Source organism: Hemicordylus capensis, chromosome 4 (genome assembly GCF_027244095.1).
Source record: "Hemicordylus capensis ecotype Gifberg chromosome 4, rHemCap1.1.pri, whole genome shotgun sequence".
NCBI classification, from domain to species: Eukaryota; Metazoa; Chordata; class Lepidosauria; order Squamata; family Cordylidae; genus Hemicordylus; species Hemicordylus capensis.
Genome location: NC_069660.1, coordinates 252,113,908 through 252,328,104, shown reverse-complemented (window position 1 = coordinate 252,328,104; position 214,197 = coordinate 252,113,908). Strand labels below are relative to the sequence as shown.

General features: G+C 42.9%; 2 protein-coding genes and 1 non-coding gene across 4 annotated transcripts; 1 reads left to right on the top strand and 2 right to left on the bottom strand.

Annotated features, from left to right (window-relative positions):
* Positions 1-4,756: 4,756 nt before the first annotated feature.
* Positions 4,757-138,782, top strand: GAREM1 (GRB2 associated regulator of MAPK1 subtype 1). Of its 2 annotated transcripts, XM_053249192.1 has the most exons (6): positions 4,757-5,255; positions 50,415-50,555; positions 101,459-101,589; positions 122,262-123,440; positions 130,803-130,969; positions 137,442-138,782. In XM_053249192.1, the coding sequence occupies exons 1-6, from the start codon at positions 5,135-5,137 to the stop codon at positions 138,349-138,351; spliced, it is 2,649 nt and encodes an 882-aa protein (XP_053105167.1). In that variant the 5' UTR covers positions 4,757-5,134; the 3' UTR covers positions 138,352-138,782. The 2 variants fall into 2 exon arrangements, with proteins under 2 accessions (XP_053105167.1, XP_053105168.1); XM_053249193.1 differs by lacking the exons at positions 4,757-5,255; positions 101,459-101,589 and having other exon boundaries at positions 50,420-50,555.
* On the bottom strand, positions 130,515-130,633 carry LOC128325499 (5S ribosomal RNA). Its single transcript, XR_008307493.1, has one exon. It is a non-coding gene; the product is annotated as a 5S ribosomal RNA (ribosomal RNA).
* Positions 138,783-152,524: 13,742 nt separating the features above from the next.
* On the bottom strand, positions 152,525-210,719 carry MEP1B (meprin A subunit beta). The gene is made up of 15 exons (XM_053245948.1): positions 209,745-210,719; positions 184,182-184,200; positions 183,494-183,529; positions 183,339-183,385; positions 180,736-180,814; positions 178,784-178,901; positions 172,933-173,111; positions 167,058-167,276; positions 163,514-163,666; positions 161,624-161,839; positions 158,650-159,114; positions 157,471-157,653; positions 155,988-156,204; positions 153,590-153,784; positions 152,525-152,640 (listed from the first exon to the last, which is right to left on the bottom strand). The coding sequence occupies exons 1-14, from the start codon at positions 210,717-210,719 to the stop codon at positions 153,595-153,597; spliced, it is 3,096 nt and encodes a 1,031-aa protein (XP_053101923.1). The 3' UTR covers positions 152,525-152,640; positions 153,590-153,594.
* Positions 210,720-214,197: the final 3,478 nt, after the last annotated feature.

Here is a 214,197-nt window from a genome sequence, read left to right as displayed (position 1 = left end):
CACTGGCTCAAAATATTGCTGCTATAGTTGCACATATTGTTGCAGAGTGTAGTGCCAATACAAACATTACATTTTTCCATACAACTCTGTACCTGGGAATTGTCAGGATGAATCGCATGGAGGAAAGAAGTGGCTGGGTGGCTTGCATGAGTGAACTGGTCCAAAATGAACCTTGTGTTCTTATTTTAGTTTCAGCTATGCATTCAAATGAATTCTTTCATCTCTTGTGAATGGAAGCAGCACAGTCATCCTGGCCATCTGAAGAGATGAATAGACAAGTGTGCTATTTGAAATATACTGGCTTTCAGTAAAAGGAGATTCAATAGCATACAGTCTATAGATTACTTTGTTCCATTCTGTGATCTTTTCGAAGGCTATGAAGTTTTGCTGAACACAATTCCCAGAAATGGATGCAAGATAGCATTTGCTAAAGGTCACACACTTAATATGTAGTCACATTAGCTTTTGAAATGTGAAATACAATTTCAACATTGTACAAAGATAGTTGCAAGTTTAGGATACAGCTAGGTCAGCAAAGATCAAAGTGCCCTTTAAGAGGTTAGGACGGTGCTTTGGAAGGTAGTCTTGTGCTCTGGAGACTTCTCAAATTAGGATTCTTATTGTAGCTTATGGTGAAATAAATGAAACCCAAGGTTGTGCAACTTTTGTTATCAATGAAAGGCAAAAATCTTCAATGAAAGTGAGTCCCACATCTACCTTGCACAGACTGGTCCCACGCAGAAGCAAAAGCACTGGCACATTTTAAAAGTGATTCTCTTTATTTAGCAGAGGGAGAGCAATTGGCCCTATCCATCCCCAGCACAGCATCCCTCCTGTAGCTGTTGCTGGTGTCTATCTTACATTTCTTTTTTAGATTGTGAGCCCTTTGGGGACAGGGAGCCATTTTATTTTTTGATTTATATCTATGTAAACCACTTTGGGAACTTGTGTTGCTAAGCAGTATATAAATATTTGTTGTTTTCCTACTGTGGCTTTTTAGCTCAATTGTTTACTGTCCACAATTTCTTCAGAATTACCCTTCAAGATATTTTTGGCACTCATGTAATGTTCAGCTCCCCCTAACCTGTTCAGACATCTTTTTAAAGGGCTAAAGTGAAGTAAGGGAGAATAAATGAAGAATATCAGACATCCTCTTCTGCACCTCATCCTCTCTATTAAGGTAGCAGGAAGCCTCAGGCTCTTGTATGAGTCACCGCTAAGCTCAGGTGATCAAGTAGCATTTATGAAGCAAATCACTTTCTTTAAGCTCCATCTTGCTTGGGGGTAATCATACAGCCACCCTGGATAAGGAAGGGAATTATCATTGGCACACAAAAAATGTTGTTTTGCAACCAAAAAGATGCCTCTACTGATATGTAAAACATAGAGGTTGTAAACCGATTTATGCTATATGCAGGAACTGAGGGCAAAGCATAAGCTGACAGAGCTGCATTGGGAAATTCTAGATACCAGTCCTGTGCTATGAAGAGCTGAGATGAGACTTAATTTCATTTTCAGTATGAGAGGGGACCAATTGCCTCTATAAAGGAATATTGTTGGGAAATGCTACTGGTTGGATGCAAAAGCAGTGTGAATTTTTTTTTAAGGAAAGAGCTGCAATCCTGAGCAAGTTGAAAGCTAGAGTCTGGCTAACAAATCCTTCCCACAAAAATAAATATATTAAAAGCCATTTCTTATATAGCATTAGATGGTTCACCCAGCTGTGCATCCAACAGAGTTGTCAGCAGCTCATTAGTCTAGAAAAATGACCATCTCAAAAGTGTCCTTCCCAAGCCACCCTCTCTGGCCATGCTGTCGATTTATCTCCATTTCACAAGGGAGGCAGGAAGGAAACTGGCTCTGAGAGGAAGTAGGAGGTGCCTCCTAGGCCACACCCCAGCAAGTCTGTCTCCAAAGAATCTGCCTCCTAGTGGGTGGACTGGAGAAGATCCCAGAGTACAGGGTGACATGTTGAGAGAGGGTACAAGGCACAGCTGAGGATGATCCACTGCTGCTTCCTGCCAGTTTGATTAATCTTGCCTGCAGTCAGTGCAAAGCTGATCACTCCTGCCAATGTGACTGTCTGCTCTTCCCCTATGGGGTATTGGGTATTTAGCCTTGCAGGCTAAAAGGCTCTCACAACTGTTCGAACTTCACATGCCTGAGAACCCCCATCATGGCCGAGTTGCACTTACACACATGTAAGCTAAATAAATAAGATTTTAAAAAACAGGCTGAAGGGAACCCCACTGTGGTGGAGGGTTCCCCTTGAACTTGTGTTGCTTTGAGCAGCTGCTGCTTCTCCCTCGCTCATGAAGGACTCAAATAACTCAAATTCCAGTTAGCAATAGATCTAGGACAGACAGAAGAAAGTACTTCACACAATGTATAATTAATGGAATTTGCTGCCACAGGATGTGTGATGTTCCTTACTTCAGATGAATTTAAGAACAGATTAGATGAATGCACAGGCCAACATGATGAGCAGTGAAATGCTGGCATTAGGGACCCGCTGGGGCTGCTGTGCACAAAAAACCTAACTCTTGATGGGGTTACACAACAGGGAAATTTTGAAATTGCATGCGGACACTTGCATTGTGCCATTTCCATTGTTTAAAAGTGCTTTACAACTGCGCTGTTGCACAACTCTGCTGGGGCTGGCTTTCCCATGCACAGCATAGTCACCGGATCCCGACTATGCACAGCACGGTCGCTAGGTAAAACCACATCTCACTACATATCATGTTGTGGTCATGGAGAATAAGTCTATATCAGTGGTTTCCAACCTGGGTTCCTCCAGATGCTGAACTACAACTCCCATCATTCCCAGCTATGATTTATTGTGGCTGGGGGTGATGAGAGTTGTAGTTCAGCATCATCTGGAGGAACCCAGGTTGGAAACCACTGGTCTATATTATGGCCTATATATCCTGTCCCTCCAGTACAATGCTGTTCAGGGTGGCTCACAAGAATGTCAAAACAAGAAGTTAGACAAAACAATCCAGTATTTTAAAAGGTTAGCTAAAAATAGGACCCAATTAAAACTAACCTTAAGAATTTAAGGATTAAAAAACCCACCAGACACAAACTGCATATAAAACACTTAAGCACCTCTCTGGATCTTCAAATGCTTTTATGATGACAAACGTTTCTGTACCACTTTTCAACAAGAGTCTCCAAAGCACAGAAAAATAAATAAGATTTATTGCCTGTCTCAAAAGGGCTCTTTTTTTTTAAGCCATAAGGTAGACACCAACAACAGCTGGAGGGATGCTGTGCTGGGGTTGGATAGGGATAGTTGCTCTCCCCCTGCTATATATTGAGATAAATGACCTCAGAACAGTAGTACATCTGCTGGTCACCTCCAGAATTGACTACTGCAATGCGCTCTATGTGGGGCTGCCTTTGTACGTAGTCCGGAAACTGCAGTTAGTCCAGAATGTGGCAGCCAGATTGGTCTCTGGGTCATCTCGGAGAGACCATATCACTCCTATCTTAAAAGATCTACACTAGTTGCCGATAAGTTTCCGGGCAAAATACAAGGTCTTGGCTATATCCTATAAAGCCCTAAACAGCCTGGACCCTTGGTATTTAAGAGAATGTCTTCTTCTTACAGGAGATAAACCACTCCTGTATTCTACCAAGAAAACCACATGGCTCTGTGGTCGCCACCAGTCCACACTGACTCAACAGCACAACCTTTCCTTTTCCCCCCTCCCTTCTTCGCTATGAACCACACACCCCATTGAGATCATCAGGAGAGGTTTGTCTGCAGTCGTCACTGGCTTGTCTGGTGCACAGCATAGTCACCGGGCCTTCTCCATAGCTGCCCCAGAGTTTTGGAACATGCTCCCTGAAATAAGAGCCTCCCCATCTCTTACAACACCTTCTTTAAGTGGTGAAGCAGGGAAATGCTTGACTAACAAGCAGAAGGCTGCTAGTTTGCATCCCCGCTGGTACTATATTGGTCAGCAGCGATATAGGAAGATGCTGAAAGGTATCATCTCATACTGTGCAGGAGGAGGCAATGGTAAACCCTTCCTGTATTCTACCAAAGAAAACCACAGGGCTCTGTGGGCGCCAGGAGTCGAAATTCACTTGACAGCACACACTTTACCTTTACCATCTCTAACAACTTTTAAAAAGGCAATCAAGACACATTTGTTCAACCAGGCTTTTTGGTGAGGAACAGCAGCAAGAAAGCGCTGATGCCTTTGTGTGCACTTCCCAGAGACATCTTGTTGGTCAATGTGGCAATAAGAAGAATATGCTGGAAGATGTCCCCTTGGCCTTTTGACACCTATGAGAGTGCCAGCCTTAGGTTCCACGGAACTCCACCAAAAACACAAACAGCTAAGCAACCCGATCCTGCGTTTAATTTCACAGAAGACTTTCTGAGTTCAGTGGCACTTAAACAAGCTTTAAGAATACACCCATTAAAATATCGTTCTGGCAACCCGTGTCCAGTCACAGCTTGACCCTAACCACTTTTGCTCTAGCTAAATCCCATCGATTCCGACTAGACTTATTTTTTCCAAGTACACGCTTAAAACTTCCGATTTTACTTAGAAATAAAAGTTCCAGTGATTTCACTGAACTGAGTGTCAAAAATCGCAGTCGCCGCCGCCGCTACCCGGCTGCGGGTTGCTTGGATGACCGGAGGGGGGCGTGAGAGGGACAGAGTTTGCAGAAGCTTCCTAATAACATGCCAGATATTCTTTCCCCCTCTCCCCTTTCATTAGAGAAGGAGGGAGCGCCGGCGTCGCCTTTTCCATGGGAGTGGAGAGAGGGAGGAGGAGCGCGAGCTGCGCAGGCGTCTCTCGCACCTTGTTGATTAGTCAGTCCGCGCTGGGATGGCGTTTCGTGGGCCAGCTGGAGCTGCGAGCAGAAGAGCCAGGAGCAGCAGCAGCCGCCTTTGCAGCCCACGCCGACGCCGCTCCTGGGGAGTTGGCCGAGCAGCAGTTGGTGACGAGTCACCTTGCCTTTAGGCGAAGCCCACCATGGCCCGGGGAGGCGGCAGCAACCAGAGCAGAGGCTGAAGAAGGCGCGCTCCGTTCGGGCAGCCCCGCAAGGGACCGCCAAGCCGTCGCTACAGCTGGGCTCCCACTCCCCAAACCCGGAGAAGGGCGGGAAGATGGATGCGGGCCCCTCGCCGGGCTCTAGTCTCAAGGATGTGAAGTGGAGCTCCGTGTCCGTCCCGTTGGACCTGCTGGTCAGCACTTACCGCTTGCCCCAGGTCGTCAGGCTGGACGGCGGTGAGTAGTGGAGGGCGAAGTGGGAGCCGCAGCAGCCGCGTGCAATTGGCCAGACTTAAGAGGGGGGAAAGCTGAGCCGCCAGACGAGTTTCAGCGTGGCAGCTGCTGCGGCGGCGGAGGCGGCCGCCGGCGGGGATGGCTCTTCTCCCCGAGTGACCGACTTAGCAAGTCGCCGCCAGAGCTGCCTGCCTCCCCTCCTCTCGATTTGCGTGCTGCTGCTGGCCAAATTCCAGCCCCGTGCCGCGAGTCCTTCTGGGGAGAAGAGCCCATTGGGGAAAGGGGGCACGTGACCAAAATATGAATGGGCCATAAAGGAGGCGAATGCCCGGGATTTGATCTGAATGGAGACATGCGGGGGGTTGAAATTGGTGGGCATGGGAGTTTGCCAGTAGGCTGGTGCAGCCGGGGGGCTACACTGGAATGACACCCTCCTCTGTCTAGCTAGACGTAGATATAGTGTTGCCAAATGCAGCTTTTAAACCCGTTTATTTATATACACACTCACAATCAATCAAGTGGTTTAAAATACTACCCAAGCAAGGTGTGATCCCAAGCAATTCAAATCGAAGAAAGTTCCATTCAAAGCAATGAGGATCGTAGTCCCCAGTGGCCACAATCCAATACAGAGTCCAGTATGCTTAAGCCTATTGAAATAAATGGATTTCAGCACATATTGTTTTGGATTGTGATCCAGTCTACTTCATGAAGTATTGGACTCCAATCTCAAGATTCAGATCTTTAAATTCACTAGCTCTTAACTTTTTGTCCCATAAATGGCTTATTAATAGTGGCAGGCATGAGGATGGAGGAAATCAACATAATAAAGTCTCTTGTTTTTGCTGGTGTAGAAATGTATACAAATATAGAAAATGGATAGAAAAGTACTATATAAATAGGAGTTACATTACTGTGTGAAGAAAATGCAGCTCTGCCAAAATAACATGCTAGATCTTCAGCCTATTCTGACACGCTATATTTAACTTTGGAAGGCTAGCCAAAAGCTTTTTTAAAGTGTGTAGTTTTTTGTTAAGTATTTTGCTAAAGAATGGACACCCCCCAGAAAAGAGCAACTTTATTGTTTTTATCATACATGAAGTGCATCAATCTCCTGTGCCAAGTGTAAACTGAATATGATTTGAACTCTTTGAAAATGACTAACATTAAGGAAACATTCTTGATTAAAATAGACAAAGGGATTGGATTATTTGCATACTCTCTGCCCCCCCAAGAAACGTTGCATTGTTTACTTATGTAATGCAGGAGAATGACAGCTATGATGCAATATTTATGCCTCTTTAAATATTAAATAGATAATGGTTCCAACCCTGGATCACCTGTTCATCCTGATCTATCAATGTCTTCCTGACTGATTAAACCAGAAATTAATTAAACCGGAGATTGCACACTTCATATGGGCATTCTGCCTTGATTCTCCCACCCCCACCCCAAAGTGTACCACTGGCTGAAGTTGACTTTCCTATACAGATGAGTGTGCATTACTAAATAACTTTGAATTAAAACAGATAGCCAAGTTATGTAATGTTCTGCTATAAGGAGGGCACAAAAGGATTGATTAGTGATACGTTTCTAGTAGGCAGCTACCATCTGTCAGGTTACCATCTGCTTTCCCTCTCTTCACATGGAGAGTGCAGATATACTTGTTCATGTATTTCTCTTCCCCTTTCAGAGGATGAGCAAGCAAGAGGATGATTTGGGTAACTGAGCGGGGAGATTACCCACTAGGTCTGTTGCCCTTGTTGTCTGCTTCCTATAATTTCCTGTAATCTCTTCACAGTTTCTTCCTAATGTTTGAACCTTGAGCTTTTACTACCTTTTGGATACATACATTTCCTCTTGACTACAGGGCAGCCCTTGTGCAAGTCTTCATCTGGTCCTCCTTGCATCTTATCTTGTCTGTTAGCATCCACCTCTCTCCACTCTCTGACCATTCAGTTTGCAACTGGGTGCCCTGTTATCTCCTAATCCTGAAAGATTCTCAGGATACTTTTCACCACACTGCTGTTCTCTAAGCAGACAATTGACAAGGATAGTAAATAAAATTGGCCCACTGCACTGGTGTGGAGGTGGGGGAAACTAAGAGATGTCCAAGGTTGGCTTTTCAAAAGAAAGTGAAGTTGCAGTCCTCGGTAGCAGTGTTCTCTCTAAAAAAAATTTCTCTGTGTGTGGAATGAATTTTGTTCTGGGCAGCAGTATCAAGGCAGTGTGCGCGCACATGCATTCAGAGTGGGGCCTTCCTGAGCGGGATCTAAAATTAACTGAGCAGACATAAAAAAACTTGTGAGTGCGCACAAATGTGCATGCCTTAGAGGGAACACTGCTCAGTAGCCAAGTCAAGTTTATTAAACAGTCACAAACCCATAACAAAATACAAAACAGGTGCAAAAGCACTGGATCACAGAATACCAAAACACTTAAAATAAGAAAATCTATAACTATACATAAAAACCACTAATATTAAACACTTAACTTGTTTGTAAATGAAATTCCCTTCTAACTGGGCAAAGAGGCACCTTTTACTGTGGTGATTCTCTTTATTTAGCAGGGGGAGAGTAACTGGCACTATCCACCCCCAGCACAGTACCTCCAGTGACTGTTGCTGGTGTCTATCTTGTGTTTTTTTAAAGAATGTGAGCCGTTTGGGGACAGGGAGCCATCTTGTTTATTTATTATTTCTCTGTGTAAACCGCCCTGAGCCATTTTTGGAAGGGCGGTATAGAAATCGAATTAATAATAATAATAATAAACATCATCATCTCAGAGTACTGCACTTAACCCTACACAATGCTTTTGTGAGTCTTTATCAGAGAAATGAACTTTAGCAACAATTTATGTCAGGCTTTTATTGGTGTTGGCTAGAATTTAGTTGCTGCTACTGCTAATGACTTGGGCTTTTTCCTCTCTTCTCCTTAATCCAGATTTCCCCCCCTTTCAGTCTGAATAGTTACTAGATAACCCTTTTATATAACTCAGTGATGTGGAGTTTCCATAAAAAATCTATACTGGAAATTTTGTTAATGCTGATAGTTGATCTGATTTAACATTAACAAAGCTAAAGAAGTAAATATTAATTTTACATGCTGAAATGTCTTTTTTTTAAAGTTCAAAAATATTTGAACTAAAATGTGATATTCATCATCATATTAATTAAAAGCCTTATATGTAAAGTATTTATTGGAGTACTTGTAAATTTGATATGGCAACTCACTTTGATATGGCAACTCAATAGCATACACTTCCCTTTCACTGTTGAAACTTTAAGGGGGGAATTGAAGAGATTTTTAAGAAGTCCAAAGAGCTGTGCTTGAGATGTGCTTCCGAGGGAGACACCTGAAGAATTAATTACAGTATTGAAACTGCCCCATTTACTGAATGATATACTGTACATTCATTATGGTACTATTTATGAAACTTTTTAAAAATTGAAATTATTCAGCCAAAAAATGCAACAGTAGAAAAATATGCCCTAAATCAGTGTATTATATTTATATGCATTATATTTTATATCTCACCTTTTAACAACAGAATTGTAATTAAAGCAGTAATATAAGTTACAGGAATAAGAAATAAATGAATCATAGTCATGAAACACATAAAAGAACAGTTTAAGTCAATTAGCACAAGAAGGCAGATCTAATAAAAAGCAAGCTGGAATAAGACAGTTTTATAGTCTTATGGTACCCTTTTTGAGAGGGTATTCCATAGCCTGGGTGCTAGCTATGGCAGCCAGGCCCAACCACGTGCTTTACAAATATCTTTTGTTCCCATCTCTGTGCTTCTGATGGCAGGGGAACGTGGGGGAAGGAAGATTGAAGTTCTCAGGCAGATTCAGACAGGAGCAGGTGGACTGGATGTATCCTAGTCCCAGGTAAAGTAAAGCTAAGTGCGCCGTCGAGTCAGTGACCACAGAACTCTATGGTTGTCTTTGGTAGAATACAAGAGGGGTTTACCATTGTCATCTCCTGTGCAGTATGAGATGTTGCCTTTTAGCATCTTCCTGTATTACTGCTGCCCGATAGAGGTGTTTCCCATATCCATATGTCTGGGAAACATACCAGCGGGGATTCGAACTGGCAACCTCTGGCTTGGTAGTCAAGTCATTTCTCTGCTGTGCCATTAGGTAGGGTGGCTTAAAAAGTTATATACTTCAGTCTATTTTTTGAATTCACTGTTAAGTTATTAACAGCACAATCCTGTGCATGGTTACTCAGAAGTGTGGGGCTTCCAAGTAGGTGTGCAAAGGATCTGAGCCTAAGGCTGCAATCTTGTTCACTCTTATATGGGAGTAAGTCCCATTGAACACAGTGGCTGACATCCAGAATAACTTACTGGACAGGACTTCTCGGGGAGTAGTCTAAAGGATTACTTAATTTCAGTAGGATTACTCAGGAGTGACTGGATGTCTGTCACTGGGCCATCTGAGTAACCATGCATAGAATTGCACTTCACGTGTTAAATGAACAATAGCGTGTAAAGATATAGAAAAGATTCTGAGGTTATGTTTTAAACAAGGTGCAATTGCTTCTGAAGGCAAGTACAGTCTATCTTCTGTGGATACCTGGCTATAAGTCCTTAGTGCATTTACCATTCCTACTGAGTTGCTGGGTAAAGTATGGATAGTAAGTATGGGCCTTCTGCTTAGCATCTCTATAAAAAGCGAAGGGCGTATGTAGCAAATCCCGTGGTGCACAGTACATCTCGTGAGAGTTGTGAGAGAGAGTTGTCCAGAGGAGAGAGAAGGCATGGAGTAGGGCTGAGCAGTGGGTGGAGGGGCAGCTGCTGCCAAGGAGGGAGGGTCAAGGAGGAGGAGGCGGTGCAGCAAAGAAAGAAGAAGAGACATTGAGCAGCGGCCTCCATTGACCCACCGAGTCTCCTTGTGAGGAGGACAGCCAAGCCAGGGCAGAAGAGCACACTGAGGGCCATCCGTGTAGGCCAGAAGGGAAGCTCCGGCTTGGCTGTTCTCCTCACGAGAAGACTTGGTGGGTCGATGAAGGTCGGCCCTTGGCGCTCTCTCCCATCCTAATCAGGTGTCCTTGCAAGGAGACTTGGCAGGTCTACATGACGGAAGCTGGTGGTAGGAGCCCACTTAGGCTGCCAGTGCCACTCTGGTTGGGGCTGGGTGTACTGGCTGAGTGAGTGGTGTTGGTGGGGAGACTGGCTGAGCCAGATTGTCCGAAGAGGGATGAGAGACGGAGAACTAGGGCGCAGATGTTTGAACAGGACCAGCTAGTTTATAGTTATTTTCCTTAGTTCTCAAAGTGTTCCTCATCCATTTTCAGTCACAACATCTTGTAAGCTAGGTCAGTATTATTGCTTCCCCTTATAAATAGGGGACAGAAACTTCTGAGTAGCTTGTCTGCGGCCATCTTGTGTATTCAGGAACTAGATGAGATTTAGTCCCTGGCTTTTTCTTGTAGCCACTATGCTATGCCAGCTGTATCTGATACCTTAACTATAAGTCACTTGGCTGTTTTCAGTACTACTGTTTTGTGGAGTGTTGCATGCATAAAGTGTTCTTGGTTGGACCTGATGCCAGACCTTCAACTTTGTTACATGTTCAAGGTTTTTTTTTAGGGATGTGTACAAATAGCATTTCGAGATGTGTTTTGGAACACATCCCCCTGTCCATTTAAAATGGAGGAGAGCAGGTGCATACCTGCTCATCCGCCACTTCTTGAATCAATGGTGCTCCTCCCAGCTATCTTCAAGTGCTGGAGGCGCTCTCCTCCAGCTGCCCCCACATGATGTTGGCATGCACTTGGCTGCCATGCATGTGCTGAGGCAGCTGAGGGAGAGTGCCACCGATTCAGGAAGTGGTGGCAGATGAGCATGTACGCACCGCACCTGCTCTCCTCCATTTTAAAGGAGCAGAGGATGTGCTCCGAATCACATCTAAAAACGTGATTTGTGCACATCCCTAATTTTTTGTGTGGACATCTGTGTAAGGCAAATTTGCAGAAGATGTTTTCCGTATAAGTTAAATTTCAAATTCTATGTCAAGTCTTTGTTTTAGGCTATAACAGGGTTAGCAAATGAGGCTTTGCTTGCTGTCAGTATCTTTTTTTCAATTGTCTTTTGCTTTTGCTTTGTCTTTTGCAATTTGTGAAGCCAACAGATGATTAAATATGACCATTGCTCTGAGCAGAATTGTACATTCCCTCTTTCTCTCTTCCCTGCCACAAGTTGAAAATCCTCAAAACATTCTAGTGGAGTAGGGGGAGTAATCAGACTACTAAAATGCACCCCAAGTTGGAATTCCACTGTAAGGAAAACTACATGATGCAGAATATAAATTTTAATAATATTCTGAAGGCCGATTTCAATTTGTTTGTGCAGTAAAATTATTATAGTTCTGGGTGTTTACTAGGACCTCACTGCAACTGAGCTGGATGACTTTAGGAATTCAGAAAGTCCTTGATTAAAATGCATGAAGGTATTTTAAAAACCATGTGAGAGCCATTCCTGTGAGGGAATGTTGTGGAAACTGTAGTTAAAATGAACAATAACTAAGCAAATTACAGATGGTTTGCATGATAGAATAGCAGGCTTACAAAATATGAGATTTGGGGAATGGGGGAGTGAGAATGCCTCTATGGGCCTCTCCGGACATGAAGGGAAAGCACTTCCAAGTAGAACTGTGTTCAGTGCACAAACACCTTGTTTACTGTGCTTGTTTAGTACCTGTTCAATAAGCAACAGTAACCGATTGCAACTATGCAGCTGTGCATGGATGTGAGCAACATAGATGGTTGTATGACATTGCATGCATCATTCACTCTACATGCAGTTTGCATGCTTTTTCCTATATGGAAATGCTAAGTAGGAGGCCTATCTTGTGTGTGTGACCCTGAATCTCACAGTCAAAAGGAATTATTACAGTGCTCTTTATTTTCCCTAGATATACTGTTGTCTCGAAAGAGAGAGGTAATTTGACAGAATAGATATGCAAACATGCTGATGTCTTGCATAAGAACTGAGAAACACACTAGTGCATCAGTCCCTTTCAGGGCTATGATGGATGAGTGTATGGAAAGAGCCACAGCCTAATAAGAGCAACATTATTTTCTTAACAAGCACTGTGCAGGTTAGGTCTTGGGAAAGGAAGATTATGTCACACTTACCAGCTTGGCTTTTTAAAGTGTTTTTGCTGGCTAAGCACATGTGGTAGCTCGGGGAGCTGTGAGGATCTCCTTGTTGTGTTGGCTAATTCTCACAGCAATTAAGATTGAAAAAGGAGTTTCCATTCTCTCATTAAGATATCTACAAGGGACACAGTGCATTTTGAGCCAGCCTAGAAATTAAACGATGTGGCAAAACACACACAATACAAAAGATTATAAGAAACCTACCTCCTTTACTTCCAGAAGCTGTGGGGCTGAAGGTGGCTTGTTATCTTTGAATATACTTTCTTTCTCTTCTTGCCACTCAGAATGGCTAGAACGGCTGAAATCCTTCCTCCTGCCTCAGTGCAGTCCTTCAGAGATGTAATTACTACTGTAAGTCTTCATCTAATGTTGTAAACCCATGTTAGCTTTTTGCCTCCTGATGTGCTTCCTTTTATTTTAAGCAGCCAATTCATTTTTATTGATTTGTTTGAAATCGTTCCCCATGGCTCTAACGTAGCAGATTTGAACTCTGTAGTATCTCTGGTAACTTGGAGCAGTTCTTGTGGCGTCTTCTCAATGTTTGTCACGAACTCAGATTTATATCCCACCTTTCAGCCCCCGAAAGGGTCCTTCCCCTGAGTATGGTCGCAGCCACTATAGGCAACAACAGGGGTGGGCAAACAGGGGTGAGATTCTAGCCCAGGGGTGATAAAACGGCCCTCCAGGTGGTGTTGAACTACAACTCCCATCATTCCTAGCCACAATGTGGCTAGGGATGATGGCAGTTGTAGTTCAGCAACACCTGGAGCACCAGGTTTGCCCACCCCTGGGCTAGAATCACAGGGGATGTAATAAACATTAGATAGTCTTGCCCCAGTGCCATTCTTGTTCCCTCACAACTGTTGTTCTCAGTAGCGCTGGCCCCAGCAGCCATATTTTCACACACATGGGCATTGCTATATACACATGCAGTAGCCACACTTGAAATTGTGCATATATGCATGTCTGCACTATTTCTGAGCTGTGACAGAAGAATTTATGGCCTACAGAGGTGTGGAAGCAGAGATCTGGCAAAATTGTGGGAGAGGCTTGATGTGTCTGATCGGGACAAGGCTATAGTACCTTTTCCCCCTGTGCTGGAGCTCATCAGTATGGGATTAGTCACTGAGCATACTCGAGACAGGGCGGAAATAATTGAACGAAAGTTCCTCTTGCCAGAGGGCGCCATCCCCAGTTCTGGTCCTGTCTGCTCAAGGCTCACACACTGAGAGTGTTTGCTCTGCTGGAACTAATTTTTTGTTTCTTGGAAATTCTCTTTCCCTGCCTTGTTTTTTCTTCTTTAAAGTGTGCAAGGGCGGGAAGGAGCTTGCCTTAGGCTAGTTTTATTATTTTTCCACCCTCCAAAACTGTTTTTTATTTCTAAATTCGGCTGATTGGCTTTTTGGTACTTTATATGTTATTGTTCTTTCGTTTTCATGTCTGCTACTGCTGGACATGCTGCCTCCATTATGGAGCTTGCCCATGCTCAGCCACACTGTTTATCACTACAAGTGCCGGGGAGAGCCACCAGAGGAAGGAGTTCTTGACCCGATTCAAGAGGGGTACTGGCTGGTGAGACACAGACATAATGGCATCCTGGAACGGTAGAAGAAACCATTGAAGGGGCCAAGAATGCCACCTGGCCCAGGGAGTACATTTCATGGTGGTGATCATCAGACCCAGAATCTGGGCTAGCAGCATCAGGTCTGCTGACGTGGCTCAAAGAAGCAGAGAGATGGCGGATGTAATCTTGTCCCTCCGTTCGGTAGGAATTGTGTGAAACACGGCTCCTAAATGTTGCAGCAACTATGAGGAGAGTAGATGACTCTTGTGCAGATTCACAATGAAGCCATGGTCCCGGAGACATTTTAGCATGAGTTGCATGTGTTCTTGAGCTACTGAGAAGGAAGAGGCCCTGATTAGCAGGTTGTCTAGACACGGATAGATGCACACCCCCTGTAGGTAGAGGTGGGCTGTGATGGCCACCACAATCTTTGTGAACACCCATTGGGCCGATGCTAGGCCAAACGGGAGGGCCCGGTACTGAAAATGGAGGTCGTTGTAGGAGAAGCAGAGGAATTTTCTGTGCTCCGGGAGAATAAGAATATGCAGGTACGCCTCTGAGAGTTCCACTGATGCGAGGAAGTCATTTGAAAGGACTGCCTGCTTGATGGATCACAGAGACTCCATCCTGAACTTTCTCTTCTTGATGAACGTTGAGGCATTTGGGGTTTAGGACCGCCCTCCAGGACCAATCCGTCTTGGGTACCAGGAATAGAAGTGAGTAAATGCCTGAACATCTTTGCATCCAAGGAACGGGCTCGATCACCCAAATCTGAAGATGTTGGATCGCCTTGGTCAATATAAGATGTTTCTCTGCTCGCCTGGAGCGGGGTAGCACAGAAGGAGTTGTGGGGTATGAGAAACAGATCCACATTATGTCTGTGTCTCACCAGCCAGTACCCCTCTTGAATCGGGTCAAGAACTCCTTCCTCTGGTGGCTCTCCCAGGCACTGGAGAAGGGTTTGCCGTTCACAGAACCACAGAGGATTATGACGGATGCCAGCTTCACAGGCTGGGGGGCAATCTGCGAGGACCTTCCAGCACAGGGGCTCTGATCCGCATCGGAAAAGAACTGGAACATCAATCGACTAGAGCTAAGGGCAGCCAGACTAGCCCTTCTACATTTTCAGGCATTAGTCCAGGGCAAGCATGTCCTTGTTCAGATGGACAATACCACCACCAAAGTCCAAATCAACCTCCAGGGGGGCACTCGTTTCAAGGGTCTGATGAGGGAATCCGACCTCCTCTTTGACTGGGCCGAAAGGCATCTCCGGTCCATAACCGCGGAACACTTCAATGGAGTAGACAACCTACAGGCAGACTGGCTAAGCCGTCAGTCGGTGGACCCATCGCAATGGAGACTGCATCCTCAGGATTTTTGTCAGATCTCCAAGTGCCTGGGCACTCCTTTTGTGGACCTCTTTGCGTCTCCTCTCAATGCCCAAGTACCATGGTTTGTCTCAAGGTTTCTGTCCCAGCAAGTGGAAGCCACGGATGCTCTCACATCTCCATGGCCCCCGGGGCTGCTTTATGCTTACCCCCCCTGCCCCAAACACCTATTCTTCCAAAGGTCATCAAGAAACTGCTGCTAGAGAGAGTGGAGATTATACTCATCTCCCCCCACTGGCCACGACGGGCGTGGTTTGCGGACCTGGTCAACCTGTCAGTCTGTCCTCCATGGCATCTCCCGCTTCACCCGGACCGCCTGTCACAAGGGCCCATATCTCATCCAGACCCCAACTTTGTGCCTGGAGATTGAGCTCCTCAAGCTAGGCAGTAAAGGATACTCACAGCAGGTTCTGGATACCATCTTAGCTTCTCGCCTCCCGGCTACCCAATGCATCTACCAAGCCACCTGGGTGGCCTTCTCCAGGTGGGCCTGTAGGAATAGCATCAATCCCATTTCTGCAGAAATTCCTGAGGTCTGGTCTGGTCTGGTCTGGTCTGGAGTTACGTTTAAAGCCTTCCACTTTGAAAAGACAGGTCTCTGCCTTGGCTTCGGTTCTGGATATTTCGAATCCTGAGACACAATCCTAACACCCCCATATCTCTTGCTTCCTCAAGGGGGCTTCTAATTTGGCTCCTCCTCTGGTGCCTTGTTTCCCCTCATGGAACCTCAACAAAGTTCTGAACACCCTTACATCGCCACCTTTCGAGCCCCTGAGCTCCATCCCCCTGAAGATTCTCTCATATAAGACACTTTTTCTGGTGGCCATCACATTGGCCCGCAGGGTTTCGGAGCTGGCGGCCTTCTCGGTGTGCAAGGAGCTGTGTATTTTTCAGCCTGATCCAATTCTGCATTTGGATCCGACCTTTCTGCCGAAGATTAAAACAGTGTTCCTTCCCTCCCAGGATGTCATCTTACCTTCCTTCTTTCCCAACCTCTCACATCACAAGGAAAAGCTCTGGTGTAATCTGGACGTCTGCCGTGCCTTATGATTCTACATCTGAAGCACTAAAGATACCAGGTTGTCGGATGCTCTATTTATTTCCTTTCAGTCTCATAATCTAGGTCAGAAGACATCAAAAACTTCATTGGAGGCCTGGATTAGAGCATGTATTAGGCTCGCATATGAGTCTCAGAACTTGGTTCTCCTGGCAGGGATTATGGCCCACTCCACCCGTAGTGCTGCAATGTCTGTGGCCTTCTCTACCTAGGCCCCGCTGTCTGATATTTCTAGGGCAGCAATGTGGAGCTCAGCCACACTGTTTATCTGTCACTACAAGATTCCCTCTTTTGCCTCATCTCAGGCGAGCTTTGGCCATAGGGTATTACAACAGGTTGTCTGAAACATCCTCTCCCACCCAGGTATACTGCTTGAGTATACTTGGGTATACTGCTTGGGCATGTCCCATACTAATGAGCTCCAGTACAGGGGGAAAAGGAACATTGGTCTTACCTGTGAAGGCTTCTTTTTCCCTGTAGCTGAAGCTCATCAGGCCCTCCCGGATGTTTTGTCTGGGAGTCTTTTCTCTTGTCCTTTGTATATAGTTGGAGGGGCTAGGTCGTTTTTGGGCGGAGGCAGCTTCTAGGGTTATAGTCTTAGATTCCTGACTTCTCTCTCTGTCTCTCTATCTACCTTTCCTGTTTTTTCTCTCTTGTTGGAGAGTTTCTTGACACGTTCGTCTGTGAGTCTGATTTTATTCTAGCAAGGTCTCAACCTGCGTCACCACTCTTTGCTTCAGTCCCGGAACCGGGGATGGCACCCTCTGGTGAGAGGAACTTCCATTCATTTATTTCTGGCCTGTTTCGAGCATGCTCAGTGACTGATCCCATACTGATGAGCTCCAGCTATAGGGAAAAAGAACCCTTCACAGGTAAGACCAATGTTCCTTTCTCCACTGTTATGGGGCAAAGTGCACTCCGAATTGAAAGGTGACAGTTGAAAACAGTTGGCTCACGCTATCTTGAGATAACACAGGCCATTTGCAGCTGCCAAGAATGTGAAGAATAATGAAATGCCTTGTCTTAACAAGCTTAGCTAAGGGGAAGTTAAATTAAATGACCCAAATGGGATTCATGGCCATGCTGTAATAATTGTAGAACATAGTCAGTTATAAGTTGGCAAAATATTGTATGTTGACTGCACACTATGCACTACCTGTTAATTGGCAGCAGGCTTTATGTTGGGTGCTCAAAGGTACAGAACTGCATCTGACAGAATTTGGAATATTTCTGCCACTTGCCCAGCTTTCTGTCATTTTCCCCTCATAGCAGCAACATTTTGGACTGGCATAGTTTGCTGAATTTTCTGGTGGACAGACAAAAACTGTACAGTCAATGGCAGAGAATCTTGTTTCTCTAGATCAGAGCTGCTCAACCTTGGTCCTCCTGCAGATGTTGGCCTTCAACTCCCATAATCCCTGGCTATTGGCCACTGTGGCTGGGGATTGTGGGATTTGTAGTCCAAAAGCAGCTGTGGGGCTTACATTAAGCAGGCCTGCTCTAGATCATTGGTCCTTTCTGTCTTTAAAGCTAGCTTGCCAGCAATTGCTTTTGGTACTTAAATGTAAATTGCCTGTTAGAGTGTCAATACCACCATTCTAGTCTGACTTGCACAATTGTGGTTTAGATTGGTTTTGATAGTTCCCCTTAGTTCTTGTGAAGTTGGTTTTTAGGGATGAAAAGAGAATTGGAGTAAAATTTATTTTCCCCTCTTGGCAATACAAGTATCATTCGGGACTGCTCTAAAACAAAGAAAACTCTGTTGTCCTTGAGATGCAGAAAGACTGTGACAAGTAGATTGTTGTAAGGCAGGAGCCATGAGTTGTGACCTCTGGTTAAACTGCCTTTTGTAAGATCTGTCAGGGGAGACAGTTGCTGCTTTGGAGAGAGATCAGTTCTTTTATCATGTAATGCAGTGAATCACCAGTTCTTAGTGGAATTGTGCTCTAGAGGTACAAGTACTATTAAAGGAATCCAGCAAAAAAGTAGGGATGTGCATGAAGCGTGGTTCAAAGGCAATTCGTAATACATCCCCTGCACCTTTAAAATGAAGGAGAGCAGGTGCGTACCTGCTCCTCCCACCCCACTTGCTGCCACTTCCTAAATCGGCAGCACTAGCCCCCAGTTATCTTGGTGCACTGGCAGCACTCTCCCCCAGCTGCCCCCGCACGACGCCAGCACGCATGTGGCCTCCGCACATGCGCAGTAGCCATTTGCAGGATCAGCAACCATTTTGTAATCATGTGCAGCACCATTTCAGGAAGTGGAAGCGAGCGGTAGGGGAGCAGGTATGCACCTGCTCTCATCCATTTTAAAGGTGTTCTTAGTAGTAACTCCAGTATCCGGAGAAGCCAGACATTGTTCTCTTCCTCGTGTGTGTCTGATTTCCTTTTTCCCCATCTTTGTTTTCAGTCTCATCAGATTGTCAGCCTGTGGACAGGACCTGTCTTTAGTTTAATTTTTGTACACCATGCATCTAATTAAGATACTTTACAAATAATGCATATTTGGTTTAAAGAGTAGCTTGCCTCTTCGGGAGTATGGTTTGTTGCTAAAAATGTCAGAAGAAACTGTATTTCCCTCATGTAAAATTCTTTTGCATCACAGAAATGAATGGGAAGTGGGGTGAAGCCTCCATTCACCTGGATCCTTGTCATTTTCATTGCCAGATTGTTTCCTTCAATATCCCCCCCCCCCCGAAAGCTTAGACTGGGACTAAACTGTCTGAAAACCTTATTCTAAGGTGTTTTGATAGAGATTCAGACATAGGCAAACAATGTGTATTTTGCACATTTTACAACATGGAGACTGTAGAAATCTTGGCTAAGATTTCAAACTACAGAAAATACTTGCTGTAGCTTGAGATGTGGCAGTATTACTGTCTGTTGTGATCAGTCCACTAATGTCTAGACTTGTATGTTGGATCCTGTTAACTAAATGTTTCAGTGTTGGATAAATGATTAGGGAAGTAATACAACACAACAGCTTGCCATATGGAGGTATGGCAGCCTCCAACACTAAACAATTAATACTAATAATTCACTTGGGACATGCGTGCCGAGAATTTGGCAGCGGAACTCTCGCGACATGCTGCGAGAGTTCCGAAGTGAGGACTGAGGAGGAGAGGGGGAAGAAAATGCCAGCGGTGGCCAGCCGGCCGGCAGAGGAATAGGGAGAGAAAAGCGGCAGTGGGCGGGGGGAGAGAAAGGCAGTGGAGAGTGGGAGAGAAAAGCCGCCGCAGCAGGCGGATGAGAGGGAGAAAAAACGGTGGCGGCGGGGCCCTTCTTGGCCGCCTGCCTCGGCTCTGTGTGTGGGGAGGAACGGGAGGGGAGGAGGGCTGGAGAGCATGGGGCCGGAGGGAAGGGGAAGAGAGGAGAGACTGGGGCAGGAGGAAGAGGGAGGGGGAAACAACCGGCCCCAAAGCGCCGCACAGATGCTCTTTGCGGGGTCGGCTAGTTAATACTAATTTCTTCATCTGCCTTTTTATTTATTTATTTATTTATTTATTTTTGCATTTATATACCGCCTTTTGTTAAAAAGATAACCCCTTTGAGATTAAGAGATCCTGAGCCACCTCTTTCTTTCATGCATTTGATTATACAGTATGAAAACAAAAGCGGAAAGAGATACTGAAATTCTGCCACAAGCTACCATTTTATTCTTCTTTTAAAGAAGAGCCCAGCACTGTATCCGTTATGGCGAGCGATCACAGAATCACAATCACAGAAGTGCTCGCCAACATGGATATGGCATTCACCTCTTCAGACAAATGCTGCTGTATCCGTAAACGGTGCAGTGAAGGAGGTGAGGTCACATGTAGGGTGTGACTTCCGAACCACTTTTGTGCTTGTGTGTACGTGGTAACATCTGATTAAGGCTTCTGTCATGACCCGTTATCTGCCAGATCTTGTGAACTCTGAGCCATGGGTCAGGACAACTACAGTATGTACTTCATATATTAAGCAGAATCCTTCCTGTATATTGTTTTAGTTCTGCTGCATATTTTTTCCCATTAGAACTGTAGAATTTGCACAAACGGCCACGTGCTAATACTATATTCTGAAATTAATATAACACTTGCTTTTCTAATCCAAACACAGTAAAATAAACCTTACACAGTACTGTTACACAGATCTTGCTTCTGTGTAATAGAACTATGACAGTCTTTCTAGAATATATATCCAGACAATGCATCAGGTTAATAGCATCCCTTAATGGAAATAATTGTCAATTGGCTCTAAATAGTTTCCCAGCATGTATGCTCTGTTCAGGGAAAGCCTAAGTGAATAAGTAACAGAGCTGGACTATTGTGACCCAACAGGAAAATGAGTATCTTTGAGAGAATAAGGTAAAGTTGTGCCCTCGAGTCGGTGTCAACTCCTGGTGATCACAGAGCCATGTGGTTTTCTTTGGCAGAATACAGGAGTAGGCGACACTAAAGGATGCCTTAAAATTCTTGGGGGAGTGGTGGTTTTAGTTAATAGTGTTAGATCTTGAATTCAGATCCTTTGTCAGGCATTGACTCATTAGCCTTGGGCAGGGTTCCACATTATTTGCTTGCCATGGTGGATGTTCTTTGGAAAATATGGCAAGCTACAACGTTTTCCCCAACCTTGGAACTGCAGAGCAGGGCAGGAATTGTCCCCACACTTGTGTGGTGATCCCTGCCCCTTACAAAGTTGGAGAGATCTATAAAATTATGTGTGGTGTAGAAAAAAGTGGATAGACAATACTCCCCCCACCCCCAATAATACTAGAATGAGTCACCCAATTAAAATGATGGGCATTAGGTTTGGAGAGACAGGAGAAAGCACTTCTTCACACATCAGTCAATTTGGAATTCACTACCACCATGTGTGGTGATGGCTACTAGCTTAGATGGCTGTATAGGGGGATTGAATAAGTTCTGAAGGATGGCTTTATCTGTGGTTACTAGCCATAATGGCTAAAAGTGGAACCTCTAACTTCAGAGGCAGTATGCTGGTGGGCAACAGCAGGAAAGGGGGATTGCCTTAATGCCTTGTTTATGGTCTTTGGTTGCCAGGAATTGACCCCGACTTGATGGCACAACCTTTATGGTCTTCCTAGACTTAGAAAGGGGTGGGCAATGTTAGTACTCCACCTGTTGTTGAACTATAACTCCCATCATCCCCAACCATAATAAATTGTCAAGGTTGCCTACCCGTGACCAAGAAGCAACGGGTTGGCCATTGTCAGAAACAGCTGGAATAGATGGAATCTTAATATGGTCTAGATGTCTGTTACACAAGTGCAAACAAGATACAAGAATAAACATTGTCAGTGAATCTTGAATTCAAGTGTTCAATAAATAAAATTGGATTTCTAACACATATGCCTTCATCTACATTCTCCTTTGCTAAGCTGTAATGCCTGTTTGTTTGTTTAACATATTTCTATACTGCCCAAAACTTGTGTCTCATAACAATGTTATGTCCCAGTTACTTACACCAGTGCGATAGTGTAGAAGATGATTTCCAGAAAATAGCGATGCAGGGACTCTGCATCTTGAAAGTTATATTTCTGAACATGGGAAGTACACAATGAAATGTGATTGATTGATTGATTGATTGATTGATTGATTGATTAAGTGCTATCAAGTCAGTGTTGACTCTTAGCGACCACAAAGATAGATTCTCTCCAGGATGATCTGTCTTCAATTTGGCCTTTAAGGTCTCTCAGTGATGCATTCATTGCTGTCATAATCAAGTCCATCCACCTTGCTGCTGGCCATCCCCCTCTTCTCTTTCCTTCAACTTTCCCCAGCATTATGGACTTCTCAAGGGAGCTGGGTCTTCTCATAATATGTCTGAAGTATGATAGTTTAAACCTGGTCATTTGTGCCTCAAGTGAAAGTTCTGGATTGGATTGTTCTATGATCCATTCGTTTGTTTTCCTGGCTGTCCATAGTATCCTCAAAAGTCTTCTCCAACACCAGAGTTCAAAAGCATCAATGCTTTTTCTATCTTGATTCTTCAAAGTCCGGCTTTCGTATCCATAGAGTGTCACGGGGAAAACCATTGTCCGAAGGATTCTACTCTTTGTCCAAGTTACAACATGGTATCTAAATATCCTTTCCAAGGCCTTCATTGCATCCCTACCAAGTGCTAGTCTGTGGCGTATTTCTTTTCTGCTGGATCCTTGACTGTTGATGGTTGATCCTAAAAGGCAGAAGCTATCTACCATTTCAGTGTCTTCATTGTCATTTCTGAGGCTCGTTGCTGTACCCGTTTTCATTAGTTTAGTCTTCTTGACATTTAATTGTAGTCCCATTTTTTTTCACTGTGCTCCTTGACTTTCATTCCTAGAGCTTGCAGATCATCCACATTCTCAGCTATCAGAAAGGTGTCATCAGGATAGCACAGGTTATTGATGTTTCTTCCTCCAACTTTAAAACCATGCTCTTCTTCTTCCACTCCAGCTTCTCTCAATATATGTTCAGCATATAAGTTGAATGAAGAGGGAGAAAGTATACAGCCTTGTCTTACTACTTTGCCGATCTGGAACCAGTCTGTTTCACCATGTTCTGTCTGGGCTTTGGCTTCCTGTCCTGTGTATAGGTTTCTCATGAGAACAATGAGATGTTCTGGGACTCCCATTTTCCTAAGGATATTCCACAACTTGACATGGTTGATGCAATCAAAGGCTTTTCTGTAGCCAATAAAGCACATATTGACTTCTTTTTGGTATTCTTTGGCTTTCTCAATTATCCAGTGTGCATCAGCAATGATGTCTCTTGTTCCTTGGCCTTTTCTGAAACCAGCTTGAACATCTGGCATTTCCTTTTCCACTTAGGGCTCTAATCTGCCTTGGATGATCCTGAGCATTATTTTGCTAGCATGTGAAATTAAAGATATTGTGCGATGGTTTGTGCAATCTGTTAAGTCTCCTTTCTTTGGTATGGGTATGTAGACTGACCTCTTCCAATCTGTTGGCCACTGTGTTGTTCTCCAAATTTGCTGGCATAGTTTGGTTAGAGGCTTGACTGATTCTTCTTCTGTTGCCTGCCATATTTCTGTAGCTATTCCATCAATTCCTGTAGCCTTCTGACTTGGTAATGACCAGAGCGCTGATCTAACTTCATCTTCCCATACTAGAGGTTCTTGCAAGCAGGGAATATCTTCTAGAGTATCTTGGATGTTGACGTCCCTGCTGTACAGATTTTCAGTATACTGCTTCCATCTCTGTTTGATCTCTGAATCAGTTACTATCTGTCCTTTGGCATCCCTTAACATACCAATTCGAGGTTGGAACCTCCCTCTGAGTTCAGAGATCTTTTGGAAAACTTGCCTTGTTTTTCCGTGTCTATTTCCATCCTCAAGGTCTTTACAGATGTCATTGTAGTATTGCTCCTTGTCTCTTCTAAGAGCTTTATGAAATTCCCTATTAAGTTCCTTCCTGAGGTTTTTCTCTTTCTTGACTTTGGCTTCTCTCCTCTTCTTGGCAATTTCCACCTTCTGTTCTGACATACATTTTGCTTTCTTCTGTTTCTTGGTCTTTGGCAGTCTCTCTTTTCATTCATCCTTAACAGCTTCTTTGATTTCATTCCACAGTTTCTCTGGTTCCCTATAAATGAGGTTCAGAACTTCAAAGCAGTTCCTGATGTTCTCCTTAAAAATGGTGGGTACATTCTCAAGATCACATTGTGGAAGCTGGATAGCTTTGTTTTTCTGCTTTAGCTTGACATGGAAATTGCACATGAGCAGTTCATGATCGGTTCCACAATCGGCCCCCGGCCATGTCTTTGCTCTTATAACTGAGCTCTTCCACCTCGTTGCACCAATAATGTAATCAATTTGATTTCTATGTACTCCATCTGGTGATGTCCATGTGTATAGGCTCCGCTTTGGTTGTTTTAAGAATGTGTTAGCAATGAAGAGATCATTGGCCTGGCAGAAACTAAGAAGTCATTCTCCTGCTTCGTTTCTGTCTCCTAGGCTGTATAGGCCAACTGTGTTTTCCTCCTTATCTTTTCCAACTTTGGCATTCCAGTCTCCAACCACCAGCATCACATCTTGCTTGCGTGTTCTGTCAATTTCAGACTGAACTTAAGCATAAAACCCATCAACTTATTTATTATGATTTGATTTGATTTGATTTGATTTGATTTGATTTGTATATCGCCCTTCCAAAATGGCTCAGGGCAGTTTACAATTAAAACACACCACTAAAACAGTAAAGAGCTAAAACAAATTAAAAAACAATACAACAATTAACAATTTAAAAACATTTTAAAACAACAATGAAACAATTACAGTAATTAAAAACCCCGAAATCGGGTTTTGAATTTTAAAATAAACCAGAAATTAAAAACCCCACAATTTAGGAAGCCGAGAAAGCTTGGGTGAAAAGAAGGGTTTTCAGGTGTTTTTTGAAAATTGCCAGAGATGGGGAGGATCATATCTCAGCAGGGAGCGCATTCCACAATCTTGGGGCAGCAACCAAGAAGGCCCGTCTTCCTCTTCTTCTGCATCAGTTGTTGGGGCATAGACTTGAAGAACTGTCATGTTAAAGGGTTGTCTACGAAATCTAATTGATATTAGTCGGTCATTGACTGCATTGTACCGAAGTACTGTCATTGCTGTAGCCTTCCTGACTATGAAAGCAACACCATTCCTTCTTATGGTTTTAGTGTCCTGAGTAGTAAACGGTATGATTTTCTGACTGAAAGTGTCCCATCCCAGTCCATTTTAATTCACTGATGCCCAAGATGTCAATCTGTAGTCGATTAATTTCATCTTTCACTGTGTCGAGCTTTCCCATATTCATGCTTCTTAAGTTCCACATTCCCATTGTAATTCTGTCTTTGCAGCTTCGTATTTTCTTTTCCCACATGGCAACATCAGCTGCTAGATGTCCAAAAGGCTTTAGTCTAACTGTGTCATAAACACCATCAGTACTCTGAGAGATCCTCAGCTCTTCCTCAGTAGCATGTTGAGTACCATCCAACCTGAGGGGCCCATCATCCAGCACTACATCAACAATCATTCCAATTTGTCTATCCATGTGGTTTTCTTGGTAAAAGACAGGAATGGTTTACCATTGCCTTCTCCTGCGCAGTATGAAATGATGCCTTTGTTGTTGTCACTGAAGTGATCGTCCGCCTCCAGCACCTTCCTAATTTGCTGCTGCCCAATATAGGTGGCTGCTTGCTTTAGCTGGGCAGCTGGGATGAGCTTTGCGCTTTGGGTGACACTACTGGGAGTATACCTTCCGGCGTACCTTGCTCATCCCACCACCACCATGATGAAGCAGCATAGCAGGACTGGGGGGTGGGGGGTAATGAAATGTACTTCTCTTCAAAGCACAACCTTCTCATTTGGTGTATTTCAAAACACATCAAATGAGAATTTCTTCAAAATGCTTTTAAAGAAATAGGGAACAGACTTTTAAAAGCAATTTTAAAATTTTACACATTGAGGTACAATTTATTCAAGAGCAAGTAAACTACTTAAAACTACTGTCAAATAAGATAGTGAGGATGTTCTTCCGTGCAGCCAAGGCCAGGCTCAGGAAGTGAAGCTCAGTCTTGTCTGCTTGTAAGAACCACGAGGATCGCACCTGATCCTGGCGGTGCTTCGGCAGCAAACCTGCCTGCAGAATCTGCTGCTTAAACAGGGTTCAGGAAGCAAGCGCTCTGTTTGCCCCATTTTTGTAATCATGTGCAGCACTGGCTGCTTTTAGCTGGTAATGCAACACAGATGGGTGCCCCCCCCCGTCGCAGTGGGGATCCCCACAATGTGCGGTGCATTGTGCAAGTTCCAGGGGCCAGAACAATGCGTTCTAGCCTCCAAACCTCCATGCTGCCAGGGACAGCCAGCAATCATTTGGGCATGTGATCAGCACACCCAGGAAGAATGGAGGAATCATCTGCGGGGAACATAAGTTTGAGCAGCCTTCCCCATCGCCTGCCCTCAAGCCGTTTTCACTGATAATGTGAAAGGGCTCACTATTTATTTTAAATCAAGTGTTCAGAGAAGTTATAGAGATAGACACAAAAATCTTGATCCTGTGTGATGTCTGACATGGCATGCTCAAAAGATATTGAGAAAAAGATATATTTGCAATCTGATTCAGGATAGAATGGTAGCTCATTTATGGTATTCTTTAGTGGAACATTACACTACTGCTCTGTAAGACAGTTTTAAAGACGTTAATTGTGTTGGAGCCTGGCAGCATCAGTTCTCAGCTGCAATGTCTCATAGTGACCACTGGGGGTGGCGTTAAGGTCATGGATCAAAGTGCTGGACTCGTCCCCTTTTTGTTCTTCCAGTGTTAGTCTCCATTTTGTCTCTCCAGAGATGGCTGTTTGTTTTGGTCTCTCTCTTCAGCCATGAGCTACAGCTGAAATTAAGCTGCAAGCTTTTTCACATTCGTTTGTAATCTTTTCTTTCAATAAATCCTTGTAGTTCTTCAATACTAAAGAACTGTCTCAAGACCTCTTGCTTTGCGCTTTCTCACCAAACTGGTTGTGCTTTGCTATCTGGGAACTTCCATTTCCCCCCTACAAATTGTGCCTGAAATTTTTGTGTAATTCTTATGCTGTTCTTGATCTGTCTTTGGACCTTGTCTGAACTTTTGCTCAAGAGGTCCGTTCACCCTGAAGTGCAAATTAAGGGAGGAAAACTTTTTAATCTTGATGTCAAGTTCCCTCTGCTCTCATTTTCCTTTTGGGCTCTAGACAAATCAGATGAACCCTCTGTCAGGCTGTCCTAATTAGTTCAGCTTAACAAAAAGAGGGAGTTTCTTTCCATCTGTTACATCATTAATTACCTTAGACGTCTTCCCTTTACCCAACCAAACTGCAAAACATTTTAAAATAATCATCTATTCATATTGTAAACAAACAAACTGACTTGTGTCTTATCTCAAAATAGTATATTTGACTAATAAGCTCCTTATTCCTACTCATGACAAATCCACAACTGTGGAAACTTAGAAACATTCATCCCATTTGAAACCAAGCATAGGATTCTTTTAGTCTGGTCTGTCTTGAAATGTACTAGCCAGCTCACCTTGTGTCAAGCAAAAAAGGGTGGAGGGGAAGCCTGCATTTTGATAATAGGGAAGACTCATGAGTTGCATGATCAAGAGCATACCTTCCTGCCTGAAAGCAAAGGATTTCTAGCCTTTTCTGCCTCCCTGAATTGCTTTGGGAGGCAGAGAAAACAAGAAATTCTCTGCTTCTCCACCATAACTTGCTTAAAGTGCCAAGGGAGGTTTACCCATAACTAGTTCTAATCAGATTACTTGGGGAAAGGAGCAGAAAATTATGTATATTCCCACCTATTGGTGCCTACCTCCTTCTCACTACAACTGGAATGACCAAGCACATCAACACTAGAGGCCCTGTATTTCAATAGCCTGTGTAAAGGTAAAGGGTGCCGTCAGTTCGATTTCGACTCCTGGTGCCCACAGAGCCCTGTGGTTTTCTTTAGTAGAATACAGGAGGGGTTTACTATTGCCTTCTCCCACACAGTATGAGATTATACCTTTCAGCATCTTCCTATATCACTGCTGCCCAATATCAGAGAATGCACGTTCTCACCCGCTTCGCATTTTTGGCCAGGTGCTTGAACAAACTGCCTCTATGTCAATAGATGCAGCTTGCTGCAGAGGAGAGAGACTGCACCTGCCAAAATCCTCTTGTCAGTAACTGTGTAAACAAGAGGATTTGGGCAGGTGCAGTCTCTCTCCCCTGCAGCAAGCTGCATCTATTGACATAGGGGCAGTTTGTTCAAGCACCTGGCCAAAAATGTGAAGAGGGCAAAGACATGCATTCCCTGATGCCTCTGAAGGGCGTCCTAATGCCCTCTGGGTTCTGGAGTGCATGTTTAGGGGCCATTTGGATGAACAGACTCTACACATGATTGAAGGATGCCCTTCAGTGACTTCAAGGCACGCGTGCTCTCAGTGCATCCCCATCCTCTTCACGAGTTACATGTGAGCCAGTCCATAACTTATCTTATGTATAAAACATACGGTGGCCATAGTGATGAAAGTTGCTTATTCCTTTACCAAAATGGCTTCTTCTCTCTGTTCTCAATCTTTCCTATTGTATGATAACTTTAATTTGTAAGGGAAAACATGGATTACTTGCCTCTGCATCTAGTTTGTTCAGTTCTTGTAAATCCAGTATTTCTCAGGACCTTGTGAATTATATTTACCAAGAGGAAAATATTTCTATGGGGTGAGCTAGGGGCTGATTCAGGTACTTGTGGTTTAAGAAGTGGATGTGGCCTTCCTTCCTCCCTGGAAGGAGGTGCATAAACCCTATAAAAGATAATAGTCTGTATGAGGAGAGGAGAATGGGGTAGATTAGTTGTAAGTAGGAGTGTGATGGCCAGCAATGTTGAGGAAGACTCTATAAATATGCACATAGTCCCCCTCCCCTCCACTGAGGAAGCATAGTAAAGCAGATCTTCTTGGATCTATAACTTTTACTGCCTTTGAATCCAGCATACTTGCAGGTTATCCATACTGACAGACCTTCTGGGCTTTCTGCTATTCTTGTTATCTGTCTAGGAATGAGCAGATAAATAAAGAACAGGGCCATATAGACCCAAAATATAATTTGAAGGACCCTGGGGAAGCATAATTTGTTATTGCTATCCTACTGATTTCTCCAATACTTCCAGTCAACCCTATGGGTGTAGGGATACTATTTTGGGATGTACTGAGTTTTGGAGTCAAGTTACTATTACATCAAGCACATCACTGGCCTCGGTATGTTGATTTTTAAAAAGCTAAATATATAGTTAGTTGGTATATTTGTATACTGCCCCAAACTCATGTATCTGGGCAGTTTACAACAAACATTAGACAAATTAAAACAGTTTAAAACCGCAATTGAAGTTAAAAATAGCTGTGGATTACTAAAACCCTGTTTTAACAAACCCTGTTAAAAAAAAGCAGGGAAATAATAGGGGCATCTGGATTGGTATTGTGGTGCGGAAAGGGATCACTTTGCCCCTTAAATGGGCCTGATCAGGGTCATCATCCCCCTGCCTCCTGTTAGCAGCTTCCCTCCAGGGCAGTCGTTAACCATCAGTGGCAACTTTCCTCTTGGGGCAAATAGCAGCCATGGAAGACCTGAACTGGATTGAGATCAGGGTTTAATCGTTAAAACTGTGAGGCCATGAATAGTATTTAGGAAGTGGGGGAAAGCAGGCACACCAAGTTCAGACATGCTGGTTGTAATGTGTTGCTTGGCCCTTAAGCATTCTTCTTTAGAAGTGGGACTGGCGTCTGAGTAAATTACATTTAGCTTCTAGTTATGTGCTGGAATGGTAGCCATATTAGTTCGTTATAGCAAGCATGAAAAGGTTTGTGGTATCTTAAAGACGTAACAGATTGTGACTTTTGCCACAATACATTAGTCTTTAAGGTGCCACATCGGAAGCTACCTTATACTGACTCAGACCATTGGTCCATCCTGTTCAGTATTGTCTACTCCAGGGCTTCGTAACCTTGGGTCCCCAGATGTTGTTGGGTTACAGTGCTCATCATCCCCAGCCACAAAGGCCATGGCTGGGGGTAATGGGAGTTGTAGTCCCACAGTATCGGGGGACCAAAGGTTAAGAAACCCTGGTCTACACTGAGTGGCAGTGGCTCCCTTTCAGACTATAGGAAACTCCTCTATCAGGCAGCAGCGATATAGGAAGATGCTGAAAGGCATCATCTCATACTGTCTGGGAGATGGCAATGGTAAACCCCTCCTGTATTCTACCAAAGAAAAAACACAGGGCTCTGTGGTCACCCGGAGTCGACGCCAACTCAACGGCACACTTTACCTTTTAGGTGTGCTATTAGTGACACCACATGTTTGTCTACAGTATTGTGTGTTCTGTTCTGAAGTTGCCCCTGGCAGCTAAATCATGTTGATGGACAAGAAAATATTTATTTATTTATTTTATTTCTACATTTATATCCAGCTCTTCCTCCAAGGAGCCCAGAGCGGTGTACTACATACTTGAGTTTCTCCTTACAACAACCCTGTGAAGTAGGTTAGGCTGAGAGAGAAGTGACTGGCTCAGAGTCACCCAGCAAGTATCATGGCTGAATGGGGATTTGAACTTGGGTCTCCCCGGTCCTAGTCCAGCACTCTTTATTTTCTCTAAAGTATAAGCTCAATTATGAAAATTATGAGAGATGCCTTGTTGCTTTCAAGTAACTGAAAAATAAAGCTTTAAAGAAAGCCTCCTAATGTGCAGGCAAAATGGCTAGAGGAGCCATAGGTCGGAAATAAAACAAGATATCTGTGACAATGACTGTGGAAGTAGGTGAGCTGATTGGAGAATTAACATTGATTGGCCCTTGGGTAGAAATGGCTTGTATCATGCTGTTTTCATTTGCATGTGGGCTCCAGCTGTTAGCAAAAGGCTTCGGTTTGTGTTTGTGTCTGAAGCACAGTAGGTGTCACGATTATAAGCTAAAATGAATGTTTAGATGAAAAGGGCTCTTGTGACATCTAACAAACTGAGTATAAATGGTGATGTACTACTGTGCTGTTACAATAATACAGGAATTCTTTCAGTGCTTTAGTAAATTTGCCACTACAGTGTAGAATTTCTAGCTGGCTGGCTGCCATTTCAAATAAAAGTAGAGAGGAAAAACCACCTGGGTCACTTTTGTCTTGTTCAGGTTGGTGGAATGATTTGTAATACAGCTTCCTTAAATACAATCTTGGTTGCCATTGTAGTATTCAATTGCACTGTTCAGTATTGTTAAAAAAAAGTAGAATATACACTAGCTTTGGCCATATGCAATTGTATTTCTCTTTTTAGTTCAGTGTCTTAACTGGGTCACAGCTAATATTCTGTAAGCACGTTAATCATGTGTCCCCGCAGCCACCTCCAGTCACTTGCTGTTAAGTGGTTATCCTGTCTGGAGAGCTCAAAATATTAGAACTTGACTTTAAGATGGTTGAAAGGGACAAAGAGCATAGCATAGGCAGCTGATTCTCTCTACTTTCACATTTTCTTCCTTTCTTTGTTTGGATAAAATCAAGCCTTTCTCAATACTCCTAAAATGTTAGTAATCTCCTGAAGTCTCATTTGCACAGTCAAAGCTTCTAGAGCAGCCTTGCACAACATACGGCTTGCGGGCCACATCTGGCCTGTGAGGCCTTTTTGTCGGGGGGGGGGGTGGCTGAGCCATTCCCTGCTGCTGCTCTCCATGGGGCTCACTTTCTCCCTGCTTGCTTTTGACAGGCAGCTCCTGAACCCCTCAGCTGCTGTTGGGGCCAGGAGCTTCCTGGAAATGAGGGTGTGTGTGTGCCCTGAAGGAGATACAGGGCGCATGCATGCTCTGAATGAGAAAGCAAGCCCCATGGAGGGTTCTAGAGGTGAGTAGCAAGGAATGAGCTGGCGGGCCAAGAAAAAAGGCTAGATGCGTGCCTTTTCATGTTCAGCCAAGGGGCTTGGAAGCTGGAAGAGAAACGACTGGGGAGAAAGTGAGCATTGTGGAGCATACTTGCTGTTCCCTCCACAACCAGTGTTCCCTCTAACAGGGATTCCCAGATGTTGTTGACTACAACTCCCAGCATCCCAGATGCATTAACCTTTGCTTGGGGATTATGGGAGTTGTAGTCAACAACATCTGGGAATCCCTCATCCAGCCAGTGCCACCCCCTTTCTTTTCCCCCTCTTTCTTTCTCTCCCCCATGAGTCCCTTTCCCTCTCTCTTTCTCTCCCCCTCCCTCTTCATCAAGCCCATTCACTCTCCCTCTTTCCCTCTCCCCCTTTCTGGTTAAACCCCCCCATCCCCTTTCTCTCTTGTTTTCCACACTTGTGGGGTTTGTTGTGAAGGGTCAAAAAGTGTGAGGTGAAGGATAAAAATGTGGTTAAGGGTTAATTTAAAAGTTAAAATTTAAGCTTTTTCAATTACATTCTTTAATGCTCAGTAAAAGTTAAAAGTTTAAAAACATCGAAAGTTTAAAACTTAAAAACTAAACCTGAGATGTAACAAAATAGCAAATGTTTTGATGTTAGACATCATCCTCGGTGCTATACAAAGGTGGCTGAGTTTTGTTCTTCAATACAATTCCACAGGATGATTCAACTTAAAGAACTGAAGGCAATCAACCAATCTTGTGCAGCTCCCAATATCACATGGGGTGGGTGGGGAGGGAGGGGCGAAGAAGATGAAGGGAAAGAAAGAAGAAGAAAAAGAAAACCATGGAAGAGGGAAAAGAACACAAAAGCATGATGAAGTTCATACACTCTATAACCAATGAATTTCATTGCTTGCCTCATTTCCTCTTTAACATTTATAGTTGAGTGCAACTGTTCTAATATATAGATACTAGCCAACCCCGCACAGAGCATCTGTGTGGCACTTTGGGGCCGGCTGTTTCCTCCTCCCTTTTCCTCCTGCCCCACTCTCTCCTTTCTTCCCCTTCCTTCTGGCCCGTGATCTCCAGTCCTCCTCCCCTCCCGTTCCTCCCCCCACACAGAGCTGCGACGGGCAGCCAAAAAGGGCCCCGCCGCCGCCGCCCTTCTCTCCCCCCCGCCCGCTGCTCACCTGCCGGCCGGCGGCCACTGCCAGCACTTTCTTCCCCCTCTCCTCCTCAGTCCTCACTTCAGAACTCTCACAGCCTGTCGCGAGAGTTCCGCTGTCAAATCCTGGGCACGCATGTTCCACTCGCCCCCTCTGGCGCCAGGCCAAGGCCAGTCCTTCCCACTGCCTCTGTCTCCCAGCCCAGGCTGCAGCTGAGGCGGCCCCTCCTCACTACGCCCCGGGCCAACGCCCAGCCTGAGCTTCCGCTGGCCAAACAGAGCTCAGCCAATCAGGCACCTCCGCTGGCCAAACAGAGCTCAGCCAATCAGTTGCCTCCCTCGCCTGCACGCAATGCCTTGCCACATCTCCACGCTGGCTGGCTAAGAGAATTAATTATAAAGAAGATATGGCTTCTCTGATTTTTCATTTCCTCACATCTGTCTCCACAGCCAAGGTGAATATCTTTGTGTTCACTACTCTGCCTTGATGTTGTTCTTTAACATGCGCTGCCCATGGTTTTGCTCTATCTCTATGCTGTATGTCTGCCAGATGTTCCTTATATCTTTTTATCAGGGGTTGGCCATTTTTGCCAATACAAAGCTGCATGCACTCCAAGCATACCATTTTATATATCACCCCTCTTGTCTGACACCTCCCCTCTTTATTCTCACAAATAGAGAGTGGTTAGTGGTTAGAGTGCTGGACTAGGACCGGGGAGACCCGAGTTCAAATCTCCATTCAGCCATGAGACTTGCTGGGTGACTCTGGGCCAGTCACTTCTCTCTCAGCCTAACCTACTTCACAGGGTTGTTGTGAGGAGAAACCTAAGTATGTAGTACAACGCTCTGGACTCCTTGGTAGAAGAGCGGAATATAAAATGTAAAAATAATAAAAAGGGGAAAAAATAATTTTTTAAAAAGCGTTGCAAGGTGGAAATGAGTACTTCATCGCCCTTATACCATCTTATTTGAAGTTAAATTTTAATTAAATTCATTTTAATTGATTTCATTTTAATTTGATTTAATAATTAAAATATTGTTGCTTTAATCATCAGTGCCCTAAAAATTGATCATGGCCCTTACACGCCAGGTCATGGTCAGTTTCGACCCACCAGGGCATTTGAGTTGTGTATGCCTGTTCTAGAAATTGGAAGACCAGCCCTCATCATATTCCAGTTTATTATAACTGCTTGGGGTATGTTCCAACCAAATAATAAAGTTGCTCACTCTTTCTTTGGTTGTGTTGGATTTTATTCTTTGTCAATAGCAAGGAATAAGTATGCATAGCATTTCTCTAGAAAAATTTCTCTTGGGTTCCAGAAAAACCCAAGCATCAAAGAGCAAAAACCTCACAGACATCAACCACGTCGGCAATAGAGGTCAAGGCAAGAGTTATACTTCAACAACAACAACCCAAGAACACAGTCTGGATTGTCTTTATAAGATTCTAGATTACTGCAGTACAATCACAAGACTGAGTATCTGACATGTAGCTATAAATGAGGAGGGAAATAATAGAGAGGCTTTTTCTCTTGCTTCTATTTGCAGACCCTCCTTGGGATTTAAATGGTGTTCTCAGTTGAAGGATCTTAGACTTTATTGTTGTCTAGTAAAACGGTTACTCAGTCAAAAACTTCTAAAATCCTAGTAAGGCTTGCACTCCTCGGATACAGCGTGGCATATTGCGTACAGCCCTACTGATAAGATTCACAGGGTGCATTCATTTATGACTTCAATTCCCAGTGAAATCAGTGGACGTAAGATCTTTACAATCTTATGTGCACTCTGGAGAGCACAAATGTGAATTCATAGCTTGAAAATGTCTAAAGTTATCACATAGGGACATAGGAAGCTGCCATATACTGAGTCAGACCATAGGTCCATCTAGCTCAGTATTGTCTACACAGACTGGCAGCAGCTTCTCCAGGGTTGCAGGCAGGAATCTCTCTCAGCCCTATCTTGGAGATGCCAGGGAGGGAAATTGGAACCTTCTGCAATAAATGGGTCCTCCTATGTTAGTGCACCATTCAGGACAATGATATTTTTCATAAATAACTGATTTAGCTTGGTGCTACATATATTGCTGAAAGACAAGTCAGCCGCATCTGCCGACAAGGCTAACAGTGGTCTAGCAAAGGAACCAGCCAATTTCAATGTCTACTTCTGTTCAACTTCAGCTTTAGTTCATATATATGACCTGTACCTCTTGGAGTTTGGCCTTGTTTGCATTCCATTTTTCGAAGAAAACTTGTGACATTTGGAAAGTGAGACCAGCCCCTTATTACTCAATGAGCAATTCAAATCTTTGTGGTGGTGGGCAGTGGGGTGGATGTGACCCAAATAATGCATCTCTGAATATGTGCTTCCTCATAGGCCAATTCTCCATCCTCTGGAGACTTTTAAGCTATTAAGAGGCAGTCCCCATTACGGCTTAAGGAATTGGCTACCACCTGGCAAAGATTTCTCTTGCGTGGCAGCTCTGTGGAGCCAGAGGGGTTGTGTTGGCTGAAGTTAAGAGAGTTCAGTGAACACAATTTCTCTCACTCACCCCTTTTAAACTGCCAAGGGGCAACTGTCCCACAACTTAAAGCATTCTGTGAGGGGGGAATTGAGTTTGAAGGACACATGCTTAAAAGCACCCCACCTCTGTGGCCAGCTCCCTCCCCTCCTTCCCGTATGAGTGCTTTTTTCCTTTCGGCCTGAATGCCAACCCCCACTGGCTTTGGACTTATTCCTGTATGCTACTCTCTGTTGCCAACATTCAGTGGCAGCATGAGGGCATACACAGCCCTTAGTCTCTGTGAGTTTGTTTGTGTGGTGGTGTTGCTTTTGAAACGGGTTTTGTGCACATCTTTGGAAAGTGTTACCCTGGTATGCAGGTAATCCTTTCTAGCCTGTTAATCCTCCTGCCTCTGCCATTTTCCCACCTGGCATGCCCGTACATGGGACACCCACTTTTCTAGCAATCGAGTATTGAAGTTTGCAATAATGAGGCAGCCTTTTAAAATTGCTTGTTGGGCTTTGGAATCCTTCATTTGAGGCTTGTGCCATCTGAGACTTTTGGAGAGTATTGTCATGTTTTCCACCAGCATAATTTTAAGAAACGTAATTTCTTAAAGACTTAAGATCCTCATTCCAGAATGAACCGGGAGGCTTCAGGAAATGTTTTGGGAGTCATTTTGGCTTCAAATTTGTAAAGGGGTGGGGTGTTGGAACCCTATAAAGTTCTAATCTTTTTGAAAAAGGTACTAATAGGTAATGTGACTTCCTGACAATGTGAGAAGTAGCCAACTCAGTTTTACCCTGCATTAAAATAGCCTTTAAATACATCACTAATAAACAAAATTTTGAATATCTCAAAAACTCAGAATGCCTGGGCCAATGGAAATATCACAGTGACTAGACTTGTGCAGAAAGTCTAAAAAATTTAGACTTTAAAAGTTTAAAAAATTGCTTTTGTAGATCTAGATCACATATAGAAATCTTTTTGGAAGCAAATTAGTCACATGTATCCATGTTTATGTATGTAATTTGAATGTCTACTACTTTTATGATAAAATGTTGAGGAAAAATAAGCTGGATGCCCTCCTGGATTTGGCGTTTTGTTCATTAAACGGGCTTAAATTCTGCCTAGCTCACTGTCATTAGACCTCTTCTGGGTGCTGGCTTCCTAACAGAAGAGACTAATCGTTGCTGTGTCAGGGGCTTCCCCTCTGAAGTTCCTCCAGCTTTGAGAAGCTGCTTGTTGAGTGGCATTGTGATCCGCCTTTGCAAGGAGGGCCCTGTTCACCCAGAGCATGCTGCATGACTCCTTTGATCCATCTTGTCGTCCTGGCCTTCCTTCTTCCCCCTCATCCTTTGAACACCATGGCAGCTTGACTGTAGTCTGACCCACAGTTTTGCGCTTAGTCACTCAGCCAAGCACAACTCTATTATTACCCCTAATGTTGCACAACAAGCCACAAATCATGTGTTGGATTCTTGAGGCATGGACTGTGCCATAGTCAAATATCTTCTCGCTAAGAATGTGGTCTGAATGACTGCCTTGTTTCAAAAAGAGACGTGTCCACTATAGCTTTATTTGGCAAGCAGATTTCTAACTTAGAGTTCTACACTTAGTTCTAACTTAGAGTTATTTCTCTTTGTAAACCGCCCTGAGCCATTTTTGGAAGGGCAGTATAGAAATCAAATTATTATTATTATTATTATTATTATTATTATTATTATTAATTTGCATATGTATGTATTATAGGTCAACATTTTATTAAAGAAGCTTCAGGTGCCTTTTTTAGAGGATTAGTAGAGATTTCATTTGTTGAACTAATATGTGAGACTCTTAAACTCACAATAATTCAGCCTTTAACTCCCCAAGGACAGCTATGACTTTGCTTGAACTTTTGAACTAGTTGTGGCTAACATTCACCTTTTTTTGTTTTTTGTTTTGTTTTAAATTAAACCCCCATGATTTTTTTGTGCAAAAATGCCAGATTTGGGACTTTGGGGGTCATTGCTGGACAACTGGAGACCCATGAAGCATGGCAGGAGACTTCTTAAGCAGTTTTTAGGGCCCTTTTTGCCCTTTTTGGAGCCTCTAGGAACCTAACCTCCTAGGCCCCATCAACTCAATGACTCTGTAGCTGCAGTTCCATTATCACGGTTCCATTATCCACGGTTGTAGTGAAGAACTGAACCCCCATGGACTGTATTCTGGTTAACCAAAAGATGGTGTACATAAAATTAATCAGAACATCCTGGCGAGGATACATCCCTTTTGTGTAGTCACGGGGCCAGTGAGTTGCCCTTGCGTGTTACATCTAACTTGCATAAATGTATTATCGAAGAGTCTCTATATAAGAAGGAACGCCTAGGCGCCTGTCTATCGAGGAGGCCTCAAGCTTTTTCCATACTCATTCCCTAGAGATAAGATTGAATGCACATCTGAAACCTAAGAAGGCTGTGTAAAGAGCTTATTTGGGTTTACTAATATATTTCTCAACCAAGATTTTTAGCAGTTGCTTGTACTGCTTTTTCTGGAGCAGTAGGGCATGTAAAGATACTGACTGTGGATTTCTTCTATAAAGTTTGTAGGTGGTAATATGAGCTTTTTTGGCTTCACCACAATCCCTATCAAACCAAGACTTATATCCATCATGGGGGGGACTTAGTTTCCCCAAAGTACTTCGATGTCAAAGGGTCCTGAAGCATCTGCACAAAATTACAATACTGTTCTAGAATAATATTTTCTGGGCTTTACTTGGAAGTAAACACCAGTTATTAAAATGGAACTGGCACAAGTGTGCATAGGATTGCAATCTTGGGCTCACTGAATGGGCTGGAGGCACTTCATCCTGCAGAATTGATATAGCCAAGTAAATTTGATCAGAAACCTGGATAGGGACCAGTGGGAGCCCATGGAAAACCAGGATAAAAGTATAATATCACTTTTTTAAAAACTAAAGATTGAAGGTTTTTTCTTAAACTGTAAACCACACCAGGTTCTGTACAACCGCCCTTGACATGCGCTGTTAGAAACTATGAGAGAAACGCAATGATTTAAACTACTTTTTTTAATTTTAAAAGTAATTTTTATCATTGTGTAACTGAGTTTCATATTAAGTTAATGTTATGGGGTTACATTAGGAGCATCTGGAGCTGTGCGTTTTGCCACCTTTCATCTGCACATATAGTTTATGTAAGATAGGAGCTATGTTGTGCAGGACATGACTTAAGATATCGTCAGAAACTACATAACTCTTGTGTAGTTCTTGGTTACAAACAATGCTGATTGTATTAAATGGGAGATATATAATAGAGGATTATTTATAATTTTACATGCTGCCAAAGAGAACTTTCTTAACTTGTTTTGGGCCATAATATGGATAAATATGCTTAGCCCTTCGGAAGTGTATGCATGTTGGCGTCTAGGATATGATTCTTTGGGGAGATTATATATATAAGCACATGCCTCTCAGTGATTTAATTATGTTTGTAGACATATGCAGGGGGAGGGAAGGAGAGCGAGCGAGAACACTCCTTAATTAGCCCAGTGTTTCTTGCTTTGAAGTAACCAGATTGCATTCTTCCTTCCTTTGGCTTGTCTGAAAGATCATATGCCAAAGTGTGGGAGTACAATTAAATGAGTGAGAGTGGGCTGATGGTGTGTTTCACATCTGTTGATTTCGCTCCCACATAGGTACAGAAAATGTCACCTTCCTGAATAGGGAAATGGTGTTATTACTTGCTCCTGTACTAGGGCAAGTAGGCGGTGGTCTCAGTCTCTGTTTACTTTTGTCATCTTGTCTCCTGCCAGAATTGCCATTTATTGGACTGGGAATTATAGTATTGTCCCTAGCTGGTGGATTTATTCCCTCAAGTTTGAAGCATCTCTTCAGTGAGTGTTAAAAGACAGTTGGCAATCTGGACCCCTGCTATGTTCTTGGGTCATGAGGGGAAGACTTATACTGTGCCATTTGGATCTCAGTGTTTTGAGGGATACCGTCTCCCCCCCCATTTTTACATTGGTAAAACCTTTTCTTTGAAGGACAGGGGCTCAGATTGAGGCATTTGCTAATAGGGGTGCCAGAAAACAGCTTTCAGCTCCTGTTGCCCCCTCTAATTAACCCAGGGAACTCAGAGAAAATTGTTGCTGGCAAATGCTACGGTTAGATGCATTTTTAACAAAGGCATCACTGTTCTGCTTTCCCAATATTATTGCATCTACACCCCCTCTATTTCAGTCCAATTTCAATTTTACATTGTAATCAAACTTTGAAAAAACATTACGTTAGCAAAAGGAACAATAATTACGTTAGCGGAATGGAATTACAGATTTCTTTTAGTATGCAGTGATTTTGTGAATCTTTTTCACATTTTTTAAAGCATGTGATTTGTATTTCAGCTACCATTTAACAGTTTTTTGAATTGGACTGTGGGGTGTTGTGTGTGTGTGTGTGTGTGTGTGTGTGTGTATAGATTTTAAAAATGAACTTTCAGGGAAACACAAAGTAACAGTGCTATTTACAAACCTGAGTGCCAGCAATGCTAGTAAAATCGTATTTGAGTCCTTGAGTATAAGCATATTTACTGTGGAACAGAACTGTTACTCCTCCTTGGCTATTGAAACAATGAAGTATTTGACCCATATGTGTGAATAGAAAACCAGTAATTCAATGTATTACAGTATTGAATATCTTCATATGGAAGACTGTGTACATTGTAACTGTCATAGATATATTGGGGAACAGTAAATTATTGTTGTAATGTGTTCATTCTTCATAATAGGAGAAAAGTATGGAATCTGCCATTTTGAAAAAGGCAGCATACCTTCCAAGTATATTGCTCCTCATTAGGCAACTGAATGCATTTTAACTAATGTACTAAGTGTTGAAATTCCTTATTTATTTATTTATTTATTTATTTAACATATTTTTATACCGCCCAAAACTTACGTCTCTGGGCAGTTCACAACCAGGTAAAAACAAAGATAAAAATGTTAGTTAAAAACTAAACAAAATTTAAAAACAATTTTTAAAAATAATATTCTGAAAACAACATTAAAACAATTAAAACAATATCAGTTAAAAGCCTGGTTGAACAGATGTGTCTTTAAAGACTTTTTAAAAATTGTCAAAGATGGGGAGGCTCTTATTTCACCAGGGAGCGCATTCCAAAGCCTCGGGGCAGCCACGGAGAAGGCTTGTCCCTGAGTAGCCGCCAGACAAGTTGGTGGCAAATGCAAACGGACCTCTCCTGATGATCTCAATGGGCGGTGGGGTTCATGACGAAGAAGACATTCTCTTAAATACCCAATGCCCAAGCTGTTTAGGGCTTTATAGGTTATGACCAGCACCTTGTATTTTGCCCGGAAACATATCAGCAGCCAGTGTAACTCCTTCAATACGGGAGTAATATGGTCTCTCCTAGATGACCCAGAGATGAGCCTGGCTGCCACATTCTGGACCAACTGTAGTTTCTGGACTACGTACAAGGGCAGCCCCACATAGAGCGCATTGCAGTAATCTAGTCTGGAGGTTACCAGCAGATGTACCACTGTTTTGAGGTCATCTATCTCAAGAAAAAGACGCAGCTGGCATATCAGCCAAAGCTGATAGAAGGCACTTCTGGCCACTGCTTCAACCTGGGACGCCAGGGAGAGACTTGGATCCAGAAGCACCCCTAGACTGCATACCTTTTCCTTCTGGGGAAGTGTGACCCCATCCAGAACAGGCAGATCAAAATCGGTTCTCGAGTTTCAACCCCGCACAATGAGTACCTCCATCTTATCTAGATTCAGTCTCAGTTTGTTATCCCTCATCCAGCCCATTACTGCCTCCAGACAGGCATTTAGGGAGGTTATGCCCTTTCCCGATGATGCTGACATGGAGAAATAGATTTGGGTGTCATCAGCATACTGATAGCACCCAGCACCAAATCTCCTTATGATCTGTCCCAGTGGTTTCATGTAGATATTAAACAACATTGGAGACAATATGGAGCCCTGAAGGACACCATACAAAAGTTCAGATTTTGAAGAACAACAAGGGACACCATCTGGAACCTGCCCGAGAGGTAGGAGTGGAACCACTGCAGAGTAGTACCTCCCACCCTCAACCCCCTCAGACGCTCCAGAAGGATACTATGGTCGATAGTATCGAAAGCCGCCGAGAGGTCCAGAAGGACCAACAGAGTCACACTTCCTCTGTCAATTCCCAGTTGGAGATCATCCATCAGGCCAACCAAGGCAGTCTCCACCCCATAGCCAGTTTGAAATGGGTCTAGATAATCAGTTTCGTCCAAAACTGTCTGGAGCTGGGAGGCCACCACCCTCTCAATTACCTTGCCCAGCCATGGAAGGTTGGAGACAGGCCTGTAGTTACTCAGCTCTGCGGGATCCAAAGTAGGCTTCTTCAGAAGCAGCCTAATAATTGCCTCCTTAAGACTAGGAGGCATCCTGCCTTCCCTCAGAGAAGCATTTATAATCTCTACCAGGCCTTCTACAACAACCCCACTGCCAGATAATATAAGCCATGTCGGGCAAGGATCAAAAGAACAAGTGGTGGGCGCACCGTTCCAATCAGCTTGTCCATATTCTCAGGAGTCACAAACTGGAACTGATCCAACCTAAACACATAAGAGGAGTCGCTGGACACGTCCACATCAGACACTGAAGTAATTGTGGAGATGGAATCTAAGTCAGCCCGAATACAAGAGATTTTGTCCACAAAGAATTCATTAAACACATCACAGTGGGTGGTGTCTATCTTGTGTTTTTGTTGTTGTTGTTTTTAGAATGTGAGCCCTTTGGGGACAGGGAGCCATCTTATTTATTTATTATTTCTCTGTGTAAACCGCCCTGAGCCATTTTTGGAATGGCAGTATAGAAATTGAATTAATAATATAATATGTAGATGAGCTTCTGTAGTGACATGGTAAGGAAAGATCCCCTCGTGCAAGACCAACCATTGTGTCACAAGGAGGGAAGGTTGAGTGTCTGTGTCAGGATCTCAACCATGAAATGTAGTGTAATGCATGTTCCAGTTCCTAGGGGTCTAGAGTTAACAAATATCCAGGTTTATTTGCTGCAAATACAGATTTCAAAAACCAATGGTCTTTTATTTGAATAAATGTTCCATGGATCTTATGCTACTTATCATAGAATGTTGTAACACAGAGATTTCTTCTCTTGAAGACTGTATATGGCCATTTTTTAACAAGATGCCCCATTTTGAGATGATCAACATGTTGCAAGGAACAGTGGAGATCTCTTGTAGACAGGAGAAAACACAGCTAATAATAAATCTATCATCCCATGTGCTCAATGACACAGAAAAATCCATTTTCAATAAGGGTCTTTTGTTTGTCCCCATTCCACGGTACAATGCACTAGAATTGAGGTGTTCAAACCTATCAGACAAATTAATCTGGAGGTTCAACAGTAACATCACAAGACAGTTTCAGACTGAAATCCACTTTTGTACCACCTTCACAAAATCTACAAATTAGTACTTTTGAGAAAGTTGTCCTAAGAGATATTGCAAAATTAGAACAAAAAAGCCTCAAGGGAGGGCATAACCTCACTTTAGAAGAGAAATTAACTTTATAATCTTTAGAGACCAATCTCAACATTATCATCAAACCTGCAGACAAAGGGGGTGCTATTGTCTTGTTGGATAAGGGTGATTATTTGACTGAGATATACTATCAATTAAATGATGCTAATTGTTATAAACTCATAGGATCTGATTCCAAAAAAGGACATTCCAATTTATTATAAAAATCACAGTACAGGAGGCTGTTTCTTTAGGTAACATCTCTGCATCTTATGTAAGGAATATGCCAGAACCCTGGTCTTTTCTATTTTGTCAAAAATTCACAAACCCGGTCCCCACCTCCCCCCTGGGTAAGCTGATCATTTTGGGCTCTAACTATTCTGGAGCCATTGGCCCAGTTTTTGGATTCATTCCTACAATCTGTGGTTCTTGAAGTTCCTCTTACATCAAAGATAAAGGTAGAGTTGTGCCGTCGAGTCGGTGTCGACTCCTGCTGACCACAGAGCCATGTGGTTTTCTTTGGTAGAATACAGGAGGGATTTACCATTGCCATCTCCCGTGCTGTATGAGATTATGCCTTTCAGCATCTTCCTATATCGCTGCTGCCTGATATAGGTGTTTCCCATAGTCTGGGAAACATACCAGCTAGAACATACAAACTAGTCTGGGAAACATACCAGGGGAGAGTCGAACCAGCAGTCTCTTGCTCCCTAGGCAAGTTACTTACCCACCTTACCATAAAAAGCATTTTATTAATATCACAGAATGTTTATCCATTCAGATGTCAACTTCATTTGTCACTCTGGATGTCCAGTCCTTATATACATCTATTCCTCATGAAGGCGCTAGAGTGGTCATATCATCATATCTTGATTCTAGACCCCAGTTGGGACCCCCTCACACTCACACACTTCTTAATGGATTTGTTGGACACTTTTAGGACATTATAGATGCGGCCATTGTTCCTGTTGCATCCATATCTTTTAAATTTTTTTGTTTCAGTCCTAAATGGACCTTTCACAAAATTCTCTACTATTATGCTGCTAACTACCTGGATCCTGGCATATGTCCAACATGACAAAACTAATGTTTTCAACAATTGTAAGTTATTTTGGTAGTATCTACAATAGTCAGCACACCTTCAATCTTCAATTACAGTTGATTGTTAGCAGATATATAAGCCACGTTTCAAGAAACTTGGCTTTGCACCTACTTTTATAAGAGAATTTGTTAGAAGTAACAGAAGAGGTAGCTTAACACTAAGTACTCTACAAACGGCTGACTTTTTGTGGTTGTAATATAGCTTCTGGCAAAGTGTTTTTATGTTGTTCTGTCTTTATATCCTTCACCATTTGAGTGCTTTTCCAGCACAAACATCTCTTTACCTTTGGGATTAAGACAGGAATATGTTTCCACCATATTTGGCAATATAACCAGTCCACATGGACCAATGTCAATTCACAAGACCGATGTCCACTGGCACTTGACAAACAAGTATCTCGAAATGGGAGTCACTGTAGTGTGTGGACTTCTTCATTCATATTTTCACCTTATGGACTCCATTGCTCCATTTTGATACATAGTTTGTGGAATCTCTCATTTATTTATGTGTTGTATTCATTTCCACTATGGTTCCTGTTGTTTCTTGTTGGTAATACAATTGTTCTATCCATATTCATCAATTGATCTACACTGCATATATTTTCTACTATAGTAATACTCTATCATATTGTGTATTGGGGTATATATGTATAGATCCCAGTACTCTATATTCTTTTGCTCGAAGGCATAGAACAGCCATCTTGCTTGAGACCGTTAGTGGCTTGTATAAAGCATTCTCTCTCCCTCTCATCTCTGCTGGGCCACTTTGTTTTAGTTAGTTCCATAAATATCTGCATCACCGTTTCAGCAATCTGTGTGAGATCCTTGCTCATTATATTCTGTGCACCTGTGTGGAGCACGCTTTGCTCACGCATGTCTATTTGTCAGCAAGTGAAGCTTATTTGTAATCAACTATAAAAGGCCGCCGCTTGAGAGTGCTAACTGAATCTCACTGATGGACCAGCATGCAAGTGCCTCGGACCAATGCCAAAAGAAGCCGCAACCCCTACTGCAGTGGGATCCTCAGTAGTGTGCATTTTGAGGGATGTAAGCCTTTTACTCTTTCATCTTTCTCTGATTAAAATGACGGTTATTCACCTTCCACCATGTGTATGTCTCTTAGTCTTGGACCCAGGCAAAGAACCATGCCCCTGGCACAACAGCTTCCCTCCTTCCAAAGAGAAAAACACACTGCAGCAAAGTGTGAACATTCACAGTCTTAATCTGTGGCATCTTCCCACTACTATTGATAGGGGAAGTGTGCTTAAGTGTGGGCAGATAGGCATATCTCAAAGATGTACTTTACAGTTTGCCACCCAAGGAGAAAGAGTAGGAAGGATGTAAAAGTCCTATAGGCATATTACAAGCACAATATGCGGTGACCTGGTTCCCACAAAGGAGGAATTGCACAGCACCAGAAACAACTCAGTTGGAGTAGAGCAACAATTAATAATGTGACTGTAGGTGTTGCACAACAAAAAAATATCTGTTCAGATCACAAAACAGGAATTCAGGATGAATGGTTACCGAGTTGGGAGAGGATGGGAAACTCTAATAAATCTCCCCTGCAACTATAAAACATATCCAGAGAGAACTGGTGCTAGACTGAAACCACTTTAGTTGAAGGAATTATATTGTGTGTCCCCTTGGGGGTTATTGCAATTGCATTAATATAGTATGTCAGTGTCAGTTATTCTCTCTAATGTATGACTTCTCCTGTTCTTGCTATTCAGATATGTAAATGAAGCAGATATTAAAACAGGCATATAACATTGTGGCAAGAATTCTCATTTCTGGTAAAAGAGATACCTTCTTCATACTGAAATTAGGCACCTGTTCGTTTGCACCATAATTTAACTGAATGACTCAAGTTTTTATTTTTTTATGTTTAGAATGTAGGATTGCTGCTGTAAATTACTTTAGTTGGGAATCCTATAATAGGCATCTTGATGAGTCAAACAGCCATAGCCTGGAACTGAAATATGAAAGTAAAAAAGTAGAGAACTTGTAAAGATGCATGGCTCAGATGTAGCAGCTCATGGGATCACGTTTTAAGAGTCCCAGTACTACTAGAAGGGTACACATGGTTCACCTCCACTCCAGTGCTGTCATGGAAGCTGCCAATGGCACAGTGGCTTTATACCACCCACTTCTTGTCACTAATAAGATATATGTGGGTACCTACCTGGGTCTGATTCAGGGAGAGCCACACAGGGCTGGCTTCAGCAGCTTGTGCAGCAGCCCAAGGCTCATGATAATGTTCCTAGAAGCTTTGTGTTGGTACTGTCTTGTACTTTTTAATTTTATTTATTGAACATCACAACTGAACACCACCATGTGTAGACACACAGACACATACGAACAGTGCCATCCATAAAAACCACAGAAATGGAAGATAATTGAGCAGCACCATATGATTGATTGATTGATTGATTAATTAAGTGCCGTCAAGTCAGTGTCGACTTTTAGTGACCACATAGATAGATTCTCTCCAGGATGATCTGTCTTCAGCTTGGCCTTTAAAGTCTCTCAGTGGTGCATTCATTGCTGTCGTAATCAAGTCCATCCACCTTGCTGCTGGTCGTCTCTTCTTCTCTTTCCTTCAGCTTTTCCCAGCATTATGGACTTCTCAAGGGAGTTGGATCTTCTCATAATGTGTCCAAAGTATGATAGTTTAAGCCTGGTCATTTGTGCCTCGAGTGAAAATTCTGGATTGATTTGATCTATGATCCATTTGTTTGTTTTCCTGGCTGTCCATGGTATCCTCAAAAGTCTTCTTGGGCACCAAAGTTCAAAAGCATCAATGCTTTTTCTATCTTGCTTCTTCAGAGCCCAGCTTTCACATCCATAGAGTGTCATGGGAAAATCCATGGTCCAAACGATTCTAATCTTTGTAGGTGTACACATGCCACGGCATCTAAATATCCTTTCCAAGGCCTTCATTGCAACCCTACCAAGTGCTAGTCTGCTGTGTATTTCTTGACTGCTGGATCCTTTACTGTTGACAGTCAATCCTAAAAGGCAGAAGCTATCCACCACTTCAATGTCTTCATTGTTAATTCTGAGGCTGATTGCTGTACCCATTGTCATTAGTTTAGTCTTCTTTGCATTTAGTTATAGTCCCATTTTTTTCACTGTGCTCCATGACGTTCATTACTAGAGCTTGTAGATCATCTGCTTTCTCAGCTATATACCACCATATACATCCACATTAATTGAAATCATATACCCGCCAACATTTCACAGATGAAAAAGGGGACATGCTGTGAATATGTAAGGAGTGTGGCCAAGCAAGTGACAGGAACTGTAGTGCAATTCTACAAGTATCATACCACAAATGGAATTGTAATACAGTTCTGACTACAAGCATTTCACTAATGTAAAGCAGGTAATAACGTGCATGCAGAACACACTACAGGTTGAGTATCCTTTATCCGAACTGCTTGGGACCAGAAGTGTTCCAGATTTCTGACTTTTCTGGATTTTGGAATATTTGCATATTTTAAATGAGATATCTTGGGCATGGGATCCAAGTCAAAACACGAAAGTTTACTGTACACTGTATTTTATTTTAAAAGGTTTTATTTAAAGTATAAAAACGAATAAGTATTGAATTTACGATAACTACAGGTAGCTGTAAATGTAATGAAAACTAAGCCGCAATGAGTTGGTGCTGTGGGCGCACGCTGGGTGGTTTCTGGATTTTGGAGCATTCTGGATGTCAGATGTCCGGATTAGAGATATTCAACCTGTATTCCAGATTATCAGAATGGATGAGCCAAGCATTACATTTTGCAGATGTAAAGAGAGATACATTTATAACAACCAATTGTCATGCCAAGGATTACTGCCCAAGGCCCCCTTCACTATTACACATTGCTGAAGACTAGATTCCATCTGCTAGTCCATGCACTGCATAGTGCCTTAGTGCTGTACACCCATTGACATGCAGGTGCACGAGACATGATACATCTACCCACCCACTTAGAGTTTAATTTCTAGAAACTCTCGGGAGAGAACTGAATCCTGAAGAATGACAATTCTAGCAACTCACATGGGGGGGGGGATTGAATTAGGCATCCACAAGAGACAAAAACAGGCACAAAATAGGAATAGTGATTTACCAGAGACAGATTCCAAAAAACAGAGATTGCCATGGTAAATATGGATAGTTGGAGCCTATGCAGTCATAATCAGAGCTTTGCTCCATATCCTCCATCAGAAATTCAACTGTCCAGGATGCAAAATGGCTTTTTTGGCTCCTTCATTACTGGTGTTCAGGCAGGTGATTGAAACCTTTTTATTTCACTAAAAGCGTTTTTACCACCTGCCTAATAGTTTGTTTTGTCCTTTTGTGCTGATAGTATTTTCCCTTGTTGTTTTACTGTATACCAGTTAATATATGTAGCCACATCAGTAATCCAGAAACTGTTAAAGTGAACATATTATATTAGAGGATAAACTGTTGATGCAATTATTTTCAAAGTTAGATTCATCTGAAATCTTCATGGGGAAAACAAATGGTATGAAACTCTGGGGAGGGAACTGAATCCCGAAGATTCAGTTCCCGAATCCCGAAGATTCATCACAAGGAGCCGTAATATTAACATGCAAGCAACTCTCTGTTGAAAGTCTATCTCAAAATGGATTAGTGATTTTAAATTGTTCATATCAAATGTAACTGACCACCTTTCCCCAACAGCTGATGGAGAAGGGAGTGGGATTGAAGGGGGTGATAAAAAGAGTTTCTATTTTTATTTTTATGTTATAATCCTTGGCTGGCTTGGCGAGAACTTCCCAAATGAGCTGATCCAAGGCCTCATGCTTCTTCCCATTTTTTCCTCCCCAAGTCACCTCACCTTGCCCCTCTCTCCTGAGGTGCTTTGTGTGCTCCTCCTACCCGCCCCTCTGGTCTCGCTGAATTCAGCGCGCCGCTTCCCAGGCAGTGGCCACGAGCTGGCCCGCCCAATCAGCTCAGCAGAGGTGCAAGCTTCCAGCTTCTGGACACAGTTCTCTGCTCAGAAACTGGAAGAGCACACCTGAGCACTCAGACCAGCTGGGGGAAAGATCTGGGTGGGTTGTTTCACTGGCCCCACTCTTTCTCCCGGCTTCCCCACTTCCAGCTTCTGGGCAAAGTTCTCTGCCCAGAAGCTAGAAGAGCACACCTCATTCTTCTGAGCACTTGGATGGGCTGGAGGAAGGGGGGGCACTGCAACTTGGAGTCCAGGAGGACAACTTGGGTGACTTGGAGTCCAGGAGGGAGCACACAACGCACCTTAGGCTGAGGAGAGAGGAAGGAGGTGAGGTGAACCCTGGGGACTTGGGGAGGAAAAAATGGGAAGAAGCACAGGGCCTTGGATTGGCTCCTGCAGAAAGCTCTCGCCAAGCCAGCCAAGGATTATAATCTAAATAAAACAAAAACCCTTTTACCACCACCTCCTCCTCACTTCTCTTCCAGACCATTCTCCATATCGTTTAAAACATTTTCCTTACTTAAGAGCATAATGGAAAGGTCTCTTTCTAAGAGTTAGCACCAAGTCATCCACTCCAAGTCACTGAGAGCCACACAGACACTCACGTCTGCTCTCTGTCTCTCACCAAAATGGCCACCTTCTTCCAAGTCCTTACAAAAAAGCACTTTCCCCATCAGGGTGCTCTGATTGACTGCCTGAGTAATCAATCAGCCTGGTCTCTCTGATTGGTACAGGGCAGTTCAAGGACCTCCCGTTTGTGAAAACAAAACCAAGCATTATTATTGGCTGCTGCCTCATTAATATGCATATTTTGTATGCTCTGTTTCTTTTTATTGGCCATTTTGGGTTGGTGGTATTGGCACTCACAGCACTGCTCTGTATAGCAGCTGGCTGCTGCAGACAAGAGGAGCAGAGAACAGCAGAGTCAGGTACTAGGGACATACAAAATGGCAGCCAGAAGCAGAAAGTGGGTGCCGCCCACTTTGCCCTTAGAGAAGATCTGCTGCTGCTGAAATTGTAATTTCAGAAGAGCAAAGCATCAGCTTTGTGATAGTACGTACTATTTTTATAGTGTTCAGTGTTCAAAGCACTTTATGTAATCTGAGTAATCCTTATAAAAACCCTGAGAGGACTCAGTATTGCTCCCAAACTGTAGGTGCTGGGGAATATGTTAAGAGGCTAAGGCCACCTAGTTAATTCATGACAGTAGTTAGATTTCAGCCAGGGACTTCTTGGTTCAGAGCTCAGTCTTTTAGTTGCTACAGTAAATTAGTTTATATGTTAGACTTGAAGTTTGAAATTATTCTACCTATTGATTATGACTTACAGTTTCATCTCTCTTTGTAGGAGAATCTATAGAAGGTCTTAGAGAGAGTGACTGCCTTTTGATTCATTCATGCCGGCAATGGACAACAATTACAGCTCATAGTCTGGAGGAGGGTCATTACGTCATAGGGCCGAAGATAGAAATCCCTGTGCATTATGCTGGTAAGTGTGGCTTCAGTTCTGCAACTCAAAAATAAAAGGTGCCTACCAATTACACCAGCTATTTTGTTGCTTGGGAAAGGAAAGCAAAATTGATGCTGACAGAAACAGTGACTATTATTTTAACAAAAGAAGGGTGAAAGGGGAGATAGATTTATACTTGCTTTGGCTAATTTTATAATTTCACTAGTAAATTATCATAAACTACAATGTAAAAAGTATCTTGCTGTCCTCTGAGTTGGCTTGAAAAATGTTTAGGTTCTGCATGCTGTATCCCAAAAAATGTATGCAGCCACGTGATGGTCTGTTTGTGTCAGTTTCTCGCAGCAGCACTGTGTGTTTCTGAATAAACGTGTGAACTTTAGAAATGATGCTAATTAGAGGCTCAGTTTTTATTTGTTTTCAAAACTGTTGTTTGACCTGTAGTGCTGTAGCAAGTTCATATGTGCCTACCCTTTCTTTCAGGTTCTAAGCGTACCCTTAGAACCCGAAATTGCCCCTGGCCATTGTGGCTGGGGACGATGGGAGTTGTAGTCCATCTGGGGACCTAAGTTTGGAAATCCCTGGGGTCAAATAAACTGTTGTGGTGCTTCCCACTGGTCAGTCTGCTACTTGATCTGCATGCTCTACCTGCTTTTGCCTTTCTCTGTGATAGGCCAACCAGGTGCTTTTTCAAGGTATACTCTTTCTAATGTGTGGACTGTGAATTAAATTTTCTCCATTTCCCAATAAACTCCTCCCTCTCAAGTCTTTCTAAAACTTGGACAAGATTTCAGTTCTGATCCAAACTATTTACTGGTATTAAATACTATCTTATCTTATCTTTATAATTAATTCTCTTAGCCAGCCAGCGTGGAGATGTGGCAAGGCAATGCTTGCCGGTGAGGGAGGCACCTGATTGGCTGAGCTCTGTTTGGCCCGCGGAGGTGCCAGATTGGCTGGGCTTTGGCCCGGCCATTGTGAGGAGGGGCCGTCTTGGCTGCAGCCTGGGCTGGGAGGCGGGAGGCAGTGGGAAGAACTGGCCCTGGCCTGGCGCCAGAGGGGGGTGGGGTGGGACATGAGTGCCGAGGATTTGGCAGCGGAACTCTCGCGACAGGCTGCGAGAGTTCCGAAGTGAGGACTGAGGAGGAGAGGGGTAAGAAAGTGCTCGTAGTGGCCGCCGGCAGGCAGCAGGTAGAGGAGTGGGGAGAGAAAGGAGGCAGCGGGTGGGGGGAGAGAAAGGCAGTGGTGGGCAGCGGGTGTGGGGGAGAGAAAGGCAGCGGGCAGCGGGCGGGGGAGAGAAAGGCAGTGGTGAGAGAAAGGCGGTGGCGTGAAGCGGGCGGGGGGAGAGAAAGGCAGTGGCGGGCAGCGGGCGGGGGGAGAGAAAGGTGGTGGCAAGAGAAAGGCGGCGGCAGGCAGCAGGTGGGGGGAGAGAAAGGCGGCGGCGGGCGGGGGGAGAGAAAGGCGGCGGCGGGCGGCGGGAGAGAAAGGCGGCGGCGGGCGGCGGGAGAGAAAGGCGGTAGCAGGAGGACGGGAAGGAGTAAAAATGGTGGTGGTGGGGCCCTTCTTGGCCACCTGCCATGGCTCTGTGTGGGGGGAGGAACAGGAGAGGAGGAGGGCTTTGAAGGGGAAGAAAGGAGAGCCCGGGGCAGGAGGAACAGGGAGGGGGAAACAGCCGGCCCCAAACCGCCGCACAGATGCTCTGTGCGGGGTTGGCTAGTAAAAATATTAAAATACTTCTGGTTGACATGATTCATTCCATCTTAAAGAACAGATTGGTATGTAAACCTCTGTCTTTCATTGAAATATTGAAGCACTACCTGACCTGGCACAGAGCATCTGCGCCCCTAGTTCTCTCATTCTCCCCCTGCCCCAGTTGGTCTTCCCCTCAGTTTGTTCTCTCTCAGTGGCTAGGCTTCTCCTCCCTGCCCGCCGCCACTTCTCCTCCCTGCCCGCCGCCACTTCTCCTCCCCACCTGGCCTCTAGTTTGCCGCCGCCACAGTCTTCTTCCCCGCCCGCCTCCACTGCCGTTTCCCCGCCAGCCTCTGCCACTGTCCCCCCCCCCACGTTTCACCTGCTGCTGTTGCCGCCTTCCCCCCTCCCACCCATCCCATCACTATCCTGAACTCTCGTGAGAGCTGCCACACATGGGATTAGCGACAGGTACGCCTAGGAGAGAGAGAGGTACATGGTTGGGGTTTGGTACAAAAGAGATGGGGGAAGAAGAGGACCTAAAGGGACATCTAGGCAATAATGAATCTCACTACTTTTCTCTGGCACTGAAATCTGCCACAATTTGATATAATATGGGTCAGTTAGAGGTCAGATATTTACTGTGTATACTCAGCAGCTATACAGATCAGCTGACAGGCTATTAGACATACTGAGTCCCTTTGAGAATTTTATAATTTGTTCACTGTATGATAATACATTACTTGTGTGCTTCAGAGTGTGCTCTCTCACCCCAACAACTCAAGACTCTCTATCTTTTTTTAGTTTAGTTTCTCAGGAAGTAGACTCTAAAGACATACATGGATGCAATTCAACAAAAAGTAGTATAAAAATACTACATCTTCTACTTTAGAGCCAGTTTCTAGATCTCAGTTTTCTTCACTGTATTGTTAGCAAGGGGGCACTAATGTGCCCCTTTTCAGAATTGGAAGGCTAAGGTTATAAAACAGGCAGTTTCCCAAAAGAAATTGATAATCATAGACTTAAAATCCAAATAAAAATATATTGTATTGAATTCAAAATTGAGGTAATAATCATGATAAAGCTCTGTCCAAAAGCAAACCCCCACAACAATATGTGTAATCACCATGGGGAACTTACTCAAATTAGTTACTAGCATGATATATTTACATGTGGTTTAGGCCAAATTAAATGTTTTTTAAAAATCCATTATTAGTGCTGACAAGCTTAATTTTCTTTTACAGTAGCAGCAGTATTGGGGCTCTCCATGAATCAGGATTGTGGAAGGGTTAAGGGCCGGGGCCTTAAAGTACCCTGACAATGGTTCAGGTGACACCCCCACTCTCTGCTGCTATTTGCCAAGGCTCTCAGAGGCACAATTAGGAGGTTTTGCTTTGCTTTTCTTGACAAATAACTGCAGGGAACCTGATTGGAATCAAAAGAAGAGGTAGTACTTAAGCCCCCTACCTCCTGTCACAATCCCAATCCACAGGAGGGTGATCTGGTTGCAATTTTTATAAGAAAAGTTAAGCCCATCAGCAGCACTAGTGGCAGGCTTATAGTAACTTCTTATCTGGCCCTGAGTTACTGGTTTCTGCAGGCGTCCTGCTTCTAACATTCCCTTCTGTTTGCTTTGTAAGTCACATCTACATCGCCAACTGAAAACAGCTTTAAAAAGCAAATTGCCATGGCTTTTTTCAAGGGACCCTGGCTGTAATAGTTTTGGGAGAGTGCCAGGATTCTCCTAAGGCTCCCTGGTTATCTTGCAGCACTAGTTTTCAGAATCCCTTGGGAAAGCCGTGTGAGCTGCTTTGTTTTGTGTTCATCCAGAAATGGCAACTGAAAAAAAACTGAGGCTCTGTCTGGTACAATTTAAGACCACTGAAAGAAAAGGCTAGATGTTGTTTGTCTCCTTAAGACAATAGATACAGTTCATATACACCTATTGAAATAAATACTGTTCATGAGTCAAAATATATTTTGCATGTCTGTAGAATATATTCCAAAGAGTAAATATTACAAGAGTTCAAAGGCAACAGCATTGCTTCTGTTTGACAGTACAGTGTGTTTTCCCAGGGTAAGTGATGCCAAGTTTCTCTTCATTAATGAGTGAAATTCTATGCTGGGGAGTTTCTGAGTTATGAAATAGTTCAAGAAACACCTACTAGTCCTTATACTTTCTGAACAAATCGATATTTGCTCCTTTGATGATTCATCTTGCTGCTGAATTGTGTGCATTGACCTATGCACAGTTGAATTTAAGCATTAAGCTTTAGCTCAGGTTAAACTTAGAGATATATACACTTGAATTTATTAATGTAGAAATTTTCTTTAGAACTTGTGTTGAGCTGAGGCATTGAAATATTTCTTAAGCCCCATTTATTCATTCAGTATACACATTTAATGTGTTGTGGCAGGGGTGCGGGTAGCAGGCTCCAACCCCCAACCTAAGTTTTTTCATCTGAATGCCTGAATATGGTCCCCATGGGTACTTCTGTACATGCCGATGTTTCTGTTCGGACTTTCAGTTAACACAGGGTAGGGTGAGAGATAGAGTGAGGGATGGAGTCTAGAGTAGGGTGAGGGATGGAGCCTGCTGCTACAACACTGCCTCCCACATATGCCTATTCATTGAATGTGCTTATTGAATGAGTGAACAGGGCTCAAGCTATGGCTTAAGAGTGTGGCCAACTGTCCTAAAAAGCAGCTGTCTAATTATTTGGTTTTCTGGGGAGAGTAACTATATAACTGCCTAGGCAGTACCCAAGCAGCAAGCTAGGGTGGCTGGGTGCTACACATGGAAGGTGTGTAGTCTTACCTGCAGTTAACTTACCTGAGTCTTACCTGCAGTTAACTTGGCACCTCCCTGTTATAAGCTTGGAGGCACTAGCTTTTTAAAACTAGGAGAAGGAGACACCAAACCTTCTGTTCCATTATATTGCTGTCCAGTTTCAGGCTAAAGGGGGAGAGGAGGGGAGTTCATTTATGAACCCTCTCCCAGCTTGGGTCTTGGCATGAAACCATTTTTTAAAGGCCTGTATCATTCACAGCACCTATATTCAGACATCTTTTCAGTATAATCCACATAAAACTTTCAAATATAAGAAGTTGCAGCTATGCCAAGTTGACTGGGCTTTCTGCCAGATGGGGGCAAGCTCTGTCACAAGGCATCTCTCATCCCTCTTTTATTTTTATTTTTTTGCAGTGAACAATGCGCCCAGAGCATCACACTCCATGAGGTCATGGGTTTTTTGTTTGTTTTAAAGTGCTGGGTGTGCTGTGCCCTGTCTGCTTTAGACAGAAAAACATCTACATGGCATTGTTACCCTTTCATTGAGCTACAGTTATACCAACTGCAGCCCTAATTTGTTGGGAAAAGCTCCTTGCAAATGCTGCCCTCCACTGTGTTAAGTGTTCAAAGGGAAAGGAGAGACTCCTGCTTCCCCATGTTACATGGTAAAATATGGTGGGTGTTTGCAGTATAATGCCTTGGAGTATAGTGGAAATATATAATAAATGCGTGCCCTAGCATGCTTTCTTGTGTATTTTCAATGTTTCCCTTATGCATCTATAATTTGACTTAGTTAAATTTGAAACCTATGTCATTCACCCATCAAACCTGTGTATCAGCCAAGATGAGATGAATCACATTTTAGCTTGATTTTTTACAAGATAGTTTCTAATAATTTGTGCTACTTACTTGGATGCAGCACTACTCTAGATTTGGCTAGAATCCACAAATTATGTGGTAAATAAAGCTTTTTGCTTAAACATATGAAACTTCTACATAGGCTCATAATGTCAGCCAATTGTCTAACAGTCTGAGGCAGTTTGAGGTCCAAGTATTCCTGTCATTTCCTGTCCCCTGAATAGACTGTGAAGATGCCCATAGAGCCCACTCAAGTTTTAAAACTGGAGAGCTGCTTATAATGTCTGCTCTCTGAAGTCACTTTGCTGCTTGGCCAGAGCTCTACAATTTTGCAGCCACACTTCCAAACACCATAGGGCTACAAATTTCTTGAGTGGTTAACATTTGTGTTCCACACTTATTTAGAATTATGTGACTGAACCTGTGAATTGCCCACATTTTTGAAACATTAACCCAGTCAACGGCAGAGTTTTTAAAACTAGATTTTAGTCTTGGAGCTTGTGATAGGGCTGAGAGCACCTTTGAACATGTGCAGAGTTTGTTTCTTTCACCGTTTCTTTCAAGTGGTGCCTCTCAAAAATGGTGGTGGGATGCTACACATCCACCTACCCTGCCAAACCACTTCTACAAAAAGAACATGGCAGGTTAAGTGGCCTTGCAACTCAGGCCACTTGCAGCTCAGCAGGTGCAACCCACAGGAGATGCTCTGTACATCTTCTAAGGTATATGACTATTGCTTGGTGGAAGGAAACTTGTGAACACATTCTATACCATCGATGCAGGATATTGGCCACAACAGCTAAAACTAATATGGTTCAGACTACAACTATGCCACAATCAGCAATAATGTACACATAGGATAGATTTCTCCAGAAAAGTCACACATGATGTGCATTATACAATTAAGGAATTAAACAAGTAGAAGACTTTCTAGAAAATATTTAACTATTTTAGAGATGAGGAAAATGATGCCATAACCTGGGAGAGATTCATACACAACCCTTCTCTCATTCTTTCATGCATACACAGGGCTTGTACAACTCCACATATATATATATCTTCTCTGTGTATTTGAACCCCCCCAAACACCAGGTTATTACTCATATTTGTTGCTTCTATATAACCTCTTTCACAGGAGGCAATCCAGTTAATCCACTTCACCCCAAAAAACATTTCTCTTCAGTTCAGTTCAAAATAGTTAGTCAAGACTATGAGTCATCATAAGTAGAAATAAAATAATGTAATGTCTATAAACCTCAACAGCTTTCATACACACTGAGCCATTTTAGAAGGGCAGTATAGAAATTGAATTAAATAAATAAATAAATAAATACACACAAAATCACAGAAATAAAACCAACTTAATCTGACAAAACACATCCATAAACAGTTGATTTATATATTTTGAATATATTTTTGAAACAAAAATAAATTTTATAGGGCAAAAACATTTTTCAGTATGAAAATGGGATGAAAACAAAAGGTTAAACCCTTTCCCATCTACTCTGCAGCATTAATTAATATTCCCTTCATTTCATAGCTGCTCGGGGGCCGTGTTCTCTCTAATTTTTTCATCTGTATGTGGAGTGAGTTTTGTTGTGGGTGGGAGTATCAAGGCAGTGTGTGCACACATGCATTCAGAATGGGGCCTTCTTGATTTAACCTGAGTGGGATCTGAGCTGACATTAAAAACAAAAACAAAATTTGTGAGCACAGGCATGAGCACACGCGTTAGAGGGAACACTGCTTGTGGGGAGACCCCAAGACTGTCAATGTTATATTTAGCATCTTGTCTAGTATGATACTAAATCATACTGTATATGAACATCTACAACTCTGCGATCTAGTTTGGCAGCAGACATCTTCATTCTGGAATAGTAACCAACTGAGAAATTAAAATGCAGAACCAGTCTACCTACTGAAACAGCCCTGCTGGATCAGGCTGAAGGCCTGTCTAGTCCAGCAGCATCCTGTTTCACACAGTGGCCCACCAGATGCCTCTGATAAGCCCACTGACAAAAGGTGAGGGCATACCCTCTCTCTTGCTATTGCTCCCCTGCAACTGGTATTTAGAAGCATCTTGCCTCCTAAGGCTGCAGATGGCCAATAGCCACCAATTAGTAGCCATTGATAGACCTGTCCCCCATGAATTTGTCCAAGCCCCTTTTAAAACTATCCAAGCTGGTGGCCATCACCACATCCTGTGGCAAAGAATTCCATAGATTAATTATGCACTGTGTGAAAAAGTATTTCCTTTTGTCAGTCCGAAATTTCCCAGCCTTCAGTTTCATGGGATGAACTCTAGTTCTAGTGTTTGAGAGAGGGAGAGAAAACTCTCTCTGTCCACATTCTACTCCATGCATAATTTTATACACCTCATGTCTCCCCGTGGTCACCTCCTTTCCAAACTAGAAAGCCCCAGATGAAGTAGCCTTGCCTCATAAGGAAAGTGTTCCTGGCCCCTGAATATTAAGGTTGTCCTCTAATGCACTGTCATTCTTGAGATACGGCGACCAGAACTGCACGTAGTATTCCAAATGTAGCTTTACCATAGTTTTGTATAAGGGCATTATAATGTTAGCATTTTTGTTTTCAGTCCCCTTCCTAATGATTCCTAGCATGGAATTTGCCTTTTTCACCACTGCTGTGCACTGAGACACGGCATGTCCAATCTAGACTGCATTTGTTCTCTTAATCAGATTTTAGGCAACTTTTCCTCACACACCTTTCAATTTAAATCAATAACTTTATACACACACACACACACACACACACACACATTTTAACTGGCAGAATCCCAGTTTGGACCCTTAAAAAAAAAAAAAGCTGGAGGAGGACAAATGGAGTTGCCTAGGGTAGTCACCAAAAGTTTCCTTTTGAACAAGTATATTTCTGCCCCATAAGGACATGTTTGAGTATAGATTCTAAAGTTAGGGGCAATTTCCTTACTCCAATGGGTCTTGAGAAGACTCAAGTACTTCTGATGATGATAATTGAGCAGTCTTCAACTTCAGCCAACCATTTGCTGAATCTAAAGTTTGACAGCTTGATGATAAACTTTGTTCAGAAGGACATTTTCACACTTCAAATCCTGATGGACAATGTCAGCTTCGTGCAGATACTTGATGGCCATGCATACCTGATGGAACATGGTCCATGCAATCTCCTTGGGGTTTGATCTCTAGTTTTTATGAAGTCCTGCAGATTCTTTTGGGCACCCAGTTCCACCACAATGTACACTTTCTGATCCACTTGAAACATTTCATAGACTATGATGATGATGATGATGATGATGATGATGATGAAGAATTTGATTTCTATACCGCCCTTCCAAAAATGGCTCAGGGTGGTTTATACAGAGAAAAAACAAATAAATAAGATGGATCCCTGTCCCCAAAGGGCTCACAATCTAAAAAGAAACACAAGATAGACACCAGCAACAGTCACTGGATAGGGCCAGTAACTCTTCCCCTGCTAAATAAAGAGAATCACCATGTTAAAAGGTGCCTCTTTGCCAAGTTAGCAAGGGTGTTCCACATTCATTAAGACATCAATTTTTTTTCTTGTTAGAAACTGCTCTAGAAAGTCCAAAGAAGCCTTTTGCCAATCTATTATTTTTACAGCAAAATCAGATCTCAGTTGTTTGAAGTAGGCCAGTTTCACCTTGGCATAAAAGCCTTTCCCTAAATCTCTTCCCAAGATGTAGCCTCTTTTCTTGAGGACTGCAGCATCTCCTTTGGCAATATAGGCAGCTGCAGAGACTAGGGATATTCACGGAACCAGCAGGGGCCGGTTCAAAGGCTGGGGAGGAAATAACTTTAAGGGCGTTTCCCTTGCTGGCACTCGCTAAAAAATCGGCCCAGCAGGACAACAGCATACCTCCTTGCTGCCCCGGCCTCTCCTTATACGGAAGTAGCCCATGTGTGCGCACACAGGCTACTTCTGTTTACTTCTGGTCCGAGGAGAGGACGAGGTGGCAGGGAGGTATGCTGCTGCCCCAGTGGACCTTTTTTTTTAGCAAGCAGTGGCTGGGAAAACATGGCCGGGGGTGGTGGTGGTGGTAAGTGCTCCCTCCCCCATCTTTAAAGTTATCCCCCCATGTTTGAACTGAACAGGTTTGTGCACATCCCGAGCAGAGACCTGTTCAGTCACATGGTTAACACGTTTCTAGCCAGGCTAAATTGTCATGCACACAGGACAGGACCTCCTCTGTTGTTGCCCCCAGGCTCTGGAATGCTCTCCCAGTGACTTCTGCTCTTTGACATCTGTGGCTGCTTTTAAAAAAACCCAACTAAATAACCTTTTATTCAGGTGTTTACCCCTGGGGCTGCCAGGTCTCTCAGCTCTCCTGTTTCTTTTGTCTTTTTTTATGGTGGTTGTGTTTTGCTGTCTTATGGTTTTTATTGTTTAACTGATTTTCAGGTTTTATATGTGATTTTCATGGAATTTTATTGTATTTTAACTTTTTTAAACTGTCATGGGATGCTCTATGAAAGGCAGTATAAAAATTGAAACTTTACAGCAGTAAAATATTTACCCAACTACCAAGAGAATAACCTTCTTAAACAGTGTGTGTAATTTCACTTGTTCAAGTTTGTGACTCTAAGTATGTCCCAGGGTAAACTATTTACTAATAGTGTTGAAGGCTTTTAAGTCATCAAAGCGTTAAAACAGCCCTTGCAGAAATATATTTCAGTATTATTGACAAACTGTATATTTCAGTATTATTGACAGATACTCCACTCTAAATGCAGTATGTTCCTCCACAAAGCTGCTGTTGGCATCAGCCAATTATTTGAGCTTAGGAAATAAGTATTTCATATCCTATCTAGCTATCAAATTTGTAGACCACCCCAGATTTCCATCTCTGGTTGGTTGGGCTAACAGATATCTACTCTCACATAAGAGACGGGCACTGCTACACAGACACCATCAGAACATAATATTGGTCCAATTGCAGTCAAAGAACTTGTTAGTCCCCATGATTCCATGCTATTTTTAGGTCTTCACTAGGACCCTCCCCAATACTTTATTTGAAAGCTTGAAGATTAATTCTTTAATTCCTTGGATAAAACTGAGGGCCAAGGTTCAAGATTGATTAACTAATCACAGCCATAGGCTTCTGATTTGGGGGGCCGGGGGAATTAGATATAGAAATGCTGCTCCCAGGTGATGTTTGAAGCACTAGTAAGTAGGGGCATAATAGTAAACTGCTGTCCCTAATGGCAATCTTTGTTAGCTTTCCTTGAGTTAACTTACACCCACAATTCATTACTTGTCAAGATCCCCTCCCAGTTAATTCCAAAACACCAAGTTCCCCTCTGCTCCCCCTCCCCCGCAAAAGAGAGAACACCAGCCATTTTCTCTTCCCTCTGCTTTGCAATTGTAGCCTGATCCTCTCATCTTTATGCCTCCCACTTAGACAGGTGTGACTAGACAACAAAGCGGGCATACAGAGAAAGGGCAGCTGTTGTCCAATCAGCAGCCACTTGCTGGTGATCCAGTAGTCAATCTGCCTAAGATGGCCTCTGTTTCTACTCCTCTCTACCTTATCCCAGTATAGACAACTATTAGGCATTCTTCTGTCCTCTATAGGAGCAGGCAAGGGAGAACCCTGGGAACCCTTTTTTCACTCTGTGCTGGTGCTCCAGCTCAGGATCAAAATGTTTACTTTAAAAACAAACAAAAGCCAGCTAGTGGTTCACACATGCATTGATTTTTCAGTGGGTGGTTGTTGTTTGTTTGTTTTTGGTTGCCCTTCTCAAAATTGGCAGGTGTTGGCATATTGTGCAATAGGAATGATGAGTGGACATTTATTGAGTAATCATAACCAGGAATTATGCATATGAGATTAGTTAGATGAGGCATAAAACTTTCTGGAATAGTTTGTGGTTTCCAGACAGGCTAGAACCTTGCAGTTTCTTAGCTTTAGGGCAAAGCTTGTGAACCAGGAACAAATGCATTGTTGACTAGTAAAGTAAAGTGTATCCTCGAGTCGGTGTCAACTCCTGGCGACCACAGAACCCAGTGGTTGTCTTTGATAGAATACAGGAGCCATCTCCCATGCAGTATGAGATGATGCCTTTCAGCATCCTCCTATATCACTGCTGCCTGATATAGGTACCAGCAGGGACTCAAACTCATAACCTCTGGCTTCCATGGAAATCCATGCACATAGTGCATATCACTGTTGAATTTTGAATTCCTAGTGAGAAGAGTTATCTGTGCCAAATAAATGATATTTGGGCCAGGGCAAAAAATGCGGCAGGGACCTAACTAAATGAGCCGAGACTGCTTCTTGCAAGGATCACTCAACAGCCAAACATGGAAGGAATGAGGAGGAGGATCTGTGCTTAGGTGGGAGGGTTAGACCAAGCAGCTGTGACCCAGCTGGCCAGGATTGCCAAAGTCCTGTTTGGGGTGAATCTTCCTTCAGATTTATTCTGTTCATATTAAAAGGACAAGTTAAGCAAGCCTAACTTGTAGGACTGTGTGTCGGTAAAAGTTAGAATTCCTTTTTGGAATTCCCAGCCCCCACCACAAGGAGGCAGTGCCTCACAGGGCAACTCCCCAGGGTAGGGGGGTGCTCTTCTCCACATGGGAAAAGCTCAGGAGGAACTACATTCCCCAGGCATCCCAGCATCTCTCAGCCGACCCATACAAGTGCCTAGCTTTCCTTTTGGCACTCCCCACCCGCACCCCTGAGCACTTCCCAGCAATGCCACAGCTGCCCAGCTCTCCTCTTGCCAGTGCTGAGTGACTGAGTTCCCCCCCACCCTTTTACCCTGGGGCAGTTGCCCTGTGAGACACTTCCTCCTTGTGGTGGGAGCTGGAAGTTCCGAACTGGAATTCTGACTTTTACTAATGTGCACATTCCTAATAATCTGTCCTTTTTAATTTCAATGGGACTCTCTTGAGTAAATTTAGTCAGACTGTCAGCCACTGTTTCAAAGGGCTGATCAGAATTATATGTAGGCATACATGTTCTGCCTTTATGTGTGTGTCGGGTGAGTGAATTTGAAACCAAATGGGTGGATGCACCACTTTCTCCAGTTCTGGGAAACTGCAAGAGATTGCTCCTATTTCTTACCTAGGAGTAAGAAACAGGTAACCAGTAAATTTACAGCTTACCCAATGAATCTGTATGCGTGGACTGTATAAGATGATGTATATAGTAAAGTGCGTATCTTGGACCTTTCCCAAATTTTTGTTCTTCCAATAAGCTTCTTTAGCTCCATTGCCTACTCTTTCTCTCTGTCATGTCTTTGACTCTGAATTTGATCAGAATCCTGTAAACATTGGTCCTACCACTTATTTATCCTTGTGAGCAGGTATTTGTATCTGTTCCTCTTATTCTGGATATGGACCCTAGTAACATCTTTTAACAATCCTAGGTGGATGCATTTCAGTAGCAACAACTTTATTCATATGAACATTTCTTTTGCAAGGCAAACCTAAAGTGAGTACTTTGTACTGTAGTCATGTCTCTCTTTATGAAATCTGTTCTTCACTGGGATTGTTTCCCAGTTTGGATATTTTTGTAACTCCCTTGCTCTCCCTCTGCCTCTGCTCCCAACAAATCTCAACCATATACAACCCTTTTATCTCCAAATATATACTTAGGGAAGGAACTGTTCTTGTAATGGATTTGGAACTCTTGATGCTCTAAAAAGAAGGCATTAAAAACACCTATAGTGTTGAATTGTGTCTTTCTGTTTCAGTGTTTGCCCAGATGTCCAAAAATGTGTGCCTAGGTTTTGAGAATGCTGGTAGGAAGTGTGGTTGGAATACCTCAGTCACCATCCTCCCCATGGAAACAAGAAGCACTTCATGTCTTGAAACCAACGCCAGTCACGTCAGCCTTGCCTGTTAAAGCAACTGACATCATAGGGTTTCTCAAACTGTGATTGAATTGTGGTACCAGGCAGTATCTGTTGCTGAATTGAAACTCACTGCTTAGTAGTTTGTGAACAAATGCTTATTGTGTGCATCACACATAATATACAATATACAATCACTGAAAAGTAATCTATATTGCTAGAGCACTTTCTTTATGCAAGGCAGGTTGTCAGGGAAGGGTTCAATTTTATTGTTGAAGCAAGAAAAATTGAAGTAGTCTGAAAACAGACCTGCACAGATGCACTGTGTATTCTCAATTAACTTGGATTAATTTAAAGTGTGTGTCTAAGCACTGTTAATCTTCTTGCCATGATAGTAAAAACACTACCTGCATTACCCTCTGCATGGTATGAGAGCTTGGGGAAGATGTATGATCCAATCATATATAACAGATGGCAATGTAATTAGCTTCAGTATGGATCTTGACTGCTTTAGCCTCTATAAATTAGGATTTAAGTAGTCTGATCTTTACAGACAGATTATTGTACCATTCTGGTGACCTGTTGGTAAAGGTGTACTGTACAACTGTGTGGTTTTTCTTTGTCACAGCTGGCCTTATGGACTAAAATCTTAACAGGAAAAGGATTCGTATATTTTTATGTTAATATGAAAGTTGTTTTGTGAAATTTGCTGCAAAGTTCTGAACTATACTGAACTTCTAATTTTAAAACACAATATGAACGGGTATTAGTTGCTTCTAGGAAGAGAAAGGCATATGGCAAGCAATGAACTTCATAATAAAGCCTCCCACTCAATAGTTGGCTGCTCATTCAGAGTATGTGTGGTCTTTTGCCAGAGAAATTTCAGATTAAGGGGAAAATAAGATCATCATTTAATTGTTAGCAACTAAACACTGATTGTGACACACCTAGTTTCAGCAGGTAAGAATCTTTTGCCTCTTCAGTGGAAGTATTCTTGAGTACATGAAAGAGGCTAACATCTAGATGTATTTAAACAATTGTGGCTGGCATATTTAAAACTATTAAAGGGTAGTTTTGTACTTGACTACTGTGATGCAGAATTTTCTCATCAGCCTAGAACTTTTCTACTCTAGAAGTTTGGGAATTAAGTCATGAACATAAACACCCTTGTACTGTATAAGGACAAGGTTACAGCTGATGGTCTTCACACAGTGCCTGCTTCTTTCCCTTTATGTTCTCAGTAGAATTGTAAGTGCTAACCGCCCCTATACATAGAGAAACATGGGAAACTGCCTTATACCGAGTCAGACCAATGATCTTTCTAGCTCAGTTTTGTCTATACCAGGGATTCTCAATGTTGGGTCCCCAGATGTTATTGGACCCATAATCCCCAGCTCCAGTTGCCTTTGGTTGGGGATTATGGGAGTTAAAGTCCAATGACATCTGGAGACCCAACGTTGAGAATCCCTGGTCTACACTGACTGGTAGTGGCTCTCCAAGGTTTCAGGCAGGAGTCTCTCCCAGCCCTTCCTGGAGATGCCAGGGATTGAACCCAGGACCTTCTGCATGCAAAGCAGATGCTCTGTCACTGAGCTATGGCACCATCCCCTAATAGAGGATGGAGAATATGACCATTAGACTTGCACATTTGCTATCAAGCAATTAATTAAAGCCATTGCTGGCCATGGCCCAGCTGCAGAACCTTTGGGATTAGTTTTAGAATCTGCTTTAAATGCTAGAGCTCCACTCTGGATTGATCATGTAGTAATAACAGAGCATGTGTATTTCCTTTAGTACTGTATTACCTGTTTGGAATTCTCTCTGGTAAGAGAAACCCTTTTTCATTATAGCAGAGTGCACAGAGGCACAACACAGCGGAACTTAGTTAGGCATGCGTGTATGCTGAGAGTAAAGTAACTTGGAGCCAGTTCATAGTTTCAGATCAATATAAGTGATATTTATTAGAGAACTCCATTCTAGATAGGAAAGTAAGGAGTTAGGATCTCTAATCTAGCTAGCTAGCTGGATGCAGATGGATTCTGCATCTCTGCACACATGGTGCAGGGGAGAGGAGCTTGCATGTTGCAAGGTAGAAGGAACAGGAAGAAAAGGGAGAGAGGAAGGAAGTGGCTGGAAGGAAGGAACTCCCTAAGATTAGCAATCTACATATCAAAGAGATAGTGTCAGAGCAGTAGAGAAGGGATGACCAATGTCTTTACCCTCTAGTCCTCTGACTCACTAGTCTGTCCTCCTATGTCATTGAGACAAGAGACAGTGTATAGTCCTTCACTTCCAACATTACCAACCACAACACACCTCTGCGTATCTGAGATTAAGGGGCAAGGGTTGTAGGATAGATGATATGGCTTTTTTTGAACCCTAGTGACTGGGGTTCTTTTAGAAATTAACCACTGGTTCTTCTTTTGTACCTTCCCCTTTAAAAATGTTTACACACATGAGGCAATGTTTCCCTGGTTATCTTGGATCACTTCATGCCCAGTTAATCTTGGTGGTTTTTCATCTGTTTGGAGAAGCTGCATATAAACTTGATATTGGCTATTTCTCTGAAGGCTTCCTTTTATGGTCTGTTCCAGTCTTGGTGCCCTAAATCCTTTCAGTTTTACGTAAGTGTGATGACAAGCTACATGGTAATACAATTGGTATCTCAAAGTGACACAAACAAAACTACTTTCAGGAATCGTCCAAAAGCTGAAAAGAATGCATGAGTGATGTTTATAAGGGTGGGATTTTTTTTTTTTTTAGACACATTGCTGATGTGATAGTGAATTATTGTAGCTTATAGAAGTTAAACAGTGTTGGGCAACAAGGAAACTCCCTAAAAGTTTTAGAAAATTTAAAATTCTTATTAGTTCTGTGACTGTAAAATATAATGGTCTGTTTTCCCTTATTGTCTTTACATCAAACCCCCAAGAATATGGCCATTTAATTATAAATTAGGCTTCAGAGACATTGTTTGTGCTGTTTTGGAGCTTTAGCGTTGAAGAAAAAAAATGCAGTTGTTACAGAGTATGTCAAAGGCTTTGTCTCTTCCACCAATGTCTTTGGTGGAAACAAGGGACAGAAGAGAATGGATGTGTCAGTAGGTGGATGGGGAAATGAAGGCAACTGTAGCTAAGGTACACAAAACTAGCAATATAGCTCCTCTGTTACTTTCGTTCCTGCAAATGGTGCTGAAGATCTCCTCAGCATGTCTCATGATGGTTTCCATCTACCATCAAACTTGCATACCAGCTTGCCTGTCACCTGGTTCTGACATCAATCCAGATTCACTTCATTTGGGCAATAGCAGCATCTTCAGCATTTAACAAGGGTGTCCTGGTCCCAAAACTCTGAGTGGCTACTTGGGCTTAGCCCTCTACCTTCATCTAGCACTATATTCTCATTATGCATTCCCTCTCCAATGCCACCTTCAGCAGAGCTATCCTTCACTTCTCATTTGCACAATACCACAGCACTTTCTTTCCAGGTAAAAGAGCTTGCCAGTTTTTCAATGATGTGCATGCATAGAGACCACAAAGAAGAACAGGTATCTGTAACTGATTTGATTTTATTTTATTGTTAGATTTTATACTGCCTTTCATTAAAAGAATCTCAAGATGGTTTACAAACATTTAAAACAATATAAAACCATAAAAACTACACAATAAGAATTAAAATGGAATTTTAAAATACAAATCTAATTAAAAGTTTAAAAAACATGTACAATATAACCATAACATACAAAGCAGCAACAAACAAAATACTCATTTAAAAGCCTGGGTAAGAAGCCAAGATTTTACTTGCTTTCTGTGATGGGAACTGTGGAGTGGAGGCCCACTGGGAGACCATTCCAAAGTCTGGGGGCAAGAACTGAGAAGGCCCTGTCCTGCATACGTTATAGGCAAGCCTCTCTCATTGTCGGCACACGGAGCAGGGCCCCCTCTGATGACTTCACTGAGTGGGCAGAAACCCTTGGGAGCAGACGGTCACTCAGGTATCCTGGGCCCAAACCATTCAGGGCTTTAAAGGTCAAAACCAGCACCTTGAATTGGACCTGGAAACAGATTGGCAGCCAATGTATCTCTTTCAAAATGGGGGTAATATGGTCCCCGCGGGCAGTTCTGGATAACATCCTAGATGCCGCATTTGCACTAGGTGCTGTTTTTGAATGTTCTTCAAGGGCAGCCCCACATAGAGTGTTTGACAATAATCCAGCCATGCCGTGACTAAGGCATGGATAACAGTGGCAAGATCTGCCTTCTCGAGAAAGGGATGCCACTGGCACACTAGCTAAAGGCATGCAAAGGCACCCCTGCCCCTCCCACCTGAGTTTCCAGATGTAGAGCTGGGTCCTGCATTACCCCCAAGTTGCACACTTGCTCTTTCAAGGGGAGTGCAACCCCATCCAGAACCGGTAGAATCTGCTCATCCTGATTGGCTCTCCTACTGACCAACAGTGCCTCCGTCTTGCCTGGATTTGTTGGGTGTGAGTTTGTTAGCCCACACCCAACCCATCACTGCCTGAGCCCCCAATTCAGGACATCCACTGCCTCCCTAGAGTCAGGTGACAAGGAGAGATAGAGCTGAGTGTCATCTGCATATTGCTGGCAATTCAGTCCAAGTCCCAAGATGATCTCTCCAAGCGGTTTCATGTAGACATTAAACAGCATGGGGAATAAAAATGAACCCAGTGGGACGCCACAGGCCAATGGCCACGGAGCCAAGCAGTAGTCTCTCTGCACCACCTCCAGGACCTGTCCCCCAAGAAAGGTCCGAAGCCATTCCAAAGTAGTGCTTCCAATACCTATACTCGAGAGGAGGTCTAGAAGGATACTACGATTGATGGTATCAGCCGCTGAGAGGTCCAGCAGAAGCAACAGGGATGTTCTCCCCCTGTCAAGCTCCCACTGATGTTCTTTGAATAGCCTATCAGTGCAGTCACACAGCCCCTCCTCCTCTCCGCTGCAGAGATTTCTTTCTAATGTTACCTTCTGGACATTCGGCAGTGGTGAGCTATTTGAACTGAGGGAGGAAGCACAAGCCACACTTGGACATTCCATGCTCTCATTCCATGGGGCTGTGACTTGTGCTAGAACTTTTGAGACTATGCTCTAGAAGATTCTGAATGAGACTGCAAGGGGCACAGATCCCATAGGTTTAACTGTACAGATTACCACTTGAAGAACATCAGCTACAAGTCAGCAACCTGTATTCCCTTTCAGAGCAAATCTTGGTGTACCATGCCCTTATAGCCTATTCTGAAGCTTGTTTTAACCAAATTGGTAATTTCATATACATGGACTTGATAATTTTAAGTTATTTTTGCCTCAGTCTCAACATCTGAATATGAAAAGTACCAAAGTTTTAAATGGCAAAATACAAACACAGCATAGTCAGTTGTGAATGGCACAGTGGCACATTTAAATGATGAGGTTCCTCTACATTAAATATAGAAGCAGTTGCCCACTTGAACTTCTCTGTTTATTGCCAGGCAACCTGGCTATTTAAATGTATGTGCCACTCTTTCAGTAGACAAAGATGTATGCAATTGAAACTTGGGTACTTTTTGGTTCCCACCCAGGTTGCAAAAAAGTGAAAAGTGAATTGACTCATAAATGCATAGGTCTAGAGCCAACCAAACCTTAGAATTGCATCTGAGTGGGTTCTGAAGCCCAAGGGTTGCAAATTAACCCTGGGCCCCCAGATATTGTTGAACTATAACTCCCATCATCCCCCCCATAGCTCATCAAATGATAGTATGCTTCGCAATTTTTGCCATTGGCTTAATGTTCCTTCAGGTAGCTGTATTTTTGGCATCTAGAAGAGTTCTGGAATGAATAGTACCCGCCCTTTTCATATTTTGAGAGTGAACCTATGAAGTGCCATGTCCCTCCCCACCCCCATTGCTCCCACCCTTCTCCAACTACTGCTTGAAGCTTGTGAGGCCTAGTGGGCAGTCCTCATTTCAGCTTTCATGTGAATGGAATCGAATTTATCTACTTGCTCATTTTTCAACGTTGCCAATTTTTAAAAAGTACTTTTCTGCAGCATGTCATACTTTGAAATCTCAATCATTTCTTTAGGATAGTGGCAAGTACCTTACCATCAGCACAGGAGCATTAAAATTCATACCTCATTGCAGTCAGTATGTCATTGAATAGCTGGTGCTGAGAGAGAACATCAAGGGAGCTTGTGCGTTTCCTGAAGGCAATTGATTTGCCACAGTGGGAATCAGGATGCTGAACCAGATGTATTTGGGACTGATGCGGTAGGGCTCTTAAGGGAACTTTTGCCCAGCAGTAGGATTTACCTACAAATCTTGACAAAGAAAAAAAAGTATGGTGAGCCCCCTACTGTTTGTAGCAAATAGGTGCACACACAAGAGCCGTATTCACATTTTATACAGTGCATATACAATCTGTGTACAGTATATGCATATGTAGATCTGCACACATGTACAGTTATTGACATTATGCTGAATGCACATACAGCAGTACACTACTTGTCTGTATTTGAGAGTATCTTTATCCAGATTTACTTTTAAATTAAATGCATGTACTGTCATTCATGCAAAAATATGGAAAAGCAAGGGGGTCAGTAATAAGAGAAGAAAAGGACAGTACCTTATTCTCCAAGTCTTCATCAATGATCCCCAATATTAACCAATTTAAAAAAAAAATAAGAGCCACAAAATGGCTCTCTGCTGGAAAATGACTGCTGGAAATGACACCAGAAGTAATATTTGGCCACTCAAAACTATGGATAGGCAAATTTCACCTATTTTTCTGTATATTGCCAAGAATAATGAAACTGGGTTTCTAAGACCCAATCATGGATACGCGAAACCATGGATATGGAGTCTGTGAGTAATGAGGGCCTCCTGTATATCCAAAAGTATGGCCATTCAAAGTTATAATATTTTTGTTATTAATGAAATCCATCATGGGTTAGAAAATGACCAGAAAATGCATGGACTCTCTGCTGTGGGGTAGTTTTTGTCCCAGCCCCATGCTAAGCCAGTTGGGAGGAAAATTGTAATGTGTAGAAATTCTCCCTTGGGTAGTTTCTATCCCAGCCCAGTGTTAAGTCATTTGGGATGCAGAAAAAACCTAACTGCTGACAGAAGATGTTTTACCTTTTGGAAGCAAACTGGAGGCCTGCAGCGAAGACAAGTAGGCCTGCATGTTGTGGAGCCATAAAAACGCTTGGAGAAATCTGGTGGGGGCTGACTTTTTACCACTGTCGACCTGGGAGAGCAAGGACCTGACCTTTGTGGGCACTATGAGACACAACAAGCCAGACGTACCCCCAGAGGTGCATGCACATTCATGAAAGGAACCACTGTCATCTGTGTTTGACTTGGATTGACAGAAGATGTTGGTATCGTATGTACCCAAGGAGGGCAAGGCTGAACTTTTGCCAACCTATGCACCATGATAAGGTGGTGGAAAGGGAGCAGAGGAAGCTATGCAGTATTTTGCATTACAATGTGACAAAGAATGGGGTTGTTAATCTAGAGACTTCCTAGTGAGAATGTAAAACTGCCAACAAAAAATCAACATGTGACCATTGGCACTGTTTTTCAATATGATGGGCATTGCTGCCATTGCCAGTTTCATTGTCTGGTTGTCAAACCATCTGGACTGGGAATAATGGTCCGCAAGGATGAGATGGTGCTTATTCCTTTCCAATCTTAGGGAACAACTCACAGATGGCTGCATAAGACAAAAACTGTTATGAAGCAGTAGATAAAAACAGCATCGGTTGTACTTGGCGCAACTCTGCCAGGGTTGGAATTTAAATGCACAGCAGCCCCAACAGAAGGGAAATGGCAGCATTAGGCTGTGTAGAGTGTGTGTGTGTGTGTGTGTGTGTGTGTGTGTGTGTGTGTGTGTAGAGAGCATCTACCTCTGCTAGACTGTTGGTCTATAATGATATTACTGGAGTGTCTCTTTTTTCAAGGCTTATATCTGATGCTGGAGCATTATGACTTATGGGGTACAAGTAGCCATTTATTGGAATGCCAGTTTTATGAATAACTTTGATCTTTGTTTAAGAAAATGCTGTTCAGAATTGCTTATAGATCAGTTGGAGACACTTTAGGTCAGTTTCACTGGACAGGGTTCAGTTTAAGATGTAGTGGCAAAATGAATTGCATTGAAAATTATATATGCTACAAATAAATAATCCATGTGAACTTACTCTTTTTCTGTTGGCATAACAAGTCTGACAGAGCATTTGTATGCCATAAAATGTAGCTAAAACTTTGTTTCTCTTTTGTTCTTTTCAATAGGAACAGATGATGATGATGATGATGATGATTTCAAATAAATATGTCATTAAATTCCTGCAGTTCTGTTTTCTGTGAGGAAAAGATTTTTATCTGGAACCTTTTAAAGGAGGAGTGTTCAACAAATGTGTCCTTGTTCTCAACTTCCTAAATCAATTTTCTTTTGAGAGGAATGTTGAGTCCTATGGTGCAGAATTAAGCAAATCTTTAGAGGTGAAGGGTGAAGCTACTTAAGTTTTATGCTTTGGAGGGAAAGTCCCTCATTGACTAAGTATCCTGTCCATTAGGATATGGGAAGAGTTTGTGTTGCAATCTACTTATTTTTTGTGTTAGGAACAGCCTGCTGGGACTGCAGGAGATCTACATTCCTTGTTCTATTTCTAAGAAAGAGATAAAGAAGGAAAGAAAGAAAGAGAGAAAGAAGGAAACTGTTTTCCAAGGCTCCAAAAGCTAGATTTTTTATTGATTTGAAAATAGTGTTTAGAATTACTGAGTTAAAATATGGTCAAATGGCTAAAATGTGCTCATTCTTTTTGAATAGTCATTTTCAGTCGATGAGAACCTGAGATAAAGGAACACCTACATATAGCTATGGGTTAGATGCTTATTTTAAGGCAAAACTGGCAACTGCCAATTAATGTTTGGCCTTCATTTAGGGAGAAAGTTCTCAAAATTCAAAAAATATCAAAGCTTAATGAAAGGTGAGCTATAACAGGTCAGATATTTACTATTTAAATATAGTAAATAGTAAATATTTTACCATTGGATTTTATTCTGAAAACACTTACCCGAGTGTTCTAGTGATGGGCATATGCTCTTGCTTGCTCATCCTTTCTGCCAGCTCCTATCCACACACACCATCCCTACTGGCCTGTGGCAGCTCCCATAGCATTGTGTTGCATTTCCCGCATTTAGGCAACAAAGCAGAGTGCTGCAAGTGCCGTGTTCACAGGCACTTCGCTCTGAGCAAGCACATATTGTAGCCACTGCTAGGGCAACACAGGTTGGGGCCTGTATCTGTGCTAGCAGAGAAAAAGGAGGGAAACTAGCAGTAGCCGTTGTTTCCTTCTGGGAATATAGAATATATTCTCTATAATAGAGCCCCTGGTGGCGGAGTGGTAAAACTGCCGCCCTGTAACCAGAAGGTTACAAGTTCGATCCTGACCAGGGGCTCAAGGTTGACTCAGCCTTCCATCCTTCCGAGGTCGGTAAAATGAGTACCCAGAATGTTGGGGGCAATATGCTAAATCATTGTAAACCGCTTAGAGAGCTCCGGCTATAAAGCGGTATATAAATGTAAGTGCTATTGCTATTGCTATATTCCTCAGCTAAGGAAACACAGCAGAGCACAAGTGATGCCTCCTCTTCTAACAGACACACTTCATCAGTAGGAGGGGGAGGGACTCTATTCTCCACCTGGAGGGCAGCTTCATTCTTCATTTTACCATGTTTCATTGGGAACCGTGTTCAGTTGGTTGGAGCAAATATATGGTTTACTCCATTGATCATTGGCTTGGACTGGTAGTTAGCGACAGTACTGTCTATAATTAGGGAGTCCACCACTAAAGCCTTAAAGCTTTAACCTGGGGTTATTATTAAGCCACTAGGTCCTATGCAATAATTAAGGCTCTGTAGCCCCCTAAGGTTATATTTGGTTATTTCAGTCTGTGTATACATGGTTTTTCACAAAAGCCTGGCTGGCAGCAGCCAGTATAGAGCATGGAAGCGATATTTGTTTAGCAAAAAGCAGAATTATCAGCTTGAAAATTAAGTTTAGGCTGGGGTAAATTAGTACAAGCTCCGGATTTACTATATTTGTAGTAAAATCTCCAGCATGAATACAGAGTGTATGTGCTTCATATTATCATTGTCAGGTGGCAACTTTAAAAGTATGTAGTCCAAAGTTTACAGGATTTTGCTTTACTTGATACACCCGCTAACCCAAAATGCTTCATCTAAGCTGCATTTGCTTTTGTGCTCCTGTACAGATGTGGCTCTCTGAGAGGAGTGGATTCACTCAAAGAGTTCCCATGAATATAAACGCTGTGCTGGTATTATGAAATTGGAGACACTGTACACAGCTACAACATTCCCGAGAGTGCGCTGCCAAGCCCTACCCCAACGCACACTAAAAGCCCAGCCCCCTGCTCTCCACAATTACAGTATTTATCTCAAGAGACAAACACTGTAGTTGCAAAGAGATTCTCCTCATGATTAGTACACTGAGATGCCCCAGTGTGATAATTGTGGGAAGAGTCGACATTGATACGACATTGATCTCTTCAGTCGACATTGATTTCTTCAGACAAACGTCCTTGTGGTGAGTGGAGAGGAGTGGATTCAGTGGTGGATTTAAGGAGAGACAAAGTAGGCACTTGCCTACGGGAGCAAAATTTGAGGAGCGGCAGATTTTGCCACCCCTCTCTGGGGGTGGGGAAAGTCCTCCCTTTTTTTATTCTAAAAACCGCCCCGGGGGGGTGGCGAGGGGAAAGTTCCCCCTTTTACCTTTAAAGCAGCAGTGGGGCAACTAGGGAAAGCTCCTTCCAGCTCACCTCCTCCCTCCCACCCCCATCTGCAGTCCGTTATGGGCCTTCCCTGCACATTTGGAAAAAGGTCTGAAACAGGCTGCAGAGAGGGGCATGCAGTCATTTGATAGGGAGGAGGGGATCTGGAAGGAGCTCTCCCTCACTACCCTGCCACACAGTGGCATTGCTTTAAAGGTTAAAAGGGTCACGTTCCCCTTACCCCACCACCACCCTCCCCGCTGCAGCCTCCCCATCCCGTTGTGCAGCGGCATTTTAAATTTAAAGGAGGGGACCTTTCCCTCACCACCACCCACAGCCACCACTGTGTGACATTCATTGCTCCCATCCGGCCGCACAGTGGCAGTTTTTAGAAGGAAAAAGGCCGAACATTCCCCTCACCACCCCTACCCTTGCTGTGGCGATTGGGGAAGCAAATCTTTGGCTGCCTAAGGGCGGCAAAAGGCTTAATCCACCCCTGGGTGGAGTTGAAAAAGTGCAGGAGCAGTGCTTATAAGCACTCTCTCATGGCTGCTGTACTCGGGTTCAGCATCCATGAGTAGAAGAAGGCCTGAACAGTGCTGTAGTTGTCCAGAGATGTTCCAGAAGCACTTCTGTAGTGGGGAAATGAAAACTTGAGAATTATCCTATAGCTCGGGCATTTCTGAAAAGTCAAACCAAAACTGGCTCTTATCCTAATATACTATATAGCTGGATTTGATATTGTTTGTGTGGTGGCGTTTTTCTCCTAAAATTCCTTGTTAGAGTGCTCATAATAGCAGCCACTGATACAGTTGACAAAATGTTTGAATAAGGCGTTCCATAGAATGTGGTATTAGCTTGAGTTCATATCTCAAAACCTAAGATGGCTATTCTGTCTTGGTTGACTGTATGCATTCAAGAAGAAATACCATGGGAATTAGCAATGTGCATGAGCATGCTAAAAGCTTTAAACTCACAGGTGACAAATCTCTGGGAATTTAAATTCTGGTTCTCTTGATAAGTTCACAGCACATGATTTCTAGCATGCTTGAATAGTTCTTCACTGTGCCACAGCTGCTTCATAGCCTACCTGAATATGTCACTCTGAACTCTTATGTCAAGTAATTTCCACTCTGTCTGGCAAAGGATGAACAAGTATCTCATGCTGCCACAAATCTACTTCAGTTGAGACTGACTGAAATGTATAAAATATACTTCCACCTTGAAATTGAGCACAGTTAAGTGTAACTAAGGCTACTGTCCTCTGTACACCAGAGAGTAAGTCCAGCTGAAATAGATCACACACAGATCAGTAAATGCACATAGGGTCAGGCTGCAGGTTTACTGAAAGTATTGGGGCTTACTTTCATTTAGGATTATGAGTACTTTTAAAAGGTCTCCAGTTTTGTTAGTGACTTTGGCTTCTATGAATGAGAAAATAATTCAGTTCATAAAAGTATTTTATTTTTAATGGCTGTTGTGTCCTTCAATTTGATGGGGTGAATGAAAGAGGGGACAATTTGATGGGGTGAATGAAAGAGGGGACAATTTGATGGGGTGAATGAAAGAGGGGACAATTTGATGGGGTGAATGAAAGAGGGGAAATGATTAAATGTACTTCATTTTGTTACATCTAATCAGTTCTAATTTGCATGGAGCATTGCTTGTGATATGCCTGTTCTGGACTTCATAAATCTGTCAGCTTTCTGATTTTCATAAAGCATCTTGGAATCAAAACTTTTGCACTGTGGTTTCTCTAAGCAAAAACCATCATTCATGATAACTGAACTCTTTGCATGCAGTTCTGAAATGGAAACATATACAGTGGCCCTCAACCTCTGAAAAGAGGAACAGTGAACTCCAACAATGGAACATTATAGATCATAACATCTTGTAAAATGGAATATGCTGGAGGAAAAAGTTGTTTAATCAGAATCTCAGAGAGTGCCAGTGCATCAGACAAACTGAAGTTTTGCATGGTCTAATAGATTTTGTGGTTCTAATTTTGTATGTGGCTAAAAGCCAAAAATGATAAATCAACTGAAGTAATTCTTGTCTTAGCGTTAATGGATTTTCACTTCATTAAAATGTATATGTGTATTGAAAGAGAGAGAAAATAACACAGTAAATTGCATTTCATACTGATTACCGTATGTTTGAACCCTTGCTTCATTCCTCCTTTAGAAAAGGGATTAATTCTGTAGATAAATATCTGTTTATATTCCAAATAAGAACAGCATGATGACTACCAAGACATTGCAATATAGCTAACAGTGGTCTAGCATGCTAGACAGCTCGGTTTGAGGGCACCTTGGCACATGCCAGAAGTGTGTGTGCTCATGTCGTGTGTGTTTGCGTGCTCACCAGGCACTTCTGGTCTGAAGAGGCACCGGGGTGACAAGGAGATATGCTGCCACCTCACCGGACCATTTTAAAAGACAGTGTTGGCGGGGGAAACACGACGGGAGGGGTAAGAACACCCTCCCCCATCTTTAAAGATACCCCCCCCACACACACATCTTTGAACCACTGGGCATTCGAACTGGTTCAGCCTCAGGTCCTGCTCTCCTTCACAGTTCTAGGGGTTCAGCCCCAGACGTTTTCTTCTTGCTTGGGTTAACTCTCCAGAGTTTCCACTCTCTGTTAGTGATTTCTCAGCTCTTTCCAGCCCCAGCTTTGATTCTCTCTCAGCAATTCTTTCACTTGGACTCTTCAGTTCTGCACTCTCTTTCTTCTTCCAGCTAAGACTGCACTCTCTTGTACTCTTGTCCCAACACCAAACTTGCACTCCCATTCCTTTTCAAGCACTCCAGTTTATCCTCTTGGAACTTCTTTTCCAACACTAAAACTCTGCTGAAGGCAGACTCCTTTATATACACTTTCCCCCTCTACAGTTTTTTAAACAAACCAATCAAATCAACCTGTTCCCTCTATTTTTCAAAACATAACCAATAAAATCAAACCTCCACTTCTCCCCAAAATCAAGCCAGTACCTTTAATCACCCTCAAAACTGAAACTGCTTCTGACCCCTGCCCAACTTTCTGAAACTTCTGACCGCTGCCCAGCTTTCTTAACTTAGTGAATAGCGAGGCAATTGCAACATAAAATCCTGTATACAAAAATAAGAGGTTTAGGCCTCATTCCTTCACAAAAGCCCAGGTATTTTAAGGGATCACCTTCTCCTAGTTTGAATATACCCACCTGACAAAGAGCTGCCGGGAGGGTTCTGCTCAGTGTGACAGTGTCTGTGCAGGCATGATTGTCATGGGCCAGAGAAGACAGGACCTTCTCTGTGATTGCTCCCAGATTGTGGAATTCACTCCCAAAATAGATATGTAGTACCTCTTCTCCCTCCATCCTTCACAGACTATTAAAGACCACTCTTCTTAGCATGGCTTTTGCTTAGTAAAGAGTGGTGCTGATTGATTTGCCCTTTAGTGGTGTTCTGTTAGCTGCTTCTATACTTTCTTTACTGAACTCTTCGATTTTTTTTTTTTAAATTGATAGCGTGATATTTTAAAGATTTAACTTTTGTGTACCACACTGGGGTTTTGGAACAAAGGGCAGTATAGGAGCATTAAAAAAAAAAGTACAGCCATCTTTGCCAAGTTGATCTGAGATTTTAGCGATTGAGTGTAGCTAGATAGTTTATTCTGTTTTAGTTGTTGAAGTTAAACCTGCCTGTCAATAATCTTTGTGGCTTGAATTGTCACCTCTTTTTTGTTTAGTAATATTTATTTCCTTTTGATCACTAGCTTAGTGATTACTCATGGATTTGCATTGCCATTATCATGCATCTCCTCATTGCCCATTAGACTAAAGATCTCTGCAAAGCAGGGCACACAAGCTTCTCTACCGAGTTACTGGGTACATCTACTGTTCAACTTTCTGAGTGTTACTTTTCATCTGGATAAAATGTAACCTACAGCAGGGTGAGATAACTGGGACAGAGGTAATTAAGAGGTTTGTAAACCTAGTGAATTCTTCCAGACCTTCTTGTCTGTTACTAGGAACTGCCCAGCCTCCTCACATTCACAATTCCACAACCCCCCCCCCAAATAATCTCTCTTTTTCAGAACACCCAAACCAATCTATCAACCCTCAGCCCCAAACACCTCCTACTCTCATGCAACTAACTCCAACTCTCCATGTTCTCTCTCTGTCCCAACTGCCTTTATTTTATCCCCCCCCCGAACCGTCCATGCCTGGTTACTAGGGTAATACACACCTACTCACGTGCTCACTCACCTGCTCCTATATATACGTCCCATCACAGAGTTAAATAAGTGCATTAAGCAATCATTATAAAGTTCCTGCACTGAGTACATAGAATATGGCAGCTTCCTATATTCTTGAGTCAGACCATAGGTCCATCTAGCTCAATATTGTCTACACAGACTGGCAGCAGCTTCTCCAAGGTTGTGGGCAGGAACCTCTCTCAGCCCTATCTTTGAGAAGCCAGGGAGGGAACTTGGAATCTAGATGCTCCTTCCAACACGACTCCATCCACTGAGGGGAATATCTTCGAGTGCTCACACATCAAGTCTCCCATTCATATGCAACCAGGGCAGACCCTGCTTAGCTAAAGGGACAAGTCAGGCTTGCTACCACAAGACCAGAAGTCCTCCAGGTATTTTCCAACTCCAAATTTCTATGATTTTTTTGAAATGGTTTTCTGTAGCTACTTTGAAAAGTCTGTAAAAAATCAGAACCCAAAATATGCAGGTAAGAGTTAGGGAAAGGACAATGCATCAGCCTTCTATGCTGATGATTCAGTGCAACGGTGGGAAGGAGAAAAGATAAGAACCTCTCTTCTCTGCAAACTGAAAAACTAACCAGTTAAGGATGTTTTGTGCTGAGTTGTCTCTGACAACCAAGTTGCTGAATGAGCCCTTGCTAATTCTTTTTTAAAACAGAATAAATACTTTAATAATGTTTCTGACTTAATTCAACACTTTTGCTTGTGTTAAGGAGACCTTAAAAGATTTGCAAATAATTATACAATAAAGCACCTTTTTATAGTCCCCTGTTTCACTTGAACGATTGGGTATGTAGAAAATGTGAGCTAATCCTTAATCTGTTAATGAGATGTGCCTCAAAACGGAGGGGGTGCTGGTTGTTTACCTTTCTGTTGGTTGAGCCCAGCTTTTACCCCCGGTCTTTGCACTGTAAAAAGATGTACTTTTTTCCTTTTTCAGTACTGTTTTACTCTTCAGCTTTGCACCCCATCCCAATGCTTCAGGCACACATTGAAGCTATTATCACTAGCAGCAAAAATCAGCCCATTTTTTGCTGCTCGTGAGGATTACAGGGAGCCATGTGGCTCTTAGGTAGTCTGCCATTTAACCCAGGTTTTAGGTGCAAGCACACCTGAACACCAGGTTACTTGATCGTGTGTCTGCCACGGCTGCTTGCAGCCACAGCGGACACACTCGGGTGGAGGGGGCCTCCCGGTAATGCACCCCACACTTCCACTATAAATTATTGGGGCTCCGGTGGTGGGGCACTGTATGGCAGCGCTTCCCTGAGCCTGACCCCCGGAGCAGCCGGGTGAGGCACGGGTGGCCCTCAGGACAGCCGCCTGTCGTCTGGGCAGGCGATCCACCCACCTAGTGACATCCTTCTGATTGTCTGCAGGGAGGTAAGTGCTTTCGGGCTTCCTCTCATCAAAAGAGCGTAGCCCTTCTCATCTATTGTGAGAAGGGCTTCTGTCTCTTTCCTCCTTTCTTTAATTGTGTAAAGGTGTTGCTTGTCTATTTCAGCATTTAAAAGTTCTTTTAGCATCTTTATTTTTTAGGAAAATTTAAAGTTGAAAAATTGCTATATTGAAAGTGGCGAGGTTTCTTGGTGACCTCATGGGTACAAAGCAGCTAGCTTCTGCTGCAAACTGGGAGAACTGGTTTTCCTTGAATTCCGTTCTGGAGCGAAGATTGTACATTGAGCCAAAACATTGCAAGTACCCTTCCACAATTGCCCTTCTACTGGTTTTTAGATAAGTGTATACTCACCCAAACGTTAATTGACATGTTTTCTGCATTGCATGACTTCTTAAAGAAAAGGAATCTGCTGATTTTGGAAACAATTTTTCTGCAGTAATTCAATTTAGCCTAACATGTAAACCATGATGCTATCTGATGCTAGTGACTTGTTTTTTCAACCCCATTGGTTTGGCTGTATCTAGATATTGGAACCATTAATTAGCTGTTTAGACCTTCTTGCAATCAGGCAGGACAGCAGTCTTGCACTGACTCTTTTTCCATCTGTTATCCCACAGTTTTTTCATTCATGATCAGACTTTTTCTTTTTCTTAACCTATTTTAATGGTGTATTTGTGTCATTGCACCTGTGCTCCAATTCGTGAAAGACAATTGCTTTTAGCAGAAGTTAATATTGGCTGCTTCGTAATCTCACGTCACAAGCACTTCACAATTCTGTCTCAGGGTTCCTTACCTTTCAGCATGCTGCATCTAATTGCTTTCATTATGTTAAGGAGCAATTTTGCACCATCACTGTTTTATTTTGTGTGTATGTGTTGTTGTGGAGGTGGGGCGTTTTTAAAAACCTGATCCTACAGTTCTGGGAGGAAGAAATATGTTTGAATGGGAGGTGCCAGTCAGTTACTTACCAGTGCAGCAAGGAACAAAAAGAGTGGTATATGGCTTTTCTCAGTGCAGCCTAAACATAGGTTTTTCCCATCCTCTTCCTTCCATTCCTCCAAATTGTGTTTTGTTTTATTGGGAAAGGAGGATGAGTTTATTCAATGCGGAATGAGCAGCTATGTTTATCCTCATTTTCCATTTCTGTTTGTTTAATGGGCCTGGGGGGCAGTGCAGCTATCATCCTGCTCTTCTGGGGCAAACAGTTTATATTTGTAAAAAGTTTTTTTTAATGAAGTGGGAGAAGCAGTAGCATCTATTAGGAAGAACAAATAATAGCTGTTCAGCCGTTTATTCCTGTAGACCAGGCCTGCTCAACTTCAGCCCTCCTGCAGATGTTGGCCTACAACTCCCATAATCCCTGGCTATTGGCCCCTGTGGCTGGGGCTTATGGGAGTTGTAGTCCAAAAACAGCTGGGGGGCCTAAGTTGAGCAGGCCTGCTGTAGACCTACAGTATTTAAATAAATAACCTAAAAATATGTTAGAGAAACTTCCAGTAGCATAGGGAAAAATGATCACATGATCTCTTAATTATTTTCTTTCCAATTCCCATGACAGCTTTCCATTTCTACATGTCTAAAATGGGACACACATCTATTTTATGGAAAGTAGTAATGTCTTCTGCAGACAAATAATATGTAGTGTAAGCAGAATTTAAGACACAGCGCTGCCTGATGAGAGATACAGATGGCATGCTCTAGTTTACTAGATAAAGCAAAAGCAGCTGGTTCTTCTGGATGTGCTTGTTAATTTTAGTTACTGATGTATCTGTGACTTGTTGCCAGGGTTTTAGCTTCACACTGTTCAGGCAAGTTTGAAGTCTTTGGACATGACACAATTGAACTTAATGTCATTAAAAACTCTAGGTAGCCATGTTGGTCCATGACAAAAATTCCAAAAGCCCCATTCTAGTAATGCTGTAACAGAAGTCTGCATTCATCATAGGCTGTGCCACATCACACACAGAATGGAATGTTGGGCTGTGCAGATTTCATTCTCACTTCACACACCTGAACCAGCTTTGTGGGATTTCTGGTAGCAGCCAGGAACATGCATCTCTGCATGCAGAATGCAAGCTGAGATTCATTCATTCATTCATTCATTCATTTAGCTTCTATACTGCCCAAACTTTCATCTCTGGGCGAAAGCTTGCTAGTAATACCACAAGTAAATACCATAAGTATAACCAGGCACTTCACACGAGCAGCCCTACCCAGATAGGGCCACCCAAGCCTGTGTAGGGCTGCTCGTGTGAACAGTCTCAGTGTCTTTTAAAGTAGTGCAGGCACACCTATTTGCAGTGTTTTATAGGTGCTGCTGCTAAAGAAGTCATTGCATTTTTTAGGGCAAGTTTTCTTTAGGTGCTTTAGAAAGCTTGTCATGTCTGAGTGACTAATTGTTGTTGTGTGTGTGTGTGTGTTTGGGTGGGGGTCTGGAATAACACACACTGTCATACTCATCCTCCATTGTTCTCCTCTAAAGTCATATATTAGAGCTTAAAATTTCCACATATAGTAGTAATAAGTATCTAAAAAAGTAAAGGAGCCAGGCCCAACAGAGACTTCTCCAAATGCACTTTAAAGTTGATCAAGGCTTACAGGACGCACATAGTGTAAGTACAACTAAGTCCTAAACCAACAGTTATGCTTATCTTTCTCTAAGTCAGGCCTGCTCAACTTGGGGCCCCCAGATGTTTTTAAACGGCAACTCCCATAATCCCCAGTCATAGTGGCCAATAGTCAGGGATTATGGAAATTGTAGGCAAACATCTGCAGGAGGGCCGAAGTGGACCAGCCCTGTTCTAAGTCCTTAGTCTGTGCTTGCAGGTCTGCAGTATCCTTCCCCACCCCCCACCCACAACAATGACTGAGCCAGAACAAATGCTTTTCATTTGTCTTGAGGTTGTCTTCAGTGTCCATGTTGCTTCCCTTTTTCATATCATTTGTAAATGAAAATCGGGATCTTCAAACCCCTGTTCTCTTTGTGTGAAAATGGATTGTTGAGGCCAGGAAAGTTTGAATTGATATTTTCCAAACAGAGCCTTTTTCCTTGTTGGAAAAACCACAGGTATGTAAAATATGTTGTTTTCCTTTATGAAGACCCCATTGATTTGAAGGCATTTATCTATCTCATAATTGTCTAGAAGGTTGAGAAGTCAGAGTTTGTACTGATTCATTGGGCCGGTTCAGGTGACCAAGTAAGCCATTATTTGTACAGATATGTGGGAAAAATATTTATATTTTTATGCTACCTCATCTAAAAGCTATGGCCAGTTTTATTGCAAAATGGCCAGAGCTCTTACATGAGATGGTATAAAAATTATATAAAAGATCCCTAACCCTCCCAAGGGATCTATGCTGATGACATCACTCTGATAGCTGAGAATGCAGATGATCTGTAAGCTCTAGTAATGAAAGTCATGGAGCACAGTGAAAAAATGGGACTGCCACTAAATGTATGAGGACTAAACTAATGACAACGGGTACATCAACCAGCCTCAGAATTGATAATGAAGACATTGAAGTGGTAGATAGCTTCTGCCTTTTAGAATCGACCATCAACAGTAAAGGATCCAGCAGTCAAGAAATACACTGCAGACTAGCACTTGGTAGGGTTGCAATGGAGGCCTTGGAAAGGATATTTAGATGCCGTGATGTGTGTATACCTACAAAGATTAGAATCATTCTGACAATGGTTTTTCCCGTGACACTCTATGGATGTGAAAGCTGGACTTTGAAGAATCAAGATAGAAAAAGGACTGACGCTTTTGAACTTTGGTGGTGGAGAAGATTTTTGAGGATACCATAGACAGCCATGAAAACAGACAAATGGATCATAGAACAAATCAATCCAGAATTTTCACTAGAGGCACAAATGACCAGACTCAAACTATCATACTTTGGATACATTATGCGAAGACCCAGCTTCCTTGAGAAGACCGTAATGCTGGGGAAAGTTGAAAGAAAGAGAAGAAGAGGATGAGTATCAGCAAGGTAGGTGGACTCGATTACAACAGGAGTGAATGCACCACTGAGGGACCTTAAAGGCCAAGTTGAAGACAGATCATCCTGGAGAGGATCTGTCTATGTGGTCGCTAAGAGTCGACACCGACTTGACGGCACATAATCAGTCAATCAAAACCCTCCCAAACCCATGTGCTCTTTCTTCTTATCTCCTTGGCTTCCATACAGAACCATGACTTTTCTATATTTTAAAATTTTGTGCCCTGCCTGTTTTCACGCATGTGTAATGTTGCGTATTATATTAAATTAAGTTCACAATGAAAATACAGTATAATAGTAGTGCAGCAATAAAACCATTCACAGTAGGCACCAATTAAAGCATTAAAACCAATAGTTATTAAAATATATTGAAGTAGCAGGTACCAGCTTATAAAACCTCGGGGAAGGCCTGCTGAAATAAAAGGTTTCCACTTAAACACACAGGCGCAGGTACGCAGCTTGTGGGTACTCCTGGATCCAGGCCTCACTCTAGTATTTCAGGTGGAGGCTGTGGCCAGGAGTGCTTTCTGTCAGCTTGGGCTGATTCGACAGCTGCATCCATTCCTAGAGGAGGATGACGTCGGAACAGTGGTGCACCAGCTGGTAATCTCCAGGCTTGACTACCGTAATGTGCTCTATGTGGGGCTGCCTTTGTATGTAGTTTGGAAACTTCAGTTAGTTCAAAATGCGGCAGCAAGGCTGGGCTCCGGGGCAACCTGGAGAGACCATATGATGCCTGTTTTGAAACAGCTGCACTGGCTGCCGATATGTTTCTGAGCAAAATACAAAGTGCTGGTTATTACCTTTAAAGCCCTGAACGGCTTAGGTCCAGGTTACCTTAGAGAGTACCTTCTTCAGTCTGATCCCCACTGCACGCTAAGATCATCTGAGGAGGTCTGGCTCCAGTTGCCGCCAGCTCGTCTGGTGGCAACCCAGAGGCGGGCCTTCTCTGTAGCCACTCCTGGACTGTGGAATGCGCTCCATGCAGACATCCATAATTTGAATTCTTTATTGGAATTTAGGAGAGCCCTAAAGACCTACCTGTTCGGCCTGGCCTTCCAGAGTTGCTCCTGAGAAGAACCACTTGTGTGTCACCGCTAACTGAACTTAAGGTGGTAGGGTGTGCAAGAGAGCTTCTCTTAAAGATTTTATAGGTCAAGTAGACCTCTTTGGTAGTGGACAGTCCATCAAGTATCTTGGCCCTAGGTGGTTTAGAGTTCTAAAAGTAATAATCAGCACCTTGAATCATGCCCAGAAATATACCGGTAACCAATATAGCTGGCACAGTAGCAGGGAAATATGGTCTCTGTGCCTGGTACCTGTCAGGATCCTCACCACATTCTGTATCAACTGTAATTGTCAAAAGATTTTCAAGGGCAGCCATACATACTGTGTATTACAGTAGTCCAAGCAAAAGATGAGGGAATGGATCACTTTGGCAAGGTTCACCTGTCCCAGGAATGGGCGCAGCTGGTGCACCAGCCAAAACTGGAAAAAACACATCTGGCCACAGCTGCTACATGGGCATACAGGAGCAGAACTGGGTCCAGGAGCTTCTTGCAAACTGTGAACCTGTTCTTTCAAGGGAAGTGCTGCCCCATCCACAACATACAGATAATCTGTTCCAAGGTCTATGGATCTCTTATCCAGAACCTTATCCTAGCCACATTTAATTTTAGCTTGTTAACTCTCATCCAACCCAAAACCATTTCCAAGCATTGCTTCAGAATTGTCACTGCATCTCTGACTAGCGATGGTAACAAGACATAAAACTGGGTTTCATCAACCTCACACCAAACACTGGACCATCTCCACCAGTAGTTTCATGTAGATATTGAAGAGCATAGGGAAAGGATGGAACCCTGAGGGACACCAAGGGCCATGGCATTGGGCAAGAGTCCCCCAGCATTACCTTCTGGAACTTACCTGACAGGGAGACCTGGAGCCACTGCAAAACAATGCTCACACAGTCCTGTCCCTGCCAAGCTGTCCAGAAGGATACAGTGGTGTCTGATCCAGAAGGACTAACAGGGACACTAACATTCTGGTTTCCTTAAACAAGTGGTTCATGTGTCATCTGAACTCAGAGCTGTTCAGCTCTTTACAAACCAGTCTGAAATAGAGATTCAACTCTAGTTGGATAGTAGTTTGATTGTGGTTTGTAAATCACAGTCAGCCACGGGTTGAGATGACACATGGAGCTGTTGTTTAAGCAAACCAGGATTCCTGGTTATGCACAGTAAGGGGTGGGGGTGCACGTGGGCTCAGGAAGATTAAGGGCATGTTCACACTTGCCAGCTACATGCTAACCACACTCCACTTACCCTAACTGTTCAGTTTCATTCCAGTGGGCTGGGAGGAGGAACTAATGGGTGGACCATTGTGAAAACTGTTCTACTTTGATCCACATTTGGGATTTGGGGGGGGGGGCTTACCCAATCAGAGGCCAGTATGTGTGCTTATAAGGGCTTAAACCACCTGGTGTTTCAGGCCACTGTTCTTCCTGGTCTACCTAGCAGGCCAGCAAGTTGCCTTCTCCACCCATAGTCAGGCTTTCTGTGATATTTCAGTGCATCTGACCACATCAAACTCATAGAAAGCAATAAAGTTGTGACCTGCTTGCAATCCAGACAGAAGTGTAATACCGTCTCTTCCCTTCGTAACTACACGTCGATCTTAAAATGTTTTTATCATTTAACTTATCCTATATAATAAAACCCTAAGGTACCTGTGTCCGTGTCTTTTGCGGGTGTTCTGCGCATGCGTGGAGCAGAGGCACGGCGGCGGGCCCGGCCGCGGGGAGGCCAGAGGCGGCGGCGGCGGGCCCACTTGAGGCACAGATGTTCACAACTCTTCTAGCGCCCGTTAATGTAACGGGCTTAACAGTCACTGGTTTAATAATATTCCTCTTCTTTAAACATGCATATACACACACTCCTGTTTTCTATAAAATGCCATTGTCAAGGTATATTTTTCACTAGTTCCTGTTTGAAATATAGATTTTTCCTCCCAGGGGATCTATTGAGCTGACTTAGCTTTGTGCATATATTGGAAAAGAGTCCACCACCACCACCACCCCCCGCCTTCAAATATAAAAACTCATCCTTATGTAGAGAATACATTTCTGAACTAATGACAAGAAAAGTGTCATAAAGAGAGGCTTTAAAAAAAAAAGGTGTACTGTGCCAGACAGATTTGGCTATACCCCAACTTCTCTTTGTATGGCTTTGTAATTAGCTTAAATGCAAGTGCCAGCAGACATATGTATCTTGCATTTGAAATGGTTTTCCTGGGTTGCATAATCTTCATGCTTTTCAGAATGGCTGAGAGTGAATAACAAATTTAGAAGCATGGCATTTCTAGAGTGTCACTGTGGAGTTGGTAGCAATTTTGTTTGCATGAACAATTGCAACTTCTCCCCCAGTGCCTCAATTGGGAAAAACCTTGGAAACATTGATACAGGAGAGGGTTTTTAATTATCCTAATTGGTGCTGTCTTTAAATCCAATATATATTTTATAACTGAACTGCTGTTGTGTATGATGGTATTCCAGTGTTCATCTTCTATGGATCAGGAGCACAATGGCTCGTGCATCCCAGTCTGTGGTCACACTCGGTAACCAAGCTGAAATTGGGGAGAGAACCTTCCCATATTGAGAACCCTGGAAGTCTGGCCATAAAGGATGCCTGCACCAGTCTTCTCATTAAGTCTCTCTCTGTGTGGGCTTGCTACAAGCTAAGCCCTGTGCCTAACTAACTGAGAGCCCCCTTGGACTTCAGGGCAGAATCCCTGAGCTCCAGAAAGGGACCACTGAGGCTGGGTGAATTGTGCGAATTTGCCACAGGCTAACTCCTAAGCTGATTGTCTGGGAAACCCAGTGCTCCCTTTGCCAGTTATGGGCACACTGAATGTCATAGTTCTTTGAACTTGGTGCCAGTCTGGCACCTTGTTGTTTTCCCTTGCTTGCCATTCTGGCATAATCTCTGCAGCTAGGACCCCTGAATCTCTGCCAGTGAAATTCACACTCTCTTAGCTTCGCTCATGAAACAGATTAAGAGTGATATTAAAGGTAAAGTGTGCCATCGAGTAGGCTATCCTTTACTCTCTCCCCACCCCCACCTTTTTACATGCTTCCTCTTGTCTCTCCCCCTCTTTCCACCCACATTTCAACATCTGCCAATCACCAGGCTGTTAGAGCCTTCACTCTCTCTCACTCTTCACTGAGAATTGCCTTCCTGCACAGCCACAAGGTTGCCAACTACCACATTTTATATTGTGTATCTGCATTTTACAAGTAAATTTCAACTCTTGTTTTCAAAAGTCTTGCTTCCGAGTCTGTTGCTCCTCTGGCTACCCTAAAATGGCCTTGCCTCTGACTAGGCTGTAGTCCATTTGTTACTCATGCTTGCAAGTTCAGTTTTGAGCAAATTTCCCCAAGTTAATCAAAAATAAATAAATGCACACTGGGGTAACATACAAATGTGTGAGCAAACATAGTAATGCACAGATATATGTGGCACACATGGTGCACAGATGTATTTTGAAGGGGAAGGAATAACATAAAAATGGCCTGTCATACCATGAGCCCTTTGTCACAAGTCGTGGGAAAGGGCAAGAGGGTTAGTGGGGAGGAAGCCCTAAAGAGTTTACCTCCCCGCAGACGATCGGCTGTGTCCTCTTCGGCAGGTGGATCGCCCGCCCAGACAACTACCAGCTGCTGCCAGTAGCTCAAAGGGCTGGGGGGCTGGGGTGCATTGCCCCGCCCTGGAGCTCCAATAATGCACCCTGTGGTGCATTATGGGGATCCCCCCTCCCCTCCCCAGAGCTGGCCGAGATCTCCACAGTCTGCCAGCCGTGGCTGCAAACAGCCATGGCTGGCAGACAGTCGCAGAAATAGGGATAGGAGACTGTTCACCTTCCTAATGTCGTTTTGGAGGGTGGTACACACACACACACACACACACACACCCCAAAAACCAGGCTGGGCTTCCTTAGCCTGGTTTTCGGAATGCGTGTGAATAGGTTCCATATCTAATTCTTGTGGACTACAGTGACAGAAAATGTTGGATCCCCCCCTTCCCCCCGCATCTTCTATGCTCTGATTTGAAGATAATTTATATGACACAATTCTAGAGCTTGCCCTCAGAGGACATCTAATACTCAAAGCAAGACTCACTTGCCACCACCTTCCTTGCTTCTTTTTACCCAGGGGCGAGGGTAGTCCCTTTCTAGGGATCCAAAATTGTTATCTATCTGGAACCATTTGACATGACTCAAAATAACTTCTAAAAAGGCCGTTTCAGAAGCAGACGCTCTCTAAGTCAGCTGCTGCCATGCTGACTATTCTGGTTTTCATATACAAACAATTAATATTTACAGAAAGAGTGTAACATTGTGATAGAAAATATGAACATTCATAATTCTTACACATGGATTATATGAATGATTTGTAGAGTGTATTGATGATTAATTAACCATTGTCCCATCACTCTTGAGTTAAGAGTAAAAAAAAAAAAGTGATACTTGCTTTGTTGTTGAGAAAACATATCCAGACTCTTGTGTGAGTGTTCTATAAGAGAAAAATTCATAAACATGCATGCTACAGACTACAGATAATACACTCAAGAATATGCTGTATTTAGGAATCCACAGGAGAATCATTTTGTTTTTAAATGCTTCCCACAATATAAACATATTTTATGGTGACTGACTTTTGTAATGCTGAACTCTTGAGCGAAAGTGAATTGATATCATAAAGTAAAGTGTGCTGTCGAGTCGGTGTCGACTCCTGGTGACTACAGAGCCCTGTGGTTATCTTTGGTAGAATATAGGAGTGGTTTACCATTGCCATCTCCCGTGCAGTATGAGATGGTGCCTTTCAGCATCTTTCCTATATCGCTGCTGCCTGACATGGGAAACATACCAGTGGGGATTCGAACCAGCAACCTCTGGCTTGCTAATCAAGTCATTTCCCCGCTGCGCCATTAGGTAGCTGAATTAATATCATACCACACTATAATATGCTGTGAGTCCGTGTTACCAAGTGTTTTCCCTGTTTTGACTTGAAATCTTCTCCCATTCAGTACTAAAATGAAAAGCTCCTTGAAACAAAAGCAGTCCTTTATATGGAATTGATCTGTGTACATTTTCAAAATTGTTGCTTTCTGAAAGCACTTTTCTTCATTTTCTTAGACTTGTTTGTTCTATCCAGGGTTCCAGGCAGAAGCAGAAATGTTTACATAACTGTCCAGTCAGATGGAATTTTTTACTATACAGCATCCTACACTTCCACCACAGTCTGTTTAACATGGACTAGGGTCAAAACCTGAAAGGCAAAGAAGAGTGAACAGTAAGCAAGATTGCAATGAATGAAATACAAGCCATTCTATTAAAAAGGAGACCCTGGTGTAGGAGTAGCAAGCTCAGCAAGGCTTTTCAGCAAAAGAATAAATAGCAAAGCAATTGGGTTTATTCAGCCAATCCCACCCACCCATCCACCACTGAAATCTCTGTACTAGCATGGTATTAGTTTACTGTACATTTATGACAATTAATTTCAGTTCTCTTTGTAAAACTATCCATTCATGTAGTGCAGAGAGGATGAAAGCAAACATTTATTATATTGTTACTGCTTTAAAACTGCACATGTGGTGCTGTCTGTTTTAATCCAAGGCATCATATACTAAATCATTGTAAACCGCTTAGAGAGCTCCGGCTATAGAGCGGTATATAAATGTAAGTGCTATTGCTATTGCTATTGCTATCATTGGGCACTGCATTTTCTCCTGTTTTCACAAAGGGACTTTCAAAAATTAACAAGTGTGTCTGTCAAAATTTCCCCTTTTTAAAAACAACAACAACCCGTTTTCCTACTTTTTCCTGTCCAGAACTACCACCATCTAGCCGACAAGCCTGAAGTGCATAGTAAATTGCAGCTCTCGTGGTTTTTAAATCAGATTCTACATTGAATGAAATAAGGAATTGTTCCTAATGTGCTGTAAGCTGGAAGCACACCATTAAAATAGTGTGTATTTGCTTCTATATATCATGAAGAGGGAGCCACATAATCCCAAGCATCAATAGGCTCATGAGCCCTAACATTGTCAACACTATTCACTATCTCAAGGCTTTGTAAGACAAGCTGATAGTCTCATTTTGCAAATCTTTCTAATCTATTAAATGTGTAAATCTGTGAAAACAGTAGTATTCTAAAGAAAGCATTTCAAATAACTACTTCCATATTTGAATAACTAAGATAGTCTTGAGAAGGTCTATTCTGCATTCCAAAAAGGTGCACTTGTAATGGTCTACTCTTTCTCATCAGGTTTTTCAGTGAGGCCTGCATCAACCCAGAGAAGCTAGTAATTGTGATCGGTTGGCATGTTTATCCACATGAAACGAAATTGTGAGCCCTTTGAGGACAGGGATCCATCTTATTTATCTTATTTATTTATTATTTCTCTGTGTAAACTGCCCTGAGCCATTTTTGGAAGGGCAGTATAGAAATCGAATGAATGAATGAATGAATGAATGAACAAGGTAGAAGTTACTGGTGGCTACTACTTCCAGTGCACTCTGTTGATATTATAAATGCTTGCCACAGATAATACAGATAATTAATGCCTATAAACTATAGAGGCTGAAGTCAAATTCAATAAAGGATTACTTCAGTGGTGTTCATCAAATAGAAGTTTAGTTCATGTTGTTTACCTTCACTGATGAGTCACATTACAATCAAGCTTTTCCCATGATTAAATTGCAATAACTATCTAGCACAATTAATCATTGTACAATCCTGACTGTTCTTAGTAGTGGTCCTGTTGTCCAATCACACTGTGTGTTCCCGCAGGCGCAGAACACAGCTCATAACCTTTCAGAGCTAAAGTTAAACTTTTGACAGGAGGAAGTCTAACACACACTCCCTCCTCCTGCTGCACTATACATGACCTGCTCCTCTTACCTCAGTCTTTCCTCAACCGCTGCAGCAGTCACATCAAGGAATCCTTCCTTTCATTGGTTACTGTGAGAGAGCTTAAAAAGAGGGGGATACAGAGATTTTATTATTTTATATATACATATAATATCTTTTTGTTAATGTTTATTCTCCTTTGCTTCTATCCACTTGTTTTCTCTTTGTTTCTGGTAGCGTTTTTGTTTTACACAGTCCCCCCAGCTTTCCCCCCCTCACTCACTTTGGAATATCTTATGGCCACACCCAGCATTTTAAAGCATTTCTCTATGTGTGCTGGAAAAATTCCCTCTTCAGACGGAATTCCGTCTTCACTCCGAGTGCCTCTCTTGTCTGGGAAGAGGCTCACAAGTTACTAGTAGCTTTGCAAAGTTTGCCGGAGCTTCATAAGACCAGCTTTCAGAAACCGGGCTTCAAGGCTTCAAGCCATTTTGTGGGAGAAGGCATTGCACACCACTTTTCCTCTGCAAAGCGCCTCCATTCCCCTCAGCAAAACTGAGCCCATTACTGACTCCATTGCTTCTGCAACAACGCCCACTGGCATGAAAGAACCCAATAGTAGCTCCAGTACTTGCCCAGTGATGGCCAATCGCTCTAATCCTGGACAGCAAGGCTAAGCGGGATTCTCTGCCACAAGGTGTTTCAGCTGAGGGAGCATCTGCACCTCCCTCCTTCAAGCTGTCTATACTACCATGCCTGCAGGCTCCTCAGAAGGCTAAAGATACTGAGGTACCCCAATTACCTCAGAAGAAGAAAAAGGACAAAGAACCTGCTCCCTGCCCAGATCAGGCGCCATGGAAACAAACATTGTCTGTAGCCTATGAAGGGTTGATCCTATATTGAGGTCATCCCCTCTCTGGGGCTACTGTTCCCAGCACTCAGACTCGGAACTCGAGGCCATCCACAGTCCTGTAACCAGAGGTCCTCCTCTTTTGGAAGTGGAATCTGGCCCTGAACGAGATGTGGAATCTGACCGTAACTCCTTAACCCATGACAGGGATTCCATGGCATCCCTCAATCACTGGGGTCACAAGACGCAACGGCAGAGGCGCAGCTCGCCTTACTCTTGGTGCTCGCCTGAGTATTCTTGGGATTTCTTTGCAGACCATTCACCTGACTACTATGCCCCTCCTTACTATAGGCAGAGGGTGGAATACTTACTGATGGATCCCAAGCCAGACTACCACCACCGGTACCAAGACTCCAGAACAGGAGACCAGGTTGCTGGTTACAGACGGCATCCTTATAGCCATCACGCTCTCATTTCCACTCACCATAACGTAGTGCCCCGGTCCCTCTTCAGCAACCACCAGCAACACAAAGAAACCTTGCGCTACTCCTGAGCAGCCCTTGTGTACTGCGGGCCAGACCTTAGATCAAGGGGAGATCCCAGCAATATACAAGAATATACAAGGTATTATACTATACTATACTATACTATACTATACTATACTATACTATACTATACTATACTATACAGTGGTCCCTCGACTTACTAAGTACTCGACATCCGAAGATTTCGACATACGAACGACAAAAAATACCGGAAGTCGTTGCCGGTTTAGATGCGGCTTCCTCGACCTACGAATTTTTAGATGCGGTTTCCTCGACCTACGAATGTTTCCGGACCTCCGTGGATGCGCTTTTCGACTTACGAAAATTCCGACCTACAAACGTGCGTTCGGAACGGATTATCTTCGTAAGTCGAGGGACCACTGTACTATGATAACTCCTAAGTGTCCTCTCTGACCAGCTTCAAAATCAGTTCCGTATCATATGGAAGAGCTACAGGAGCTGAAGCAGGAAGAAAATTATACAATAGAATATACAAGATATTCTGGAACCTCCAGCCTCTGATACAGAGGATGATCCTGCCTCTCTCAGGCATCTGTTGGATGAGTACATTGATTGCATTTGAAAGGCAGCACTGCCAGGAAGCACTGCCTTATACCATTCAGTTACAAAGAACGGCATCTTCCCTAGGCTTGAAGATGCAACAGGCCCTAGTTTCTGACATTATACAATATGGGACTGGCGCTCCTATCTCGCTCCCTCTCCTCCCCCACAGTCTCTGAAGTTGTGAAGAGCTCCTAGGAAAAGCCGGCTTCCATTCAACCAACCTCCAGGAAACTTGAGCATATATATAGGGTGCATCACCAGGATACGGGCTATCTTCTCGCCCATCCCAAGCTGAACTCTGTCATTGTAGAGAGCTCTCAGCATGGTTCCCTCCAAAAGCCATTCTCAACACCTGCAAATCCAAACAAAAATTGGATGCTTTGCGCTGATAATTTATGGCATGGCTAGCCTCCAAGTGAGAATAGCCAACTACGAAGGATGCATGGCAAGATATGCACTTTTCCTCTTGGAGAAACTTCAGCCCTTCATAGGTCAGTTGCAGCCAGAGCAGAAAGAAACAGCTATGAACTTTCTGTCAAGAGGGCCAGCAGAGCACTAAATAAAAGCTGTATTTTGGCTCATCATGAGGCTGACTGTGGCTCCAGTTCCATAGTGGCAGCTATAGCTTTGTGTAGACATGCTTTGGCTCAAATCTACTTCATTGACTTCAGAAGCCTAGCTACGTATTGAGTATCTGCCATTTGATGCCAAAAACCTTTTTGGCAAAGAGATGGAAAACACATTAGAGTACACAAAATGAAATTGACTGTTCACTCCATCACCATCCCAATCCGTCCCAATAGCAACCTTTCCGCTCACAGGAACAGCGTAAGAATAGGTATCAGCCATACCATTCCTTTTGGAAGTCATCTTTACAACTAGTCAAGACCCCACAGAAAGGGAAATCTACATACCCCAAGTGGATATAATGCGTATTCCCCTGCAGCATTCTGTTCGCCTATGCAAATAGATGGCAAGAGATAATTACGGACCACTGGACATTGACAGTTGTTGGTATGGGCTATGCCATGGAAATGAATGGGCCTTTCTTGGGAATTTTTAAAATGTCACCATCTCTTGTCCTACAACAGAAGATTCTAAATCTCCTTCAAAAGGATGCCATACAACCCATCTACAGGAACTTCTACGATGGCTTCTACTCATGTTATTTCACTATTCCCAAGCGGGACAGGGGCCTCAGACCAATTTTGCACCTCCACAGTCTCAATGACTATAATCTATAGCAGGTTCCTCATGACTATGATCTCAGGCATCATCATCATGATCATCATCAACGTTATTTGTTAGCCGCCCTGGAACAAATTGTTCTCTATCCAGGTAAGGTCGTAGTTGGTGTATCAGCCAAAGCTGATAAAAGCCTCAGAGGCCACTTGAGCCTCTAGTGACAATGCTGAATTGATGAGCACCCCCAGAATGCGAACTTGCAAGAGACATCTTGCCTCTATTATTCCACAACGCCTGATTCATGTCTATAGAGATGTATATGTCCATATCTCTCTACACCAGGCCTACTCAACTTAGGTCCCCCAGCTGTTTTTGGACTACAACTCCCATAATTCCCAGCCACAGTGGCCAATAGCCAGAGATTTTTGGAGTTGTAGGCCAACATCTGCAGGAGGGCCGAAGTTGAGCAGGCCTGCTCTACACCCATCTCCCAAGAAGTAGCTATGTTTTTGCATAGGGGAATTGATTTTTCAATACAAAGTTTTGCCATTTGGGCTTTCCTTCGTGTTTACAAAATGTATGGCCATTAGCTCACCTGAGAGAACACTCTATTTCCTTTCCTGGATAATTGGTTCTTAGTAACACGCTTCAAACACCATAAGAACAGCCCTGCTGGATCAGGCCCAAGGCCCATGTAGTCCAGCATCCTTTTCACACAGTGGCCCACCAGATGTCACTGGGAGCCTACGGGCAGGAGTTGAGGGCATGCCCTCTCTCCTGATGTTACTCCCCTGCAACTGGTACTCAGAGGCATCCTGCCTTTGAGGCTGGAGCTGGCCTATAGCCCTCCAACTAGTAGCCGTTGATAGACCTCTCTTCCATGAAGTTATCCAAACCCCTCTTAAAGCCATCCAGGTTGTTAGCTGTCACCACATCTTGTTGATTATGTGTCGTGTGAAAAAGTACCTCCGTTGTTGGTCCTAAACTGGGATAACCCCTTGTTCTAGTGTTATGTGAGAGGGAGAAGAATTTCTCTCTATCCACTTTCTCCAAACCATGCATGATTTTATAGGCCTCTATCATGTCTCCCCGTAGTCGTCTTTTTTCTAAACTAAATAGCCCCAGGTGTTGTAGCCTTGCTTCATAAGAAAGGTGCTCTAGGCCCCTGATCATCTTGGTTGCCCTCTTCTGCATCTTTTCCAGTTCTACAATGTCCTTCTTTAGATGGGGTGACTAGAATTGTACGCAGTACTCCAGGTGTGTCCTCACCATAGTTTTGTATAAGGGCATGATAATATTAACAGTTCTATTTTCAGTCCCCTTCCTAATGATCCCTAGCATGGAATTGGCCTTTTTCACAGCTGCCACACATTCACTTTCAACAGTCTGCCATGACCCCAAGATCCCTCTCCTGGTCAGTCACCAACAGTTCAGATCCCATCAGCGTATACTTGAAGTTGGGGTTTTTCGTCCCAATGTGCACCACTTTACACTTGCCAGCAGTGAACCACATTTACCACTTTGTTGCCCACTCGCCCAGTTTGGAGAGATCCTCACAATCTGTTCTGGATTTCATTCCCCGAAAGAGTTTGGTATCATCTGCAAATTTGGCCACCTTGCTGCTTACCCCAGCTTCTAAATCATTTATGAATAAATTTAAAAGCACCGGTCTAAGTACAGATCCCTGGAGGACCCCACTTCTTACTTCCCTCCATTGTGAAAACTTTCCATTTATACCTAGCCTCTGTTTCCTGTCCTTCAACCAGTTGGCAATACACATGTGTTTGTACCCTTATCCCATGACTGCTAGGTTTTCTCAGGAGTCTTTGATGAGGAACTTTTTCGAAGCTTTTTGGAAGTCCAGATATACTATGTCAACTGGATCACCTTTATCCACACACTTGTTGACACTCTCAAATAACTCCAAAAGGTTTGTGAGGCAAGATTTACCTTTGCGGAAGCCATGCTGGTTCTCCCCCAGCAGGGCCTGTTGTTCTATGTACTTTACAATTTTATCCTTGAGGATGCTTTCCATCAATTTGCCTGTAATGGATGTTAAGCTAACCGGCCTGTAATTTCCTGGATCACCCCTGGATCCCTTTTTGAAAATCGGTGTTACATTTACTACTTTCCAGTCCTCTGGTACAGAGCCTGATTGCAGGAATAAGTTATATATTTTAGCAAGGAGGTCGGCAATTTCACATTTGAGTTCTTTGAGGACTCTTGGATGGATGCCATCTGGCCCTGGCGATTTGCTAGTTTTCAATTTTTCCAAACATCATCTCTTGTCACTTCTATCTGACTCAGTTCTTTAGCCTCTGTCCCTGAAAAGTCTGTACGGAGAAAAAAAGTTAATTTTTTTTTCTTTTGTAGATGTGTCTGTAATACAGTAAAAAGTGTAGGAACACAGTTATTCTATGAGAACACTGCATTAGCAGTTAATAGCCTCTAGTGTGTTACTGCTACAGGCTACTGAATAGTCTAACAAGAAAGTGCTAAAGTACTCAAACAACATGTGGACACAAGACTGGCCCTACTGGTCATTTGAGAAAAATCAAACCTTACCTCCTCACCCACCACAGAGTTCATTGGCATATGTCTTGAATCCAAGAGCATTTTAGCGTATCTTCCTCAACGAAGAATTCATACTATTGGGAACATGGGCCACCGCATTCTTTCTTTGGAGTGGCATATATCTTGCTCTGTACAACAGATCCTGGGCTTTATGGCTTCTGCCACACTGATAGTACCACTGGCCAGATTACAGATGCATTCCCTCCAAGAGTGGTTCCTAAGCCTGTTTCATCTGAACTTTGACTCCAACCAGAGAATCTTTCACATCCCTCCCCTGATACAACATGTAATATGTTAGTGGACGGATGTAACCAATTTGGAGGTTGGCCACCCCTTTTATCGGGAATCTCCGGAGATCATGGTCACTTGAGATGCATCAACCGAAGGCTGGGGAGCGCACTGCAGCGGCCTCACAGTAGCAGACCTGGGGTCCAGCAAGGAATAATCCCACCATATCAACTACCTTGACCTCTTAAAGATGTGGAAGGCTTTATGGTCTTTCTGTCCCTTACTAGAGAACAGTAAGGGTATGTATTGACAGACAATTCCACTGCCAAGGCCTACCTGATTCATCAGGGCGGAATGCAGTCCCTGAAGTTGTCCCGCCTTGCCATTCTCATATGGGAGTGGTGCCTCTGTCATAAGATCTGGCCCTCGGCCATTCACATTGCTGGGAAGGAGAATGTGTGGGCAGATTTCCTCAGCTGCCTGGACCACAAATCCTACAAGTGGAGGCTAGATCCCTCAGTTGTCAAACAGATTTTCAGTCTGTGGGGCCACCCCCAGATGGACCTTTTCACGACAGCAGAAAACTGACACTGCAACATTTTTTGCAGCAGAGGGTGTCACCACCCAGAATCTGTAGGAATACAGGTCTTCTAGAAATGTTTTCCCCACATCCTCTGTTCCCCAAGGTGCTGCAGAAAATACAACTAGACAATGTAGACTGTATTTTTATTGCCCTGGTGGCCTTCCCAGGCATGGTTTCCAATACTACTAAATCTGGCAGACAACCAGTTTGTTCATCTACCCCGCTATCAGGACCTTCTGTACAGAAAACATGGAACCATTCTTCACCCAAATCCCAAGCACTCTACATCTCATGGCCTGGCAAATCCCCCAAGAGCGTAGACAACCCTGAAGTTTTGGAGTTTGTTGAAGCCTCTCGAAAATCCACTTCTAGAACCTCCTACAGTGTGAAATGGAAACGGTTCACAGCCTTCACAGATTCCAAGGGAATTTCCCCAACAGAAGCTTCTATTCCATTCATTCTTATTTATTACATTTAAAGAAGTTGGTTTTGTGTTTTGCTTCAATAAAAGTTCGCTTAGCAGCAGTTGCAGCTTTTACAGGAGAATTGCATGTTTTTTTCTCTAGACCCAGTTAAACATTTTATTCAAGGGTTTGCTCCACATGTTTCCCCCTGCTCCCAGATTGGCCCCTCCTTGGGATTTGAAGCTAGCACTCATGAGACAATCTTTTGAGCCTATGACTACATGGTCTTTACGTTACTTACCCTTTAAAACAGCCTTCTTATTGGCAATCTTCTCCACTAGACGAGTAGCAGAGTTGAGGAGACTCAGAATGGACCCTCCTTACCTGCCATTCCAGCCAGATAAGGTGCTCATATCTCTTTTCTTCCTAAGGTGGCATCACGATACCATGCATCTCAAGACATTTGTCTACCTGTCTTTTACCCATCCCCCGCCTCAGATGTAGAAAGGGTTTATTATAACCTGGATATTAAGAGAACACTATCCTACTACTTACGCGGTAAAAACTTATTTAGGAAATCTCTCTTTATTTGCTATGCATGTCCTAATAAAGGCCAACCAGTTCAACCCAACATTTGTCTGGATAACTTCTACTATCAGGTTCAGCTATTCTCTTTCCAATAAGCCTCCTCCACGATTCCTTTTTGCACACTCCAAAAGAGCCGTCTCCACATCCACGGCCTTCCACCAGGGCATTCCCCTAGATGCCATCTGCAGAGCGGCCACCTGACAAGGCCCCCTGTAGTTTGTTCGCCACTATGCATTGGATGCCAGGTCACCACTACAACACTCCCAACTTGATGCAGTGGTCCTCAACACAGTCATATCATGAGAGGTGACTACTGACCCCACCATCTTGGTAAGTGAGCTTGTTACCCATAAGTGTGATTGGACAACAGGACCACTATGAAGAAAGTCAGGTTACTTACCTGTAAAGGGACTTCTTCTAGTGGTCTGTTGTCCAATCACACAACCCACCCTCTTCCCTTCTGCAGTAGTGCCCTCTCTTAAGAGGTACGAGCAGCGCTTCCTTAAGACTGAGCTAAGAGGAGCGGGCTGTGCATAGTATTGTGTGTGTGCTGGGGTGAGGCTTCTTCCTATCAAAAGTCTAAGTTTAGCTCATAAAGGTTGTGAGCTATGTTCTAAGTCTGCACGAACACCCATTAGTGCAATTGGACAACAAAACACTAGAATATCTAACTCTGCAGGTAAGTAACCTGACTTCAACAATGATAATACACTGCTCCAAGCCAATAGACTAAAAAAAATGCTGCTTATGTTATCCCTCTCTTATACTGGACAAAAGTAAGTAGTCTGTACCATACATTTCCAATATTTCATACCAATAGGCTTTTTTAACAAAAGGAATTCCTTCCATATTTATGTACAAAGAGTGATCCAAATTTAATGTACTACTTGTTCAAATTTCTGGGGAGGACATGCAGTAAGAGTGAGTGTGTGTGTGTGTGTGTACTTCCTGAATATTTGAGTGTATTATGAGGTCAGTTAATTGGCTGTTTTGAATTGCCCATAGGGGGTGAGCATCGGAGAAAATCAAGATGTCCCAAAAGCCATAGTTGAGACAAAGATGCTCCAAGCATTTTACCTTCTGAGGGGTTATGGACATCTTTCCTATGTTTCATAAAACTCCAGTTATTTGTCAGGTTATCATTTTTGTGATCACTTTAGCAATTCATGATAATGGCTTCAAAAAGGGATCGTTGTGTGGTCCTCATCTATACTGCATATTGAATTCTGTGTGTATCTGCTGGGCAGCTGAGCCCTTCTATCTCTCTGAAAGTGGCTTCTGGCACTACCATCACCAGCCAAGCTGCCCACAAAATTTGTGGCAGCTGAAGCAACATAAGGAACTGCTACAAGAAGAGGGAAATGGGGGTGGGTGCGCACCTAACCTTTGTGTCCCTAAAAGAGTTCTCAGGATCCCTTTTGGTGAATTGATCATCACAGATTTTGTTCAGTTCTTAAACATCTGTGGTTTATTTTTATTTCTTTTTAACCTACTATATGCTGAGTTTGTACCTTTTGAATTTTGAAATGTTGTAATAATACGTTACAAATGTTCTGAACATACAGAAGCCTATGAATAATTCCCCCCTGTGAATGTATTAGTACTTTCAGCCCACTTCCAGAGAGCAAGCCTGCCTGTAAGTTCTATTACATTTCATGTCAGCCCCCACACATTTTTCTAATTCCGGTTTAGCCAAGCTTGGTAGCTCTTTCCTTTTCAGGTTTGAAAAGACTTGTGCAATCTGCTCTTCCATTGCCTAACTGTTAATAATTGGAGGAAACTGACCAAGTTAAATAGTGTAAGGAGTACGTTAGCAGTTGCCACAGAAACAGCCATCCAACATAAATATCTTATTGCTCTTCTATTTATCATCTGTTTTCAGGGCAGTTTAAGCTGCTGGAACAAGACCGGGATATTAAGGAGCCAGTGCAGTATTTTAACAGTGTGGAGGATGTGGCTAAAGCATTTCCTGAACGAGTTTACGTCATGGAGGAAATAACATTCAACGTTAAGGTAGCCCCTCAACAAATATTTATCCCCAATGAAATGATTTACGATGAAATCCTTTAAAAAACACACACACATACATATACACACAGGGCAATTGAGCAACTCTGTGCTGTGGGAAAAGTAATGTGGGATCGCTGAGTCGTCTTAGACTTGTGGTTTATAACCTGCAAATTAATGTGTAAATTTCCCCCCAAAACTATGTTTAGGTCTGTGCTAATCAGCATAGGATATATGTAGGCATTTTCAAGGAGAGAGCCACCTCAAATAAGTTATGCTCTTTCCCAATCTGTTTAATTGGAATTCTGCCTCCAAATTTTAGACAGAGATTCTTTTGTGCACACACACATACACACACACACACCCCGTGTCCAACTCCTTAGATTTTATTGGGTAAAGTAGCAGCTGCTTCATTCACTCTGCAGAATGTCATAGGCTACTTGGAGATATGAACCATGTTGGAGTTACATATTTCTACTCCTAAATTCTGATTGCTGAAGACGATCAACATTATGTTAAAAAGAAATTGATCAACACTACCTTGATTTTAAAGTGTGTTAAACATGTGATTGATAAGGGGCCAAAAGAAGCTTCTATACAACCATCTGCAAACATTGGCTAACATCCAGACTAAATGATTCATGAGTAGTCCCATTGAAGTTAATAGGACAAGTTAGTTATGACTAACGTGTCCTATTAATTTCAGTGTGACTATTCATGAGCTATTTTGTCTGGGTGTCAGCCAGCAAGTCCATAACAATATGAAACTGAGCAATGTCTGAAACTTTACCCATTAGTTGCAATATCTGTAGAATATGGCATCCCACCCGCCTGCTCCTGGATGTTGGGATACACTGTATGTTGAAGTTCAACATCATCTGGGGAGCTAGGTTTAAGCAACCAACGTCTGTGTAGAGGCAGGCTAAAACTCTTAAGGGCTCTTGCAATTGGTAAGAAGGCATGGTTTGGAACAGTTCTTACCCTTACTGGACAGACAAGCAGAGCCTCCATTGGGCTGTGCAAACCTTTCTCCCAGACGAGCACCACAGCGGCAAGCTTGGATCAGGGAAGTCCCTCGAATCTGGAGAACCTTTCCGCAATGCACCACTCAACCAGCAGGCACGAAACCCCATGATGTCAGCAACTGCCCTTTGATTGGCCATGAGGGGACAGGAGGCAAGCCCAGCCCTATTCAAGTAATTGCTAGCATGAGTTCATAGCGTGTGCTGTGCAGAGTTGGCATATTCATAGCTAGCAGCCCCTTGAGCTGCAGTGTTCTCTCACAAACAAGGTGGCCAGCTGCTAGGACCTGGAGTTTCCCTGAAAACTCCAGGAAAAGTGGACACACAATAAACGAGCCTAGGTACTGGGTACCCCTGTTCTTCACTAACCTGGATTAAGGGCAAGGGTTAGAAACAGGGTTACCCAGATTCAGACTACCAGGGCTTGGGGCATTTGCCCTGATTCACATGTACATGTAACCCTGGGTTAGAAGCAGATAACCCAAGTTTAGCTGCTCATGTGAAGAGGCTTTAAGAGTCACCCTGAGTTGGAGCATGACTTTTCCCACCCTTCATTTATGGTAGATCCTTGGAGGGAGCTCACAGCTGCTAGGTTTGTGAGGAATGGGGGCATAATGAAAGCTGCTGGCACCGTAGCAGGATCCTCCAATCAAGAAAAGCCCTGGATTCTTTTGACTGGTTGTCTTGCAAAAATGAAATATCTTCACATTTCAACCCTCCCCAACACACAACCCTCCCCAACACACATTTCAACCCCCCCCCCACAAACACACAATAGGTTTCCTTCTTAAATACCTGCACTGAAGGTTTTTTATTTCTTTGACAAATGGTCAAATAGGATTATTAAATATGTAGTGTGGAAATGTTCTAATATATCCAGCCTCTGAGCTCTCATGACATATATCAACCAATTCATCTGTGGCACACATTAATTAATCTTGTTGCAGCCTGAGCTTGTTTTTGTTTTCAGTAAGCATCTTAGGAGTGACTAGAATCCAATGCTATCTTTTTATATGCTGCTGCATTGGTTATGAAGAATAGCTGTTAGTCTGCAGGCTTAAAATTCAGCGGCTGTAAATCCTGAGGGTGAGCAGCAGGCATGCATATAAATAGATAGATATAGATATAGATATCCCTCATTGATTGCCCTCCTACTGTACCTTTTACTCTGAACCTTTTAGTGTGGCGTTTCTACAACAAGTAGCCATGGAGTCAGCTTAACTTCAGGAATCAGGGCAAAGGGTGCAGCATATGATGAAATCAAACCAAACTATGTTGACAACAATTCTCAAGCATTGCAGTCTGTAACCCTTTAGAGGTCTCTCTATCTTCTAAAAAATAAAAAATAAAAAAATAAAAATTGCAGAGGAAGAATTGATGGCCTGGAAAATTTGCTTGGATAGGACACGTTTGGAGCGAAGGGGTTGTGGCTCAGAGCATGTACTTTGCATACAGAAAGCCCCAGGTCACTGTCCCTCAGTGACATGTTCCCTCTCTTCTAGAGTGCTTCTGGAGTACAGGCAGAGCAGGAATGCTTCACCCATTGGAGCAACAGTGCATATGTGGAGGGACTGGAGGAGTTGTACATGGGTCCCAGGGGCATTCCAACAGCCCCTTCTTACGTGTGTGCTTCGTTAGTCAAGTTGTCAGCCAGTGTCTTAAAATGCAATCTGTGCTCAGGGAATACATGTACTTTAAAACCAGAGGGAAATAGGAATCTTTCTACGATACGTTACATTATTATGAATTATCGCAATAATCCTAAGGATGTTTGCTTACTTCCGAGAAAAATTGCTTAAGACTATACTATACACAGTCTAATGAGCAAAAAGTTTGCATTCAAGTAAGTCCTCCTGCACTCAAGATTAAAAGCTGTAGCTCTCGGTGACTGTGCATTATTATTAATAATGCTCTTAGGGCTGAATTGATCTTTACATTTGAGTATGCATCCCTGATTGCTGCCTCATATACAGCATATCTTAAAGATGTCAAATGTTAATGGAGGGAAGAAAGGAAGGCTTAGATAGTGATCTCTGGATCAGTGCATGACTGGGATCAAAGATTGTTTCTGGTCTGATTATAATGTCAACAATCTCCTGGGTGACTTCACAAATGTTGTTCCTGTTTGTGGTGTTCTTCAGCTGTGCTCAGGAAACCTGCCTGGTTTTTTATTCATGAATTTTTTTTATAATGGCTGTCAGGGCTCCCCCCAAAGGATAGCAGGGTCTCCTCAGAGGATGCGCCTGAAGGAGTGGCCACCCCGATGCAGAGCTTCCCAAAAGTGCAGAGCTTCCCAAAAGTGTCTCCAGGTCTGACAAGGAACCACCCCATCGAGGACCCAGAGGACCCCGCTGCTCAAGAAGCCCTTGCAATAGATCCCCTAGAAAGCCTTATAGACAAAGCCCCCAGATGCCACTGCCCCTAAACCCAAACTGGTAGAGCTACTGCAGTCAGATCCCACTCCCCATTTCCCCCCAGGAGGTACAGGAGAGACACAGGCCTAAGGACCATCATGCAGGGGAGAACCACGCTCATCCCCACCAGGGCCAAGGGAGAGAAGCCAGCACCAGCCTTGGGTGGACTTACGATGACGCAAGAGTGCACAACTGGCAGCTTAACAGCCCAGCCTGGAAAGGCCTTCTTGTGAGGAGGGGTCTCATCTAAAGGAGGAAGAAGAACTGGAGCCAGGGGGTGCTGAGACACTGAAGGAAGGGCGGGGGCCTGCAAGCTACCATTTAAACTTGGCTTTTGCTCAGACCAGTTGCTGGTTCAACAGCTCACTAAGCTGTATCCTCCCAGCAATAAGCCTCCCAATTACAGACCTTGTCCTAGCAGTCTAGCTTGCTTTAGGCCTCATCCCTTGCAGGCTCGCAAAGTATTGTGCAACTTGGCTTTTCCAGGTACCATGTTCGAGGCATCTGTTTTGCTATCTACTTGTAGTTCAGCCTGAAGGCTTGCCTCCCCAGCCACTATGGCTCCAACTGTGGTCACTTGTTAAACCTAACCGTTAAACCAACACCTCAACTGTGCCTTCCTCCAGTCTTCAAGCCTGAGCTCCCCCAGTCATCCTGGAGCAGACCTGGTGATGAATTGCCACATGGCTTGCAGCTTGACAATGGCTGACATGATGAGGAAAATTACTCAAAGTAGTCCCATTGAAATTAAAAGGATAAGTGCCCCCAAAAAACTTAAGTTATGCAGTTTATTAAAATATTCTGCTCTTTTGCAGCTGAAGAATATTCTAGATAGTGTACTGTTAGGACCAGCACTAATAGCCTAATAGTTGCTTTCAAGGGCATGGCTATACTTGAACAAGGGGAAGAAACCAATGTCCCTGGGCTCATGGGGTGGGAGGCTCTACTGGTTGGGAAACAGTCCACTCTTAGCCCTTCCTCCGCCTCCCTGACTCTTTGGCTAGCTTCTGGCTCTTGATTAGAGTGGAGTGTTGTGGGTTGGGGGGTGGTGGTATTATTTGTATAGGACCGAGAGAAGGGGCATGCCAAGAATGGTTTGTTGTTCACTATGCCAATGTAGTTCTTCAGCAAAGATATGAGGGAAGCAGGAGGGGAGAATAGGAAAGCGGGGTGTGGGGAGCATCTTGACTTCTTGTTCCAGGGCCCACTTAAACCTTGCTATGCCCCTGGTTGCTGTTCTGTATACGCACTTGACTACCATTCAGTCAACCAGGTAACATTTTAACTTGGAAAGGGGAAATAGGTGGTTTGATAGAGCCTATAGAATTAAAAAGAAAAGTTTGTAATAAATATAAACAACACAGAGCTTCTGGTGCTAAGGAATTACCTTATATATGTGTGCAATTGAGAGTGGAGGAAAGACATGTTCATAGGCAAATAAGAGAGAGTGTGTATTCCACAGTGAAGGCACATGTATACACACACACACACACACACACACACACACACACGAGACTCACTAGCCTCACTGAATCATAAGAACAGTCCTGCTGGATCAAGGCCCAAGGCCTATCTAGTCCAGTATCCTGTTTCACACAATGGCCCACCAGATGCTTCTGGGGAGCCCAGAAGCAGGAGGTGAGGTCATGCCCTCTCTCCTGCTGTTGCTCCCATGCAACCGGTATTGAGAGGCATCATGCATCTGAGGCTGGAGGTGGCCCACCTCCACCAGACTAGTAGCTATTGATAGACCTTTCCTCAATGAATTTCTCTAAACCCCTTTTAAAGCCATCCAAGCTGGTAGCCATCACCACATCCCATGAAAAGAATTCCATAGATTAATTATGTGCTGTGTGAAAAAGTACTTCCTCTTGTCGGTCCTAACTTTCCTGACCTTCAGTTTCATGGGATGACCCCTGATTCTAGTGTTGTGAGAAAGGGAGAAAAAAATATCTCTGTCCACTCTCTCAATTCCATGCATAATTTTCTATACCTTGATCATGTCTCCCCTTACTCACCTCTTTTCCAAAGTAAAAAGCCCCAGATGCTGTAGCCTTGCCTCATAAGGAAGGTGCTCCAGGCCCCTCATCATCTAGGTTGCCCTCTTCTGTACCTTTTCCAGTTCTACAATATCCTCCTTAAGATACGGTGACCAAAACTGCAGTACTCCAGATGTGGTCGCACCATAGATTTGTACTAGGACATGAAAATATTGGCGTTTTTATTTTCAATCCCCTTCCTAATGATTTCTAGCATGGAATTGGCCTTTTTCACAGCTGCCACACACTGAGTTGACACTTTCAACGAGCTGTCCACCACGACCCCAAGATCTCTCTCCTGGACAGTCATTGACAGCTCAGATCCTATCAGTGTATATGTGAAGTTAAGGTTTTTTGCCCCAATATGCTTCACTTTACACTTGCTTACATTGATCCGCATTTGCCGTTTTGTCACCCACTCCCCCAGTTTGGAGATATCTTTTTGGAGCTCTTCACAATCTTTGGTGGATTTCACTACCCTAAATAGTTTAGTGCCATCTGCAAATTTGTCCACTTCACTGCTTACCCCAACTTCTGATCATTTATGAACGTTAAAGGGCACTGGTCCCAGTACCGATCCCTGGGGAACCCCACTTAGGAACATAGGAAACTGCCATGTACTGAATCAGAGCATTGGTCTATCTATCTCAGTATTGTCTTCACAGACTGGCATCGGCTTCTCCAAGGTTGCAGGCAGGAATCTCTCTCAGCCCTATCTTGGAGAAGCCAGGGAGGGAACTTGAAACCTTCTGCTCTTCCCAGAGCAGCTTCATCCCCTGAGGGGAATATCTTACAGTGCTCACACTTCTGGTCTCCCATTCAGATGCAACCAGGGCAGACCCTGCTTAGCTATGGGGACAAGTCATGCTTGCTACCACAAGACCAGCTCTCCTCTCCACTTCCTCCTTGCCCTTGCAAAACACATGCTGGTTCTCCTTCAGCAAGGCCTATATGTTTAAACATTTTATCCTTAAGTATACTTCCCATCAATTTATCTGGCACCAAAGTTAAGCTGACTGGCCTGTAACTTCCCGGATCCCCCCTGGATCCCTTTTTGAAAATCAGAGTTTCATTGGCTAGGTGCCAGTCATCTAGTAAAGTGCCTGATTGTAGGGACAAGTTACATATTTTTGCTAGGAGATCAGCAATTTCACATTTGAGATCCTTCAGAACTCTTGGGTAAACTGGCTGCTATCTGGCCCAGGTGATTTGTTAATTTTTAGTTTTTCAAGACAGTTTAGAACATCTTCGCTTGTCATCTCAAATTGGTCCATCAATGACTATTATCATTTTAATGGTCCTGGATTGCTCCCAGACTTAAATCTTGTATAGCATATGCTGATACCTATTGAAGTCAGCAGTTGTATCTGGTTTCAGGATTCCAGCCATGGGGTTGTATCCAAGAAAGTTAGACAAGACTAAGTCCCATTTGAAATAAATGAGACTTAAGTCCATCATGACTAACTTAACTCTTATTGATTTCATTGGCGCTTAGCCATGATTAAATTTATTTGGATGCAACCTATAGTCTTTTAATTTTAAAATGCTTTACACAGTATGTACGATGAATATGAGAACTAATGCTAAATATACTCAAAGCATGTATATGATGCTTCAAAGTGAATGCTGTGCAAGAGCCTTCAGCTGTAATATATTTATGGCAGAAAACTCATTCTCAGAGTTTGATATAAACTGTAACAGTTTAGAACAGCCAGGGCTCAAGTGTATTACGTCAGCTCTTGGCATAATCTGATTTTTCATCTTCACTTTTGACAAGCAGTTTATATTAACTAGTTCAGATGTACAATTTTGGTAAGGGAATCAACCAGACATGTCTTGTTTGTTTTTACATATCACTGAGATAGGCCAAATAGCTCCTGAAATGCAGGATGCAGATTATAGTAACATACTTCATTTTCTGTCTTGCAAAGCATTTGATAAAATGCCTTCCAGGAACCTGGCTAGTGAGGTCAAATTGTTGGCATAAGTACTGCATTGTTCAAGTGGGTTGCTATCACCCAGAGGAAAAATAAGGAAGAAACAATTAAACATGTATGGAACATGTTGACCTGATTACAAGGGCTCAGAGCAGGTTGAAAAACAAACATAAATGCTTAAAACTAAGGCATGATTGTCAGACATAAGACTCGGGGATCCTATCAAACCTTTTAGGGGTCTGTGTGAATTATTGAATTAGCAAGAAAAACCCAATACACTTAGAAAGACAAAGATATCCTGCCACATATCAGTCTTCAGTGGTGTTGACAAGTGAAGTGAATACAGAAGGATGCAAGTGGAGGACAGAATTTGCAAAGACAGAGCAGGTTTGCATGATGAGGGTTAGCGGGTTGGCGTGAGAACAGGAAAAAAGGAGATTTAAATGACAGGAATGGCAGGATAGCAGCAGCAGAAGCTGTTTTGGTATGCACCAGAATTTAGAGATCCATTAAACAAATCATAAGTCAAGAGTAAGTAGCAAAGTTATGATAGAGAGGAAACAGGGTATTGGCCAAAAAGAGTTAAAGTATGAAAAAGAAGGAGGGAGTTAAAAAGGCTTTTGCATTTGTAAAGTCCTTTATGAATTATTCCTTGGAGGACATGCAGAAACATGTTGGGAAAGACCTAAAGTAGTGGGGAGTTGGAAGCAGGTGGAGAGGGTAACTGGTGGGCAGCTGAAGTGATCTCAAGTGAAGGGGTTTTGGTAGGTAAAGTGCATGAGGGTAGGATGGCAGAAGAGAGCTTGGATGGGTGAGACAGCCAGTAGTTAAAAGAAAGGTGCTGGGGCTCAAACCTGCCAGGGAGCTAGACCATCTGTCCTGGAAGCCTTGCCCAATAATCTCCAATGTGTGGGGGTTTGTTGACACTTATTACTGAGTAATGTACCATCCAAGTGCCCAGGACACAATATGGAATTATTATTAACGTATCCATGCTGTGAATGATTAAGAACAGGTAACTCACTAAAGCTGAAGAAACAATTGATAGTTTGATTTCAAATTCAGATGTGAATGGTATTTTTGGTGAATGTTATGGATGTGGCCACTGGGCATCAACCGGATATCGAATTTGGCCTTCCAACCTATTTCAAGTGTGACACCCCCTAATGCAAGGTATGAGAAAGAGAGAGAGAGCAAGAGCAAATCCCTTTACAAATATATGAATCACATTTCTGTCCCAGCCTTTGTCTCTGGAGTTTAGGATAATGCACATGGGATTATCTTATTTTATCCTCACCAGAGCCCTCTGAGATAGTGACTTGCCCAAGGTCAAAACCGGAACCAAAAAATACGACAGCTTCCTGCTTGGCATGCCCTTTAGTGGCTACAGCTCTTGGGAGCTACATTTCCTACACTACAGAACCAGTGTGTTGCACAAAGCTGTGTCTGTGTGCAAGTGTTCCAGATTCAAACCCCAACTCTCCCGTAAAGCTCACTGTGTGACCTTAAGTGAGTCACTACCTCTCAGCCTACCCTAGTTCACAGGGTTGTTGTGAAGATAAAATAGGATGACCTCATGTAAGCTGCCTTGAGCTCCTTGAAGCGGATGCATCGTCACCGTTGAACTGGGCGGGACAAATGTCCCCCAGCTGCCTGTGTGTGGGGGCCACCTGGCATCCCTCCCCCCCCCCAAGTCCAGTGTCAGCAGCACACCAATGGCTGGCATGGGAGCACAGACATACTGCCCATTGAAAAAACAAGCACTTTGTTTATTAGCTGGGAGAGGGCAACACACAATGTATCTATGCTCCAATGCCGGCCGCGTTCCCTGCATCTGTGTGCTTCTGACACTGGCACAAAGGGCATAACCAGCATAGAGTTGGAGCCCAGTGAGGTGCTTCACCCCAAACAGGCAGGCACCACTATGCAGCAGTGGCAGCAAGGGCCCACTCTCCAGTCCTGCGCCAGAGCCACCACCAACTTTCCTACACCCCTGCCTTGGAGGGAGGGTGGGATATGAATGTGACAAGTAAGATAATTAGGGCTGAGTTACCCTTCAGACTCTAGGTGCTTTTGTACCTAGTGCTTTTGAGTCAAGCCACAAGTACATCCTCTAGTGCAGGGATTCCCAACCTGTGGTACTCCAGATGTTGCTGATCATCCCCAGACACAAATTGTAGCTGGGGGTCATGGTAACTGTAGTTCAGCAATATCTGGAGTACCTCAGATTGGGAACCCCTGCTCTAGTGCATTGCTCAGATCAGAAGCTAGACTGGAAGGGATCAAGGAATAGCATTGAAATATCACTGAAGGTGCAAGATGATAAACCATTCCAATTATTTTGACTGAAAGCATAATTTAGGGATGCAAGATACAGGCACCTTTCTTCCAACACTGTGGCTTAAGAGGTCAGAAGTTTCCTTATTGAGATGATGTAATTCAATCAGTTTCTTCTTTGAGGAGCTAGTGATTTGGAACAAATTATGGTTACTGTTAAGTGAACTAACTGCAAACTCCTTCAGGCTCTTGGCTTAAACTTTTAAGTCTTTAAATGCAAACACTGTCGAGATGCTGAAATGTATTTTGTTTAAGCAAATCTTAAATCTAACTCTCAATTTATGCAGTTTTGTGGCTAACATTTTACCTCCAGTTCACAAGGGGCCCTGTCTCCAAATCAACACTAACATTTCTACCAAACATTAGAAAAGAGGAGGCTGAAAAGTGTACAGTAAGGCAACAAAAGGAGTCATTCTGTGGCTAAAATTCTTGCTCAGTTCTAGCGTGGGAGGGAGGAAGCAGAGGAGTCTGACCAAGCATACTGGGACCAGTGGTGACTAGACAGCAAGCAATTTCAAATTACTGAAAGGTATCAATAGAGGGCTTTATTACAATGTAATGTGGAGGTGGTTTTGAATGTTATGCTTCTTCTGAAGCTGCTTGTGTCCACCACCATAAAAGGAAGAGATCTGGATATGGGTCAGGATGTGTTAAGTGAACAAGATGTATTCATTAATACTTTCATATTTCTGTGCCAGAAATATGAAATATGAAATTTCACCCAGAAATATGTCCCCGAGGGCTGGACAGCATTGCTGCTTCCTTGCTGTATATGTCAGCCTATATCTGCTCTTGGCATTTTAAAAGGCCATTTCACTGCAGTTGCCTATGGGCTGCAATTGTGGTATATCTTGGGTACCATGAATCATGGTTTAGAAGGGAAAATCTTGGAAATGCTAAAATTTATCTCCCTAATTAATCTACTTGTTGTTAGAGCCTTTAAACACTGTTTCTCTTTCAGAAATAAATTAGGCATCCCTGAGACCTAGTATTTATTTCTTCTTAAATTGTACTTACCACTGTGAAGTGATCAATCCCTTCAATTGCTTAATAACTGGCTGAACCTATTCTGTTGTACTAGATTGATTGTAGATCCCTAGGGAATTGTGGAGCAAGTCATCAATTTATTGATTATGATGGATTCCTTGTCTCTTGCTTTTCTTCTGTCACAAATACCGGTAATAATGTTGGAAACAGGCACATTCATTTGCTGCTTTTTGCAAAATAAAATTGATACAGGGTTGCATCTCTGCTCAGAGAACTTTGGCTTCAGATGTTAGAAACATGCATCCACATTTGTTCTTCATGTTGAAACATGCAGTGTTTTCACACTCAAATTACGTATCACCACAGGGCGGATGCACAAGACCCCACATGGCACATTGCACAGGAACTACAAAAAGAGAAAGTAAGAGCTGCTTGCACTTCCTCTGCCATTTTTTGTTTCTCATGTGGGAAGCCACCATTAGAATATAAACACACAATGCAAACAGGTAGCTAATCCCCAAGTTCTAGGCACTCTTACCCACTGATGCCACTAAAATCCCATCATTGAAGGCTACTTCACACACAATATTTTTCTTACATGAATATTGCTTTGTAGTAGGAAAAATGTAAACATAATTCCATCCCACTGTCCGGCAATTTTTATTCTTTATTGTTGCTTATGGGTGTGCAATACAGAACTGGGATATCATCTGCCTTGCTGCTCCATAATCTTCCTTCCTAAACTGACCAGAATGGTTTCAAGATGAAATTGGTATTCTTGTTCTGAGATATTTCAAGATCCATGCTGAGATGCACGCACATACACCCAATGGGTATGGCTCAGAACTTCATGGCCACAATGGAGTAGGGATGTGCACGAATCGGTCTGCAGGCCATGTTGGAGGCCTGCGAACCAGTTCGCATATTGCCCAGTCCGGCAGTCTGACGCGGGCGGGGGCGTGTCGCTTTAAGGGCAGGGAGGTTGTACTTACCCCTCCCGTCGCTTTCCCCCCTCCGGCGCTCCATTTTTTAGTAAAATCTTTGGGGCGGCAGCAGTCCTCCCTGCCTCCCTTGCCCCCTTGTTGCCTCTTTCTCCACACATCTAGTGGGATACATTTTGGATTTAACATTTTTTGCAGTCAGGGTGATAATTATCGAGGGTGGGGGGATGACTTAATGTAGCTTATTTTGTCATGGACAAATCTCTACTTAGTACGATTCATTAACTTCAGTAGGGACGGAGGATCCATTTTCTGCTTCTGGAGGCTAATGAATTCTTGATGGCTCTTGGGGATTTTCCTGCTGCTATGCCTGAACATAAGAACAGCCCTGCTGGATCAGGCCCAAGGCCCATCTAGTTCAGCATCCTGTTTCACACAGTGGCCCACCAGATGCTGCTGGAAGCCTACAGGCAGGAGTTGAGGGCAGTTTTGGCAGTTGTGTTAAGTCTCTGACTGGTCTCTGGAATGGGGAAACAACTAGGGCTATCGACACAATTGCACCAGAGTGCCCTCTCCTGCTCCCTGGTTCTCTTGGAAGCTGTTGGTGATGATATGGCAGGGAGGAAGTTTCAAAAAATGATGGAGGAACACTTATGAAGAATTTGATAGTACACAAGCTAGAATCCATGTTTAGACCTAAACTTGGGTTGTGATGGCGGCAAAGAGGTTCCGCTCTGCTGCCCCCATTGCATCTGTGTGGAGTCTTCTAGTGGAGCTTTTCCAAGTAGTGAGAGATTTTTTACAGCTTAGCCCTTGAGGAGGAGGTGAGGAGACCTTAGTATCCTATGTGACCAGTTTGCAAGACACTTTGCAGACAAGTTGCTTGTTTCTATTCTGACTTGGTCACTGCTGAGATTACATTATCGAACAATGTAGCTTTGTCAGCTGAAATTCCTGGTATGGAAATCTTTCATTCTGTTTAGTCTGAGGAACTGGGCAGGATGCTTGGAGGTGTATGGTAATGTACTTGTGTGCTTGACCCTTGCCCATCTTGGTTAGTTAAGGCAGCCAGAGGAGAGCTGGCCAAGTGCATTGAGCAGAGTGATAAATGCCTTGCTTAGGTAAGAAGCCTGTTTGAAAGAGATAATTAGACCAATGAGTCAAACAGAACCAAAACAAAAACTGGAACAACCCTTCTATTTTTTCCAGAACAAAACTTGAACCATTGAATCAGAGCAGAACTACCGGGGGGGGGGGGGCAGGGGAGAGAAGAGAGAAAAACAACTCAGGTTGCTGGTTCAAAATAAGGGTTCAGCCAAACAAATCCACTGACTCCACCTGAACTAGAATCAAAATGAACATGGCAGGGATTGAACTGGAGGCTTGCTTGCTGCTTCCACTTTATGACAAGGGTTTGGTCAACATACAGTTACAACATGGAAGGGATGAATAGATAACAGCACATGTAAGCAGATACAGCAATACAAGACTGGCAAAATTTGATGTGTGTCATATGGTCTTTACATTCACCATACAATGATAACATATATGTATGTAAATGAAAAATGAAGTAGGAATATGATTGGAGAAATGAGGATTAATTTGTGAACCCCAAACAGGCAGGAAAACAAGACATAGGGTTACAGAAAGACAGAGGTATGTTGAGCCTATCTTCTTTATCTTCTTCTTTATATTGTCCAGGGTGGCTCAGGAGTTCATAGCAGCCATGACGACTATGGGCCTATCCCAAGTGGTCTCAGAGCCGACGCACATTGCTGGTCACACACTTGATTTGGTCTTTCACTCTGATCAGGGTGGTGTTCCGTGGGTGGGGAATCCTGTGATTTCCCCATTGTCATGGATGGACCACCATGTGGTTAGGGTTGGACTCACAATCACTTCCCACCTTCAAGGGGCGAGGGTCCTATTATGATGATCCGCCCGAGAAGGTTATTGGGTCCAATAGGATTTCAAGAAGCCTTGGAGGGATTTAGTGTTGGCCCTGCTGGTGATCGTGCTGATGCCCTAGTGGAGAATTGGAACAGCAAACTCACTGGGGCAGTAGACATGATTGCTCCTAAGCGTCCTCTCCAACCTGCTTCAAAATTGGCCCCTTGGTATATGGAAGAACTACGGGGGCTGAAGCGGCGAGGTAGATGACTGGAGCGCAGGTGGAGAAAGACTCGGCTTGAGTCCGACAGATTGCAACATAGAGCTCATTTGAAGACCTATGCTCAGGCCATACGTGCAGCAAAGCAGCAATTCTTTTCTGCCCGTATTGCATCCGCAAGTTCATGTCCAGCAGAATTGTTCAGGGTTCTGAGAAGGCTAGTGAGTGCCCCTCCTCTCTTGAATCAGAATCTGGAACCATCGATTACCCGCTGTGATGTGTTTAATGAATTCTTTGTGGGGAAAATCTCTTGAATTCAGGCCAACTTAGATTCTGTCTCCACAGTTATCTCAGTGTCTGATGTGGAGGTGTCCAGAGACTCCTCTTGTGTGATTAGGTTGGATCAGTTCCAGTCTGTGACTCCTGAGGATGTGGACAAGCTGATTGGAATGGTGCGGCCTACCACCTGTTCTCTTGACCCTTGTCCGACATGGCTTATATTATCTGGCAGGGGTGTTGTTATAGAAGGCCTGGTAGAGATTATAAATGCGTCTCTGAAGGAAGGTAGGATGCCTCCTTGTCTTAAGGAGGCAATTATTATGCCACTTCTGAAGAAGCCTACCCTGGATCCCTCGGACTTGGACAACTGCAGGCCTGTTTCCAACCTTCCGTGGTTGGGCAAGGTAATTGTGAAGGTGGTGGCCTCCCAGCTCCAGACAGTCTTGGATGAAACTGATTATCTTGACCCATTTCAAACTGGCTTTCGGGCTGGCTGTGGGGTGAAGACTGCCTTGGTCGGCCTGATGGATGATCTCCAATTGGCAATTGACAGAGGAAGTGTGACTCTGTTGGTCCTTTTGAACCTCTTGGCGGCTTTCGATACTATCAACCATAGTATCCTTCTGGAGCGTCTGAGGGGGTTGAGAGTGGGAGGCACTGCTTTGCGGTGGTTCTACTCCTACCTCTCGGGCAGGTTCCAGATGGTGTCCCTTGGAGACTGCTGTTCTTCAAAATCTGAACTTTTGTATGGTGTTCCCCAGGGCTCCATGTTGTCTCCAGTGTTGTTTAATATCTACATGAAACCGCTGGGAGAGATCATCAGGAGATTTGGTGCAGGGTGCTGTCAGTATGCTGATGACACCCAAATCTATTTCTCCATGTCAGCATCATCGGGAGAGGGCATAACCTCCCTAAATGCCTGCCTAGAGTTGGTGATGGGCTGGATGAGGGATAACAAACTGAGACTGAATCCAGCCAAGACCAAGGTACTCATTGTGTGGGGTCGGAACTCGAGAGATGATTTTGATCTGCCTGTTCTGGATGGGTTCACACTTCCCCAGAAGGAACAGGTACGCAGTCGGGGGGTGCTTCTGGATCTGAGCCTCTCCCTGGTGTCCCAGGTTGAGGCGATGACCAGAAATGCCTTCTGTCAGCTTCGGCTGATACGCAGCTGCGTCCATTTCTTGAGGTGAACTACCTCAAAACAGTGGTACATCTGCTGGTAACCTCCAGACTGGATTACTGTAATGCTTTCTATGTGGGGCTGCCCTTGTACGTAGTCTGGAAACTACAGCTGGTCTAGAATGCGGTAGCCAGGCTGGTCTCTGGGTCAGCTCGGAGAGACCATATAACTCCTGTATTGAAGGAGCTACACTGGCTGCCAATATGTTTCCGGGCAAAATACAAGGTGCTGGTTGTAAATAAAGCTCTAAACAGTTTGAGCCCTGGGTTTTTAACGGAACACCTTCTTCGGCATGAACCCCACCACCCACTGAGATCTGCTGGAGAGGTCCGTCTGCAGCTGCCACCGGCTCGTCTGGTGGCCACTCACGGATGGGCCTTCTCCGCTGCTGCCCCGAGGCTTTGGAATGCACTCCCTAGTGAAATATGAGCCTTCCCATCTCTGACAGCTTTTTAAAAGTCTTTAAAAACACATCTCTTCACCCAGGCTTTTAATTAATGTCGTTTTAATGGTTTTAATGCTGTTTTGAAATATTATTTTAAACTAGAGAAAGAATATGGAGGCAGTGGTAGCTGTGACTGGCAGCTTGCTGGCCGGCAGCCAGAAAACCCCAGCGGGGCGGGCGGCAGGGGTGGGCAGGTGGGGGGAGAAGATGAAGACGGCGGGGAGGCAGCGGCAAACATGGGTCGCAGATGCTCTGCACCGAATCAGCTAGTTCAAATGAATAGGTGTGAACAAATGTCTTGATGGGGAGGAGGAGATGCCAAACCTAAAGGTTTGCACCTGTTGAAGGGCGGACACCATTGCTGTGCACTGCAGATAACCTCCCCTGTGCTGCAGAGCTCAGCCAGGCTCTGGAGGTAGTGGTTATGGCATCTGTGGTGGCTGGCTAGCCATCAGGGCCCCAGGTGGACCAGAGTAAAATAAACATTTCATCAGCCTACTAGCCTAGTCCAGACCCTGAGAATCAGAGAAGTGAGTTAGAAAGCTCTCAGAGGCTCAGGAAGCCTAAAGAAACCCTCAGCCCAGGCAGTGGGGAGCATGGTGTGTTTGTGAAGGCTCATTGGAGAAGATGTTCTGCTTCTGAGCTGACCCTCATGTTGGATAAATAATAGCCAGTATCTCTAATATTTTGTTTAGGAGCAAGATGCTCAGTTATGTGGTCATGATAAAAATCCTTCCTGCAATAGCGGCCAGTGAGTGCTGCTCTAGCAGGGCAGTGAGGGCAGGAAAATAGCACTTTAAACAGTGGCAAACCTATCCACCATACTGTTAATGAAACTGTCCCGGGGTGATTGGTGAACACCCCTAAATTTGTGTTCAGCCTGTGTGGGGAAATTAGCTCAGAAGGGAACAGTTCCACGTCAGATTAAATTTGCACAAAGTTGTGTACCCAGGAAATGACTGGACTGAGGCAAGATTTAAGTTTCAAAATCAAAAGAAAGCTTTTATTGGAGGGAGGGGTACAGTGGAGAGAAATGTGTGGTTAAAGCAATATTACTATTAAAGATAGGTTCAACTGCAAAGAGGCATTTTAGCTTAAAGTCCTAATTGTATAAATTCTAAGGCAGGCAAGAAAAAGAGACTTTTTAGAGACAGAGGTGGTTGAATTTAAGAAAAGGGAATAGGGATAGAGCAGTGCTCACTGGCTGCTGCTGCTGCTGCCTTCCTGAATGATATTATTATCTAGATTGGTTCCAGTCTTGTTTCCATCCTGGGACTGAGACAAACTTGGTCACCCCGGACCTACACCAAGGTCCAGGGTGACCTTAATGACCAACATCAAGCCTAGACTGTTGATTTTGCTGGACTCCTCAACAGCTTTCAATAAATGATCATGGTATCCTTCTGAGTTACCTGGCTAGGATGGAACCTGAGGGCACTATTTTACAGTGCTTCAAGTTCTTCCTGTTCAACCCAGTACTTTAGTTATGAGAGAAAACATAGGGGATCCTTAATGAAATCCATGGTCCCCTGACTTCCCCCAGCTTTAAACAAGGCATGGTTCCCCTTTAGCCTTCTCAATACAGTAATTGGTGGACTGTTGCAGCAGGTAAGGGGTGGGCACTTTCTAGTCCTCCTGTAATTTGAGCACTGGTTTGACCCCTTGTTCTTTGACCACTGAAGTCATTGGGAGAGGCTTGTGTGTCATTGGGAGAGGCTCTCGCTAACCTGACCTGGATAGTGAGAGCACATGACAAGGCTTTCTCAGTTGTTCTTTTTGAGCTCTCTGGCCTCAGAGATCTGTATGGCCCCCTCTCTGGTGATATCCTGCCACCTCCAGAGAACCTCTTTGTTCAGGCAGGCCTTTGCTTTTCTTATTGCTTAATCTTTTATGGACTCTCTACTCTTGAGGCTCCCAGAGGGCATTCCTAACCATTGGGTTGGCTTCTCCCCCTGGATCAACGAACCGGGTCTTCAGAAGAGACTTTTCCAGAAGGAGAGGCCACCCTGCCCTCCTAGACTAGTTCTGTCTAGTGATCAGGATAGCAGCATTTTTCCTGAGTGGTACTGGGCTACGTTTTTTAAAATTTTGAATTGGCACTCTTGCTTCTCCTTCTCTCTCCTGCTCCAATTCTAGGGCCAGGAACCTACACTTAACTTGGGAAGGAAGGAGGCAGAGGCAGATATATAAAGAAAGAAAGCTCAGATGATCTTTTCAGCAGCACAGCTTCAGTTCATGGGTTGTTTTATCTGCCGCTTGCTTGCTTGCTTAACTTTTTTTTTTGTAATGTAGTTTTAAATTCTTGCTTGTTAACCAGTTGGAGTGGTTAATTTTTGAATTCAAAAGATAAGCCATGAATATTTTTAAATAAGTACCATTCTTTTAATATTAATGTTTCATATGAGTGCCTTGCCATTGGTATGAATTGTGAATGAGTATCATGCCCAATAATATCCCAACTGTTTCCTGAATTAGCTCAATTGAGGAGGTTTAGATAACACAGCATTTGAATAACTTCCTCTCAGGAAACTCTAAAACTGAGAATACCACCAGGCATGCTGTACGTACTAAAGCATTCAGTGCAGAACACAGTTCTGTTTTTCTTTCAAAGGCTCACAGATATGTCACCTCTTCTCTGGTTTTGCCATGTTGTTTACAGTCATCAAAGGCTGAAGTGACACTTTTCATATTTGTTTTAGATAAGTTACTAATCCATTTGAATTATTGCTCAAGTTAATGATTTTATGTGGTTGACCATTGTTATCAACAAAGTAGAGAAAGATATGCCACTGTGACCATGAATTGCCTTTTAGGAGAGAAGGAATGCATTCCGTTTCCTTCAAGGCTTGCAAAAGACTAGCATAAGATGTGCCCTCACCCCTCAGAGAGGATCCCAGATATATTGTACGCTACTCAGAGGTGTCCATAAGCTGGGAGATAGTAACTTGTCTAAGACTACACAATTGAGCTTCATAGCTCAGCAGAGACTAGAAACTGGATTGCTTTTAATTATACAGAATACATAATGAAACTTAAAAATAAGTTTCCACCCTAAACATTTTTTTACACACAGTAAGACTGTGTCATATATCACACTGACAACCCTTGGGAGGAAACAAACTTGCTCTTCTTCTGTTGTGTGATTTTCCCTGTTGTGCAATATAAATTGTTCTAGTTACCTTACGTGAAAGGTAACTAACTTCCCTCTGGCAATGCGGACTGTATATTTTTACTCACTAAGGAGTAAAGAATAGTGTAAGGTGCAACCTTTGCTTTCTCCTCCTGAAAGGCTGTAGCTCATTTTCTTACTGTGTGTGGATGCAATTGTCACTATATGCAATTGTCACTATATGTTAACATAACGGATGTCTGAACATGTCTGATGGGTTTGTTTGTTCTGCTTCTTCTGCATTCCATTTATGCAATTTCCAGTGTAACTGGAAGGGGTGGGTCTTAGGCTGATCATCAGATTGGGTTCTCAACTTACACTTAACTTTGTTTATTATTTATTTATAAATAAATAATAAACAAACTCAGCACCATCAACATACACCATGTCAAAGAGCAAGCAATTTTAGGAAGCTATGCAGTTTATGTGCAGATATTTGACATCTCCTTACTTGACAGACACTGAGAGCACTGACCATCATTGGTGCAGGTTTGTTAATGTAACAACGCAGACCAGGAGAATACCAGTTTTATATGAAATTACAGGGATTCACTAAGGAGAGGTGGACTGTACAGCTTAACCTGAAGACTGTGTATCGCTTGCCCTTGATCTCTCATGTCTGCTACTGTAGCTATGCAGTTGGCCACTTGACTATTCACCTGGTTGACCAGCCAAGAAGTTAAACACTTTCTACCAATTTTCCCACTGCCATAGTGCTACATTATGTTTCTTAAGCTGGGGAATTACTGTTGCTAGTAGCTCAGCTCTATGGCATCTTCACTGACAACACTCCCTCTGTCCTCTTGCTTTTAACGGCTTAGGCCCAGAAAAGAGCATATTCAGCCATCATTATATTGCACTATGTTTCCTGAGCCTATGGACTTGCAGCAAGACAGTGGTGGTTGTATGCACATTTGTGCTTTTGATTCTGGTGTTTAAGCATGAAAGGGAGAGCAAGAGAGAAATGAAAGGACAACTGCCACATCACAGCACTGCCTTTCCTTTGTCAGGGTAACCTAGACGGGATGAAGAGAAACATCCAGGAAAGCAAACTGATGGGAGTCAGGAATGGCCACTCCTTAAGCAATAATCTGCAAGGCAGCGTGCGCTGGAGAGTGGGGTTTCTTACTCAGTTCGTAGGCTTGTTTTCACTACATTAGGTAGCAGATTCCACAGATCAGTTATTCATTGTATTTTTCCCCCACTGATAACTTCATAATTTTTTCTGCTTCCTATCAAAGTTGTTGACAACTTCAGATCAGATGGTACTTTTCCAGCCCACTTGATTAAAAGCAGAGTGTACTGAGAGTGTGCCCATCCTGACCTCTTTTGCAGGTGTTCTGGTGTCCTTAATGCCTGTATGACATGAGAGAGGGGCAATTTGTCCAAATTGCTGCTCTACATGTAAACCAAATACTGGTAGAATTAGGGTCATGCAGTAGTTTGGCTGAACTAGCGAGGCCCACCATGTGATAAAGGAACACACCAGGAAGACATTGGGACACCCACAAAAAAGATCAGGATGATATGCTCTTTGCACGTGCTTCTTTTAATCACATGGATTGGAAAAGTATTGTCCAAACTAGCGCTATAGAAATGTCCATGAAAACACCGTCTTTACATTCTCTGTTTCATAGAGGAGCAAGAAAGATAGTTTAATTGAAAAAGCAATAATGGTCGCTTTGCCCACTCACAAGAGATTCTGCTGGCATTCGTGTTTTTATATTCACTGTTTATCGGTTTTTGTTTTTTTAAGCCTTGCCTCTTTAGTGTTTGAGGTGATTCATTCAGGCTTCTTAATCTTATATGTTGCAGGTGGCTTCAGGTGAATGCAATGAAGACACTGAAGTTTACAACATCACTCTTTGCACTGGGGATGAACTAACATTAATGGGACAAGCAGAAATCCTGTATGCAAAATCTTCCAAGGAAAAGTCCCGGCTCAACACCATCTTCAAGAAAATTGGAAAGCTTAATTCCATCAGTAAATTAGGCAAAGGCAAAATGCCATGCCTGATTTGCATGAACCACAGGACCAATGAAAGTATTAGCCTTCCTTTCCAGTGCAAGGGCCGATTCAGTACACGCAGCCCTTTAGAGCTACAGATGCAAGAAGGTGAACATACAATTCGCAATATTGTAGAAAAAACACGATTGCCTGTGAACGTGACTGTGCCAAGTCCTCCCCCAAGAAATCCTTACGACTTGCATTTTGTCCGCGAGGGGCACCGGTACAAGTTTGTTAACATTCAGACCAAGACTGTGGTGGTTTGTTGTGCTCTGCACAGTAACAAAATTATTCCAATGCACTTCTCTTTACATTTGACTCTTCCAAAGTTTACCCTCCCAGAAAGCCTTGTAAAAGGGGAGATGTGGCATGAAGCATTTGTTAAACACTGGTTCAGTCTCTGTCAAGAGCAATTTGATATAGATGAATATTCTCGTGCTGTACGAGATGTGAAAGTTGACTGGAATGAAGACTGCAAAAGCCCCCAGAAAAGTCGGTCAACTGGGCACAATCATGTGCCGAACTCTCTTAGTTACGCTCGAGATGAATTGACACAATCCTTCCATCGCCTCTCCGTGTGCGTCTATGGAAACAACCTGCATGGAAACAGTGAGGTGAACCTTCATGGTTGCAGGGACTTGTGTAACGAGTGGGCTCTGTTTTCTCATGATACTCTACAGTACCAAGACTCTGGTGGTGGTAGCACTGACTATCTTTTTCCTGAAGTTAGTGAAGAATCATTGTGTTTACCTGCCAAATCTGAACTTCCTTATGAAGAACTATGGCTGGACCAAGGGGGTGGGAAAATGAGTGATCAGACTCTTACTCGCTCACAAAGTGAAAAGAACAAATGTGACAACTATAGAAGTTCTTTCCGGTCCAAGTGTGCTACTTCATCTCTTCCAGCTCCCGGATCTTTAACAATAACATCAAAGTCTTCAGATGGTTCCCTACCTCCACCACCGGTGCCTCCTAAATCTGAAGCAGTAAGTTATTTTCATTCTTTTTTCCTACTCATGGGAGAAAAGGAAGGTTCTTTTTCTTTTGTGTGAGAGGAGGTTCTCTTCAATTACACATACATCTGAAAGAGTAATTCATGGTAAAGAATAAATGTTGGGTTTTTTTACTAGTAATTATTTGTAAAGTGAGAATTATTTCAGATGCTCTAGGATTTTTTCTTTTTGTTTCCCCAAAAGATAATTATGATCTAGAAGTACCAAACTTTCTCAAAGGCTCAGTATTTTGCCATACTGGTTTGGAAAGAACCACAAAATATGAGAACAGAATTCTTCTGTGTCTGCACTGTAAAATTATTTTTCCTATAGAGCATGCATTTTCCATGTGCTATGCAAGTCCACTGTTGCTTTTTAAAACATTTATGGAGAAATGCTCTTTTCTTTTGCTATGTGAAGTTCTCTCCACTATCTTCAAAAGTAGGATGAAAATGATTGAGTGAAGGTGTCCTCTCAAGAGCAAAAGCTTACCTACCAACCTGAAACCTGTCTAATGACTGATGTGTGTGAGAGAGAGAGAACAAGTATCCATGTGATAAAAATAGAACGGGTAGGGTTCTTGTTGGGTTGGGTTTTTTCCATGATTTTCATGCAGAGGTATTCAGCATAAAAGTATTCTGTAAAATCCTCTGCTCCAGCTAATAATATGATTTAAATTGCATTCAGAGAGGGAAATGGCTATAGGTCAAAAGAGCAAACACTAAATGGAAAATCACTAGTGAAATTAAATCACAGGATGAAGGTAGACAGTAGTTTTTAAGAGTTAAAAATAGTCTGAGAGATGCTTTGCTTAAACATAGTGTGTATTCATTTATTTTGTCTCACTGCTTCCACTAATCAGGCAGGTTTTTGAAACAATAAAAAAACCTAGAGAAAATGTTTCACCAGAAGTAGAAGTGGGATGAGCAGACACAGCTTGATTTCCTTCTCTCTCCAACACCCCCTCTCCATTTCATCACTCTCAAAAATCATATCTGTCCCTCCCCCAGAAACATCCAAACTTGTGAACTTTTTGTTGAACTGCTTTGTGAACTTGTTTTTGAAAAGCAGTATTTAAACTTTCTAAAATAAATAAACTTGTTTGTACTAATAATGGCTCCAGTGTGAAAGGATCTTAACCAGTTTGGAAGTTCTCATTCTTCATAATAAAGGCTTCACTACTCCTCTATTCAAGGAGGCCATACTGGTGTCACTCAGTGGATGCTTGCCTCAGCAAATGCAAGAGGTTCACTTCTAGGAGGCTCAAGCAGAAGTGTTCCTTTGGTTTCACTTTTTTGGTGGCTGGAGTGAAACTGATAGTGATGTAGGCCACAGTCCAGATAAATGCACACCTACTTCTATATGCTCGCTCAGTAAGGAGCTGGAGTTGTGTTTCAGTCTCTAACTCTACATGGTAAACTTGCTTTTGATGTTTGGCTGGACATGGGATTAACTTCAGTTTGCAATATGCACAACAGAAAAATGCTAAGAGTTATACTAGGCATGGAGAAAGCTGTTGGACACTTAAAAAGTAGAACACTCTGAAACTGAACAGTGTGTGTCATTGTTAGCCTAATTGTGATGGTTATTTGAATTTGACTTTGGACCAATTTGAATGATATTTTCCTACCCCACATGATTAAAAGGGGGATGTGTGAAGTACACACCCATTGGGACATATTTCATGAACTTCCCAATGCCTTCTCAGTGTGTGCTCCTTTATCAACAAGGAGAACACTGAGATGTCTTTGGAAGACCTCATAATGGACAAAGCACTTGGTAAATCTTTTAATCACATGGCACAGGGAAATACTAGCATTTGAGTCATGTGTAGAACTATTGTTTGGACAAAAACAGGCCTCCACCATGTGAAAAAGACACAGATTGAGAGGATGTTGGTAAAGACGTCATGAAAGACACCATGAAAGATGTCACAATAAGTGTCCATGTAGGGCATCAGGTTGGCTGGGGAAATATTATCCAAACCAGTCCTTTCTTTAATGGTTAACAATCAGTAGCCAGTGGGATGATGCAACCTTTAAAAAAATTAACCACTTTATATGTTTCTGAATTTAAAGACTTACTTTTTCTCCACATAACAATTATATCTCTACCTGCTAATGTAACCAATGAGTCTGTTGCTTTTCCCTGGTATGATATTTAGAGTGCAAGTTCAGCTCATTAGTTGTTGCTGAACATATGTTTTTACTACTATTCCTTGAAAATAGTGCTCTAAAGTGCATTTCTAGAATACATGGCAGATGCTTTTACTTAGTCTCTGAGAAAGGAAAAGATACACTAGTAATGAGCTGCTTCCTCACCCCGGGATGGTGGTGGGACAATAAACAAATAACTTTGAAAACCAGCCTTAAGATTGCATTGTCCATTGTAAAATTAATGTAGAACTAGCTCATACATTCATGCTCGTTATTTGATGACTGTAACATCAAATGAATGTGTGCATGAGCTACCAGAGTTCACTCACCAGACAGAACTTTCAGTTTCATGTTGCCTCAGACACAGTTAGTGGAGTGAGCTCATATATTCTGCTACATGTGAAATTTATGTGATGGACTTGCATATGTGGACCAGTTCTTAGGACTGTATTTATGAGGTTCCAAAGGGACACTGATGAGAAAGGAGAAAAAGTGAATGCCTTTGGTTTTGTTGATAGATTCTGAAATATTTTAATTTTAAATGGTTATTAAACAAGCATGAGTAACTCGAGTAACTCTTAGGGATGTGCGAACCGGCTCATGCCCGAGTCAGCTCACACTCAAGCCAGCCGGGCTTGAAAGCTCATCCCTCAAACCGAATGGGGGTGGGCTCTATCCGGCAGTCAGCCAAGTTCCCCGTTCGCGAACCGGCAGCACGATGGGATGGGAGTGGCTGCAGCCGCAGGGTGGGGGCGGTAAGAACTCATTCCAGCTCTCCTCCTGAATAGAGCACGGACCAGTCTGCAGCCAGTTTTGGGGTTTTCTGCGCACACAATCCCTGGGATGGTGGAGACAGCAATGAGAGCTCCTTCCAGTTCCCTTCCTGCCTCCCGACTGGAGTGTGAGCCAGTCTATAGCTGGTTTGGGGGCATGTGCAGAAAGCCCCCAAAACTGGCTGCAGAATGGAGCCTGTGCTCCATTCGTGAGGCAGCAGGGGAACTGGAATCAGCTCTCACCACCCCATTCTGCAGCCGCTGCTGCCACCACTCCCATCCCGCCACGGAGCAGCATTAGGAGGTAAGGGGGGGGGGTTTCCCTCACACACACCCCATCGCAGCCCTTGCTGTACTTCCCACAACGGCAGCTACTGCTGCCCCCATCCTGCCACACAGTGGCGTATTTTTTAAAGATTAAAGGGGGAACTCCACACACACACACACACCGCATCCCTTTACTTGCAAAGGGGAATCCTTGCCATATTCCCCTTTACAAGTGTGGCCATCGAGCAGGCTTGACAATTGGACTGGGCCCAGGCTAGTTCAAGCCCGAACTAAGCCACCTGGGGCAGTGAATCCAGTTTGAATTCGAACTGAACCAAGCTGGTCGGTTCCGTGCACATCCCTAGTATGTTGCATATCATTTTTTTTCCTAATGAGGACTTTTGCTCTAGATCTGAAAAACTGTAAGCTTGAATACTCTGTTGGCCTTGTGCTGTCAGTGGAATGATGAGCTCCATTGAACGGCCTCTTTCATAACTTCTTGGGGGTTACCTAACAGGCCATATTGACTTTTTTGAGTCTGAGCTAAATCATTTCTGAGCATTCCTAGGGAGCAGCACTGAAATACTTAAAGGTTTATGTTTGAATTCCGTAACAACTATAAAATGTTATTCATCCTGATTTTTGTTAGGGAACTGAGGGCTTGTTTAAAGATTACAGCCCCACATGGAGGTCATCAGAAAGTACTTCCTACTCTACTATTCACCGGCTACACAGCATTTAAAAGGCTCTTGTAGTTAAAAGCCGGTGCATCAACTGTTGTACATGCAGCATCTCCACACCATCACCTCCTTATCCCTATGAGATTTTGCATGCATTTGCATTGATGCACAGGAAAACTTCACACTGGCCATATGAAGCACCACCATCAGGAAGTGCGCTTTGACTGCCTCCGCATGAGGGCTGTAACGTTTAGATGAGACCTACATTAAGTCTTTGGAGACCGTTTGTTCTAGTTCCAAGGTTTTTATCCACCACTGCCTAATACTCTGTTTTAAAACATATGTTCAGGCACATAGTTGCTGATGATTAAATGCCTTTGAAATCACTATGATTTACACATGCATAACTGATTACAAAATGGCAACCTATGGTGCTGCATTCTGGATACACTGTGATTGATGTAGTTTACCAAGTGCTCTGCAGCACCTTGAAAATAAACTAAAAAGCGGGAGAATGGCATTCACAATAATCTACAGTTCACCTTCGCAGGGAATACATTCTGCTGATGGAAATCCCTTTATGTCTGAAAGGTATGCTTCAAGTTTGTTTTAGTAGACTCCTACACTAGATATGTCTCTCCTTTCAAAAAGAGGGGTGGGGTTGCTCTTTATTCCATAAGAAGTAGTTAATATTCCTTGTTCAGATAATCATAGCCTTTTATTTTTTTTAATTTTAGTTTTTCAGTCTTATCATTAACAATTTCATCATATTCCCTTTCTTGGTTTAAGAACTTGTGTAGGGAAATGGCAGAGCCTAGCTGAAGATACATGTCTCTGTAATGTCAGGAAAGCATGATTCAAGTACAAGATTTGTCTTGAGTTCTCAAGTTCATCTTCTCCAGAGATCACACACATTGCACTAATCTGAGATTTCTGATGCATTTCGTCATTTTCTGTCCACCTTTCACTCCTATGTCAACTCTTTTAAATGCAAATAGGGGGATGCAATGTGAGAATCTGCCCTTTAACTTGAACATACTGCCTCCAGTTTTGGAGGGAATCCACTTCCTTTATTATAGCTATGTTCAGACTGTCTTAGCCGGCCACCAGTTTTGGGACCCTTGTAATCGTCTGTTCTTCTGATAACAAGTCTGTTGGTCACAGTAAATAAGCAAATCAGTTATTAATAATCAGATACTATTGCTAGGTATTTACCCATAGGGAGAAATCCAGCCCATGGGTTGGATCTAAAAAGACATGTGAGAATAGGTGTAATGTAGTGCCTAAGAGACTTGAGCTACAAATTGGGACTTTCCTGGTTTGACTCTCATCATTGCTAGGAACTCGCTCGGTGGCTTTAGACAAGCCGCTCCCTTTGGATAATAATATTTACTTATCTTACAGGGTGGCTGTAAGGATTACATCAAGATAATACACATAAAGCACTTTGCACACTCAAGTAACACTATAAGTATACAGTATGTGATTATTTCCATTCTTCTGATGGAAGGAGCTTTCTCTAAAGCAGGGATATCAAACTGCTGGCCCATCTGGTGAGATTCAGTCTGTAGAGCTCTATTTTCTGGCCCCTGAACAGAGGCTAGGAAACTCAACATCCCCCCAGTCACTACATCCCCCACCGCTTTTCACACTCACACTCTACTGAGATGGCAGCATTCCTCCCCACTTCCTGTGGCTGGCTGGTTCCTTCCTCCTGCCGCCACCAGTATTTCTCTCCTCCCCACTCCACACTCTGAAGCTAAGCCAAAAGCACACAAAGCTGGTTGAGAATGAATGAGTAGAAGGTAAGCGAGAGAGGAAGTGGAGGGAGGGAGGGAGAGAATGAGAGGGAAAGGCTCCTTCTCCCCATAGGATCAAGTAGAGGGTTTGGGAGGAGGGGAGAGGGGTTTTGCTTTTCTTGGGCATGGTGTTGTATTGGAATTATTGAATGCTAAAAATTTGATGAGAATAATAACAGTTAAAATATTATGATTATATTCAGAATTTCTTCTTTAAAAATACCAAAAATAAAAATTAACCTTTCCCTGAGCATATTCTGGTGTAAAAAGTAGTGCATTCAGCTAATGTAGGTGGCAGGACAAGGGAGGGAGGAAGAAAGGAAGAGATTGAGAGAAAGACGGACGAGGAGGAGAAAGATAGAAAGTGGTGCAAGGCGACAGAAGGTGGCAAGTCTATGTGCAGCCCCTCGCAGGTGCACCGGAATCAAATCTGGCTGACTGCCCAATTGAGTTTGACACCTCTGCTCTAGAGGAAGAACTCCTTTGATCCAACTCCAGTGTCTATATTTCCTTCCAGGTCTCCTGCAGAAATAACTTTTTAAATAATCCTTTAAATCTTTATATAAAGTACCTTTTTATTTTTAGTTTGCTATTGACATTTTGAAGCACATAAATAGCTATAGTCTAAACCATTTTCTAAAATAGGTCCTTGTCTCCTCCTTGGACCTTACACTGCTTATGCAAGTAGACAAGCATTCTTCTGCCAGGCTAAACTGGCTTCAGTAATGTCTGATATCAGCCCTTGTAATAAAAGGATCCTTGTTCAATGGCTACCATGTTCCCTCTGCTGGTAGCACATAAGTAGACAAGCTTTTTTTCACCCTGTGAGAATCTGCTGTTAAATCAAGGTCTGCCAGTATTCACATTTTAACAGTCTCTCAGGATTAGTTGGTCTTCCAAGGGTGAACTTTGTCTCCCCCCCGCCCCTTGTTTTATGGTCCTTAGCAAACTGCGGCCTGAGACGACCCTCTGCCTTAGACTTGAATGATCCCACTCGTTTTCTCAAACATTTTCCTAAACACTTATAAAGCTGGTGTGATTGAGTGGCTAAGAATATGAGCTGTGACCTGGAGGTCTCCAGTTCAAATCTTACTTAGGAAACTGCCATATCCTGAGTCAGACCATTGGTCTATCTAGCTCAGTATTATCTTCACAGACTGGCAGCGGCTTCTCCAAGGTTGCAGGCAGGAATCTCTCTCAGCCCTATCTTGGAGAAGCCAGGGAGGGAACTTGAAACCTTCTGATGCTCTTCCCAGAGCGGCTTCATCCCCTGAGGGGAATATCCTGCAGTGATCACACATCATGTCTCCCATTTTGATGCAACCAGGGCAGACCCTGCTTAGCTATGGGGACAAGTCATGCTTGCTACCACAAGACCAGCTCTCCTCTCCTAAGGCTACAGCACCCAGTATTCCCAGGTGGTCTCCCATCCAAGTACTAACCAGGCCTGACCCTGCTTAGCTTCCGAGATCAGATGAGATTGGGCACGTTCAGGGTAGTGTGGCCGTAGACACTTCAGCTATGCATTTGTAAGGTAACCTTTGACAAGCTGCAAAATGGGAATGATAGTTCTGATCTACATTGCCAGACATTCATAAAGATTACTGAGATTATTTGCTGAATACTCTGTACACACTAAAGAGCTATATAATGGTGATGCATTATTATCATCATCTTCTAGGTGAGAGAGGAATGCAGGCTCCTAAATGCTCCACCTGTCCCACCACGGAATGCAAAACCCACATCCACCAGTCCCTCTGTTCCTCCTCGGACGAGCAAACCAGCACGGCAACAGACCCGTTCTCCTAGTCCAACTCTCTCGTACTATTCTTCAGGGCTGCACAACATGTAAGTATTAAATGCTTCCTTCCAACACTCCACTTTCTTTTATGAATGCAATGTTAACAGAAAATTAACAGAACAGATTGGGTTCCCTTAACTTTTGGTTATCTTTCCAAGTTTTTCACCCCAAACATTTCAAAATGTTTTGTGCAGAATTTTTCTGCTATTTAATAGGTAAGATAAATATAGTAATAGATTTTGGCCTCCTCCTGTTAACAAAATCTTTCCTTAGCATTTTATCCATGAGGTAACAGCAAATAATGTGGACTAATGGTGTACTCCAACCACCTTTCTAACTCAGGAAGGAAGATCAAGAAAGATCTGAGGAGAAATTTTGGGATTTTTGCACTATAATACAGGGAGTCCACAGACTTATGACACAACTGGTTGCTGAAAGCTGTGTATTAAATCAAGTGTTATCAGGTCTGTGGGAGGTATGTCAGCTACCACCGTGACTATGTTTTGGCTCAAGTGGGAGAAATTAGCGTCAAATGGGCACAGACCCATGAACAGCAATAAAATACCGTAAGAGCTGTGTGGAACAGGCAGCCGTGACATGGACGCACACTGGAAGGGAAAAGAAGGAGGATGGAGATGTGACTTTGAAAACAAAGAATTGCTTTATTGAGGGATAATGGGGGTTCAGAAAAAGAGAAAATGGTCGGTTGGGCATATTACCAAGTTGTTATACTAGGAAGGGTGATAGACGGTGTGGCGGGGGGGAGGGAGAGAGGGAGAAGACGTTTGTCATAGCTACCTGAATCTAGCTGTGGGTGTCTTTAGTGGCGGGTGGGGGGGGCAGCATCTGGTGGCACTATGCATGCAGGTACATGGGCATCAAGTGTGGCAAAAGGCAGAAGCACAGGCAAAAGCCTGATTGGCAAAAACAGTAGCAGGTGGCAATAACTCCTGCAAAAGGCTCGGTGGCAAAAATAGAGAAAGTGTGATTCCATGTTTGAAGGGGGTTCTTATAAACAAAAACATACCCTGAGGCATTGACTGGAGGCTGAGGATTAGCAGAGACCAATCCTTGGATAATCTTTGATTGAGTTTAGGAATTCTTGCTCCTGATAAGGCATGAATTATTGGTTCTCGATTAGGTTGTGTCTGGGTGACCTCTTCCTGGATGCACCTTGACAAAGGATATTAATAAAAGGGAGATTGCTGGAGCAATCACCTTGACAAAGAGGAGGGAGGAATCACACATATAGTGACTTAATTCTGATAAGGATGGGGAGGAATAGTTGGGTAGAGAGTTCATCTTGACCTTGAAAACTCTTCTCAAACTAAAAGGAAAAAAGCTTGCATTTGTCGCTTTTTTGTTCCTTTCACAACGAAGATGGATCTGTTCTGCATTTCTCCTGCCGAACTCTATTACAATCATCGAGGAGCCTTTCTTCTGACTTGCTGTAGGTCTTTGCAAATGGATCTGAGAAGTGCCTTTTAGGAAAGCGCCTTGCCAGAATGACCTTTTACCTGGAATGCAGCCAGCATTTCTCTTCCAAGCAAAATAAGGAGAGAGAAAATGGCCAGGGCTTGAGTTTAGGAGGTACACTGAAGAACCCCAAAAATGGCAAAGCTACCAGGTCTGGTAACACAAGACATCTTAACTCTGGACTTCTTTTTTCCATAGGAAACAATATTATCAATGGTGGTTTGGTTCCTGAACTAAAACCGGATACCCTGTTGTTGTTTTCTGCTGCTGTCAAAGCTGTTGGTGTGTCTGTCACATAGACATGCAGTACAGAAGTAGCAGGTGGAGAATCAGAAGCTGCTCACCTTTGCACCCACTCTGTTCCCAGTGCCTTCCTGGCTCTTTCTCACTTTCCCTTCCTTCCATGGATAGCAACTCGGTAGCTTGCCTCCATCTCCTCCTCCTGGGCAACGGTTAGACAGGGAAGGAAAGAGGGCGGGCAGGAAATGGCATGTGGGTTGGGAACAGGCTGGGCTCTCTCACCATCACAGCATAGCAGCTAAGCTTGGAGAAGGAGGGTCCTAAGCAGCAGCAGTGTTAATGGGGGGAGCATCTAGAACCGGCGTGTTAAGCAATCCCTCTGCAGCCTGAGATGCAGCAGTAGTTGCTGCCAAGGCTGCTAGTCTCAATAACAATATGAGCCTGAGCTGCCATTGTTGCCGCCACCTCCTCTAGCCTATATACTAGCCACCTAGAAGAGTCTCCCCTCCCATGGCCAGTATTGTAAGATTGAAACAAGGTGCAATTTACCGACATCTTAAGTGTCATTCATCTTAATTCAGAACATCTTGCATGAGGACCTCCTGTATTAAAAATGGTCCATGCTGAGAAGTGGCACACTGTGGGTGTGTAGTGTTAGATAAATATTTCAAGGGGAATATACTGTGATAGAGTACGTTCATTGCATTCACGAGATCCCAGGTTCAGTCCCTGGCACCTCCTGTGAAAAAGATCTCAGACAGCAAGATTGAGAAAGACCTTTGCCCGAGATCCTGGAGAGGACCTGGTGGCCCATGTTGACAGTACTAAGCTAGATGTGCCAATGGTCAGTGATGTCGTTGCAAATTCAGAAGTGCAGGCGCTCTCCATGACAGCCCCCATGGCCATGCCCAACCCAACAGCCAGAGAAGCAGATAAGTACCAGCACTCCGTCTCTGCACCTCCACACTCCACTCCACTCCTGCCAATGTTTTGATTTGGTATAGACTTCTTGTTCCTGAAAACTATGTAGAACTTGAGCTCTTGTGTAGGTTCACACAATCAACTAACTATGGTTAGTTAGCTTTAAAGTTGCATTCCTGAACTTAATGAGCTCACACACTCCCTCTCCTCTTATACCTCCTTGATTCTGTTGCTGAGCCGTGATGTTTACTTCCTAGTTTGTTTAAAGCTTGTGCAAAGCTGGGAAATGTGGTTTAACTCTGGAAAGATGTAACCAAGGGTGGTATATACATCAAATAAATGAATAAAGTCAGAGTTAAAGGCTGATTTAATGTCCTGGTTTGTAAGCCAGAGTATGGCCAGGAGCGCTTTTCATCAACTTCGGCTGATTCAACAGCTGCGTCCATTCCTTGAAGAGAACGCTCTCAAAACAATGTTGCATCAGCTGGTAACCTCCAGGCTTGACTATTGCAATGCGCTCTACGTGGGGCTTCCTTTGTACGTAGTTTGGAAACTTCAGTTAGTTCGAAATGTGGCAGCCAGACTGGTCTCTGGGGTAACCTGGAGAGACCATATTATGCCTGTTTTGAAACAGTTGCACTAGCTGCCAATATGTTTCTGGGCAAAATACAAAGTGCTGGTTATTACCTTTAAAGCCCTGAACAGCTTGGGTCCAGCTTACCATAGAGAGCACCTTCTTCTGTATGATCCCCATCGTACGTCGAGGTCATCTGGAGAGGTCCATCTCCAGTTACCCACCCCCACACCCCGTACGTCTGGTGGCTGGCCTTGGAACTGAGAACTACAGCTTCTCTGCAGCTGCTTCTGGCCTATGGAATACACTCTCTGCCGATATCCACAGTTTAGGCTTGCTGTTGGCCTTTAAGGGAGCCCTAAAACCTTACTTGTTTGGCTTGGCGGTCTATAAATGTAATAAATAAATAAATAAATAATCACAGCTGCTAGGTTTGCACAAGCTGTGAAGTTATGGTTTAAACAAGCCAGGAAGTTGATGGTGCACAAACTGAGGCAGTTTGCCAACTTGCTAGACTCAAGGACATGTTCTGATTCTAAGTAATCATAGTTAGTTGATCATGTGACCCCACCCGTTATGTTTTTTTAATGACAGCATGATCACGTTTACATAGCTAAAGGCAGAAGCTTACATCTGGGCTATCAAAGTGGGCATGTAATGGAGAACTGCACACTCACTGTGGCAGCCTTGCCCACTACAGCTGTGCCCTGTGTACACTGGGGAAGATGGATTTTGAGGCTTCTACCTTCCCCTCCGATCTTCCTGTAACAGGTAGAAATGTGTCCCTGAGATTCACACAGCCCTCAAGGAGATACTTTCATGTGTTGCAGAGCACTTCCAGGGGAAATATTTACTCTGCAGCTTGTGCAAAGCTAGGAAATGTGGTTTAACTCTAGAAAGAGTAAAAGTCGGTATTTAAGGCTGATTTAACATCCTGGTTTGTAAGCCAGAGTTAAATCGCAGTTGCTAGGTTTGCACAAGCTGTGGAGTTATGGTTGACAGCATTTGATCCTCCATCCCCAGAAGTACTCTGTGACACACAGAAGTATGTCCCTGAGGGCTTCAGGGACATAGTTCTGTAGGCTACAGGGTGATCTGGGACAGAAGGTGGGAACCCCAGAATTCGCTGTCAGGCAATGCGCAACAAGTTCTGCTCCTCCAAGGGGGCACACAGCTTGCATTATGCACCCACTTTGGTAGTCCAGATGTAAGCTAGAGATGACAAATGTTTCCAAGCAAATATGAAAACTTTTTCTAAACTTGGAAAACTCAGATTTCATTCTTATAGTTCAAAATACTCAGTTCATCACCCTGATTTATTTCCCCCTGTGAACTTAGACTCATATGCAGTATTCTGTAATTTAACAGCTATATTGACATGTTGAAATGTGGTGAAACCTGCCTATTAGCATATACGCTTTGAACATTCTAAAACAGATCTTCTCATGTTCTCAAAGGGAGTAATTAACTACATTGCCGTAAATGGCAGGTGCTGTCTTGGGAAGCAGCTGGATTTCAATGACTGGTTTGTGTGGAATCATAAGATGTTGCAAGAAATGCTGCAAAAGCAGGAAATAATTTGCACATAATTGCTTCCCAACTAGAGAGTTCTCTAATAAAATTTGACATTCCATAATGCTGGGTGACTGATGTGGAAACCATAGACTCTGGGATGGTAGTTGGTGGCTATGAATAATTCCTTACTTTGGGAGCTTGGACCTCAACATCTTTAAGCCAGCTGAGGGACAAAGTGGGCCACTGTGTGAAACAGGACGCTGGACTAGGTAGTCATTGGGCCTGATCCAGCAGGACTGTTCTGATGTTCTTATGTTCAGAGTGTAAAGAAAGGAAGACATTGTTCCAATTCTGAGACATGCAAACGGAAGATTAGAAAACATCTAAGAGAGGGGGATGCACGTGGAACTAAGTATCCAGCCAAACCTTTCCTTTCCTATTTTCCTTTACTTGAAAGTCAGTCTTTTTTCAAAATGTGGGTTATGCTTGCAAGTGTTATGCTTACAAGTTTCACATGTGGATACATATGAAGAGAGTAGCAATAATTTCTGTATATTGTATATGCATAGCTGTAGGGGTGCTCTGATTGGAAGTGGAAACTTTAATCTATTTAATTGGTATTTAAGCAACTAAAGCTTTAACTGGTTAATCAATGAGGACCGGTTCTACAGGAAGAGATGCAGGTTAAGAGCACTTTTGACTGTTCTTTGAGGCTATTTTTCATACTGACTTGTTGCTGAAATAGGAAAAAAGAAACATTAGATTGTCTTTCCTTTTAACAGTGAGTGGCTGCTTTTGTTTATTGAATTGTAAGGGCACGATCCTTTCTTGTGTGCATACGGGCCTGTTTGTGGAGGGATCTCTATATCGTACAATGGAGCCCTGTCTTCACCCCATCAGTAGGCAGACCAGGCCATTACATGGACTGAGAGGTCTGTGCATGCCTCCCACATGCCCTTCCAGCCCACCCATCCCTGCATGATCAAAGACTATGAGCAAATGGCCTGGTGCACATGCTGAGGGAGAGAGCATGGCAAAAAAGACTCCATCATGCCCTATGGGATCCTTTCATGTATGGACACTGTACCTCAAAGGACTAGACCTCGAGTTATCTTCTCAAAATATCTTACCACCACCACCACCAAAAAAACCCCACAAAACCTTATACTAAGGTTTTGGTAATATCAAGCTAATTTAAATTAAATTAGTTAAAGGCAGATGATTAATCAGATAAAAAATCTTTCATTAGTGACAACCCTGGTTCTAATTCAGTGGCTGTTGATGCACTTAAAGTGGTGCCGTCGAGTTGGTGGTGACTCCTGGCAACCACAGGGCCATGTGGTTTTCTTTGGTAGAATACAGGAGGGGTTTACCATTGCCATCTCGCGCGCAGTATGAGATGATGCCTTTCAGCTGATGTACTTACAGGGATGAAAAACATAGTAAGCTGGCTTATAGGTGAAGATTACACTTTGCATAAGCTGTAAGTAAAGACACCAAGTGTTGCATATATTTTTATCCATCACGTCTGGCTAAAGAAGAAATAGACGGCAACTGTCAATAAAGTTATAGTAAATACTGTTTTGGGAAGAGTTGGACTTCTTGCTTCACATCTGTTCTAATTTCTAAACTGTAGTTTGCACTGTAGAAACATTCCTGTGCAAAGGAAATTTGACAAAGTATCACCTTGCATTATTTTAGGGTGGCAGCCAAAATAACAGAATCCTAACATGGTTGTTACCTGTCAGCCTTTTCCCTTAATTATCTTATTTGTTGTTTGTTTGTTTTTAAAGCAATGCTGCAGAAGAAGCTGAAAATCCCACCGAGAGCACTCCTGTTACTTGCTATCCATGTGGCACAGTGAAAGCTGACCTGAAAGAGCTTAGCAACAAATTGCCTTTTGTAAGCCCCTCTACTGATGCTCTGTCCTCTAGACTGTCATGGCCAAATCATTTTTCTGGAGCTGCCGAAGGCCTTAATAGGAGTGAGTTTCTTTTGGATCCAAGCAGGAGTTACAGTTATCCAAGGCAGAAAACTCCTGGCACACCAAAACAAAACTGTCCAGCACCTTTTACATTTGACTTTGACAGGTGTGAACTTCCTGTAGAGGACACACTACCAGCCACAGCAGAGCTTGAGTGTGTTGTGCCCAGTTGCCCAAAGTCAGCAAGTTACTCTCTCGAGTGTACTGATGAGAAAAACCTAGCAGTAAGTAGCACTCTGCAGTCTCTCTCATGCCCTGCCTTACCTCCTCGTGCACCAAAAATTGCAGATGAAAAGCCAGGCCTTGACCTGTGTCCACTGCCTCTCAAAATAGATGGTGCTGAGGAGGAGCCTCAGTCAGGTTCACCAGACCTTTCTGAAGATCAGTACCACGGTAAAAAGGGCATGCAGGACATCTTTGCAATTTCTTATCCTTTCTCATCTCCCCTTCATCTCCAGCTAGCACCAAGATCTTGTGGTGATGGCTCTCCTTGGCAGCCACCTGTAGATCTGTCCGGACTCTCAATAGAGGAAGTTTCTAAATCCCTGAGATTTATAGGCTTATCAGAGGACGTCATATCATTTTTTGTTACTGAGAAGATTGATGGCAACTTGCTTGTTCAGCTCAATGAAGAGATCCTTTCGGAAGACTTCAAACTAAGTAAACTACAGGTTAAGAAAATATTGCAGTTCATTAATGGCTGGAGACCTAAAATGTAATGTTAACCTGTTCACAAAACACGAGAGGTGTGCTAGAAGCACTGAGGCTAACACACAAAGCTCTCTTTTTTCTTTTCTTTTTTGCACTAAAATCTCTCTCTCTCTCTCTCTCTCTCTCTCTCTCTCTCTCTCTCTCTCTCTCTCTCTCTCTCTCTCTCTCTCTCTCTCTCAAATAGTAGCAGAGAGAGAAAAAAATCTTACTATGCAGATAGTTTGAGTGGTGTGTAGACCCTTTTGTACATAGTAGAAACCTAAAGGTGTGCCTTGTGCATCCCTGAACATTCAGCAGCTGCTAAACAGTGAACGTTAAAGGGAATTTAATTTGTCTGTTACGGCATCATATTTATTATTATTATTGATTAGGCAATGCTGAGAAGCACATAAATCAGTTCAGTTTTGTGTGTTTACCAATAAATGTATTTCCTCTTGAATTTTGATTTTATTGATTCATCAAATGGAAAGTGTGAACCTCTCCTAATATTTGCTCTAAATGTTTTCAGGATTTAGAAATGTCACCTGTAAGAATGCACAGGTATTTGATATATCCAATTAGGGGCCATTTATTTTATGTAAGTATATTTATGACGACAGCCTGTTTTGACTGAATCAGTATTCCAACTGAAAGCTCAGAAAGCAACAACCACTTTCTGAGCTTAGCTTAGCATAATCTCCAGATACTACAGATTTCTCACAGAAATATATATTCCCCATATATTCTGCTTTGGGGACTTTTGTTGAAAAGCGGTATATGAGTGGTATATAAATATATTTTACTTCCTTGCTGAAAAATAAATTTGGTTCCTATAGAATTGCTGGAGGTGAGTCATTCTAGCTCCTTCCTCTTTTTCTTCCCATTTTGTTTGTTACACCTCTTGTGAGCTCCCACTGCCCTGCTCACACCAGATGTTCTCCCGCTCCACCCTCCACCATGCCTGCTGAAAGTATGTCACTGAGGTTTCCGCAATCCTCAGGGATGTATTTTCAGGGGGCACATTGGGCTGCTGAGGGAAGGAAAGATTGGCAACCACCCCCCCCATTATGCGTATGGAATGTTTTTCGATACACACATTAGTCTTTATGTCAGCCCCTCTGATTTGCTCTTTTGCATCCTGGAAGAAAGGACAGGATTGGGGAACTCTGGCCCAAGCAAAGTATATAATGGGCTGTGACCCTAGCAATCACTTTGTTTTTGTGCAAAAACAAACAAAACCCAATTTGATTTATCATGATATTGTTTGCTTATACCAGGCTTCCTCAAACTGCGGCCCTCCAGATGTTGCTGAACTACAACTCCCAGCATACCCAGCCACATAAAATTGTGTCTAGGGATGCTGGGAGTTGTAGTTCAGCAACATCTGGAGGGCCGCAGTTTGGGGAAGCCTGGCTTATACTGTAGAAAAACTGGTGATCAAGGCTGGTAGCCACTTGCACACAAACAGAATTCTCTTGAATAGCATACAAGTAGAGGAGGGGGGAGAACATAAACACACATGCTCCTTGTAGCGCTTGGTGTTCTAAAATGCAGACATGAGTTATGCTAGAATTTCTTTATGGTGAAAGGATTCCACATCGACATAAAACAGGCACAAACTTGAATTTAAATGTTTTTGCAACTACTTTACAGACAATCAAAAAGTGTTAAGTATTCTGAGCCAGGAGTGTTGCTTGGTACTTAGAAGATCTGGGGCTCAGGCCCTCGGCCACGTTTTGATAATTAAACTCAGTCATATCCCCTAACAGTAATTATGTATGTTTTTAAAGGTCTCTAAGATTATAATACAGCACCTATGAAGGTACAAGCAGCAGAAAGAGTGGTGGAGCTAGGAGCTCTCTTCCATGCTCTGTGCAGGTGCCTCCACTGCTATACTTACTTTATGGAAGAGGTCATGGGGGTGGTTGATGAAATTTGGGGGCAGTTCATTGGGGGTCTGTGCCCCATGGGCCACCCCATAATGATGCCCCTGGACTGAGCACATTTTGATGCCCTACTTTAATATAGAATAATTGCTAGGAATCAATACACCAGGTCTGTCTTGAAATATAACTTTAGTAGATAACACATTGGTGCGACAATGGGTGTTTTAGATTGCTGTCCTTTCTTTAAAATTCTTAAAATATATAATTAGGAAATACTAATCTAAATTAAAAGAATTCATATTCCAAAAAGTACAGCAAGTGTAGTATAGTAAAACTGACTAATTTAAAACACATACACACACACACACACACACACACACACTTAACTGTACTACTACTACAAATATTTATATACCACTTTTCAACCAAAGTTCTCAAAGCAGTTTACATAGAAAAATAAATAATGAATCAGATAACAGATAAAGTATATCTCTTCTTGAAAGAAAATATAGATATTTTGGATACCTAATAATCTGATATGCATCTGATTATTACAAAGAGGGGGCAGGGAAATGGCTTGCTTTCTCTCATCATGTTGTGTATTTATCCAGTTAGCCTGTTCTCACTATAGAAAACAGCACACACATTAAAGTCTCAGCAGACAGATCTGGACCTGCCACATCACTGCTAATTCAGTTAGTTACAAAGGATTATACAGGTAGGATAAACCACTTCATGTCTGTATTTTAAGATAAGGGCTGCTGCACAATGTGCACACTATGGGAGTAGCACTTTGTGACTGTTCAGAAGCTATTTTAAGTCCTTCCACAGCTGCCCCTGTTGCCCAGCACTATCAGGGCTGCCTTTTACATTGCGCAGCAATCCCGGCAGGCTGCAGCCTCACACTGACGTTCCACTGCACGGAAAGTTGGCCATTGTCTTGAGTTTTGCATGCTTAAGAAACCAAGTGCCAAAGACAATGTCTGTGGTTTTTAAAAATGAAATTTAGAGAGTGGCAAGATTAGTAACTTTTCTCCTGTATCAGGTGTGGGGGGGGGGCAGGGGGGTATGTGACATGTATCCTTATCCTTGCATGTCCTGCTGTTTCAGCATTCATATTCTCATTGTCATACTTGAATGTTGTTCCTTCCTTGATCTCTACAAGTTGTTCTGCTATTCCTTGAGAATTCAGTTGACCTGCCCCCTGCCAAACAGACGATTTCTAACAGTGCTAGTCCATTGGAGAATTAATGATGGGGGTTACATTCATAATCCTTCATACACCAGGCAATGAATAGTACTTATTTTTCTTCAAACCCTGTCCACATATACAAAACCTCTTAGTAAATTCTGAAATCTAACGTCTTACTGAGTCAGACTAACATCGAACACAGATTACCAGATCTTATACATGATGCTGTGGAAGTAACATTCAGAGCCAGGGAAAATGCCCAGGGTAGCAGGCGGCATTCTTGCTGCTCACTCCCTTTTGTTGCAAGATGAGAATTAGAACTCTAAGATTTGGTATCAAATTCTTACATGTCAGATAAGGAATTGAGTCTAGAGCATGGTTGAAAGCAGCTCCTTAGGAGAGGTGCAGTGGACACATATTCCTATTCTTAATCATCCTTGCTGCAGACTCCCTTTGTATGCAGCATATTTGTACTTTGTATAACATTATTTGCATACTGTTCTATTTTTCACAAAAGGATTTCAAGTAGGTTTCTTTTGTAACTGATAAAAAACCAAGACAAATGAGTCCATCCATAATAAACCTGTAATGATTGCTCTGATACTGCCTTTGACTAACCAAAGTCCTAGTATGTTGCCATGCAGAGGCGTATCTAAGGAAAATAGCACCTAGGGCAAACATTAAAATTGCACCCCCTGTCCAAACATCTCACACCCATCTTTCAGATAACTTTACCATAATATCAGTGGAAAAATACAAGTCTGAAGGTCACATACAAGTCACATATCTGAATATGTGTACAGTGACTTATATTATTTTTTTAAAAAAAAAAATTACCTGTAGCCCCTTTGGGGGGCTTCTAAAAGCTGGGGGGGTCTGCAAAGTTTCCCCCTCCCCCCTGCTGGCCTCTAGGGCCTCACAGGGACCATTTAAGCATGTGCGGTGGCCATTTTTAAAATATTTTTTTTAAATGGCAGCTGAAAACAAAATGGCCACCACACATGCTCAAATGGCCTCTGTGAGGCCTGGTATGGCCTAGGGCCTCAAAGAGGCCATTTGAGCATGCGCGGTGGCCATTTTGTTTTCTGCAGCCTTTTTTAAAAAAAATAATTAATTTTAAGAAATGGCGCCCCCCCTTCAGGTGGCGCCCGGGGCATGTGCCCTGCCTGCCCCACCCTAGATACGCCCCTGTTGCCATGTATTATCTTCAGTTTCTTTTAGACAGAGTGCATTCCTATGTACACTTACTTGGGATGGAGTAGCCACACTGTACTCAATAGGATAGTCTTCTGAGTAAATATACATAGGACCAGATTGCTAATGACAAAAACTAAAGCCTTAGAAGAATGCTTGCTTCATTACATAAGGAAAATGCACTTTTAAAAGCTGTCTTTACAGCTAAGAAATGGTGGGTTGAGCTAGTTTTATTTTGCTTTTTCATAGACACATTATAGTAACTATAATGTTGCATATTTTTCATTTCATAATGGCAACAGTTTCATTAGAAGAAAATAATATGGATCAGTTTAGTGTCTGCAAAGCTTCCTTTTAAAGTGAAATGCTTTTTATTGTTGTAGTTCTGGAATCTTTTGGTTCCCTCCTAATTTAAAGTATGTTAATACAAGCAATTTGTTTCATATGCAGTTGGGAGTAGAGACGTGTTGGCAAAACAGATGGGCATTTGACAACATTCCTGAAGGGATATGGGTCCCTGACTCATACGACCTATATTACCAGCACACCCAGCTGTAAGTGGGACCTTAATAGATTAGGTTGAGAGAATCAGTAGTGGTCAGACCTTATGCCGTCTAGGCCATGGAAACTTGTGCCTTAACCATACCAGCCCAATAGTCTATAAGAAGGCCAAGAGGAACAAATTTAGACTTGATTTTACACCTGCTTAAATATGTATATTGCTTCCAAGGAACTAGAGGTGAGAAAATTGCCCTTTTAAAAATGAGAAACAAGCTGCATCCAGGTGCTTAAGAATGGGTGAGTGGCACAAATCTAGTTCAACTCATTGTGGACTGCAGTGTTCAAAATAACTTTGTAACAATTTAGTGATTGCTGCCTACATGACAGACTGATATACAGGGAGCCTTATACTTCCTTCCCTAACATCACTAGTATTATAGTTGGGCAGCTGTAATTTGAACATTTAATTTCCAAACTTTAGAGAATGTTATTTTTGAAACTGAAAGTTAGTATTACTGCATGTGACTACCTTTAGCTGAAACAGCCCGTTCATGTAGAGACTACATCCAAGTTATTTTGTATATACCATTCTGAGAACTAAATGGTGCATCCAAGCCTCACCAATGTCTAGGTTAATTCTTGCATACAGAAGCTGAACAGATCTAAAATAATCACAAAATTTCAGAATTACTTTCTGGTTTCCATGTCAAACAAAACAAGCTTCTGGATTTAGCTGTTCGACTTCTAATTGGCTTCATGCATGGCAAAAGATAAATTCCAGAACAAATCTGAAATTATTGGCTCAGTTAATGTTGTTAAAATGAAGTGTATGTTTGTGAAAGTCTGTGCTGGTTCAAACATCTCTGTATAAGATTTGGGGTGGGAAACATTTATTTAAACCAGGTGCAAATAACCCTATAATGTATATGAACAAATGTCAATGGTGTATTGTAAGTATATGACTGTATATTAAATATATTATTTTCATGATATTTTAAATGGGTAGAGTTCATTCATTTCATTAGAAGCTAGATGGATATATTTAAAATATGCAGACTAGGGACTTAATTTACAGATTCTTCTATTAACTTAAATGAAATAGGTTTTTTTTTTAAAAAAAAAAAAAACCTAAACCAGTTTTTTAAAGTTGATTTGTTTCATTGAGCTGGAGTACTACTGAAGTACCCAATTTGTAATATTTGCAGTAAGATGTCTGTGTTTCCTAAGATGTGCTAGTTTTACCCTGCATGTTGACCTTATCTGTTTTCAGATCTACTTCTTACATCTGCTCTTAAAATATATACAAATGAAACCTAAGAACTATAGTATGTGCATTTGTCACCAAGGTGAAACTAGTCAATTCCAGTACTACTAATTTTATTGTTGATTGGTTTTTGCTCACAAACAGATATGGGCAGAAGTAATATTACTTATTCCCTAATAATTAGGAGATTGTGTTCCCTTGCGTACATGAATTCCTCTCATGTTTGCCTAGTTAATATTATAACTGTAATGCAGTGTTGAGCTACAATAATTATAGTTAACTTTAACCAGTGGCTTCCATTCTGTGCAGCACCCCACCAATCCAAGAGTGGGGCATGGATGCTGATTCCGTGCAACCAACAGCCCATCCTCATTGCTAACAAAGGCAGAGAGAGTCCATGGCTACTTACGGATTGCATACTCACTGTAGCAAGGCGTCTCCCATCCTTCCCAATGGAAGAAGCATCGCTACAGCAATGATGCAGTCCTTAGTAGCCATGGAGCCTCTCTGCCTTCAGTATGACCTGATCTATCCAGCATACAGAAGAGCCCTGACATTGGCTCAGCTGTATGTGCTGCCCTCTGCAGTACTAGAGGGTAGGTATAGGAGAGTTCCCTATTTGGAGAGACTGTGTGCCCTTGTGGAAATGGGAATATTGAGACAGTTGGCCACGTGCTTCTGTATTGTTTGTTCTGTTGTGAGTTGCGTTCCAAATATATTATTCCTCTCGTTCTTAGATACCCTTAGATACCACTTATGTCTCACACTCAGTAGTGAAATTCTGCACGGCTGTGATTAAAATCCGCTCGTGGTGTGTCAGGAACGGTCGATTTTAATCATCCCTCCTTTTTCTTTCTTTTTAATTTTGTTTTTATCTCTTATCTCAATTTTCTATGTAACAGATTCAGTATATGCATATGTATGTTTATATTGATATCTACCCTCAAGGCTTCTTTTATTTGATCTGGATTGTGTATTTGATCAAAGCTCGCAATAAACTGAACTGAACCACTAACCCCATTTTTCCGATTATGTGTTGCCATGGCGCGACTCCGCGCTGCAGCAACTCACAAGTAGCCCCCCGCTGGGAGGCTACAACAACCCTCTTGGCATCGGGGCTCCCCAGAATGCCCCGCACACTTGGGCGGGGCATTCTGGGACTTCTGTGGGCCAGGAGGCCCCCAAACCCCACCACCCCAACTGGCTCTGTGATAGAGCAGGTAATCGTCTGGGTGGCCAATCCTGCTGCCCAGGGAGGGCTCCCTGCTCATCTGCGGGGAGAGCAAGTCAAACCCGTTCTCCTCGCAGACCCTGTTTTGGCGCTTCATGAAGGAAAATTCCACTATCCCCTTTCACCTAATTGTTTTACCTACATAAGTGCTAAAGGTCACAGTTTCTGCACCCTGCTGTTACAAGGTCCCCTTTTCTTGGAAACAATACTCTGCCCCGTCTAGCTAGAGATAATCACCTGTTGACTATCCCCTGCCCTGCCTGATTAGGGATAAGCACAGCTAAAAGCTGATTGGTGCATTATTGCTGGTTTCTGCGTTGTAATTGGTTCTACTTGTCTACCAGTGGCTGAGCTTTATTCTGCTTCTACTAGTATGATTGGTGTATACCATGAAAACTGGCCTCTGATAGGCTCTGTAATTCATTCCTATAACCTGTAAACAGTATAGAAGACTCTTGCCAAGAAGCCTGAATGTGTGCTCTTGGAAGAGAGACACCCGGCATGTCATAATCAATAAATGCTTGGCCTCTGCTCATTAAATGAACCCAGGATTCCCAGGATTTCTCCATCACGTTTCACACTGTTTGTGTGAAGCACCTCAGTGTTTGCAAACAGGTTCTAACCAAAAGAAGCCTATCAAATTATGCCTTTCAACAATTTCATACCACATACTAAACATTCTTAAAGGCTGATTTATTTGCTTTATGTGAGGTTTGCACATTTCTGTGTTGGAATGTTGTAAAGTGCATGTGTCATCTACCCTATTCATTTTGAATCGTATCTATAATAAATAGTTAATAAAAATGCCAGAAAACAGGTAGGAAAACAGACACTGCGTATTTCAAAAGAGGTTGGTTTGAAAAATTTTAGGCTGGAAGGCAGGTGAAGTTATGATGAGGTTTTATATTCTCCATTGCACAAGAGGCTCTACAATCTCTTGAGCAAACAAAGCAACTTTGGGGGAAGAGGGAATAATTGAAAATCACCCCTTTTCCACAGCAACAGAGGTCATCCTAGAGGGTTGTGCTACCCAGAATGCCTCAGGAGGGACATACAGGATAGAATTCAAAGCAGATTTCTGGTGATTAGCTAGGTGGTGCCAAAACTCCAGTCCCGTTCCTTACTTAGCTCAGGGACCAGCGTTTGTTGAGAGCTCCTCCAAAAAATCTATTCAGGCCAGTGCTTTCTCCTATCTTCCCTTCTCACTCTCTTTTGTGTCAGGGTGGGAAGGGAGTCGTTTTTATACTTAGTCAAAATTTGAGACACTTTTTTAGTTCTTAATTTGATCCATTGGACATTTGCCTTTTAGTTTTGTTTTGTTTGTGGGGGTTCTTTCTCTGACATGGATGCTTCCCATGCAGGCAAACTGCTAGTGGACCCCCCTCTGAGGCTACAACATCTTTGCCAACTCAGCCTCCTGAAAATCCTAAGAGCTCCCTTCCGCCTCCTCTTACTGGAGCAGGCATAGCTCACTCCGTCGGCAGCCACAGCAGCTCCTGAGCAAACAAAAAAGCTTCATAAGAAAGCTCATTAAAAATCCAAACACGTGAAAAAGTCCCAACAGCAGCTCTGATTAAGGAGAGGACCAAGTCATGCAAGAAGAAGACCAAAATTCTGATGGCTCACCTTAGCAAACGTTTACTGCTACAAGTGGTATGCCATCAAGGTGAGAACCTGATGCAGTCAGAGACACCACCCACTCCCCTGGGGCCCATGAGTAATTCTCCCCTAGACCTACCCAAACCAAAGCCTCCAATTCCAGAATATGTGTCCAACTGGCTGAGGGATTTTATTGTAAGGGAATTCAAACTGCTTATCCCTCCCTCTGTGCCTTCCTTCGCTCCCCTCAATGGCTCCCAATCTCCATACCCAGCCTAGTGCCCTGATCGACCCTTTCTTTCCTCTCAATTCCACCCCAGGGCAGAACACCATTCCACTAGGGGAAAGGGGGCACTTTATTCTAAGACTTCTTACTCGTCATCATGAGTGGCAACATGATCCATCCTCTTCAGAGAGAGCACCTCCCCCTTCAAAGAAACCTACTCCTCAGCCTATCCCACCAGTACCTTCTGCCCCCACCTTACCTACTCCTGCCTTACCTATTCCTAATCCACCTAGTCTTCCCCACCACCACCGCAAACCTATTACTAGAGACTCACACCACTCTTCATCTTTGAACAAAGAAGAGGGATAACTCTGACTAAGAGACCTCCCCACAGGCTCCAAATTAAACCACCCAGAGACGTAAGTTTTGGGCGGTATAAAAATATGATAAATAAATAAATAAAACCTGTTTATTCTCTGCAGCTGAATTTGATTTTTTGATGGCCAAGGCAGGGAGAGCCATTAATGCAATCTCCCCTTTGGATGTAGCTCCACCCCCCTTGGGGCTGGATGAAGATGTATTCCCCTCTTCTTCCTTTCCCTCTGTCCTCTCCACCTTTGCAGTACCATGATGGCGGAATGGAATTCTCCCTTCTCAGCCAGACCCACCCTTCCAGTTCCTAAGAAACTGTACACGCTCCCACAGGATGTCTCCAGTCTCTTAGCTCCATCACTTGTGGATGCACTAATAGCACAATTGGTGTTGGGAGCAATTATGAACAAATAGGGGGATGAACTAAAAATTCCTGAAAACAAAAAATGTGAATTTATCTTGCGAAAAGCTCATGACACCTCAGCCATGGTCCTCAAGCCACGGCTGCCAATTCCATTTTCACCCAAGCTTCCATCTTTGGGGCAAAGGAACTGATGCAATACATTCCCCCTGAAAACTCCCAAGCTGTGGCAAGGCATCAACAAAATGGCCAAAGCAGCAGCCTTCATGGCTGATTCAAGTCTTGATTGCATCCAACACGCCTCTGGGGCCATGGTTTCAAGGGTGGCAGTCGGACATTGAGCCAGCGTGGTGTAGTGGTTAGAGTGCAGGGACCAGGGAGACCCAAGTTCAAATCCCCATACAGCCATGATACTTGCTGGGTGACTCTGAGCCAGTCACTTCTCTCTCAGCCTAACCTACTTCACAGGGTTGTTGTGAAAGAGGAACTCAAGTATGTAGTACACTGCTCTTCCTCCAAGGAGCCCAGAGCGGTGTACTACATACTTGAGTTTCTCTTTCACAACAACCCTGTGACATAGGTTAGGCTGAGAGAGAAGTGACTGGCCCAGAGTCACCCAGCTAGTTTCATGGCTGAACGGGGATTTGAACTCGGTTCTCCCCGGTCCTAGTCCAGAGCTCTAACCACTTTATGTTAGAGAAGGAGCCAACCACGCTGGCTCCTTCTTCAGTTGAGAGCACCAGTTGGGCAGTGGACAACCCTCAGGGTTTTCCTATCTCTCCTCATCCATGTGGTTTGTTTGTGGTGTTTTTCTATCCCATTCAGTATGTCTCTTGCCTCCTGACTCTCTAGCTGTCTCTCACACACACTGGAAACTTCTGCATGACAGTCCGGATGGGTTTTGGTGCCACCTAGCTAACCATTGGAAATCTGCTTTGAATTCTGTCCTGGGGCATGCTGGGTAACACAAACCTCTATTGAGTATGACCTCTGATTACTGAGAAAAAGAGCCCTTCACAGGTAAGACCAATGTTTCTTTCTCCCGCTTAAGTGACAATGCAGCAGTCATCTGGAACTTGGACTGCTGTACATTCAAAGTGCTAGTCTGTATGTCTAGTAGTGTGTTTAGGCATGTCTAAAATGTGTTCTCATTCAGTCTATGCTACTGTAGTAACAGCATGACTACATCAAGAAGCAATCAAATATAGTGCCAAAAGATATATTTCTGTGGAAGATTACATGTCAGTCAAAACAGCTGTTTGGACAATTAAGCATGATTTGGTTTTGTTTTTTTGCAAAACTGCTAACTAGGACTGGTCTTTTGAAAGAGTTTTGAAAGCATACAATGTTAAACCCATCACTGCTTTTTGCAATGTAGGAGGCATTGCTTCCATTCCTCCCTCATAAGGTTCTGCTCCAGGAAAATCATCTCTTTGCAAGACTGGTCTGACACGTGAAAACTGTATTGTTTGGTTTGCAAAGAAATGGTCACTATGGGCCAGTTTGCCTACAGTTACTTATGGAAGTAACTGGAACTGCATCAAGTTTTAAAACGCATCGTTGACTGCAGCCATTCAACCCCTGCTAACTTGCTAAAGAGGCACCTTCTAACGTGGTGATTCTCTTTATTTAGCATGCGGAGAGTAACTGGCCCTATCCACCCCCAGCACAGTACCTCCAGTGACTGTTGCTGGTGTCTCTCTTATGTTTCTTTTTAGACTGTGAGCCCTTTGGGGACAGGGATCCATCTTATTTATGTATTATTTCTCTATGTAAACCGCCCTGAGCCATTTTTGGAAGGGTGGTATAGAAATCTAATTTTTTATTATTATTATTATTTTAATTAATTAATTAATTAATTAATTAATTAATTAATAAACCACCCTGAGTGCAGTATAGAAATCAAATAAATAAATACATAAACATGCAATCTCAGGGAAAACATTGTGAAATGAAAACCTTTTCTGAAGAACATGTTCTCCCTAAATGTCTGAACCAAGAGAAAAATGGGCAATAGGGCATCGAAGCTGTAAAGAACCCACTATGATGATAGTTTTGATTTTCATTGTTAAACCTGCTTCAAATGTTTCAAAATTTCTGTGTAGAGATTACAAATAACCACTGAATGTGTGTGCCTCCACATTAATAATCATAACCAATGGCGACTTCCCAGAACATGTGCACATAGCAGATACATCCATGTGCAATAATTGCACATAGCCATCAAAACATTTGCTGCCTGCTAATGTGTACATGGGAGTGTTTGTTTTCTGTGTGGGAATTTTACTGGGTTTGAAGTGGCCATTGGTCTGGATTCTATTATACTACGTGATGGCAGACTATGTTCAGTTCCTGTGAAAGAAAGTATTAAAGAATATAAGATGAGGTTCCCTCAGAACATGAGTTTGTGTCCCACAGCAATAATCTTTGAAAACATTGCTGTAATAAAACCCATTTTAAATGGCTTGCTGTGAAATTGTTTTCAAATTACTGTGCATCAAGTGTTCCATTTTATTTGTTTAAATACAGCCAAACAGGAACCTTCCAAACTTTTTAAAAGCCAAGTTCAAAATGCAGAGAAGAAAAAGCAAGTGTGGATAAAGCTCAGGCTACCCCGTAGCACTGTTTGCTGAGTAGTATAGTTGGCAGGCTAGTTGCTTCTCAGAGCTAGGAATGCATTGCTTCTGCTGTGGCAACTGCAAGTTCAGTGCTGGGCTTGAAAGACCATATTGAGCAAATACAGATTTGCTTTAAAGGTCATTGCCTCCTCTCCAGAAATGACTCTCTACATCTGATAGAGAACTTAATATGCACTGTCAAACAATTGATTTGTAGTGGCTGACATCTAAATTGATCAACATATGTTTAAAATATTCTGTTGTTTGCATTTCTCCTTCCCACTGTTTCATATTCCTGAAGTGAATCGGAGCACTGGGTTGATCAGCTCCTGACAATAGGACATCTGATCCTTGTTTACAGGCAGCCCTGTGAATGTCATGGTCACTCACATAAGTAGTTTGTTTATCACAAGCACATCACTACAACTTGTATAGTTCTCTCGTACCTGTGTATCTTTTTTTGTTTCACAAGGCTGAAGCAAACATTTTCTCTTGCAACATTTAATATAATTACCATTTAAGACTCTTTTTCAGAGAGTAGCTGTTGTAGCAGGATAAGTACAATCTTCATTCATTCCAGAATGTGTCAAGTGGGTAATTCATTGCATGTCTTCACATTTGTTGTGGGGAGGGATATCCAACATTATTATATCACCTAAACAAATCATAAACTGATATGGCAAAGATCAAGACATCCCACAGAGCTCAACTAAAGCACCTTTGTTAGTGTCATGAATTTGGATAATGAGACTTACAGGCTAATGTGGATAAGATGCAGCATAAATGTTTACTCTTCAGTAGGCTACGTAAAGCACATTTTTAATATTCTTGTGGCCACAAGTATGTTTTTAAAAGCTATTTTATGTTTCATAGTTGAAGGTAATGAGAGTTCTTCACGGTGGGACAAGCAATAGATGAGATATCCATATCTTATTAATAGGTCAGAGCATGTGAAGTTAATAGGGCATTGTTTTTATCATCACTTCTTCATCACTTAGAACTCTGTTATACAGTGTTAGCAAAATAATAAAGGCTTGGTATTACAACTTGTCTCCATTTGGTCTTCCTTTGAGTAAACTAACGTTGCCTAGAATAAGTTGCCTTTATCTGTGGACATTTTTAGAAGCGTAGTCCAAAACAACAACCTGGGAAGCTCTATTATTCAACAAATTGAATGGAGGGAGGCAGGGTCTGATCTCCAAAGAGGGCTTGCTAATATTTTCTACAACAGATAAATGCCACCTTTCACGGAAACTCCCTACTTACATCCCAGAACTTAACCTCCCTTACAGGGAGGCAATTTAACAGCTTTCCATAGTTCTGAGTTCACAAAGCAGTCAGGCATTTGATGAGTTTTTCAAATGGGAAATGCCAGTGGAGCACATGTGATTTTTTTTTCCACCCACTTTCCCCCCTGAAAAGCTGTCATGCCAAATCCCCAAAACAGTTTTAGAGTTTAAAGAACAGTTTTAAGGATTCAGACAGGAACCTTGTGGAAATAAAATGTAAGAAAAATTAGATCATATGCACCCCATTCTGGATCACAGACAAGGTATTTGTTGTATAGTGGGGAACCTATACATTACCAGAGTAGCCTTAAAAATTGTGGTGGTGATATAGAAGTCTGGCTTATCCATGTCCTATTCTGTGCTGGAGAAATTACATAGACTTTCCCATCTGCTAGAATAGTTGTGTCACTTTTAGATGCTTCATTTTTATGTTGATTGGAAAGGGAAGAGAGAGCCATTGGACAAAGAATAGTGTGTAAAATGTTTATTGATCAGCTGAGAAGAAACAAAACAAAAACAATTTCACTGGGATGAAATTGTATTCATTATATTTCCAGACTTATGCTATCTTCAAAAAGGTGTTCTCTGTCAAATGAAGAAAAAACATGATTCACTGGGATTGAGCAGAAATCTTGTCAGCCTTTGAAGACATTCAATAACTGTATTTACCATGCATATAGAAGTTATATTCAATACTACACTGCATACATTTAGTCAAAGTTAACTTGAATTTAAATTTTAGAAACCAATGTTGGTTAGTATCTCTAGAAGGAGAAACCTGTTTCTTTCTAGACCACTGAAATTTGTTGGCCTTGTATGGGCTGTGTCTCAGTGTTCCACATTTGAGATTGGAAGAGAGGGTTCCCTCAAATTCCCTGGCTGACATGCAGGCTAAGTTATTCCAGTGTAGTCCTACTGAAATCAAGTAGTTCTTCAGATTACTCCCCAAGTAGTGTTGTTCAGTAAGTTAGTCTGGAGCTCAGTCCCTATACAGAACTTCAGAATTTCAGGGAAAACTTTACATATTTGTCAAAGTTCAAAACAAGATTAGTTATCTTGAAACAACCTTAAAACTGCCTTTTACTTCTGAATATGGAATACAGCTTTATCCTGTCTTTTGCTACTGCGAAAACCTTTTGGTACTGTATTGATAAATTACATCTTTTTAAGATTAGGTAAAGGAATGCTGTTTGAGAAAGTTCATTCTTTAACGTGTTTAGTTCTTAATTTCAATTAACTTCTAGAAGGTAACTGCTCAGGTTTGTTTACTTGCCACATTAAACTATATAAGCTGTGAAGCCAGTGTGAGTCCAAAGGACTGCAGTCCGAGGCTTTACTGACCTCTGAATGCTCTGGCCAAGTCCACATAATCCCTAAGCACCACTTCCTGCAATTAAAATAAGCTTTTGGGCAGGTGGATGGTTGAACACACCAGACGATAGACTAATTCACCTTACAACCACATCTAGTACAGAGAGAGTTTGGTCATTAAAAACCATCTGAAGGTTTATACCACCAAAAGCATAATACTTACTTTTTTTAATTCCTGGTCGCTTTCAGTTGCTTGCGATATTTTTTTCTAAGACAGCAGGTGGTAATAACAGTGATGATTAACATGACAGCAAATACAGCAAGACTTGAGGAAACTGCAATGATAGCAGTGTTTTGGGTTGATCCTTTCATTTCACACTTTTCCCCCATGTACCACCAGTCTTCACCTGCAGGGCATCTGTAAAGCACACCAGTAGTTTAAGCAATTAAAGGTTGATTTTTTTAAAAAAGTTTGCTCTTGACACAAACATATGTTATCCTCAAGAATATAAAAACATGTAAAAGCAAATGACATCCTTTAAGATGGCATGGTCTTCTAAGCATACAGTGTATATTCCATCACATTTTCAAGATGGTCTTTGGGCATTTTAAAACATAAATACCATTCAGTAGAAATGAAGGCTGGTAGCTTTACTTGTCTATCTCTGGCTAAAACCTGCCTAGTGTAGAAGCTTAGGCCATATTCTTTTACTGTGACTCTTTTAAGTTGTCTGAACTTAGATTTTCACAAATGTCCAGCTTCCAAAATAGCCAGAATTGCAAAATGTCTAAACTTTCTTTGCTTCTGCTTCTTTTAGCAGTGAACTGATGGTAATACCTGGGCAATTTGTAATGTTCTCCTGGGGATTCTATTGGATATGCCTGCATTATATGAAACCATTTCCTAAATGAATGCTGCTCCTTTATATAATCCCAGTTAGCTGTCCTGCATTCAAGTTGTGAGTGCCACTGTAAGTGACATGTAAGTGCCACCGATTTATGAGAAATTTAGTTCTAGTTTACACATGTACATTCGTCACTCATTGACCCAAGTGATGATAGGCATGTGTGACTAAGGTGCCCATTAGACATTCTCCCAGCTGTGTGGGGCCCAATCAGGACTGCCGCCTAGTGGTGGGAGGCCTTTGGCAAAGTGCTGTTCAGTGGAGCCTCATCGTATGCAACATTTCACATAAAAAATGCCACTGCAAGATGGGCTTCTCTGAGGGCTTGGGTTCAGAGGGTGCCATTTTGGAGGGCTCAGGCTCCAAGGCTTGGGCTCTCTCAGGCTGTTTCAGGATGGCTCCAGCTCTGGAGCTCTCTCAGGCTCTCACCTGATGTCAGGACCCTGGGCTGGGCCTGCCTCTTCAGGGTCAGACTCAGACTCAATCACTGGTCAGGGTAGGGGTCATAACAGGCTGGAGTCTGCCAAGGAGTTCGGCTGTGGGAGCTTTAGCTCAGACTTCTCCCCATGACTGTGCAAGTTCCACGGCCAGGACAGATTGATCAAATTAGTGGGGAAGGGTCCAAGTTCAGGCTTCCATCACTGTCACCCACAGTGTCACCCACTTCCAGGTGGGATAAGAAGCAACAAGTGTTGTTTTTAAAAAGGACATTGTGATGCACTTATTCAAACTATGCAGGCACTAAGGTAAATTGTGCTGTCGAGTCAGTGTCAACTTCTGGTGACCACAAAGCCCTGTGGTTTGCTTTGGTAGAAGACAGGAGGGGTTTACCATTGTCATCTCCCGCGCAGTATGAGATGATGCCTTCCAGCATTTTCCTGTCTCGCTGCTACCTGATAGAGGTGTTTCCTAGGATTAATAGCCTTTCATGGGGAGGGACAGCTCAGTGGAACAGCACTTGCTTTGCATGCAAAAAGTCTCAGGTTCAGTCCTAGCATATCCAGATGGGGCTGGGAATTAGCTGTCGGACAGCCCCTGAGTTAGTATTGTCGCCCCTCACACTTCACTGACAAACTTGATTCTGGAAGCAGCAACATTCTCTTCTCCTGTTCATTGTCTTAAATTATTATTCTATTTGCATACCACTTTTCAACAAAAAGTATCTCAAAACATTTTACACAGCAAAAGGTAAGAGAGAAGAGTTTCCCTCTTCCAAAAGGGCTCACAATCTAAAACATACACCCAGCACCAGCATCTGTCACTGGTGAGATGCTATTCTGGGCTGAGTTGGGACAGTTGCTCTCCTGTGTCACATAGAAGAAAAACCCACCACTTTAAAGATATGCTTCCTGCCCAGTTAGGAGAGGGACGTTTGAGGGATAGGGGAAATGGCAACGATTTAAGAAGAAGCTTAATGATAAAGATAGTTACCCCAATATAACAACTGATTTACCAGCATGGTGGGGTACTGCATGCATAGAATCCACATATACAAGTATTGACTGGACAGTGTTGCATGAGGTCAAAAACAATTAAAATTAGCATAGCACCTTTTAATGACAAATACAAAATACTTCACAGTTGGCCAAAAACCCCTAAGATATTTTTTTAAAACAAATTCCAATGTTAATAGTACCCTTGCAGGACAAATTTAAAACCAGGACCTCAGATTAATTGGAAAATAATTAACATTAAGAAGCTATATAAATCAGTTACCGGCAAGCTGGCTTTTGATCTACAACAATGCAGATTCCATCATTTTGACAGCCAAAAGTTTCACACATGCTCACAGTAGTGGTGGTGGTGGCAGCAGTAGTGGTGGTAGTGGTGGCGGTGGTAGTAGTAGTGGTGGCGGTGGTAGTGGTAGTGGTGGCGGTGGTAGTTGGAGTGGTGGTAGTAGAATTTGGCTGAGTTGATATTAAATGTGATATATCTAAAGTGAATAAATGAGGTATAATATCAATTCTTGCATCATAAATGATAAATTCTGCAGCAATGTTTCCTGAGGCACACTTACATTAAAAAAAATTGGGGTACGCCAACCCAGAAATGCCCTTTTTTTTTGGTTGGTGGCAAAGCCACCACACCGTTTTTATTTATTTTTGCTTCCTTTCTCCTGCTGAGCACAAATAGCCCTAAGGGAGCAAGTCAGCTCCACAAGTGGGGAGTTTAAACTCCCCACCACGTTTAGAGCTGACTCAATCTCTTTTGCAGAAGGAGGGACATGTCCTTCCCAGTGCATTAGTGGGTGAGTGAATTCCAAAAGCGGGGAGTTTAAACTCCTGGATTTTGGAGCTGACTCAAAGAGGGTCAGTGTGGTACACCAAGTGGAAAACTCTGCAGAGGTATCAGCATTGGAAGATTACAGAGGAGTGAGGTACTGTTTTCCCTGCCCTCTATTGAAAAAAACAGAAGTACAAGAAGGTAACCTATTTTGCTTCAGGTTGCTTTGATTGACAACTAGGTAAGACACAGTGCAGTTACATTTGTTAAATTAGGGAATGATGTAAGAGTCAAAAGATCCTGTATGGGGCAGCTACAGTGACAGCTGAATTTTTTACCTACTGAGTAAAATGAGTGCCTTCAGAAAATGGACAAGGCGCCCACTTTGTATGTGGAGTTCTAGATAGCTTTGCATAATTAGGCATGTTTATGTTTTTCAAACTTGTTATTAATGACACCCATAGCAGAATTCATAATCATTTGGGACTCACCTTCTGGACTCAACCACTAATCCCACAGACACCCCTTTTCTTGAGAGCCACTGTGGTGTAGCAATTAAGAGTGTTAGACTTTGGCAAGGAAGACCCTGGGTCAAATTCTATTGAGTCATGAAACTCAATAAAGGAAGAGTGGAAAACAAATGTGAATGATAAATAAAGAGAATAAGAGATGTAGGAGATGGAGCTCTTTATTTTAGAGGCTTATTAGAGACTTATTATTTCAATTTCTATACCTCCCTTCCAAAAATAGCTCAGGGCGGTTTACACAGAGAAATAATAAATAAATAAGATGGCTCCCTGTCCCCAAAGGGCTCACAATCTAAAACGAAACATAAGATAGACACCAGCAACAGTCACTGGAAGTACTGTGCTGGTGGATCATGGGGTGGCTTGAGCTTAGTTTTGGATTATTGATACTAAAAAACAGAAGTTATATTACTGCACAGAATATCCGACTTGTATCAAGGCCCACATACCTTCCATTGTTGTAAGAATGAAAATACTGTCATCTTTAATAAAGTCACGACTTTTAAGCCTTTGATGAGTTAAAAATGCATTTGTTCCATATCCATGACCTCTCATGAACCGAGTACCATTACTAAAATGAGCTACTGATCCTACTTTATCTGGTCTGTCCCAAAAGTAACGACCTAGGGAATCTGTGAAAGGGAAAAACTGCAATAAATATGTTTTCAGAAGAAAAGGAGCTCAAGAATTGCAACATAGTGAATGACCATATTTACCCAAATAGAAGGCAACTCTGAATTTAAGATGATGCCTTAAAAGATAAAGGTTAAATATAGGTTATACTGGTATTTGCCAAAAGGAGAGAGAGGACTCTGAATTCAAGACAACCCCCCAATATTTAACAGGAAAGAACTGGGGAGAAACCTTGTCTTGGATTCAGTAGATAGGGTAACTCTACATTTTTCTCAACAAGAAAAAAAAATGTTGGAATGAACCAAGAAGCATGCTATTCTTGGGTAAGCAGGAACACAATCAAGCCTTTTAGCAGTACTCAGATAACCCAATTTATTGTCCAGAGCCCAGAACATCAAGGTGCAGTTAACAGTTACTCCCCAATTTACGCTGCTACTCTCGGCATGAGCAGTACCAGCAGCCACGCAGCACAGGTATTGGATATAGCCCAAAGAAAACCTCAAATGCTGGGGCCTGCCATTGCCCCTTCTGCAAGGATTTCTACCTTCTCTATTGCAGTACAATCAGTCCCAACCTATTACCAGCATCTTAAACTCGAAAGCCCCACTTTCTGGACCCCAAACAAGCCTTTAGCAAATTGGAACACAACTGTGTTCTAATCTCACTGCCTGGAGATTTCTCTATCAGGTGGTATAGAAATACAGTCAATAAATAAATAAGCTCACACAATGAAAAGCAAAGATTGACAACATCCTGGTTTAGTGGTTCTTAAACTGAAACCTTTGCTGGCACTTTGCAGAGACTCTGCAGTCCTCCAAGCAATGAACCTCTATAAATGGAATATATGTGAAAGCAAATGTACTGTACAGTAAGATATTGTTTTGATCATTGTAGAAAACTACAATGTAGTTAGAAAACTTTAGATCTTTTTCCTTTGCCAACAATGGTGCATAAATCTCATCAATGAGGAAAAACTGATCCAGGTAATAACCTACCTAATTTGTCTGGGTCTGTTGTTATGCTCTTTTGATTGGACATACGTTGACGAATGTCTGGATTTTGGTCAAGTAGAACCATTGTTGCTTGTTGCCATGCACAAGGCCACTGAAGATGATCATCATTTGCACCAGAGATCAAGTACAAATATATGGCTAAGTTAAATGGGTTACTGGTGGTACCATTCACATACAATGCAATCTGAAATGCATAACCCTTGGAAGAGTAAAATGGTGGACTGAATAATTCTCCTGCCTCCCCTGAAGGGCTAGAATTAAGGAGCTGAGTAAAATTTCTTATATGCCAAGCATGGTGAGGGCACTGGGTTTCTGACAGGTTGATATCATCAATGGAAAGACCTCCATTGGATATGCTGGATCCTTTTATGCCTTCAAATATGACTCGGAATTTATTTGTAACATTCAAAGGAACGTGATATAGCTCCCAATAACTCACAGGTGAACCTGGAAAAGAATAATGGAATGCTATTATATTTGCAGTCTGTTTCAATGACACACATACACACACAGTTTTGTAATCCCCATGAGATTTTAAAGGGGCTTATTGTTTGATATATACCTCATTTTGTCCTATATCGACAGGAGTAGCATCTGTAGTAACAGAGGTTAAACTTGCTCATCACCCACTCTTGGGTCATTACTCAGAAACAAGTGAAAGCCCCACTACATTCCACTAAACAGCGGTATGTCCTGCTATTTCCCTTTTTCTTGCCTTTACATTCAATATGATTTGGCAGACTGTGAAGGAATGAAGGACAGACCTCTTCATTATTGTAAACAGTATGTATGCTTGCAAATCTCTATGCATGGGGGAGAAACAGCTGGCAGGGTCAAAAGTTCATGCCTGCTGTTCTTTAGTTTCACATTGAGAAAGAACTGTTTGGCAGCTTAATTTAATTTTGGAGGGAAGGGAAAGTTTGAAAAATGGAGGGAACTTTCGTGTTGTGAGGATTGGATTGTTTGAAAAGAACTTTTGGAACAATTTGTGTATATATAGGAGGCTGCTTTGGCAGAGAGTTAGTCAGAGTTGGAGAGTCCTGGAAGAAGAGAGAGTCAAGAAAGCAGAGTTGGTGCAGTGGAGTGCTGTGCAGAGCTGTGAGTTCAGAAGAAGAATCAGTGTGGTTCAGAGTCTAAAGTCACAAGCAATAGTTGAAAATCACTACAGAGAGTGGAGACACTCTGAAAGGTGCTGATCAGAGGACCACCAGTCTCGATTGAACCCAAGGCTGGTAAAAGTGACTTCAGACTTGAAGCTGCAGAAGGAACAAGCCAGGTAACCGCAGAGGACTCTGGGTCAGGGACCAGTTTAAGTTGTGATTGAATGGGTTTTTTCCAACCATTTCTTTTCTCCTTTTTGCTCTTTTGGTTGCTATGTTTTGTTTTTGTTTATTTTTGTACTGAACTTGTGTAACAACTTTTGATTTAAATTTAAACTATTTACAAATTAAAATTACTTGTTTATCTTTAAAAGAAAAATTGTAGCTTCTGTTTACTCCACCCCATGCCTATAGGCCTTACCATTCTACTGAAATTGGTTTTTGGAAACAGATGTTTGAAAGACTGTTGTAGACTCAGCCAAGAGCCTAAAAGTCTACTTGGTGGCAGTGGTTAAACTATAAGTATTGGGGAGATCGGTGCCTTGTGGTAGCACAGAGTGGATCCTCCACACAGACATGATTCCAAACATTATATTTATATACCATACAGCCTCATTTACCTGGACTGACCCAATGTCAGAAAAATGGGTTTGAGGGATAAATATATGGGTGATTAATCGGTGCTGGGAAATTAATCGGTGCTGAGAATGTTCCACATGGAGGTCAGGAAGCAGTAAGAGAGAGTGAGCAAATGACACAGAAGAACTTCAATAACAGTGACAAGCAATCTTCATTATTGAGATACAGCAAAATTTAAGGCTTGTTTTGGGATTAGTTTCAAAAACCATCAAAAACATTTAGGAAAGTGCAAAGACTTGTCACAACATGTGATGTGGAATCAGTTATGAGCCAACACAGGATGCTGTACAGTCTTCATTTCCCCCAAAGAAACAACTAAAATGCATCCTAGGAGGACCTGCCCTTAGGAGGAAGATTTGAAGCACCTCCTTGTGGGTCACCAGAGCATATTATCACAGGTCTGGGTTGACTTTCTATTGTATTCTGGGCAGAACTCAAGGCGCTCAGCGTGTAATAACTCTGAACAGATTAGGCCCAATATACCTTTGAGACCACGATCACATCTGCCCTGTCCCCATTATAATCTCAGACAAAAACATCCGTCAATCAATACTGGCTGAGGGGGGGGGGAATCAATGGAACATTACATTATACAGAAGCCAAAGAAAAGAAGAACTGCTTCTCAATACCATTCTTGTCAAACACAAATAAGCCTTATAGCATGGCCTACTTCTCACTGACATGGCAAGCCTATGTCTGAGTGTAGTTCAGGGTGCACATTATGAATTCTGCTCAACAGAAAAATTCCTCATACTGTACCTTGAAAACTAGAGCCCTGACATTATGTTTGTACATTTGTACGTGTTTTTGTGTGATGACACTGTACCTGCATTCATTTTAAAAGTGAACCTGAGTCCAGGCCCCTCAAATGCATGGTATAGATAGGATATGTACGACTGAACCTGTGTTTAGTGTAATGTGTGAATAGCTGTACCTTGTACACTGTACACTCATTGTACAAATATTCAGCATAACGTGAATAGGGCTTAAGTGTGAAGGAGAAGGGATCTAGCCTAGCCTTCTCCCTGGCATATGGGTTTTCTATGTGACAAGACTTTGTGTTTCTGGGGTTTGGGGAGGTTTTTTTGTATGGAGGAACACACTAACATTTGAGCTGCTGTCTACAATCTGAAGTGATACAGCCCAGACAGGTTTTCCCCTGATGTGACAATTAGACCTAGGACATATACACATTGAGGATAATGCATATTCTGTACCTTGAATTGTTTTCACAAGCCTTAAAGTACCATTGGGATTTGCATCAGTATACTCCTTGATTAAGATATTCAGCTGGTCGCTTTCATTTCCACTGTTGTAATAATAGAACTGCAGACACTGGAATCCTCTTTTGGGATACAGAAATCGGCTCTCTAAAATTGCTTGGTCCCTCACACTGCCAGCGCTGGTATTAAAATACATAAAGTAACCAGTGTCTGTCAGGCACATGAAAGACTAGAGTTAGAGCTTTTAAAATACTATAAGACTCAAAAGAAGACAGCTACTGCACAGTCATATTAAACATTAATTTCTTGGATGGAAAATCACTCCGTATCTAGAAAGGGATTACTAAGGTAACAGAAGAGTCGTATTATCCGATACCACATTCTGGTACTAACTAATGAGAGACACTGATGAATGTTCATGCCTAACTGATCTGACAAAGAATTTTTCTAGTGTTTGGAGTCCAGGCACAGACTGTAAAGTGGGTAAAGCCCTGCTCAAAAGTCCTGTCATCGAGGCAGATAAAGACAGCTGTGGGGAGGGACGGGGCCTTCGCAGAGTAGCTACAAGGCTCAGGAAGAAGCTTCTAGAAGTGTATCAATGCACCTTTTTTGCTAATGTTTAGAAAATGTTCTAAAGCCCACCTTTCTAAGCAAACTTTTGGATAGCTGTGGTTCTGGATAGTGTATGCTTCTGTAGTGGTGCTGGATTTTGCTGCTCATCAGTTAACCAAGGTCAGGCTGACATCAGCACCTTTAGGCAAATGCCCAGCACACCGAGGGGCCTCACCACCACTGATGCTGTCCCCTGTACTGGGCCGGAGCTGTTCACGGTGCTTCCATTCAGTATCAGCACTGACCAGCGCTGAGAGAGAGTGTCCTAGTGCTAGTGCTGCCACTGCTCCTTCTCAGTGTCAGCATGAGATGCACCATTCTCAAGAATGCATCCTTCCCCCCACTAATGTGGCATTGTCCTAGAGTGACCCTATGTTGGAGCACACGATGTATTCCGAAGGAAATGAAACTGGTGCCTCTCAGCTCTGGCACTAGGAGGGAGTGCCGTCCACTGCTGCCTACCATTATTTCGCCCCACCTCTAGTAAGCTGCCTAGGGTGGGCCCATTGCTGAAAGGAGTGCTGAAAGAAGTGCCATGGCAGCTGCTGTCACCCTGTAAGCCCTGCAAACAGCAGAGAGTTTGCCTTCCTTCAAACTGGTATGTATTCAACAATCATAATGTGAAAATCAGCAAAGTATTTAACACATTCAACTAAACACACACACTAGAACCAGGGGTCATGAAATTGATTGCCAGGAAATATAGGACCAGCAAACGGAAGTATTTTTTCACACAACGCATAATCAACTTGTGGAATTCTCTGCCACAAGATGTGGTGACAGCCAACAACCTGGATGGCTTTAAGAGGGGTTTGGATAACTTCGTGGAGGATAGTTGTATCAGCAGCTACTAGTCTGAGGGCTATAGGCCACCTCCAGCTTCAGAGGCAGGATGCCTCTGAGTACCAGTTGCAGGGGAGTAACAGCAGGAGAGAGGGCATGCCCTCAACTCCTGCTGTAGGCTTACAGTGGCATCTGGTGGGCCACTGTGTGAAACAAGATGCTGAACTAGATGGGCCTTGGGCCTGATCCAGCAGGGCTGTTCTTATGTTCTTATGATACTGTTAAGACTACTTGTGCTTCCTGTAAATATTTACAGTTTTACAAAGAGGGAATGCATGTAATGTCCAGTGGTCTAGATTAGAATCATCAACATTTTAAACTTCTAAACTAGAAAAGACATGCCCCTAACTATTCAATGGACTTGGTTTAGAATACAATAGTAATTTAGGAGCAAGTTAGATCGGCAACGAGATCAAAGATCACCATTACCTTGGCACATTCCAGCATAGGTATGATCAGTCTGTGGTCCACTAGAAGCTTGGGTTATGTGCTGCCAGTCAGCATTATCTTCTGAACTTTGAATCATGCCACATACATTCGCCAATTCAAAAGTGCATGCTTCCAAAAAGCTTAAGGAGGAACCTACAACATTTTTCAAAAGAATGTTTTTATACATGGTAGTTTCAGTGCTTGTTAAACTCAGTAGAAAGATCAACTCAGCTGGATCAGGACATAACACAGTTTAGCACCAAATTAGGCAAGACATCAAGAGATGTAAATTTAGAATGTTGTGCAGGTTTTTAAAAGTTTAAAGCAGCATGGCGGGCAGGGGGAAGAATCACATTGTGGCTGCAGTGCTGTGGGAAGGGATGATTTATGGTACCTTTCCCCCTTTTCTGATTCCGCCCCGGCAGGGAAAAGCATACCGGTATCACTGCTATATTTTGTTTTGTTTTGTTTTCTCAGTGGGGCCAACAGCAATTTTGATAGCAATTTATCCCAGAAAATTGGTTCCTCCTTCCCACCCAGAATAATGGCCCTGATCCAATTCCCCATTGCTGCTTTTAAATTTTAAAAACAAAACAACACCGGTTATCCAATTCACAGGCCTCCTGTCTATTTTGGCCTTCTATGATAAACTTTTGCAAAGTCAGTACTAATCTAGAATTCATCAGCAACAGAATAACCATCTGTTGTCCATAAATCACTTTCCTGGAAGAGTTAATTAGAATGGCCTCATTGGTAAATTAAAATCCTACTACTTAAAAAAACAAACTTATTTTTTAATAATTTTGTTGAGTTGCATAACATTACAAATTATAACAAAACATACAATAGCAGCATATGATATCCTGAATACACCTGTGCCCAATTTTACCAATGCACCTATAGTAAATGCTAGAGTAAATACAAATAGACGTGGCTAGAAGGCCCCTTATTGCTCAGAATAATAAAGCAGCCCACAGCTAGTAAACATAAGATGGAACTATTTTACCAAGTATATATTTCATTGAGATGGCTAGAAGAATTCAAAGTGTTTTTATTATTCTGCAAGTAAACCAGGAAAGGCTGCCATCTCAGAATGACAATAATGCCATAACTTGTTCAGTCACTGTTTGACAGACAATTTAGAATGATAACAAATTTAGCAGCTATAGCAATGTAGCTAATAATGAAACTACTACTTGTGCTTGCTTACTATAAACTGCACTCTTCCTTCATTTCTAGCAAAATCATAGGAACATAGGAAGCTGCCATATACTGAGTCAGACCATAGGACCATCTAGCTCAGTATTGTCTACACAGACTGGCAGCAGCTTCTACCAAGGTTGCAGGCAGGAATCTCTCTCAGCCCTATCTTGGAGAAGCCAGGGAGGAAACTTGGAACCTAGATGCTCTTCCCAGACAGCTCCATCCCCTGAGGGGAATATCTTGCCCTAGATAACTTGTTTGTCCCGTATGAAGCATGTTTACTTCTCCCAGGCAAACATGCACAGGATTGCCAAATCAGAAACACCTCTCTTCTCAGTTAAAGGTCCCTAGAGTAATACTATCCAATTCTCAGCATTGTTCACTTATAATGAGCTCATCACTGAATGAGGCTTTTTAGGGAAATATATAGAGCTCAATGCTATGGCTTCATATGGATGCATCCACATGTGGGCGCTGTGCACCTCTACTAGGGTGGATCATGCACTTAACAGCTTCATTTGGTAAGCATTGCATAAAACTCCACAAAAGTTACCAGCCAACAAAAACATACTACTGCCTATCTGCCCAAACATACGTGGAATTTGAAAAACCCTTCAGAATAAGAAGCAACCCTTTGATTTCCTATTCTTAAAAGAAATGCTGTCCTTGGATTTAAAAAAACAAGCTGTTCCAGTAAAAAATAATCTGCCTACTTTCCTTTCACTGTCCCTACAACTGGACTAAATTTGGTCCAGATCAGTTAGGCAGTTCACAAGTTAACTTACTTGCACCCCAAACGTTCATGAATCTGCCATTTTGAATTGGGGTGGATGACATCATCACAAGCTGCATGTTTGAGGTGTCCCTATGTGTCCCTACATCTGTAGCAAATTTGGTTCAAATCAGTTAGGTAGTCCACAAGTTAGCCCTCTTGTGCCTCAAACATTCATGTGTCCACCATCTTGGACCTACGTGTCAACAGTACCTGATCAGGTTCAAATTGGTCCAGGCATTGCAAAGTTGATGGGGAGGACACATGGACAGACACGTACAGAATGCCGGGTGATCTCATAAACCTACTGGGAAGTAGGCTAAAAAAAGAGCAAGGTGAGAAAAATAATGTAGTACTGTGGTAACTTTCAAAATTAAATAATTCTCCCTTTCCTCCACCAAAAATAAAAATTCCAAAAAATTCCAAAACATAAATAAAAATGTTCGATTTTTGCTCTGAGGGACACATATATTGCAGCCTGTAGTGTGCTTATTGAGAAGCAAATCCTACTGTTTTCAGTAAGGCTTTTTTCTTGTAGCTATGCATGAAATTGTGGCATTGCAAAAATCCTATGCACATTTACCTGTAAGTAAGTCTCACTGAAAATAATGGGACTTACTGCTGAGTAATATATATTCAGGAATAGGGAGCCTGGAAATAACCTACATCAAAAAGCAATTTTTCAGCCTAAGGGATAAATAGTGACATCTCCTTTAAGATACAGAGAACAAACTGTTAGCCTTCTGGCTTCCAAATGATTCAGTCTCAGGGTATGCAGGAGAACGTATAAAGACTAGCACAGATAATCAAGTTGATTCAAACAAGAACAATGTTTCAGGAAAGCATGAAATATGGCACATAATTCAGTCAGAGCAGCCATGCTGTTTATGAAGCAACAGAGAAAGCTTCAGGTACAAAAGTGAAGGTACTGGCTCAGTCATTCATGCCTGGGCATAGCCAGCATTATTAGTAAATTGATGCATTTTATTTTTAAAGGACCAGATCCACACCAAAGACCTGAAAGGGGAAGACTCTTAACCAGCAATGGTAACCTGGGTTCAATTTACACTTTCCTCAGGAAAGTGGTAACTTAGGAACATAGGCAGCTGCCATATACTGAGTCAGACCATTGGTCTATCTAGCTCAGTATTGTCTTCACAGACTGGCAGCGGCTTCTCCAAGGTTACAGGCAGGAATCTCTCTCAGCCCTATCTTGAAGATGCCAGGGAGGGAACTTGGAACCTTCTGCTCTTCCCAGAGCGGCTTCAACCCCTGAGGGGAATATCTTGCAGTGCTCACACATCAAGTCTCCCATTCGGATACAACCAGGGCAGACCCTGCTTAACTATGGGGACAAGTCATGCTTGCTACCACAAGACCAGCTCTCCTCTCCTCTTATACTTGCAGTATAAAGCTTTTGATCTTCACAATATTCTTCAGATAGAATGAAGCAGTTATAAATTTACTGTACTTACAGACATATCAAGATCAGTAAATCAAAGCTAAACAATGAAGAAAACAATACTAGCACACAAACAATAAAGATACGAGGGACTCCAGGATACTTACTGCAGTTGTATAGTTTACTCAGTTTCCGGATATCATATTCACTAAAATCCATTCGCTGTCCAATCACATCAATGAAAGCAGGTATGTTAGTTACTATTGTTGGTTCTGTGCCATTCATGAATGCAGTTTTACTATAGTGCATTACAGATGTATAGTCATAAGGGACATTAAGGAAGTCTGATGTTTTATCATCATATTTATTGAAGTTTCCTTCTTTACCTAACAAAAAAAATGCCAGAATGAAATAAAATGCTTACTATGGCAACGTCACTTATGCTGGAAGCAATCCAGCTAAGGCTTTTGTCCCATTTATTTCAATGGGAGAGTTAAGCACATAATCTCTCCTATTTAAAAATAAGGAACATACAAGTGTTTAACTTGGATTGGACTGGTATATCATAGTATAATAAAGAAATAAACCACCCTGGGCCATTTTGGAAGGGTGGTATACAAATCAAATCAAATCAATCAATCAATCCTCTAGTATTCTATTTGCCACTACACAAACTGTTCTATAAAATATCTGACAAAAAGAAAGGACTGCATTGTTTAATAGTATTGTTGGATTGTGATGCTGCTGTTGTTTTTATTTCATTAACATTTGCTAGCTGACCAGTCCAAAATGGTCATTTGATGCCTCATGAGTAAGAGCTTGGTTTCCCAATCTGTGTGTTGAATGAGATATTTCATCAGAGCTTGAAGACGACAACACTAGAGTTAGCTGAAACTGAGTACAGCCTAGAGACTTCCAGGTTGTCCTCTTAGTCTGGATAAAAGCTTACTACAGAAAGATATGATAGCCACCTTCAAATATTGGAAGCAGCACTTGAGAAGGCAAGGCTCAGACCAGGGAGGCAACAAACTTTTATTTTTATTTCCTAAAGAAGCAAGCAAGCAAGCAAGCAAATAAATAAATAAATAAAATAAAAGGGGGAAAGGACAAAACAAGTTTGTGTGGGCTTGTCTTTTCTAAGGTTTGATTTCGACAAGGCCGTTTTAGTTGCAGTTATGCCTAGAGAGACAGTGGGTGGGGATTGCCTACAGGTGAGTCGCACAGCTTGTGGGAGGGCCCACATTCCTGAGGTGGCTCAGTTTGGAAGCCGCTCGAGAAGACAAGGTTCAAACCACTGGAGCTTTGCTACTAGGAGCTTTGTGAACACAAGCTTGCTAAAAGATATCAAATGAGTTTTACATGGAGTTTAATGGGGATGTGTGCAGGGAAGCACACAAGTGGTCCCCCTTTATCACAAAGGAGACACCCAACATGATGATAAGGTGAGTAAAGGTAAAGTGTGCTATCGAGTTGGTGTCGACTCCTGGTGACCACAGAGCCCTGGGGTTGTCTTTGGTAGAATACAGGAGGGGTTTACCATTGCTATCTCCCGCGCAGTGTGAGATGATGCCTTTCAGCATCTTCCTATATCGCTGCTGCCTGATATAGGTGTGGGAAACATCCCAGCAGGGATTCGAACCGGCAACCTCTGGCTTGCTAGTCAAGTCATTTCCCCTCTGCGCCATTAGGTGGCTGATAATGTGAGTTCTACCTCACTTTTGTAGTTTTCTTAGAGGACAGAGCTTAAAAGCTTTAACTGACAACTGCAGCTAAGATCTAGCTTTCAAATAAACAAAAACTATATATTCTAAATGGACATTAAAACAGTTATAAAAGTAGAATGCCAGCAGAGGAGGAAGTGCTTCCCAATGTATTGCATGGAGTGTTGCATGTATGACTGTCTGCCTGAGGGGCAGAAGTCGTGGGTGTGCGTTCGGTGCAAAGAGCTCCTGGCTCTCAGGGAACAAGTTTGTTCCCTCAAAGCCAAGGTAGCTGACTTGGAGAAGCTCAGGGAGGCAGAGAGGTATGTGGATGAGATCCTCAGGGATGAGATAGAGGCATCCTACTCCCAGGCTGACAGTTCCTCTACAATGGAGAATGAAGGTCTCTGGGAAGGAGGATATCAGCCTGAAGAAGAGATTAATGCTCCTTTAGAACAGACCGCTTCCTTGAGTGTTGTGCCCATATCCTCTCCTACAGAGGATACTCCTCTGGGAGTATCCTCTAGTAGTGGGTGATTTGATCATTAGGGGCATAGAGAGATGAGTTTGTGACACTTGTGCAGACTCGCCTGCCTGGTGCAAAGGTTGTGGATGTCACACGGCATCTAGATCAGCTGTTAGGCAGTGCTGGGGAGGAGTCAGCTGTTGTGATGCATGTTGGCACCAATGGTGTTGGGCAATGCAGTCAGGAGGCACTGGAAGCAAAATTGTAGGCTGCTAGGTAGCATAATGAAGTTCAGACCCTCAGGGTAGCTTATCTGACATGCTACCTGTTCCATGTGCAGAGAAAGTGAGACAAGCAGAGTTAAGAGGTCTCAATGCAACGTTATCTGTCATGCTACCTGTTCCATGTGCAGAGAAAGTGAGACAAGCAGAGTTAAGAGGTCTCAATGCATGGATGAGACAGGTGCCAGGAAGAGGAGTTTTGATTCGTTAGGCAATGGGATACATTTTGGGGTAAGTGAAGCCTGTACAAAAGGGATGGGCTCCACTTGAACCAATATGGAACCAGATTGCTGGCACTTAAAATAAAAAACGTCGCAGAGCAGCTTTTTAAATGACTCTTGTAGGGTTGCTGACAGGAACTGGGTGGTATCTCATTCAGCAAGCAAAACCCCCTAAGGTGCAAGGGTGCAAATGTTTCAGATAAACTAGAAGGGGACAGAGTAGAACCAGGTAAAGAGCAGATGGAAACACATGACAACTGGTCAAAAAGGTAAGGGAGATAGCACACACAGTAAGGGAGATAGCACACAGTAACGCCAGGTAAGAGTCTTGGTATATAGGTGTTTATATGCCAGTGCCAGAAGCCTCCAAGACAACATGGGGGAGCTGGAGTGCTTGATTGCCAATGAAAACATAGATATAGTGGGCATAATGAAAACTTGGTGGAACAATGAGAACCAGTGGGACACTTATTATCAGTCTACATACCAATACCAAAGAAAGGAGACTTAACAGATCGTGCAAACAATTGCACAATATTCTTAATTTCACATGCTAGCAAAATAATGCTCAGGACCATCCAATGCAGATTAGAGTCCTACATGGAAAGGGAAATGTTCAAGCTGGTTTCAGAAAAGGCTGAGGAACAAGAGACATCATTATGCACGCTGGATAATTGAGAAAGCCAAAGAATACCAGAAAGAAGTCAATATGTGCTTTATTGACTACAGAAAAGCCTTCAGTTGCATCGACCATGTCAAGTTGTGGAATATCCTTAGGAAAATGGGCATCCCAGAACACCTCATTGTTCTCATGAGAAACCCATACACAAGATAGGAAGCCACAGTCCAGATGGAACATGGTGAAACAGACTGGTTCCAGAATGGCAAATGAGTAAGGCTGTATACTTTCTCCTTATTTATTCAATGTATATGCTGAACATGTACTGAGAGAAGCTGGATTGGAAGAAGGTGAGCATGGTTTTAAAGTTGGAAGAAGAAACATCAATAATCTGCGCTACACAGATGACACCACTCTGATAGCTGAGAATGCGGATGAAATGCAAGCTTTTGTAATGAAAGTCAAGGAGCACAGTGAAAAAATGGGACTGCAACTAAATGTAAAGAAGACGAAACTAATGACAACGGGTACAGCAACCAGCCTCAGAACTAATAATGAAGACACTGAAGTGGTGGATAGCTTCTGCCTTATAGGATCGACCATCATCAGTAAAGGATCCAGCAGTCAAGAAATACACCACAGACTAGCACTTGGTAGGGCTGCAATGAAGGCCTTGGAATGGATATTTAGATGCCATGATGTGTCTACACCTACAAAGATTAGAATCGTTCGGATAATGGTTTTCCCCATGACACTCTATGGATGCAAAAGCTGGACTTTGAAGAATCAAGATAGAAAAAGCATTGACGCTTTTGAACTCTGGTGCTGGAGAAGACTTTTGAGGCTACATGAACAGCCAGGAAAACCAACAAATGGATCATAGAACAAATCAATCCAGAATTTTCACTTGAGGCACAAATGACCAAGCTCAAACTATCATACAGTGACCACAGTGTGATCCAATTCAGCTTATATACAAGTGGAGCATTGACAAGGAAGTCCAACACAGATGCGCTGGACTTCAGAAGAGGAAACTTCTAAAAAAAAATAAAATGAGGGGACTGATAAAAAGTGGGAAGGGAAAGTCAGGAGGGTCAAATCACTCCAGAAAGCATGGAACATATTTAAATCCTCAGTAACAGAAGCTGTTGGTGACTGGCTAGGAGAGAGATCTTGGGGTTGTGGTAGTCAGCTCATTGAAAGTGTTGACTCAGTGTGCAGCAGCTGTGAAAAAGGCAAATTCCATGATAGGGATCATTAGGAAGTGGGTTGGAAATAAAAATGCTAATAATACAATGCCCTTATACAAATCCATGATGTAGCCACATTTGAAGTACTACATACAGTTCTGGTCACTGGATCTTAAGAATGACATTGTAGAACTGGAAAAGGTACAGAAGATGGCAGCCAGTGATCAGGGGCCTGGAGCACCTTCCTTATGAGGCAAGGCTACAACATCTGGGGCTTTTTAGTTTGGAAAAGAAGCAACTGCGAGGAGACATGATAGAGATGCCTAAAATTATGCATGGAATAGGGAGAGTGGACAGAGAATTTTTCTCCCTCTCTAACACTAGAACTGGGGGTCATCCCATTAAACTGAAGGTCAGGAAATTTAGGACCAACAAAAGGAAGTACTTTTTCATACAGTGCATAACTAATCTATGGAATTCTCTGCCATGCCGTGTGGTGATGGCCACAAGCTTGGATGGCTTAAAAGGGGCTTAGACAAATTCATGGAGGACAGGTCTAGCAATGGCTACTCATCTGGCTGCTATAGGCCACCTCCAGCCTCAGAGGCAGGATGCCTCTAAATGCCAGATGCAGCTGAGCAACAGCAAAAGAGAGGGCATGTCCTCAGCTCTTGCCTGTGGGCTTCCCAAAGACATCTGGTGGGCCACTGTGTGAAACAGAATGCTGGACTAGATAGGCTTTGGGCCTGATCCAGCAGGGCTGTTATTATGTAAGAGTGGTCACATAGACGTTTGCACTGGTTCTCTGTTGCTCCTGAGGACAGAGCTAGAACCAGTAGGTTGAAATTACAAGGAAGCCAATCCAGGCTAGACATTAGGAGGAATTTCCTGACTGTAGGATCTGTTCAACAGTGGAACCATCTGCCTCACATAGTTGTGGGCTCTCCTTCTATAGATGTTTACAAACAGAGGCTGGACAGCCATCCATCAAGGTTGTTGCAACAGTTTCCAGCTCTGAGTGGAAGCTCAATTAGAAGACCTCCAAGACCCCTTCCAACTCTAATATCCTATGAGCTGCATTCACAGTGATATATGCAGAATACAGTGTCAGTAGAAGCAATTTTTTCTTTCCACCCTCTTCCCTGTAGCCCCCAGAAATGCTGTAAAAGCCATTCCCAAGGGTTGAGGGACCTTCAGCTACAGCGTGGGATGCTCCACTGATGGAAGTTAGGAGATGCAGGGGAGAAGCGCAAAGACACTTCCACTACACTAGTGACAGGCATCTCTGTGTTGATTACAGGGTCACTTCCACACCTCCTGCACCCACTGGCGTGACATTCTATGCCCCCTCGCCCCACAAGAATGGCTTTTCCAGCATCTGGGAGAAGGGTGAGAAGAGAATTGCTTCCACTAATTCTTTATTCCAATGTGGATGCTACCCTATGATTCTATTAAACTTCTATATCTATCAAGCTAAAAAGCTTTAATCAGCTTTTAGTTGAAAGAGAAGCTATGCAGATAAGATGTATAAATCATCTGAAATTAAAGGATTGTAAATGAGTTACCAGTCTGAATTCTGTCTCGCATTATTGTGACATAATCATCTCTATCAGATCGTGACTGCTCATGCCAGAATCCAAGTGCATGAAGAAACTCATGTTCAATTGTCCCAATCCTGTCACAGTTGGCTCCTATGGAGAGATCCTGCCTCCCTGTTCTCCGGTTTCCTACATAAGACCAGCAGCTATTTAAAAAAAAATTAGGGGGGGGGGGATTAAAAGCAATCTATAACTATTATATGTATAGTCTAGTTTAATCTTCTAGTTAAGAGTCCACCCCCAAAAAACCAGTTATAACTTGGTTATTCTACTCTAACAAGGCAGATCTGTGACTAGAAGTTGCTTCTAGAATTTCATGAACTTCTTTATTTTTAATTTTTTATGATGGATTATAAAAGAGAGCATACAAAGTTTTGCAAATACATAGCTTCAGCTAAACATATACATGATTTAAGATGTAAGCCACAAAACCATTCAAGAACTTGTTTTGAAGCGTATCCTCAGATTATTAACTACAGACATAAAATTAAAAAATAACAGTTTTAATGACTAAATATGATCAGACAGTTCTTAGAAAGAGTTCTTTCTGTAGCAGTAGAATCTCACAAGGCCTATTCCAGTACGTAACAAATTGATTCCGATTTAGATAAATGTCATTAACCCTATGTGACCCTTCTCTGTACCTGTCTCCATAGCTTGGTTCAGATATCACCATGGGCTTGGACACTTCCTTCTTCCCTCACACACAACCAACTTTATAGAGGACATCCTGGTTCATTAAAGCATAGTTTGCCATGACAGCTGAACTGGGAAACTGTTTATAACCACTCTTTGTGGCTTAAGCATAATGGTTTCCAATCTTGGCATCTAGGATGTGCTTATAGGAACATAGGAACATAGGAAGCTGTCATATACTGAGTCAGACCACTGGTCTATCTAGCTCAGTATTGTCTTCACAGATTTGGCAGCGGCTTCTCCAAGGTTGCAGGCAGGAATCTCTCTCAGCCCTATCTTGGAGATGCCAGGGGGGAAACTTGGAACTTAGATGCTCTTCTCAGAGGGGCTCCATCCCCTGAGGGGAATATCTTACAGTGCTCACACTTCTAGTCTCCCTTTCAAATGCAACCAGGGCAGACCCTGCTTAGCTAAGGGGACAAGTTATGCTTGCTACCACAAGACCAGCTCTCCTCTCCTTATACCAGTTTTCTGTTTTGATGTCATAGCAAATCGTAGTTTAACAAACTAGGAAGTCTCCTATGAGGCTGGGTATGTAAGGGGAGCTGGTAGGAGACAGGCACATTCCCAACCTAACAAACTATGATTTGTTGGATCAGGAATATGACAATATGTTAATTTGAACTGATCGGAATAGGTCTAATAAGGTAGTTTATCATCTTATCAGTTTATTATCTATTTCTGCTGGCCAATGGCTGTAATAAAATTTATATGATAAACTACCTCATCATTAATATTGTCCTTTTTTTCCCCTTCCCAGCCAGCTGCCTATAAGATTCGCACACACCCCGCCCCGCTGCCGCTGCGCACGCATTTCCTTGTAACCTCAATTCTGGCTCTTACAAGTATGTTGACTATGCATATCTGCTGTCTCGGCGTATCAAATCATCTGTCTATCCTAGAAGTATTCTCAAAAATGTTGGGGTAATGAATTTGAAGATATTTGCCTAATCACTACTACACTTCTTTCCAGAATGATGACATTTTCTGGCAATTCCACCACATATGGCTTATGGCCTTCTGCAGGATTACATCATAAGTCTTGACATTTGTTTTAGTTAATGATTGCATAGTACCTACCATGCAGTAGGAACACACATTGAATGATAGTGCCAAGAGGCTCTGAATCGGTAGAGGTTAAAGTTGCTGTCTGGTCACATTTAGTCCTGATGCATGCAAGCAGTCACACTGTAGGTCCATTCACACAACCAGGAAATACAGGGTAGGAGACAATATACCCAAGTATTCATGGTCATGTGAACCCATAGTAATTCCTCCAGCCTAGGTTCCTGAAATTAGGGAAACCCAGATGTTCTACCTTGCTCTAAACCAGGGCTGCTCAACTTTGGCCTTCTTGCAGATGTTGGCCTACAAGTCCCATAATCCCTACCTATTGGCCACTGTGGCTGGGGATTATGGGAGTTGTAGTTCAAAAACAGCTGGGGGGCCTAAGTTGAGCAGGCCTGCTCTAAACCATGGTAGAAGAAAAAGAGCCTTTCTATCTTGCTCTACTGGTCATATGGCTCCACTCACCTTTTCTACCCTGCTATTGGGGCATAGCAGCCATTGCAACAATAGAGAGCTGTGGCTCCAGCCATGGAAGTGCAACTCAGCAAAGCACACTCTATGATCCAGTGCCTATGGATCTATGATCCAGATCCTGTGCAGCAACTTCAGCAGGGCTGGGTCCACCTCCTGCTCCTCAGTGGCCAATCAGAGGTGCGTGCGCAGCTGCTGATGTAATGAAGCTTTTCCTTTCTGCTAGAAGTGCAAAGCATGCTGGGAAGGCAGAGGGGCTGTTGGGAGGATCTTCCATGGCAGGGCGGGGCTTAAAGCTCCCAATTGGGCAAAACACCAGGGTTGCCTTGATCACGTGTTCTGTGAATTTGCAAACTGAGGTTCTCCTCATCTGGAGGAGATAGGATAGGTGCTCTCATGCCCCCCAGCCCACCCACAAATGGTCATGTGAAAAGCACTAGTAGCTGCTTAAGATACAAGCACATATGTGGCAAGCTATTCATATGTAGCTGTTTACCAGGCCATCACAAACTGTGATGGCATAGTCAAAAAGCTGGAATACACACAAATACTTTGTCATGTGGTACTTCCAGCATACAGATAATTGAGCAATTAGGATGCTGTTGAACTCCAACAATCAATCCAAGCTTTGTTTGTCAATGAGAGCCAATGCAGCCAGATTAAATTGACTACCTTGATCCTGGCAACTTTCTCAACACAGAAAATCAGGGATGTGCACAAACCGGCATTTGGCCAGTTCAGCGGTAGGGTGTGTGTGTTACCTTTAAGGAGCAGGGAGGATGCTAATGCCCCTGGCTGCATTTCCCCTGCCGGTGCTGTCAGCAAAACCAGTGCCGTGGTTCACATGTGTGACGTGCACACGCGCACCAGACACTTCGGGTATGTCACTGAACAGGGCTGCATGAAGGTACACTGCAGCCCCACGGCACCGGTTTTGCCAACCGCGCTGGCGGGGGAAATGCAGTGGGGCAGGATGGGCACCCTCCAAGCTCCTTAAAGGTAACATCCCTACCACTGAACTGGCCGAATGCCGGACCTCCAAACCGGTTCAGCAGTCCGTAAAAGGACCATCAAACCAGTTAGTTCACATCCCTACAGAAAATAGTGCCACACACACACACGTACGTTGAGGCTGTTGACATGGAGAAAATCCACCTGGTTTGCTACTGCTCCTAAGTGACTTGTGCAGCTATTACAGGAACAATTTTAAATAGTCTCCACTCAACCTTGACTAAGCAAAGCAATGCAAACACAGTGAATCACTAGCAACTGTATGTATTCATTGATCTCTGTATTAACAAGGATAAGAAGGGACAGATCAACAGTCTTTGTGACTGGGAGAAAGAGTCCTCCAACTGATCACAGCTGGTTTTCTACCTCTCATGGTACCTTGTAGAAATGCTTGTGTGAGGTTCATAATCTTTTTATCTCCACTGATTTACTTCTAGGAGTCAGGAAGATTGTGAACTCTGAACTGAGGCCCAGGCTGAATATCTTTGCAATAAGATTTGTTGCTCTCCAAGTTGGAAAAGGATTAAAATATTCAAAATGTCTGAAGGAACATTCAAAACTTAGCTAGTTTCTTACCTTTAATTGGAAACAGTGACATTGTACACTAAGAGTATGGAATCGATTTTTGAAGTACTCCATGCAGTCATTTTTGCAAGAGACTATACAATCATATTTGAAAGCTGGATATGTTTTATGACCATTTATTTTGTTAAAAACAGGAATATGGTGTACTGTGCAAAAGATAACATTCTGTGTGGATGCTACCTTTTAGAAAATAAAAATAGCCTCTTGGGTGCCACTTTTCTGAGAAGTAACTTAAGGGAAAAGGCAAGAGAAATGTGAAAGGAAAGACGATATGAATCAGCAGTGTCTTGGAGAGCCAGCATGGTGTAGTGGTTAGAATGCTGGACTAGGACCAGGGAGACCCGAGTTCAAATCCCCATTCAGCCATGAAACTAGCTGGGTGACTCTGGGCCAGTCACTTCTCTCTCAGCCTGACCTACTTCACAGGGTTGTTGTGAAAGAGAAACTCAAGTATGTAGTACACCACTCTGGGATCCTTGGAGGAAGAGCGGGATATAAATTTAAAAATAATAATTAAAAAAACAAACACATCTCCAACAGAAGAACTAAGAATTCAGCTGTTCTGACTCATGCACGTTTCTCCATTTCCACCTGACTTATAGCCCAATCCCAGGCTTGCTTTAAGTATACAAGTGCTTGAATGGGATAAACAAGTTGCTCACCTGTAGCAGATGATCTGGAGGAGATCCGATAACATTCATAAGTATGGGTTCTGTGTCTGTGCAGGACTATCCAGGTAGAGTTCTATAGCCCTTCACTGCGCCCAGAACCACCTCCCTGCTTGTGCAGGATTTCTGTTATAACTGGCGGTTGGGCATTTTCCTTCTCAGTTCTTTCTTTTTGACTGCCTAAGGATTAGTGAGGAGCTATGAAACTCTACCTGGATAGTCCTGTGCAGATGCAGAACCCATACTTATGGAGGTCATTGGATCTCCATCCAGATCTACAAAATGCTATTCCAGTGAAGTGTTCCTGTTTTGGTTACAGTTCCCTAGTGGAAGATGTAGATTTTCTTATTGATAAGATAATCTACATCTTCCACTAGGTACAAAAGAAATACAACCTACCCCACAGTGCAAAATGTTCTAAGACAAGAATAAGGGGATTTAGAGTGATGAAGCAAAGCTTTCTGGGCCAAATTACATGTTACCATTGTCTGGACCTTGGAGTTTTTTTGCTTTTACTTTAATACAGCTGAGAGAGGGTCTGAATTTGAAGCAATGGCTTTGCGGGAGGTTTTGTAATTCTGTCCCCTCATGCCACTTTTTCCAATCTCAGCTGCCCCCACAAGATTGCTGCTAGCTCTGTTTGGGGGGAAGTATTGGTACTTGTGTTCATTGTGGCAATTCACATTCAATGTATGCAGGGGCAAAACACATCATTGATACATGGATTAAAAGGTCCAAGGTATGGCTGTCTGACTCTCCTTTAAAGAACGCATCATCAAAGGCTACAAACATGCAACAGGTATAGAAAAAGTAACTGTCTCCATTTTTAATGTGTATTACTTTATATCTGCTGTAAATAATCCTGTGCTTTCTGTACTGTTTGATTTTTTTGTGTGTATCTATATAGTGTAGAGTAATATAATATTTTGAAAGGTCAGAGAAATATAATGATCTTAAATCATACAAAACCACATTTAGCACACATAGTTGCCACCCATTCTATATTAATTCTTACATTCACCCCAGGTTTTCACGCTTTCCATGTAAAATGAAGAATCTTCCACTCCATGTAACAAAACCTCTATTAAATTAAACCCTACTATGACCTTCCCTCCTACATCTAGCCAAACTGCAAATCATCCATTATTTTTTGGTACAGAGCCAATCGAACCTTGAGTAAATCCCTGATTTTGCTATGCATGCTGCTTTTCACAACAGGGTCCCTACACAAAGAACTTCTGATTTGTGTCAGGGTCCTGACAAATATTTTGGACCTATGGGTGCTTCAGCAGAACATAACAAATTATGACTTCTCTTACCCACTTCCTTTGAACACCGATATGTAATTTGCTTCACCTTCCCAGGGTTTGAAATCAATACAGGTTTTTAGGCGATACTGTTCAAATGCTTTGAGGATAAGCCCCTTTGCATTCATGTCTGGGGGAGAGAGAAAAAGACTGTTATTGCTCCACTAATAAAATGCTTTTCTATTTACTCAGCAAGCCTTGAACCATAGTGACTGGAAGCTCTGCTAGGAGTATTAAACATGTTGGTACACTAAGAGAATTTAGACTGCTGAGAGACAAGTTAGTCATCAGCTATTTTAGGTGGTCTACATGAATACAAGCAGGTTTAGATATAAAGTTAAAGTGTGCCATCAAGTTGATTTCGACTCCTGGTGCCCACAGAGCCCTGTGGTTTCCTTTAGTAGAATACAGGAGGAGTTTGTCATTGCCTCCTCCTCCGCAGTATGAGATGATGCCTTTCAGCATCTTCCTATATCGCTGCTGCCCGACATAGGTGTTTCCCATAGTCTGGGAAACATACCAGCGGGGATTTGAACTGGCAACATTCTGCTTTTTAGTCAAGCATTTCCCCGCTGCACCATTAGGTGGCTAGGTTTAGATATAGGTACCTGATGTAAGTACCAACTAACAATTTCTTAGTTGTTTTCTTGGACTTTGACTGTTTATACATTATATGTACTTCAAGCTAAGTTTAATTCAAGCTAAGTAAATAGTACTTTTTTGTAGTTCAACTAAACAATTATGTTATTATTTATACAGTATAATCAGTATAGATGGCAAGGACTCCTACGAGTGGATGGACAGCTACGTGCAAGGCTTGTCTCACAGTGCAGCGGATGGGATGGGGAATACTATTTTTGTTTGTCTCCATCCCCTGCAAAAAAATGTGTTTGTCTCCATCCCCTGTTTGTAGAAATGGGCCCCCTGAGGGCTGTGCAGCCCTCAGGGACATATTTCTACAAGCAAACAAGGCTTGTAGGCTTTTGCAGGGAGGGGAAAGCAGTGAAAATCATGTCCCCCTCCCACTTTCTGCATCTGTACTGTGAGGTAAGCCTTGAGTGAAGCTAATCTACCCACATCTTACAAGGGTGAAGCTCTTTTTCTGTCCTCCTAAGGCTGCAGCAAATGTTAGTCATTGTTCTTTAAAGTGAAAATCAACTAGATTATCATAGCTAATCTCAGACTGGAACTTCCCAGTTATAAGACTTGCAGGTATTAATGAAGTAATTTAGGCCCTTGTGAGAAATATCCTGCAACTTATCTAAAAAGCAGCTCATTCTTTTTTAGATGAGCTTGAGGATCTTTCCCACAAGGACCTAAATTACTTCATTGGTAGGGACAGCATAAAAGGAGTGTTCCACACACTGGAAGGCTGGAAGATTGGCAATCTTTACTCATGATTTCTTGGTATTGCAGATTTATGGGATATTATTAGTTAAAGTATAAAATTATATTTGCCCAACATTTAGCTAAACTAGATACATACAAATGATATGCCTTTACAATATTTTCGAAGAATGTTCTCAGATAACACTGCCAACATCCACAAATGGTTCTAATTGATTTGACATGTTGAATGAGCATATTTATAAATATTATCTCTCTGAAGTTTCTTTTTATTTACTTGCATTGAAATGTTATATATTTTTGTCTTCTTTGTAATAAAAGGCTATTTTTTATTTATTTTTATTATTAATTTATTTATTATTAAAAATTTATACTAATAAAAGGCAATTTTTACCAATAAAAACCAATTTTTAAAAATCCAGTTTGTTCTTATGAAGCTCATCATTGCTTGTACCCAATAATTGTGACAAATAACTTCAGAAACTAATATTAAGCAAATGTTAGTTAGTTATAAGTTTATTCGGTCATTGACCAGCAAACATTTAAAATTAAGCAAATGAAAGATGCCCATACTGAAAGCTGCTTGTGCAAACAATGACCTAAATTTGTGAACATACCCAGGCTGTCCTCAAGGACATAGGGAATGGTGCGGGGCCATCGATACTGATCACCAATAATGGAGTTCCGTTCAAGTATCTGAAAAGGAAAGCAAATACAGAGAAAGTAAATACAGTAAGAAAGCATAGTTTTATTTCTAAAGCACTTTCCTGAATGCATTCATTTGCCCTGCACGTACCTTTGTTTCATGTAATCTGAGCAACTGGGGCTAGTTTATTAGGAGCATTTCAGTGCACTTTGTTGGCAACAGTCAGGACTCAGGTCCCAAGGGGGAATAGCTTAGCAAATCTCCATTAACACTACCAGCTACAGAGGTGGAGGACTCAGACTAGGGTTGCTGTATTCAAGCTTCCCAAATCCGGGTGGCTTAATTTTCAAATAGCAACTGATTTGCATTTTATTTATTTGACAGATTTGTATACTGCCTGCCACTACCCAAGTCTCTAAGTGGTTTAGAACAACGAAACAAACCAATCAGGGGCGTAACGAAGCTGGAGTGGGCCCAGAGACAAAATTTTAAAATGGGCCCCTCGCTGATACACACACACACTCACTTCACATGTGACTTGCCTCTGGGGGGCCCCTCAAGGAGTGGGGGCCCCCAGGCAGCCACCTCCCCTTGCCTAATGGTAGTTACGCCCCTGAAACCAATGACTGTGGAGCCAATGGCAGGAGGCAAAACCACAGAGCCTTCCTTTCTTTCCCCACCTTCTCTTCCCTTCCATTTGATCGGATCCAGAGTAAATTCCGAGCAAACCGGGTGGCACATTTGAAATCCGGGTAAATCCTGGTGGAATTTAGCAGCCAGGTGGAGGAGCCAAAATCCAGGGACAACCCTAAATTCCGGGGGACATGGCAAGGCTAGCTCAGATCCTGGCAAGGAGGATGAACCAGGCAGAGATGAACCCAGATCCCCAGAGATGATCTCCATTGAGATGAACTTGCCAGAGATGTTGGACTCAAGAATAGCCATAACCTCTCATCCTTCATTGCCTGCTCGCTGAAGCAGGGAACTCATCAGGCGAGAGGTGGCTGAGAGATAGAGAAAAGCTTGGCTCCAGGCCCAGGAGCTGCCCTTTTAAGGTCCCACACTGCAACAGAGGTCTGGAGCCTAAGAAAGGGACTTGTGGCCGAGAAACATAAAAGGGCTCAGTTGTCGCTGGGACTCTGTCTAATCAACTTGTTCGCTCAGAGTTCTCTGAGAGCCTGCAGACAGGCCATGCCTTCTGGGCCCCTGTGTGAGACCAGGACAGGGAAATATGGAAGGCTGTGTATTCTGGGCATCCCTGGTACTTCTGCACAAATGTGGAATCCAATATTGGCACAAAATTAAACTTTATAAAAATGTCCCCCCTAAAAGTAAGCGAATAAAACAGTAACTTTCTAGAGATTATATTTATGAAGATAGACTTGTAGATGTGTAGCTTGTGCCTGATTGATTGATTGATTAAGTGCCGTCAAGTTGGCGTCGACTCTTAGCAACCATATAGATAGATTCTCTCCAGGATGATCTGTCTTCAACTTGGCCTTTAAGGTCCCTCAGTGGTGCATTCATTGCTGTCGTAATCGAGTCCACCCACCTTGCTGCTGGTCGTCCTCTTCTTCTCTTGCCTCCAACTTTTCCCAGCATTATGGGAAATAATGCTTGTGCCTAGTGAAATTTAATTTTAGACTATGGATCTGACTCAGTATAAGGTAGCTCCTTATACATCCATCTATAAGTGTGTATCTATATATGGTGGAGAGAGCAGAGGTTTCTTTTGTAGTGGGCAGCAGTGCTGTAGCAGTGAATAGCTGGTTTTATTCAATTAAGTCAAGGTCAAAACTCTCACTAATAATTACCACACAGGGATAATTTGAAATATGAGACTGCATAAGCATGAAATCAATTCTTTGGTGGCTTATGTATGGAGTTTTTAGCATCTTCAGAGAATTCTGACTATATGAGCCTATTCCATTTTAAATGGTGGTCTGGCTACATTTCATAGAACTACTTGCATGAGTAAAGGTGCAGAGGGACAGCCTGTAGATAGCACCGCTTGCCAAGAAATGTTGTAAGATAGTCTCTCTTATCTAGTGTTGTCTGCAAATCATTAATATTAATGCTTGCAACAATGTGCTGACATATACTGCAATGGGAGTGAAGCTAATAAGCTAATAACAGTAACCTAATGGCCGAGTTGATTATTCTGTGTCATGCTTCTGCATTTTTACAGGACTTTCTCCTCTTTTATTATCTCAGACGTCTTATCAGAATTCCTTTCTAGGCACTTTCAGTGATGGCTTCATAAAGAAAGCATTTATCGCTAATAAACAGGGTTAACAGCTCTTCACTCTGATGGAGTTCTTGTATCCTCAGGAGCTCTTCCTGGCCCAACCTCCAAGTCAAGCTATCTCAGTCACTGTACTAATGTGGCTTTTCTGCTCATTTATTTCTCATATAAACTGAAGCAGGAACTTTCTATCGCAAAGCTCTTAAGCAGAGAGATCTCAGACTAGAGAAAATCTGGAATCACTACTCTAGGGACTAGACTAATGAAGTATAGGCTCTCAATTTCCAGACTATTAGTCACATATATGGATGTTTGTCATTTAAACTTACCCCATTTTCAAGTCTGATGTCACCCTCAAATAGGTCCAGTCCTAAAGCTAAAAAAAGAAAGATCCAATAGAAGCCAGTTAGTGCATTTTAAATAATGCCACATTATTGTAAAAGGCAAAAATGATGAAAATATGAAATTATTCAAGCTGAAAAACCTTCATTGATATCAATTTCATTCTCTTCATCTACTTCTGAAAAACAAAAGGACATATAAGTTATATATTATTAATTATAACCATTTTATCTATTAATTATTATAGCAAGTATCATTGAAACCTAAATATACTTGCTTGGAAGCAAGTCCTACTGAACTCAACAGCACTTGTTTCCAGATAAATACATGTAAGTTTGAATTGTCAAATGCACTAGCAACATCTGGCTTCCAGACTAACTGCACCAGCACAACAAACAAATTGCACACATGCAAGGTTGTGTCGCAGTGTGGCTACTCAAAACTGCAACAAGGATAGCCGAATGGGCTGACATCCAGACCAGTATTGTGCTAGCACAAGAGAAGTTGTGCACACTGTTGCACAACACGTTGTGCAACTTGTCAACATCTTCTATTAGCGCAAGGACTACTCTGGAACAGACATCCATTTCTTTGTGCAACGCCCTTGCACGATGTCCTTGTGCTAATACAACAGCATTGTGCTAGCACAACACTAGTGCGGAATATGTTAATAGAATTTGCTAGCACAGCTTTCTCATGCTAGTACAACATGTTTGTGAAAGCGCAGTATTAATCTGGATGTCAGCCAGTAACAATAATTATGTTCATGACCAGTTAAGTTTTGTTACCTATATTTTAGCCAAGTGAACAGAATGGTAATTAGAACTCACCCAGTCGTTCTTGAACAGGCTAGAATAAAAGAAAAAGATTTTATAAGATGTACAAAAACTCCTTCAATAATAATTTGTGGGACATCTAATGGCATCAACTATCTTTGGCAAGCTTCGCACTACAAAATTAGAGCCAATTTCAATGTGATATTTTACATTCACAACGTGACCTTTGGAGTTAGTTTTTTGTATGCATATGTTGAAAAATGTCTGACTCTTGTGCCTTTTCATTTTTAATTTTTTTAAAAATCATTGGGTAACTACTGCTTTCTCTCACAAGGCACCTGTGTGCAACACAATATGTCTGTGGCTATGGCAATATGTCTGTGGTTGGGGACTAGCACAATTTTGTAGGGAGTTGAAATTTATATGAACATTTCTGGAGTTCATTAGTCCCCCCATTCCTATTCTGTCTTAAACCCTACATTTAGACAATTGTGAACTGTAAGGACCTTGTGTTGTACAAGGCAAGAGAGTGGTGTATGTATGAAGATGGGAATAATATGCATTACTCCAACTAGGGACATTGTTTCCTCTGATTCAACCAGGAAAACGTACCAGAATTTGCAAAATTCACACATTTACTCCTCAAGAGCCTAGATTAAACTTCTATACAAAATGAAGTACTGGTAATATTTGGGATATTACACATGATTTTGCATACATACAAAGGCTAGATCATTAATAAATACAAACTCCTGCATTTAAACTTCAGTTATTCAAACATACTTATTTAGATCTTATGTGTGTCTACCATATCATTCTTTGGCAAACTATATCTATGGAAATAGCAGTTGTGTTTCTCCAATTGTTTTAGAAGCCTCTTGAAGATTCAGATAAATTAATTGAACCAAACCATTTAATCAGAGTTTATTGTATTAGGATTGACAGTTACCAGCAATGGAGGACAAAAATAAAACAGCATAAATCAAGAAAATTCAGTACAAATATCCCAAATATATACACATAAATGTACCCCTCTTTTTTTGTTGTGATTGCAGCAAATTAGGCAAGCTCATGGGAGATATCACTGTCTTTCCCAGTGAAGAGGAGAGATATGATGGAAGAAGAGTGCGTTGCTGATGGATCTTTGAGCATTTGTGCTTTGTATGACTACACTTTCTTTGAAAAAATAACCAAAGAATAATAACATTAAGTTTCTGATAAATACATCAAATAGATATTGGCCCAGCTCAGAGATCATGTGGAGCCAGAATTGTTCTCTGGTTTCCAGTGGCATGTGTACTCTTCCCTTTCTTTTGCATTATTCTATTTCTGCTCCAAACATAAAACAAGCCAGGATCTGTTGTGACATCCACATCAGGTATTCCTGGCTTATTCTTCCAGTTTCCAAATAAACCAGGATCTGAAGCTCGATATAATCTGAGCTTCAGATCCTAGTCCATTTGAAAATTCTGCAAAAACAAAAATGGCAAAATAAGTCCTTTTTAACTAAACTAAAATGGACAAGCTCACAAAGAAGAAACACATCCCAAAATCCCCTCTATTTTGTTTTACCTGAATGTTTAAAAATTGTATAGGTGCCCTTAATTAAGTAACTTTGAGCCTGTACCTCACATTATTACACCCTAATTCTTCAGCATAAAAATATTTTCTTTGCTGTCTTACCAAACTGCAAACAATCTGTAAAAGAACCCAGGTCAGGAACACAGAAACTGGCAACAAATTCATATTGGTTCACTTCTGGAAGAGATATTACCTTTCAATTTCTCTGCATTTATAGCTAAAATAAACTAGTGTTACATTAACTAGAACCTTGATCCTTGTATTAAAGGCTCGTTATTACACTGTGATCATGCTGATTCAGCCAGGTACAGGAGAAAATGTATGGTTATGGTGAGGCATAAATAGAACATTCTGCCACGATGAGCCCTGGATATTCTACTAGTTATAACATCCAAACCATCCATCCAATTGCCTGAAATGTGACACAGAACTAGGTTGTCTAAATTTAGTGCAGATCCATCAAGAAGTGACTAAGCAGGGGCATATGTACCATTTGGCAGGGGGAGACAGTTGTCTTCGGGCCCGCCACCCCAAAACACCCCCCAGAGGCAGGTCACATGAACCCAACTCCCCAGCACCCACCTGATCGCAGCTCACCCACTGTCCGGGCAGGCCGCAGCAAGACCTGAGGAGCTGCACCTGCACAGCCTGTTGGGCAGCCCCCAACAGGAGCTGCCGTGGCTACAGCAGTGCACAAGAATTTGCTGCTGCTGCCACCACACTGCGTCCTGCTGCAGTCAGAAAGGCAGCTCACGTGCTTCCTAGATGAAAATTCCAACCTGGCAGCCAGGTTGGTCTCTGGGTCATCTCGGAGAGACCATGTTACTCCTTTACTGATGGAGTTACACTGGCTGCCAATAGGTTCCCGGACAAAATACAAAGTGCTAGCTACAACTTACAAAGCCCTAAACGGCTTAGGCCCTGGGTATTTGAGAGAACGTCTTCTTCATTATGAGCCCCACTGCCCATTGAGGTCATCTGGGGAGGTCTGTCTCCAGTTGCCACCGACCCATTTGGAGGCTACACAGAGACGGGCCTTCTCGGTCACTGCCCCGAGATTGTGGAATGCACTCCCTGCTGAGATACGATCCTCCCCATCTCTGGCAATTTTCAAAAAAACACCTGAAAACCCATCTTTTCACCCAAGCTTTCTCAGCTTCCTAAGTCTGGGGTTTTTTAATTTTTGGTTTATTTTAAAATTCAAAACCTGATTTCGGGGTTTTTAATCACTGAAATTGTTTAATTGTTGTTTTAAAATGTTTTTAAAATTGTTAATTGTTATGTTGTTTTTTAATTTGTTTTAGGTCTTTACTGTTTTAGTGGTTTGTTTTAATTGTAAACCGCTTTGAGCCATTTTGGAAGGGTGGTATACAAATCCAATACATAAATAAATAATAAATAAATAAAGAGGTGCTCGCCTGTGATTGGCTGGATTGCTCGCTCTCAGGGTGGGGATTTGTTAATCTCAGGGGACTCCACTGCCGTGACCCGAGAGGGCCCTTGAGCAGCAGCCGCCACAAAGAAAAGTCTAGGCAGTTTGGCGCGGAATGCAAATTAATATCATGTGATTGGTTGGCTAGAGGTTCCATTACTTCATTATAAACCGTTCCTTGAGTAGGCTTTACCTGGGAGTAGGTCCTACTAAATTTTACTATGAGGAGAAGTGTTTGGGTGCAGCCCTAAGGTGACTTCCCAGTCCTAAAATAGAGTTACAATGTTCTTCTAAATAGTAGGCTTGCAGTTAATGCCAAGCACTGAGAGATTACTATTATTTATTATTATTAGTTGGTTTACAAAAGTTAAAATACAATACAACTCCATAAAAATCACATTTAAAATCAGTTAAACAATAAAAGCCATAGTGTGGTTCTGCTGTTATTTACACCTTGTAACTATAGTTGGGATATGTGCAATGATTAAAGTTCTTCATTGATTCTGTTTTATTAGTTGGTTCTGCTGTTATTTACACCTTGTAACTAGTTGGGATAGTTAGTAGAGACATCGAGCCAGGAGAAGGAGAGGAAGGCAATAAGGGGCCCATTTTAAAATCTCATCTCCTGGCCCACTCTAACCTTGCTATGCCCCTGCAAGCAGCATACCTCTAAGAAGCAGATTTTTTGCATCTTGGTAACCTATTTTTGACTAAAGGGTGGATGGCATCATTACAAAATACTCCACTGAGGTTTTCCTATGTGTCCCTTCAACAGTACCAAATCTGGCCCAAAACAGTCTGATAGGGACACACACACCCCTGGGAGAGCTCATAAGCTTTTTTATTGCCCATCTAAATATTTGAATCAGTAGTGGAATCTGTTCTTTTGATGTTTTGAAATAAATCTATTGAGCTGTTAGCCTTTGTTGAAGTTCTCATCAGCAAAATCAAGTGAGGACGTGCATCACAGCAGTGTCAAATGGCCTGATTGACCCTTCTCAGAGTAATGTTTTCCTTCAGTAAAGATTGCTGTCACTTTCCCTACAGCTGAGTGAACTGTGTCCTCCTAACTGAGCAAAGAGACATCTTTCAAAGTGGTGGCTCCCTTTGATGATAGGGTGAAAGCAACTTTCCCTATTCATCCCAACATAACATTCCTCCCAAAAGCTGTTGCTGGTCTCTCCCAGATATCCTTTTTATCCTACTTTCCTTAAGGAAACTAAGCTTATGAGAGCACTCAGGGGTGTGTGTGTGTCCCTATCACACTTGGAGTTATTTGAATCCAATTTGATACTGTTGAAGGGACAGTATCATAGGGAAACCTCAATGGCATAATTTGTAATGATGTCATCCACCCTGATTCATGATGGTGGACACCAGTGTTCCCTCTAATAGGGATTCCCAAATGTTGTTGACTACAACTCCCAGAATCACCAGCTGCAATGGCTTTTGCTTGGGGACTGTGGGGATTGTAGTCAACATCTGGGAATCCCTGTTAGAGGGTACACTGGTGGACATGTGAACATTTGAAGCACAAGAGGGTTAACTTGTGGACAATTTGGTACAGTTGTCTAGTGAGTGACACATAGGAACACCTCAACAGCATAGTTTGTGGTTATGTCATCCACCTCAATCCAAGATGCAACAACGAGAGGGCATGCCCTCAGCAATTGCCTGTGGGCTTCCCAGAAGCATCTGGTGGTCCACTGTGGTCCAACAGGATGCTGGAGTAGATAGGCCTTGGGCCTGATTCAGCAGGTTCTTACATTATATAACATGGAACAGATCCACCTGTTCTTATGTTATATATCATGGAAGACATGTGAACGTTTAAGGTGCAAGTGGACTAACTTGTGAACCAGTTTGAACCAAATATGCTACAGATGTAGGAACACATAAGGACAGATGGTGAACATGTGAACATTTGAGTGGGCTAACTTGTGGACCGCAAGTTTATCAAGTTTAAACAAATAGCACGTTTAGCTATGTGGCTAACTTGATCCTCATTCAGAGCAGATACTGCTGGTTTTCTGAGTCTTTTTTGTGTCTGTAGCAGCTGTCTAACAGTATAGTTCTTTATATGTTTAGCCCAGATTAAGTCCTACTTAATATGGAAAGTAATGAAAATATCCCTTTTATAACTGTTGCAATAAAAACCTTGTTTAAAAATGGGTGGGGCGGGGGGGATATTTGAAAAATACTGTTTTAAATGTGGGGAGAACAGAAACATCCCTGTAAAGAGGAGGGGGGTTAATAATGGTAAGATTCATTTAAGCGAGGGCAGAATGTACCATTCCCTGTAAAATGAAAGGAACAATAGAAAGATTAGTTTGAAAACCGGGGGGGGGGGGGGTGGTAATGGAACAATGTCTGTTGGAAATGGAGTTAATGGATGGAAATTGTATTCTTTAAATAATGGGAAGGGGAACAATGGAAATATCCTTTTAAAAAGATAAGAGGCATAATAGAACAATGTATATAAAAGGGGGGGAACAAAACTGAGAAATATCTGCTTGGATGCCTGACTAGCCCAACGTTGAATTAAAAATCTAACATCTAACCCCTGCTAACTGGGCAAAGAGGCACCTTTTACCGTGGTGATTCTCTTTATTTAGCAGGGGGAGAGTAACTGGCCCTATCCACCCCCAGCACAGTACTTCCAGTGACTGTTGCTGGTGTCTATCTTATGTTTCGTTTTAGAATGTGAGCCCTTTGGGGACAGGGAGCCATCTTATTTTTTTGTTATTTCTCTTTGTAAACCGCCCTGAGCTATTTTTGGAAGGGCAGTGTAGAAATCGAAATAATAATAATAGTGTGGGTGAACAAAGCCTAATTTGTAAAGCCAGCATAATATAAAACTATACAAGGTTTTTGCTGCTTACATGTGTGGGATTTAAGTTGATTGATTTAACTTGCAAGTTTCCACATCTTTTAGAGCACAAGTGAAATTTGTTAGCTTCTCACCTTAATTTTAAACTGACTTTTAAAAATATTTAAATTAATGGTCAATATGCAATGGACCAGGAATTTAGAAATTTAAGGAGGTATTCTATGAGTGGTAAAGATATGATGGTGTGAAACTATCAAGCAGTCCATCCAAACCCCTTCTGTTGGCTATTGGATAGAGAGTTAGTAGAGGTGATAACACTTCCCTTTCTAGCTCTTGAATGGTTTTTCCAGTTAGAATTGTTGATGGAGAGGATGAAACATGGAGAATGAATACAGAATGGTAGATTACAGGGTTCCATTTCAAAATCTATCGAAGCTAATGTCTGCGGCCATCCTTTTAGAAGTTATCAGTAGAGCGTTTCAGCTTTTTTGGTTCAAGATTAAAGCAATCCTCTCCTGGTGAATGGGAAGCCTTCTATCTTTGTATACTTCTTATGGGGAAAGGATGCTGAGAGTAGCTGCGCATGACACCTCAATGAAAGTACTGTTCTCACAGATCTAGCTGTAGAATCTGTGACTTGCTCAGCCACATTTAGCTACAGCCTAACTAGAAGTAATGGTAGCCTAGAACACTGTGGCAAATTGCTTTCATCTTTCAGTAAACCTTCAACAAAGGCTAACATCTCCAATAAGGGTGCATGAGATACTACTATACTGGTAATTCAACACTTTTGATAGGAGACCTGCTGCATAACCTTACAGTTTTTCCAGCCTCCTGGATAGAATATGACATGAAGCTGGTTACTGAAGACAAGGATGAAAGGTCATGCTAGTGACTGGAGAAAACAGTTGCAGATTTGCAACAGAAGCATGTATAAGTGGTTGCACTTTTATGGTCTTCTCAGATGCCTGAATAGTCTTAGGCCCAGATGAACTATAAATTACAGACTGGTCACTCAGATGTTATGCTTGGTTCCCCACTCCTACCCTCCATACCTACCAATTAAGTTAATGCATTTTCCAGGGTAATATATAGCTGATGGTTTGTTTGTTTTTAAAGGCTATGCTATGTTATATTGTTTTCAAATGTCAATTAGAGCTTTCCCATAAAGCCTTGATCTGAGCTGTGCATGCACAATCTCATGAATGTTAGTACACTGAAGACACCAAGAAGAAACTAGAGCAATTGTGAGGGCTGTGGTTGGTGTCTATATTTTGTACCTTTTTTATGGCCTACCAGGAATTTCAGCTCTTCTTCCAAGAGATGCAATTTAGCCATACAAGCAAACTGCAAGAGGGTCCCTGCAGCAATTCCCAACTGTTTTCAGCATGTATACTAAGGACTAGCTTTGGCTTAGATCAACTTCAACCTGGAATGGACATGAAGTCATAAAATAGGCAAGTCAAGCCATGCCCTTCTAGCCAAGCAATGATATGGCTGAGTAAGTATGTGTGACATTTTGCATTTAGGCTGCAATGACACATAACAGATAACTGTAGTTAAACATGGCCGAGCTTGGGACTCCAGCACAAACAAAAAGTTATGGGCTGAAAGCAGCCTCCAATTTACAGTGCCAAACTCAATTTTTCGCTGCCAATATCTAAGGTTTGACCGCTGAGACATTACTTTTGACTCCTGGCGCAGCCATAACTGTGATTTTGCATGGATTTTCAAAACGCAATCATAGAGGCAACAGCGCAGACCCACCCGAGGATGTGGCTGATCCAAGCCATCAGCACTTCTTGCTGGCAACCTCTCAGAGAACCAGCCTCACTATTCCTGTCAGTTATGGAGATGCCAGGCTACAGGGATGCTGCCACATCCCATCCAGGACTGTCAGCCTGTCAAGCTGCACAGTCACTCTGGGGCTTCCCCACTTCCCACTCCATCCCTTCCTCCCCGCTCATGGCAAGTGGTAGGGAATGGGCACAGGATGACAGAATGGGCGCTAAGTGCTTTGCTCCCCGAGAAGGGAGCAACAGTGATGTATGTTCATAAGCACAAACACTCCAAATGATAACAGAAGCAGGGCACCCCATCACAGTGCTGGGAAGGGAGCAAATGCTGGGCTGGGGGTGGGGACAAGGTCGGGTATAAATGGCAGACCCAAGTAGGGGATCTGGAGCAGTAGAATTCTTTCCCCACCCCCACATATAGGTTGGGGAAGAGGCCCCCAGCCCCTTCCCCTTGGGGGTTATCGGTCCCTAGGCTTACTCATGAGAAGAGCCATCTGGGAGCACTAATTGTAAGTTTACAAGATAGTATTCTCATTGCTACAGGTGGTACTCCTGTTGCTTACTGCAAATTTAGCCCATTATCCCATGTTCTCTCACGAGAGTGGCAGCCTATTGGAGACTCGATACTGAGCTAGGAAGCTCCATGCAGCAAAGCTTTGGGGACAGGTACTTGGGCAAGTGCTGTCCATGTCTCAGCAGCTGCCACCAACCTGCTGCCAATATGGCGAAATGCCGGACTAAGCCCAGGAACTTGGAACTGGTTTAAAGGTCCGTGCCAGACCCATGTCTACACCATCCACATAAACAGTTAGGGGTGTTTTTTTTGGGGGGGGGTGCTCTGGAAATGGTTTAAAAGGCAGGCCCTAGCATGGATTCCCTAGCAGCCAAGTTCTATTCTTCTCGCTCAAAGGCTGGGGAAGAGGGGGCTTGGCCCCTTCCACTATTGGGGGTTCTTGCTTCCCAGGCTTACTCATGATAAAGGCCAGTCACCGGGGTCAGTATGGGTAAGCCGAAATCCTCCTTCAAAGATACGGCCACCTGAACTAAGGCACACTGCCCAGGCATGAGAGTGCCAGGCCTTGGGGACACCCCCGCACAACTCCTAAGAAGGACCATCAAAGGGGAGGAGAGAGAATTGATGAGCAAAATCGCTAATCATGTGTGATTACAAAACAACGACCCAGAGATGAAAGTTTGGGGCGGTGTACAAATTAGATAGATAGATAGATAGATAGATAGATAGATAGATAGATAGATAGATAGATCCCCTTCTCCACAGACACCTCCCTCACACGAGTATCAGGCGATGAGGGCTCTAAATAGAGCTGAGTTACTGTGAGGAGGGGTACTGCTTTCCTCATCTTGGGGACTTGGTCCAAGCTGCCATGGAAATATGCTCCCTGCCAGCCCATCCACCCATGTTGACATGTGTGCCCTTGCCAGCACCCCAGAACAACTATCCTGCTGTCCCAGGGTGGCTGGAGAAGAGGAGCTCACCTCTCCCATGATTCTCTGCACCAGCAGATCTGCATACAGCATGATGCCGGACCATGGGTTTGGATTCTGAATGGGTTTCAAGGTCTGTCCGAAAGTCTCCCCCTTCCCCTCCACACACATGTCTGGGCCATGGAGCATCTAGATGTCCATTGGATGCATGGAAGTCTCCACAGGGAATGAGGATAGGGGGTTCATGGAGATCTGTTCTATTTTTTACCATTGAAAGTTGGGGCCCCCCACACAAGCAGTGGCCCTTTTGGTGCACTGGCAGGTGGGTGGGCTGGCCCAACTTGTGAACTCGCAGTCCATGGGTGAGGCACCACTCACGGATGGGCAGAACCTTCCCCAATAGTTTGATCATTTCATGAGAGGGCTAGCCCACTCGGCAGCAAGCTGACAGAAAGTGGATTTTGGTTGGGTCTGCATGGACTGCTTTGCCAGGGTCACCCTTCGCGACATCAACCAAGGTTATGGTGGGACATAGCCCGCGGCATCCCACAGCATCCTTTGTCCTCCATCTACATATCCCCTCCTAGGAAGTTTCAATGTTCCCCTCCCTTAATTAAAGCAGAACACCACCACCACCCCGACAATTCATGTTTCTGTGGGACTATTGGAGAGTGGGACTACTGGGGGAGGGGCAGTGCCATAGCTGGCAAAAGAAATGGCATAGCATGTCATTTAAATGGGTTTAAATGCCCTTTCCATGCCTAGGGCAGGTGGAGTACTCTGATAATGCATGATCACTCTTAGAACAACTCCTCTGAGATTATGGCCAATCATGGCTGCCCCACTGACATGGTGATACTTTGCCCACAGTCTGGCCATGTAACTTGCTGGGATCTGGGAGGGCCTCCCCTCTCTTGCAACTATAGTTTGGCGGGCTGCGGTTTAGCAGATGTCTGCAACACGATTTGAAGTTATGATTTGAAACCTCGGCCACATTTACCTCCGGTTTGGTATTACATGTAAAAGCGGCCTATGTGTGACATTTTGCATTTCCCAGTATCTACATATATATTTATCTAAGGCATACCCATCACTGATCCCATGTGTTGCAGCTCTCATGAGAGTTTGCAAGCAAACTGCCAGCAGGGGGAGAGGAAAGTGACAATGATGGCGAACAGGCAGGTGAGGTGGGAAACAAAACGGTGGCGAGGGAGAAGGCAGGAGTGGGCAAGCGGGGGGAAGAAAGTGGTGGCAAGGGCAGGTGGGGGAAGAACATGGGGGGAGGCGGGCAGGGAAGAAAACAACGGTGGCAGCAAGCAGGCAGGAGGGGAAATCAGCAGCAGCCAGCAGAAACTAGAAGTGCAGATGCTCTGCACCTGGCCCAGCTAGTTGTTTATTAAGGTCCCACTGCTGCAGCCTCTTCCTGTAACTGAAACTTCAACCCTTGACCTTCCGCACATTGGCTTACAATAACATTTTATACAGTTCTATAACCATAAAACTTATATAGAACTGTGTAAAATGTTACTGTAAGGCAATGTGCAGGAGGTCAAGGGTTGAAGGAGTTTGAGTGACAGGAAGAGGCTGCAGCAGTGGGACGCCTGCAGGCAGTTTGAGAAACCCTGTTCAGAATGTTAGACAGAGAAAAGCAATTAGTAGTCAGTTACTATACTAGTTAGTGGTTTGTCTGTGATTAGGGTGGTGAGAGGGTGTGTCTGGAGGACTGGAAAGTAAAAATTAGACTGAACAAGAAAAGGGCCTCTCTGAAGAAGGAAGAAGTGTGAGTTTTAGGGAGAAGCAAAGGAAGATCTGCACTCTAAAGCCCAAATTCTGTTCAGAGAAAATAACCAAGCAAGGCACCTAACCCTAAAAGGAGAAAGGTCACCTAAAAGGAACCTTAACTGTATAACATCTCAAACACACCAGTGTGGCCATTAGTTCTATGCTTAGGTTTAAAACCTGATAACCACTATGCTTATAAGAGTTACATTATAATACTGGAAACAATTACGATTGAAGAACTTGTGCAAGAGCTGCTGAATAAACATCTACTGGTTTTATTGAGTACAATCAAGAATGTTTCTTCTATCTCCCTTATTCACCAGAAGTGTTATACCACGCTACAGAACAACATATCAAAGGGAGAAGTATAATAAAGAACAAGCTCTGTCACAAGTCCTTTTTTTTTCAAATTCATTTTTTATTAATTTTAACAATAGCAATATTGTCATTCATTACAAATACACACATAAAAGATGGACTTCCCGCTCACATTTCTTCGTGAATCATCAACTATAAGATTTACCCTTGCTATAATAATAATTCAAAACATAAATTAAAGCCCTTACGAACATAATTAAACTAACCAACCTGCGCTTTATACTAAATTTCAAACCCTGCTGTCAAGTCCATGGTAGGGAAGTAATTTTTTAAATACAACAAAAATGGTTTCCAATCTTCTTTAAAACATTCCAAGTTTTGATCTCTTAATAGTGCTGTAAGTTTTGCCATCTCCGCATATTCCAAAATTTTTATCAGCCAGTCTTCTTTTGAAGGCAGTTCACTAGACTTCCATTTCTGTGCATATATAATTCTAGCTGCCATAGAGGCATACATTAAAAATGTTAAATTGGTTTTAGAAATAGCTCCTTGTGTTATTCCCAGCAGGAAGGATTCTGGCTTCTTAGGAAATGTCATTTTAAATATTTTCTTTAATTCATTACATATCATATCCCAATAGGCTTTAGCCTTCCCACAGGTCCACCACATGTGAAAAAATGTGCCTTCAGAATGTCCACACTTCCAACATTTGTTTGAGACATTTTTATATATTAAAGCCAGTCTTTTTGGTGTCAGATACCATCTATACATCATTTTATAATAGTTTTCTTTGATAGCGTAACATGCAGTAAATTTTAAATCCTTTTTCCATAACTTTTCCCAGGCTGCCATTTCTATATTACGCCCCACATCTTGAGCCCATTTTATCATAGTCATTTTAACCACTTCTTCTCTTGTCTCCTCCAAAAGCAACAGTTTATACAGTTTAGAAACTAATTTTTCATCATTTTGACATAATTCCTTCTCAAAATTTGAAGTCTGGTCCTCAAATCCGACTTTAAGGTCCTTCTTATACATCTCATTTAACTGATGATACTGAAACCAATCTCTAACTATATCTTGTATTTCAATTAAACTTTTTAACTTACAATCCTTTTCGTGAAAATGTACCAAATCCCTATAGGTACCCCAACCTGTTTGCATATTTACTTCTTTACGTGATAAAGCTTCAATCAGAGATACCCATAATGGAGTTTTAGGTTCAAACCAATTTTTATATTTTAACCACACCCTCATTAAACTCCTTCTCACATAATGGTTCAAAAAATCTTTATGTATTTTACTTTTTTCATACCATAAATACGCATGCCATCCAAACCTTCTGTCAAATCCTTCTAAATCAATAATTCTAGGGTTTCTTAGCGTTATCCATTCTTTTATCCATGTCAAACAAACAGCATCAAAGTACAACCTTAAGTCTGGCAAGGTAAGACCGCCCCTTTCCTTTGCATCTGTTAGATTCTTAAAATTAATTCTTGGTCTTTTCCCCTGCCAAACAAATTTAGTTATGTCCTTCTGCCATTGCTTGAAACAAGTTAAAGTGTTAATTATGGGAATAGTCTGAAAGAGAAACAACATTTTAGGCAAGACATTCATTTTCACCACTGAAATTCTTCCCATTAAAGAGATATTCATTTTGGACCATCTTTCTAGATCAGTTTTCACTGAATTCCATATTTTAACATAGTTATTTATAAACAACAGGGAGTTGTTATTTGATAACCAAAACCCCAGATATTTAACTTTCTTCTCCACTTTCAGCTCACTTATTTGAGAGAATCTGTCTTTAGTTTTCTGGTCCATATTTAAGGCATTCTTCTTAAGGCATTGGTCTCAGATCTGTCAAAGAGAGTCTGGGTGGCGGCAGCAGAATTACCTGGAAGCAGGGCAACACATTATGAAGATGCTTGCCAAGAAAAGGAAAAAAGCATATCCCACTCATGAGCAGTTTGTAAAGTGCATGGCAACCACGGTAGCAAGCTGATAAGCTAGGGTATACATCCAAATATTAATACATTCATGAAAACAGCTGAATTGATCATGATCATCAAACCAATTGACATGCCTTTTGAAAGGAATGATATTTATCAGCCACTTCTTTAGGAAAATCCAGGGAAAACATGATTCAAGAGTTATCCCACATGAACTCCTTCCCTCCTTTTGGGCATGCCTCAAAAGATCTTCTTTAACCATAGATTTTAAAAACTTTACGATAAATGGATGAGGCTTGTTGGTGGCACATAAGGGAGGAATAGAAATATGATTCCGATTTCCTACTCCTCGGGCAAATAAAATATTTTGCCGAGGAACGCTTTAATGAAGTAAATAGCCTTTCCCAAATGTTCTTCGACATAGTCTCTGTCTTCTACACATATGGGCTATGTGCCTGCGCAGAGACCTCATCAGAATCTAACAAGCTCAATTATCCTGCTTTGGGCTGGAAACCCGCCCCCAGCTGCTATATGCGGCTGCCCCACTCCTCATCCCTTCAGTCTTTCTTCATCAGCGCTTCAGTGAAGATTGTGGAGTCTGCAGCTTGTCAACGAGTAGCAATAGCAATAGCAATAGCACTTACATTTATATACCGCTTTATGGCCGGAGCTCTCTAAGCAGTTTACAATGATTTAGCATATTGCCCCCAACATTCTGGGTACTCATTTTACCGACCTCGGAAGGATGGAAGGCTGAGTCAACCTTGAGCCCCTGGTCAGGATCGAACTTCTAACCTTCTGGTTACAGGGTGGCAGTTTTACCACTGCGCCACCAGGGGCTCGTAGGATCAAAATACTCCCTTGTTGTTTTTCTCCCTGCTTATTTGTTTTTTTCTTATCATTTTCCTATTATCTTCACGTAGTAGTGTTTTTTCATTTATTGCAATTTAGTTTTGCAGTTATTTCCCCTACTTTGGAGCTCTGATCTCGGCCGGGATGGAGCCTGGTGGCCAGCCAGCCTTCGGCTTGCATGCCAGGCAGGACAAACTTTTAAAAATGCATTCGCTGTGGATCTAAGATCCCTTGCCCCGATACTCATATTGAGTGTCTATTGTGCCTGGGGGAATCCCACGTTGTTGAGACCCATCTTCATTGCCAGAAGTTCACAAGGAGCCTGCTGTTTCTGGCCTTGGATCTATGGCATTGGTGCATGGCACATGCAGTGTCACCCCAGGCAGTTCACAGCCAAGGTGTGTTGAATGTCCAGGCGGACACTTTGAGCAGGATGACAGTGGTCTCACACGAGTGGGCACTGCATCAGGGTGTTCTGAGGGACGTGTTCGTGACATGGGGGTTCCCCAACTCTGGACTTGTTTGCGGCCTGGGACAATGTGCAGTGTGCCCTCTGCTGTTCCAGGGGCGGGCAGGGTGAGGGTTCTCTGGGTGATGCTCTGGTCATGTCCTGGACGGGCCCTCTCCTGTACTTGTTCCCTCTGTTTCCTCTCATCCCGAGGGTCCTGCGCAAACTGAAGGTGGATCAGGCCAGGGCAAGCCTGAGAGCCCCGTGGTGGCCCAGGAGGCCTTGATTTTTGACCCTGCTGCTCTTGGCAGTGGACTGGAGATGCCTACCTGCCCTGCCAGACCTGCTGCCTCAGAAACAGGGATGAATGCTACACCCGGACATTTGGTCCCTTCATCTGACTGCATGGAAGGTCCTGCCGACTTCCCATTGATACTTAAGGAAGTGTTGGTGGCTGCAAGAAAGCAGTCCATACGGAAGTCGTGTGATCACAAGTAGACTCATTTTACTTCTTTCGCTTCCAAACATGGGTTTGATGTATTTAATCCATCTGTAAAAGATGTATGTAACTATCTATTGTCCCTTAAGGAATCTGGTTCGAAGATTTCGTCCCTTAAGGTGTATTTGGCTACCATTGTGGCACGTTCTCCCTCTGACCGGGCTTCCTGGTTTAAAGACCCAGTAGTAAAGAGTTTCCTGAGGGGTTTATCACACGTTCCCAGATGATCCGGTTATGTCACTGGCTTGGGACCTATCACTAGTCTTGGCTGGTCGATTACGGCTGCTTTTTGAACCATTGGTTTCAATTGATCTCCACCTTCCGACCTGGAAGATCGCCTTTTTGGTGCCCATTACCTCGGCCAGGCAGGTGAGTTATAGGCCCTAAGGGCTGATCAACCATACTTTCAGTTCCATAAGGACAAGGTAGTGATCAGGACAGATGTCAAGTTCCTGCCCAAAGTGGTGTCCAAACAAATCCTTCATTGGTTGCACTGTTTAGACGTTTGAAGGGCATTGTCCTACGTTCAAAGGTCTGCTGAGTGAAGGAAATCTCCCTCCTTTTTTGTTCTCTATGATGGGCCTTGTAAGGGTCTACAGGTATCGGCCCAGTCCATGTCTAGGTGGGTTGTTTCCACAATCAAGCTTTGTTATCAGTTGGCTCATAAACAATTGCCTGCAACAGTTAAGGCACACTCTGTTAGGTCTGTGGCGGCCTCTGTGGTCTTTGATCGTGCAATCCTGTTGGACCCAATATGGCAGGCAGCTACTTGGGCTTCATCCCATTCATTTATTCGTCATTATGCAATTGATACCAGGGCACGAAATGATGCTGTATTTGGCAGGAGTGTCCTGCAATCCATTTTCAGTTAATGTACCTGTTTCTGAATTTTAAAAGTTCTGGCAGATTATATTGATTCTGTTCTTCCCTCCTCCTTGGGTGCTAGCTTGTTATGCGCCCATATGTGTTGAAGACAGAGACCACGTTGAAGAACTTGGTTCTTCTAGTGGTCATATGTACTTCTACACGTCCGCCCATCCTCCCCACAGGGTTCACTGAAGCTGGACTCTGTGACTGAAGGGGTAAGGAGTGGCACAGCAGGAGTTCCCGGCCACTGCAGGAGAATCGAGCTTGTTAGATTCCGACGAAGTCTCTGTGCAGGTGCGTAGCCCATATGTGTAGAAGTACAGATGACCATTAGAAGAACCAACATTACAGGTGAGTAACCTGTAGTTCTGCAATCCCAAAAACACAGAGATTCAAATGGCGAGATTAGAATTCCAGGATATACGCACTGGCTTGCAGGCTCTTATTAACTATCTGCAATGTGCCTAAAGCGGAATCAACAGAGGAACTTTTATCTTCTAATTGAGAGATTTTGCTTTCCAAACACCCCCAATCTGGCAGTAATAGTCTCAACAGAGGCTTGAAGTGAAGTAATTGAAACTACTTTTATTATACCTCTTCTTTACTCCAAAAACAAATATTCATTTTTATTGCTTTATCTCAGCAGTTCTGAAGTTATGATGTCCCAAAAGACAAAACATTAAACCCACAAACTTCTATTTTCCAATGTTGTATTTAGAAGCCAGGTAAGTTAGCAGAAAACCTACAAGGGCTATCAGTAACCTTCTCCAATCAACTTCTTCCACATTAGCATGATAAACCCACCAGATTCAGAGAAAAAGTAAATGGGATCATAAAACTTAAGATGAAAATATATAAAGCATGCAACTTGTAAGGCATGCAATCAGTAGAAAGCATATAGCTAGAATTCTGCTTATAAAACCAGTCAAATGAAATAGAATTATACAAAAATGGCATGAGTACATTTTTATATTTATCATTACCATATTTTGCAAATTACCTAGTTTTTCCAAACACAAGCTGCTTTACAGTAAACATGCAAGGTAAAGTAATGTTCTTCTTCCTCCAATAGATTATTAGAACAATTCCTAAGAAGCTGAGCTACCTAGATTCAATAGAAAACACTTCCCTCTCCCCACCTTGAGAAAGCAGTGCTGTGTGACAGAGATGCTTCTAGGAGCAGAAATATCACAGCACTTACCAGGTAGGGCAAGGAAGACTAGAACTCCCCCGCCCTCTTGCCCTTAAGGGACTTTATGGCAGCTTCTGCTTCTGTCACAACCTTGGGGATGGGATGGAAAGGCATTTGGATGACTCAGGTTACTATCCATTTTCATTGCCCAGACCAGCAGAAAGTCTAAGTCAGCAGAGAAAAACTGGAGAAGCTAGTAAAAAAAAACCACACACACACACAACCAGAGGGCAACTCCAGTATGTACCTACAGTGGCTTATCTGTTTCCTTAATGGAGAACATTTCTATTAAGTGTAAACACAGCATACAGCTTCACTCTTAAGCTTATAGATATCCTTGGGTCAATGAGAACCCAGCAGTTTACCTTGCAAGATGAACAGTTTTGGAGTCTTGCTATGCTGCTTGTCCGTTTCAGCTCTAAGTGTTTCTGGTGTGTAGCAGTATACCAACACAGAGGACCATGTGGTAATAAAAATATGTCCAAAACCTTGGATTGGAGATCTGTGGCCTGCGTCTTCCTAATTCTGCTGCATATAACTATGTTCAGGACTGTTATTTCTGGTGACAGTGGCTGTTAACATTACAGCAGCTTCCAACTTTCTGCCAAAAGTTGCTGAGGAGATCAGAAAAAACTTAAAAGAAGAAAAAGTTATATTATATGTGCATGCATTTTATACATGGCTGTTTCTCTGTAATTAGTATTACCATAGAAATAAAAAACTCTAGCAATTTCCTTTTGGGGGGGGCCCTATTAGTGCACATCCTCTTCTGATGCTAGGTATATATGTAGCTAGACAAGTCTGCAAGTGTCATACTTAAGTAAACCAAAATGTAAAATACTATAAGCAATCTTGGGAAACAAGTTTTATTTATTATCAGACTATGACTATTACTTTTGACTTAAATATGTCCACCAGTGAACACAGCACTTGTTAAAGGGGAATAAAATAAATGTTATAATACAATATATTATAAATTTTAACACAAATAAGTTATTTTTAAAGTGTTTAAGAGGTATCTCTTTAAAAGAGCTTGGTGCCCTCTGGTGGTAGAATAGTAGTATAACCACTAGATTACATTTATCAAGGTTAGAAAAAGATCACACCTCCAACAAACTACTTGGAATCAAACCTTCACATATGATGTTCTGGGGAGCAGAAGGAAACCATGGAGGTTTACCAAACCCCTCAACACTTTGACAGCATTGCCTTTATAAAGAAACCAAACCTGATTTATAAAGAAAACAAATTTGATTTCGAAGCAACACATCCCACAATGGGTGATCATTCAATAAAGAAGTCAGAGAGAAAACCATATGACTTTTTTTGAGAATCAGAATTTGTGGAATATGTTTCCATACATGCAGTAAGATAATATCTTTTTAGAGACAAGAGAAAGATTTCTCTCTCTGTTTGTGTATTTATATGGATACTGGATGATGTCCTAATGAAGCACACAGGCAGCACGTTCATAAGGGTGAATGCAGTCCAACAGATACCTCAGTCCCAAGCCAAGTAGAGCTTTAAAAGTCAAGACCAGCACCTTGCATCTAGCCTGGAATGAAACGGTAACCAATGAAGCTGCTGCAGGATGGATGTGATACTCGTGAAGCGACTTGCACCTACAAGCATCCTTGCGGCAGCATGCTGCACCAGCTGAAGCTTCCAAGCTATCTTCAAGGGCAGACCCACATAGAGCGCATTGCAGTAGTCCAATCTGGATGTTACCAAAGCATGAGTCAAGTCCGACTTCTCCAAGTAGGGTCACAGCTGGCATACCATCCATAGCTGGTAAAAGGCACGTCTGAACACTGCCACCACATGAGCCTTCAAAGACAGCTTCGGGTCCAGAAACACCCACAAGCTGCGGACTTTGTCTTTCCGAAGGAGTGTGACCCCGTCCAAGACCAGATTTACCTCACTACTCAGATGAACAGTTTTACCAGTCCAGAGCACTTCCATCTTATCTGGATTGTTTGAGCTTGTTTGCCCCCATCCAGTCCAGAACAGCCTTCAAGCCCCAGTTCAGAGCATCCACTGCCTCCCTGGTGTCTGCTGATTTAAAAGATAGGTAGAGCTGGGTGTCATCAGCATACTGATGGCATCACAGCCCACACCTATGGATGGCCTCTCTTAGAGGTTTCATGTAGATGTTAAACAGCATAGGGGACAGAATCGATCTGTGGCACCCCATAGGCCAAAGGTCAGGGGGTGGAGCAGGCATCCTCCAGCACCACCTTCTGAGTACAGCCCTCCAGGTAGGAGTGGAGCCACCATATAACCATGCCCCCAAGTCCCAACCCGGAGAGACATCCCAGGAGGATACCATGGTTAATGGTATCGAAAGCTGCTGAGAGGTCCAGGAGAATCAACAGAGTCACACTCCCTCTATCTCCCAGTGTAGGTCATTCACGAGGGCGACCAAGGCAGTTTCTATCCCATATCCAAGGCGGAAGCCAGATGGAAAGGATCTAAGTAATCAGATTCATTTGCATTGTTTTTCAGAAAGAGTTGAACATACTGTATGCTCTTCACTACTTCTATTTAAACTTGTCGGCTGGCTCATGATGCAGTTCTGCTGCTGAAGCCAAACAGGTTTAACCATGAGCAGATCCTGGATGGGAGACCAATTGGGAACTAGTTGTAATCTCTGCGGCATAATAGTGCAGTAAGCGTAAATTGTAAGTTTAAACATATCACCTAGGGTGAAAATGTGTAGTAAAGTAACTATGAACAAATAGTGGTGAAGCAGATAAGAATGAATGTATTTTCTCTTTTTAATCCTTGAATGAAGAACATGGATGCAATGTTTAATGTGCTTGAGCGACATAGTTCAATAAAAAAGGTTTATTTTTTACACTCGTCTAGCTAATTCAACAGGTACATAATTCACTTGCATGAGACAGTTTAGGATCACATAAGCATATATAAAGATACTATACGGAGTGGGGCTGTCTGGGCTACAGTGGTCATCTAGCTCAATCCCTTGAATTAAGGCATGAGTTCAATCCCTTGAACTGAGGCTTCTATATCCAACCAGCTCAGCCCATACCATCCAGAGAACAGTGTGGTGTGAGAAGAAGAGAAGAAAAAGCAGACTATGTGCCAGAAGACAAGGATACAAGTTCCTCTTAAACCCATGCAGCCCTTCTTAAACATTTCACTGCCTTTTTATGTCTAGACCTGCCGGTTTTGTGCTTCTCAGTAGTGCATTCCTGTTTTCTGAACACACCAAGATAGTGGATACCTTGTAGCAGCCAAGAAAAGAAAGTTCTCACCTCCTAATGGAGAGACTCCAGGCTCTATTGCAGGAATATTTGGGAGGTTGCCAGGCTTGCTTTAACGGTCCTCAGTTTGTTGGAGCTGCTGTTGGCAGGAGAGAGACACTTTTGACTTCTTTCAAGAGTGCTTTCAGTTACTCCATCTAGGTTCTTCATTCACCAGCTCAGTTTCCCTCAGAGGAAACAATTTCCCACCTCACATGAGAATATTGTTTCTGACTTTGTTCTGAAGAAAAGCATTTCTGATTGGTTGGTTGGTTGAATTGATTGATTAAGTGCCATCAAGTCCTGCTATGCTGCCTCATCATGGTGGTGGTGGGGTGTTCCTGGGAGGGATGAGCAAAGTACGCTGAGAGGTATACTCCCAGTAGGGTCACCCAAGGCATGAAGGTCATCCCAGCTGCCCAGCTAAAGCAAGCAGGGACCTAAATTGGGCAGCAGCGATTTAGAAAGGGCCGTCACTTTAGTGACAATGACAAAAGCATTTCTAGTAAAGCATAAATTAGACTTCAAAATAAGTCTTAACATGCTCTGCCCCTCTGTACCTCACTTCCAAAATGTGATACAAGCATCAAATTTTAGAGGTAGAGCCATGTAACTCTGTGACGCAAAAATGAATCTAGTAACACCTTAAGGACTATCAATCATGTTGTAACATTAGCTTTCATGGACTAGATCCCACGATCAGATGCATATGTTATTCTCAATTGACAGAGTGTGTGTGTGTGTGTGTGTGTGTGTGTATACACGTGTACACACACACACACACACACGAACAGTGAGGCCAAATGCAAGAGGTATACTCTGTGATACTTCAGTGTCAAACTTAAATGCTTATAAGGTAAGCATAGTGAAAATTTACAACAGAAGTAATAATAAATCTTCCTAGCTTTGGTAAGTAATTAACATGAGTAGTGGTAGAGAAATCCATATCTTGATTTAAGTCTTAAACAGATAGTACCAAACTCCCTAATAAATTATTAATTAGCCGTTTGACAATGATGGCTCCCTTTTAGGTTTATTTGCTGAAGAATGGTTAGTGTAAGGTAAGGTAAGTGTCAGTGTCCTGGAAAACAGGAATATTTTTTCTATTGGCCTCTGATTATTTTATTTTTATGTCAGATTTTGTATCTGTCCATTCTTTTCCTTATTTCCAGAAGAAACAACAAAAGGGCACTGTTGGCAGGAAGTATAGTAAGACCATATTATTTAATGTAGAGTAACACAGCGGGGGAAATGATTTGACTAGCAAGCTAGAAGTTGCTGGTTCGAATCCCCGCTGGTATGGGAAACACCTCTATCGGGCAGCAGCAATATAGGAAGATGCTGAAAGGCATCATCTCATACTACACAGGAGATGGCAATGGTAAACCCTTCCTGTATTCTACCAAAGACAACTACAGGGCTCTGCGGTCACCAGGAGTCGACACCGACTTGATAGCACACTTTACATTTAACACATTGATGATAAAATCTCAAGTATTTTTACATTCATATTCAACATAGAATCTGGTATGCAATGGTCCCCCCCTCCCCATACACACAGAGAGAACAGAATATCTTAAATAATTCTGATAATTGTTTTTTATATTCATCGTGAATACAAACCAAACTTTAACATTTAGAATAGATTTAAAAAATAACATCCACTGGAAAATAATATAAATTCCTGACAAAATTTCGTTGCAGACACAAAGTTTCTGGATTACCTAACTTGTACTAGAGTAGCATGGATATCATTTCACAATCTGAGATTCTTCCAGATTGGTATTTCTGGAATGTGAACATTTCATTTCCCCACCCCTGCAAACAACAGAGCCCAGTATACTCCCAGTAAGGTCACCTAAGGCGTGAAGGTTCTGGAAATAAGGAAAAATAAGGAAAACAACAGAGGTCATCTATGCAGCAATAAAAAATCTCTCTGTGTAATTTTTTGAATCACCCCAATGCTTCAGCAGAGACAGGGGTGAAGCCACTGTTGAGCAAAAGGGTTCAAAGAACCAAGGTTGCCAAAGAGTGTGATATCACATGCAAAGGGGGCATGGCCCGATCGCCAGAGGGCCCACCCCATTCCTCTTGAGCTAATTTCCAGCTAGCATTTTCTGGCTAGCAGCATTTATTTCCCTTCCTCTTCCTTGCTGGAGAGAGAAGATGGGAAATAAATGCTGCCAGCCAGCAAGCACTAGCTGGAAATGGGTTTGGGAAAGCTCACACGGACTCTATGGAACCCAGGCCAAGCACCTTTTGTACATTTATTTTACATATTTTTATACTGCCCAAAACTTACGTCTCTGGGCAGTTTACAACAAAAACAAAAAGTTAAAACATTAGTTAAAACAAATAAATGTCAAATTAAAACATTGGTTAAAATAAATGACAACAAAAAGTTACAACATTATAAGAATTTAAAACCTTAAAACAATATTTTAAAATGAAGTTAAAACTATTAAAATTGTATTTAATTAAAAGCCTGGGTGAACAAATGTGTCTTTAAAGATTTATTAAAAATTGTCAGAGATGGGGAAGCTCTTATTTCAGCAGGGAGCATGTTCCAAAGCATCAGGGCAGCAACGGAGAAGGCCCATTCCCAAGTAGCCCCCAAATAGTCACATGCACAGGGTGTCACTGGGGAACCGCCGGTGGGGCTGGACACAGGCTGCCATTTGGCTGGCTTTGTCAATGGCCTGAGACGAGCTCCTTATCCTGCCTCTCAAGGACAAGGAAGCCCTGTGACAGATGGATCAAGGCACGTGTTTCTATTGCCTACAAATCACAATTACCTGCCCCTGCAGGTATAGCAGCACACTTCACCAGGGGTGCAGCAAAATCAGCTCCATTCCATACTAATGCTGCCCGCCCCCTCCATAATGCTAGAGTTCTCATAACACTAGAACCAGGGTCATCCCGTGAAACTGCCCAGAGATTTAGGACCGACAAAAGGAAGTGCTTTTTCACACAATGCATAATTAACCTATGGAATTCTCTGCCACAAGATGCAGTGACAGCCACCAGCCTGGATGGCTTTAAGAAGGGCTTAGATAAATTCATCTAAGATTGCATTCATCTCAAATTGAGAGAAAAACAGGTTGCTCACCTGTAACTAATGATCTGGTAGAGATCCGTCAACACCCATAAGAATGGGTTCTACGCCTGCGCAGGAAACCCGCAGTAGACATGCTTCAGCTTGCCATGGCGTCCAAGTCCCTCCCCCATACAGAGTGTGCTATTTAAGAGCAGGCTGGACGCGACGTCCCTCAGTTCTTGGACAACAGCTGTGGAGGACGACCATCCTGTAGGTAGGTGAGTTCACACTTGCCGATAGGACATCCAAAGGGTAGTAGCATGCACACCAGTACGCACATAGCAGAGCACCACTACTGCAGAGGGGAAGGTCAGGAGGGTCATATGGATGTCGACGGAGCTCTACCAGATCATCAGTTACAGGTGAGCAACCTGTTTATCTGGATCGAGATCGGTCGACAGCCATAAGAATGGGTGTTTAGCAAGCTCCCTGTGGAGGAGGGTGCAGGAGTTCTATTGTACCACCTGCTTAAGGATGCTTCTCCGGAAGCTAGCCTCTGCAGCAGAGCGCACATCTATGTCGTAATGTTTAACGAATGAGAGATTTGAAGACCAGGTTGCTGCTTTGCAGATATCCAGGAAACTAACTCCCAAAAGGTGTGCTGCTGAAGAAGCGTAGGCCCGAGTAGAGTGGGCTTTGATGGCTTCTGGTGGAGTCTTTTGCTATAGTTTGTAGGTGAGCAAGATGAGCTCAACTAGCCCACCTTGACAATCTTTGTCTAGATATGCAGGAACCCTTGGCAGAACCCTTATAGGCGACGAAGAGGCGCTTAGTGGATCGAAAATCCTTCCCCCGAGCCATGCAGAACAAGAGAGCCCTGTGAACATCCAACAAGTGCATGGTCTTTTCCAGGGCTGACTGCGGGTACTGAAAAAAGGTAGGTAAAACTATGTCCTGATTTAGATGAAACTCAGAGACTATCTTTGGTAGAAAGGAGGGATCTAGACGCATGCGGACCTTATCCTCGTGAAATCTCATGAACGGGGACTCAACCCTTAAAGCTGTAAGCTCGCTGACTCGCCGCATTGTTGTTACTGCAATCAGGAATGTGATTTTCAGGGAGACCAATCATAAAGGTGCCATGGCCATAGGCTCAAAGGGCTTTTGCGTAAGCGATGAGAGAACCAACAATAAGCTCCAAGGTTCTACTGGTGCTTTCATGGGAGGATAGTTATTGGAGAGGCCTTTCAAGAAGGCCTTGCTCAGTGGATATGAGAAAAGTGTCTTCCCATCACTACCTGGGTGTTTGGATGAAAGGGCCGCCAGATGGACTTTCAGAGAAACATTAGCTAGGCCTTGAGACTTCAGGGTGGACAGATAGAGAAGCACTTGTCGGACAGACACTTGTCCTGGCAAAAAAAACCCTAGACTTCACATAGGTTTTGAAACGTAGCCACTTTTTGAAGTAGTTGCACCTAGTAGAAGCCTTTCTCTGATTCAATAGGATGTTGTTCAGAAGCCTATTCGCCAAGCGATCAGACGGAGCGTTTGCACGTCTGGGTGAAGAACATGACCCTCGCCCCAGGAGAGAATGTCTGGCCTTGGTGGAAACTGGTGATATCGGTTTTTGGACAGTCTGTGTACCTGTGGAAACAAAGACTGCCTTGGCCACCACGGAGTCACAAGAATGCAGGCTACTGGGTTTGACAGGAGACGAGCTACAATTCTTGCGATCTTCGGTTGGGGTGGGAACATGTACGGCGTTTCCCTTGTCTAGTCCAACTGAAAAGCATCCCCCAGTGACCTGGGGTCGTGCCCTGCTCTGGAACAGAAGTGAGCACGCTTCGTATTCTCTGAGGTTGCAAAGAAATCCACCAACGGCTGCAGCCACTGACCGAAGAGCGGGCTGAGATACTTGAGAGTTGAGTTCCCATTCATGATGTCTGTCCTCAAGAAAAACCCGACTGAGATCATCTGCTAGGATGTTGTCCTGACCTCTGATATGTACTGCAACAGGGTAGATCCAGTGCCAAATGCACCAGTGCTACATCTGGACACCAAGTGCACATAGGCTCTGATATACTGTTCCGCCCTGGTGGTTGATGTATGCCTGTGCGGTCGTGTTGTCCAGTTGAACTTGGACATATGTGCGTTCCACGATTGGTAAGAAGGCCCGTAGAGCATGAAAGACCGCCAGCAATTCCAAGTTTATATGGAGCTGCTTCTGGCCCATGGTCCATTTTCCCTGGGTCTGGCAGCCCTCGCAATGAGCCCCCCCAACCCAACAGGGAGGCGTCTTGTCAGCCATATCGTCGGCACTCTAGTCTCAAATGGCACGCCCTCTAAGAGGTTTCTGCGGGCTGCCCACCACGAGAGCGATCGAAGAACTAGCGCCGGTATGTCTAGGTGCTTCCTTTGGCTGTGTCTGCCAGGATGGAAGACAGAGAGAAACCATAGCTGCAACTTCCGCATCTTTAGGTGGGCATAGTGGATCACTGTATTGCATAAAGCCAATACAGGATCACTGTACTGCACGAGGCCAAATAAGCGTTGGATCGATTGTGCTGGTTGTATTGGTTGCTGTTGAAATAATGTCACTAGATCCCTTATGCAAATATACCTCTCTTCCAGCAAGAATGCTCTTTGGTTTATGGTGTCTAGCACTGCACCTATGTAGTTGGCTACCTGCATAGGTTCTAGGTGGGACTTTTTCCAATTGACTTGGATGCCCAGATCCTGGAGGACCATCAGCACAAAGCAGATCTGAGAATGTAACATGTTTCTGTCCTTTGATGTCAGGAGCCAATCATCCAAATAGGGGTAGACAGTGACTCCCTGTGTCCTGAGGTAGGTGATCACAGCAGCCATACATTTCGTAAAGACCCTTGGCACAGTGGACAGTCCGAAGGGCAATACGTTGTATTGGTACACTTGACAGCCGACCGTGAAATGCAAGAATGTTTGATGGTGTGGACGGATATTGACATGAAAGTGGGCATCCTTGAGATCCAGCGTTGCTAACCAACGCTCCCCCTGAAGGAGAGGCAGTATTTGTTGCAATGCCATCATCCTGAATTTCATGATGTAAATCAATTTGTTCAGTTGGCGAAGGTCCATGATGGGGCGGATGCCCCCATCCCACTTCAGAATTTGAAAGTAGCGGGAATAGAACCCATCCTGCCTGTCCGCCCACTGCACCAGGGCTATGGCCCCTTTCTCCAAATGTTCCTTCACTTCTTCTTGGAGGGTTGATGATGAAGGAGTGAACCTCATTCCAGTAAAACACGGAACCATCTTGAACTTGATGGCATACCCCAAAGATATGATTTTAAGACCCAGTGGTCTGATGTTATATCATGGTGCCATGCAGGGGCATGGTGCGACAGCTTGATGGTTGGCTGTGGTGGAGACAGAGGGATGGTATGATCTGTCAGTTGATGTGATGAAACTCCCGCAGGCAGGAATGGATAATGGAGAGGTGACGGTGTGTGGACTTTCTCCTCAAAAGGCACTTCTGGGTCTCTGACGTCTTGGGACGTTGAGACTGGGTGCATTTAAACTTGTGGTAGGAGCGTCTTTAGAAGGGTTGGTATAATTTCCTATAGTCTTTGCTGGTTGCGGAACGGGGGTCGTTGTCTGAAGGCAGGACAATACATTGTTGAATAGGAGGAAGTTGAAAGCTGCGTAGTAAATATCTTTGCCCTAAACTTTGATTTTTTGAGTTGCTCCATCGTGGAATCCGTTGACTGACTCAACAGCCCATCTAAGGCAAGGCCTTCTATTTTATCTCGCATGTCATGTTGCAAGGATGTGGATCACAGCCACGCGTGTCTGCGAAGAGTAATGGCTGCAGCCATAGCTCGAGACTCACTCTCCGCAAGGTGCTTGGCTATACTGAACTGATGTCTTGTAAGGTCTCCAGAGACCTCCAACGTCTTCTGGAACTTTATTTTAAATTCCTCCAACTCCAGTAACAAGTTATCCCAGAGAGAATGAGTGTATTTTGTGGTGCACGCTGCATAATTGGCCACCTTTATGGGCAAACACGCTGTCGCATAGAATTTCCTTCCAAACTGTCTAACTTACGGCCCTCTTTCTCTGGTGCGACAGTTTGACGTTTCCCTGATTTTGAAGCGGTGGCGCAGTCAATCACCAGCGAGTTTGGAGCTGGGTGTTTCAGCAAATAAGTATTATCCTTCTCCATAGCGTGGTACAAGATTTCTAGTTTCTTGGAGGTGGGTGTGGAGGTATGGAGCACCTCCCAGGCACACTTCGCCACCTGTGTGATAACAGGAAGCATTGGGAGGGCCACAGGTGCAGTGGATTGTGACTGAAGCATAAAATTGTAGATGAGATCATCTATAGTGGCCAAATCTGAGTGGAGGTCGAGGCCCAGAGCCTCTGCCATGGTCCTCATGTGTTTATGGTAAGACTTAAGCTCCTCATTAGGGGAGACAAACAGTTGGGGCTAAATCTACAGGGGGTTCTACAGGGGTGTCCTCTCCCTCTGGATCCGACTCAAAATCAGAAGAGCCATAATGCTCCGATGGAAAGCTCATAGGCGATGGCAGAACTTCAGTCTGTGTTTCCACAGTTGTTACTGAGGCGGCATTCAATGTCACAGTCTGTGTTGACACTGACCGCATCAGCGGTGGTTTTGTTTCGGAAGCCTGGTGCACCATACCTGGGGAGCAGGTCTGAGTCGCCATGGACGCACATGTGGGCACATGAACTGGTTGTGGTTCTGTAGGAAGTGATGTCAACTGTAGAGCCAATGGAAGTGGCGTTGCTGGTCTCCATGGGTGAATGGACTCACCAACAGGGGAAGCGGTGGCAATTGCTGGACCAGAGCCGGGGACATGCGCCGGTGCAGGATAGACATAACTGCAGGTGTGCCACAGTAGTGGAGTGTGCAGCTGCGCCACGGAGAGCATAGGCTGTGTTTGTGCCGGAGGGTCAACTTCTGACACTGGAAAACCTCGAAATGTCGACATCGGAGGTGTGCTGGCAGTTGAGTCGAGCAAGGAGAGCAGCGTGTGTGAAGTGGCCGAAGGAAGGCCCACGTCATTGTCTTCAGTATCGAGCTCGACATCGAAGGTTGGGAGTGGAGACTGATGGCGTGGTGTCACCTGTCTTGATGCTGAAACCACTGGCACGTGTAGACTCGACGGTAACGCCGGTCGAAGCATCTTCAGCGTCAATGCAATGTGTTGATGCTGGAGACGAATGTCCTTTCAACATCGACACTACTGGAATGCAGGTCGGTTCTGATTGCAGAGGTTACATCGACACAGTGGCTGTAAAAGGCTTCTCGATACTGAGTGTCGAGGTCAAAGGGGGCACTGGGACCGACCCATGAATGTCTGTTGGGGACGGGGTGCGGTCTCCCATCAAATCAATCAGGCGCTGGCGTTTACTCCCTGGTGTCAAGGGAGCCAGAGAAGCTGGTTGTCTTTTCGATGTCGAGTGTCCATGTTATACGTCATAGTCTCATTCATTATCGGAAGAGGATGAGTCACGACGAACGGGCCTCGATGCCAGAGGAATGTGCCTTGACGTCGATGCCGATGTTGACGCTTTTGACTTGTGTGGTGTCTAAGTCAAACCACGTCCTGGCGTCGATGTTGAGGTACAGCTCGATGCCGAGCGATGCTTTCCAGATGGCTTCAGTGGTGGTGCCGAAGACTACACCGGAGGCGTCTTCAATGTCGAAGTCAAAGGGCGGGGTGTGCCCGGCGCTGACAGGCTTAACATCTCAACATAAATTGCCGCTCTGAGGCGAAGTGCCCGATTTTTCTGAGTTTGCTTGGGAAATGATTGGCAAATCTTACACGAGGTAACGTGTGTTCCTCTACCAGACAAATCAGGCACAAATTGTGAAGGTCTTTCGAGGGGGGGGGTTGGCCTTACAGCCCTCACACCTCTTAAACGATTTCTTTTTCTCAGACATTATGGTCCGTTCAGGTCCATTCCAGGGTCAAAAGCCAGTCGTAAATCGTCAGACGGTCCGAGTCAAGGAGAGTAGGTCGGCAGCCAGAAATGGGTCAAAACGAAGTGATGAGTCCTTTTTTTTTTTTTTAAAGAACGAAAACGAAGAATACGAACTCACGAGGGATGTTTGCGACAAATGAGGCGGCAGACCGAGGTCCAAATGCTAAGGCAGCTGAAAAAGAACTGAGGGACATCGTGTCCAGCCTGCTCTTAAATAGCACGCTCTGCGTGGGGGCGGTGCTTGGATGCTTCGGCAAGCTGAGGCATGGCAACCACGGGTTTCCTGCGCAGACGCAGAACCTATTCTTATGGATGTCGATGGATCTCGATCCAGATCAATTTGTTATAGGGCAGCCAATAAATAAAGTTTTTATTTATTTAATAATAATAATAATAATAATAATAATAATAATAATAATTATTATTATTATTATTATTATTGGAAGACAAGTCTATCAATGGCTACTAGTCTGAGGGCTATAGGCCTCCTCCAGCCTAAGAGGCATGATGCTTCTAAATACCAGTTGCAGCAGAGCAACATCAGGAGAGAGCAACAGCTGTTGCCTGTGGGCTTCCCAGATGCACTGTGCGGGGGGAGGGAGCTACAATATACATTTAAACAATATAAGGCATGTTTTCTGAAAGCAGCAGAGGCATGCAGGTCTAATTTGTAGTGCTTTGCAAAAGAAGATGCAGAGAACCAGCTGGTCTACATATCCAAGTTGTGAACGGAAGAATAGCCCTGCTGGATCAGACCCAAGGCCCATCTAGTCCAGCAGGG

Excerpts from the sequence above, each read along its gene's own strand:
- GAREM1 (XM_053249192.1), top strand. The coding sequence starts at position 5,135 with ATGGATGCGGGCCCCTCGCCGGGCTCTAGTCTCAAGGATGTGAAGTGG. Across the intron at positions 5,256-50,414 it reads GGTCGTCAGGCTGGACGGCG|GAGAATCTATAGAAGGTCTT; the intron begins GTGAGTAGTGGA and ends CTCTCTTTGTAG. Across the intron at positions 101,590-122,261 it reads AAATAACATTCAACGTTAAG|GTGGCTTCAGGTGAATGCAA; the intron begins GTAGCCCCTCAA and ends TATATGTTGCAG.
- MEP1B (XM_053245948.1), bottom strand. The coding sequence starts at position 210,719 with ATGGTTCCGTGTTTTACTGGAATGAGGTTCACTCCTTCATCATCAACC. Across the intron at positions 156,205-157,470 it reads CATTCTTACAACAATGGAAG|ATATATCACATTTAATATCA; the intron begins GTATGTGGGCCT and ends TATTCACTTTAG. Across the intron at positions 153,785-155,987 it reads GATCAAAAGCCAGCTTGCCG|ATGCCCTGCAGGTGAAGACT; the intron begins GTAACTGATTTA and ends TGTGCTTTACAG.